This window comes from Leptidea sinapis, chromosome Z (assembly GCF_905404315.1).
Source record: "Leptidea sinapis chromosome Z, ilLepSina1.1, whole genome shotgun sequence".
Taxonomy (NCBI): domain Eukaryota; kingdom Metazoa; phylum Arthropoda; class Insecta; order Lepidoptera; family Pieridae; genus Leptidea; species Leptidea sinapis.
This window is the reverse complement of record NC_066312.1, coordinates 19,281,069-19,556,613: the sequence shown is the minus strand read 5'-3', so window position 1 is coordinate 19,556,613 and position 275,545 is coordinate 19,281,069. Positions and strand designations below refer to the sequence as shown.

At 33.9% G+C, this 275,545-nt stretch overlaps 1 protein-coding gene and 1 pseudogene across 3 annotated transcripts; one reads left to right on the top strand and one right to left on the bottom strand.

Annotated features, from left to right (window-relative positions):
* The first annotated feature begins 54,810 nt into the window (after positions 1-54,810).
* LOC126978961 (protein Lilipod-like) lies at positions 54,811-72,212 on the top strand (annotated as a pseudogene).
* A 55,369-nt stretch (positions 72,213-127,581) lies between these two features.
* Positions 127,582-265,443, bottom strand: LOC126978434 (homeobox protein araucan). Of its 3 annotated transcripts, none has more exons than XM_050827219.1 (6): positions 265,042-265,443; positions 163,811-164,179; positions 144,862-144,974; positions 136,119-136,426; positions 131,524-132,112; positions 127,582-129,886 (listed from the first exon to the last, which is right to left on the bottom strand). In XM_050827219.1, exons 1-6 carry the CDS (start codon positions 265,132-265,134, stop codon positions 129,883-129,885), a joined length of 1,476 nt encoding a protein of 491 aa, XP_050683176.1. In that variant the 5' UTR covers positions 265,135-265,443; the 3' UTR covers positions 127,582-129,882. The 3 variants fall into 3 exon arrangements, with proteins under 3 accessions (XP_050683176.1, XP_050683177.1, XP_050683178.1); XM_050827220.1 differs by lacking the exon at positions 265,042-265,443 and adding an exon at positions 199,447-199,735; XM_050827221.1 differs by lacking the exons at positions 127,582-129,886; positions 265,042-265,443 and adding an exon at positions 199,447-199,735 and having other exon boundaries at positions 131,520-132,112.
* Positions 265,444-275,545: the final 10,102 nt, after the last annotated feature.

Sequence of the window (275,545 nt, the reverse complement as noted above, 5' to 3'; positions counted from 1 at the left end):
AGGACTAATGCTAATAAGTGGCAAGGAACCTCATCTCAAATTACACTAACTGTTACGAAATTAAAAAGAGAAGAAACCAAGATACAATTAAATAAATTCTATACAACAACAAAGTTTTGATGACATTGCTAAGATCTCGTCAAAACTAAGAAATGTTTCAAAAAGCCGCACCATAACCAAAATATTTACTACATTGATACTTTGTATAACTAAGCTGAAAACCTCTGTAGGTAAACTCTTGAATTTAGAGGCCCGAGGCACAAATGTATTGTGCCGCGAGCTTGCTTTAGACTTTTAAACCTACATTCTTATTCATACAAATTTAATAAGTTTAATTCAAAATTTTTATAACATCAACAACAAACGTAAAATAAATAATGTAATTTACCTAATTATTCATCTATGAACACATAGATAAGAGTTTGGTTTTCAGTAGAGCTACTCTAAAAAAGAAATGGAAAATTTTACCATATTTCTTAATGAAAAAGAAATAGTTACCAATATTACATAAACATGATTTCATCCTAACGCGAGCAACATATTATTACTGTAGGATTATATATAGTATCTTTGTATATATAGGGTAAATAAATGATAAAAATATTTAAAATTTAATTTTGATTTTAAAATCACCTAGATAACGAAACTCTGAATACTTGCTGAAGCATCTCATATATCCTATAACACAATTCAAATTTTAATATAAATTAATATAAAATATGAAATAGCCTGAGGGCTATCACTAGTATTTGTTGTTCTATTAAAAAGAAAAATTTGTAGGTACAAAATAATAATTGTAAATTTTTCAATTATTATTTTTTAAACAAAATGTGAAAGTCTGTTATATGCATGGGTCACTTCTTTGCGGCCGGATTCTTGAATGGCTTAAGAAATTATTACTATCTACTTATATTATACCTAAGTAAGTAACTACAGTCGTGTGATGAGAAGTGAAGAGTGTAATCTACGTGTCGCCCTACGTCATATTCTGTCAGTCCAACCCTATTTTAACTTCTGCTCATTTTATGAAATCGCTTTTAGCTCCGGTGTGGGCCTATACTTGTACAATTACAAGTACTGGAACCGGACCGTTTTCCGCTACGTAATTTTTCTCGTTTTTAGCTCGCCGTTGACTCCCAAAAAATAATCTCCAGGTGAGTTCTTTAGCACTGGAAGCTATTACAAAACATACATGTTATTTGTAATTAATGAAATAGTTTATTAAGGACAAACCAGTTGTATTTAATCATACGTAAAAGTTTACGCCAACATAATTACCGAAAGGTATTTCATATTCGAAAATTAATAAGTGGAAAGTGACAGCCCTAGAAAACATAAATCCTTCGAATCAATGCGTTCTGCAGTTTACCTCGATATTGAACAAGGCAGCTTCTCTCATACAAGAATATCTACAGCAACAAATAATTTTAACTACATTAAGTCTTACCAATTATGATTTCTGCCTACCTTGGTAAAATTATGCATCGAACTTTCATGTAGATTGTCGATTGATTTACAAAAAATTTAATAAAATACATGAATTAATGAATGCAATAATTGTCGTGCTTTTGTTAAGTTTTACATTTTATCACATTAAATTTAATTAAGGTATTAAAATTGATTGTTAACAATTAGGTACTTGGCTTGCTTAAGATTTATTTGGAGAAGAAGTGTAATAAGCTAAATTTATTTATTACGTAACGAGTTTATGCCTGCGACTTCGTCAGTGGTTTTTATAATAACATGCCTGCTAGGCGTTATTCCAGGTTATATACAGGCTGTGTTGAATCTTACAAGAGAGTGTCGTTATACACCCATTTGCACACGATACCTTTTTTTGAGAGGAGGAAAATACATTTACGTATCGAAGGTTCCGAAACGTGGCCCATATGTCGGGATCAGGTTTAAACACACCCTACTAAAAACCTCCTCTGTGCTGATAGCCCTACAGACTTTTACAGCGAAGCCGAGCGGGTGTCTCGGAAGGAGACTCGAACCTCAGACTGCCTGCTCACTAGGCTGGATGGGCGATACCTTTATCAAAAACTAGCCGCAACGGACAATCATTGTTCAGCCCTAGCTGGTCCTAACTTGATACGTTCAACTACATACTAAAGTTCACCTTACATTAGTCCGTAATACTATAAAATTTAAAAAGGGGTTGTAATCGCATTCAAACTTGTAATATAATCTTAAATATTTATAAAGATAAAGTATATTTAATTATTTTTTATTATTAAATTTCCATATTTTAATTGCCACGCGCCATCTTTGATTTGACAGGCTGTATTGATATCATATTCCTATAGCCTATCATTTGCGTTATCAATGCATGTTCTTACTGTTTGATAAGTAATCTAATCAAAACTCGTATAACACTTATCATGGAGAATCCCGCTATGGGCACTCTGACCGGGGAACACTAGTAGGTACCTACTACAAGAAGATTTTGATCTTATTATTTACTTATATTTAATATTACTTTATTCTTATAAATCCTCTTGATACGGGGAGAGTTTAAAATTTTAGTAGGTACTTATTAAATGGGGAAAGGAAGGTTTTTAAAATAACTTAAATAAATATTAGTTATTCCGTTGTGTACATTTCATCGCTTTAATTAAATTGGTATTTATATCAAATATTTCAGTCCCGACTGCAAACTAATTTTAATATTGACTGCTGCCACAGACTGTAAAAGTTAAATAAGTTGAGAAAGACCGCTTGAGTACTTTGAGTTGACCGTTACTTAATAAATCAGAAATCTATACATATTTAAGTGAAGAGTAAACTTTACTCTTCTTAAAGCATATTGCGGGTACGAGTAGCAAAAGTTGTGGAATAGAAAGTTAAAGGACTGGAGACACTTAATATAAAATGATCACTCCACAGTTATATTATTAAATAAATGAAAACTCCTCGACGGTTTTTCTTTATTAATATTTTTTATGAGAATAAAAGAGGAGACGAGCAGGACGTTCAGGATTCCTGAAAAACCCAAAAGTTAAAGCTGAGTAGTACTACTGTAATTGCGCTCGTCACCTTGATACATAAGATTTTAAGTCTCATTTGTCGAACAATTTCACTTGCTACAGCGCCTTTCAGACCGAAACACAATAATGCTTACTGCTTCACGATCATTGTGGAACCCATCTAGCATTCTGGAGTCTCCCACTGGTAAATCTCCTCAGTCGCCTCTTATGACACTCTTGGGCGTGGGACTTCCCTATTCTTTTTATGCCCCGGGGAAGCCCAGGACTAGAAACCCCAATGAGCGTGTCATACGTCCCATTAGTTATAGTAGTAGTAATAAGTTCGTTTTCTTCATTACGGATTAATACGAAAGAAATATTATAAGAATACCAAAAATTACAATGAAATGGTAAAGTAATAATTATTCATCGGAAATGAGACACCTAGCGCGTCCGCACGTTGCATTGGCACCAGAGGTGTCAAACGCAACTGTAATATGGACACACGTCTGTTTTTGGCCGTATAAATAAAATTGGAGTGTCTGTTTGTAATAGTGAAATAACCGTACATATACCAAAATAATATTTTTTACAATTTTGCTCTGTCTGTCTGTCTGTTTGTTCCGGCTAATCTCTGAAATGGCTGGACCGATTTTGACGAGACATTTGACGAGATTTTATTGGCAGGTAGCTGATGAAATAAGGAGTAACTCAGGCTACTTTTATTTTAGACAAATATTTTATTTTAGAAAAATAAAGTAATGTTGCAATGTCCAAGAAACGGTATAACTCTAAAAATAGTTTTTGTGGCAAAACAACGTTTGCCGGGTCAGCTAGTTTTATATATGTATGTTATCGCTTTTAAGTAACCCAGGGAAAAAAGACTAGAAATATTTCTTTCCTATTCAACTTATAGTATATTATATTTTACACTTCACCTCAGTCTCAAAATTCTGATTTATAATTGAATTTAACCCTGTATAGACTCTTACACAAAAGTTTTATTGCACTATTATCTTTTATTCACTATTTTAAACCAGCCCAGTATCACTAAAAACCTAATTATTCCCGCTACAACATCATAGCCTACTCATATATTCTTACTACCTACACAAATTTTCAATATAGTCGCTCAATTTTAGTAATATGGAAAACTACATTCATACAATAAAAAAAGTAATACTAACTTTAAAAATCGAATCCTGATTTAAATAACATACAACGTACATTATTAATATTTAGATATAGATCGTGTAGTGTGTTATCTAAAATGAATCCAATCAACTGTTTTTAAACACAAATCTTTGTAAGTCGTATAATTTCATATTTGTCCATACTGACTGATCTATATAGGCCAACCTATATAATATAATTCCACAAAACCTCAAGCATTAAGTAATAAGTTTATAATAATAATAATAATCTTCCCCAAACTAGCCATAGCCTGTACTATGGGTACAAGACAACGATATATTTAATACAATATACTTACTTAAACATACATGAATACATATAAACATCCATGACTCGGAAACAAAAATCCATATTCATCATATAAATGATTGCACCTACCGGGATTCGAACCGGGGATCTCTAGCTTAGTAGTCAGGGTCACTAACCATTCGGCTATATGGGTCGTCAGTTTATTTCTGATTATTGAATATAATTTAAACCACTTTGATGGCATATTTTAGGTCACACATGTGCGATATTGCTCATCTATTCACAGGCACCGATCGCAAACGCAATCACCTCAATGACAGACATCTAATAAAAACTCAATTCAGCGGCATCTCCAAAGACTTAAAAATACCACTATTTGCTTTAAGCAAATGAGTTCAGCGATCTCATATGCAGAGTTTATTAACGTTTGAGATTCAAAGACATTCTAATATCAGGCTAAAAGCGTCAATCTACATACGTCCTGTCTCAAACCTAGAGTGATTTATACAGAAACTCTATTCGAATGGAGCTGATTACAAATAATGAATAAAATTGCATACGAAATGAGTCCACTGAGAGAGTCCGGAGTTGTTTGAGGGGGTTGGTAGGTGACGGTATATTGTCAGCAAATACTTGGGGATGTGGGCTTGTGCAAGCATAAAGCTTTGATCTACTATATTGGCACCTCGCACCCGACTGTTAATCGTTCATTGAATTTTAGTCGCAGATAGTAGACTGCATTTCTATGTTATTCCTGCTCAGTATGTGGAAATAAATTCAAATGAGATGTATTGAGTTTTGTCAAAAAGGCAACTCCTAATCACAATGAAAAATCCAATAAAATGTATACGCATTCGAACCCGTTGCCTAGTTGCGTTGTAAAAACTTAACTTAACTTAAGGTACTTATGTATGTATCTGTGCTGAAATAAACATTAATTGTTTCATTTATTTTTTCTATTTCCCACAAGTGTATTGAAAAACGTCGTGTGATGTATATCTGCTGTATGGGCGTATAGGTAATTGCAAACTCGAGATATTAAAAGGTATTTATTTTCTCAAAATTGATTCCTTTAGAATTCTTTTTGATGTCATTTCTAATATACTAACGCTTCGGAAACAAATGGCGCTCTGAGAGAGAAGAAGCGGCGCAAGAAACTCTCCCAGCATCCTTTTTTTGCGCTCTTTTCAATAAAATTATACAATATTGTACAGTCATTTCTATCGCTATAAAATAATCGCAATCTAGTCCCAGGCTGTCCGATCATTTGGATATTCAGCTGTGGAGTAATAGGATTTACGACAGAGCCATATTTTTTATAAAACATTTAATTTTATTTATAGATAATGCCTGAACAGTGGCTGGGACTTTATTATAGAAGTGTATACATTTACCCTTAAAGCTATTATGTATCCTATGAAGCCTACTAGAATTAGTTACAAGCAATCCCTTATTTCTAGTGTTATAATAATGAAAATCACTATTAAGAGCAAAAAGGTGACGATTTTTGTGAACGAATATTAAATTTTCATAAATGTACTGACAATGAACAGTCATAATATTTATTTCTTTAAATTTTTCTTTGAGAGACTGTCTATAACCAAGCTGATATATAGCACGAACAGCTCTCTTATAAACCCTCGCCTTGGGTCTGGGATGTTAATAACAGCTAATTTGTAATAGTCTTCATTCCGCCCTAACATCATAATGTACTATTCTACGCTGACAAGAGTCAGCTCATCCGAAAATGTCCTGTAAAAAAGGTAAGGTTTACCAAATCACTCATGTTAACATTCAGTAGGCATTACAGTGCGATACTCATAATAAAGTTAATTGAAGCCATATTAAGCTGACGTCATATAGGTCAAACAAAGGCTATTTCCACAGGTATATCTGGTCATTGAAATCCATTGTAAATTATGATTATTGGAGTGTAATCCTGATGGTGAAAATTTCTAAATAAGATTAGAAAAACCTTTCAGAAACGACTCACATTGCGTTCACAAAGGTTTTAATCTCTTCCTGATCAAAGTAAATTCTCGCTACTTATATTACTGGAAAAAATCCAAATATGATACACGTGTTTGTGTCGAGAAATAATACAATTAAAAATATAAAGCGTTTAATTGCAACACCGACTAAATGCTATTTACTGTGAAATCGGTATTTTATAATATTGAGTCGAACAATTGTTTCGCGGTTTTAAAGGGTATTTTACTCTTCATTACAAAATGATTGTTTTCACTGAGAGAGTTTACATATTGCAATTATTTTTAAAGCAGTTATGCAACGTATTTAACTTATAACACCATGGAGATTCGTAAAAATTTGAGGGCAGCTGCTTATGATATTACATATATCAAACCTCCTGTCACGATGTTTGTCCGACGAAACTCCCGAGAAGGATCGGATTTTATAGAAAATTTTTGGACCGAGTACAGTTTGGTCCAACTTGAGGGATAGGGTAGTTTTTATTTAGATTCTTAGACCTTAATTACTTTCTTTTCAAATTTTGATTGTTGTTTGACAATTTCTATGAGATCAGACCATGATACAATTCTACTGTGACATTACAATTACAAGAACGGGATAAATGAAAAAAATGTAAATGTAAGTCGCTAAATGCCAATGCTTGTGGCGTGGGACGGGGTTCTCTTCTCTAAAATACGGTCGAGGCGATGACTGGTCCATGCATCATGCGCTACTTGTGGTGTCCGTGCCTGTTACCGGGAGGTCTGCGTAATGTTTTGTTTTTACTTTTTTATTTAATTATTTTAAAATTAAAGTTAATGTATATATATTTTTAATAATAGCTAATAAAACGCTTGCATATTGCCTTTATTTATTACTACGTATATGTATATTATATATACAGACTGGCCGAACTACAGTATTTTGTAAACACATGTTTATGTAATGCTTAGCAAGTACCATAAAAAGTAGTCTTTATATTATAGCTATTGATTATAATCATGGATTAGACTATTCGAAAATATAAATATAGTACGAAACAAGCACTTCCCAAAGCAAATCGTAGCTTAAAAACCACGATGAAAGAGTATAAAAACATTATGGAGCTGATCCCTATACTTAGCCTGGTCATAAATAGTGTGACATTTTAAAACAATAATATTACACCTGAATTTGCAACCTGTCATTCTTGTATGAATATTCATTGTGTGTTCGCATTTTCGTGCCAATCTGTGTTCAATATACTTGTGATATTAAATTGGAGTGGAGAGGTAAAGAGGACCGAATTGCATTGCACGGTAGATATAGAGTCAAGTGAAACTTTTAAAATTTCATTCCCTTTTTAATCGACTATTTTTGTACGGATCTATATTGATAGGTAGAATTTAATCTATTTTATGACAGAATAGGTGGGTCATTCACGTATTATTCATACTAAAAAGGCGATCAAGAAATGAAAGAAGAAATGCTGTTCAAGGAAAAATGATTTTATTTTTAGAATTGAACATAAGATCTAGAAGCCTGACGCGTATTTGAAAAGATGATTAAGGTGTTCGAACTTATAGGAATTTACTGTGTAAACAAAAGTTTAAAATCAATTCGGATGGTTAAATTAGATCAATTTCCTAAGCAAAGGGAGAAAATCTATCTGCTATTGGTCAACATAACTATTGATTAACAAGCACAATGACATCACAGTTGATTCTGAAAGGTTTCACAATTAAATGCACATTCTCAATAATTAGTCAGCTTGAGCTTCCAAATTCAGTGATGATATTTTGGCGGTGTATTTGAATGTCAAGGAGTGACAGAGCCATGTAATATCGGCATAGAAGCATAAAGATGTGATTATTGAGAAGGTGGTTAATAATCTAAGCAATAACATATTCCTTAACAAAGATAAGCTTTCAGCAGGGCTCAGCACCCTGGTACACAAGCGTGGTTGAAACGGTTCTTACTTTTTAAGAGATGTGGCTTAAGCCATCTTTTTTTATTATTTATTGTCGCGATCTTTATGAATGATGACCTATTTAGAGACTACGGCATGCGGCATGCCCTTAACGTAATGACAGTTTGGAGTCATTAGAACATTTCATAATTTTGAAAAAAAAATTCTTGGCGTGTTTTAATAAATGATAACTGGCCTCAACGTCTAAAGAATTGTTGAAATGCTTATATATTAGGATCATTTGAAATAAGCTGCATGGTTATTCAAACTAGCACAAACTACATGATTTTTTTCGATGTTTTTTTTAATTAAACGTAAGAAACCTTTGAAATTAAATGACCTTTTAATTTAAAACAGCTTTAAGATATTTTTGATCTAAAAGGGCAGTAGGATAGTAATAAGGCTTCTGTTTCTCAGAAGGCTCTTTTGCGTGCAAGGTGGGCCGGTTATTCCTACTAGCTTAGCTCTTTCCAGCAGTCCAGCGCCTTCCTGGGTTGCTTGCAACTTCTTGGAGCGACCTCTTATTTTTACGGTGTATGGATGATGCATCTACTGTACTCAATAACTTTTGTTTTTTATTAATTTACATTTACTTACTCGTGTAAGGCATTGACTATTTGATGTTTGAGTATTTTTCTTGCACCACTTTACATATATTGTAATTGAAATGATTTTTAAAACGATTAAGGTGTAAATGTTGATTTAAAAGAGTGGCAATGACTTTCTTGCCTGAGAAGGAGTTCTCATTAAAGCTCAACCTTTTACGAAGTGGCCGTAAATGTAATAAGAAAATTAAAACTTTTGACATGAATTTGAAATGAGCGTGTACTATTCTTGCCACGGTGCTTAGCCCAATAGGGGGCTGTGATATTGTGCCCTTTATGCCAGTCCATACTCTGCAAAATTACTTAATGACTGTGTTCCTTAATTAACTATAGACTCAAAACCGTTGTCAGAGGCAACTTGTTCCAAAGATTAGCGATACTAGGTAGGTTTATTAGCGCTTTTAGCAATACTATCGGATATATTTCAGACATTGTAAGTACCCATGTACGTTTCTTCTTAGTATGGCAGTTGCGACTTTTTTCACTCATCTTGGAAGATGGAGCAGTATTGCCCAAGGTATTGGTGTCATATGATTAGTTCCAAGCCCTAATGTCGAAATGTTTCTGTAAATTCTCAAGTGATAACACCCGACCGGTTTTTAACCTCTTTTACTAAACTATTTAACAATTTTAATTTAATTTAACTATTTATGTGTATCACAAATGAGGAGTACGTTATTTTATTTATCGAACCATTACTGATTATCCTTTGGATAGTATTTCGATAAATAATAAGTTTAATTGTACAATATTACTTTGTAAACATATTTTTTCGATGAAAAAAAGAAAGCCCGCTGAGTTTGTTGCGCCCATTCTTCTCAGGTCTGAGGCATTGGTTTTGGAATGGGTGGTAGTTTTTGAGCTTAATAAGTGATGTCATATCCTATTTTGAATAAAAATATTTGAATTTGATAGTAAAGAGGCTAGAAAAAAAAAATTATGTGGTCAAATTCATATATTTTATTCAAATAGGATTTTTTAATGACTTATTGACTGTCAAAATCAATCACACATTTAAAAATATATGTTTCAGACCTGAGAAGAACAAGCGAGAACTATAACTAAAGAACTAGATGAATGTAATAATTTATTGTAAATAAAATTTAGTTACAATAAATTATTACATTAAGTAATAAATTATATCGTTATAATAAAACTTACTTACCAAATAAATAATTTAAACAGTTCTGTTTAAATTTCGTAAAACATATTTTGTATTGCTAACAAAAGACTTACTCCACTAAACCGAGTAGTAGGTATAGTATTAGGTAACACTACTAGGTTCTCTAAGCTTACATTTTTTATCTATTTTGTATAAAAATTTAAAGGACTATTTAGGTGTATTAGTTTTAATTATTTGTATGTGAAAAAAATTGTATAAAATACCTAAAAATGCATTACATCCCTATACAGCTTGAAGTCATAGTAATAAAATTATCGATTTCCGTATAACATCTCCAAGCAAACCAACGAACGATCGAACTATACTCAAAAGCTCTAACTGCCATATTTTTATAACATTATCAATGAATTGTTAATTGGACAGAAGCTCTGGAAAGGGCAGGAAGTGCCGTACCGGGCACAATATCCGCTGACAAAATACAATATTGATGTGACAAATAATTTATATTGCTTTATACATATTTTATAATACGCAGTAAAGTTTTTGTTGGATATTAGATACATAACAAAATGATTCTTGATAATCTATCATCCGGTTCACAAGAGATCCTATTATATGTTAAAATAGCTGAGATGAATTCTATGATTTCTTTCAATTTTTTAAATTAATTACATCCAATAATTCAACTTCGTATTCAGCATCCCCAATAAATTCAGATTCCTTAATATTATATTGTTTAATTTTAAGCTGCTGAGTTAACATATAGTTCTTCATAGATGCACCTTTATCAAATCAAATCAAATCAAATCAAAGTGGATTCATTCATTAGGTTCACAATTTACACTTATTTTTTATTTTAGAAGTGGCATGTTAACTCTTTTCATTGTTTAAAATCAATATTTACAGCTTTATTTAATAAATTATTTTTACCAAAGTTTACGCAAAGTGTTGGTACAAAAATGTTAAAGCGTTTCAACTTAATTAAGTAAAAAAAATGTAAGTAAATCATAAAAAAATCAAGTGTATTATTGTGTACAGTGGAAACATCAATTCACACACTGAAAAAAAAGGTTTTATGCGATATATTGTACATCAACAAGACAGACAACAAGACAGCCCCCACCACCAATGACTGATACGGGATGATGACCGCGTTACACCGTTCTGATTTCTTTTAGTCTACTTTAGTACTTAGACTTTGTGATTTTGCCTGTTGTGGAGATCTTTAATTCACCAAAATTTATCATTACTAAGAAATATAAGTATTTCTACTCCATTAACCCGTGATTTGGGAACAGCAAGCGTTTTGCAATTATTTTTTCTGTGGGTATTCATGTTCTGTATAATATCAACAATAAACAGTCTTGTTTTAGCAACATATTTTCTTTGATTCGTTATAGTATTTTGGTGAAAACTGGCTTTAACAGAACGTTGTTGCCCCTAACTTTTATTGTCCTCGACAATGAAAATATTGGTACTTCTTACGATAGTATGTTTTACTTGATAAAATTATGTACGTTATTTAAGACTCTTTAAAAGGTAATCAATCTTATCTTTGAATCTATATATCACACCATTAAAATATTTTCTTTCTATATTATAATATAATAAAAGAAAGTATATGATATAACAGGAAATCATCGCAGTTTTTATTATTATAAATGTGTTCCTAATTGGATACAGATAAAATTTGGCAAATAATTATGATACAGACTAGCTGACCCGGCAGATATGTTCTGTTCATAAAAAAGAAAACTCGTGCGGGTTCGTTAAATCCGTTTTAAGCCGACCTCTACTCAGTAAATGGAATATTCCAACAAAATTTCAAGTCTCTACACCTTATGGTTCCGGAGATATCGTGATGAGTCAATACATAGGTGGCAATATCTTTTATTTTATAAAGATAGATTTTATATTATGTAAGCGAAATCTATTAAGCCTAAAGTTAAGATTTGATAATTATAATTAAATTAAATAGTTATGGGTATAACTAAAATAAATAATCAATAAAATAAAAACTTTTTATATAATTGTTTCTTGGAGGTAGGTAGGAGTAGTAACCTAAAAACTAAACATATGTCACAAACAATTATTTAAATTTTAATGTTCTATCTTATTACAAGATTTTTAAGTTTTCATTCTCTGGACAGACCTAACTGAAGACTTATTGTTAATTTTAAGTGTTTATGTTGAAAAAGTGTTATAACGTTGCCAGCCCTGATGTTATTCCTTCAAATATTACGTGACTTAAAAGATGCTATAACATTTTCAACGCAACACAATACTGCATAAAAATGGGTAATGAGCAATGAAATATCTAATTATGTACTTGCACAATTATTATTAATGTTCGACCCTAATTAGTCATATTTAACACTGGTACAAGGTTATTTCATAAATTTGTTAAATAATAATATGCATGGTCATATAAAGAGTATAGATATGACTATATTATATTTGGCCTTATCATGGGACATGTAAAGTATTATATAATAAAATGTTATGATCATATAACTCCACGTTATCGAATTTTTTAAGTTATTGCATAGCTTCTATTGCGGGCCTTGAGTGTGGAGACCGAATCCAGTAATTCCGTAACGAAAAAACCTAACACTTACTTACTAGATGTATATAGATATTTCGGCACTGTGAATACAGTTGCCGTGGAAAAGCGGTTATCACGTATGCTTTTTGTGCAGAAGGTTCGAGCCTGGGGTACATCTTGTTTTTTCTTAATTTTTTTCTTTATTTTTTTATCACGTTTTTTTAATTTTTTTATTATGACAAGCATTTTTATTTAGTTTCACCTGTCCCGTTGTCTGTCTGTAATCAAATCTTGCAAGTTAAATTTTACTCACTTACTGTTTGCTTTTTTTAAAATTAAATTTATCAAAAAAAAATACTGCATAAATAAAATAAATAAATAATTATAATTGCATACGTTGATAAAAAATGCTATGCAATAGCTTTGCCGCGGCAGTCCCCGAGTGCCACACGTCTTTTTTTTTGCTGAGTATATCTTAAAAACCACCCCTGTAGTAGATCATGTAAAACAAAAGAATATTTAAATCGGTGAAAAGCAAAACCAATTCACAATTAATGCATTGAATTGCTCTATGAACTAACTCTAGCCATGTCCAATCTCACAGTCCGTCATGCGCGACATATGATTGAAAACGTATAGTATGAACCTTTTTGCCTTTGTACAGAATAACGTGCAAAAATTGTTGTTTGATGTAAAATATTTAATGTAAAGAGGCATGCTTATGTTTTTTATTAAACGTATATATTCAGATTACAGGTCTTATCACCTCGTAAGTTGCCTAATCAGTGATCACTGCCACGTTTAAACAGAGACATTTATGTAATAAAGCCAGTAATCGATACTTAGTTATCCAAAAATATAAATAACAATAATATGAAAAAATATTGTCTTGTAAACACCATTACAGACCCTTGTAACATAATGTTCGTAATTTTAGATGAAAGTTTAATTTATATTATATACTCTCTCATACTAAGTAGCTATTTCAGACTGTACTAAAGAAAGTAGGAATATGGTAAGTATCATCATAAGTGACTGGTGTACGGGTCATATAAAATTTTGGTTTTATTTATATCTGAGATATTTTAATTGAGAAAATACGCTCTTCTTCCATAAATAAAAACTACACCTTCAAATAACTAACTTTGATAAGCATATAAATGTGGGATGCACACCCAACTTAAATGTAAGTGATACAATAAGTTCGTATACATAACAAAAAATGTCTGGATTACATCAGATATGCCTATTAGAAAAGTCTTAATATATATAGATATATAAAGTCTTAAAACAATTACTCAGGTGAAAAAATGTCACACAATACTCTCGTTACGTTAGTCAACTGTTTAGTATTCATATATTATTTATTTATTTAATATTGTAATAAAACGTTTCAATTACAATATTAAAGTAAGTAATTAATAACAAACAAACAAACCAAACATATTACACAACAAATAGTAAATAAATACAAAATTTACTGTTTATCAACTAACAATTAAGAAACATGCACATACCGTTCATAAATTCCTATCACCAAAACGCAAATACTATGTTCAAATCGTCTGCCATCCATCCGCAAATATATCACAAGCAGTGTTGGCTCCGAGAAGAGTGTTCAAAGTAGAGAGAGACCTCGGTATAGGTGAGTTGGTGCGAGCCACAGTACGATGTGTCGGACTCCCGAACAAACTATGTTTGTGCCTGAAACAGTAATAGCCCGGTGCAAAGATTCTACATAGCTCATCATGCAAACTCGGCGCATCTATATCAGCTCTGAAAACATTGCACATAACTGTGAGCCTAATGTACCCAAATAAAAATTATATTATTAATATTATATTATTACCCAAATTATATTATTAATATAAGTAATTTACCACTATTACCATCTATCACACCTGTACCCTATATAATATTTAAGTAATGCGGCTTAAGACCACTTAGGACCACGAAAAAAATATGGGTTGGACGTTTATATTGAATAAAAGGACATGTTTATTAAAACAAAAATCTTTATTAAGGCGCATCCTGAAATTTATGTTTAAAGAAGCAATCGTCGTCCCTGAGTCGAATCAACAAAACGTAATCTAAAAAGACCTTTCTAAGACAATAAGAAAGTTCTATTTCATTAGCAATGAAGTCAGCTTACAAAAGCGGGAGGAATCAGTAAAATAAGTAGGTAAACATTTTCTTCGTGGAGGGAGGACAAGTTACAAAAACAGTTTAAGACAAAAAAGAGTAGCGAAAACCAGAAATGAATCTGGGAGGACGGGAGGCTCTGGGTGGGGTGTAACAACGTCAAAGGCGTGCGCTACAGGAACAGTAAATGATAGACAGAGTAAACTATTTTTGAAATCAATTTGTGTTACCCTGAAGTATTTTGAATTAGTTTCATATTCTGTTGTTGATCACTTCATAAACACATCAGGATTCGGGTCAGTATTCGTTTTGCTAAGGTCCATAATTATGCAAGATAAAGCTAAGCAGTTGGCATAATTTGACGAGGATTTTTGTCGAACTGAAAGCAAAGCAAAAAATAGCTCTTCCCATAACTTGGTTGTATGTGGGAGAAACTTGCTCGCTCGCTTCTTTGATATCAAAACTGTGTATGGACGCCTCGCAACCAATTACCATGGTACTTCAACGTATGTGGTTTACTTATTATTCTTAAATACCCATATTATCCAAATTTTACAAATAAATTGCGCTTAATTGCATCGGACCGTGAAGAATTTCTTCCGTCATCGCTATTATAACTTTCGCCATATTTCAATAATGGCCATCACGTCAATATGTAAGAACCACGCGTTTCACATAAAGTTTTTGCTGAATATAGCCACATAATGGACTCATAAGCATTAAACCTGAACCGTTATGATAAGGGACCTTCTAGTTAAGAGTTAACTCCCATCCTTAAGGATGGCAACGCGTCTCTTAGTTTCTGGTATTGCGTGTGTCTATGGATAACTGACTTGTAATTCATATTATTTCACCTCAGAATGTGCCTTCGAATTGATGAAACAACTGAGCCAAAAGTACGTCATTTATTACGTACAAATACGTGGAGCGTGAAGTTATATGAAAATCGAATATTAAAGCGTTTTCACTTATTTTCTTATAAATGTTTTGAATTTTTGAATGAACTGCGATATTCTGAGATATTGGAAAGTGAAAGTCTTTGTCTTTTTCTTAAAGTATGAATCAATATTTTTAGTAGCGATCATCATTATCATCATCAACTGGAAGACGTCCACTGCTGGGCAAAGGCCTCCCCCAAAGATTTCCACGACGATCGATCCTGCGCTGCCCTCATCCAACGTATTCCGGCGATCTTGACCAGATCGTCGATCCATCTTGTGGAGGGCCAACCAACACTGCGTCTTCCGGTACGTGGTTGCCATTCGAGGACTTAACTGCCCCAACGGCCATCTGTCCGAAGAAGTGTGTGCTCTGCCCACTGTCACTTCAGTTTCGCAATCATTTGGGCTTTAGGTCATAGAACTTTCGTTATTTGCTATATTATATGCATCCAATTCATATTGTCATATTATCAGTCATGTTTGCAATATGTTTGTCAAAATTATACTTGGCAAAGTGGTAGTAGTCATGAGGTTGACCTTTTTGCTTGCTGCTCTTATGGCTGCCTCAAATGTGTTGTTTATCTTACTATCATTTTGGTGAACTGCGATTCCACCACTCGGGAATATGCTAAGTGACGAATCAATAGCTTCCCCCTTTGCCAAAATAATAATACATAAGTTTCATTTTATAAGACATTATTATACAGTTGTTTATGTTTTTTATGAGTTATTTATATAATACGACAAAGCTATTTGATTAAGAAGCTATATAAAAATATAACGATGGTCAAAAAATAAAGATTAATTGAATTTTTACTTGAACTTTCATGAAATGTTTAGTTAATTATATCATTTCAAAGCAAATATAGCTTGGCGTGTGGCTGCAAGATTTAACAGTAATAAGGGCATGTTTTTTTCATGTTTACAATCGATTGCAAACAAAACAAAATAAGGTACATATATTGCCATATTTTTTTGTTTTTAAAAACATGTTTCTAAATTATATTATTTACAGTACCAGAACGACCAAGCATTGCTCGGATTTTTAAGAAGGTAGAAAACTTGAACAAATAAATACCAATAGGACATCTGGATTCGAACAGGGGTCTTCTGCTTTCCGGATCACCCAATGTCTCATCTGAGCTATTATAGTCTTGTACATAGTGGCGAAATATACCTTGGTATTCTGATATTGTAGCAGTTTCTCATTAATACATGGATAAAACTACATTTTTTTAAATTGAAACCTAGCTAGATTGGTTTCTCGCCCCCGAAACTACCTGTATACTAAATTTCGTTAAAATCGTTAATAAACAAGAATTGCTCGTTTAAAGATTTAAGATAAAAGATAGCAATGACAGTATGAACTGTGTTTGAGCTATCAGTTACTTCTCCCCGATAATAACCATAACCAAGACAACGGGGCACTGCAGATTAAACAAACACCTCTCAATCTTAGGTCTCAGAGATTGCAGAGCGTGTAGATTCTGTAATAGTGCAGATGAAACCCCGCTACACATTCTCTCTGAATGTGGTCCGTAATACGTAAACGTTGCATCTCTTTGGGAAGTCCAATTCTTCAACCATTTGAGATACGTCAGCTCACTGCAAAAGACAAAGATAAGATTCATGAAAATAATCAATGTTTGCAGTGAGCTATAGTTAACAGTGGCTATCACAATAGATCACATTGGTCGCAGTGAAACAGGGCTGAACTGAACTGGATCAAAGCCACTTTACGAACCATAACCACCATACTTCTCCCCGATACTAAACATAATTACCAAGTCAAGTCAAATAATATAAAATAAAATACCGTCTAAATACTAAAATAAAAGAAATTAAAATAAAAGCATAACTTCTATGTAAGTGTCTGTGGGTGTTTGCAATAAAATACATTTATTTGATCATAGCCGTTTATAATATATTTAATTTACTCAAGAATGATTTCTGCGTATTTATATACTGTAAGATATATTTCCAAGTAAATTGCCGGTAACTATGCCAAGTAGTTACAGATAGGTCCTGTCTATATATTCGTTGGTGTTAATCATTTGCCGCACTTACCGAGTATGCTGTTTGCGGATACGGTACGGGTTAACAGAGGGATGGTCATTTAGTGGAAGGTACACCTCCCTCCTCCGACTCCAGGCCCCCTTTGTGCGGGATAGACTGATTAAACGTTACGTTGTGTGTCTCCACTTGTTTTGCTCTGTCGATACGCCAGTATTAAACTGTTCGCTCTATATTATAACTATAAGTTATCTTTTAGGTAAACTCTTCGTTTATTTAACATCTTCAGTTGTTTCGTGTGTTGTTCTAATTATGTTTTACATTATTATAATAATATTGGTTATGTAGAAACATTTTGTTTCTTATAATGAAGTAATAAATAATAAACATAATAGCTTACTTATTATATTAATCAATTTCTTTTGTGTTTAAAAAATCTAAAATAACAGCACATTAAATACGTATGAAATATGTTATCAACAAAATATTATATTGAGAGATAGACATTAGAAAGAAAACTGTATTATTAGTAATGATAATACAATATAAAATATTTAAATAAAAACTCTTTTAGGCGCGTTTTACGCTTTATTTTGTCGATATTGATTGAGATTGAGCCGTCATGCTTAGTTATGTAATACTGATTCAGCTCGAATCGACTAAAGAAGCGCATTGAGTTAGAGCAAAATTTAAAAAAGTAATTTAAAAACAATAGTAAAAAACTTTAGAGTTTTAGAGTCTCTTGCTATTATACATCTTCGATGAAAACAGGCCAGCTTTACTTTATTACACTATTTTTTTTTATTACTTTAGCGTGCGTGACAAGCTACGTTTTACACTGGCTATTTATATGTTATTTTGTCTTAGTATGCGTGCCTTACTCAAAATAGAGGTTAACTGTTGACCTCAATTTTTTCGGCGTTTTGACATATTATGTCACCGTCTATCTAGTTGTATAAACGAACTAAGATAAATATGTTCTTCTTTTGAGTGCCTCTCTAAATAGTGGATTCTGGCAATCAGCTCTGAAAATTTCACCCGGTCTTCAGTGAGATTGAAAAACTCTGTGACACTTGTGATTTCATTCCATTTCCAGATATTGCGCAGAGCAGGATATTGGACTAAATCCACGACTTTTTCCAGGTCAAGGACTTTGTCTAACTGCTCTTTTTCCAGTCACCTTGCCCATCGTTATCAACTGAAGGAGTCCGTATGGTGACTGATTATTCACTCTGTGTGCAGAGACAAAATATATTTTTTGATTGTCTGCAATATTTAGTTCTCGTTACTTTAGTCTCTTGATGCGTTCATAGTTATAGTCAACATGGGTCTGTATGCCAACATGAGTTTTTTAGCCAACATGAGTATGAGTGGGAGGCTCCTTCACTAGATTATGGGTAGCATAAAGGTGCCTATTTATGCCGTGAAGCTGTAATGTGTAAGTGAAGGTGTAAGCATTACTGTGTTTTGGTGCCGTAGCTAGTGAAATTACTGGGGAAATGAGACTTAAAATCTTATGTCTCATGGTCTTTTCTTATGTCTCAAGGAATTTTCGGGTTTGTCAAGAATCCTGAGCGGCACTGCATTGTAATGGGCAGGGCGTAATCTATCAATTTGAGATGCAAAACAATGTGTAGTGGAATTGTTTCATTTTATATGATCAGTATAAATAACTTTAGCTGTTCATTAAATAAAATGTGTTTAAAAACATATTACATACACATTTATCAGAATTCAGATACTTTAGAGTTTCCACTATTTTATTACGCAATAAAACCAATGGTATTTTAAAATGTGACATTAACCATAATCCAATTTACATTAAGGTGAAATTATTCAGTGTTAAATGGATATTGTTTGAGTAATAACGACGCAAATATTCATTATTTTCATAGTTGGCAATTCAAATGAGCACTCTGTTAGTTTTGGGTCGTGTAGCTGATCCCTGTTTTAATTTAGTACATTGGACGAGGATAGGTGCATTGTTGTTAATTGAGTTTTGTTTGGAACCATAAGTCAACAGCTGTATTTTCAATTTGTAAGATTTGAAATACAGGCACACTAATTCATAATTTACTCATATTATTTTGTTTCAACAATAAATCGGTATGTCCTGATTATGTAGAGATTAATTAATTTACTAAATAATGACCGAGCAAAACTGGTTTATTACTACTGAGCCGACTCTACTCGAACAAATGTGGAGTGTCAAGTCTTGATTTTAATGTTTTAACCGCCGCTGAATTCATATATTATCCCCACCTTCTGACTGTCTGGCATTCCTCCACAGTGCGGTGTTCAAGGAACTTTCTTCCATGTAGGTACACCCAAGCTGAAGAATGTTCTTCCTTGTAAGGTTTTTCCAGGACGATACGACATAGGTACCATCAAAAAAGCACATACACTTTTCTTCTTTCCTAAATGGCTAGCGACGGTCCTGCGACTCCTCTGGTGTTGCAAGAGAATGTGGGCGTCGGTGATCACTTAACATCAGGTGACCCGTACGCTCGTTTTTCCTCCTCTTCCATAATAAAAGCTAAAGTGAACTGAACAACATAGCTAAAATAAAATTCTATATATTTAATACACGTGGTCTTTGGTTTGCCATAGAACAGTGGAAAAGGTTACAGTAAACCAAAAATTATGTGTTATTTCAAGTACAGATTTTATTTTATATAAGCTATATATATCCATAGGCCCATACAATTACATCTCTGTTTATTGAGTTAAAAAAAATGAAAAAGAAGTTTCATGACCAGAGACATTGTTCTCGCTTATTTTGGAGGTACTACCGACAAAATTGAATCGAGACCCATCTAAATGTCATTTTCCAACATTCATAATGAACAAGAAGGTCAAAATTCGCTTGAAATTACATTTCCAAAGTAATTACTGTTATCATTTAAAAGATACTGGTAGTCCACCAATTATCGTACAACATCTTCGTGTAAATATAAACCTGTTTTTATGAATTTAAAAGAATTATCAGTAAAGTGGATCCTGAATCAATTTTGTTAATGGTACAAGGAGGAAAGTATCTACTAAAACTGAAAACCTTGCATTTTCCATTGCACTTAACTTATTTATAGCTGCATTTCATCATCAGCCAGAAGCTGTCCACAGTTGGACAAAGTCCTCGCCCTAAGATTTCTACGACGATCTGGTCTTGCGCTGCCCTAACGTATTCCGGCGATCTTGACCAGATCGTCGCTCCATCTTGTGGGGTCCTACCAACAATGCGTGTTCCGCCATTTGAGTACTTTACAGCCCCAACGGCCCTCTGCCCGTCGAACTATGTACCCTGCCCTCTGACACTTTAGTTTCACAATCATTTGGGCTATGTCGATGACTTTGGTTCTCACAGGGATACTTCGAGCATAGCCCTCTCCATTGCCCTCTGAGCGGCCATAAGCTTTTAACACTTAGCACACACTGTTTAAAACCTAAGTCTTCAGACAGTGTTCCAAATATGGAACGAGAAGATTTTACGGAGCTTATAGCCTGTAGCCGCATAACTGGTAAGTATTCTTCTTCTTCGCGTGCCTCTCCGACTAGCGAAGGTTGGCAGTCAGCTTTGTAGTTTTAATTGTTTGTCCTTCGCGAGGTGAAATAGTTCAGCCGCACTCGCAATGCCAGTCCACTCTCGGATGTTGCACAGCCAAGACTTTTTTCTGCGACCTACGCCTCTTCTTCCGGCAACTTTTCCCATCAAGATGAGTTGTAGGAGTTTGTACCTCTCGTGCCTAAGCACGTGCCCTAAATATGCGACTTTCCTCATCTTGATAGTTTGCATGAGTTCGCGTTTTTGATTGACGCGGCGCAGAACTTCCACATTTGTGACCTTGTGGGTCCAACTTATGGCCAACATACGTCTATATGCCCACATTTCAAAAGCTTCTATACGTTTTCCGAGGTCTTCTTTTATTGTCCATGCTTCACATCCGTATAGAAGTATGGGCCAGATGTAACAGTGCAGTAAACGAATGCGCAAGGAAATCTTAAGACCACGGTTGCACAGTACTTTTTTCATTTTACTAAAGGTGCTATGCTACGTCGCTATTCCAGTTGTAATTTAACCACGTACCTAGATATTTGTATTTGCGCACTCTTTCTAGTTTTTGGCCTGCTACTGTAATGTCAAAGTCAAAAAATTTATTTTGACTCCACAATCTTAGTCCTCTACTGCTTCTGCTATTATGGTTTCCGACTACAAATTAAATAGCGTAGGTGATAAGATACAGCCCTGTCTGACACCCCTTTTAATATCAACTTCTGCGGTCTCATCATTATCAACCCGAATAGTAGCTCGTTGATTCCAGTACAGATTCCGGATGATTCGTATGTCTTTGCCATCCAACCCGATAATTTGTATTATTGCAATTAGGCGGTCATGAAAAACTCTATCGAAAGCTTTTTCGTAATCGATGAAGCAAAGAAAAACTTCCTGCTGCATATCTAAGCATTTTTGCACCAAAACCTGTACTGCAAATAGAGCCTCTCTTGTGCCGACTCCTGATCTAAAGCCGAACTGGTTATCTGCGAGTTGTTCGTCACATTTAGTTCGTGAATGATATTTAGAAATAGTTTTAATACTTCACTCATCAGGCTAATTGTTCGAAATTGTTCGCACTTTTTCGCATTGGCTTTCTTAGGGAGCGTAATGAAAGATGACGTTAACCAGTCTTTGGGTAAGTGGCCAGAGTCATAAACGGCGTTCAAAAAATTTACGAGGACATCAATATTTTTTAGTAAGTATTGTATCCCTTTAAATGAACTTTTAAATTTAAATTTTAGAACTCTTTGGTAACCTAATTTAGTATATTGCATTTATTTGTCATTTGTTTTTGTGAATTGGCGGAAAATCTCTTGAAAATGCACCTAACGCGAGAAAATTTTCGGTCAGTGGTTTATCATGACTTTTGTTGTGGGCTTACTTACTCAACAACAAAGCTACGATAGGCTGCGAATAGCATTTCTTAATGAAGCCCCATCTCGTGCCACTATTTACAATTGGCTTATCTTACACTATTTATAATCGTCACAGGTGATGAAAGCAGGATATATTGCTACGAACCCGAAACCAAAAGACAATCAGCTCAGTGGGTGCTTCCTTTCGAGGATCGGCCAACTAAGGTAAAGAAAGAAAGAGGTCAAGGAAAAAAGATGATTGCCTCATTCTTTGGTCTTAAAGGTCATTTCGCGACAGTTGTGCTAGAAGATGGAAGGACAGTTACTGCAGACTGGTATGTCAATCGCTGTTTGCCTGTTGTCTTGGAAAAAAATCGACAGCAGCGCCCTCGAAGCAGAATCCTCCTTCACCACGACAATGCTTCAGCGCACTCGCAAAACGGACTGTTGAATATTTGACTATGGCAGGTGTCGAGATAATGAGTCATCCGCCATACAGTCCTGACCTGGCGCCCTGCGACTTTTATTTATTCCCAAGAATTAAAGATAATATGCGAGGTATTCGCTTTACGAGCACTAAAGATGCGGTGAAAGCATACGAAAATGCCATAGAATGGCCCACTGCTGAATAGGATCACTGCTTTTCTCAGTGGTTCCATCGAATGCGACGATGTGTAGAGAGGACCGGAGATTACTTCGAAAAACAATAAAAGTATTGCCAACTTTCTACATTAAGCCGTTTTTCAATTTCTAAACATTTTCAGTGTTACCTAGGTATTAGGTTGTAATTCCAAGAGATAATTATTTCTTTTCACCTCTATTTAATAATTTGCTTGGCATATTTAGTGTCTTCTAATTCATCAGTTTCATTGAAGGGTAGAAACTGGACATAGACTATTTAGAGACTGAAGATAGAAGTGCAACACTGATAGACTATATGAAAGAGCGAAGTTATGTAATCCAGGATTGATTGATTGGTCAGTACTCTTCCGACTTTCCGTTTTTGCTCTGGTAAAATTCTAACACTTTAATTTCAAGCGTTTTTGTATTAAACTATTTTACTTTTGAAAACTGTTAGCATTCCTAATCCCTATTTACCATAGTTCAAGCATTATTTGAGTTGACTGATTAACAAATAGCTATGTTTTAAATAATTAATAAATAATAATAATTTTGTCCTCCCAAGATTGCTTAGCGGCCGTGTAAAAGGTGTGTGCGTGAGTTGATTCGGATGCTCGAGTATGAAGTTTAATTTATAATTTATTTAAGTTTATTGTGCTTGCTTGGCATCAACCAGTAGCAATAGCACCTTACATAATATTATATTCTTTTTTATTTTAAGGTTTTAACACACTTACAACCTGATCCATCAATTCAACAATTCCATCCACTTAAACTTGACTAAAAATTTGTTCAGTGAATCTACTTTCACCCATCCCCTGTATAATATAAAAATATCACCCCAATATTTTCTTACGAATATTTATTTGTATTCTTTTACTCCATATCGCTCTCATATGTCAATTTTATTCTCTTTTTCAAACTCACTCTACATATAATATGACAATAAGGGTCAATACGAGCAGGGCGTTCAGCCGATGGCATTTGATACGCTTTGCCCATTACAATGCAGTGCCACTCAGTATTCTTGAAAAACCCAAGAACTCTGAGGCACTACTCTTGCGATCGTCACCTTGTTAATTAATTAATATTCGTAAATATTAAAATATTCAACAAAAAATAAAATTATTAATAATTTGACTATGTATAAGTGTTTGTGTCGTTTGTGTATCAGTATTTATTAAAATTGTATCTTTTCAAAGTTTTCTGCTTCAGTATAACATGCAAATGCATATTGCTTTTTGCCTTCAAAGTGGAAGTTATCTTTGAATTTACGTTTCCAGACTAATCTTTTGTTAATACTGCCGTACAACGAAGCTGAAAAGCGTCGTGACAATTGCTTGTCGGTAGGGAGGGGTACTTTAAGAATTCCATTTCAAATAACAAAATTGTGCTCTTGGGGACTCTGGAGTGTAAAATATTATTTTCTGAGCATAGACTTGTCATTCTTAGCGACGAAAACTGTAGAACCTGAGCACCTGAGTATCGCAACAAGTTATTCCTTCAATACCTAATTGGTTTTCTCCAAGCGACTTTAAGACCAACTCTTTGCGCCCTTTCCAATTTAAAAAAGACAGAGGAGTCTATATCTTGCCGAGCAAGACTGCACTAATTTAATATAAATTGTCTGAAGTCTAAATAAAAAGCTTTTCTAAGAAAACATTAGCTGTCTGTGTATCTGGGGTTTGGTATCTTTTGTTGTTTTAACAAAGTATTTTAAATAATTAAAGGCTTTGCGCTTAAGGGTAACAGGTTTAATTAATTTGAAGCTTTTTGTGTTTTAAAATGACATTACGTAACCATTTCCATGTTCTTAATATAAAATAACAGCACTTGTTGAACAAATGTGTCTTGAAAGTTTCATTTAATTTATTAGATATTAATTAAGGTACAAAAGCTAAAAATATTACAAATAAATATTATATAAAAATAACCATAGCCACCATTTTGCTTACAAAAATTAGGAATCGTGGTCAACGATATTTATCAAAAGAAGAACTATCGAGACTTGTTAGGTGTGTGTTAAATAGATTTGACGTTTCATAATAAGTTCAGTTGGCTGTCTGACGAAAATATGTAATTGAGTATTATTCTTACAACTACTTACAAAGTCCACACGTAGCTGGCATAACAGGAAGTGTGATACGAGGAAAAACAATGGCACGTAAAAAATATGCTTACAGCAAGGATCAAACTTTACGCTAATTATAATTGTTTTTGTTTCTGCTAATTACTGTAATTGCTTAGTATTTAAAGTGGACCGTGATAAACTAATATAATGAAACCCAACTAACAATTGTATTATTTTGTTAAATAGCGCTTCATGTTATATGTCATTACGAGGGGTTTATCAGAGAGTTTCGAAGGAGCTTGAATGGTGGCGAGCACTTCGTCAAGCACAAGCCTTGTCTGCCTTGCAAGCTTGTCTGTCTTCCTATTTAAATAAAATATGTAAAGTATAATTTTTTTAACTCTTATTTTTCCTGCAATCTGTCACAATAACATTTAGCTGGATTTTAAGTATTTGTATTAGGAGTCATGTTTGGAGTAGAATCCAGTGATTTACCTAAAGATTATTCATAATCTATTAGTCCATCAGATCTTGTGGCGCTCGTCTTTTCAATCTTATAAACGTTGCGCCAGGTTTCTTTTCATTATGTTCCTTGCAAATTAGTATGGGCGGTTTTTCATACGCTTCTGATACGTTCGTAGTGAGTCTACTACTGCCTTCTTTATAGTTTTTATATTTAATTCTCATTGTAGTACCATGGAGCATTAGTGATCATTTGAAGCATTTTGAATTAGAACCATTAAAGTATTTCAATGTTCGAGTTTGAGGCTGTAGTTGTATTCCGTATGTATATATCGGTTTAATTATGACTTTCTATAGAAGATGCTTGTGGTGATAGTTTAGATTTTCAAGCCAAAACAACATTCTTACCTGATGTCTTAGGTGAATGCCTAAGTATTTGAATAGAATAGAGTAGAATAAAAATTTATTGATAACAAGCCACCACCACACAATTATCAAATGACAAACCAGAAAGCATAATAAATTCTTAGAACTAGAACAAAATAAACCAATTAAATAATACAATTTATAGCTAATATAAACGAAAAAGGTACTGTGCGGCAGTGAATTTCACCAAATGGAGGTAACTCAGTAATAAGCTGCAATGGGGTGGCGCCAATGTAGCACTGGTTTTCAGTAGCCCCAGCATTATTGAGTCCTGGCGTAGAAGCGACTAGTAATTTTTAACCTATAATTATGAATATAATTCAATAGAAGTTAAAATCAGTAAATAAAGGTAGTATAGAGCAAAATTTCGGATTTTTAGCTCTTAAAAAAATAAATTAAAGAAATTGAACGTAAAAAGAATATCATTTAGACCTTAACGATTGAAATTTGAATTTGATTATTTGGCGCTATCGGACTGAGGAATCCCTACTTGATTAAGTTCAACCTCGGGGACAAGTATAATTATGTTCACTTAATGTGATTTAGTCTAAGATTCACTATTTAAACCAATGTTTGTTGACCATCTGTAACATAGGTCGCATACAAATAAATTTATGTACAACTATTGCACACAAAAACCTAAACAACATAAAAATTTAGATTAAAAAAAATGAGCATAAATATAGATTTAAATAAGAGATGTCATAAAGAAGCAAACAACGCAATAGATTGTTTAATTCATGATATTTACTGTCAGATTTTTATACATATTGTAAGGGCAGATATAGATAAAACTCAACTTGTCATGGTCCTGATAGATTTGTGTCTACCACTCATATGAAACCTTTTAAACAGAATTCTAGGACTTTTAGGTACTCTTTAACGCACAGTTATAAGAGCAGTGGTTAAGTATACTTATTAATGGATAAAATTATAGAATCCTACCTAACACCTGATAATTGGCAATCTTGAACTGGCTCTTTTTTTATCAACAGTTGCCACATCTATTACGTCACAGCGCTGGCTCTTCTTTTCTCGCTGTCGCTTCTGTCTCATTATAAAACTCACCACATATTCTCAACTCTATCGGATGGATACTGTTTAAATTTTCATTAGCAACAACATTGCTTATTCATCCAACGTTCACTACCATAGGTAGATGTAGGATAGATGTAGGAACCAATACGCATCTGCCAGCCAGGCGCAACTTCTTTAAATAATTATATCGGTTGATTCTGGGTGAGCAATCTACTTGACTAGGCAGCAATGGTGGGACTCATCAATGCCGGAGGAAATACTCCGGCATATCGTTATCCTTAAGGTGCTTCTCATCTTGGACATTCATAAATTTAAATTCAAATATTCATATCATCAATATATGCGCAAAAATTAGCGGCAATTCTAGACATAGCGACAGTCTCGGGTGTGACACAAAGCGCTTCTTACGTAGTTGCTATTCGACGGGCTTCCCGAGAAATTAAGCAAATGCACTCATTTGTGACCGCAAGCTGTTTGGAGATAGGAGAATAAAGTTTGCTATCGATGGACATGCACATGCTCCTACTTTTCTACTAAGAGGCTGGCAAAGCATCTCTTGAACTCTGTCTTTTTGGGATGTCCATTGACAGCGTGTTTTTTTTTAATCAGGTGAAACGTCTTGCCTGTATGCTGCTTCAAACATCAATTTGTTTCTCTGAGAACACGTACTCTTTCTTTATATTATTATGATATCCGTAACCACCGACCAACCTTCTTCGAATTGTTCATGCCGGCCCATATATAATCTCTCTTCAAGTCGCAGGTTCATCTACAATTTGGCTTCAGTGTGTGTTTTCTACGGCATTTAGCCCGAGGAGTATTCCGAAGAGCTGTTTAACTTGATTCCTGAAATTCCCCTTCTTGAATCTTCAAACTTGGATCTCAGTCGCAATCCGCTTCATCAGGTACAACTGAGCTGTGGAATTAGCTACCGTGATGTCTCCAGGCGTTATGACATATTACTTGCAAAAATAGCGCGTAAATCGTAGAGGCTGCCAACACACTTTTGATTCCTTCAGTATAGCAAGGCGGTGTGGAGTTTGTAATAAAAACGAAACAAAAATTAAATATTATTTTTTTAAATAATACTTTACGAATCATATTTTTGACTTTGGTAGACATTACAAATTTGAGGTATATTTAAATTTTATGATTGTTTTTGTAAGATTTTACATTAAACATATTTATATGCAGCAAAAAATACAACAATGATGTATAAAGCTGTTATTTGCATTATATATCTTAATTAAGTTGATATTCTAGGATTTATTAGTAGATAGGATTGCAAAAGTTAGTATTTTCGGATTTTAAGGATTACTAAGTTGTCTGACACTTGACCAAGTTCTCTGGATGCGTACGGCATAAACCAGGCGCATATTTTGAGTGAGTGTTGTATTCCACCGTGTGCTTGTTTTGCCTTTTGTTTATGAAAATAAGGGACGAGACGAGCATGACCTTCAGCTGATGGTAATTGGTACGCCTTGCCCATTATAATGCAGTGCCGTTCAGGATTCTTGAAAAACATAAAAGTTCTGAGCGGCACTACAATTGCGCTCGTCACCTTGAGACATAAGATGTAGAGTCTCATTTGCCCAGTAACTTCACTAGCTACTGCGCCCTTCAGACTAAAACACAATAATGCTTACACATTTTTACTTTACGGCAGAAATAGGTACCGTTGTGGTACCCATAATCTAGCCAACATCCCGTGCAAAGGAGCCTCCCACTGGTTGGCTGATATGATTTTGCGCTTTTAGTTTCCCATTTAGTAGCAGTGTAGCTAAATAGCAACAAGCCTTAAATAAAGTAGTAAGTACGTCAACTTACTAATACAGTATACAGTATTAGTGGGAGGTAAGGTAAGGTTAAGATTCGAAGAGATAATTCCACCTTCGTGGAGCCTGGTAAGCTTATCTATAGCAGATTAGTAAATAAACTACGATTCGGCTGCTGCAACATTGCCAAATAACAAATAGGTCATTAATTTATTCGATACTTTTATTGTCGCTTTATGGCTACATTGATCAAATATTAATGTAACCATGCGAGTTTATATGAGCGCTGTTTCAACTTGGAGAATGATTTAAATGACGTTTTTTTTTTGAGTTATAGAATAACTTGATAAGTACCATTAATCCAAATAAAATCTTCTAAATTTACGAATGTTTTATAAAATAATTAAAATTAAGATCGCATTGAAAATTTTATTGTAAGCTAAAATTAAATACTATAAAAATTCATTCACTCATACCAAGAAACCGATTCTTTCCATGTGAGTAAGAAGGTACCTACTCAAAATTAAACGTATTTCATAATTCGACTATATAAACAATAACTCATGAAAATCTTGTAGTTTGAGTAAACATTCGAAGTACTGCAGTTCAAAAGCAGGCGCTACTCGATTCAATGCAAAAAGTATAAAATTACATCAGCTCATTTAATTAAAACGCTGAATTAAAACCGACCTCTCATTGATAATCGAGCCTTGCTCTAATTATAAAAGAGCCGTGTAATTCCCTTGTCTTTTTGTTTCAGTAATACAGGTTAATTTAATGTTAATGTATGTTTTATTTTATAATCATGATTGCTGACAATGTATGACAATATACGAGTATCGATTGATATTGTTTAACCTATGTTGCAAATTATGGTTGCATGATATATTTCTTTATGATATCATTTTATGTTGTAGATTTCTAAAGTTAATATTTCATAATACACATTGAACACTTTTGAAAATAGTACCTACATAAAATACGGAGAAAAGTTAGCGATTCCTAATGACGGTGTAAGCAAGAGACGAAGTCGAGAGCCTAGCTGGTGAAATTACTGGGCAAATGAGACAACATCTTATGTCTCAAGGCGACGAGCGCAACTGTAGTGCCACTCATAATGTTTGGAGTTTTTCAAGAATCCTGAGCGGCACTGCATTGTTATGGGCAGGGCGTATCAATTACCATCAGCTGAACCTCCTGCTTGTCTCGTCTCTTGTTTTCATAAAAAAATCCCTTGTAGTGGAATTGAAAGAAAGAAAGAATTGCACTGTCCCTCGAGTCATACATAGTGCTTTTGGACATACAAGCAGCAGTTTTTTACTTTATATTAAAACATTGATCTTTTAATTAAACTTTTAAATCGACTTAAAGTGACGACATATGATGAACGCAGAGAGCGCTGCTTGCTGTTCGGCAATGATGACAACAGGCCAGGTATACAGGTTATAGGTTTTAGCAGGCTGTCTTCCGCAACTCCACGTCTTATGTGCGCTTATTTTGCTCATGGGCTTGACTATGTTATTCCAGTTAACCCAATCCTGCCAGGAAGCCCAGCAGACCCTTGATGATGCCCATGACTTCTGGTAGTGGCCTCGGCCTACCTTGGTATTGTGCCCTATATTTCGCTTCCACTTGATACTCAAGAATGAATGCGTGGCTGTTTCTTCCGTCCTTAAATAGGCTCAGCAAAGAGGGCTGTCAGTGACACCTAAAGTAAACTAGTGTTTGTTTAGTAGAGCATGATAGGTTATAGCCCCGGTTAATAACCTAAGTTTCTGTCTCCGAAGCCACCACTTCTCCCGTGACAATCCGGGTTTGATTGTCAGAGGAGCCTCTCTGGTTTGCCTGCCTTTTCTAAGGTTAGAAAGAGCCCCGTCTTGCTAATTCATTCGTCACATCATTGCCTAGCGATCCACTGTGTCCTTTTATCCATTGTAAGGTTTAATCATTGTCGTTGCATACATCAAACAGGGTCTGATGGCATTAATTACCTAGCCCCAACCTGATGTTGTAGCTCTGTAGAACTGATTGGCTATCGGAAAGTAGAAGAAAATGAGTTACCTTCCTTGAGCCGATTGCGTGAGCAGCCATTATGATGCCCATACATACTGTCTGTATTGTGGGTTCCTAATGGTGTATGAATAAAAAAACATGTAAATATTTAGGTCCTCTGAGAATACCCCACAGCCAGTAACTGTCTGATCTTGGATCCATTTGTGGAAATCCTTAACTCTTTCGGGTTAAGTGCTACCCAGGGCTCCTCGCAATTGTGTTTTGTATTTTGGTCAAAAACGAGATACATGGGTATCATGTCAGTGACCGCGGTCCTAAGTGGTTCTTTACCTATTGCCTTGTAGAGGATTTTGGAATACGGTACCCTAGCTAGCTTTCTGATCTCTTGATCAATCAAGAGATCAAGAAGGAGGCGACAGCCTGACTGATAAAGAGATACAGTGGCTGCAGGTCCAGTACTGCTTCCAGGGCTGCAATAGAAGTTGTCCTCATGCATCCCATGGCTGCCGTACAGGCCAATCTCTGAAGTCGTTGAAGTTTGGCTTCCTCGGTGGATAATTTAGTTCGTGGCCACCAATTCATTGATGCTGCAACAGCGTTCCATGATGACCAGTGCAGAGCGGGTCACGTTGCATACCGAGCAGTATTGCTATATCATTGGCATATCCTACTGTGTAGTAGTGGTTGTCGTTCAATGTGGTAATCAGGGCATTTACCACCAGTTTCCATAGACTTCCTTTGCCACCATCGCCAACGGCATCTTATCGGTTCTCCGTTTAGTAACTATCTTGCTCAGCATGTTATTTATCCATTCCCTCAATGATGAACGTACCCAAGCACGTTTACTTGTTTCTGATGGCCTCCTCAGCTTTACCGACCACTGTGTGAAATGTTGATTTGGTAGCCTTGGCTATAAGCATGTTGATGTGGATATAGGGGTACATTTACCAGTGCTTCTAACTCAGGTGCCTGTCGCATAATCTTTCCAGACATTTCAACAGGTATGAGGTCGAGCAGATGGGTTTGAAGGTTCTAGGATGTGAGTAGTCGCTCTTACCTGGTGAAAATCACTCTGAACTCTCTCCATTGTTTTGATCTTAGATTAGTTATACGTCTAGATAGACTATGACAGTTGTGAAAACGTCGAAAAATTTTTAATTTAGAACTAACCTCTATTAAGACATACGACAAAGTGTCATACAATTTGCGAGAATATTTTATTCATTTTATTAATAGATAAATCATTATATTTCATTTTATCAGTATGCTTTTTATCTACAATTAATTCCGATTTTGCGATTTAAAAAATTTTTTTCATTAGAATTAATTTGGAATGGTTTCTTCAAACATTTTGGCAGTAAAATCGACCAGTATTTTAATGGCTACCGATCGAAACACATTAATGCTTACACATAACTGCTTCACGGCAGAAATAGCCGCAGTTGTGGTACCCATAATCAAGCTGATATCCTGTGCAAAGGAGCCTCCCATTGGTATACCCTATCATTGCTTAATCGTAAAGTGATTAGTATAAAATTTGTAATATTTTACCCCATATTTATATTGACTATCTTTCAAATGCCGTATATTCCAAGATGACTAAACTTCGAATTAGAAATCTTTAAAGTTGTCATTGTCTCAACTCAAAGGCCGACAAAGCATTAGATTTCATGGGCTGGTTTTTATTGAAGAGAAAACTTCTTTATCCGCGTTAGGCACTGTTTGGTAGAGGAAAAATCTTGTCGGTTCGCATCACCGACATGCTCATGACTGGTGCACGTGAAAATAAATATAAATATAATTTATAGTTAGACACTTTTTGGGTGCATTAGTGCTGCGTATATCAATAAGTGAAATTGAATGGATTTAGTGAAAAGTTCAATGTGTTTAGACTGCGTATTTTTGTATTTTTTTTTTGTTTGATTAATATATTATTGAAAATAAGTTTGATAAACAAGTTTAAATTAATAACATATTGTTTTTAAACATAATATATATTCATACATAAGTTCTAAGATGTCACTCTATTGGCAGTTTTTACAACTGCCTGTTTTTTTTTATCGGGCAGGATACTTATCTGTTTACTGTCTCTAATATAAAATGGAAACAGTTGTTCTTGGCAAGCCTAGTTTCGTGAATATCACGTGATAGAAGAACATCATATATCAGTCTAGAGAGGTGCCTATTTATGTTTTGGATTATTAGATTGTTCGAATCCATTCTCTTTCATCATTCAACGCTCAGAAATTTTCAAGAGTATATAATGATTCCTTTTTTTATGGAATAGGAGGATAAACGAGCGTACGGGTCACCGCCGCCCACAATCTCTTGCAACACCAGAGGAATCACAGGAGCGTTGCCGGCCTTTAAGGAAGGTGTACGCTCTTTTTTTGAAGGTACCCATGTCGTTACCCATCCTGAACTTAATATGTATAATGCACCCTGATGATATAACTGCAAGTCTTAAAACGTAAAGTAATTTTAAACATATTAATTTGAAGTAATGTTTCTTTTGGCGCGTTAGGAAAAAATTATCAGAGTGAATTTCTACGATAGGCGCGCACACCGTCATGCACATTCGACACCCTGAAGTTAGCTGGTCAACCAGACCAATTTGTATCATACTTCAGCTACCAATAAATGAATATTGTATATAACCACATAAATGCTAATACTTTTATCTAGATATATAAATCAATTCGTTCGAAATTATTCGCTAAACATTCCGAAACATTCAAAAATGCACAACGTTAATGTTCAAGTTTTCACTTATCCCGGAGTGCAACCCGTTTTTTTATTACTAGTGATCAATCATTGGTATAATTCGACCAAACTTAAGATATAATGTTTACGATATTTTTGAAGTCAAATCGTGTGAAGACGTACTGAGAACGTGACTTTTTGTATTTTGAAGGAAATTGTCACGCTCTGTTAAGTAACAATCATTCAGATAAAGTCGGCTTCAGTCAACTCGTGATTAGTCGAAGCAAAATTACCAAACATTATGAAATTAAATTGAAAAAAATGATTTACGTATTACTAACCTCGTATTGATGAAGTATTCAATTCTATTGTGTGTAAGCATATAACATTTTTCATTATCAACACGTGATGATCGTAAATTTTCGACTATCATCTGACTTTCATACTCATTTTTAACAATATTAAAATACATTGACACTGAAGGTTTACATTAAAAGGCATAAAAATTGCCAAATGGCTTAAAATTGATTCCTTTAGATTTCTTTTTTATGTCATTTCTAATAACTACTTGATACTACTATCGCTTCGGAAACAAATGGCGCTCTGAGAGAGAAGAAGCGGCGCAAGAAACTCTCTCAGCATTCTTTTTTTGCGCTCTTTTCAATAAAAATATACAATATCGTACAGCCATTTCTATCGCTATAAAATAATCACAATCTAGTCCCAGGCTGTCCGATCATTTAGATATTCAGCAGTGGAGTAATAGGATTTACGACAGAGCCATTTTTTTATAAAACATTTAAATTTATTTATAGATAATGCCTGAATAGTGGCTGGGACTTTATTATAGAAGTGTATACATTTACCCTTAAAGCTATTATGTATCTTATGAAGCCTACTAGAATTAGTTACAAGCAATCCCTTAAAATCCCCAATCCATTATTAGTTATGCCAATACTTACACTACAGATTAATATATAGATAGCACTAAGCAATAACTACATAATATCTCTTTACAAAACATGCGATAATATAACAAAAAGCTTCATTGAGGTGATACCGACCTACGTAGTCACGAACTTTGTAGAGCAGGTAGAACGCGTTATCTCACAGCGTCAAGTATCAAATCAGTACTGTACCGCTACTATTAAGCGTCACCTTATCTAAGAAGTTAGAAGTCGGTCTCCGTATCATTTATTGGTAGTCGTTTATTATCAAGATAGCTTATCTCTGAGAGGCCAATTAAATTTGAAAACAAAAGGTAACAGTATAAGGCGCCAAGTTGTTCGAGATCTCCGAGCGTAGGAGCTTTGTAATTTTTATACTTAATGATGTGTGATGTTACATTTTTTTAATGAAATAAATTATATTTGACTTGATGTTCATCACGTTTTATGTTTGACTCTATGAAGACCGCCAGTAGCTCCCAGCAGCAGGTCTTCCACTAATCGAGGATTTGTAAATTTCCCGGTATTTCGATATACCTTCAAAAATTCCAATGTGTTAACAATAAGATCATTTGATTAAATACATTCAGACATTTATTGGATGATTTATCAAATTTTTATAATTTGAAATATATTTTTTAATCAATTAATTACTATATATATTTTAAGCGCAGAAATAAAATGTAGCTAAAAATATATATAATGCAAAATTAACGACTCAATGACAAAATGTCCTTTATTTTTGTATATGTTCATTTTTACGTCTTTCTATAACTCTAGAAAGACTGTGCGGATCTTAATAAAAATTTAGTTAGGACATCATTTCATAGAAAAATCAGTAAATATAATATGGCAAATTTAATAAATTACACTAAAACAAACTACAACTTCCATCAATATTATAACGTTTTGGCACGTATGGCACACTTTGCTCCCTGATAATAACATCATTATAATGATTATTTTCATCAGCGTCGATTAAGTTTCAAAGTCCACCAGTGGCGTGCATCCCATATAGGCAATTGGACAATGCCTACTTTAATAAGAACCTAAATTAATATATACCACTAGTATTAATACATACATACATAAAATCACTCCTCTTTCCCGTAGGGGTAGGCAGAGACCACTTCTTTCCACTTGCTACGATCCTTACATACTTGTTTTGCTTCGTCCACTTTCATTATTCCTTTCATACATGCTCTCCGGCTTAGGGTACTCTTGACCTGGCCTTTTTTCAAGACGTCCCTGACTTGATCTTGAAACGTTCGCCTAGGTCTACCCCTTCCAACACTTTCATTCACACTGGCCTTATACACTTTCTTCGTCAATCGTTCTTCATTCATTCTCTCGACACGTCCAAACCATCTCAGCTCACTAGTATTAAAGTTCACTTAAATTCGTATCTACAATCAAACTTCTATTGAACACCCACACAGTAAGGTCAACCTCTTCTCGTTTTGCGTGCAATATCTAAATTTCTATGTTAGGTACCTACCTGTACGTAGCATGACACAAACTAAAGTATAACGTTGACCCGGAAACTATATACGAAGCACAAAAAATTTCAATATTTTGACCTGAAAACCTAGCGCTGTGCCTACCTTGCTAGAAAACCAATGCACGCCATTGAAGTCCACATATTAGGTTATTATCGATGGTACTGTAACATCACTAGTACCAAGGAACCATCACTAGTGTAATAAACTTCCATGACATCAACCTTGTCGAGACCTCCGATCTGCCAGCTTTATTGCCCTTATTTCTTCCGATGAAGGACACAAAGAACTGTGTTTATAGCTAATGATACTTAGGTGTGTATTTTAACACAAAACCCGAACCTACAAAAGATACATGTAAAAAATACACTACATGGTAATATAAGCATTCGATGCTGTACAGCTTTCAATCTTAATAACAAACAAATACAATACTTGCATATGAATAGAGTTTTTATTCCATCGAAATAAGAGTCGCTATTGCATAAATGTTTGTCAATTTAAGGATTGATTTTGTTGTTGGATTGTTCATCGATTCGAGATTCTCTTCGGTGGCGCCTATTTTTTGTGTAAGTATTTTTTCGGCACATTAAACTGAGAGTTGGCAGAGTAATAAAATGGCAACAGTAAGAAATATAACAGACACTTTCGGCAGGAATCTTCGACGTTATAATAGCCATCTGATTTCGTGGGAGAACTTTGAATCGTATCAAAGACACACACTTTGATGAGCTGCTTATGATTAATGTTAATATATATATAAAAAAAACATTCTTATACTTTACCAATAGTATCTTATTCTATTAAACTTCTAATAAATATGAAATATGACAAACTTTATATTTAATTACAAGAAAAAAAAGATGCAAAACGTAGTAGCCAAATTTCACAAAAACGAAACCATTTAAAAAAGTTCTTTTTCTTACAATAAATATTTAATAAGCGCTCTCATTTGTTCTCCTATTCGATAAAAAATAAATTTATATTAATTTATTATTAATTAATAATAAGACCTCCCACAACTACATCCGCATGTAATTCAGTTTTATAGCACTTTCAGGAAACTTGTTAGAATTTTAGGTTAAATCATATTATATTCATCCTCGTAACTCATGATTTCTATTTAAAATTTCATGGATTTCGGCAATTAATTAAATCAATACTTTTTACGGACGCACTAGACTATTAGAGTTACTGCCGCATTTATAAGATTAATGTGTATGTATTTGTTTTGATAATCTATTATAGAATTATAAAACCTATAAATTATGTAAACCAAAATTTGAGTAACGTGTATAAGCCGGCTGATAATCTTTAAAGTTACCTTTAATGATTCTTTTGTCTGTGCATAACTATCCGTGAAGCATAAAAGCGATACTAATAAAATATTCAATTTATGACCCACGGTTCGACAAAGAATGTACATTTGGTAGACAAGAAAAAGTACAAAGTAGTTGTAGCGGCGTAAGGAATAAAAGAAATGAATAAATAAAACGAAACTAGGGTAAAAAACTCAAAGCGCAGTTAAGTTGTCGATCACGCAATGTTGCCATCTTGAAAATTGTTTCTCCACGAAATATTTCCTCCACTAAGCCTTAAACAGGACGTTATTAGAGATTACAATTGTTAATATAGGTAACTTATTACTAGAAACTTTGAAACACGAACTGCCACTGGGAACCAATTAGGCACTTATAGGTAAAGTATTCCAAAAATACATTTATACTTTGTTAATTAATAAATTATACTTGGAATGAACTCATTGAAAATATACTCTTCATTTTATATTTATTCATTGTTCTATATAATATGGTACTAATTTTTCTATTAAAGATAATCAAATAATAATAATAATATTGTTACACTCTTACACAAATTATCTTGCCTGAAAATAGGCATATGGGTGCACGACAACGATATATTTAATACGATATGCATACTTAAACATACATAAATATATATAAACATCCATGACTCGGAAACAAATATCTATATTCATCATATAAATGTTTGCACCTACCGGGATTCGAACCCGGGTCCTCTAGCTTAGTAGTCAGGGTCACTAAATAAATAAATTCTTTCCCGTTATATGCCATGTGTATTGATTTTGTAGTAATCATAAAATGGACATTATGGCATTAATTGGCGACTGTTCTAGAATGATAAAATTATGGTTTATTGATCGGTTTGTCAGATGTATTGAATTAATATTAATTAATTAATTTTAAAATTACATGAGGGCTTTTTTTTCATCAAAAAATATGTTTATAAAGTAACATTGTACACTTAAACTTATTATTTAATAGCATGAGGGCGGTTGCTCCATTCCCAATCTGTGGTATCATTAAGAAATTCATTTATGTTATATTTTCTGGGATCCTGTTGTAAAAGCATATAAGTAGTAGGCATTATAAGCTTATGTCTGTTCCTGGCGTTAACATAATGGTTATGACAGTTTCTAGCAAATTCACTTATGTGCCTATGAACATACATTACATTATCAAGAATATATTGACAAGCAACAGTCAAGATGTTAATTTCTTTGAATTTTGCTCTCAATGATTGCTTATGGCCTAGGCAATAGCCTAATAATAGCGCCAATAGCCCTCTTCTGCAGCACAAATATTGTATTAATTTTGGCATTACTGCCCCGCTGCTATTGTTATACATCCTATATAAAGGTGTACACGTTCCTTACTTCAAATAATTACGTAATGTTTGAAATTAAATTTCTCTTGGACCTTAATCAGTTTTACAACAAAGACATTATAGAAAATTCCACTTAATTCCAAAGTTCAATCGAGGTGCAATAGCTACATGACATTCTATTGACGATAAATGAGATGTCCCTCATGTGACCAATAAAAAGGTATGGAAACTAACGAACAATCTTGATAGTACTCTGCAAACGTTGCCCGGTAGCTCCATTAGTGAAAAGGTAGGTGTCACGACTTGCGCCTGGCCACATTTTATTATTTAAGTACTGTGCACAAAGTGTATATACAAGCAATTGTTTAAGAATGTTCCAGATCTTAATTAAGAATACATAATTATAAGTAAACTAGCTGACTCAGCAAACTTTGTATTGCCATATAAAGTAATAAAAATAAATTCAATAATTACAATTTTTGGGGTATTTTAAATAGATGATGATCTATTCTCAGACCTACCAAATATGTCGTACTACAATAATTATTATATTCGATTGGCATGTTGCAACCCTATTACAGATCAGTGAATGAAACAGAATAACATAAAAAACGCGATACAAAAAGGTTTTAATCGAAGACAGATGAAAATTTGTTGTTGAATGTATTTTCTTATGCTTTATTTTTTTTTCAAAAAAAAGAAAAAATTTAGGTATAAGAATTCACACTTGTCATTTAGGGGTATGAAGAATAGATGTTGGCCGATTCTCATACCTACCCGATATGCACAGAAAATTTCATACAAATCGGTTAAACCGTTTCGGAAAAGTTTGGTAATAAACACCGGGACACAAGAATTTTATCTATTAGATGTTTAGTATCATTGAATACTTTTATACTAACTTATTACTAACGAACGGGATTTACCAGTAGGAGGCTCCTTTGCATGGATGCCGGCTAGATTTTGGGTACCACAACGGCACCTATTTCTACCGTGAAGCAGTAATGTGTAAGCATTATAGTGTTTCACCGTAGCTAGTGAAATTACTGGGCAAATGAGACTTAACATCGTATGTCTCAAGGTGACGAGCGCAATTGTAGTGCTGCTCAGAATTTTTGGGTTTCACAGAATCCATAGCGCTACTGCATTGTAGGCAGGGCGTATCAATTACCATCAGCTGAACATCCTGCTCGTCTCGTCCCTTACTGTCATAAAAAAAATGAATAGCAAATGACAATTATATGCGATTCAGGAAATAAAAGACAAAAAAGGATAGTTGGAGTTTTATTTTGAATCATTGTCGATGTCGCTTAGTGCAAACAATGCCGCCTAAACTGTTTAATTTACATCCCTAACAGGTATACAAAAAGATTGGATTGGTGACATGTACAGGACACACCAAAAGCCTAGAGTAGACCTAAACGTTCGCCGCGGCGGTCGCACCGCAGCAAAAAGGCAATTCATTAGGAGGCGCCACACGAGATCCCATTTAAAAGTATGAGAATATTTTCACAAAAAGCTACACATTCAAGTCCCGGCACATTCATTTTATGAGAACAATGAGTGATTTTTGTATTTCATTTTATTTCTATGTCGATTTTATCCGCGGAACGTGGAGGCGACTCTCTGGTTGTCTCCTCGCTCCGTCTTCGACTTTTTGCTATTGAGAAAGCGCGGGCGTTAACAAAGAACGGTTTCGTTCACAGAGCTGCTCATTTCCTCCCTCACCTCTCACAAGAGGCGCCTCGTTTTACGCTCTCAATAATCTAGCAAACTTTTTATCATACCGCAATATATATAGGAACTGAAGTGTTACTTCAGTTCCTTTATACTGAATTACGTGACCAAGGAATTGAAACCTGTGTCAATTATTGGAACTATCTTGTTGTAATAAAGTTTATTAGTAGAATACATTAAGTCATATCATAAACAGGGGATAAGAGTTTGGTATCATTCATGTAAAGCCATGGATTATGGATTTTAGCTACTGTTGAAAGATTTAATAACAGAAAGCTAAACCTATGTACGTCTTTTATATTTCAATATACGAGTAGGTATGATGAACAATATATATGCTCCATAATTATCGACTAATCTTAATTACTTCACGATGTTATTATCGCGTTTTTGGCGTGTTTATTTAAGTAATGCGTTAGAGTAATGAGAAGAACTCATGTGGTTTCGCTTTTGTAGTATTTCTAATGGACTAAGACTGGTATGGCTGGCGGCATGATAGTTCGAGTACAATGGACTTCAAGACTTCTTTATTGAGTGGTTGGACTGCGGAGTTGTCTTGAAGTAGACGTGTGTAAGAATGGAGGCGGCGTCTGTGTAGATCGGGCCAATGGTAGCGGCTTAGCTCAGTGGGTGGAACAAGTAACCATGCATTAAGGAGAACCACTATAAATGTTGAAGATACTACTCAATGCCAATACAATTCATTACAATATAAAACGGCATCGTATCATTTGGATCAAATTAAATGTTACTTACTACTTGCGTGATTGACTTCTGGCGGTCCCGATGTTCTAATAGATAAAAACGGTTTATTAAACATTAACGAGATACTTATTCTACATTATTAAATGAATTCGTATAGTAACCTTATTGAAACTGCACAAATTTTGTAAAAAATCAAAACTATTTACCCGAACAGGTAAGCTGAATTTAACGAGCCTGTTTCTCATGCTGTGATTTCAAATCAAGTTGGGTTAAACAAATTTTGAAAAGTTATTTTATAATCTCATTATTTTAGAAGTAAGGTTCTTTTGGGATATTAGGGATGTCGGAGTGTATTATTTCTATGCGCGGGCACACCGAATTTAGCTGGTCAGCCACAATACCATTAGTACTTCAGTAACCATAAGCCAATTGTAACTCACATGTCTACTGAATCACAACCAATGTTGTTTTGCAATTAAAAAATAAATTTAATTTCTTTTTCACTCTATAAAAATCTATATTTAACGAAATTTTGCGGTATAATAATATTTTCATTAGTTGTATTTAATACATAATTTCTAACAATTTTGTTATTTCTACAAACGTAAAATAGCAAGAGGCACAACAAATGTTTGTTTTGTAACAAGGAGTATAGCGTTGCGTACGTAAATAAGTGCACACACACGCACACACACACACACATTTTTTAATTACACAGTTAAGTAGGTTTTGCAAAAAATAGAGCACCTGGGAACCTAAACGAAGTTCACTGATCGCCTATTAATTGTAGAGTATATTTTGTAAAATTTTAGTTTAACTGCTCTATGAATCATTATATCTCAAAAACAGTGGCTTTTGGGAAAAAAGGTATACAAACACTTTATATACATAATTATCTGATCCAATATTTTTGTTCAAACAAATTTTATGATAAAACGGGAAAATCGGGAAAAACCCGTTCTTGTGACTATTTGAAATCATTTGTTTCCAGGTACCGGATCAGTGAAGACTTTTTGATGTTAATTATAATGGTGTTTTGAACAATCTTACCACTTTTCAGCTGAATACGATTTTTTACTCTCGGATGTCTAAATTGACCGAACTATTCATAAAATAGGATGGGAATGGGCATGGCTAGATGGGAAACAGTACTATGCCGCTATTTTAATCTTTTGAAGGCTGCCATAGCCACTACTTACTAATCGGCTACTGGGACTTAACATCTATTATCTCAAGATTACAAGCACAATAACGGTACTGCTATTGGGTTTTTCACGAATCCTGAGAGAAACTGCCATGTTTTGGGCAGGGGATATAAATTACCATCAAGTAAACGTCTTGCTTATATGGACATCTCTTTACATAATAATACAAATTTGTTTGTAGGGTGCACAAAAAATCTAATAAATATTAATCACATACGTTTCCCATACTGATTAAACAAACCAAATTGTGCAATGAATTTACTTACACGGTAGCAGGTGCGGACGAGATGAGTATATTAAATATAATAATATATAATATTAAAAGCCGGCAACTTATCTGTGGCCAAAAATCATTTCACATATAGTATATAGTAGATAATGTTCCAAGATAGGAATAACTCGGAATTGACCATAAAGTAGTATTGATCCATTTGAAAATAGCTCGATATTTGGATGCCTCACAAGCTCCCTAAAAGAAATCTAATGAACCGTGTAAATATTCAATTAGCATTCCTTATTAAGACGTAAAGAAACCAAACCGTCTTTGAAGATACTGATGACTGGTGATGAAAAGTGGGTCACAAACGACAGGGATTTCCAAAGAAAGTTGTGGCGAAAATTCGTTCAAGCTTCACAGACTGGCATTACCTGGGTTCACTGGGTTGAAAGGGCATTGTACAGTATGGTTTTATTACCGCCAGGCAGAATCATCGATTCGGATTTATCATCATCATCATCAGCCGGAAGACGTCCACTGCTTGACAATAGCCTCCCCCAAAGATCTCCGCGACGACCGGTCCTACGCTGCCTTCATCCAACCTATTCCGGCGATCTTGACCAGTTCGTCGGTCCATTTTGTGGGGGTGCTTACCAACACTGCGTCTTGTCGTCTTTCGGTACGCGGTCACCATTCAAATTCATACTGCCAAAGAATAAGTAAAAAAAAAACTAGTTAAATCAGAAGCACTGTCTTAGAATTTCGAACATAAATTAATATTCATGTAATTCACATAATTGAACGATTGCTTCTAGATGAATCCATACATTAATTCTATAAATACGCGCTTAATATACAATTATTGGCAAAAACAATTCTATCGGAGACATAACAAGCACATTATCTTTGCAAGATTTATAATTTACGCGTGCTATATGAGTTATTGCGGGCAGAGTATAGCAATAAAAGCCCCCGTGTACCTTGCTATCTGTGAGGCATAAATAAAACTTGTCGACTTACAACATACCCGATCACTGATTAGCTGGCTTGCGTGACAAAACCCTATTTGTAGGATTATTGTCTTAGTCTACATCCTTGCTACATAAGAACACAGGACACACACATCCTAACAACACTGCTTGAACACTCGCTTCAAATTATACAATTACATATTACGAGTATTATAATATGGTTACTCTGTATAAGCGTCATTTAAGTGTCTTATTAAAATAAGATAGAATGCAGACATAATTTGTAATAATAAAAGAGAATATATATTATTTTATTCATTAAATACAATAAATAAAAATGATTAGTTTATTAAATAGAATAATAATGTATTGTTTAAATTAAATAAGACAAAATCTAAATAATTACAAATTAATCAACTCGTTGTCAATAACGTTCATAGTTTTGCCTATATTAAATTCTCTAATAAACTCATGTGGATTTTATAAGCACTGTAAGAGAAATGTTTCCAGCGAAGATTTTGATAGTGTTAGTTATTAAGTTACAGGACAAAACCAGGGACGGCTTGAAGTGTGAGTATTACTGAAAACAAAGCCCTCTTACCAAGTTCCACTAACCTCTAATTTAATGAGGGACAACGCTATAGCAACAATGCTAAGTTTATTTACTCATATATTTGCTCTTTATTTAATTTATTCAGTGTGAGAGTTTCCGATGCTTGTTACGATACGATAATCTCAACTTACAGGATGTTTGTCGAAGTTTAATTGGCACTTGGGATGGTCTCTTGTTTTTGCTGCGTTTTAATACTGAGCTTAGTACATAGGTGTGCATACATTGGAATCAAGGGTACCTGTAATCTGATTGAACACCCAACGATCATGATTGAATAATAAATATATTTCTTTTAATTGTTCAACAGTGACGTGTTTACTGTTGAAAAAAAGAACGAGTTTTTGGATTGATACTGAGACTACATTAGGTATTAATGCATGATTTTCGGATTGTGTTACACAAAGACAGGAGTGGTTGCACGCGATTTTGGATACCTTGCAATCTGCCGGTTGAATTGTACTTTGCTCACGGTTAAATTATGTTTTTTTTTTGCAAAAACTCTACTTTATTTTCAATGTTACGGCTTGCATCATAACTGTTAGTGAATTTCAACCATAGTTGTTTTGTTTAGGAACCGATTGGAATAATCAACTATTAAACGTTTTAAAGTATTTTCGAATTAAAATTTATAATTTGTTTGATTTGATTAAAAATTGTTGTACTTAATAAATCTTGAAATATACTGCCCTTCCAACTCGGAAAGCCAGCGTTCGGGAAGCTCCGTAAAATCTTCTCGTCCCAAATACCACAGTGTCTGAAGACAAAGGTTTTTCACCTGTGTTTTGTGATGACTTACAGACGTGGTTGTGATTAACTATCGGCCTGATGAAAAAGCTCATGGTCGCTCAGAGGGCAAAGGAGAGGGTTATGCTCGGAGTTTCCCTGCAAGATTGAATCAAAAATGAGGTGAGATCCAAACTGACCGACATAGCCCAAATGATTGAAAACTGGGCAGGGCTCATAGTTCCACGGAAAGATAGGCAGTAAAGTCCTCGAATGGTGGCCACATGCCGGAAGACGCAGTGTTGGTCACATCTTATGACGATCGGCCGACGAATGAATATTTAAAGCGACACTAAATGCCAGCGACTTTGAGCGATATGAGCTCACGGCTGCCAGCCCGCCATCTATGTAACAAAGCCAATTTTTTCAAAATTCTTGCGTGGAAAACGTAATATTTTAACAGGTTCTAACTGCTTTTATGCTTAAAATCCTCGTTATTCATTACTAATTTGAATGAATGCACCTACACAAAAAAAGTACAAGCTATTAGAATAACTTTTCTGAGAGTAGTACTAAAAAAATGCGTCATGTCATGCCAAAAAACTTGTTTAACTGCAAAGAAAAGTGGTAGTTCAAAAAGGCTGTGGAGTATTTTAACTATAACCAACAGCAAGCATTAGCAACCTACAAATAAGACTTAAGGATATGTGTAACAGGATTAAGTAGTGTTCATAGCTCCAAATGCTACTTTTTCACCACAAAACTTGTCTAAAAACACCTTGTTTGCGTGTTTTCTGCTAACCCTTCGTCTTAATTAAAAAATAATAATTAAAGTTTAGATTTTATAAAGTTTTTTTTTCCTCTCAATAGGCAGTCCTTACATTGATTATCTGTGTTTCCTTGTTGTTTAATATTCTTATTTTTTGCTGTGAGTTTTCTTATTAAAACACAATTATGAATAATATGGGTTTGTCTGTTATATTGTCACGTTTTCACGCCTCAACTACTCATATCCTTCGATATTGCTGTGTTTCAAACAAAGCACGTACACCTGAAACTTTAGCCTTACTCATATGTAATATGTTATAACTTTATGAGTGTTATGTGCCTTATTTTTCTTTCTAATTCTGTCAAGATGAAAATACGACAAGGCTTCCTTAAAATCTTGAAAATTATAACAATTTGTTGTGTTTTAAAGTAGAAATATACTGAATTCGAACCAACGACCTCTCGCGTTACGTGCGAGCGGTCTTACCAACTGAGCCAACAGTTTGAGTGACGTGTCGTTGGTAAATCTTATATATGTCTTGATCTACTCTCACGTAGTGGCTGCATCTACAGGATCTACTTCACAGTTAATAACCTGCTCAACCCCAATATTTGCATTTTAGGAAATTGAGTTGAGATGTCGATCGTGCAAATCTAACAATCATGAAAATTATAATTAAATTCACAGCATTAACACTTATCTATGCAGATGTTACTATCTGTCAAATATAGGAGATATAAACGAGAACTAACTCTACGGTAACATTGGACAAGACTTTTTATTTATAGCAAACATAAAATTTCTATAAAGATAAACTTTTTATGACCAACGGTAAGCAAAGTATGAGGTGATTCAAATTTAGATTTAGGACGCTTAAACTCAAAATTACATCAGCCTGCCGATAAAAAATGCTTAAATTAATAGTCGATTAATTAGGATATGTTTTTATGAGGCTTGGGAATTATTTTGAAAGTCCGCGCTCAAAGGGAACGATGCTTAGTGTAAACTTTAGGTTTTATTGTTCGATTTACAAGCTCGTTAGGCCTCTTACCACATTTTTACAACGCTTGATTTACTATTCACGGGTAATGAGTTCGATTACAACTATCAAAGGCAAAGTCAAAGAAACTTTATTCAATTGGGCTTAAACTAAGCGCTTTTAAAACGTCACTAGAAATAAATCGAGCTCGTGAGAAGAACATACAAGAAACTCAACGGGCACTCTTTTCAATCAAATAGAGTATTTTATAGTGGTGGTAATATACATAATATAATAGTTTGTAAGGTACTGCATCCAATATATGAATCGTGTTTAAATAATATAAATTATTGCATAAAAAGTAATAAAGAATTTACTGCACAACTATAAATTATCGTATATTGGATGCATCAACCTTTAGAGCCTAAATTCATTGTAAGGATGCTTCGTGAACATGATGGTCGTGATGACTGTCATAATTAGTAATTGCATTCAACAAATACAATGACTTATTAACTGACAAGTCGACCTGGAACCACAAGCAAAACCCGTTCACGAGTTGATGCATGGACCAGCTATCGTTCCCTTTGCACATATTTGAGGGAAGGAGACGCCGCCGGAATCAATGCCATTCAGCGAGCATATAGCATACCTACACATGATAACTACAAAGTTAATGCTCACAAAGCAAGCCCACAAAATATGATTGCAGCCCATAATTAATGTCTTACTTTAAATTATGGTTGGTTACAGCAAATTTACAGTGTTTCTTATATTATTTATGTCTAGAGGCTGAAGTTAGAATAAAATCATAACACAAATACATATTTATATTGTCTTGTAGCTATTATTTTACATTAACTTATTTTAGTAATAAGAGACAATAAGCAATTCAGAAAAGCAGCTCGAATTGTGGGGGACCCAGTCTCTGTGAACGGCTGGATCACTTGGCGTTGCGTAGAGAAGTCGCTTCATTGTGTGTCATCTGCCGCATTTATCACGGGGAGTGTTCCGAAGAGCTGTTTAACCTGATTCCTGCCGCCGAATTCCACCTTCGCACGACACGCCACAAGTTAGGATATCATCCTCACCATCTGGATGTGTGGCGGTCCTCCACAGTGCGGTTTTCAAGGAGCTTTCTTCCACGTACCACAAAGCTGTGGAATGAACTTCCTTGTGCGGTGTTTCCGGGACGATACGACATGGGTACCTTCAAAAAAAGCGCGTACACCTTCCTTAAAGGCCGGCAACACTCCTGTGATTCCTCGGGTGTTGCAAGAGATTGTGGGTGGCGGTGATCAGTTAACAACAGGTACGCTCGTTTATCCTCCTATTCCATAATAAAAAACAAACGCCTTAATTAATCATCTAGTGTTGAAGTGCAGGGTCCCCACATTTCGAAAGTGCCATTGGCATTGTTGAGAAAGCAAAGTCAAACAGGCTTCAAAGAAACTGGGCGTCATCTATAAATTGAGACAATCCTTCACTCTGACCAACGAACTAGTACTCTTACCTAGTCTGTTCTCTCCACACATGGCGATCTACTATTATTCCTTCTCTGTTTACGGTTCGATCCCTTGAGGATACGTTGAGACATCGCTTCATAATGTGTGTTTTGCGGAAAGTTATTTGGAGGAGCCATTTGACCCGATTACCACCTTCGCATTACATGTTACAATTTCAATTAGCGACTGTGTTGTGTTTATAGCGATTATTAACATTACGGATCTCAATGTTTATTCCTACGTTCCATCAAGCTGTAGAACGAACATCCGTCCACGATATTTCCAAGTCAAAATTATATTTATCTACCTTCTTTGGCTAAAATAATTGAATTGGTTGTTGAGAACTTTCACATGAAAGAAAACTTGTTGATGATATATAAATCTATAATAATATACTTGTTGGATGTGATCACCTGTGTTGATGTATCGACATTTTCTTTGATTATTTTTTTAATGTAGTCCTGATGGATAGTGAAATCCAGCCACCTATGTGATAATAAATCAAAAGATGTTGCTGGGCTAAGAAGTGGTAAAAGGCTCTTAGCTTTAAGATGCCTAAGTCATCGGTATAAAGTATTTTAAGATGCAGACAGAGCCCACGTTTCTACATAATGCCATTGAAGACTCAATCATTAATGATTCAAGCCGCTCACTCTTATCTTAGTCTATGTTGTATGCCGTCTCGAATTACTGATCACACCTTGTTTTATTCAGGCTGATTCAGCTTTCTGTAATAATACTACTGTGTCACTAGATGGTAAAGCTTGGTAGTACGTGGAACAAGTGAGTACAACATGGATACCATGCTTCACTACATATTAAAAAACAAAATCCTCCGCCGCGTCTGTTTGTCTGTCCGTGATAAATTCAAAAACATGTTTTCACTAATGGGTAGCGTGATTGTCGAGGAATATTATAAATTGTTTAGTTTTCGAATTTATTTTGTATACATATTTTGCCATTCATTCCGCCATAACAAAACCAAAATCAAAATTTAATGTTTGCTACTTGGATGAATGGCACTTTGGATGGTGAATTGAACTCTGTTTTAGATGATTTGAAAGTTGTAATAGAGAGTTTTGGCTCAATTGGCCTTGAGTTAAATTTTTCGAAATGCGAACTTTTTATCGGCGAATAATTTCAAATTTCAGACCGGGTTGATATTACGAATAAATCTAATGTTAAGGCCCCCAATATTAAAGCTTTGGCTAAGATTTCACCTCACCTTCTTGGAGCTCCATTATTTCCAGTTTCAATTCCAACGATCTTAGTTGATCACATTAAAAAATTTAATAAAGTTTCGGACGGATTATTTAAAATTAATTCTCATATGACCTTAACTATTATCCGGTCTTGTTTATTTGTTCCAAAATTTACGTACCTGTTTGGAACACACACACACACAACGGGCTCCAGCCCGTTATGTGAAGTTCCAAATTTGCTTGATGTAATTGACTTAAAAATATTTTTGAAACCGTTTTGAATTGCGCGTTTACACATGGCCTCTTTACCGATACGGCTTGGTGGTTTGGGTACTCGCTAAGTTTCGGGCGTTGCCTTACCAGCATTTCTATTTTATGTTCATAGTGCGTAGCTTTTGGTTACTAGAATTGTAAATCATGTACCAGGTAACTCAGAGATTGCGTATTTGAAGGAAGCTAACAATGCTTTGCTAAATATTGCAAGTATCCAAATTTTTCCAGTTGATTTAAAGTGTCAAAAAGCATGGGGCGCACTTCTGTGTAAGTCAGGCTTTGATGATCTTTTGATCTCATCTAATGACAGAACAGAGCGTGCTCGTCTTTTGGCCGTGACTCAAAATGAGTCGGGCTTTTGGTTACAAGCCTTGCCTTCTGCGCCGATTGGAACGCTACTTGACAATATGCGTATCACTCCGGCTAGGTATACAACTGAATGAACCTCATCAATGTAGATGTGGCGTTCAGGTAGATGCTCTTGGGCATCACGGGTTATCCTGCCTAAAATTGACATACCGTATCAGTCACGCCAGCATCAATGAAGTCATCCGCAGGGCATTTGCTGCTCTTAATATACCAGCTGTTTTAGAGGCAAATTCCCACCGCGATGGCGAGCGTCCTGATGGAATGACGCTGGTGGCTTGGGCACTGTGAAAGAAAGCTGATGTGGGACGTGATTTCAACGAAAACGCTGTCTAAGTCCATTGAGTTATATACCAGTGGGAGGCTCCTTTGCACCGGATGCCGCCTAGAGTATGGGTACCACAACGGCGCCTATTTTTGCTGTGAAGCAGTAATATGTGAGCATTACTGTCTTTCGGACTGAAGGGCTAGTGAAATTACTGGGCAAATGAGACTTGCCATCTTATATCTCAAGGTGACGAGCGCAGTTGAGTGCTGCTTAGAATTTTTGGTTTTTTCAATAATCTTGAGCAGCACTGCATTGTAATGGACCGTGCGTATCAATTACTCATTTATCAATGTTTGGTGGAATTGTGTTCTAGTTCCACAGAAAAATCCGCTATGGCATGTCTATCTCATAAGGATAATAATAATATTAATAATATTTTTATTCTCTTAAAAGCATCGGTTTACGGAAGTTCGTGGCCGGAATCACCTTTTAATCACATGATGCTTGTACCAGTTGTCAGGATAAGATACTTTAACCATGTTTATACTTTAAAAATTTGCAATAATATAAAAGCTGCTTACACAAATACGATATTAATATCTATCAGCTTATTATTACATAATATTATAGAATCATTGGTTTCCGATAGCTAGACTATATTATTATTTATATAGCTTAGACTTTATTATTCACGAATACTTAAGGAGGTACTTCATTTTTTTTTCAATTAACTGAACAGGATCTATAGGGTCAGCTAGATGATTATAAATTTAAATATTAGAGTATGTTGCCTATAAACCTACAAATTCATTGAAATCTACGGAGACAATCAACTTGTTAAACCTCAGGAATAAGTATAATATTATTATTAATCGTTCCATTAACGTTTCGGGCTTCTGTTTAGACCGCAAATAAATATTTTCTCATCCCAATGAGTCCATAACATTTGTTCTAATGTTTCAATGTGAGATGTTTAATGTGTTATCATTTATATTTGGTTGTTGACAGCATAATGATGGGGTGCCCTATATTCGTGGGAGTGTAGTTTAAACATACGTGTTTGCATTCCGACTTGCCCTTCATTTTTGTACCCAAAGGGTCAGTCTTCGTCAATATTGATGTACCCAATACTGAGTAAAGGTCTCTTCCATTTTTGACCATTTTGTGCGGTTCTGAGTTTTTCGCATCCAGTCCATCCCAGCCGCTCGCACCAAATCGTCCGTCAATCTTGCTGTCTGTCTCTTAACATTACTGAATCCCTTTCATGGTCTCCACTCCAACAACTTTTCTTCCCGCCCACTCCCAGTTCCCAGAGGCTATGGTTTTTGCTATGTTTTAGTCCCGTTCTCTTGCGGATTTTGGTGTTGCGAACGTGATCGCGTAGAGAAATCCCCCACCAAACATAGCTCTTTCCGTGGAGGAGACTTGTAGTCGGTGGACGAGCTGCCGAGTCAGCGTTCAAGTCTCGGCTCCATTTTTTTTTTATGGAATAGGAGGACAAACGAGCGTACGGGTCACCTGGTGTTAAGTGATCACCGCCGCCCACATTCTCTTGCAACACCAGAGGAATCACAAGAGCGTTGCCGGCCTTTAAGGAAGGTGTACGCGCTTTTTTTGAAGGTACCCATGTCGTATCGTCCCGGAAACACCGCACAAGGAAGCTCATTCTACAGCTTTGTAGTACGTGGAAGAAAGCTCCTTGAAACCCGCACTGTGGAGGACCGCCACACATCCAGATGGTGGGAATGATATCCTAATTCGTGGCGTATCGTGCGAAGGTGGTAGATGCGGTAGAAGACACACAATGAAGCGACGTCTCTACGCAACACCAAGTGATCCAGCCGTTCACAGAGCACTGGGTCCCCGACAATTCAAGCTGCAAACATCCATTAACAATTACGGGTAGGACGCACTGTTCGAAAGTGCGGCGCTTTTAAAAATCTCTAAGTTGAAATGCTTTATACTTCAGTTATAATAGTTATAATAATATAGTAATAATAATAGTTTAAAGAGTTTTGCAGATTCTTGGTAATTCCTTCACCTTAAAAACTATTTTCCAGTGGATCTATTTTAAAATATTCATAACTATTTTTGAGTGTACAAAGTGGTGACGTAAGTATTCTTAATTATGTCTTAAAATCATAGACAAAGTGAAGCATTGTATTACCCTTGGTGTTATAAAAATAAATTACATATATATAGCCAAGGATTTATATAGACAAAAATAAAACCATTGTGCCCATTATGCTTTAACGGCAACTTTTAATTACAATTATAATAATTATTATTCTCAACTCACCATATTTAGATAAAATTAGTATTGTATGCCCAGTTAAACACTTAATGTTTTGAATTAAATTGCTTAAGAGCGCTTTTAATTGTTGAGAATTGAAATAACTAGATAGAGTCTATGTAACCCTGTTATTGTGTATTACAAGAGTTTACTAGACAACTAACCGTAATGCTAAAGCAGTAAGATCTAATTTTAAATAAATTTTGATAAAAGGAATCGTTGAAAATGTGAATAATAAAAGATTTACTAATTGTGTTAAAATATTTTGACACCGAAAAATATGAATGGGATTCAAGCAAAAAATGTTGCAAAGAATTTCGACAATACGTTTCGGTATTAAGATATAAGGAAAACTTAGAGCGCTATCCCCTCGGTCATAAGTCAGGAAAGATCCTCCTTGTCTATAATCTGCGATGCTCGAACAATAGATTGGACAACAGAGTTGGGCGCCGCACATACCGGCGCGGTTATAAATCATTGGCATAGCGGAAGTGCCGGCGAACTACGGCCAGCTCAGCAATAACGTCTGTTCCTCTCCGACACCCAACGATAGATAAATTGAATGCCACCACAACTGGCGGGACAAACGCAAAACCGCTAGGAATGTCCAAATAAATTTTTTGATAAACGCACCGGAAGCCAACGCTATTACGTGACGCTACTGCCGTTCCGACTTACGCCTGCCCTACTGTTTTTCTTCACATTTTTGGGATTTCGGCCGACCATGCGATCTAACACACGGGTTGCGCGGCGCTTTGAATCGTATAGATCTCCTGATAACCGTCTTTTAATAGGTCAGTTTTGTGTCGGAATTAATCAGGCATCAAAGGCAAATGAGTGTAATCGAACGGCAAACAGTGTGGGTACGTCGTATATCTTATTAATTAATGGATTCGCTAGAAATGTTTCGGTCACAAAGGATACCGCATTAAAATTATCACCGGTTTCTTGATCACCGTATGTAGCGTGCTTCACTCCCGAATATTCGATATTAAACTAGGGTATAAAGTAGTATAAAGCAATATTAATATTATGTTTCCATAAACAGGGAGTCAACGACGATAATTTAAAGACATAAAACAATGCTTTATCTACCATCGGTACGCAGCCCCAAGAGAGTTCACTGTGAAATGTGTTTGGAGACACCGTTTAGTAGCATAATACGCGTGACTATCGTACAAATGATGCGTTTCGGAGACAAGTCGATTTTATTGCCGCGGAAGTGACGTCAATAAACCACAATACAGAAAGTTTAATGTTCGTTTCGTATAATTTCCGATCAGTTCCTTCGTGATATACATCATGCTTTGCACGAAACACAAAACATGAACGGAAATATAATATATAGTTACAGTAACATTGAATCCTTCTTTAACTGTATTTTGAATATCTCTATAACAAACATTCAGTTAAAGAAGTCGTTATATTGTTAATAGCTGGTCTAAACTTCTAAAAAGTGTTTACACGAGAGGACACCCTTAATATATTGAGTGTGACATTCGCTTACTAACAACACCCTAAGAGATTTCGAATCGACCCAAAAAATGATATACTCGGCACCTTATATTGAACGGAAAATAAATCGTATACTTCCTTTAAGTGCCAATAAAAGTTGAAGTAAATCATAAAAGTATCACTCCTCGAAAAACGTCTATAACAAGTGTGTTATTGCAAAATAATTCAGTAGCCAAGGAGGGAGTATTGAAGGATAGCTCCCTCAAGAACGAGTCGAGTATTCGACCAGGAATTCTCGACGCTCTATCACAGCCTTCAATTATTTATCGAAGCCGTGTCTACTTTTCATTTTACTCCTTTCCAGGGCTTTCAGTGGAAAATAAACTTGTTACCCCATTGGGAATAGTGTTACACGAATATTGCTCTTATGACTTACCCGTATTAGTCGCTCGTTCAATCAATAGCGGCATTGACAAATGGCCAGTGTTATTTTAATTATAGGCCATCGGAAATATATCAAGGGAACACCGTGCTATTTAACTGAGGATTTGAATTGTTTATAAAGTAGCAGTATTCATTGGATGAATCACTATATCTGATTTCACTTTGCCAGTTACAGAGTAATTAAGGATAGTTGGAAATTATAGTTGCGGCAGCTATTATACTTAGATTTATGTCTGAGTCATAAGTGAATATATGTATTAGAGTGGTACCAATATGGTAGAAATAGGAAAAGACAAAGAGGACGTCAAATTAAAAGATGGGAGGACGATTTGCGAACAGGATGGAGAAGGTTAGCTCGAGATAGAGATAAGTGGAAGAAACTGGGGGAGGCCTATGTGGAAAGACAACCTGACCAATAAAGTGGTTGCTGAACAATATTTTATAAAATTTTATTTAATTTTATTTATAGATTTAAGAAAACTTGATTTAAAAAAATTGTTTTATAAGTAGTATATAAATAAAAATGTATGGCCAGTGAATAAAGACTTTTATTATTATTCTCTTTATTACAATTTAATCTTTTTTCTACATTTATATATATAACATATTTATAAAAAACAATATTACAAATATAAATATAAAAATAGAGTCCCGCCGGCGTTAGTTCAGTTAGTTAGTTAGTTAGTTATTATTATTATTATAATCAGTCAATGTGTGGTATTTCAGCTGATCCTATTAATCTCTATTATAATAATACTTAATGTGTGGCAATTATTGACATGTGTGCGATTCTTATCCGTGGTATAACCAGCTCGATATAACTTAAATAAGTGTATACTTTAAAGGCCAATTAATATAATAATAATATAGTTGCTTTTATACACAAATTATCTTACCCCAAACTAACATAGCCTACTATGGGAACAAGTCACCGATATATATAATACAATATAGTTACTTTAACATACTTAGATATTTATAAACATCCATGACTCGGAAACATTCGGATGAATATTGATATTGGTGTTCAATATCATTATCATCATAGATCATCATAGTTCAAGATCATCATATAAATGTTTGCATCTACTGGGATTCGAATCCGAGACGTCTAACTCAGTTGGCAGCCTAACCACTGGGCTATAAGGGTCATATATCTCCCTTTATTTATATAACACTTCTTTGATTCCTCCTGTCAAATCGGCCGTACTGATTTTGATCGGACTTGGCCGAGTTTAGCCTATATAATTTCTATAGTGGCTTTAGCAGATTTGATCTAATTTGATTTAATTTCAATGATCAGATTGCCACATTATCTAAAACTACGCGGGAGAACTAGCGGCCATTACTCGTTATGAATAAAATACATTCAAAAATCACTACATATTATAAAAAAAAGTCCTTCGCCGCGTCTGTCTGTCTGTCTGTTCGCGATAAACTCAAAAACTGCCGCACCGATTTTCATGCTGTTTTCAACAACCGATAGCGTGGTTTTAGAGGACAGTCAGAGTATATAATTAGATAAGATTTTGTATAATATATGAACGGTATTTATTTTTTTTTTTGTATTTTTTTTTATTTTTTATTTTTTTGAAGGTGTCGGAAAAAAATAAGCCGTCTGGGAGCTTTCAACCCCTTTGAGATATATCAAAATAACGTATGGTGGAATTATGTATCTTATATAGGTCTTAAGCTTAGTCCTCGATTGCATATTATATCTATCTATTAAGGAAAACACACTATATCCTCTTTTTAGTTTCTAACTATTACCGGAAAAACAAGCTGAACTATGTTAGTTATACTACAGTCATAGCTTTATTACTCATTATTATTTAATTATATGATAATTTATTAACACAATATGTTAAAAGGATGTGCATTAAAGCATACCCTTGAGAATCATTTTATAACCTAATTAATATTTTGAAAAAGCCTGTTGTATTTCAATTTGTGATAGAGTGATGAGGGAATGATGAAGGCTTGTTGAACTTTAAGTACCTACTAGGTAGATTCATATCTCGAATATTGGTGAATAATGGTAATACCTCACTGAAGCAAATCAGCATCCGAGTCATACTGAATCGTAGTTCGGCCACGTTAGGCGTCCACTAGTTGTGGGCAGGTGATCAAAGCATTGGCGACGCGCTATCGCGTGTAATTTAAATAAATAAAAATATATAATAATAAAAATATTGGTAAAGTTTTAGGGGGTCATTACTTGATATACTGATCCATTTTTGAAAATTCTGTTACCAATAGAAAGACACATTTGTAAATGTCCGTACGCTATATATATATTAACCCAAAAATGAGAAGACTTTTTCATCTTATTACGAATTTGCATGTGGCACCAATGGCATGATGCTACACGCGAATGAAACCGCGGGTAGCAGCTAGTGCTTGATAAAAGAAAATATGAAAGACGCGACATAGAATACGATCATCACATTCGAAAGTAACGCTGAAACGGTTGGATGAGATGACAGCTGTGGTTAGTTACCGAGTTGATAGGTTGCGAATGAGGTGTTCCAGTGACGGGATTTTACCCTCAGTAGGCAGTCTTCAGACCGTATTCTATGCTCAGCGAGTTCAAACTGAGACCCGTTTCTCGTTAATTAACTATAAACATAAAAGGCATAAAAAGGCATTTATTTTCTCAAAATTGATTCCTTTAGAGTTCTATTTGATGTCATTTCTAATAACTACTAGATACTACTACCGATACTACTATAGTTTGTGAAAATATCTTCTCATATAGCTGAAGATATATATCAAAATGAGCTGGCTGCGATTTTGGCAGTGTATATTTTATTTGCTAATGGGAGGCTCTTTTGCACAGGAAACTGGCTAGATTATGGGTACCACAACGGCACCTATTTCTGCCGTGAAACAGTAATCTGTAAGCGTTATTGTCTTTGGGTTTGAGGTGCGCCGTAGCTATTGAAATTACTGGGCAAATGAGACTTAACATCTTATGTCTTAAGGTGATGAGCGCAATTGTAGTGCTGCTCAGAATTATTGGGTTTTTCAAGAATCCTGAGCGGCACTGCATTATAATGGAGAGGGCGTATCAATTAATATCAGCTGAACGTCTGGCTCGTATCGTCTCTTACTGTTATAAAAAAATACTTACCATTAAATCGGTACATTTTCATGCATTTAATATTTAACGAGGAATATTAAGTCGATCAAGTTACTCATTTAAACAAAAGTTAAATCCACATAGTAGAGATGGATACCTACGAATGTTAAACTAAGATGGTAAAATATGAGATTAGCGACCACACAAATAGAAAAAAAAAAACAAACTTTCAAAATGTGTTAATTGTTGTTATTTTTATATAACAGATAATTTAGTTTTATATAGAAATGTATGCCCTACTAATATAAAGCAGTTATGATTGAAGTACATAAAAAAAACACATTTTGTGTGCAATCTCTTCTAGTCTTGTGTTCTAATCTACTAAGATTTGTTGAATTGTTGTACAATTTGGTAACTAAATATTCGATACAGTAACACGTTTTCGTTAACAGTTTCAAATCATAAAACGCACATGTTCTTATATATGATACCAATTTAACGGCATCAGTTACGACTTGGTAAACTATGCATGCAATCATAATACTTTTGTTATAGTAAATAAATCAACACCAAATTTATATTTACTAGACTCTATAAATTATACCTTCGCGGAAGCATTTGGGGAAGCATAAAAATTTATATTGTTATCTTTTAACGTGTAAGGATCAGCTTTAATAGGCAGTAAATATTGTCAATTTTAGATCGATTTTAATACTATCGCATGCATACGAGGCCTATTTTGTCGAACATTTCGCTGAATATCTCAATAACTCAATAATAATTGCGAGCACAACGTAAATACTTGCATAAATAATTTTAATACAGATATTTCTTATTTTTACTTATGTTAATTTAAGTTTCTGCAAATCAACATAACCTTGACTAAATGTTAACCCATCATCACTTTTATATCTCAAATTTCAGCTGATTTAATAATATTAAGAAAGGCTTTTGGAACGTAAATTAGACATTAAACGTTGTCTTGCATAAATATACTAGTCTTAAATTTCCATACATACTATTAAGATTAACAGCATCGGTTCTTTTAATCTTATTATTAAGAATATAATGAAAACTGTTCCTTACTCTAAATTACCTTTGTGGCAAACATATTAGTAGGATGGTGAGTAGATACGTGGCAAAAACTGATGATAATGAGGCACGCATTGGCGTAAGGGCCCGGACAGAGAAGCTCGAAGAAGACGCGTCTTGAATAAAGATTGTATAAACTCGGCAAGATTGGATGAACTAAGAAAACTTTAGACGGAGCATGAAGCTATTAAGGCGCGGTCATACCTCAATATTCACAAAAATTGGTTCCTTAGAGAGTCGATTACAACATAACGCAATAAAAATATTCCGGCGGATAAAATACATTACAAAAAGAAGGACTTAAAGAAAAATTTGAACCGAATAGAATATTTATATATAATTTAAAATATCCAATAAAAATTTGGAAGTTGCTTCCCAAAAATAAACTTTGAAGTTAAAAATCTCTGAATTTTTAGCGATAACAACATACGTTTTTTAAAGAATTTAAAAGAATTTGTATTTTTCTAAAACTTAAACCGAACAAATATTCAATTTAATATGTATATTTTGAATAAACAAAAGAAAATCATTAAAATAAATGCCCATTTGCAGCTTAGCCACATGATCAACACAAATATTGTAGTATTGGCTGTAGCGTTTACAATCCTAGTCAGTCCGCGCCTTAAGCTTTAGGGAATCAACCAAACAAAAAACCAAAACCTACGAGCTGCCTTTTTGTAATAATTTAACAGCGGGAAGCTTTTTTGCAGACAATTAGGCCATTAGTACCATCAAGAAAAAGATTGCAACGTTACTGTGATTCCTCTGGCATCGAAGAAGAGTTCTATTTCATTCAGTTTCAGTTCCAATTGCATAAAAAATCCCTCAGTCACCATTCCATCACTCTTTTAAAGTGTATAAATTACTTTAAGAAAGTAGTCAATTCATTCTTCATTTTTGATCATAATAATAACTAGGACTTTCCCCTTATTAGCATAAAACCCGTATTTTACAGTCCTAATCAATGCTTTGCAATGTCATTACTTTCTAGCGTACAGAATGTAAAAAGGGAACTGATATTCCCTACGTAAATCTGTTTAGACATTATTGTCAGTTCTAACATATTCCTAGGTCATCATTATCTATAGTCATTCTGTTACTTACACGAACTTGGTGAAAAAGACCCTAGAAATAGAAACGCACGTAGGAAGTAAATACGTCGGTCACGTAATGTAATGATGCCGAATTACTCCTTTGCGTAAACTAGCCCTTTATTTGTCCAAAAGTATCGAATTGCTAAGTATCTTATATTGTAACATGAATATTTAGATATAACTTGGATACTTCAATATGATTAGGTTTTTTTTTTATTATCTCTGTTAATAACCAAAATATGAAACAAAATGTCTAGTCATTTTTTCTACAAATTAATCCACAGAAATAATTTCCTACTAATGTATGTGTAAGACAATAAAATATTACATGTTACAGTAAGTATATCAAAAGATTTATTTTAAATGAATTTAATATCATTCTTTATATGAAAATCAAGAAGACAGTCTACTTACTCCTACCACAATATATATATCATTTAAAAAAACGGATAAGTATGAGTCTGCAAGCTCACCAACGGTACAGAAATGATGAAATAAGATCAACAATCGAAATATTTAAAGGAAAATCATGTATAATATTATATTGTAGGCGATAAAGCCTGCTTGTCAACTCTTTTATAATTTTTGAAATTAATACAACTCTAGAATATTTATGATTAATAATGTCTATCGACGAACATTTCTATTTGGAATTACCAAATACACCTTGGGGGTATGGCTTAAGGGTGTGGTAATCTTTTTCCAGATAGTAGGGTCGATACCGTAATTTTAGCATGTTGTGGGAAGGTGAAACCAGTGGCAGGAATCACGTCCAACAGCTCTTCGATACACTACCCGTTATAAATGCGGTAGAAAACACACAATCAAGCAATTTTTTTACGCAACGTCGAGTCATGGATCCCTGAAAATTCAAGCGGCTCTATGTTGCAATCGGTCAAATGGTTCGCCCTGATGCTGGGTTGCGACTGACCAGAGGTAACATCAATACTGCATATGTGGCCGAATCTGCCTTTTGTAGAGTGCTAGAACGATGAACTTGAAGCCATAAGTGTAAACGATACTCTATTTATGACGCCCACCCTCTTCAAAGCCACTTCTTTGGTTTAGTGTTATCGAAGAGTGATGATATGAAAAGTGGGGCTTTTTGTGGTTAACGCGAAAACTCGAGACTTCTGGGGGTTACATTGGACAAGGATGATTTTACCCCATTCCGTGACCTTATCAAGAGAAGACTCGATAGAAGACAAGTTTTCTCCAGCATTGACGGGTATGTCCAGAACGCAATCTGCATAGCAATTCATGTTGAAGGACTCCAAATTATCATTGAAATGCAGAAATAGCGCAAAGTCTTGGGGATGTCCAAATCGATTTGAGCAGCAACCGTATACTACGACCTACGTATGCTGAACTCTCAGTTGCTGAATCAGTTGGCTCAATTTTGACTTTCACCAAGAGATACCTAATTTTATATAACCGGAGTATCCATGGTTCTATGTAAAAAAATATGATCTATTCAATAGCCAACAAAATTTATTCAATTGATAGGAATCCATAAAATGAAATCTATGCCTCCGAAGTAGGAAATAGTCACTTGAATGATATAAAATACAAACCTTTTAAAATCTTTTTCTAACTTGATAAAATTACTTACCCACCCTTCGATAGGGGTCTGGCGATATTGTGTACCCATCTGTGACGACAGAGGGTATCGAAAAGACATATTTTTAGATTTAACTCGTAAATTACTATGATTCAATTGGTTTACGCTTGTGAGGTAATAACTATTTTATTTATTATGTGGTTGTAAATAGAGTTAGGGAGTTGGGGATATTAATAATAAATTCATGGATAATATTCGTGTAGAAAATGTCGTTATTATAATAGTGTTTATAATGATACAAATGAAGATCTTTACTGAAAATTCTATAAAAAATTTATAAATTCACTTGAACAAGGAGTTTAACTCTGACTGCATCGTTTAACGAGTCAACATTACACCAAACATTATAAGAGCTGAAGCTCTTGAAATTCTCGTAGATACTCCAGCCAACTTACCCAAACAGGCGTTACATACCGGAGCGTGAAAGCTCATTAAATATGCTCAAAATAAAATACATACTGCGCCTAATGAACTATTTCCCTTCAATAAGCAATGTGAATTATTAGACTTATGACAAAAAGGGAAGGGCCTTTAATATTTTTTTATAGAAAAGGAGGACAAACGAGCGTATGGGTCACCTGGTGTTAACAAATGCAACATCAGAGGAATCACAGGAGCATTGCCGGCCTTTAAAAAATTATACGGATTTTTCGAAGATACCCATGTCGTAGTGTACCGGAATCACCGCACAAGGAAGCTCATTCCACAGCTTTATAGTACGTGAAAGAAAGTTCCTTGAAAGCCGCACTGTGGAGGAACGCCACATACCCAGATGATGGGCGATGATATCGTAATTTATGGCGTGTCGTGGGAAGGTGGAATTCCCCATTATGGTGGAAGATAGTTCACATTACGAGCCGTAGTTCCTTTAACAAAAAGTTTCTGACTTCATCATAGATGAAGACTTGCTGTCATCTACGCCCAAACTGTATCCGCTGGATCATGATATTTGGTGAGTCTTAAAGAGTATGTAATGTGCTAAGCGTCATGATAATTTGGAGTCCCTGAAACAAATTATAAGATTGCAAGTGAAGAATTTAGCCAAGGAGAAACAGTGTGATTTTACTTATTATCTGGCCTCAAAATTGAAAGATTTCAGTAAACTTATGACTATAAAAAGATAGAGATAAACTTGAATGAGCTTTTTTTAACGAATTTTTTATTAATGCTATTATGAAATGAATGTTTTATGCGATAGAAAAATCTTTTCCTTATAATAATATTTATGACACGAAAAGATATATTTGGTAAAAAGGTGATATTTACTGCACAATCAATGAAACTTTATACATTTGCCTTTAAAAATCAATAAATTATTTATATACATTGAATTAACTCAAACTAAACTCATTAGTTTGATAAAACTCCATAACAATAATACAATATAATCAACGCTTAAATAAATTTTAAACCTTTTAAATTTTAAAATTTTCTATACTATATTTGAAATTGCCTCGCTTAAATAGGATGTTAATATGTCATAATTAGGGGCTACGTCTTGCATGAAACCAAGTTAGCAACCCTCTTCATACCGTTTCAATTCAGATTATTACTCTAATAAGTTAAATATAAATAGTTGTAAATAACAGTCAGTATAATTTTGAACACAGATTGTAAAATGAAATCGCTCTAAAGAAAGGGGTAGAGAAATCCCGCTCCATTTAAATTAGTCACACACACGCAGCATGTCGAAAATTAAATTTTTTTAAATTGGTTTTTTATTGTGAAACAGGATGGAAATTGTGTTTCGACGTACGTAACATTTGTTTCGCAAACTAGTTTTCAGAAGCAATTTTATATCTGACATAAAAATAAAATTGAAAGGTATGTTTGTGATACGAAAATTGCAACTAAGTGCATACCAATACTTTCCAAGTCCTGTCTATTCTGCGTGAAATCCAAAGACAGGCACTTCATAATTACCAATTTTTTGACTACTAAGATGGATATACTTTGTTATTCTTAAGAAATAGGCATGTTATGTATTGCAGCCTTTTCTGCCTTTCCACAGTACATTATTTTCTTATATCTTTTCCACAGCGTTTTCGTTAACGGATGACAGACGGCTTTCTTTTTCGACGCCTCCAACAATTAATATCGTTGATGTATCAAATTATATACTCAAATGTTCCTCGAGAACCACGTAATCCATTGATGGAAATAGCATGAAAATCTTTGCAATAGTTTTCAATTTTATCGCAGACAGACACGACGGAGATTCTTGTTTTTGACCGACTTTAAAAAGGAGGAGGTTCTCAATTCGATTGAATTTTTTTATGTATGTACATTGGACAACAATTAGGCTGAGATTTATGAACCGATCCACGTGATTTTTCTTTAGTTTGATGCGGAATAGTTGCCATTTGGTCCCATAAAAATTTCACATAATTTGACTCCGAAGTTTTCATTTTGTGAAAATTTTTCATGAACATTCATGCTTACGTGGATGATGTTATTGTTTACGTGGGCGATGTTATTTGATCCTGTGTACGAATTTTTCTTTTCTTTAATAGGCCTACTCATGGATACTTAATAAAATGACTATTTAATATATTATGACAATATAATGCAACGAAATATTATAGTTTACTTGATGTAATCGAGAATAAACGAGTAAAAAATAAAAATACTATTACATATTTGTATATGCCACCTATTAATAGGTTTGAAGTCGGTGCCAAGCCAAATGTAATGCAGGTACCTACACTCGCCACGCGTGACTTTGAGCGGGATTGTTTTTATCTAGAACAAAACAACAAGTGGGCAGATGTGGTTGATAATTAATATGTAGAGATTAAAAATTCAACCATTATTTGATGATGTCACCATAATATAAATAGGTCATCGTTAAGCTGTTAATTAATTATTCTAGAAAAAAGTTATCAGAACCTTCTTACATAAAGGTTCCTTAATACATTAGTATTTGTCATGATGTAATAAAACAGAGAAGTAATTGAAGTGACTTCCTTATTGAATGTGTTATGAATTTTAAGTTGTTTAAATGTAGCTGAGCTGTTGAGTAATGCTTCCTTACGAATGTATGAATGAACTGATGTCTGATTATGGTAACGTATTATGTTAATGCAAGATAATTTGATGTAACTAAAGTATGACGTCATGATTTCATGTTCTAATATAACTGAGGCTCCTAATTTTACCCACGTTTAATTCCTATATGATTACTGGTGAACTCTTAAAAATGTAAGCGGTGAAACTACTGTACCTATATACTTTTTAAACCATTGCCAACGTATGCGTAAAATTTAATTATGTTTAGCTTAATAGCTTTTATAATTTAAATCCTATCAACAGTCACATATTCAATTTGATAATATTGGTAAGTATGTATTGGTTATTTTAAAGTGATAATCCACACTTATGGGATACTCACCAAGATATTAGCTTTACTTGTTTGTGGTCGACAGCTTAAGATCGCCATGGAGATCTACGTTATGAACGAACCACGGTCTATTCTGAACCATTAACAATCTGTATAACTAGCTAGGGGGTGCGTGGACCTACACGACGCTTTCGTAAGAAATAAAGGGACGTACGATGGTCTTGTACAATGTCACCTTGTGGCTGCGGTATATTGCTTCGCTTGCACACAAGTGGATACAGACGGCTTAGGACAAACAGGGCGCTATTGCATACCCTGCCGATATGTTTGGCGAAGTTCATGTTACTGTTGAACGTAACACCTAAATATTTATTATATTGGGCCCACGGAGTAGTGTTCCCATATATCTTAACAATAGGTATAGATGCCGAAGATTTTATTTTAATACCAATTAAAGAGTACCGCTGCACTCTTTGCGGGATTGACTTCAAACTGCCATTTCCTGAACCAGTCAAACCGAAGCCAGTTCATCAATGGCGGCTTGAAGCACTCTTATATTAGTCGCGAGGTGCCTCTGAGTGGCGGCATAATAAAGAGCAATTTCATCCGTGTATTGTGCAATGAGACTTCGTGGGGTCACTCGTGAAGAGTGAGAAGAGGGTGGGCAGCTTAAAGATAAGCTAAGAATCAATCGTTTGTACAGTTTACCTAAAGAGTTTATTAAAGGTAGTGAGAGGCAGGCTTTTAAGAACCCTGTTATGTATTATTGAATGCCAAAATCTCTCAAACTCATAAGAAATACTATACCTCAGACCTGAAAAGAAGGGGCTCAAGAAACTCAAAATTCATAAAACTGGGCAAGCAGAATATAACTACAATAATATAATATCTGCCCAAGATCAGTGTTTCAAGTAAATTATACCTTCCGTTATATTATTAAAAAAAATACAAAAGGAAAAAACAGCTCAAGACACTGAAACTTCACTCGATAGAGATTTTCAATAAAGTCTTGAATTGTAATTAGTAGTTTCTGGAACGTTTCCTACTGATGCAAGAAGCAATGAGAGTCTGGTTTTGAAGTTTCGTTGAACAATCACACAGTTTCTCCCCGTCTATAAATAAACCCGAAGTTAATCGCTGGCCGAACAACTTGTCTACGAGAAACACTGGCTTATTAATATTTTGATACATATCTTTATGATAGTGCAATATATATATTAATACGAGAACCTTGTACCCTCTTAGGAGTTCTTTGTACCATGAACCTTTACTATTATTAAATTAAGTAATTCAAAAATAGTTTACGTTTTTATAACAATATCCAACAAGAGACAGAAAACGATAACGGTGGCCCTAACTGTTCGCTTTACACATAATAAACATCTATTTAATATAGGCAAAACTAACAACTTCCAGCGCTTCCTTCCTCCCTTCATGATGACAGAAGAAATGGCTGCGCATGTACTTTTGCACGGTCCAGGTCTACTAGCTTACCGGGCTCAACATTAACATCACACTCCCCGAAGGAGAGCAGGTTACTGAGGTTTCTGGAGTTTGGGGCAAGAATAACAAATACACGCACACGCACGATAGGCGCACAGTCATCGAGCTGCGTAGATTTGACCGTTTATATCATACAGGAGACAGAATCAGATAATCAGATAAAATTGTAGATGCAAGAAATAAGATAAGACAAGAAAATTCAATTATTATTATCAATTATTCAATTATCTTTATTTGTTTTATGGTGTTTGGCTAATTATGTTAAGAGATCAAAGAATTAAATTTACAAAATGATTTTATTTACTATTCCATAAGAACTCTACAAAGTAAGAAAGCAATTATGGACATCTATTGAAGCATGACCAGGCATCATAGTTTTCAATAATCACTTCTGATTGTGTTCCTTCGAACATAAGTGCGAGAGATATTGACTGTTTGTGTGTATCATACCAACAAAGTAAGCTTTCGTTGAAGAAAATAGAACCAGACTTCTTTCCTTTTATAAAATTTGATGAAAGGTATGGTAATGTTATTCAAAGATGTTTCAAATTTGCTAAATGTTTAATTTGACATAAAATTTTGGATAATTTTGATACAAATTGTTTGAATAATATAAGAAATCTAGCTGATAACCCAAGCCTTGTATGATAAACCTGCCCTTAGCATATTAATTTCTTTCAGATTATTGTTTACCTGCTTCTGACTTTATTTTGTTTCCATAATCGAAAGACTAAAAAACTAACTGCATACGAAAGTGTCAATGCTTTTTTGTGAGTCTGGTGCAACAGTTAGAAAGAAAAATAAATGAATTCATTAATTTTTCAGCATACTATAATATTATAAATTATTTCACGCAAAATGAATAAATAGAACGTACAAATAACGAGGTTATACTAGAGGACGAGAAACAAATTTTATATTTCAGATACTTGCAATAAACATAAAACAGTGTACGGTCTTGACGCTCAATGCGCTCGCCAACTACGGTAGTTTAATACGGCAATTATATGTATGTGAGTTAACATCTGCACGTTGCGCTATGTAAATTTTGTTGCAAGAATAAGCCGCCTTCTAAAGGTCGTTCACACAAAATCCGAAAAGCAAGCGCGGCAACTTGAGACGACGAAGAAAACCCGAGTGTGACATTGTATAATAACATATTTTTTTCAACTAAAAAGCAATCAAATCATTCATTATAAATAATTATTAAAGAATTAAATTTTTTCCTATACAAAATAATTTCATTAAATATATTATAATCTTATAAAATTAGTTAAATATCCTTTAAGATATGAAAATTAAATTATTTGCATTCAATTCCATAATTGACTTTTGTTAAATAAATATCCAAAAATATTATGGTTTAGTTACTGTCTGAACAAATTTTACAATAATGATGCTTTAAATGCTTTTATTTAGATAGAAAAATAAGAATTACTCTTAATAAATGATAACCGCTTGGCACCCAATATGACATATTAAAATGAAAATAAATTATAATTTAAACATCCTCTAAGATCTGGGGGCTACTCAAGAACGAGTATAAAATTACTTCAGTTAATTATTTACATTACAAACATAATAGTTAAATTTATTTGGCATATTTTCAAAAGCAAAAGACATAACTAATTAACAAATGCGGTCCGCATGATTCTGTGTGAATAGCCTTTTTATGCGGTTCAGACGCGACTAGTCAACTTTGATACAGAATACGTAACTATCTTGCTACCTCACGGTAAAGTAAACTTAATACAAGCTGCGAACTTTCCCTTGATTGCGAATTTGAAAAGTTTCTGTATTATACCGCCGCGCACGTAACTGAAGCAAATAGCGACTTTAATAACTCAGCTTAAGATATAATATTGTCTGAATTTAATACTGGCTATTGATTTTGCAAGCTTGTATGGCTAATATTATGTTTTATCTTTAAAGTACTCCAGGTTTTCATATCTGCTTGTTTTATATGAATGAGGGCGACAAAAGATGATACGCTACCTGATGGTAATTTGATCACCACCTCACACTTGTAACATCGGAGTGCTTTTATTGGAGGTACCTATGTTATATCACCGTGAGTATAATTTGTTCCTTGCTTGCAAGTAATACTCCTTGAAAACCACACTGTGTAAGAACGCCACACATCCAGGAATTGGTTAAACTAGAATTAGGTGGCAAGGGTCGTGTCAAACGGCTCTTTCTACCTTTGATAAATGCGGTGGAAGACACACAACAAAGCGAGTTCACCTCGCAGCTGCAAGACAATCGTTAGTATCGAGCCATTCATAGAGTATTTGATCTTCATTGATTTCTTATCACTTTGCCTCCTGTTGCTTTCTGTCAGGACTACGATGAAAATTCACAAACTTAGAAACGATGCATATGATGCTGTGAAGCGCCATATGAGATTGATTTCTCCGGATTTTATGTCGCTTTATGTAAAGAATTCAGCCTATTATTAAGATCGATATATTATAACAACACTAGATAAACAATTATTTGATGCAATATTACAAAACACGCTCAAATTTTGATCAACATTCCAGTTTGTATCGTAATTGTTTTCTCTATAATAAAGTCAGTCAGGAGAAAAACATATTCAATTCGTCAGTACATAATTTCAGCAAAGTTCTGCTAGAAATGGCGGATTGTTGCGAGGTTGAACTATGTTGTTCTATAAGCTAATTTAAAACTCTAGGGCATATTTAAAAGCATGCTTTGTTGACTTCGAGAAGGAGGTACTCACCAATTCGTTATATATGGTACACACAGTAATACTGTATTATGTATATTTAATAGAATATTTATGAGTGAATTCTGTTTATCGACTCGTATAAATATAAATTATAATATAAATAGTAATAATATAAATTTAATTAAATTAAAACTGCATCAACAAATAAAACATCTGTTACCCAATGCAAATTATACCTTTGTTAATTCAAAAATATTCGCTCTTAAAATATAATGAAGATAAAATTTTTATTATTGACTTTTTTATATTGTAGAAGTAGTATTTATAGCATATTTAAAGGAACATGAACGTTCGCACGTTGTAATTTGGCTATACTAAACACAACCACATTCCCTCGTGTACACAAACACTTATAAAGCACTTCACAGCCTTCGACATGTGCTATCAATGTTTTGAATCAGTTTGAATAATGTAATAATTAAATATTCTTAGTATCCGCAATATAACTATATAAAAAAAAAATTAATAATCCCCAATTAAAAAATAAATAAGGAACAACAGCATTCATACTTAGTACCCTGAAAACGTTGAACTGAACGAACAACGGAACATTATGATACTTGAAAAAAAAATTATTAATACAAATACCACTATCATATGACAATGGCTAGTGACTCAGATTTTTTTATGAAAATAAGTGACGAGACGAACAGTATGTTCAGCTGATGGTAATTAATACGCCCTGCCCATTACAATGCAGTGCCGCTCAGGATTCTAACTCCCCCAAAGTTTCTGAGCGGCACTACAAATGTGCTCGTCACCTTGAGACATATGATGTTAAGTCTCATTTGCCCAGTAATTTCACTAGCTACGGCACCCTTCAGATCGAAAATCAGTAATGCTTACACATAACTGCTTCACGGCAGAAATAGGCACCGTTGTGGTACCCATAATCTAGCCGGCATCCTGTGCAAAGGAGCCTCGCACTGGTGAGGTCACTAATAATCTATATATTATACCGTTGTCGGGCACATATACACTTATTAGAAGCTAAATAATTTTTGCAAAAGTTGTTATTCCTAAATATTAAAGAATATATAAACACCTACAAAAATACAAAATACGATAAATGATTTCAAAACAATTTTAAAGGCACAAATAAATCGCTTATTAGAATCAATTAAAGATTACAAGCATTTCACATTAACAGTACATTGAAACTATCGGGGCGGTTGTAAGAATTTTTGCACATTTTACAATGAACCTCGAGGGCTGCCAGAGCGAGGGCCCCAGGCACTCTTAAAAATAGACCATCTTTGAATAATAATTGCATTTATTTTAAGCTTGATCGAGTTCCGCTTTTAACTACCAAGAAACAATTGTAGTATCCATCTCCGGTTTAATAGTTGTTATTCGAACGTTGGGAAGGTTTAATTATAAATTATTAATTCTCACGAAGCAACAAAGAACGACTCACATGTATTTGATCCATAAACTTAAAATGACAACGGTGTGTGGTCTTAAATATACAAACACACACACACAATCAAGAAGTGAAAACTTCCTCATTCATCATTTTAAGAGTGGTAGTGGCGTGGTGGGTCCTAACGGACACAACCGAATCAAATCGGCACGCCCGGGAAATACCACTCTCCCTCTTGGAACCGGCCTGAAATAGCGGTGTATCGTTCGGTGTGTGGGCTATCCTAAGGCCTAACACCCTCCCCCAGATACAAATAGGAGCAATATGGACTAAAAATAGACTACTCCAGGACGTTACCAGGCTATGTAGCCCTGGAGAATTCGTCCCTTGGCCTCCACAATTAGGACCTATACCAGTACCTTTTCCCAGGCTGCCCTGCATATTCTGGAATACGCAAAACTGTGGTGTCTCGGGGCAAATAGAGCAAGAGGCTCAAATCACCCTACTCTACATTATCTGTGGACTTTTGCAACATCGGGGGGCTTCGCTCACATTTAAATGCCGTCCACTTTTGGAGACCACCTTTTTGACCGAGACACAGATTCCTCCATGGCTGATACATCTTACCTCTCATACCCGGGGTATAATATGGAACTCTCCTTTATACCGCGGGCTGATGTGTGCGTTTACGTCAGGGAGGATGTTTGTTCTCGACGAATGAGTTTTCTTGAAGGACAGGACCTATCCACTGCGTCTTCCAGTACGTGGTTGCCATTCGAGGACATTACTGCCCAACGGCCTTCTGTCCGTCGAACTATGTGCCCCACCCTCTGCCACTTCGGTTTCTTCCGTTCCTGTACTCATGTGTATCATTTGTGGGTGTGCTGATGTTACTAGTGTCCACGCTGCTTGGTTATTTCCGTCTGTGCGGCTTCGTTGGCTGAGTGTTAGTGAAGCCCCGGTTCCTGCGGGATCTCAGCGAGGGGTACTACGTGTACTCGTTGGAAGAAGACACGCTGCGAAGACGAATCAACAACTCGATCACCACTGGTGGTGGCTACATATCGCCCGAGCCCATGTACCCCGAGCGTGGGGAGGTGTCAGCACCCGTTGAACTCAGCTACAGTACCACCAAGGAGACCCCAGTATTCCAGGGCAAGGATGTTCCTCTCTTGAGGCTCAGGAACGGCGCGCTGCAAGCATTCCTCAATGAGAGCTCCATCGAGTGGTAACTAAGAGGAAGGAAGTGGAGGTGAAGCAAAATACGTCGTCACTGTAGCGCAACGTTGAGTGGAGTATCCACTGGCGATGCTGTTGCTCCTGGCCATCACGATTCTCATGGTACTGCAGATCATACTGGAGCTGCTGATAGGGATCAACGCTGTGCCACTCAGTACACGGTCATTCACCCTGGTTATAGCGTCGCTGTCGAAGCTGTGCTGGCAGGCGCCACTCTGAAAGCGTTCCTCATCCTGTACCTGCACGCAGCCTCGCTAACCAGCCTCAGCACGCCTATGAGCACCCTGCATGTGCTGCTTCGCACGCGCCGTACGCCTCTCACCAGGATCATTGCGCTATTTGCCTTGCTTCTCGCGCATTCCACGGTGCAGCCATTGCTTGTCAAGATATTAGGTATTACAAGTTTCGATCTCGCATCGAGTGGCTCGGCAACTTCAAACTAGTGTTACTATACAATGCGATATTCATGGCCACCGTGAGTCTGTGTCTCATCAACAAGTTCATAGCCAGCGTGCGCCGGGAGCTCTACAACAGGTTGGTAGAGAACGTAAACAAGGTCGCGCATTGTGTTTCTTTCCTCAAGAACTAAAAAAAACGTTATAATCGGTTCTTTAGTATATACAGATAAGAACACAAACATTCTTCTTTTTACGTTGAGGGGTTAAAATAAATTTTTATTATTATAAGGTTTAGTATCTGCAACCAGCCCTAACAGCATTGTCATCATATTTGTCGATCAATACTTCATGGAAAAATATAATTTGTTTTCAAATTTTATTTGTGTATTAAATCCTAGAAGTGAATCACTTTAAAAATATAACAACTTGCTTAAAATATAAATAGACAAAAATAGGTGCATGGAACCTTGTTGATGAGAAACACAATAATTATTTCCAATAGAGGCTGGCAGAGCTCCTAGCTTGTCCCAGAAATACTTTCATACTAACTATTTTCTTGGTACCCTCAATGGTTTCTTTCTAGTATAGCTATCCATCATTGATTGTGCTATGTATCCCTAGGCCATTCGTTAAGTGGGATTGAATGAATATACTCATGTTTCTCCACCAGCGACCCGCCACAAGTCAACAGCTTGGGATAGGATGCGTTCCTTTATTGCATCCTACAATTGGGGCAAGGTTTGTTATCCCTCGGATGATCCTAGTGTCTGCGCCGTTGCAGTAGCCGATGTGATACTACAGGCCATGGATATTTTTATACCAAGCTCTGTAGTACCGATCGGTGGCAGATCACAGCCCTGGATCGATGCGTCAGTTAAAGCAGCAACTGACTGCAAAAAACAGGCGTATTGAACAAGTGGTTGCGGCGCTGGGCTCAAAGGATCTGAACTGCAAAGTTCTGAAGAGGAAATATAACCGTGCCTCCAGATTTTTTAAGCGTGCGAAATCGAAGCACGTCGTCAAAATTGGCGAGCAGCTTTCCAGTTACCCGACTGGAACACGCAAGTTCTGGTTGTTGTCGAAAGCTGCTCTTGGTAACTTCAACCATGCCGCCATTGCACATGAGGAATGACACCCTGGCCCACACGGAAAAAGAGAAAGCCGATCTCCTGTGCTCTCTTTTTGCCTCCAACTCGACTCTTGACGACAGCGAAAAAACAGCGCCGACCATCCCGCGGTGTCAGAGCTCTATGCCTGAAGTACAGTTTAGACAGAAAACTGTTAGGAGAGCTCTGTTTTCGTTAGACGTCAGGAAGTCAAGCGGGCAGGATGGTCTAATTTAACTCTTAGAAGACTCTAGTTTGCGTGTTTACCATTAAAAAACCCCATTTACCGTATCACCACTCTACGAAAACACTTCCCTTAAAGCCACGCCTAGTGTCGGAATACTGGGTCTCGCAATCTCGAGCGATTGCCATTTCCGTGGCCATCTGGAGGGCAAAGCCAAATTGGCTTAGAAGAAGCTGGGGGTCATTAATAGAGCACGGTAATATTTCAAGCCGGCCCACATTCTAGCGCTCTACAAAGCGCAGATCCGGCCACACATGGAGTATTCGCACCCCAGTATCAGCTCGATCCATGACCGCGTGCAACGCAGAGCAGCTCGAATATTTCGGGGACCCAGTGATCTGTGAATAGCTAGATCACTTGGCGTAGAGACGTCGCTTCATTGTGTGTCTTCTACCGCATTTATCACGGGGAGTGTTCCGAGGAGCTGTTTAACCTGATTCCTGCCGCCGAATTCCACCTTCGCACGACACGCCACAAGTTAGGATATCATCCGAACCATCTGGATGTGTGGCGGTCCACCACAGCGCGGTTTTCAAGGAGCTTTCTTCCTCGTACTACAAAGCTGTGGAATGATTCCTTGTACGGTGTGTCCGGGACTATACGACATGGGTACCTTCAAAAAAAGCAAGTACACCTTCCTAAAGGCCGGCAACGCTCTTGTTATTCCTATGGTGTTGCAAGAAAATGTGGGCGCTCGTTTGTCCTCCTATTCCATAAAAAAAGGTTTAGCAATCATTTGGACTTTATCGGTATGACTATGCTATATTTTATTAGCCCAGTAATTTAACTAGCTACAGTGCCCATCGTACCCGAAACACAAATTGTGCTTCCCCACTGCTGTTTGGCGGCAGAAAAGGCACTGTTGTTTAATCCATATTGCGGGATCCTGTGCCAAAAAGCCTCCCTTTGCTACGTACACTCCCACGAATAGGCTATAGGATTTACCTACAAAATAATAACGTGACTTTACATTTTGTTTGTTAAAAGACGGAGGATTTTAAAAACAGTTTCACCAGATCACTTAGTTGCATGTAAAATAAAACTTAAATGAATCGGGAAGATCGAGGAGATTTTTTTTTATTTGTTATAAATATAAAGCTGCGCAGTGCGTAAGCATGTTCAATTCTTCAATAGTCGATCCACCAACCGCAGTCGACACGATCCAGCCTAGTATACCCTAAATATTGAATATATGGATATTGAGTTAACATGCCGCTGTGTCTAATTCAAAAGATTTTTTAATAGCTAAACATAATAATATATAACATTTTTTTTTAAATAACAACAATTTTATGTTTATAATCAAAAAAAAATTTTTTTATTTATTTATTCAACGAACAAAATTATCTTAATATATATAATAATAAAGACATACTCGCAAAACCTCTAAGGTTTATGTGCGAGCGGTATGTTCTTGTAAATGTAAAGTAAATGCTTGTAATATCATGCTAATCATCTGGTAATCGCCACACGATTAGAATTATATTACAAGCACTTATACAATGCAGTACTAAAAAGCTTCTCCTATATAAATCAATTTATGCAATGAAGTTATCTCTTTAATAATAGACAACAGTTCCTGTGATTCTTCTGGTGTTATCACCACATCGTTTATTTGTACTCTCATTACCATAGAAATAAAAAAATATATTCATAATAATCTACTTTCCAATTACTCTCAATACATTATATTATAAACATGTACAGTATTTTTCATTGTAATAAATATTAACGAACTCTATTGTATGCACTTGAAAATGTCCAATTAGTGAAAGGAGTATTGAAGAGCTAGCCAGAGGGTTCTGCCCACAAACAAAGTAAAAACCTAGCAGCAATGGGAGAACTGTTTTAGTCCCCCTGGCAAGCCATTCTGTTATTCATTAAAATCGATCGATTATTGTGTATTCAAATCATGTTTGATAATGTTACAAAAACGAAACTTTAGTTTTTAATTTCTGTTCACTTTTAAAAATTTGCTTTATGGCTTTCATAATTATATCTTCACCAAAGAGAATTTAATCACTACGTTCAATCTTCACTGACAACGCTAGACATGGAATATTACTTAATATTATTTTATGTACGATGGTTCATCTTAGATGATAGTTTAATATTTTGAACTGGTACTTTAAACTTTGTTGGTTTCAGTTAAAAGTTGAGCCAAAGCAATATTGTGCATACACATTTTGGTTTGAGTGGATAACTTCATACATTTAGATTAATGATACCTTTATATAAAAATGCATCAGTGGTGCAATAACCCGAACTGTGGACTATGAGGTAACTGTTTCCCAATAATATTATCATAGTATTAAAATCATCCATCCCGTCGCACCAATGCATATGTGTTTTCGAATTCATTGTCGCGTCGCAAGGCTTCGACATACATGACGAGAGTTCAAGGCATTGATAATTTCGATAGCTCTCTAACAATACTCACAGCTCAGCGGAAAAATGTTTAATTCAGACGCTGGAGACTAGGGTTCGATACCTACCAGTGTAAGGTACTTTCTGGTTTTGTAAGATTATAGGAAATTTCTAGTGAGTTCATCAAATCAAACAGAAAAAAAAGGATGAAAAATGTGTAAACAGGATAGAAATAGTTAAAAGAAATTTCTAGTACAATATAAATTTAAAGATAGTAGAGAATCATTTTGAAAATAGAACAGACCTGGGGGTATATAAGCCGTACTAAGCATGGCCTACGGCAGTTCTAGATTCGAAAGTAAAAAGAAAAGAAGGAAGAGAAGAAGAAGTAGTGAAAAGTATTGGAAAGTAATTCGGTGAGGAGAAGATAGAAGAGAACGAGTGTTCGGTGCGGTGTGATCTGCTGAAGGCACAGCAAGAGGAACAGCGGCAGTCTGGCGAAGGATTTTTGCTGCATCTTCTACCGAACATATCATTGGGAGTCTTCAGAGGAGCTCTTAGGGTTGACACCAGCAGCCAAATTCCACCTCTGAACATAATGTGAACTTTTCTATGTAATATATATTCAACCGATTTTATTTTACAATGACGGATAATAATATATTTACGGGTACTACGGTACAAATAATTTTACGAGCTGTGACTTTGCATGCGAATTTTTTTTTCAAACTTTGAGACTTGAATTTTCTTTACATGTTTATAGTGATTTAATATTAATAATATTTTAATATATTAGGGGTTAAAATATGAAATAGCCGATTTGTACTGAGAATTTTAAATTCGTTTCTTTTAATTTAACATATTTATTTAATAAAAATAATTACCATTATTATCTAAACATTGCTGCCAACTAATAGGAAGGTTATTTATGCCTTTGTGATAGAACTGTGGTGATCTAGATTTGACGTTTTGTAGGTACTGCCTTCTGAGAAGAAATATCTTTATCACCTAGAAAACTGTCCAAATCAAAAAAAATGGTAGTCCGTTGGAGCAAAGTCTGGTGAATACAGAGGATGAGAATGGTTTCTAATTGCGGTTCCTGTAGAGTTAAGAGGGTTTCTCGTGCTGTATGAGGTCTCGCGTTATCGTGGAGCAATAATGATGAAGATCGATTCATGAGTCGGGGCTGTTTCATTGCTAGTTTTGCTATCATCTGTTTCTATCGGAGTTCGGAACAGTAGACATTATTATTGTTATTATTTGACCATTACTGCTTGACTAGATCGGAGAAAGCTATAGTGAATAACACCATGCTGAGACCACCAAACACCTTTACTTTACCTTTACTTTTTTATTTGTAAGCTTTGCATTAGGACAGTGTTGCGTTCCTCCGGTCAGCCATTGCATTTTTCCTATAGGGTTATCGTAATCCACTTTCATCGCATGTCACAATTCGATCCAATATTCCTTAATTTCTGTATTGATTCAACAAGACAACACAAGTTTCAACACTCGTTTCTTTCTGAAGATCAGTCAAATCACGAGGCCACCATTTTTCATACCTTTTGGAATGATGGTAGTTTTTGAGGTACAATATGTGATTATATTCCCAATTTTTAATAAAACATTTGAATTGTTGATAATGTAACGTTAAACCATGCCACTAATTCCTGTGTTGTTTTCTCGGATCGGTTTCCACCAACTTTTTCAACTCATTGTTATTCACCTGTGTAGGCGATTTTCCACGTGGTTCGTTCTTCAAATCAAAGTATCCATCACGAAAGCGACGACCAAGATCGCACGGTGCGTTCATTAGCAGTCTCCTCTCCAAACGCCACATTGATATTGCGAGCTGTTTCTGCCGCGTTAGTTCCGCGTAGGAAGTCGTATTCAAAAATAACTCGAATTTTCGAAGTATCCGTCTTTTTTGTATAAGCTGAACAAAAAAAAAAAAATCCATAATCGAATGTTGCACATTTTTTTGTCAATTCGAAGTACTTATTACAATAAAACAGCAATAGCAGCATACTTTATTACTTATCATTTAAAGTTTTTTTTAGGAAAAGCACTTAGTGTAAGTATTTGGATGAAATTTTTGACTGAGAGAAAAAAGCCAGGGAGAAGTGCCTGGACCGTAGCAAATGGAAGTCGATACATTATGCCTCCCACCACAAATGTAGGCAAACTTGGTCCAGACACGTGTGTTATATGTATTTTGAAATATTCATCAAACTGTTCCTGTGCATTAGTTCCTTAAACATATTGATCTTGTAAATAAATGAATACCTACCAGATAACAAATTTAATGTATAATTATCGCGATGCCAGTGCTGTGTGAACGACTAGTGGCCGTTTTTGATAACCTATCTGTCCTTAGTTTAACTTACTACAGGAAGACAAATCTATCCTTTTACGCTTACCTATATTTCAATAACGTATCGACAGATACTATACTAACGGACTATAACTAATAATATATAATTATATTGGACATAACTATGGATAGATAAGATCTTGTCATTAAACGGTGATAGCAATAGATCCGTAACTAGAGATACTTTATTAAAAACGACTGTAAATCACTTGGCGTTGCGTAGAGACGATAGATTCTGTGTCCACCGCATATTTCACGGGGAGTGTTTCAAGGACCTGTTTGATCTGATTTCTTCCGCCGAAAACCACCGTCCCACAATACGCTGTAAAAGTAGGATATCATCACCACCATCTAGATGTTTGTCGTTCCTCTACAGTGCGGTTTTCAAAGAACTATCTTCCACGTTTAACCAAGCTGAGAAATTAGCTTACATGCTGTTTCCATGACATGGGTACTCATACCTTCAAAAAAATGCGTTCACTTTTTTAGCAGGCTGGCAACGCTCATGTGATTCCTCTGGTGTTTGCAAGATAATGTGGGTGGTGGTGATTACTTAACGTTAGGTGACCCGAACGCTCGTTTGTTCTCCTCTTTCATAAAAAAAGTAGTTTTCACTTTGATATTTTTTATCGAAGTCACTCCGTCAGTCAACTACTAAAAAGAACAAAATTTCCTATTTTGATCAGAAATAACTGAACATAGTTTTATATTAATGTCTTTGTACATCATACTCTTAAGAGGATGTATTTGATGTTAAACGTTTATTGTTAGTTCGTTAATTTTTAAGGGAAGGCCAATGTGAAGCGTTATAGGACTTAGCTAGTCTATTATAAAGTTCAATTTTGAAAAGACACGTTTTATAATCTCTGCTACTCTATCAACGTGTTCGTATTCTTCGTTAGTACGCGATCAGATCACAGTTTTGTTGTAAATATTATGTCCCAAAGAAACCTCTATCCGGTCTTCGGCCGTGATTGGTACACACGGTATTGAGAAACATTGGACAGTCTTAAGATATTTGTTAAAGATTCGCTTTTTATTTTAATATTCTTATTAACATGACCTTGATTTTTCACTAGCCCAAGGATCAGAAACAACATAATGGTGTAAAGTAATTTTTAATCATTCTTTGTGTATAACATATTTTTTCAAATAGGGTATCCATATTATATTTTAACATTAAAAAGCCGTTATAAGATGCCCGGCAGTCTTAAATGTAATTAACATTGATCTGTTGTTAACTTAATTAATATTATCAAAATTAAAACGCAATAAACAAAAAGCCTTCCCTGTCCCATAGATAAGTGCCATAAAAGCTAACATCTGCTGTTATTTTATCTTTTGTCGTGTCTAGAGCACATATTGCGATGTATACACGGATGACGGGTCCGAACGGACACAGATACTCCAATGTCGGACTTGTCGCTCCTATCTGTTCCGATGCATTTGTCGTTTAAACACCAACCTATAATAAATCAGACCACCTCATGCTCATTAATAAAGAACACACGTCTCATTCAGTATCAATCAACATTCATATTAAACACAATCGCATAAGCTTCATTTTAGATCGACGCACTGGCTGCTTTTATCACCTGAACCACAAGGCTAATTTAAGCCTATCTCAAATCCACGACGAACACTCTTCATTCAATACTTAAATGAGATCCTTATCGCGTCCTTAAATAGATTAGTAGATTAATGATGTCTGTAATAATTAATAATGGATTGTGAATTTTACAACGACAATAAAAGCAGTTTGGTTGCCGTCGTAAACTTTACCTTGCATTTTGCGTTGATCCTTAATGTTTACAGCACGTCAATATATTCCATATATACTTGATCTTAATTACTTTCAAGCCATCATCACCGCTTTATGGCAGGTATGTGATTGTAGTTTACTTCATTGGTGGTATGTTTTTATTTGAGATCATATTACACTAGTATCAATAATGTAAGAAGCTATAAATTCATATGCATTTTTATTCGATGATTTATAAGATGGACTTTTGCCATTCTGCTAGTAATTCAAAATACTTTTTAATGACAATAAAGGATGTTCAGTTGGTGGTATTTGATACGCCTGGCCCATTAAGATGCAGTGTCGCTCAGGATTCTTGAATAACACAAAAATTCTGAGCGGCAATACAATAGCGGTTGCCACCTCGACATATTAAGATGTTAAGTCTCATTTGCCCAGTAATTTCACTAGTTACGGCGCCCTTCAGAGCGAAACAGAATAATGCTTACTTATCACTGCTTGACGGCAGAAATAGGTGCCGTTGTGGTACCCATAATGTAGCCGGCAACCTGTGCAAAGGACCCTCCTACCGGTAAAAAATCAGGTATCAAATATCCCTTATGTATGCTCGATTGTCCTCATCTTCCATTAAAAAAATAGTCAAAGTCAAATAAACTTAATTTAATTAGGCTTTAATTAAGCGCTTTTGACTCATCACTGTAAATAGTTCTTTTAAATTACTGAATCTTCCGTATAATATATTGTATATGTTCGAAAAATGTTGATCTAGTGAGAAGAACATGTAAGAAACTCAACGGCCACTCTTTTCAATCAAATAGAGTATTTTACAATGTACCTAATATACAAAACAAATTAGTTTGTAATCGTTTTAAATAATATAAATTATTTAATAAAAAATAACTAAGAATAAAATGTATAAAATATATATATTATCGTATAATGGATGCCTCAACCTTTACAGCTTGATTTCATTGTTTGTATATAGGACGCTTCGTGAACATGTTGATCGTTATTACTGTCATAATCAGTAATTATATCCAACAAATCCAATGATTTATTAACTATAACTGGTGGCCCTAGCCCCCTTTCACGAGTTGACGCATAGACCAGCCATTGTTCCCTTCGCACATATTTGAGGGAAGAAGACGACCCGGCACACGACGGCGCCGCAAGCAATACTATTTCAGTGAGCATGGCAAACCATGTTATAGCATACCTACGCATGATAACTTCAAAATTAATGTCACAAAGCAAGCCTATCTATAGGGTATCGATCAGATCTATATACTTCTCAACTCCGACCTTGGTAGTGCACCAATCCATCCAAAACCATCGAACCATCAAAAGGCGATACAAAAATGATACAATTGCCTTAATTTAATTGCACATGGGTGTCCCATAGACCACCAGTGAGTTTGTACTTTGTAATATATATAGCATGCATATGAATTATTAGTTTGCATGGAATGGCGGAAATTAATTCATAATTTGCAATTATATTATTTAAAAATATGTAATTTTATCAGTAAGTTTTTTTTACTAAACTGCTGTATTTTAAACAAATTTCTTAAAAGTGTAATGTATGTTCATAGGCACATAAGTGAATTTGCTAGGAACTGTCATAACCATCATGTTAACACCAGGAACAGACATAAACCTATAATACCTACTACTCGTCTTCCGGCTGTTTTCAATAACCTATCTACCCTTAGTTTAACTTACGGATACATTGCTCTCACCGTTTAATGACAAGATATTATCTTATTTCCAACATAGTTACAGTCCAATGCTATCTGTCAATAGGTTATTGAAATGTAAGTAAGCGTTAAAAGATTGATTTTTCTACCTCTAGTAAGTAAGCTAAAGATAGATAGGTTATTGAAAACGGCCGTTAGTCGAGTAAGTAAGTCTTTTGTGGGGCGATGTCTATGCGTTTACATCAAGATCCCAGAAAATGTTCAAAACAAAAGTATTACGTTATTCAAAAGAATTGTTAAAAAACGTTTGTGTGGGAGAGATTACTATAACATAAATTACTTTCTTAATGATACCACAGATTGGGAATGGAGCGATCGCCCTCAGGCTATTAAATAATAAATTTAATAATTGTACAATATTACTTTGTAAACATATTTTTTCGATGAAAATATATAATCCCGCTGAGTTTGTTGCGCCCATTCTTCTCAGGTCTGAGGCATTCGTCTTGGAATGGGTGATAGTTTTTGACTCACAATAAGTGATGCCACATCCTGTTTTTAATAAAAACATTTCAATTTGAATTTGAAAAATGGCCATGGTTTTTAATTATGATATTCTGAATTATTTGTCTGGATCTTGTGATTGTGATCTTGCATACTAATGCTACATACTCGTAAGTCCCTCAATATCAGGAGCGTTGCAATCGTACGTAGTAATATAATATGAATCAGCAATTATATTATTTTACCTTTCTAATTAGATTTCAATGGCAATAGAACATAACATACACGATTCCATACAATAATTACACTGAATACTACCCGCAGCAACATAATATTTCTCTCTATTTACATAGCTATCTAAAGCAGCAGCACAAGTTAATAAAAAATCAGAACACGCGTCATTGATTCGCGCTATTTCACTAAGATTAATTCTTTTCTTATTTATTACTAGCTGACCTGGCAAACGTTGGTTTGCCATATAAATTATATATGTAAATCTTCCTTGTGCTTCAACGAATCTATTACAAAAGATTTCATTGAGATCGCTCAAATAGTTTAGGAGTTATTAGGGAACATACAAACATACATTTTTTTTATGTATATACATTTCTATTAAGTATTAATACAGCAGAATATAGCTTAATTTATGACAATTATTTTCAACTACGATAATTCGCTTAAAAATATTATATACAAATATTAAAAATAATCATAACATTCAAAAGTTGGTAAGAGGAAAGACATAATTAAATCGATACAACAATAACAATCCACAAATTTGTTTTCAATGACAAAATAATATTTTAGCATTTTTCCCTCTGCGTACAAAATATTAAAACTAGTGTATTTGTAATCTGCCCATTAAATAAACTTACTCATTGCTATCCCTAGCAAACAAAGTCTACAGTAATAATAATCATAACCCGCGGAGAACAAACGAATCCAAGGATCCAAAATGCTGTTTGCACCCACTTATCTTTTTATCGACTTAATTGAAATCCATACAAGAACCATTGAGATTGATCTAATCAGACAGTAAAAAATAACGAATGATCCCGAGAGCATCTCGGTCAACGTACAAGCTTTAAAAACTTAAGCCCTTTTTTGAAAATAAGGTAAAAAGAGTGGTCCTAATTGATGCGTCGTCTTTGTTTAGTTTAATTCTAACATGCTTTTCCCATTAAACTGGTCAGAAATCGAGCTCGTGTTGGAGATAAGGCCGCTTCTTTTACTCCTTACATGTTATAATATTATAAGGCAGGGCAATATGTTTTATATTTTTAACTGAGGTTTAACCAACGTTTTACAATAGTCGATTTGATCACGCTTGCGTTCTGCTCCATCGCGTTTGTACACAGTCACAGCGTCCCTGGGGTGCAAGGAGCATTGAGAATCGATATGTTTGCGTTAAGTGCTTAAGTGCTTGCAAGGGATTGCGTTTCACTCATGAATACGCAATGCAAATCCATCGAAACCTACATTACTTTAATTTGAAACTCATAAGCCACTGTGTTCTGGTGCTTAAAAACGCATAAATTTGTTTGATCTATAAATTAATAAAGAATTGAAATTGATTGTTTATTTAAAACTAATAAGTTTTGTACCTTAGTAAGTACTCAAAAATCACTCATTATAAAACCTGTATAATTCATTTATAATTTATAGTAATCAACTTAACCAGTATTTATCATTTTAAAACTCGAAGAATTCATAATATTTTTCAATTTTATTTTCACCTTTAATATATTCTCGTTGTTATTATTAAGAAATTTATAGACCAAAGTTGTTTTTGTTTTATAATTTGTAACCGATAATTAACCGGTATAATTAAGTTAATTTATGGTTAAAGATGTAGGTGCAAGTCGGCCTTCGATACGCGCGAAGACAGTTCGGCACCTTTGTAGTTAGCTAAGTTTTATGGATAATCTTCGCTTAACGTGTATTAACATGGGGATCTATGTCCGGTCGCACATTCAATTCCCGATCCACACTCAGTCCTACATTATCGCAAGCACAGTCAATGTTTGATAATTTTATTACAGAAGTTTTGTCAAATTGCTAAGTCTTCAAATTAAATTATGCCTGTTCTTTGTTGATATGAGGAATTAATTTATACTGTTTTTATATTTACGTTTTTATTATGTGTAGTTTTAATTTGACTGACGATAACGTGTTTAAATAATATTGTGCATGTTATAGTTTATGGAATATAACATTTTTCAAACATCAAACGTACTTTGAGTTTGGTTAGCTATAAATTAAGGCTTGACTTTTGAAAGTTGCTATTTATTGTGTCTGTTTAGTCATTGCCGCATTGATTATCTTTATTTCGACGTTTGAAAATGCTAAGCTATGTTTGCCATCTTTAGCAGTTTTCAGAAATTATCTGCTAATCATTGTTTTATAATAGCTGTAACTTGTATTATATTAAACGATTGATGTTTTTGTTGTCATTTATTTGATTGCGAAAGATTACAAATCACATATATAATATATCACTGATGTATTTCTTATAAAACTAGTAGCTGACCCAGCAAACGTTGTATTGCCATATAATAATAATAAAAAAAAAAAATAGTTAAAATTTTTGGGGTATAATAACGACCGATTCTCAGACCTACCAAATATATCGTACATAAAATTTATCGTTCTACAATAATCATTTTATTCGATTGCCATCTTACAACTCTATTGCGTATGTTTGGATGGGATAGAATAATATTAAAATCGCGATAGAAAAATAGGTGTTGATCGTAGACAATGAATGAAAATATGAAGTTGTATGTATTTTTAAGGTTGAATCATAATAACATAACATTATTTTTCAAAAAAAAATAAAAAATTATATTTAGGGGTGGGTGACCCTTATCATTTAGGGGTATGAGAAATAGATGTTGACCAAATTTTCTAACAAATTGGTTTAGCCGTTTCGGAGGAGTTTGGTAACAAACACCGGGACACATGATTTTTATACATAAGATTTGCTATTACCGCCTTGTACGAACTGTTTATGAATTGCTGACAGATTTGAATTTTAAAGAGGGTATTGGGAAACCGCTGAATCAGATGTCTAGGCAACTTTGTGGCTCTAACATTGATGAACAGTAAAATGATACCAATACAAAGTAAAATACACTCATACAAAACGCTTACGTCTTTGAAACACTTCATAAAACTCTCTTGGTTTTAAATAAACAACAACTACCAATTATTTAAAAGATTTTCTTGTGGATAAAAATAGGAAATAAAAAATAATCTTATGTAAGACTGACATCAATATAAAATTATCTAACTCCTAGATCATTAATTATATGTCTAGATAGATTGTGACAGCTGTGAAAACGACGAAAAAATTGAGGTTCACTGTTAACGTCTATTTTGACCAAAGCACGCACAATAACAAAAAGTGAAATACAAATCGCGAGTGTAAGAGGTACGTTTTCACGCACACTAAAGTAATAAACGATAAGTTGTTTAACATCAAGAGGCACTTTCTACATAGTATAAATTATCTAAAATATAACTCTTATATTATGACATTATATAATTTTTTGAAATATCTGGAATCTTCATTGTTACGTTGTAACTTTTGTTGTTAATAGTTCAGTAATTTCTGTTATTCTGTGTCGCTTTAATAATTCTAACAGAAAGATATATTTTTCGCCTAACCCAGATTCTTTTATTGATTTTTCATCATTATAATAATAATAATCAATCTTTGTTTATTTATTAATAATAATGTGTAAAATGATAATGTTGCTATCACTATCACTATCCTAGTGATGCTTGTTTTGTACACCGTAACAAAGCTACGATGTGAAGTCATCGACGTGAGGTCCAGAGACAACGTTACACACTACTGTTACAATGTTAGCATAAATTAAATTATGATTTAAATTGTTGAAACTTTTGAGAATAGAATTTCTTAAGAACCTAGAGAATCGTAGATGGTTCTACTAGATGATATAACGAAATACTTTGATGCTATACTTCCAATCACTTGTCTAAGTAGTTAGACTTGAATTTGTTCATGCAGCTAAAACAGCTCCTTAACGAGCACTTTTTCAATAAGTTTAATTGTAATTCTTCAGTCTTGTGCCAATTTTTCTTTACGATTTTATATAGGTATTTTTCTTTTTGTCCACTCAAATCTTATGTCATATATTTATTCCAATCTGTGCAAACTTTTAAATTGTCCGTCTGTAACTACGTATGCTAATTATTTTGTAACTGTAAGTTTTCCTAATACAGTAAAAAATAAAATAAAGTGTAATATGGTGACAGAGTCCTATCGGGTTTTTATTCTTAATTTGGACTAGGGTTTCAGAATCTGTATTTAACAAATTTTTATTTATACTTATACCGCACTGATTTGTGTATACTTTTTTATTACTGTTTTAACGTGACTTATAAATATCATCAAATGCATTTTCGATATAACTGTTATCAATTTTCATCCATAATTCCAACAATTCTCACATTATTATCATTATCATAATTATTTAAAAGCTACTGGTTTGTGGAAATTAAAACGAAGCAAATAATTTTAATTAAATTTTCAAATCCTTTTCAATTTTTATATACAACCAGCTGACTCGACAGATGTTGTTCTGTAGATAATAAAAAAATACTGTTTTATAGGAATTTGCCAATAATATTTCAAAACATCAAGAATTATTTCGTAAAATATGCTCCCTGTTGTTATAATGAAATTCACAGCAGAACTGTCAAACCGTGCGTCAATTAATTCTCTCATGGAAAATATGTCCATACAAAACAAATATTGGAATTAAAAATAATTATGGGTCTCAAATCGAAATAAAAACTATCCTATCTCTCAAGTTGGACTAAACTGCAATCGATGAAGTAGTCCCCATTAAAATCCGTTCATTAGTTTAGGAGTCCATCGCGGACAAACAATGTGTCACAAAAATTTTATATATTAAGAAGATATAAGAATGGGCAAACGGGTAAGAGGCTTACGTGGTAACCGCAACACTAGATCTCAAGAGATGTGTTGCCGGCCTTTAAGTTAAGAATATTCTCTTTTCCTCGTCGAATAAATTAAAATTTAATTTGACTTTTATTTTGATGAAATCACACAAATTTAATGTACAATTATTGTTCACGATGACTGCTCTATGCCTTCTTTAATCTCTTTTTCTTTTTACATCTAACAAAAGTGCTAAATACCCCTGATGATGATATCACTTCAAAAAGTTCTCAACAATATATTAAAGATTCTCTGAATTTACACATAACCATTTTACTATACATAATTATTTTTTTGTTATACAATTTTATACATACCTACAAAATATGTTACACCATCTTGTTTCCCTTTCAACCTCGAAAGACCCTCGTGTCAACAATGACACTTTAAACAAAAGTATCATATAAGTTTATTAATTATACGGCCCCTTCAACTTGAGCCTCCATGAATATTAATTACTGGATACCGAAAAGCCTTAGAAAGCTCAAGGAGGGAAACTTTTACAAAGAACCTTTATTATTTAAGATGTTACTTCAATACACTGAAATGAAATATGCCCGCGTGTGATTTTGTAACGAAATCAACTTAACTGCATTGATTTAAAGTTATATTTTCATTGTGTGTTTCATCGTTTATCATAACTCAATAAGAAAGTGGTAGAAAGTCAATAGAAGCAGGGGTAGGCCGATGTCGTTTCGTCACGCTACCGTGAGCAAGTTATTCTTGTTTTGAAAATATAATTTTAAATTTCATAAAAATTAAGCGTTCTGCATGGGAACACCTAAGTGTGTTGGCAGGAATTTTTGTTATTAAATCTAGATTCACAAGAATAATAATTATAAGTGAAACAATCATCTAATATTGTAAGTAGAAGTAGAATTATAAATAAGTTATTATAGTTGCAGTTAAAGAAGTTAATCCTTTAATATTATGAGGCCATGAAAAAGTTAACATTGCAGAAATTCTAATGTCATGAGAATAATAATATACCTAGTCTAAGTTTAACAAGAACATCAATACTAGGGGAAAATCTTTAAGGTTAGCGTGAACGAGATGCTCATGACTGGCGCACCCGATAAATAAATATATAAAAAAAAATATAAAGCAAAACACTTCTTTTAAGGGTGATATATCGTGAGTTTACGTCACCGAAATGCTTGTCACCGAAACATAAGTGATATGTATTGTGTATATATTTAAAGTGAAATTCAATGGATTTAGAGAAAAGTTCTATGAGTTTGTACTTGTTCACTATTTCATGATTATATATCATATTTTTGTTTAATTAATATATTATTGAAAATAAATTTTAAAAATAAATTGAAATTAATAGTTTAATTGTATTGAAACATTACGAAATTACAAATTTAATACTAAAAGTTCTAAGTTTTCATTTCTATCGACAACTGCAAATTTTTTTTTTATATAATTTTAACTTGCTGAGTATTTACTAGTTAAGAACAGGCAATTACAGTAGTATGGATTAATAAATGAAGTATTTATGGTGAACATTTAGCTGAAGATGTTAGAAATTAATACACGAGATTTGTCGTGTGAAAAATTTTTTAGCAGTACATCACCAGTAATATAATTACAACTATATAGAAATAATACAATTTCTCGTCCCTATAATCATTGATCACTATCATCAATGCTGAAGACACTTCAAAACCACTCACGAACACATAATCCGAATTTTATCAAATAAACACTAATTTAGAAACAAAATTGCTATAATATATGGATTAGATATATTTTTTGGAAATATAAGTCTTATATCAAAATACAATTTTGATTGTCATTTAATTCGCTAATATCCGGACGACCGAGCCTTGCTGGGATTTTTATGAGTGTAGACAACGTGAAAAAAAAAATAGGACATCTGGATTCGAACCAGGGTTTTCTGCTTTCCAGATCACCCAATGTCCCATCTGAGCAATTATAGTCTTGAATATAGTGCCGAAAGTTACCTTTGTATTCTAATGTTATTGTTTCTCATTAAATCACGGATAAAACTGCTTTTTTTTAAATTGAAACTTAGCTACATCGATTTATCGCCCCCGAAATGCCCTGTATACTTAATTTTATGAAAATCGTTGGAGCCGTTTCCGAGATTCAGATTATATATATATAAACCTACACAAGAATTCTTCTTTTAAAGATACAAGATATAAAGACAGGTCTGTTAGCTGACATCAAATTAAAGTAGTCATGCCTTTAACAACCTAATCTATACTTAACAAGAGTTTTGTCTGTTAACTGGATAATTTCTTATTTCAATCTTTTAGGAACTGGCGGTTAAACAATGTTAATGTTAATTCAAGCGCAGTAAAATAGGAGTATAACAGTGAAGACTCATAAAAATAAAAATACATTTCATTTCGTCGTTTGCTATTTTACCCTCGCGAAAAGGACAATGAGGAGAATATATAAAGGAAAATATTTATGTAATAAGTGAAACCTCTGGAGGGCAAAATTGCTTGCGGCATTTAATGTTTCAAATGTGCCTCTCGAGAAAGATCTGTTTAACAAGTGACAGTGTAAACGCAGAATTTGACCTTTCAACTCCATGCTTGAATAAGATCTCGGAGAATAAATATCAGAAGGTTTATTATTTTTGTGGCATTGTGTAGTTCCGGATTCGTAAACGTCAAACGTTTCATAAATTTAAAAAGGTTTATGTTTAAGGTTGCGTACATCAAAGGCAAAAGGCGCCCTTGTAAGATCATTTCGTTGTTTGTTTTTTTTTTTTTAATATTGACACACTCTTACACAATTATCTTGCCCCAAAGCCTTTACTATGGGTGCAAGACAACGATATATTTAATACATAAACACACATAAATACAAATTTCACAATGCACACCATGTCAGGATCCTTTCGTATTATATATTCGTTTATACAATCACTTGAAACTGTCACATAAATAAGCATGAAAGCAATTAAAAAATGCCGATATTATGACAACACTCACAATTAGAAAATTAACAATCGTTAATTTGTAGTTATATTATTTTTTATTAGTGATAGCTCTGCTTATTACAATGCAGTACGGCTAAGTATTATTGAAAACCCAAAAGTGTAAACGGCATGCATTGATGTACAATAAACAGCTAAAGCAAAAATTGTCTAAAGCAAAACTCCGCGCTTTAAATACAACGCCACGCAATAAAGGCATAAAAAGGCATTTATATAGGTCTGTTGCATCATTTTACATATTATATTGTAATTTAAATGATTTGTAAATCGATGGAAATGTAAATCTTGATACAAAAGAGAGGCAATGAGTTTCTTGCTACTTCTTCTCATTAGCTCAACCCTTTACGAAGTAGCGGTAGATTCAATAAGAAAAAAATTTTTTTGACATTCATAAGTGTCATTTCCGTGACCCACATGAATAAAGTAATTTTGATTTGATTTATTTTCTCAAAATTGATTCCCTTAGAATTCTTTTTGATGTCATTTCTAATATACTAGATACTACTTCCGCTTCGGAAACAAATGGTGCTCTGAGAGAGAAGAAGTGGCGCAAGAAACTCTCCCAGTATTCTTTTTTTTGTGCTCTTTTTAATGAAATATACAATATTGTACTGTCATTGCTATTGCTATAAAATAATCATAATCTAGTGCCAGGCTGTCGGAGCAGTTATAGATTCAATGACAAAGTATTCAGTGAAAAATTGTACAAATAACAGCAAATTAGACGAATGATTTGATTTTTTTATAGATCTTTACTAAAAATTACAAAAAATATTATCATTTCATGCTCATTCAAGTGTAAAAACTGTCCTCAATCAAATTTAAGTTTCATAATGAAAAGCTGCTAAGTAATAATTTTCCTGTTTTTTATGTGTGTGATAATCTATTATTAAAACTATCAAAATGTCCAGAATCATAATAGAAACCAACGGTTACCACCATACTCAGTTTTTTCTCTCTCCTGTAAACTAGGTAGAAATGGTCGTATTTCACGTAAGTGCCTTTTAATTAACAAAATTGTGTTAATAACTTCACGTTTTTAATCATTAATTTGTTAAATAATTGCGTTTCAATTGCAAAATAAAATGTTAGTTAGTAATTACACAGTAAGTAATGTTTGGACACTAATGCTCCACGTAACAAAAAGGATACGCTGTGGTTCAAGTCAACATTCTGTGCAAAAAAAATCCACTGCTAAAATTACATATTATACTATATATATTTTATGTAATAAACATTTTTTTGACAAAAAACAACCGACTTCAATATGCACTAATAAGTATAAAAATATTGCGTATTTTTATACAATCTAATTAAATAATCTAATTCTAGTTACGATTATTGTAATTTTTGGAATCGGTGTCCTTCCGCCGCGACCCGATCTCGCCTCTCTCCTCCTCACAACTCAAGCACATCTCACCTATAACTATGTATGTAGTTACAAACCTATCTTGGATGACACCGACTCCAAAAATTACAATAATCGTAAAAAAAGAATCATCGAAATCCGTTGGCGTGATATTGAGTTATTCGTAAATTTATTATCCACTTTGCTATAACTAGCAAAATTAAGACTTTTATGGTTTTCTCATTAATGCCATTGTCAGATCTGGATGAAAATACAATGGGACCACACGGGAAAGCACCAGCTTTCAAATAAAAAAAGAATTATCAAAATCGGTTCACCCAGTCGAAAGTTTTGAGGTAACAAACATAAAAATAAAAATAAAATACCGACGAATTGAGAACCTCCTCCTGTTTTGAAGTCGGTTAAAAATACAACACTAATTGGACGAAAAATTGATAAAGGATATTAATCAGTTGTAAAGTCGTCTGTTTTCCATATTAATATGTGTGGGTGCTTATAATGTCTTGAATCTTCTTAACAAGACTATCCCAAGAGTTATTAAATAAAGTAATTATTTAATTAACACGGAGAGTAGCAGTGTTACCCTCTTAAGCGAGTTAGGACAACAAGGAATTAAGTGTGGGGCTAATGTTAACAAGAGCGTACGTAGCCGTTATTGTGCCGAGGCGTAGGACCCCCGTGGCGGTATTTATGGCTCCTATACCAAACTTTTGGCAAACACACTTCAGCCACCAACACGAAATATACGATCCAGAATTAACAGTGAACGAAAATAAATCAGATCGTTACATTGCTGAGTTTGAACTGTTCGTTTTCTAAAGTCGTGTATGTAAGGAGCAACGAATTGAATGCGTTACAAATTCTAGGTGGTTCCATTGCGTTTTGCTATTGTGTAACAGTCGAACTATGACTGCTAACAATGTTACTGTTACCCTCGCTTTAAATGTCATTAGTTGCGCGAGATTTCGTACGAACTCATAATGTATTTGTTTTCATAAGTATATATTGCACCATTTTCAGCCGCCCTTTTATCCTCTATGCGTTTAATCATTGTGGGAAAGTAATTCTCCGATCTGACAGAGTTTTTATTTATTATTATGATTTAATATTATACGAATGATATAACATTAATAAAATATTTCTATCTAGATCCTATTCCTTTAAAAAAAATATTACGTTGTAGCAATATTACATTATTTGTTGTTATTTATTAAATTTACTTAGAAACCTGTTCGCTTTAAATTTTTTCTGGAATTGTATACCTGACGGTAATTAAGTTTACTGTCAGTGACTCTTACCCCTGTTTACAGATATGCATTATGACAAACTTATAATATTGTATTTGGATTCATAGCAGGTTGGTTCATAATTTCTATATATTTTTTTTTCAACCTTGACTTGAGTTATGAACTGAATAACTACAGGGTCCATCTGATGGTAAGTCTTGAAACATTAAAATCACAGTTAATCACAGTTAAGTTACCCTCCTTAAAAGTGGGTATAGCTTTAAGATTTTTGCGTTGTCCCATCAAAATACCGTATAAAGAATCATTCTTAAAAATTTCAAACAATATCAAGCAGAAAAAAAACCCTTGGATTGATAAGACTCCCTTTTGCCTTGAGCCTAATGCAACCTGTCAAGTACTTTTATTTACTTACAGAGAGCACTTTCATCGAAGGCTTCGCATTTAGCAGCTCCCACACATCTTCCAGGTGGCCCGATAAATACTTAAAAATTATTCAAAAATATGCAGAAGCTCTTAAGACTTCACCATCATGTGAACGCTGAGGCTATCCAGCTCTTCGACAACATGAACCTGGAATACAATAACACCTTAATATAGACAATAAGAATAGTGTTAATGGACACTTTCTTAGTTTTACTCTACTAAAAATATTATGTAAATTAATTTTCTTGTATGCTAAATTGTAATTAAAATAATAAAACTTTGGTTTTCATCATAGAGGTAAAAAAATGAATAGTAATATCTAAGTTTAAAAATACCGTATATAGCACTCAAGTATTAAAATATATTATATCAATAAATATATAACATGCGACTTTAGATAATTTCATACGCCAAGAGGTAAATATATATATAAGTATATTCCTAATTAACTACCTCAACAAATAAAATTAAAATTTCTTTGTTCTTGAGTAACATAATCTTTAATTAAGCGCAATTAAATATAAAATGTGTTCACATAATTACTTTAATACCGTGGCGATAAACCTAGTTTGTATATTAAGCATTCTATTGCATATCAACTACCAACACAAGCTATTGTAAGCTTTATGTGTATTTTTCTGGCAATCAACATTAAATAAAGCTACAATACAACCTTACAAATAATAAAAAAAAATCATTTGACTCAAAACGACTATAACTCAGGAAACACATTTGAAAGCTTTTCTTCCTTAGAATTCATAACTTTTAATTAACTGAAACGCTAACTCAATTACTGGCTTTATGGTCATATCAAAATTTCCAGAAACGGACTCTTAGATGTCGTAAATTGTTGAAATGATTACAAATTTTATAAAGTAATGCATTGTAACGCCGAATTTAGTGCTCGTAGAGTAACAACAGCTGGTGCTTCACAAGGGAAGCTTTTGGGCTCATTCCGAGACGAAAATTGTTGCTTGCAATGATTCAATTTGCTTGAGTTTGTGTTAATTATGTCGCGACGTTAGAAACAGATGTTTAAGTTACCTAGCTTCATGTAGCAGAATCAAAGAGGCTATATCTTAGGATTTAGAGCCAAACCTTATTATTGAATCTTTAGATAGTTTTTTTATATAGAAAGAAAAGCTACAAAAGAGAGTTGTTCATGCTATATATCAGCTTGCTTATATATTGCACCATTTTCAGCCGCCCTTTTATATGATATGATATATTATAGCCTATAGGCAGTCACTCAAAGAAAAATTTCAAGAAATTAATATTATGACTGTTCATTATCAGTACATTTATGAAAATTTAAACGTCCACAAAAATGATCACCTTTTTTCTCTTAAAAGTGATTTTAATTTTTATAACACTAGAAATAAGGGATTGTTTGTAACTAATTCTAGTAGGCTTCATAAGATACATAATAGCTTTAAGGGTAAATGGCACTTTTATAATAAAGTCCCAGCCACTGTTCATTATCTATATACAGGCATTATCTATACATAAATTTTAATGTTTTATTAAATAATATCTCTGTCGTAAATCCTACTACTCCACAGCCACACAATATCTAAGTTTGTAGAATCGCTTATAGTGATGATCTCTGAATAGTTATTTTGAAATAGACGACTATTCATTGTATATTTAATTAGTCCTCTCTATAGTAATAACTGGTAAACAGATATCTGCCAGGCCGCTAATACGGGTAAAATGCGAGGCGACAAATAATATTTTGCATACGAAATTAATAATGGAACCAAATATGTGCTTCATGTATTAACTCTTGTTTAAATATACCGAATATAAGAAATACGCAAGATTTATTCTCTTACTAAGACAGAGCCAATTAACAATATAAAGGCAATGCATCACAGAGTCAAATATTACTAGTTCATAATTACTGTGTACTTATCCTTGTTAAGTTAGTCCGCATAGTGTGTAAGTGGTAGATTGACCATGAAAGGGGTTTCATCTTCTATAAATTTTAATATTTTATAGTCAACCTGACTATATTCTTGCTTTGAACTCTAGATATAAATGTAGGTGTTAATAAGGCTTTTTGCAGGTATAATGTGAATGAAGATGTGAATACGAGAAACCATCGCTAAAAACGATTCATAATTGAGAATTAATTGAGGGCGTGAGAGAAAGTTTATTTAAATCCAAATAAACAGATGAACATCACATATTCTGAAATATTCACAGATAAATATTAAACAACCAAACAACTGCTAACCCGACAGACATTGTTCTCTACATAATAAATAAAATACTGTTTTTTATGAGTTTGTCAATAACATTTCATAACATCAAGAATTATTTCGGACATAATGCTCCATGTTATTATAGTAAAATTGTTTTATAATAGAACTAAAAACCGTGCGTCAAAAAATTCTCTCATAGAATTAATTTCCATACAAAACAAATATTGGAAATAAAAATAATCATGGGTCCCAAAACGAAATAAAAACTATCCCATCTCTCAAGTTGGGCTAAGCTGCACTCCATGAAGTTATAATAATCCATTCATTAGTTTGGAGGTTCACTGGAAACAAACACCAGGACTCTGGATTCATATATATTAAGGTACCAAAACATTGTCAGGAACTTCTTTGAATTTTACTTCAACTCTACCTGCAACTACTACAATATGGATAAATAATAAATCTTCGGTGGAACTCAGTTTTATCTTTATTTTATCTTATATATAGGATATTCCAAAAGAATTGTTAACATATTATTCTGAAATTGAAACATCCTATCCAAATCCTATTTAGTCATCTCTATCCACGACATAGCATCAAGAAACGCTAATATTGAACACAAAAATCTGCCCGAGTTCAAAGCTTTATTGAATCAAATAAGTTCGGGCTTTATAATTTAATTCCCATTTACATCCGAACTAGATCGCGTCACTGTCGCCAAAAATTTTAATAACAAAATAACTTCCCAACTTCGACTCGTCAAATTTAATAGCAAAGTTTGAAGTAATAAGACAAAATTTTATGCATAATAAGGGTAGCCATTGAGGGAGGTGTTGGGTGGGGAGCACTTGTCGGCCTGCCTAGACAGAAATGAAACGTCAGGCTTCATGAAGACGAACAACTTCTTAACAAATATAAATCTCTATTTTCATCCCGCAGAAATTTTTTCAACGTAGTCAAGGGCGATGCCAATTTACTGCTCATTTTGTTGAACATTTTTTACAAGCTTTTGCGATTGTGATACCTAACAAATTGTTCATAACATTTATAAGTTTATACATGTTTTTTCCGTGATATACATCGCTAACGTAATTACTTACATTACTTAAAAAAACTAAAAAGTATAAATAAGCATGCGTTAATTCTATGTTTTTGTTAGCTAATTATACAATAATAAATCCTCACACCTAAATTTATAAGGCTTATTTTAGTTTGATAAAAATATGGATGGTACACTTTGAATCTCATACTGTCTACGAACGTCTGTGGAAGATATCGTAACAAATTGACGCGGTGCGTCACTCGCAGCTCAATATAGCAGCTGCATAAAGATTTACATACGACAAGGAAATATATTAAAATGCTGTCATCGCGATCCAAAAGGCAAGCGTCGAGGCGTCATCGACACCGGTTGCTATCAGTGATTAGCACAGGGGGTGGCGACAAGGAAAAAGGGCTGCCAAGTAATAATTACGTTACCTTCCCTCTGCATAATTACCCTGAAGATCAATTAAGTAAACGTTTTATGATTGCTAATATTGAAGCGAATTTTCATAAAATAAACTTAATTTGAAATGAAGCACAATAAATTTTATGAAACGTCTCACGTCTCACATGTCACTTCAAATAAAGAATAATGTATTATACTCGATGATTATGCATTCCTGGTATAATTGAAGTAACACTAGCGTCTCATTCATTCACAACCTCCATTTATCTATACGCGTAAACATGAAAAAATACGTCAACAGAGTTCAAGATGCCATAGTGATAGAACCAGTTTGTCATAGCTACGCACACAAGTCGTTTAGCATTTTTTTCGCTTCCTACTCAAAACGATATTTCGACTTACCATATGGTGAACTAAATTATGTTACCTATGTCTAAACGGCAACAAAATAAAAATGTCCAAACATTTGTATACATTAAATAAATTTATCATCTTCGTTTCGTTTACAGTCATCAAAAGGAAGCTGGCACACATGGGGGCCGTTAAAATCCCAAACGTATTATTTTTTCAATATCACCTTGCCAGCTAATGTGAGATAACAGAATTCGCGACAATCGGATGAATGTTCGCGCCGCGTGAAATCAGTTCCTTTGTAACGTTGACGAGTAGTCAGATCGTATGAGAACGTCCCTACACGTGTATGTGGGCAGAGGAGGGTGCAGAAATGCGACGATACCTGTCAAAATATGACGACTCGCGTTCAACTACAGATGTCACTATTGTCATCGGTTTTAATCTAATTTTGTGATGTTGAGCGTAAAAGTGTACGTGGAATTAACACATTTCGTAACGAATTATTGGGAGGCTGTCAGTTTTGCGTAAGCCGTGACAGGAGATTGGCAGGGAAGGGCGACACCGAAGGGCTAAATAGTGGCTACTGGAGCGTTAAAAGCACAGATTGTTGCACAAGCCTGCCGGCTGTCGGCTGACGTGGATGGTATGTGGAGGAGTGGATAAACTGACCGCACTTTCAATTAAAACAATCTCTATCAGAACTTTATGTATCAAAGTTATAATTGCTAAGCCAAACTGTGACGCTTTGTAGTGTTGGTAAAATCTTGATGGAATCGCATTGTTAAATTTTAGCAATGTTCTTGTTCTATTGTGTTTATATTAATTAAAAATTTATTATGTCTCTAAACTGGTATTAAGTAAATGAATATATATTTTGAATATGTTATGTAATTTTTTGGTTGCCGCTTTAGTTTCTGCTACCAAATGAGTATTGTGATGAGGAAAACTAATGAGCGAACAAAATGTGATTCATTAAAATTAAAGCTACATAAAATTATCAAAACATCTAATCAGACAATATCAACAATTATACTATGGTAGCCACTTCATTGTAATTTAAAATTTTAACTTAATTAAATATAAAATGCATCTGTAAGCAATTCGCGATAGTAAATCTCGGCGGGGTAACTATATTTATAACGCAAAGTGCAAATTAACCTCGAAATTGCAAATCTGATTAAAAGATTGTAATGATAGCTCCGGCAGTGAAATGAACGCAGTCCCTCACAGATACGGCTACTTAGTAAAATTAGAGGGTTCGGGCGAGTGTCACACAAAAGTTATTTAGATGTTTACGTGTGCATCCTTGCATTAAATAAGCAACGAATTGGTTGGGGGTGAATAGGACGAGGCGCATTGACAGAGCCACCCGGCTGCCGGCGCGAAATTATATGATTAACTTTTATATTCGGCGAATGTTTCTATTGATGTAGATGATTCTTGAAATATTGTTACTTTTTGTTGATCTGAATGGATAATATGATTGAGTTGTTGACTTTTAAAGGACACAGGCTCGAAATTGTCTTGAAGCAAATATTTGAATGTTTTGTGTAGTAACGTAATTCCTAAATAAGTGATGATACCATAAAACGGAGTTTTTTTCAGAGTACTGATTAAAAATAACTGTGTCGAGTAGAGTTATGGATTCAATTCCCGCTGGAGTTGTTATGACATAATACAAAATTGTCATAGTAATAAGTAGTAGTAATTTGAGCGCTACTTATAATTTTTTATGAGGTTTACTTGAAATGTATTTAAAGTAGAATCTAAAACGAAGAAACATTACAAATATATTAATAGAAACAGTTAATCTTAATCAATCTCATATAAATATATAGAACTAGTGTCTGCGTATTCAGTTACGGAAACCTACCTAATAGCAAGATAATGCTTAGACAGAGGAGTTAATTGCAAGCACTGCACCGCATTGAGGCGTCAGAGCCCTCCTTATTCCCCAGAGAGGTCTTCGACCCCCTCACAAGCCCTCTTATAGAACTGTCTGCAGTATATCTCTTAATCATTCACTCCTAATGGAACCCATCGGATGTCTATCGCTAAAATACGCATGAAATTTAAATGACCCACTCAAGAGAAATCAAACCAAAAAAATGTCGCCCAAGAATTGTTTGTCGAAACGTGTCTACGATAACAATAGCAAAGCCACCAACGCTGTTGCTGATTTCCCGCAGAGAGCCTTATGAATAGAATAATGTAAAGCACAAAACCCGTGCGAGTGTAGTGTCATCAATCAATGTATTTCGAAATGTTTCATTAGTAAACATTAAGATGTTTGCTTACATGTCCGAGCGTTGTCCAAAGCAATACGGCCGGATTCCGTGAAATGGACGTCGGTGCATAATATATTGTACGTGAATATGTTGTACCACAATGGCAGAAGGTAAATAATCGCACGGAATAAAGTGTCATCGCGGTAGGTGTCTTGACCACTGGCGAGGTGAGAATCATACAAATGCAGAAGAAACATTTCATTTGGAACGCTCTAAATATGCCATCCCATTGTACAGAATGAGTCATGAGAGTAAGTAAGAAAAAGTTAGATATCAATATTAAGTTTAACAACAGTAGGTACTGAATGTATTATACTACTTTATACAACATTTACGTTGCTATTAAGCCATTTTTTTCGAAGGTATTTTTGGTGCATTGTAGTAAATATGATAAATGTATAAACTTATCTTTTCGATAGCTACTTTTACTTTCCCAAACAGTGAATCGAAAATAGTGTTGGATTTTTTGGTACATGTCTTGGTTTTAGCTAGTTTAGATTCCATCCTGTTAGTTTCGCCGGTAGTATGCGATCTCATCAAATCAATTCAAAGTATCTCGGTTGGTTTTGTTTGCTTTGCATATTGTGTATCTGATAAAAAGGTGTCAAGGTGTTATTTTCGCCGTTGTTTTTTGATGAAAGACAGGAAGGTGTTGGAATTTTAGTTTGACTTTTTTCATCGTGAGACTGTGGGAGGTTTTAGGTCACAGTTTCATTTTATTTCGAATTAGTTTTGCAACTCAAGATCATATATATGTGAAGTTTTATATGGGGTTTAATCGATAAAGGAACGTTTGCGTCTCCTGGATCTAAGTGATAATAAACGCATATGCTCTCTGGGAATAGAGCGCAAGCAAGCTAGTACATAGTTTGATTGTTGGTAGCAGAAATGACTCTTTAAAGAACACTATATAGGAACGCCCCACATCCAGAAGGGAAGGTTTTTCATGTTTCTGGTGTTTTATATGTTAGTGGAATCTTTCGGAAGGAAACAGATCATCCAGCTCTTTGGAACGCTCTCTGTGATAATTATAGAAAAAGACCCTAAACATAGCGACGGCATAAGGTAACGTCAAACATTATTAAAAATATAATTACAACAGATATTAGTAGTCGAACGTTTATCAAAATAAACTATCATCAGAGAAAATCAAAATTTGTTTAACAACAGATAAGTTTAAGGCACTAATGGAACGATGCCAGCGTTTACGAACCCAAAACCTGTAAGCCCAATTGATTGAAAGGAACAAACAAACAACTTATAAAATAACAAAAATATAATAAAAAATGTTAAGACTATACTTTCATTCAACTTGATAATCTGTACAGCAAATCTCATGAAATTCACTACAATAATTTTTGGCGGCAAAAAGAACAAACTAGTCACGTCTCATCTCAAGGAAAACGCTTTTTACCGAGTTTTCAATTGTATCCAGCTATCTCTCTCGCTCTCTCTTTCTTCCCATGAAGCCTTTTCTGATTCAATGTTTTGGGTCAACCTTTTTTATGTAGCAGCAAGCCTTTTAACCCTTTACATAACAACGAGTAGACTTCGGCCACCACATACACATATTATAATCTAGGCTATCTTAAGGGTTAGATAAGTGTAAGCTCCTGTTTCATTTAAATATATTAACGTTAATATTGCCAAATTATTGTTACCTGAGTATTAAATTCCATTTATCCTTATTATTTCTGTACTCATACAAAAGGGTCTTGTATAATTATTGTATAGTTAGCATATTGTTTAACTAATCTAACAACTTGCAAACAATAAATTATTATAAAATAATACTTATTAAGAAATCTCTGGAATACGGACGTTAAGGGCGATCATTGCTGGATGTATTGCAATTTTTCCACGTCTGGGTATTTGTTGTCGACAAGTAAGAATGTCTTATAAATGAATTCCGATATATCAGCTAAATGTCAGAGATATGAAGTGTGAATGGAATTTTGCAATATCCGTTTGTCTAGATCTTGTTTATTATCACATATATAAAAAACAATTGTATGGGAGGCTTCTTTGTACTGAGTGCCGCCGACTAGGTGACTAAATCAAATCAAATTAAAAAAGTCACTTTATTCATCTAGGTCCATAAATGATACTTTCGAATGTCAAAAGTTTTCTTATCTTTTTAAATTTACCACCACTTAGGAAAAAGTTGACTTTTAATGAGAATCAGTGGCAAGAAACTCATTGTCACTCTTTTTAATCAAAATTTTCAGCTTCATCGTTTTACAAATCATTTCAATTACAATATAATATGTAAAGTGATGCAACAAAAATACTCAAACGTCATATTATACTCAATTTACACGAGTAAGTATATATAAATTACTACGTAAAAACACAAAAAATATTGAGTACAGTAGATATGAAGTCACACACGCTGTAAATAAATGAAGGAATTATGCGAGCATTTTACTAGCGTACCACAGCGATACCACAGTAGACAGTACATATGTCTACTGTGGCGATACCTAATTCTGCCGTCTAGAAGTAATAATATATGGAAAATTTGCTGTTTCCGATTGAAATTATTGGGCTAATGAGACTTGACATTATGTCTCAAAGTGACGAGTACAAATGTGATGTCACACATAACTTTGGGTTAATACAGGAATCAGGTAAACATCTTCCTAGTGTCGTATTTTTTTTAATAAAAAAAATTAAATGAAATGTGGACAAGTTATTAAACAAGACTTCATGATCTGGTGGTTTCTTACCATCAAGTCTAACGTAAGAATCCCGGGTTCGTTTCTCAGTAGGTGTATTTGTGTGATTATGACAGTTCGTTACCAAATCATGTATCTGTAATTTTATAAATAGTTATAAATGTGTATATTTTTGTAAGCAAAATTAAATAAGTCCTAATTGGAGCCTGGCCTAATTTGGAGCCACATAATTGTGTGAAAGTACTTCAATTATAATTATTAACTATATAATAAGTTATAAAAATGTGCAATTCGGTATATTTATTGTGAAATAGAGTTGAAGATACTTTACTTTACTTTAATAGAATAGAAAACATTTTCGAACAAGACGGTGAACTTATAAAACGCCTGATCGATTGTGCATAGCAACGACTAACAATGCGACTTCAGGTGAACCGATGCATGTAGGCGATTCATTTAAGTAGTTTGTTTAAGCAAATATAATAGTAGTAAATCAATAATAACATTATAAGGTGCTTAACTCAGGAAACACTTGAGAATATATTTTACATTGGTTGATGTTAGTCCCATACTTACAAAAATAAACTTAAAATTTCTTCGATTTGAATGCTTCTCAGCGACAATTATTATAGTAGCATTTTGGAGAACTGTTTTTGTAGAGATGCTATGTTAATATGTTTGGTTATTAATAATATAAAAGTATTTACCAAACAAAATAAGGTAAATTAGATAAAAAGTAATATATTTAATTATTGATTTTAAGAGATATTTGTGTACCGTTCAATTATAATTATTACCACGTTATAACAACTTAAGTGTATATGTATATACGTTTTGGCTTCGGTTTTTCAGTGGAACATGGATATACTAGCTACGAGAAACTTATGAATAACTGGACGATATTATTATCTATTGTCCATAATAATAAAATATAGCTAACACTTGTTTTTGGTAGGTTAACAAGGTTATTATGACTATAATATTAATTCTGTTTCAAAGCTTCATCGATTCGGATTAAATAGTTTATAATATCTAATGGTAATACCGTCTATGTATGTCTGCATTCGTCCGGAAAACTTCAAATTTTTTTGATTCTTTTGTAGTTATTATTAAAAATTCATATTAACACAGTTAAAGTAAGGAACCCTAATTATTTATTTTAATTATTCAATTCTTCAGATCCTGTGTATGTAGCACTCTATCACTAGAAAAAGAATAAACAGATTTTTATGAAATATGCGTGTGATTTGTGCGGGTTTCTGGATGGTTTAGATATATGTATATCAGACCAGGTAAGTGATTTATTTTAAATTTTAAAGCATTAATATTAAGATTTTCTGCATGTTTCTTATCAAGGTCGTCTGCTGGATATTTCATTCTCTTTCCTCGCGTGAAGATTCCTCTTTCTTTCATTATTTAGTTTCACCAGTGGGTTGCTTCTAAACAACGGATGTGGTGTGCGCTTATAGCCACACTACAAAAGTGAAAACATTTGCGAAGTAATAATAAAAAATAATTATATAATAAACATGTATAATATTCTTTTATTAACAAAAAAAAATTCGATAAACTCTTAAAATTATAATTGTAAATAAATTACTTGTAAATTATTACTATATACTCGTATTACAGTGTAAGCTAAAATCTGCCCATAGCATTCATTACGTTACTTAATACGTGGTTCTTAATATTTAATCAACTCTCAAATTGAACACGAAACTAATAGAACTCATGTATTAACACTTCTAAATAAGCCCGTATAATGATTCACGTTACATCTGATCTAAACACATAACTGCATTTGTTCATCAATATATCATATCGGCCGCTTATCCCAACATGCATTCCACGAATTCAAATCATACATACAATATTTCTCTTAACAATTATAATAACTCGTGTTCATTAATCTCTTAATATATTATAATTTATGACTTCGAAAGATTAATAAATTCTGTATTGAAAAATCCGACTTTAATAAATATGTGAGATATAGAAAGTCAAACAAGCGTTCGGATCTCCCGGTGATCAACGCGTGCCTTGGATTAGCCACATTTTCATATCAAAGGCCCAAATCTGTTTTTATGAATTACTTGGGTCGTGCTTTCGATCAATATATTTCTTTATATTACACCCAGTCAAACATTTCGTGGGACATATTAATTTACAATTGCATTAGAGAGTTCTTAACGTTTGTTTTGAATCGCTCTGCATTACAAATTTAAGTATTTATATGCAAATGTGCACATTTTTTTAAAGAAAACCTTTTAAAATGTTGTAAAATGCATTTGGATATGTTTCAGCAATAAATCGTCATGATTTTATTAAAAGAGAACGGTATTTATTTTAAAATTTTATTACCATCAGATTATGCTTTGAACTTATACAAAACCGGTTTTATCAATCATTTTATCTCTGGAGCGATTATTTATTGTTATTTTTATCACATTTAGGTCCCTTTTAAATTTTTTATGTATTTTTTCACTAATAATAAAAGTACGTAATGAAGAAATACTAATTAAGTAAATTGAAATGTATAATATGACTCAATAGATTGTTTTTAAGCCCATATCACGTGAAATATTCTTGTGAAAAAATCTGGAACACCTAAGTAACGTAAGGGTTCGTTCTTATTAGATCAATTATTGAAACATAACAAGAAACTTTAAAATTTAACTTTAAAAATGAAAATTAAAACATGAAAAATAAAATGAATTTTGTATTTGTTTTTATCGATACAATTCTATAACCTATTAAATACATTAGGAAGAAATTAGATTACTTATTAGATATAATTAAGTTAATTGTATAAAAAACGGGAACGGAAAGTCCTTGAATTAGTAATAATGTTTGCAGTATAATAGTTAATGTTTTATACACTGGAACCTTTGCCAGTTTTAACCAGGTAGCATTCCCGATTGTTCAATGTTTGCAAGACCGTAAATCATATAAATTGACTTTAAGCTCATCCATTGTTATCAGTATAAAATATTAAAGTCATTACGTCTAATGTCAACTTTTTTCCTTCAATATTATTAGGATTAAAAAAAATCTTTCACTCGCAGCAATTGTAAATGATAATTCCTCGTGAATTATGAATGTGCTGGGGTACTTTTAGCCACAATTGGGTAAGGGCTTCCATTATTGTTGCCGGGATACAATTGTTTGTTTGTAAAGAGACAATTTTGTGAAATGTAAAGCAAATTTGTTAAAAAATGTTTAACGTCAACGTCATTGTCATTTGGTTGACGCAATTATTTTTGTAATAGTTAATTGTTGTTGTAAAGTGTTGTGATTCAAACATAAAACATGCAAACATAATGATAATATTATTTTCGTGTGTATAAGAGATTAAGGCGACTTTCTGCTTTTCTTTTATTTTTTGAATGAATATAATCTTCTCCTTATTGTATTAAATATAACTTTTTCTGACACCTGTATTACTGCACCAAATCATAGCTTGTACTATGATGTACCTACTGAAGTACAGAGTATAATTTGGTGACTCAGGAACAAACATCCATAATCATCATATGAAATTTGACGGCCCCTGTAGCCCAGTGGTTAGTGACCCTGCCTACTGAGCTAGAGGTCCCGGGTTGTAATCCCGGTAGGTGCAAACATTTATATGATGAACATGGATATTTATTTCCGAGTCATGGATGTTTATGCATTTATATATGTTTACGTAAGTATGTATATTGTATTAAATATATCGTCGTCTTGTACAGGTTATGCCTAGTTTGGGGCAAGATAATTTGTGTAAAAGTATGTCAATATTATTATTATTATATTATTATTTTTATAAATATTTGCACCGGGTAGGATTCGCACCCGGGACCTATAGTTAAGATGGCAGGGTCACTATTTTTCAAATCATATCTTTGAAGCAATGGAGGTTGTATTAAGAATAACTTATTGCCTGTATGAAATTGTTAGACCTAGATAGACTAAGACTAAGTAAATTATGAGATTTCTAATGAATTAAAAGGTTACAAAATAATATTGGTAATATTGGAGACATTCCTTAAAAGTGTTACGTTATAAATTAATATTAATATCTGTTGCGTGGGCGAGAATAACAATAATTAGTAAAAGAACATAACTTAAAACGTAAATGCCTGTGCGGTTGGAAAACGGTAGAAAGGCGTGCGAATTTGTCGACAAAATGTCATCGTAGTAGCCTCCCAGAATGTGGAAACGTGAATGTCCTGTGTAAGGTTTGGCTTGCGATGGGACCACCAGCACAGAGCATTGTACGATTTGCTCCCATTTCCATGAATTTTGTTTATTCAATGTGCCCTTTTGTTTTTTCCATTTGGAGTTCCGTCGCAGAACTCTGTTGCGATGACTTAATCTTACCTCAGTTTTTGAAGTTCTCTTCAAATGATTATAGTTTTAGTAGGATATTTTATATTGGTTTTTTATTGGATATTACAGGATGAATGAATAGATAAATTCTATGGCTTTCCACATAATAAATGAAGAGATTAACATTGATTGAGTTATTAATAAGTTCAACAATCATTCTTTATCATATCTTTCTGATGATGTGTTTTTCTATATCTTTCAAATTATATACAATATAATTGATATAAGTATGCGATTTTATCCGACTAAACGTTGGAATTTTGAATTTTGGGCCCTACTAGAACTACAGATTTAGACATAACTGAAATTTTTGTAATAAAATTTCTCAAATTTTGTCAGTCAGGTTACCATAATGAAAAATTAAATTAGACCAAAATTTGACAATGCTTATCAAAACGTTTAATTTGATCAAAAAATCTTTATTCTTGCATTTCCTGTTAACATGAATATTTCTATCTGTGTCATAGCTGTCTTAAAAACATCATATTTCATACTAATAAATATTCCCAAACAATATATAGGCACCTTCAAATTCACCTATGAATGATACATTTAAAGCTACAGAACCAGCATTTTCAATACAATAAACCCTCAATCATTTCTTTTAGCATTTTTTATGTTTACTATAATTGATTTATTCCTGCCCATAACGTCACAGTTGGTAATGCACCACGTCGCAGCAGGTTGCCCGATGCGATCACTTAGATAACACTTACATATGTTGTCAACTTGTATATTTTCATCCATTATGGTAAAAAACGTGATATTGTGTATTTTGTTTGATTCATCACTTTCTGTTGAGGAATTTTGATCACAGAATTAAGGTGACGAGTTGTTTGTCGAATTGATTAAATATTGTAAAAACGGGTCCGATACTGATTATTTACGATTCTTTATTACATTATGATCTACTCTATATATCTATGAATTCAAAAATGACTTTATAATGAATAAATAAAATAAATTCAAAGTCTTTTAATTAATATCGATTTAAATTTAAATAAACTATATTAACTTAATTGTTATTTTTATTGTTGAATTTAGTTTTGTTCAATGAACTACAACAGTTTGTATATTAAATACTATATTGTAAGTGTAAATTCCTGTTTTTTAACCGACTTCAAAAAAGGAGGAGGTTCTCAATTCGTCGGTATGTTTTTTTTATGTTTAAATATAAAATATAAAAAAAATAAATTTAGTTTGCAGTTCTGAACGTGAATGTGCATAAGTGGTATATATTATTGACAAAGACCAACTGTACTAGATAATTACAGAAAAATCATTTAAACAACTTCATTTCTTTAATAATCAACCTTTTCCGAAGTGCTGGTAAAAGTAAAAAAAAGGAAACTTTTGACATTCAAGTGTCATTTCCTTAACCTAGATGAATAAAGTAAATATAGTTATATATTTTTATTTTATTTATTGTACTTATTATTAATTTTATCTTATATTATTTTATTTATTTATTTTATCTTTGGTTATATTCTATTTTGTTGTTATAAAAGTATTAAAGAGGACTTTTGCGCTACTAACTAAAAATTCAATCAAACGACGGCAACAGTGACCGATCAAAAACAGAGCACGACTTTCGAGATTCTTCCTCGCAGATAATATATTACAAATTTGACAGTTAGTTAACTTTAACTTGAATTTTAAATTAAATTGAATGCCTATTTAGGTATAAATGTATATTTAGTGTAAAGCGCAGCACTAGTGCTCTTAAACATTTTACACTGATTAATTTTATTTAATATATAATTTCTAATACTAAACAATTACAATTGAAGTTTACGAAAACCGTTTGTCATATTATCAATTTATGGAGTTAAGTCGTGAAGAGACAACCACTAGGTCCCAAGACTAGTGGTTTTTAATTTTTCTTTTGTCTCTCTGAATCACGAAATGTTTTGTATGCGCTGCCCCAGGGGACAAAGACCGCCCGCGGTGTATCCTTCCTACATAGTCTGAAATAAAAACAGTTATAAAAATACAAGAAACAAAAACAGTTAACGCTGGGTGACATGCTTTGTTTAATATGTTGATTTGTTTATCTTCCTAACACCTGATGACTTGCGGATTATAGGTATTTGCTTTCAAGTCAAAGTTCAATTTCAAATTTAAATTCAAACTAGATATTATTTCGTAGAAATCTCTTAAGAATTGTTAGAAACTAGTCAGTTGACTATTGACTTTTCTACAGTGCAGATCGGTAGACTAACGCGGCTAATAGAAGAGATTTTACAAGACGTGATAGTATATAATAAGATGTCTACTTTTTTGTTTTCGCTTAGCGGCCGTTTTCAATCTTATCTTAATCTATAATTTATCCTTTTACGCTTACTTACATTTCAATAACCTATTGACATATAGCATTGGACTATAACTATATTAGACATAACTATAGATTGATAAGATCTTAAACAGTGACAGCAATCTATCCGTAAGTTAAACTAAGGGTAGATAGGTTATTGAAAACGGCCGTTAGTCAACATTTACAGCTTCATCGTTTTACAAGTGATTTAAATTACAATATACGAAAAGTGATACAATAAAAATTCTCGTCGTAATAATCACTGACCAATGCTAGAAGAAACATATTTTTTTAAGGATAAGAGGAAAAACAAGCGTACGAGACACATGGTGTTAAGTGATCTCCGCTGCCCACATTCTATTGCAACACCAAAGGAATCACAGGAGCGTTGCCTTTATGAAAGGTGTACGCGCTTTTTTTGAAGGTACCCATGTCGTATCGTCCCGGAAACATCGAACAGGGAAGCTCATTCCACAGTTTTGTAGAACGTGGAAGAAAGTACCTTGAAAACTGTGGTGGACCACCACTTATTTGTGACGTGTCGTGCGAAGGTGGAATTCGTTGGCAGGAATCAGGTGAGATAGAATTTTTTTTATTCTTCTATATAATCCTCTCTTGAGAAGGTCCTGCATTGAGGTAAACTATTCATATTAAATTTAACCTACAGAAGAATCCAGTTTCAAAGATAAATTAAAACTTAAACTAATAACTCAATTTTTCGTAGCTTTTTGAGAACATTCCTATTAGCCTATCCGCGCTTAATTGTCAGTTTTGAGGTCAATTGGACAGCAAAACAAAAATAGAGCAAGACACTACTATTTCAAATACCTATATACCAGTTGCGAACCCATATACTAGCACTAACTTGTAACCACACTAACTGGATTTGCGGCGGACCCTACTTTGAGGTTTTCATGAATTTTTTTTATGGAAGAAGATGACGAACGGTCGTACTACGAAAACTTTGGTTGAACTTCCAGAAGGGTGTTCCCAGAAAGATACAATATATCCTATACTCTCCTTTGTCTTCTTCTTCCAGAAACAAGCGATTTGTTTTAATGGACGGAATGGCTTATTATCTATATGGCTTTAATACACTAATTAGCGCTTTGTTGATGTAAATAATAAGTTTGATTGTGTACCAACTTCCATAATAAGTCCGAGCTTCAGAAACAAGCGCAATATATTCTTGTGTACGAAAGTATCTTGTTTAAGAAGCATCGACACACGACTGTTATTTATGACTATTGATGGAAAACGGAGCAATTATTTCTTGGACAATTGAAGTAATAAATAGTTTGTTGAATGCAAATATTATTGTGTCTTCAAGGAATCTTCCAACATACTTGTTTGTACTGCTGAGTTGATAAGAACTATAATAATATTTTAAAATTTAACATATTAAAAAATGTATGTCAATAAATATTGGGCTATAAATGTGATAGTATAACATCAAGTACTCTTTCAACACATTATATGATCAAAATTTTCAATTTTTTATCATTAAAGGCAAACATTTGGAGCTTAACGTAACTTAGTTCACATCCCCGTGCCTCATATCTTTACATCGCGTAATATCCAAAGAGTCTACGAGCGCCTTACGCCACACCCTGAGGAACCAATTTAAATCATTTCAAAGGCATTCAACAAATAGAAACGCGAATGAAGCCTATCAGGAGCAGGAAAAACCTATGCATACTCATCAGGGTACTAACTGGGCACTGTCGTCTAAACAGGCACCTCATTGTGGTCGGAACCAAAAATAAAAAAAACTTGTAGATTTTGCCTTGAGGCTGATGAAACGCCTCTTCATTTCTTTTCTCCTCTGCGATTGTGGCCCACGAATGCATAAGCAAGACCTTGGCGACAGCACCCTGCTTCAAAGTGTTTTTGTAATACTTCCGTTAATAAGATACTGCGGTTCATAAATGCGGCAGGGCTTGACGACGAGCTATAAGTATGAGTGGCGAACACAATAGTTCAATTCTGATCGTGGTATTACTAGGACTCATTATGACTAGCAAATAGTCACCCTCTCCAAATAAATAAATATCCAATAGGTATGTATAGGATACACACTTTAAGTATATATCTCACACCAACAATGGCCTCAGTTGACGCCGGTGCTAACGCGTTTATTCCGGCACTCTTATTCCAAAGGCGTAGTCCCTGACTCATGGAAGTCAGCCCTTGTCCATCCGATCCAAAAAAAAGGAGACAGTTTGGATCCGGCAAACTACAGGCCTATTGCTATTACCTCCCTGCTCTCCAAAATCATGGAGAGCATAATTAGCCGTCAGCTCTTGGTATACCTAGAGGGTCACCAGTTGATCAACGATCGACAATACGGGTTTCGCCATGGTCGGTCGGCAGGTGATCTTATGGTATACCTAACACATAGATGGGCTGCGGCTATTGAAAGCAAGGGGGAAGGCCTGGCAGTTAGCCTGGATATAGCGAAGGCCTTTGATCGTGTATGGCATAAGGCACTCCTCTCTAAACTTCCATCATTTGGGCTTCCCGAGAGCTTGTGCAAGTGGACCTCCAGCTTCCTCACTGGGTGCAGCATACAGGTCGTTGTCGACGGACATTGCTCGAACCCGAAGCCCGTGAATGCTGGAGTGCCCCAAGGCTGTGTGCTATCTCCTACGCTGTTTCTTCTGCATATCAATGATATGTTGGAGACCTCCAACATTCATTGCTATGCAGATGACAGCACTGGTGATGCCGTATACACGGGCCATTCACGTCTCTCTCGGGAAATCGTCGACCAGTGCCGGGAGAAACTTGTGTCTTCTATCGAGTCCTCTCTTGAGAAGGTCGCGGAATGGGGTAAATTGAACCTTGTCCAATTTAACCCCCCGAAGACTCAAGTTTGCGCGTTTACCACTAAAAAAACCCCATTTGTCGCATCACCGCTCTTCGACAACACTTCCCTAAAAGCCTCGCCTAGTATCGGAATACTGGGTCTCGAAATCTCGAGCGATTGCCAATTCCGTGGCCATCTGGAGGGCAAAGCCAAATTGGCTTCAAAGAAACTGGGCGTCATTAATAGAGCACGGCAATACTTCAAGTCGGCCCACATTCTAGCGCTGTACAAAGCGCAGGTCCGGCCACACATGGAGTATTGCTGTCATCTCTGGTCTGGCGCACTCCAGTATCAGCTCGATCCATTTGACCGCGTGCAACGCAGAGCAGCGCGAATTGTCGGGGACCCAGTACTCTGTGAACGGCTGGATCACTTGGCGTTGCGTAGAGACGTCGCTTCATTGTGTGTCTTCTACCGCATTTATCACGGGGAGTGTTCCGAAGAGCTGTTTTACCTAATTCCTGCCGCCGAATTCCACCTTCGCACGACACGCCACAAGTTAGGATATCATCCTCACCATCTGGATGTGTGGCGGTCCTCCACAGTGTGGTTTACAAGGAGCTTTCTTCCACGTACTACAAAGCTGTGGAATGAACTTCCTTGTGCGGTGTATCCGGGACGATACGACATGGGTACCTTCAAAAAAAGCGCGTACACCTTCCTTAAAGGCCGGCAACGCTCCTGTGATTCCTCTGGTGTTGCAAGAGAGTATGGGCGGCGGTGATCTCTTAACAACAGGTGACCCGTACGCTCGTTTGTCCTCCTATTCCATAAAAAAAAAAAGATTCTGTCAAATTGGATATTTGGTGTCCTCAGTCTACACAGTCTGAGTTCACTGTGGCCACTATTGGCTAGTTATCCATTCAGATAGTTCGAATAGGATACATGTAAGAGTTTGTAGTTGTATCTTATCCTTCTTTTTGTACAGTATATACTAACTATAAATAGTTACAGCTTAAAAATTGGCGACGTAAGTCTTGAACTCTCGTATTACGATGTCTTCGAATGGTGACTTTTTCAATTCCCATGACATGAGCTTTTTTCCCGTTTGGCCCCTCAAATACAGAAAATCCGGCAAAATAAGTCCCAACCATTTCAATTAGCCGTAAACATTCATTATTTCCAAATGTGTTATATTGATATTAAGACAAGTACAAAATTTATTTTATTTACTTATAGTAGATAATATGAAATAACGTATTAATTAAATAGTCAAACAAGTTATCGCTAGATTAGGTATATTAAGAATTTACTGTTTAAAATATGATACATTTTATTTATATTTGATATAAATAGAGTATTCCACCTTCGCACGACACGCCACAAGTTAGGATTTCATCCCCACCATCTGGATGTGTGGCGGTCCTCCACAGTGCGGTTTTCAAGGAGCTTTCTTCCTCGTACCACGAAGCTGTCGAATGAGCTTCCGTGTGCGGTGTTTCCGGGACGTTACGACATGGGTGCCTTCAAGAAAAGCGCGTACACCTTCCTTAAAGGCCGGCAACGCTCTTGTGATCCCTCTGGTGTTGCAGGAGAGTGTGGGCGGCGGTGATCACTTAACACCAGGTGACCCGTACGCTCGTTTGTCCTCCTATTCCATAAAAAAAAAAAAAAAATTGTATGGTTAATGTTTTAGAGATAGACTGTAGAAGTTTTAAATCAAATTAAATATATTGTTCTGCAAATAACTACGTTCACCTAGAATTAAGTAGAAGGGAAAGGACCCCATCTTTTTCTGGACCCTCCACAATGTTTGTCTAAAACATCATAATTGTTGCTTTAGTAAATTTAAAATTACTATTAATTTACCAATCAACTTAAGGCACGTTAACCATGACACGCCTTCATTCAGATAGATTTATATTATTTTTCATAGACTTTTTGAGTATTATGTCACATCGGCAACTTAGCTGGCTTTTCTAGATTACTTATTGCCGGCTACTGCTTTTATTTCATCATCCCATATTTGGTGTTGTCTTCCTCGTTTTGTTCGTCAAGACAATAAAATTTGAAGTTATATTAATATCAATAAGGGTAAAAAAATCATTATGAATCATTATAATCTGCACACAGTAATTGCCAATTAATTTCAAAATATCTACACTAATGTGTTATATTATCGTATCTTTCGCTTTGACAATAAAGCGACCATAATGTACCAGTTAACTTATTTCATGAACTGTTATTATGAAAAAGAAAATTATGTACTGCTAAGTACTTAAGTTAACTTGAAATAATTTCAACCGTTAACACAAACAGACAGTTGCAATGGCGCCGACGCTCTCAAAACACGTCATGATTTAATTTCAGCTTCAACAAAACAAACACAATCATATAAAACATAAATTGGAAACCCGCCGAGTGAACCATGGGTCCTACACTGCGCGCATGTTTCTCGTATGAAAGCATATTTTATTATCAACACGGTTGTACAGACTTACGGTGTAACATTGCTGTCAATTTTGCGCTATAAAATTCTTTTTTGGACATGATAAAAGCCGCTGTCATCGCTATGTGAAGGGTCTCTCGGTCCCTCGGGGCTAAGCTCCCGACCTTAGACAAAGACACGCACGACTACGCGTCCTAATCTCACCTACTCTACACATAAACCCATCTAATTGATAATAAAAGGAATTCGGAAGCGTGCGGTTACATAACACGAGTCTCGCTAATCGATTTATACGACTCGAATACGATTCTCTAATCGCCTCTAAATATTACTTAGTGATAATTGTCAGGAGGTGGTCCCAACATGTGAGAATTGAATTTGTTTTTTTATTGCAACCAAAAGTGGTATTTCATAAGCCCGAGAGCGCTGAATCATATTATATAGATATATGGGTTGCATGTAAATGTAAACAACTTAATATTAAATCAATTACATGATTCTTTATCATATTATTTTATATTGGCTTAATGAATTTGTATGAAAACAGAGTTTAGCATTCAAATGTGATGGTACTTATATCGTAGAAATATCAATATTTGCCTTTTACTATTTAAAAATATTTCATTCCTAAGCTCGTATTCATACAGCATTTGTCAAGTAAACAATCTCAAAGGGAGACCAAACAGCGCCCACTGTCCACTGGGATAAGGACCGCGTTTGTACTTCGAGTATTAATAATAATAACGGTCAATATTTTTTGTGAAATGTCTTATTTTCGAGTGAATGAGAATTTGTTGGGAGTTCCTGAGCGTGTACAACATAATGTTATTATAATTTATGTCATACTAAGCAGGTGAAGATATACGGAGAGTCATTTATTTTATTAAACATGCTAAGACTTCTATTTTTTGTCGTCGTGTCTCGGTATTGATCACACAGCGAGAGGTCGACCGTGTAACGATTTCCGGACACACTTAACATCTCTGTACTTCGTTTTATAAAGTGACCAGCAACTATATTACGGGCCAACCTAAATTTTTTTATGCCTCTTATGTAATTTATAAATCAGTATCTCAATTACAGTATATTAATAAGAACCTTGATAAATATAAATTAACTCATTAAGCAGTAATGTGTAAGCATTTCGGTCTGATGGGCGATGTAGCTAGTGAAATAACTGGGCATATGATACTTAACATAGGTATTATGTCTCAAGGTGACGAGCGCAATTGTATTGCCGCTCAAAATATTTGGGTTCTTCAAAAATCCTGAGCGGCACTGTATTGTAATGGGCAGGGCGTATCAATTACCATCATCTGAAGTGCTCGTCTCATCCCTTATTTTCATTAAAAAAAACGTTTCTTAATAAAACTTATAATATATAGATAATATTAGCATAACCCTATCTATTCCTAAATGGAACGATCCAACAAAGAATACAAATTACATTAACACGTCGTTATAGCTGACAAATTAAAAGCACGACGTTGAAATTAAAAGCTAAAACAGAATTCATATTTTTATAAAGACAATAAAAAGGATTCGATAATAATAAATTTCACGAATCTCAAATAAGAGGAACATTTGTGCAAAACGTACCTTCGGCCATCCATTATCAAATGTCGCCAACAGCGGCCACCTTCGTAAAAGCACTTTGTATTAAGTCAACAAATCTAAAAACCATTCAAACGACATTTGTTTTCATGAATAAATAATATGTAAATGCTTTATTATATACACGAGTGGCATGCATTCGGCTACCCTGTATCTTATTGTGTTTTGTAAACAGATAAAAATATGAGTTAAAATATTATTATGCAGACGTCTCATACTTCTTATTGCTTAAATTGTTTTAATGTACAGTCGCAGTCCTGTTTCCATTTCAACTCTTTGTTTTATTACATTAAGTATTTCACTTTGTGCAGCTTAGGAATAATAGTGACCATTTGATAGAATTCATTGTTAGCTTTTAATATTATGAACTTTAAACGAGATGCCTTCAAAATTCTTTTTAATTTAAATCCTTTTTTAATATAATACTTCATCAAATTGTTTGTTTTTACGAACATTCATTCATGTTCGTTATAATATAACAAGCTTAAGGCGGGAGGGTGAGTTTGACCTTCAAACTACTCTTAGTTTGAAGGTCAAACTCAAATGCAATTAATTTCATTCGAAATAGGATATTATAAAATTACTCATTGAACACTACTAGCCATTCAAAAAAGCTTGCCTCAGATCTGACAAGCAAGGGCGCTTGAAAAACACCCGCTGTATTGAAAATTTTCACAAATCTAATAGTTTTTCGAAAATCTAGTATTTATAGTTCGACGTTTTAAGGTCCTAGGTGCCTGACTATTCCCGCGATGGTGTCCGTACGTCTGTTTGTGTGTGTATGGATTTATGTAAGCCTCTGGTAACTTTAACAAACTTGTGGCATGTGCGGCAGAACTAAGTACTTTAGCCAATCCTTTTACATCCCCATATAATAGGGTATCAGGGACCTACTATATCCCCATATATGGGGATATAGTAGGTCCCTGACTTTTCCCGCGATGGTGTCCGTACTTCTGTTTGTGTGTGTATGGATTTATGTAAACCTCTTGTAACTTTAACAAACTTGTCGTATGTGCGGCAGAACTTAGTACTTTAGCCAATCCCCATACAATAGGGAAGAAAGAGTAATGCCAAGAAATATAGCAGATTCTAGTAGGTTATACCACCCCCCCTTTTAATAATGCATTCGCTTTTGCATTTTTGACATTTGGTGCGGCAGTTTTATATTTATTTTATGGATAGTTTACAATTATTAAATTAATGAATAAAAATTAATGGTAGTGGACTAGTACGCAATGCTAGATAAAAATATTGTTTACTTCATGATATAAAACTCGGCTCTTTTTCACTTTGAATATGAGTGAAACGCAAAAAATACTACCTTGTGTGTTTTCGGTTGATCCTTTATGTGGAAAAGGAAGAGCAACGGTTCAAGAATAGACACTTGCGGTATCCCCATACTGAGAGGAGTCCCAGATAAGCTCTTGCCATTCACATCAACCTTCTTAATTCAATTGTATAATATAAAATCAGAAGATTGGGCGCAGTTCCATTTATATCATAGTGACAGATCTTCGTTGAATGTTGACACAATCGAAAGCCATAAACAAATCACAGAAGATAACAAGTGCATCCAGTGATTTCTTCCAGGCCTCAAAGATATTCTTGATAAGCTCAACACCTGCAAGACTGAGGAAGTAACTGAGCCTTAAAATATAATGGTTTTCAATGAATTGTTTCAAATTGGTTAGTAATATTTTTTGAAAATATCCAAGTGTATTTGTTTTTTTGAATAACAAAAGTAGTATTGATTAAAACAAATAAATTGATTCTAAAGTTTTCAGAAAATTTTAGACTTTTGTGACATCCTTTAGTAATCAATAAGAACGTTATATTGACCTTTTAATACTTTCATATCATTGATGTGCTAATAATCTAGCCTTCAATTTCTCAGCAATCAAAAGTTCTCAATTATTTTCTTTAATGATTGAATATTCTTAAAGTGGCATTTTTGTTTGGCAAAGTGCTTAAAGTTTCTAGCAAAACGCACGCTTCATATGCAGACATATCAACTTGATGCAGCTAGTATGTCCCATTTGTAGCAATGTCTATGAATTAACACCCCACGGTGTAGGGTGCACTCAAACAAGGCAGTCCTAGTTAATTATTTGGATTGTATTTATATCCCTCGATAAATAATAACCTCATGAGATAGCAATGAAATTATCAAGTTGTTACCAATACTCTTGCGGGCAAATTCGTGGGCAACCACCAGTCTCTATAATACGACAACAAATCATAAATCAATAAATTAATCTCCCAACTTTAGACATTAAACATTCAAGCCAACTCTGATAGCACAATCTGTTAATCGAGCACGATGAAGAATCTTCACTCTCAATTCATTTACTTGTTGTACTGCCGAGGCATCCCATTCATTCACTTTGAAGCGTGGAAGTATTTCCTCACTTATTTGATCCTGCAAAATAGCAATGGGACAAAATCTTTGTACGCGTTTCGGTAGGCCGCGATCGTTTGTTGAATTTCATATAAGTTGGACAGATAATATATTATTTGTATTCTAGTCGGAATTCAGCACTGTAACACTGCCTCTTTTGATTGGTTTATCTTTTGAGTGTTCTTTACCTACACGGGAAATTTCGAATTTAGTTTGTTAAACGATAGATCCATCTATGAATAAAATTTGATAAAACGAGTCAGTGAGATCAATTCATCAACGACCGCTAAATGGTTGCTGGACGTTAGAATTTATATACTCCGTTCAAAAATGAATACATATAAACTGCAATGTAGTCTAAATTACAATATACACGCACCTATGTTTCCACTAAAGATTTTTATCTAAACCCAGCTACGCCTCACTATCTAGCTACAAATGATACATAGAAATGGTGAGAGACTAAAAAAATTACTCTTTCACTACCAAACTTACTCTCCAGACTAGACTGAAGATCGCTTGAACATTTAATTTAAATTGGTCCAGCCCTGTAGAAGTCCATTAAAGATTCACTTAATGATGCGTCCGTCCAGGTAAATTTTTTGAAGGATGTTGTCATAAACATCAAATACTAAGTACGTGATTTTTTAATGATGTAAAAAGATAAATAGTAACATCACCTAAATACAAGATTGTGATCGTAAATAATGAAATGATTGGGAATGCAGTGAGACTGAAATGACCGATTCAAATGGATCGCCCTATTGACATCCAGTAGGCTGGTTTTTTCTATAGAATAATTCATACTCTGAACTATATCACTGCTAAAATACTTTTAAATTTCTGGTACCCAAGTTTGAAGTTCGGTTTAAAGAGTAGATCCTGTAACAGAATTGAAAGCGATCTTAAATAAACCAAGCACACCACCTCCTCATTTAAAAAAATATATACGCAGTATTGCAGCAGACAAGATTTTTTTGCACGATTTATCATAATAAATTTTCAATCCACTTTAGAAGCTATACTTACAGAAGTGCAACCTAAGCTACGGCAATAGCTCTAATGCTGCCATATTTATTCTGAACTGCGCATTAGTTGGCACCACACCGAAGAGTAGCTGTATTTTTGGGTACCACTCTGTTAGCATAACACTAATTATAAGAATAGTAATAACCGTCAGGAGCGATCTTCTACACGGCGAGCGTCGCCAGTGGATTAGAATTGTATAGGAGGCCCATAACTGAACCTTTCCTGAAGGACATTATGTCTGTATTTGTAACCTTCAGATGTACGACTGGCAACTGGATGGCGGAGACTGTGAAATAGGAGGTACCTATAATTAGTGAACTTGAAAATTTCTGATTTACGGCGCATAGCATATATTGTAGGGAATCAGGCGCAATGATGTTTATAGGAATAATAATGGTTCTATTCCTTTCAGATGGAAGTGTCGTTTATTTGAATTCTAAGTTCTCAGTTAGAATTTTTCAATATTTACTAATATGTTTTTACTTCTTGAGACATGACGCGAGGCGAGCCGAATTATACTTCCGATTATCTACAAGTACTGCATTAATGGGCAGCTGAATGATATTAATTTAAGAACATACTCAGCAAGGATTCATAAATTGCATTAATTGATTTGTTTTGTGTAAGAAAGTCTTTTGATAATTTCACTTGAAGGGACGCCACACGTGAGGCTAACATTTTAGTTGGTGGCTTGTGGTGTTTTGTAGATACTCCCATAAATGTGGTACTTTCACAGAATGTCTGACAATTAATCAACTCATAGTAATTCCAATTATATTGCATTTTTATTTTAATCAAACCAATATAGAGCATTTTAAGTTGGTCAAAAATAAATTTATTTTCTTCTTATTGTTGTATAAATTTCCATATGCATATCTGCATATGGAAATTTATAGGTTATAAAGAAAAATTCACCAATTTTCTGCAGAGCCAAAATACGCACTGTTGTTGTCCCATGACATTTTCTAGTTCAAAGCACATTGGAAGCTTTAATAGACTATCCGAACGAACAATGTACACCAATCTCAACAAAAAAAATACCGCTAGGCTGTTTCGTCGGTATAGCCGTGTTTTTAGCGTGACTATTCACGCTACCTATATATAGGTACCTATGTACCTATACATATACTATTGTGAATATGTGTGTGTCTCTGTGTGAATTTGAACACTAAAGTCCTTTTCATATTTATGCAGCTCATCGCAATTTTTTCATTAAGGATCAGGTATTTAACTAAGTAAACCAATATATACTTGTGTATGTTAGTACTTAAACAATAATAGTCAGTGATACTAGAAGTACAATTAATAAAGAAGAAGTACAAAAATGTAAAAAACATAAACCTTATAAACAGATACCTACATAATATGAATAAATCATAATTATATCATCAGCTACTTACACAGTTTTAATTAACGTATTATGAAGCACAGGTTACATACTATCTCCTCAGGCGACAATGTACCTACTGACGCTGTGGCTTATGAATTCGAGTTCTTTATTTCATTTATATTCCCGCATTACTTTATTCTATTATATTTTGTATTATTATACCTCTCGATTGCTTATGATAAGCCCTCAATTTTTTTGTTAGTAGACTAGTAGACCAACACATTTTTTATGTATGTAAACAATTTGTTATTAGTGATATCCCTTACTTCTGGGATTAGTTAATATAAATTTGTAATCAAAATTTATGAATGATGTGGGACTCAAACCCGCGACCACTCAGTTAACGTCCGATCGTTCTTCCAACTAAGCCAACAATTCGAGTGATAAATGGTTTGTAAGTTTTAGTATATCGTCTTGACCAAAAGTATTGGAAAGATTATCTGATGTTAAAACATTCGTTTAAACATTGTGTATTATGCAGAGGTAAGAGATGCATTGCCGGTTAATGAAGAACTATGTTGAAAATATGTAGTCATGAACTACCCCACCCTTTACATTTAAGGCTAACCCTTGTATTACAAAACCAACTGACATTTCAAAAATCTATTGAATGCAGTTCGACTCTATTTAATTTTAAATAAAAACACATAATTCCTTCTACAAGATATTATTCCAAATTTAACCAGAACAGGGGCACGATTGCAGTCAATTTATAATTCCCGGAAGGTAATATTATGCGGTCGAACAGGAAAACCTTTGAAATCTGTTTAGAGTAATAAATAAGTTAGGTTATATCGATGCATATAAAGGGAATATTACGCAGTCGCTGATTTATCTATTCGCAAGGTGTTGGGTCAGCCCTCCCTAACCTGATAATATTCACCTCGCCTCGACCGATTCCCTCAACCCTGAATTTCGAATATTTGATATATTATGAGATCGTTTTGTTTTACGTCCCTCGAATAACTTTCGAATTCGCGCAGAATATTAAATTTGCCAATGTGGGAGTTTGATAATATAATAATATGACAAAAGTAGATTCCATTCATCATTTGCTCAAAAGGTAGGAACAATAGATCATTCGATATTTTACGCTATTGGGCGAGCCATACTTGTAAATATATTTAATGTGTCTTTGAAGTCTAAGCTCTAAGAATTTTGAAGAAATATAAAAATATAATCTTACCATGCCTCATATACGCATGCCAATGATGGGTGCTCACAAAGAAAATTAGATATCAATTACTTACAACATAATATTCCAAGGAGAGATGTATCTTGAGGCTAAGAAATATACATAAAATTTGTAACAAAACCACTAGAAACAAAACCAACCTTACAGATGTTACCTTAAAAATGAAATGGCAATGGGCAGGACAAGTGGCTAGAATCCCAGATCAAAGATGGACTTTAAAAGCTACAAGATGGAGTGGTCCCTGGGGTAACAGATACCGAGGAAGGTCCAAAATGAGATGGAGTGACGAGTTTCTCACACTGGCAAGGAAAAACTGCTAAAGAAAGCAAGAAATAGGGAAATTTGTAGGAAGACAGAGGAGGCATAAACCAGGATGGGATTAAAATTATAATATAAAAATAACTTTACTTAATTAAAATTAGTTATTTACAGTCTTGAATAAACATGCTTAATATTATTATTATATTTATTATGGTAATTTTTATTAGCGACAAATTGATACAGCCAAGTCTCATGTTTGAGAGGGTCTCTCTCTTTAACAAGTTTAACATTTAGCGTTAGTGTTAGCTGGCGTTTCCAGGTATCATTCTCTCATTCTTTAAATCAAGTTTTATCTCTATCTGTGTTTAGGGTCATATTTTTAATAGCAGCAAGCTCATTAATTTTATCTTTTCATACAGCGAGTAGAGATAATATATCTTTATGGAAGTCCTAATTCGAAGCAATATCATGATATCAGTATAGTAAAAATTGCAGAGTATATAGGTACGACGGATGACGTCACACTTCTCCATCACCATGAGTCTTAAGTATAGAATGCCTTGTGTTCAAATTTTACTTCGATGCCAATTGTATTGGTTTCCATGTAACTGATAAGGGCAAAAATGTTCAATTGATAATAATCACTGTATCAATCATATTACATATTTATAACCTAAAATTAAAATTTCTATATTAAATTTAATATTAAAAACCGTGTGTGCTCCATGTTAACCAAGCGAGACACGTGAACGAGCGTGAGATAGCCGTGACGAATCAGTCTTATTCAATTCCGACAAAATAAAGTCTTTTAAGCGCCTAAAGAAGCATTCACTTCAATATGGATTGATTATTTTGCTTTTCTAATATTATTATCAATTCCTTGAAGATAACAGTTTATTAATTTATATATCAAAATTACTAATGATTCAATAGCTCTATGAGTACCACTACTATTAGATATCGATTGATTTATGTAGGTACTTGAATAATTCAAGAATTCACCAAACACAACATCTGTATTTATAAGAACAAAGAACCAAGTTTATTTTGTGATAATTAAAACTGTAACTAATTTAAATTATGTATTTATTAAACAATGCGAAGCTGCTTGAAGCAAAAATATATTAAGTAATATACATACATCTACATTGCCTTACGTATTGATGAATTCAATATTATAATACACTTGGGGTGTGTAAGAATCTAAGGGTTCCCAATGATGAATGTACTGACATGAATAAAATTGGCTTTGGGTAAAATTTGAAGTGTTTAGATTTACCTAAGGCGAAGCAGCTGGTATAAGTATTATGCATCGTATTTGATGGTCATTACACAAAATTTGACGCATCCGTCATAATTTATTAGACATATGAACAATCTAAATTGTTTTGCAAATATGTTTTTACGAACATACGATAAATTGACGGAATAAATAAAAACATATTTTATTGCATTTTATTTGTAATTCATATTCTCTGTTATCGCTGTGTTTTTATTGTAATTAAATATTCTGGTCAATGAGCGGTAATAAAACTTTATGGAATGAAAGTAATCAACTGAAAACTTGCATCGCCATCTTGCGATATGCATATAAATCAAGTGCCTGGCTACGTACGAACTCTTATCTAGGTCCTATTTTCCAACCCTTTATTCAAAACAGTAATTCTACTCCTACTGATCATATTATGGCAGTGATAATAATCTATCTTAGTTGACCTGCGTCCTCTCTTGGCTTCAACAAAAAAGTGACAGTGGATTTCCTAACCAGAATGATATACAGTGCTGCTATAAACAAATCTCTCTAATTAAGATCTGTAAATTCAGCAAACAATATTTTATTGCGGCAATCACAGGCTTTGCTCATCTATAAAGGTTCACTATAAAATATAGTCGAATCGAACTCAGTTTGATTAGTTCTGGATTATTAGCGTCTATTTGTGTTGTCAATGTTTATGGCCATTTTATGAGTACTAGAGACTTTTATTACATATTCAATTGATATAAGGATTTGATTAAGTAGATCTGTGGTTATGTTTTATTAGATACTGAGCTTATTACTGCCAATACTTTTTCTACGTGATTGTCAATGAAATAAAAAAATATAAGTACGTTGCTAGTTATAGTACAGTTTACTTTGTAGTTAGCCCCATACATATCAATTTTATGAGATACCATTGCATAGGTATTTGCTAGATCTTTTGTATATTTAAAGAACTAAAAAACATTCAAATTTTTTTTCATAGTTCCATTGACTGACTTAACCTTTATTGTTAACAATTAAAGTTAATTGTCATTCCAACAGTAGATGTATCAGGAAATTGTAATGGTGGGTAGGTAGTCACTATCAGGCATAAATTACAAATTTAGCAATAATAATCACAGAATTAGTAATCCATAAAGACTGTAATAATTGCAAAAAAAAAAAAACAATATAATATAGAAAAAATGGTTAAAAAACTTTGCACAAAGATCCATTTGATATATTTCCATTGATAAAGTTTTGATTTACTTTTTTATTTAGTATAATTCTACTATTATTTCGTGTTTTTTTTTGCCAAGTGCCAACATACATAAAGTGTCCAGCATTTTATAATACGTTAAATATTCATGTTGACACTCTCTAAAGCTTCTGTCTTGTAAAGAATATATACACAGCATGCATAATTAAATAATAATTCCTTTAAATTTTCATATGTGTCTTAGTTTTTTTCCTCATTTCTGAAACGCCAAGCACATTTTTTTACATTCGCTGTCTCTCTGGGTTTTGTTTACAGATTATAAAGGCAAACATTTTAAAAACGTTAAGCATACTTCTTCTAATATTAATGTGTCATTTCGTCTTTCCCTTCCTCTAAGGCTCTTTCTTTATAGAGGTTATGACATCATATATACCGTTTATACATCGAGAGATTTTTTAGTGAGATAGCATTAGTCATTACCTACACAATTCATCTCTAGGAACACTTTATGATAGCTGTTTTTATAAATGAGATAATAACATGACCTATGTCAATAAATTATCGAACTGCATAAAAACATTTTTTTTTATGATAATAAGGGATGAGACGAGCAGGACGTTCAGCTGATGGTAATTGATACGCCCTGCCCATTACAATGCAGTGCCGCCCAGGATTCTTGAAAAACCCAAAAATTCTGAGCGGCACCACAATTGCGCTCGTCACCTTGAGACATAAGATGTTAAGTCTCATTTGCCCAGTAATTTCACTAGCTACGGCGCCCTTCAGACCGAAACACAGTAATGCTTACACATTACTGCTTCACGGCAGAAATAGGCGCCGTTGTGGTACCCATAATCTAGCCGGCATCCGGTGCAAAGGAGCCACTGGATCCCACTGGTAAATGATGTAATTTTAATCATAGGCTTCACATTATGTTTGTACGTTTTTATAAAGGTATCTTTATAGGTACACACACACGGACCATGTCCGGGACGTGGCTGCAGCATATTCCATCCGGTATATAAAAAACATCCAAGCATACTTTATATAATATAAACTATATCACGGTACTCACATGTTCATGTCTGTGCCGGGGCTTCAGTGTCCGATGCCGTGACGTGCTCGATTTATAATTTAATTTTCGATGCAATTTGTTGACATTTTTGCGGGTACACATAAATATCCTACTTTCTTGGCGTGCGTCCGTGCATAATGAGATGTCGTTATGCCAACTTAATGGCTGACAGACTTGCCTTGCATGTTTCAGTATGACAACTCTCTCTGTTATCCCTGCTTAAACATTTTATTGAGATAAAACCTTTAGTTGCGAATGCAACAGGCAACTACTAGTTATGTTGTAAAATTAGGGTGTGTGTGAACCCAGAAACTTCGTGTTTTTATTCACTTTTATTCTGTGTTGCTCCACTTCCTTTTCATCTAAAGCAATTGCGCTATAAATTACTTAAATTATCTGTGTTAGATGATGCCAACTCATGTATCTCTTCTATTATTACATGAATAGTATAATTCAGATAAAGAATGAGACGAAGATTGACAGAAGGACAAAATATGTAGTGCTTGGATCGGTCCGTGGCCCGGTCACGTCACTGAAGTATGTGAACAGAAAAACTGTCACGGGACACAGATGAACGGCTTTGTCACGTTCAAGGTAATGCCAAGTTAAGGGCACGTATAGACCATTAGTTTAGTAGAATTATGTTTGTCATAATATACTTAGTGATAGGTCCTACACCGGTTTGAAAAAAATATTTATTCTGTTGATAGTGAAATAGATTAAGCCGTCACGCTCATCTATGTAACGCTCAATGAGGTAAGTTTGGCTTGAGTCGAATAAGGGTTAGTCGGGAGATGACCACTTGCACCTTTTAATTCGTATAGTGATGGGCATTTTTTTGTAAGCCGTTAGCGTTACCGAGTTTCGTGATTGCGTATATTTAATGAGCATTAAGATTCCCCATGGCTAGCAATGAATAAATTTACTACACATATCCTAAAATTAAAGAAACTATTGCTATTTGAAATTTTTAAGTTTAAGCAGTCCTCCTTAGTCAGTCCCATGTAGTAGTCATAGAGTCCTTTTTTAATAAGACGTACCATCACAATCGACACACAGTGACTGACTTCAAATCATCATAATTATAACAATACTACAAATTAATATCAATTTCATTTAATGTAACAAAATATCATCAAAGAGTATATTAATTACCGTTCACTTAATTAATCCAAATAACTTAACTTAAGCCAGTAGGGTACGTATCTAATACCTCTCTAAAAGTTGAAAAAAGTGGTTCTTTTATTAGCCTCTAAGTATTGTTTAAGAGTTCAGTGCTAAAGGGAGGCACCCTCTTATAACTGACGACTTTTACCGAACCATTATCGACCCTTTCTAACATTTTATTTTCCCATTTTGCTGATGACTAAATTTTGAAAACTTTTATAACAAATTATTTTATCTTTTTTTGTATAATAGCTGACACGACAGACGTTGTTTTTTTCAAAATAAATAAAAACTCTTGCGGGTTTAAATCGTGAAAAGCTCACCTCTACTGGGTGAAAGGAATATTCCTACCAAATTTCAAGTCTCTACGCCTTATGGTTCTAATGGCCTTAAGTAAGAACTTTGCATTGAATTTACTTAAAAGAAACTTTTACTCGCTATGTGTGCAAAAAACACTGATCCATAAAAGTATTTTACAGAATTGTCTGTGTGTTTGTTTTTATTTATGGACAATAAGCAAAAACTACTGAATAGATTTAATCAAAATTTTCCATGAAGTCTGGTCATCGTAATATAGGCTACATAATAATATCACGCTAAATGCAGACATCGTATTGTTGCTCCTTAGAGCATCTACACAGACGACACCGCGGGCGGCAGTTAGTAAGTTTTAAATGTGTGGTACCTTCGCAATGAATGAAGGTTATTAGTTTGAAATCTAAAAATAACTAAACATTTTATTTTGATCAAGTATATAGATTACAACATATTATTCTGAAAAAATGCAGCTAAATGTAGATTGAATTAGAAATATTTTGATATGATTATTATTGTGAATAATGTAAATTAAAACCCAATATCCCAACAAGCCCTAAAAATCCTTACTTAAGCCATAACTATTAAGACAAACCACCGCACAGCAATTGCACATTGCTGTTCGTAGAAAATTCAATTTGATTTCAGGTTAAATAAAATAAACTCCATTCAAATAAAGATTTAATTACATTCGTTACATAATTATAATCGTAATGATAATACGTATTATATATAAATATCTATATAGGACATATTATTTTAGTATTAAGCAAACGTATCCAATTTGGTCACTTCTTATTGACTGCACTCAAGCCTCCGTAGAAAATTTGTATACGTACATAAGGTGACCTAAGATTTTTAATGTACATTATATTGCCTGGAACGTATCCTAAACTGCTCGTGTCTATAAATTGCTTGTATTCAATTAATTTGCTTTTCTGGGTGTTGAATTTGTAATGCTCTATAATTATTCAAACATATTGCAACTTTATTACAATATATTCATAAAGAACACAAGGTTTCATTAATTCGATGTAGTTTGATATATCTTAGTTTGACAACTTAACAGGGAGCTATTTAAGTGTTACTGTTAAGAAGTTTTTGAAGTATGATTAACTAATAACAATTACTTTCGATTCCATGACGACCCAGTCACTTAGATTATTTGACAATTTTTTTAATTCAAATAATCACCTGTGTGATTTAGTGGCAAGTTCAAAATATTTTTTCCTGAGTTCTAAAAACTAACAAAAAGTCGAAAAATAATTTAAAGATATATTTAATTCATCTTAACTATAATAAACTCGTTAGACATAAATTGCACTAAATATTTTAACTAAACAAAGCGTGTAACAATATAATAATTTATAAAATAAATCTAGGATGTGTTCATGTATGTTATTTATTTAATGGACCCAAATGGTATAGATTCACAATTATATGATTCGACTTGAATCTTTAAATATAATTCTGAAACTTTAATCTTAGAATCGGGTACGACTGATAAGTATTAGAACTCTCGACCGCTATCTAGTTGTCATATGAGTAAATCGCCAATTTGAAACTTTATTGCTGTCACATCTCATAGTTATAATTGGTGGCCGAGTCCGCTTTATTTCAACAAGTATTCAAATCTCAAAAGGATCAGTAATCTTTATCTCATTTTTCCATAGCTTAAAAATGATATTTTAATATAGAGATTCGTATAAGCAAATAAAAGGGCGAGGTACATATTTAGAAATATTTTAAAGTAATCAGCTTGTTACTGCATTTATTATGACTTGATGTTGTCTGTGAGTTTCAACTAGATATATATATATATCCGTATTCTGTGCATTATTATTCCAAGAGTTATACATATTTAACTGACTTGTTTTATCCATGTCTTGTTAAATCATTAATATAATATATTCAGCAAAGATGTTTTTATAAGGTGAATACTAATGATGAAGAATTGGGAAACAAAATCTTATGACTTCAAATAATTTCTGACATAGTAGATTACATTTATTTTATTTTAAAAATCAATCCAATTCGTATAGATCTGATTTCAACTGACACACAATTAAAAATACTGATAAACAGAAACGGAAGTAATGAACCGATTGTTTTAAAAATAAAGAATATTTTTAAAAGTAATTTTATATGTATGTACAAGTACTCTAATAATACTTTTAAAACAATATTTATAAAAATTCTTTCCGATTCTACCGAGAACATTGTATCAACGTGTTAGAACAGTTCTAAATACTTTGTACATTTAATGTGAAATTAAAAAAGTAAAACCTACAAAAACTAGATATATACAAATCTAACAACAATGAATAAACAAATGGTTGTTAAGTAAAACAAAATCGATATTTCCATATTTTGCATTTGTCATTATTGCATTGACTGTCAACAATAATACGCTTTAAATTATTTTCTATTTACTTACATAATAGTTGAATTACATATATAACTAAATAAGAGACGCAACTCAAATGGAAGAACTAAAAAATAATAGAACACATTATTACAAGTATTAATTCCTTGTCCTCTAATTAACATTAATGTTTATATTAGAACTTCCGAACAACAACAAGCTGTCGTTTCTCTCGATACAAGTGATATAGATAAATTAAATAATAATATTACCTCCAGAATATCCTTAAATCTATAAAAATACTGAGCAATGCTTTCGTACAGATTTAATTCACTAGGACAACCGTCAACACTAGGTGAAATTATAATAAATTTAACAAATTACTTTATACATTATTTTAAAGTGTGCTATATAATTCACGATAATTACTCTACAAAATAAACAAAGGTAGGAAATTTTTATTTCTACGTTAATTCGTGTTTAACTTAATTCCAGCAAGAAGTGTAGTTTCTACATTGTTTGTATAAAGTACACTGTACCACTGCATAAATCAAAAGTCCCTGACGAGCCGAAGTCGATGCAGCGACCCAGCAATTAACGTACTTTACCTGTAACCAATTGAGTCATTGTTAATTATTTTAAATCAATTCATACAGTATCTTAATCTACACACGGATCTAATAAAATCAACCCGCATCCATCAATTAAAACGAATAGGACACCTAAATTATTAAAAGGAAAAAAAATGTGTCATGATAGCAGTTCCGATTCTATCATTGCCCTCCGCTGCGCTCACACATAACGGCCGAAATAAGAAAAAAGATCAAACCAATCGAGATGAGGTGACGAAACGTTCAGTCTCATTATCTGAGAATTTATTAACGAATCGGCTGGACCGGAAAACGAAAATGTAAAGAAATAAAACTTCGACCTCGCCCGCGGTCATCTAAACTGTGCGGCGTCAATGAAAAAAGAAGTCAAACAGGTTGAGTGGAGTCGCAACTGAATGAAACAGAGAAGGACCCGGGGATCAAAAGATAAGAGAAAAGATTAGGGACTCGAAAAAAGCGGTTTTAATGCGGAGGTAGTGTTGTGAATGAAGAGTCCCATTGAGGTCTCGCCCACGCATGTTCAACGCGAGATGTCTGAGGGAGCAAGGTCCAAATAGCTGCCGTTCATTCGACGACGCCGTGACGCCACCACGAACAATGCTCATTTTAAATGCATAAACTGTTTTTTGTCTTTGGAATAATTCTGCTTTGTATTATTTAAATGAGTATAGGATCAGTGCTAGGTGTGTCCGGATCATAAACAAATATAAAGGGCTTACATTCTTTATTAAATCATAAGATTATTTGGATTGAATGCAATCGGTTAAATCATTAATTGATAAAAATAAAACAATAGCTGCGTTTGAAACCTTTTAAAGATATTTTAAGTGGAGGATGAATTAGGTAGCCACATTATTTAGCTAAATAAAAACGACACAGGTATGTTACTTTAGCTGAATACAAGAACTGTCGATTTCGGTGCGTTCTTTTTGGGACTCCTTTATAGGAATGCCGCGATAAGGAGTTATTTTCACGTCATGGAATTCGTTGGCTAAAAAGGCGTGAAAAAGAAAATAGTACAAAACGTTCTATATGTGAATTTGTGAGCGTTTGGCTAAAACAGAATTCTTTACGATGCCGTCGTGTGCGGCAGTGTCGTCTTAAAAATTTATTGTAATGAACGGACAGACCGCGGATGCTTCTAAGAAATACTTTGTCGTCTCTGAGAAAAATGTAGCTAGAAACAAGGTTGGGTTCATATTATACTCTTCCGCTTATAATGAAATCATCGCATCGATTTGGGTTGTTTCGATTAGAATTAAAGTTTTTTTGGGGAAAGTGTACTTTGGGTCGGATCGATGCTGTATACGTAGGAGTTCCTGGGTACGTCGTTTGACACTGACAAATGACACAAGATTGCAATCTCTCGCCCTCACATCTCCCTTCCGCTTCGACGCGCCTCCATTGTTTTCAATTACCGTCGTGACACACCGGCGGGACTCAACACTGCCAAACCGCAACTCTGTTTATGGCCGTCTTTATATCACAACTAAGATCGCCTTTTTGCAATAATTGGTATATTTAATAGTCCGCGAATTCAATGGAAATGAATGAATAAACTAATGCTTACTGGTTTCATCAAGAACGGAAATCGTAGTATCGGATATTTTAGTAAATTATTCTTAAAAAATCACCTTTTATAGAAAGGCTTGAATCCAGCTGATCCCTCGCTGTGGTGTTGGTTGGGTTGATGATTATTGGCGTGATGTGGGTTGTGGTAAGGGTCACGTTGAGGTGATTGCTGGTGTCTCGGAAAGCAGTAACCTGACCCTCCGCCGCTTCCCAATGGATTAGCAACGCTCGGCACCTTCATATTTGGTGGTGTTTGTGGGGGTGTGTCAGTCTGAACATCTGGGAAGGCCGCTGGGTGAAAACACGGATGCTGCCCACCATATTGCCCACCAGGAAACCCTCCATAACGCCCATATGATGCGCTGGCTGGACTAGCAGCTGCTGTGGCTGGTAGAACAAAGCCATTTGAACTTCCATCACTGGCTGACGATCTTTCTGGTCCGGAACTATAGCCATGTTGTGGCCACGGTTGAGCTGCTGGAGGTGGAGTTTTACACGCAGCAGTATCAGCTAATGACCATATTTTCGGTTTCGATGCCGGAATTGGCACTCCGCAGTCTGAACCACCTCGTTTTGATTCTTCTTTTATTCCATAGCCAAGAAGTTGGTTGTGCATTCCCTGAAGCAGCTCATCTCCCTTTCTCTCCTCATCTGTAAAGATAACCGAATTCACGTTCATATTCCACGTTGCATCCAATGCTCGATATTGTATTACAAGCAGATTATTGCCATAGCCACTACCGAAACTAACGTCCGAGCAATAAAAAAGAGCTTAAAGTGTTTATGTACCGAATCGATACATTTCACATTGTATCCAACGTGTCCATTACCCCGGGGACGTAAGTTTTAGCTCATAAGATGTATCGTATCTTTCGGTCCCTTTGGAAAAAGTCGTGTGAAAATACGTTTGGCGTGCAGTGACCCATTCGTTAAGTGGTTATCCGATTAGCGAAGTGAAAATACCACTTTAGGGCGCGACTCCCCTGCCGCGGGCGCTGCTCGATCCCTTTCACATTAAAGCTGAGCATTTATTTCGCATTTCCCGATGCTCCCCGCGGTACCGCACTACTCTCCGCGGAATGTGCGCTACGACCCACACAATTAACGGTCAACCTCGCTCTCGTCCTTTTATTGCCCCATTGTATTTTTCAGTTTGGAACATTGTTCGTTATTTGATTAATCATTTCGGTACCTATTCAACTAATTATTTTTACATTTTTATGCTATAAGCACATAAAGATGACAAAAAATGATATCGAATTAAACGGCTGGTCAGAAATTATTGTTATTGTACAATTAAGTCGGAATGTTTATTCAGCAAAATTTTATAAGGCTCTAAGAATTATCATAATATCATTTTCCGTTGTAAAGTGGCTTTCGGGGTGCAAAGGGCTCGGGGTGCCTAATGAAATTCAGATCCGCGGTGTAAGAGGTGCGGGAGGATGCGGCCGCTCGACTTCATTCGCTTTATTCCATTTAATGCTGACTGCTTCTAGCTTTTAAGAGGGGTTATCCGGGTTGCCCTCACTAGGGATAATAGGGACGCCACTGATACTTCGCGCGAAGATATTTATCCGGCAAATTGTTTTAATTTTCATTGTATTAATCTAATATGGACCCACAGCGCCGAGAGATAAGCGGGAGTTTGATTATTTTGTAATGTTTATCTTTAACAATACGCTTTATGTGTTCATTAAGCTGGTTTATTTACAAATTTTATGAGCTCTCGGTTATTTTACGCAGCTATTGTTCGGAGGAGTTTTCAGCGTTGGAAGTTCAGGATCAGGTGATAGATTGATCTTGTGAATGCCAGAGGCAAGACGTGAAATCGATGTATGCACTTTGATACAGAATGATTTTCCCCTTTAGCCACTAAAAGCAGGGGCAAAGTGAGACATTATAAAAACACGTCTCGTGCGCGTGGGGAGCCGCTGGGCTACAGAGTGACAGAGCCACCCCTGCCTCCCGCCAGCAATCCGCACTGCACTTTAGCTGAGGACATTGCAATTTATTACTCCTCCAGCGACGTCCATGGCACTTGTTTGTACTTCGGTACTCGTTTTCCATTAACGCACGCCGGATTAATATTTTGTTTGCGATGCGTGTACTTACGACAAAAATTAACATTTATTGGTAGGGTCCGAATGCTTTTATTCATGAGTGGCTTAGCTCTGGATAGTTCTAATGTTTGTTTACCGACGAGACATACTGGGGTACGCGTGTGAAAGCTTTTACATTGGCTTTGTTTGCAAGGACTTAAAATGATATATGACATGTCGTGAACGTTGGCGTTTTTGTGAAATGGTTATTCGTGTCGGTTACGCGTTATGGCGTGTTTGGTTAGGCTCTGGGAATCGCATTGAGATGGCCAGATTAGGATTATAGGATTAAGCATACGTAAACTACAATATTTGGTCAATAAGATTATTGATTTCAGAAAGTCATTGCTGTTTATCCTATTCGAGGTTCGTGCGGTACATAACAAGAGTAGATCAGGTAAAAAGAATTCACACCTTGCGGTCAATGCGTATTTTTGACAGGAATAATATACGTGTTAAATCTTTGACAGAATATTTCTCTAAAAGCTTCTAAACTATTAGTTTTTTTAATATGTACCTATAATAGGATAAACATAATATGTTGTTTCCAAGGATTGCCAAACGTGGAGCTTAACAATTTCACCACAATTTAAAACTTAATATTTACCATGAATTCTTCTGAGTCTGTGGTTGTTGAAAGAAGCCATAATTACGGGGCAACTATCTCAATAACTATTTCAATGTTCTTGTAGTATTATTTTATTTGTAGCAACACATATTTTTTTTAAATAAATTTATTATTCGAAGGGACATACCGGCAAAATTCGTCAAATAATTTTTACAGAAGACACGTGCTGTGATGATGTTATGAATAATATATTTACTAGAAGTGACTTCGTATATTAAGGTGACGATAGAGGATACTGAAACATTTATATATTATTAGTCTTATTTTACGTTGGTTTTTTTCATTATTAGAATCACGTGTGTATCCAAGACGAGCAAGTATATCTAAGCTTCTGCATATAACTGAGCACGTTGCACATAAGATTTATGCATCAATTGTACGTATTTGTCACAAAGATGCTTAGGATTTTCTTTTTTTATTCAAAAGTATTTTAAACACTTAACTTTATTGCAATAAAATAAGTTGTTGGAAACATACAGCACAGCTTAATACTGTATCTGAAGATGGCCTTAATCCGCTTTAAAATACATCTTACGTTCACAGATTTTGGTATTTAGAAACGTAAATTAAATTAACAATAACAGTTTATAATTAAGATAATCCCTTAGTTATACAATTTAAAAACCACTATGAACCATTTCCATACTCTTATGGTAAGTGAAGATAACAATCTCTAAGTTTATATTTAACCGGTGTATACGTGCATCTAATTAAGATTGATATAAAATAAAATTAACATAACACTCACAGATATCTAACTTTTTAATAGTTTATCTTTTCACTTCCTTTTAAATTATCGTGGTATTTTTCGGTTTTTATAAACTGAACATTTCCATTAAATCTATATCTGCGATGATATTACCCCATTCACATCAACACTTCATTTATTATTGGCATTTTATGGCCCCGAGCGGTGTTGGCGCACGACGCTTGCGACCGCACTTGAAGTGTTCTCTATAACAATAGGCACCTTCATTAGCCAGCGTATGGCACGCGTTAGCCGTGACGCCCTATGTTCCATTAAATCAGCGAAGTTTTCAATGAAAACACTCATCTCCCAAGCCATCTCTGTTGCAACAATGCCTACTTATAATTTATGTTTGTGACAACCGCGGCTAAAAGCACTCGCACCCCGCATCTGAATTTTATGTCCAACATTATAATCCGTAACAACTTTAGCTACACGCAGCGCGTGAAGCGTGCACGAATTACAGAACGTAAGTAACAACACAACGACACGGACCCTGGCGTAAAATCGTCCAATTGAATTGGCACACATTATAAATCCCCTAAACCGTACTTACTTACGTTCTACGGAATATCCTCATAAAAGAAACGATCCACGAATCGACAAATCCTTTGGCAAGAACATGAAGTAGGGCAGATCGTCAGACAAGCTGAACGCGACCTCGAAATTTCAGCCCGTACCTACGTAAAGGAAGGAGCTTTATGTGAAATTTGGGTTCGGGCGCCGCCCACTTTACTGCAAATAGGAAATCCGGGAGCGAGGAGCGGTTACGCACAGTTACACGCCTGAGACCAGGCTCTCCCGCCGGCCCCTTCCCCTGGCCCGTCATACGCCTCCATCCTCCCTGCGACCTCTACAGAGCTTATACACCCTCATGCCTTCAACTGGGTTACGCTCAATTCACTTTACGATTTATACGACGACAAAATTAAAGCAATTTTAAACGATCAACCGACTTCTGTTGAACACGCACTCTGTAAATGTACATTACTAACAATAATCGATTTTATTCGCATTTGCATCATTTACTACACAAATTAAGGATCTACAATCGCGTTGCACAAATCAGTTAAAAGGCGTAGCTATAGTTCTATAATACATTGCATCCTAAAGTCAAATGTCTCTACAAATTGGATCAATTTGACTATAGGAGGTCAAAAAAAATTTGTGATATCAACGAACCTTTGCTATTTTTTATTTTGTCTTCTTGTTCCTTTTCTTCATCAGATAGCATAGCGTCATCGTCATCATCTGTTTTATTTTTCGGTTCCCAAGTCATTTTGTTTTCTTTCTTGAGCCGTCTGCGAGCATTTGCAAACCAAGTTGATACTTGTGTGAGAGTCATTTTTGTTATAATAGCTAACATGATTTTCTCTCCTTTTGTCGGATATGGATTTTTTTTATGTTCGTTAAGCCACGCTTTCAATGTTGCTGTTGATTCTCGCGTTGCGTTTTTCCTTCTCGCAGCTAGATCATACCCAGCACCGTATCTGTTGACAAACATACAATTATCCATATACCTAAAAGGTATAACGCGCTTCCGGCCTTCATGAATAGTATCAGTAATTTGCAAAATCAGGAGCCACCGAGTTAATATATTATATTTAAAAAACAATCTAAGGGTGTCATAATAATCTTTCATTTTTACACATAAAATATATAATTATATTGATTTTTAAATCTTTTTTTTAGTTACTTTATATTCTAACATTGTAGCAAGACTAGGAAATATCAATACTTTTTTTTTACAAATCTACGTGAAGCTTTACAAGTATTGCGGTATCGATGTATTGATTATGTATTCAGTCACGTCGAATACCGCACAGTTGGTATTTAAATTTGTTGCGGATAAGCATTTTATTGCGCATATAGAGTAATAGATATCACGGTAGTAAAACGTGAAATTCACAGATACGGCGCACCATCCTATTTGCATGCGGATTTTGGGAATAATACTGGGGAGGCGCTCGTCATTCCCTTGATACCACGTATTGTACCTGACTTCGATTTCTTCGCCGACATGACAAAGACGAGTTTGGAAAACGCAATAAATATGTACCCCGGCTGAAAATATTTAAAATATAGTCCCATGTGATGCGATTTATACAAATTAATACTCTATGTTTAGACTTCAGAGTTGGTTGTTGGAAAATCGATAGCAATAGTCGCACGTGACACGAATGCCATTCTATTGAGAAGTTTTGATTTAGGTTGAAATGACTTCTACTTCGGATTTATAACTCTAGTAAAGTTTGATTTACGAATGCCAAGAATACTTAAGTATAATAACAATTGTAGGTGCAATTTATATTGTAAAAACATGTGGTAATTTTAAGATAAAAAGTTTGAATAATTGCTTTTGGATTGCTCTGTTTGACAAATGTTTTCATTGTTTTTGTCATTCTTTGGTTGTGTGGGCTTGTCTTTCAATCCGTTGTCATTTTTATATAATAAAGCTATGAAATTATGCATGTACCCGTTTTTCTAACAATTAAATGCTTAACTGGGTTTTGGATTAGTTTTCGTCGAAAGTTCAAAATTTTGTTAAAATTATGTATTAATTATTTTACTACTATATTATGATGTGTTGATTATGATATTCTGGGCACACGGTATCTATTATATTATGGAATTACACTGAAAGACAAAAGGAATAGATTTTTTTGTGATTTTATAACTCGGAGTATCTATTTTCTTATATTTCCCATTTAATTAGAATATATATAATTTTCGTGTAAATTATGTTGTAACCACGCATCAGAACAAACTCTTTCCATTGCAGGTGTAGATTTTAGTGTGAGTTACTTTTCGTTTGCAATTATAGTTACCCTAATTATTGCGCTAATAACTTCATTGCCCATATTTTTGTGATTCGAATTTTAATTTGTTGTACAGGTCAATTTTATTGCAGATTATAATATGGGTACAACAGCATTGGTTGCGATTCAGTGCACGCAGGTCAATACCGATCCAATCTACAACGAGCTTAATTATATGTCATCTAACCGACAATCAAAGAGAATAAAAACTATATGTCCAAATTTACGAAGTAGCGGGCATTTCTATTAAAAGTATTAATTAAGGCTTTCGGCCACGTTAACGTTGAGCGGTGACGTCATTTATATTTTATAAATGACGTCACCGCTCAATAACTGTAACCACGTCGCTTGATGCACTATTGCTTTAGTATTTATTATTCATTGTGTTTGAAGTTTTAGTTGTTCTATTTTGCGTTTTTATTGATTTTCGATGCGTGACATATTTAACGGCCATAACTTACGGGCATTTTTTTAAATTTGTAAAAATAAACAATGCGTGCTTATTCTATTGATGATTTTATAAAGTTTTTTTAAAGTATTAATTTACAAACTGGATTTGTACTAAATGGATCAAACTATTTAGTTCAACATTAGGAGATATGAGATGAAGAACTAAGTTTTCATAGTCAAAAATTTTTGTGTAACACTAAGCTATATTTAAAAAATTATGTGAAAGACCTTTAATTCACATTTCTATTGAACACTATCATATTTGATATATTTCAGCCATATTAATGAGTTAATTTTTTTTTTATTTTAAAGCGTAATTTAATTATTATCATTTAGAATACATTTAAGATACGGTTTTTTTTTAGTATAAATAAATATTTCCACCAAGCATTCCAAAATATTTATTGTAAGTAGTTAACAATTTGAAACTGAAGACACATAAATAATCTAATGCCATCCCAATCTATTTTTAAATTAAGTATACTATTCTTGAAGCCATATTCTTCAATGCCTAGCTCTCAAACAAAAATAGTTGCACCATTTTATAAATAAATACAGCACTTCGTAAGTACAAAATTTTTCCGATTATTTCGATTGACAATCTACCGTTTAATTATAATATCTACGGCTTTGACATAATTTATACTGTTAGAAAATGTGTGTGAAAGTCCGTCATTAAAATAAAAATACTGCCAAACGCAAGAGATGTATTTAAAAAATAATTACTTCTGAAGTTTCATGACAGGATAATTAAATATTTAATTTATTTAAGCAATTCTACTTAAAGAGCACAGTCGCTTATTTGGAAAACTGACTGCCAGTATGTAATTGTAGTTTTATTCATGTCGGCCTTAAATGGATAAGTAAACGGATAAATTTATGGCAGCTCTGATGGAATTACTTTTAGATAAACTAGCTTTTTGGTCTTCATAATGGACGAAACGAGGAGATTGTCCACCTCATGGTAAGCACCGTAGCGTAATATTAGTAGCGTTATGTTCCGTGTCAATACACAACTCAAAACGAAGATGGAATATCTGATATAGTAATATTTAAGCTGAATAACATAAATTGTTTGCATCGCTAAATGTTACAATTTAGACTCATGTATTATTTATAAATAATAGTTCCGAAGACCAATAGTTTTAACTTTAATTCATTGAACCAGTCGAAGGCTCCTTTGCACAGGATGCCGGCTAGATTATAGGTACCACAACGGTGCCTATTTCTGCCGTGAAGCATTATTGTGTTTCGGCTTAAAGAGCGCCGAAGCTAGTGAAATTACTGGGCAAATGAGACTTTACATCTTATATCTCAAGGTGACGAGCGCAATTATTGTAGTGCCACTCAGAGATTTTGGGTTTACCAAGAATCCTGAGCGGCACTGCATTGTAATGGGCAGGGCGTATTAATTACCACCAGTTGAACATCCTGCTCGTCTCGTCCCTTATTTTCATAAAAGAAACGCTAGCGGCTAGTCTATTTAATCTTTAATGTTGATAATTTGATTGTCAAAATAAAGCCATACGAAAGGATACATTTCTTGTCTCCTACATATTTTATTTATAAATCGAAAACCGAATAGCCTAGTCATAATGCACCTTTAAATGTTATTTTATATGCATTTTGGTATTTGATATTTTATTTTTACTAAATAACTAGAAAATAAACATAATAAAATCGCACAAAAGAAGTGAAATCTTCATCAAGGTGAAGTCAGTAATTCGAAATTAAACTATTTCTTGCCCTATTATCATGAAGTTTTTCTAAATTACTCGTATAAATTGCAATATATTGGATTATAATTGTAATTACACTCGTAAATATTACTATGATTGAATACGCCCTTAGTCTTTTCAAACCCTTTCATAGCCAAGTGTAACAGTTCAGTCTATTTAGCTCATTAGCACGCTGAAAGAAGTCTTCACTTCACAAAGTCCCTTTGAAATTATTGCACTCGCTGTACTTAGATATGATGCATTTCTTGTTCAAAAGCTTATAAAATATAAGTGAGTTTTCATTTCTATTTTTAACAGAATATCAGCAGAACTTTGACGTCGATACAATTTCATTTTTACTATTGAGCGTATTGTCATTGGTTTGATGTATAAAGCAGTTTTCAAGGTGATTATAATTAGAGGGCGGGTTAATGCTGCACTTCAGTGCATTAGGGCGGCGCGGTGCGACTAACGTGGGCTGCGGTGTAGGCGTCATACACTTGAAATCGATCGCGCGTCAGCCATCTTGTGAAACTCACAGGTCACAATTTTACATTTCAACGAGCACGTGACGTCGAACGCAAAATCGTTAATGTTTTAAATTATGCATCTTCTGATTACGCCTTGAAGGCGGTGAAATACGATTTAAATTTCAGACGTTTTTTATCGTCTTAATTTTTTTAAGGTAAGTAGTGTATATATTTATATGCATTTATAATATTTATAATTGAATAGGACATTCATGAGATAATATTATTTAATTTAATGAATGATACATTTTGTACAGGAGAGATTTTTTAGATTGTTAACGTCTTTTTATGCGATTATCAAATAAAATTCCTACCGGGTTAAAAGTGGATTAAATATGTCAATGACATTACTATTAATATATGTCTAGCCAAAAGAATAAGTGAATAATATAAATTCCATTCGATACTGGCATTTTATTCCGTTTCCATAACTATTGAAACAAACCTAAGCGTTTGTCTGCGAGCGAGAGACAAAGCCTTTAAAACCAAACCACATTAGCTTAACACGAGTAAGCTCTTCAGAAATCTGGGCGGATAGCGAAGACAGCACAATGAAAAGCAAAAACATCGCGTGAGAAGTATTGAGACAAATTCGTACAGCGGCTGAAAGCGCTGAGTTTGTTGAAAGCCCTGTAATTAATTTAGACAGTCCACTTATACCATGTGCCCTCCCATTTACAAAACGTAATAAACCTCTTTAAAATATACCTTCACGTTGCGTGCTTTATTAGAATTTATTACAGTAAAACAAACGTGTGAATTTATATTTGGAACTCAATTATTTTTTTAATACATGTTACATTTGCAACTAGTGTATATTTTTTTTACATTCCTATTGTTATAATAATTACGTATAAACTTTTAATGTATTAAGGAGTTGTTTCGGGGAATATTTCCCGTGAAATTTTTCTCTTAATTACAATTAAGTAACAAAAATAAATCTTAGTTGGCGGGTAAGCTGATATAATGTCAGTTTGAAAATATCCAATAACCTAAAATTACATTTATTTTCAAACCAGACTATAGTATATATCATTTTCCGATAACATTGAACATTCATAGAGACAAAATTCTAAACTTTTTTAATTTACTAAGACAATATTATGTTGTTATTGAATTCAATATTGTCCTAATTATTAGATATTTTATATGACTTATAATAATGCGGTTGTATTTTTAAGAATTGCTATTGTGCTATACGAAGAAGTTACTTTATCATTTAACGTGATGTATCAAAAGTGTTTGCGGTCGTTCGGCGCAGCCTCCGTTTCTAAGGATGAGGTGCGCATTCAATACAAGGTATCGTAACTTAACTACCGCTTGGGGGAATTGCGGGCCTCCCCTCCCAAAACCCGTATTATGTACGAATACGCTTACATAAGTAATGTTCCACCTCTGTCCTCTTAGGGGAAAACTCGCAACGTTCGGATTTGTTACATGAGAACCTCATTGTATGCCAGTTTGTCTCATTAAAGTACCGGTCAGACGTATTAGCTAAATACTGAGCATTAGCAAGAGATTAATTACACACAAGGTATTTATAACAATAGTCAAGTGGCCCTCAATGAATGTAAATCACCTAACAACATTTCATACGTATCGTAAATACGCGTAGTTGCCTAGCTCGTAACGGGCTACGAACAAAACATGTCATTTAAACGCAACTTGCCGCTAACGAGCGCGCCTTATTCGGTTTATTTAAAATGTAACAGCCCAAATCGTTGGCATACAAATAATTCCCGTTGAGCCCGGAGCAACGTAATTTCCTGCGTATTTTGATCTCAATGGCGCGGGCACAAGTGCTCCCTCGACTCTTTTCTCTAATTTTTATACGTTTCTCTGCTCGAGACTCGTGTTAAAAATAGCTGAGTAATTTTTCATTTCGATGTGCGGCGGGCGTGGTAGATTACAGACTGTTCAAAATAATACAGTAACGGTGCTTAGCTGAAGCAGCTAACCACGACTAACTTATGTCATACTTTGTACACTTTCACATGTTGCTGGCTTTGTGACCGCCTATTACCTGCGGGTGGTGACTTTACATGCCTTATTTCAACTTAAATGGCATCGTTGAGTGGATATTTGTTATAGAATTTGTTTAGTAGAATAATACATTTTTCACAGCAACACACATGTCTATTAGTTACTTATGTTTTATCGCACCAATCTATACAGTACTCACTTATATTCTAATGAACAATTGCGTTCGAAGGGACGCAATATATTAAGATTTATTTCCGTACTACGCCATCCTGACGCGACCGTTTCTTTTTACGAAAAAACTAATGTCTCTCCTAATTATTTTTAGATTATAACGTACCGGCTGCTATATATTAAGTCGAGCACAGCCGAATTGTCAGCATAACTTCGCTTTGATGTATCATGATTTGTTTTTATTTTTGGCCGCTTCGAGCGTGATTCATGGATAAATAAATTTTCATGTGCACGTAAAGCGTGTATTTAATTAATGCATCAGCTACAATGCATTGTTATGACAGTATAGCGATGAATGTTTCGATGTTGCATAAACAAGCTATTGTCACTATTGTGTTAGGCGCGCCGTTTCAATTTGACTCTTATGACACGGATATAAAACATACGCTCTCAGCAACCGTGAGATGCAATAGCTGTTGAAGGAATTCCTTTCAGTGGAGCTTTGCGAAAACGTCAACCCAAGGCGTTTCGAAGAAAAACTGTGAATTAATCAAACCATAGCGCGAATGGAAGTGGCGTCATTCATCTCTGTCACACTCGACGGTGGTGATGTATAAAAATGAGACAGCTAAAAACCGGGAGTAGATGCTTGGTCATTTTCCCTTGTGGTTTTGCCTGGTCCAGTTTGTTGAAGTTCTGGGCGGAAGATTAAAAAATGTAATTTGGTTTTCTAATGGGAACTACTAATGCGAAGTTATTGTTAATCATTCAGAGGTTAAAATCTCGATGGTGAAATGATAAAACTTAACTAAGCAACTTTTTTTTAACCGTTTATTAATTATCCATTAAACATTTCCAAATAACCTAAAGTTAACAATGATTATTAAAGATATTAATGCTTTTTAAATAGCATCAAATGTTAATACTTTGGGAATATTTTTAAATTTTTAAATTATGCGGGAATGCCTATCTACTATTATAGCACACGAAATATAAACTGTGTTTTAAACTCGTTTTTAAATCTTATATTTCATACAAACAAATTGCTATCTATATCCCTACTATAATATTATAAATGTGAATGTTAGTTTGTTTGTTACGCTTTCATGCCTAAGCCACCGAACCGATTTTAATAAAATTTAGTACAGAGATAGACTAGATCGTGAAAAAGGACATAGGCTACCTTTTATTGTAAAACTATAAACGGAGGCGTCGAAATAAGGGATGGTATTTTGTATGGAAATTCGTCAATATCGTAGATAAAACCATGAAACTTTTTATTTAGGCATAACAAATAATTTATAAACATGTGTTCGAGAATTTTTGAAACTTTGACCTACATGGGTATGAAATAGGAAATTAAAGTTCATAGGGAAATACTATTTAAGAGACTGTCTACAATGACAAGGGATATGCGCTGTATAATATGAATGTATGAATGAAAGTGAGTTATTTGAAAAGTATCCTAAAAATAAATTGCCCAAAGTAACTATTCAACGCGGACGAAGTTGCGGGTAAGAGCTAGTACGTACATAAATATTAAATAGGGACTCCGTAAATTAATTAACCCTTACATGGCTCTGTGTCATTACAATACAATCTTTATTCCACTCGTTGATAGCAAGTGATATTGCTTTCATATTAATGACAGCTCTTGACTACATAAGGTAAGAATTGCACTGCTTACAACACTTAAGAAGAGTGAGCAATTCCGGTTAAACGTTTTTCATTATAGATTATTGGTTCTCAAACGCTTATAAACTTCGATTGTGGTTGCAGTAATGGTATGGAGTTTTAATTAAACTACCTTTTTACTGTAATTAGTAAAGGACCTAGAAAGGACTTCTTTATTTTACACTTACTTGTTATAATATTCAAAATATGGGTACATTTATTTATATATTGATATTTATAACCAAATCCAGATATATGACTGATACTTGATCTAATAATGTATTAAAAAGATAAAATTATATTAATTTTATGTGTAACGTAGACAATGATCTATACTGTAGGTACTGTATTATGAAAACATTGGCTCAATGTTAACCCGATTTTGCAAATGGGGATACATGTGCACAAAATAAGAGAATTCATTAAATTGAATTCGATTTGTAAATACAAACATGAGCCGTTCGCAATGCTATCTATTAGAGAGATAAGTTTAGAAAGGGCGGTGTTATGTTAATCTGCGCTGCGCTAGCATTATCTAAAGTGGCAATGGACCTGGGTCTGATAGGCCCAAGGGACTTACCCGTAAGCTGCCAGTGTGGGGTCATATGGATAGTAGCCGCTGGAGGGTTGAAGTCCCGCTGAAGTCCACGCTGACATTTCGCCGCCGCCTTCTTTGAGAGCGTATGGATTACTCTGAAATATGGTCATTTCCAAGCCATAAGTTAAAATAAGAAAAAAAATATAATCAATAATTTACAAAAACGATACAGCTTTTCATATAAATTATCTTTATAATATTATTACTGCTTTCAACTACTTATAAAAAAATGAAATTAAAATGTGACAAGTTCCTAATAAAAATAATTTGTTTTTTTAAGTAATGACAACTGTTTGTATGTTAAGTTCGATGGACATGAAATTAATATTACATCTTTAGATACAGTCTGTAGGTAGGTACTATTTTAGTACAAAAATTATTATTAATAAGAAAAATACGTTCTGCAATATAACCGGACATAGCATCAGTAAATTACACATAGTTGTAACAGATTCGCAGACATTAAATCAAGCTCTCAAACTATGCAACTAACCCTATAATATATTTTAAATCACCAATGTAACATATACGAAAACAAATTACCATCAGCGAGTGTAAGACGAGATAAATCACAACATAATACCGTTCAGTCAATCGGCCTGACAAATACTCGAATTTAATTAAAGTTAACTTAATAAAAGGGAATAAACTTAACAACAATAAGAGTCCCAAGTGTATGGGCTGACATATCACTAACGTATCTGCATAATGTATGGGTAGAGAGGGTAAAACTATTAAGGCCCACACACACTCCCTCTGTCTGATAGTTGTTTAAATGTAAGCTTGTGAGGGTTACCCTCGCCAACTTATTCGCATACATTAGGAGCAACTAAATTAAAAGTGTGAATGATTCGCCTCGGGAATTCGTCCCTTGTCTCAAGCCCCCGACTTTGATAATAAAATGAGAAGCATTACTTTACGTATGGAGTGCTGTTTGCGTCGCAAACTGAAAGGGCGGCCTACATTGTTCCCTCGGTTTTTAAGGAGAGCGACGGGATTGCTTTCTCGCTTTCCCTTCGCGACGGTTTTTCCATTTTGTTTGTTGGTGTCTGGGTAAACGTAATGGTTACTGCTTCACAATAACAGTATTCTTTCAATACACTTTAGTGTATTTGAGTTGTGTTTGAGATACATTGATTTAAACTGTTTAATATATTTCATGGTACTTTACAATAGGGTAAATATTTCAAACTATTTACTTATTGCACTTAATCTTTTAATATATTTATTACAAGAGAGGAAAACAATATTTAAAATATTTAATAGTTTAATCAAAATCTTTTGAACCAGTTTAAGTATGTATGCCAAAATTAGTTATTTAAGCTTGTTTAACCTTAACTCCGTAATCTACCCTCAATGCTGTGATATATATATTAAATCTAGCAGTCAGTTAAAGTAATTAAAAGTAAGATAATTAGTTCCATCGTTTAATGTCCATTGACACATTTCTTAATGTCTCTATTAAGGGGGATGTCACTTTGTTCATGTGTCTTTTATAATATCACTATTCTTATTTTTGTATACATTACCCCCTTATTCATAATGGTCCGCTAACTTTATACAGTCGCTAAGGAGTGTTTTTTCTCATTTTGACTTAGGTCAATAGAAGAAGACAAAGTGAGAGTTAGCAATGCTTTAAGTTAGCAGACTGTTATGAATAAGGGGGTAATTCACTAGCAGTACACTAACTCAAAAGGTTTTGTTCATTTTAGTCTTCTTACTATATCAGTGTAGTCTAGGAGCTGGACTGTCTCGACATTCACATGATGATGAAGTCTATGTTGATGAGCTTCAACGCATTTTTGAATTATTTTATCAACGAACTCGATGTTAGGGTCCCGATGGAGATCGCTGTTTTGAATGTACCAAGGTGCGAATATAACTTACCTACGTAAATAATAAAATAAATGAATATATAACTCGGCCAAACAAATGAATCAAAAGCCACCAAATTATTATGTAATACTAGGCGAACCCGCGACTACGTTCACGAAAATTAATGTGCATTTATATGAATGCTTTTTATTAAAACCATAACCTTTTGGACAACAAATACCTTTAATGTTGTTCCAGACTACGATGAAGATATTCTTGAAAGTTTTATGAAAGTCTGTCAAGTAGTTCCAGAGATTAGCGTGAAAATTTTTATTTAATTATTGTACTTATGTGTTCATCTACACTCCTTTTATCATCTTCAATCAGTCTTAAGAAAATCTACCCAGTGTACAGACACGTCGATTCTATAGTTTAATTATAATGATATATAGCATAGTCTTAGAATATACTCGCATATAGACAACTAGACAGCTAAATAACGCGAGTACAATTTAGTTTTGTCATTATGTGCGTTAGCTATTTTAATATTCAAAATACTAAGGCCCTAATTCCAACCGCGGCTTTTTTTGATTGATTGATTGATTTACAGCATTCCAATCAAACTCGATAACAGTAACAATAGATTGGCTTTCGTTTTCTATCTTGATATATCTCCGTTAGAGATGTTTTTTTCTCTTGCACACATTGGTTGGTCTATACGCTTCCATATTTTAAGTCTAGTAGTCTAGTCTTATGGTATCTAGAGATTTGTACATCTACTAAAGATATGTAAATAGTGCATATATATAGTCATTCTGTGCTAAATTCCTAGAGCTTTGAAAGCACCCATTAAGTTGAAGGAAAGGCTATAAACTTGCAATCAGCAACAGGCGAAGACTGAATACAAAACAACACGACCCTTGTACGCATAAATAAACAATTCTATTCGAAACCAGCATTTATATGAAGTATTGAGCAATTTCTTAAGCAGGCGATAAACATAGAAAGTTTCTTGTTCATCGAACCGAAAATCGAGTCACAAATATACTTAAAAATGATAATAAGACAGAAATTCACATACGTAGTTACGGATGGGTAGTGGACATATAGAGGTATAATGATCGTGGTGTGAATATTCCACGTATTTTTTTTTATGGAAAAGGAGGACAATCGAACGTACGGGTCACCTGGTGTTAAGTGATCACCGCCGCCCACATTCTCTTGCAACACCAAAGGAATCACAAGAGCGTTTCCGGCCTTTAAGGAAGGTGTACGCGCTTTTTTTGAAGGTGCCCATGTCGTATCGTCCCGGAAACACCACACAAGGAAGCTCATTCCACAGCTTTGTAGTACGTGGAAGAAAGATCCTTGAAAACCGCACTGTGGAGGACCGCCACACAACCAGATGGTGGGGATGATATCCTAACTTGTGGCGTGTCGTGCGGAGGTGGAATTCAGGTTAAACAGCTCTTCTGAACACTCCCGTGCTAAATGCGGTAGAAGACACACAATGAAGCGCCGTCTCTACGCAACGCCAAGTGATCCAGCCGTTCACAGAGCACTGTATATTTTCAATTTTCTTTATTTATAACTCCATTAAAGAAAGTAAGAACTTTAATCAGTTTCTATTTATTAATCAATACCATAGAACTAAATAATCTCTTTTATTTAGACTTCCGTTCAGACGTTTGTTTGATTTTATTATGATAATTAAAATTATTAATTTATAATACAAGTTACATCTCTATGCATACTTCCAATATACGGGTTAGTGTTATCATGCCCGACAACATTTATAAAAAGTTTTCCTGTAACGTAAGTTTAGGTAACTAATATTTCTTTGTTATATGTTTAACTAGCTGTAAGTTATTTTGACGTAGTTGAAATAAGTTGTAAAACGATAAAGGCGTAAATGTTTATTTAAAAAAGTGCAATGAGTTTCTTGCCACTTCTTCTCATTAAACACCCCTTCGAAAATAAATATAAAAAGTAGGGAATACTTTTGACATTTATAAGTGTCATTTCCTTGACCTACACGAATAAAGTGATTAGGATTTTATTTGTTTTGATTTAAATACTTGTCTACGAAATTCATACAAATTAAAAATACACGCACCAATACGTCATCCCATAAGTAGATTGAAATAAATAATAGTTAAAAAAAACTAAAAAGCGCGCTTTATATAAGATTCAACTAAAAAATAGAAAATAAATTTAAATTGAAAATAGTGTAAAAAAAATATATTTTATTGTAAAAAAAAGTGTGGGGTGTAGAATAATTATTATTTTAATAATATCTTAAAAAGCACCCCACGGCTTTTTTACAATAAAATATATTTTTTTTTACACTATTTTCAATTTAAATTTATTTTCTATTTATAGTTGAATTTTATATAATGCGTGCTTTTTAGTTTTTTTAACTATTATTTATTTTTCATTTTTTAGTCAGTATAATGTCATCGGTCCTCGATAAATCTACAAAGTTTGAACGAAATCTAGCCGTTTAAAGTGGGTCAAAATCGCGCCCAAAGAAGTTGGTTACAACATACAGGTGAAGCTGATATAAAGCGTATAAAAAGAGATAAATACACGTTCTCTAAATCAGTTATTGGTATTCTAAAAGCTGGAAATGGATTAAAATATCAAACTCATTTCGGCTCAATTTAGAATTGCGATTCAACATTTAAATTGTCCGAATGACGTTTCAGGAAGTTTGAAATAAACGAACTAACGTCGAACAGTTAGTTAATGGGCGTTTATACAAATATTAGTTATTCTGCAAATATTAATTATTTAATGGACCGTATTTTAAGTTATATTTTTAGAGCTATCCTTCGTTGCAGTAATAGTTTCTGATATAATGTAGATTCTGCTATCAATTGAATCTGATATTCGTCAGTTGATGACTTGAAGAATAGTTAAGCAACAAACAAAAACATTGCAGCGCAAATTGTGAAAAACGACACTCATTTCAATTCTCCATTCCGTCATTAATATCTATCAGTGTACTAAACATAACACTTTTCCCCAAATAAGCCAGTGACAAATTCGCGATGGCAACTCTTTTGTGAGGGCGAGATAAAAATTGTGCCTTTTCCTGGACGTGACAGGGCGACCCCGAAGGTCGGTAACTATGAGTGATGATAGCGTCGCCCCGGACATTAGTGGCGAACGTGCCACGTGTCCTTTCCACCCAATAATGATACAGCTTAATTGCTATGCGGATGTTATGAATTGCGCCAATTTCGTCTGTTATCTATTGCCTATATTTTACCTGTGGTAATAGTCCAGTCATCGGTGGGGTAATATTACCTCAGTGTAACCGATGTTCTCGCAAAATGTACCTACACTGTTGGGTTCATGATTGAGCTTGTTGTAAAAGTTTTCAATTAAGAAAATTTATTGAATTAGCAGTTATTTTGGGGAAATCAATAACTGTGAGTTATTTTAAGTGTTATTTCTGCTAAGATTTGTCTTCAACCAATTTGACACGTGTTTTACCCCTACACAAGGCATCCTCAGGAGAGGTGGAATTTCTGAACTCGAAACGAGAATTCACTCTCCTGGATGAATTATCTGTTATTTTGTTAAATGTAAAGAAAATTGCCAATCGAGGCTCAGATGATGATCAGAGGATGGATCAGATTTTTGATGTCAAAATTTCTTCAGCCGTGTTGGTCACTTTTGGGTACGGGAAAATATTATGGGTTTGAGTCACTGACATGCTCATGATTGGCAAACGCAGTAAATAAATAATTAAAAAAACAAATGAAGATACCTATACCATATACCATACCATACCATACCATAGTTACACACTTTTTTGATGGGTGAAATCTCGTGAGATCGCTGTAGCTTACTTTGAACAACAATAGTGGTGTTATTATTATAAGTGATATTGAATGGATTTAGTGAAAAGTTCTTTTTGTTTGATTAATATATTATTGAGAATAAATTTCAAATGTAATTTAAAGTAAAAATTTAATTGTTTTTAATTTTGGTGACCTGTTGCTTGATCTGCATAATGATTCAATAAAATTTTCAATTTAAGTACATACAATCAATAATAAATTTATTTTAATCATAATAATACAAAAAATACACTGTGTTTTCTGTAATATTACTAGGGAATGTGGGTGGCGGTGATCACTTAACATCAGGTAACCCTTACGCTCGTTTGACCTCCTCTTCATTAAAATAACTCCTATTAAAACCCAACTTCCAAAATCCCATGCGTACCAAATACCCTTATTTCTGTTGACGTGACTATTTCATTTCATTGTTAAAAGCAATAATTTAATAACGATATAATAACTTCGTTTTGTTTTAGCTTACGAACTATACATACCAAAAATTAACTACTAATTAACAGTACTATAACAAACACGAATTCAGCATAAAACCACGCTCAAAGCGACTGTTTATACGTATTTTAGGACCTAATAACAACCTTAATGCCTTCTCGTATTTATATTAACCGTAATTTTGAGTTAACTATGCGATAAAACTCATTTATTAACCCTTAAAAATCTTAGCCGAACCTATTCACCCCACTCTTCCGTAAGACTGAATTTAACAATGTTTTAATCAATTCTCCACAGAGTTCGCGAGTCAGCGCTTTAGACAGCCTCATTACGAAGACCCCCAAATAAATATAAACAGTAGTGAAGGGTCCTGCCCTACTATTATCATTATTTACACGCGTCGCTAGATCCACAAATAAGAAAAACGACTTTAGACGTAAAAAAACAAAGTTCACGATACAACGAATACTGCGGTTCATATATTAAGTTACTTTATTTCATTGTATTAAAATGGTGATAAGTTATTTGACGGTTCATAAAGTCTTACCCTCGTGGTTGGCGAGGCAGGCAACACTGGAGGCGCCGCGTCGTCCCGTAGTGTTGCCAAATCGATGTCTTTCCATCACTTGAACTTAAACTTAAGTCTCTGATTTTACTTGGGGCTGTGTTGTATGATACCATTTTCTGCCTCATAAAGTGCCTGTTGCAAACGTTGAATGTGCAAAATTGAGCCAATATATTATATTTTCAGTTTATTCACAGTGTGCTCAACCAATAAACGCTACTTACGTAATGTATAAAATGTGAATTTACGAGTTTTCATTGGCGATGCAAATTCTTTTAATTGCAATTATATTAACTACGAAGAGTTTCTTACTTTTTATGATTGGTGTTATTACAATTTTATCATTTTAGTTAACGGTAACAATTATATAAGTAAAGGTGATAAATGTCTCAAATCATAAATAATGCGTTACTTTCATTGTACTTATTAGAGCAAATCGAATATTTAATTTTTGAAATAATAAACTATTCCTAAAATATAAAAAAAATAATGAAAGTGCATTGCTGTGCATTTGTTTGCTATTATAAGGAGCCTAAAGGTCGAGGTGATACAAAACTTCCACGCACGATGGTAATAGGTGAACATCTATCTTCATAAAAAATTTGTATGTTGCAAAATTTCTCCGATGCAGCAGGATAGTGATAAAATCAATTACCATTGACCCATTGGTTAATTATTCCTTAAATTGGAGGGTAGTATCTGGATCAATGCAAGCATTTGAAAACAAAAAGTTCTGCCAACAGCAGTAAATTAGTAATATAAATGCACTTGTAAAATATAACAATACAGCAATAAAAGTAATAAAACTTTATAGATGTTCATTCATTATTACAAATTGATAAGATACTAAGCCTCAGGTAGGCAATCTATAGCAAATTGGATATTAATGCAAAAGGTGTTTTTGTATGGAAACAATAAATTTGTTCAGTATCTGGACATGTGGAACGCAGTAGGGGTTCCTCTGACCTCGGCTTAAAACTTTAATAATTATACTTTGAATTAGTTTTTATTCGCATCACGATTATTCGCCAATGAAAAGAAAAAGGATTGTTAATAGCTCAATAACGAAAGACATCGGTTTTATGTATTTAAGACTCAAGGAGAAATATTATATCGTTCAAAATAAGCGAACTTCTGAGAAAGTAACTTATAAATAATTCCATGGTTCCCTGATGATGAATCTCTTTATTATTTGAAATTAAATTTAATATTATAATAGATATTGATACATTATGTACTACTATTATATGTTCTCTTACTGAATGATAGTCAAATTACGTCTGAATTAATGATTCGTAAATATTTGTTGAGAGAGAAAGCGAACAAAAAAAATTGTCGCAGAAAAGTACGAATGTACAAAAAAAAATATTGTTACGAACTATATAACCAATGTCTTCAGAATTATTCAAAAATATAATACAAAGCTCGCAATAAATGTTATACGAAATATTTAAACTTGAATTGCTGTAGAGGTCTCAAACATGATAAGTAATTCTCTCTTATTATATATTCCACTGCAAACTGTACAAAACCATTATCTATTATAAATATACACACTTCCACATTTTGCATAATTTATACATAAATACGACGTGTATACAAACAATTTTCTACTTTAACTTCATAATTAACGCCAATTAAACCGTAATTATATATGTATGTTAATAAAAGAATTGAATACGATAATAATACAATGTCATAGCAAAATGTTTTGAACATTCGACGAGGTGTACACTGAGTACTGACCAATCAGAAACAAGCGTTCTGAAAACTACAAAAAGGCAACATTGTTAATGCCGTAAAATAATAACGATAGTACTAGCGAAATCTGAAAGTGAATTGTAGCGAGTGGAAAAAAGAATGACTTAAGTGGATAAAGAGCGAATACAAACGAAACAGTCATTTTATGCTGCGCGAGTGACGCAACCAAACAACGGTACACGATTTTGTAGCCTACTACCCCAAACTTAAAGTTGATATTAGTATTACATGAATACAACGTGGCTAAGTTCAATAAAGTTTCCCCCAAATAAGCTATAAAACGGCACTGGGCGCCGCGCGCCAAACAAGAGGCAAGTTCGGGCTTTCGCTGCTTTGGTACGTTGAGGTTCCCACTGCCAATTATTTGTTTGTGGAGGTGGAGGCACAACCATTTTATTTCACGTTTTATTTAACATTTATTTCGTTACGGCAATTTCACGGGTATCAAAGTATTGCTAGATTGTGATTTAAACGAAATTGCTCATTTTCCACTTCGGTCGCAATATAACGATGCGATTTGGCATCGAGTTAATATTATTTTATTATGCGTGATATTGTATTTTATTCCTGGCCCAAAACAATCAGTTCACGTCTCGTTTCAATCGGAAATTTTGTGTACATTGTGTACATGATTTAAATTAAGTTGTTTCCCATTTGTTCGCTACACGTATAATATGTGAAGTGTATTAATGATTTTAATAGTTCTATGCTTATATTTTCATAGGCTGTATTAGATTTAAATGAATCATAAAACGATCGATAAAAGATTGATAAGAATAATAGGCATAACGTTCCGACAAGCGGGCGGGCACACTCGTAAATGAATAAACAATAAATGAGATTACACAGTTCAATTGGAGATCACAGAGGATCTGTGGTTTGGGTTAACAACCGAAGCCGACGGCATCCAATTGCCGTAATTCAATGATCGTAAACGCTCGCAATGATATCAATTAGAGCAGGCACGGGGACGATAAAGTTCTGCTTTAATTAGGAGAACAAACAACAGACGTTATTTAATGAGGCGTGCGCGTGTGGCGGAGCGGTAATTAGGTCGGGGGAGCGCAGTGGAGAGCGATCAATTATCGAGCTTCGCTGATTGATTTGGTACCGTCGCGGTTGAGTCGTTCAACCCGCGTACCCACAGCTAGCCTCCCTAATCCACATACCCACGAAACTCCACAAACTCTAAGCATACCGACCATACCCTCTTACCTGTCCCGGCTCTTCGCGTCACGCTACGCTGAACATTATAAATTATACGCCGCGTAATCGCTCACCAAACGCATCAGCGGTCGAAACCCGAAAGTTATAATCAATCGAAAACTTACCCATCTGAATTAATAACTCAACAATCGACTCGAGTTTCCGGAATAATATCTGATGTCTTGCTAATAGCTGTCAGTGGGGTGAACACTGAGCAGCTGTAAGCGATGTCCGCATAAATTATCTATAAAATAAGGACATTAAAAACTATTTAGAGCAAAAGCTATACTGCTGTGAATATAGCAATAAATAAATTAAATGAATTTGATAGCGGAGTGAGTGTTAGAGTTAATGGTCGAAGCGGGGTGGGTCTGGGTGACAAAGCTCCCCCGGGGTGCCTTTGTTACCACAGATCCTGCCCGAGACATCTGTCCGAGTTGCTACAATAACTCGCAAAAAACTTACTCTAAATTTAGCAAATGTTAAGCCACTCTGTTTTCACTGTTATAGAATACTGTAGTGTTGGCGAACAGACATCTTCATTGGAGCCATTGTTGTGAGTGACGTATCATTTATTCAGTTGGAATTAGGGTTCACGGCACTGTGGTGGTCCGTATCAATAATGACTAAGTAGGCTTTGGAAGCTGAAGTGTCACAATATTAAAAGAAACGATTAATATTGTCATTTAGAGGTGTAGCAGCATTTTAATTTCTATAACGACACTAAATTAAGTAATATAGTTTTTCTATTTGAGATATTATATTTATGTCAGTCGTCAATGATTCACAAAATGCACCAAATAGGTAAAACTGTTGTCGACCCATATAGCCCAGTGGCTAGTGATATTGCCTACTGAGCTAGAGCTGAGCGGACTACCGGGTTCAAATCCCGGTAAGTCCAAAAATTTTGTGATCAATATGGGTGTTTGTTTCCGAGTCATGGATGTTTATATGTATTTTATATAAGTATATTGTATTAAATATATCGTTGTCTTGAACCCATAGTACAGGCTATGCCTAGTTTGGGGCAAGATAATTGTGTAAAAGTGTGTCAATATTTATTTATTTATTGACTCTTAACTCGATTGTCCCGGTTAGAACCTGGCGCACCACATAAAAATATCTTTTCAATTGTATATTTAATTAAGTTTGTACAAACCTTTATAAGTTCGGAAATGCTGTTGTGATTCCTTTGGTATATGACTATGGGTCGCGATGATCACATACCATCATCTCTTCTATAAACTAAAAGTATAATAATATGACATACATACATATGGGTACAGGACAAGGATATATTTAATACAATATACTTACTTAAATATACATAAATACATATCCATGACTCCGCAACACACATCCATATTCATCATTTAAATGTTTGCACCTACCGTGATTCGAACTCGGGATCTCTAGCTCATTAGGCAGGGTTACTAACTGCTGAGCTATATGGGTCATATATATAAAATTTATGGCCTATTATAAAGACTAAGAAAGGCCCTTTTTATTATGATACACATAATACAATACGCGAAATAAAGGCTTAAAATTACATTAAGAACCTTTGACTATGAAATACGTAGTGAAATGTTACTCACCTTGTAAAAGGACCTCCGGTCGGTCTCTCAGTCTGGACAGGTGAATTATAAAAAAATAATTTAAGTAATATATATTTCGTTATTTGAATCATACACTTAAATTCAATTTTTGATTCAAATTTTATTCAACTATAATAAACAAAATGGAAACACCTCTGCAAACGACACTGGTAATTATTTTACAAAACCAGCCAATATATTACTCATTTTAACCTATTTTATAACTTAAGAGTAGACCTATCTAAAGTTTCAATCAACACATCGTTTTTTATTGAACACAATTCCCGTCGAATGGAGGCGGACAAGAATTAAGGCTGGATCACCTTTTTTCAACTTCCGGTCAAGATAAGCGTTGAAATAAGCACCTTTATATTGTTAACTTAGATGACCACTTATCAACTATTAATTATTATTTGACAAGCTATGTGAAAACTTACATTTAACACAGTCATAATCATTTTCAAATAAATAAATATCATTTGAGTTCAATTGAACAAATAAGTACTCACGTGTAACAAAACTGGATAAGTGTGTGTCGGACGCGGTAACGGAGGGTTTTTGATATTTTCATTGAAAAATAGCCTATAAATTTTGTGTCAAAATATATGTAATTTGCAGTATAAACGGCTGTATCTTTTTTTTTGTATTCGGTTAGTTTAGAAGTTTTTTTTCACAGCTCTAGACATGAATATATCGTTTTAATTTCCATTCGATACCTCCAACCTCGAGATAAAGGGTATTCCTCTAAGGGTTCAATTTTTTCCCTTGGGGGTATGGATCCCTAAAAATTCGTATTAAAATAAAAGTTTTAATGATAATTTTTTTCAATTATTTTTTGTTTTTTTATTAGACTTACCAATTGCTTTTAATATCTTTAATTATCAATCTTTTATCCTCATTTTACCAAATTATGCGAATATTAAATACATATTTTGTTGTTTCGCCGAGTAAATGACATACATAATTAACCCTCGTGAGAATTACTACTATAAGTAAATCCGTATTCCGTACTAAAGTTGAGTTTATCAGACAGACAGACGCACCGAGGGATTTTGTATTGCATTATAGTTTGATGCTACGTTTGCATCAAGCAGCCATATATGACGCAACAGGATCAAATCGTGGGTGGGCTTATCATTATGTACATCGGCGATGTGACATAAATGATTTAGATTATGTGACAACTGATAAAATGTTGTAAGGCACCGCCTCGCCGTGATTGACGTATTGCATGTTTAAATAAAGATATCCGTACGCACACTTCTACATTGTTATCTATCGGCTGTCATGCCACGTTTCATCCGTAATACATGGATCCTCAAATAATATCTGTCAGTTAGCCAGCGTCAGTTTAAACGCTGTAATCATTTGCAAACAATGACCAGGCTCGCTACCCTCGTCGCACCTAAAGCGTTAATTGTTCCGCAAATATACTCATCTTCGCACTAAACGTTTACTTGCCGACTTTAATGACTAGGCAAACAGAACGGGCGGTCAGCCACGTCCTGTGGTTCGGCCGTTCATAAATCTTCGGATTTTCCCCGATTTCCCGACGTCCCGTGGCGGCGTTGGCCCTCTCTCGCACAACTCTTATAAATTACCAACATGGTTTCGCCATAAATCAAACAATGGTCGAGCTAAATGCATTTACTATTGTTTGGACACACTTCTCGCACCACATCGGTGACCGCAACGCATAGACTCTTGGTTCTGTACACGATCAAGATTTACTTGCAGGAAATTAACTGCGACCCTTTTATTTGATCCGGAATTAAGGATATTGCGTGTTTTCCGAACTGAGACATCCGCGATTAATGCTGTAGTTTCTACTTAGGTATACTACTGAACGATACGTTTCTTAGAACATTTTTCGAATTATCTTCTCACTTATTTTTGATAATATTTGATAATTAACGTTTTTATGGTAGACAAACCCGTACGTGGTAATAATTTAAATAAAAGATAATTGTTTAATTATATAATTTTTTTGATGTCATCATTAAGTATTGGATATATTTAAATATACTTATTCGAGCGGCCGCGCGCGTTTACATCTGCGTAGATTTAGTTAATGTGACCAAGGAATTTATTAGTTTGTTAATCTAATTCATTTGAAATAACATGAGCTGACTTCTTATGAAAGTTTCCTACAATTTGATCCAACTGTTTCAAGGAATATCCGTAACAGTTAGACAAACAAAAGATTATGAAATTAATTAGAGAGTCTCGTGTAAAAGATTTGAGTCGAATACTCATAGTTTTTCAAGAAACCATAAAAATAATAAATCTTTTGGACAGAATAAAATAAGAAGACTCCACTGGTATTTCATAAATGTAACAACAGCATTTGTACGACGTAGATCATCTATTTCGTCGTAAGTTTCATTGAGAGTGTCTTGTGGCTATTTGCGGGCTCGCTCCTAAATGAAGAAATATTAACACAGGCGGGATTCCAGCTGCAAATTTGCCGATTTGTAACTGAGTGGCCAGAAATATTAAGTCAAATAGGTTGTAAAGCATAGCATTTGGCGATGATTTAAAGAGGAATTCTGAAGTAGTCAATTAATAAAACATCTTAAAGCACTCCATCGATTTTTTACTGTTTGTTCGTTTCCAAAACGTCACCTTCGCAAGATTTTCAAGGAAACTGCGGTTGAAAGAGGTTGGATTTCTAATTATTATTGTCAGAAATTGTTATTGTGAAGTTTAGCGCTGTTTATTGCCTTTGAGGCGGTACTTGCTGTACAAGGGTGATTTTTAACGAATTTAAATATACGTGTCCATTTCATTTTTATATTTGAGATTATTGGAAACCAGGTGTTAAATATTTTTTGTCTGTCAACGAGCTCAGAAACATGTCAAATTAATACAAAGCCCTTTAAAATGTAATACCAAAGTTGTTACGATGCTGTAAAGTTTAATTTTCTCTTGTAGATAGAATAAAAATGCTTTTAACTGTTGCTAATCACAAAAAATACTGATTCAAACAAGTGTATGAAACATTAGAAACGATGAAACTACAAAGTAAAAAGATATATCTACAACGCTTAGGTGTTGGAGCCAAATTTTGCAAACATAACTAATATTACGTTCACCACAAATTTTTAAAATTGGGCTTCAAACAAAGGCTGTGGTAACAAAAAAATATGCTCAAATTGATAATCTTACCATTTGTTGAAGACTGAAGAACAGTACTGAATTGAATTATTAAAATTTGAACTATAATGCTGGAATAAAGGTAGCATTCTGAGTTAAAGATAATTATCTGAATATGAATAAATGATTGTGGATTAAATTAATTAAAATTTTATAAGTAATAGTATAAAAACCACATTCAAACTAATCCTGACTGACAGGCTGAAGGTTCCCAAAAACGTTAAAGTTAAATATTATAACGATTTATTTAATTTTATTATGGCTAAAATCTTCGTAGATTCATTTTGAGTTAGTCTAAATTTTTAACCTACTTTAGAAAAGAGGATATTCTCAATTCGATAAGTATTTTTTTTTATACACCGATTACGTTTAAAACCGACCTAAAAAAGTATAAAATAATTTAATAAAAATTTAATTTTATACACATCTTACGCAAATCTTTACCTTTAACATTAGAAAATACTTTCATGTGTATGTGCTACATATTGATAGGTTTCATAGTTTCAGTCGGTAGTCAAGCCAAATGTAATAGCAGGTACCTACACTCGCCACGCGTGACTATGAGCGGGATAGCTTCGTCTAGAACAAAACGGGTTGTTTTGGGCAGGGGCAGACACGCGCGGGCAGACGTCCTTAATAATTATAGCAAGTAAGCTGTTTATAATATATCAAATTTTGTTATGTTTAGGGCTCGGCACCGACTTAAAACCTACCAATAATAAATAAAATAGTATTTTATTAATATTATCGTAAAGGTATGCATCAGAGGCGTATTAAATTAAATTTTCTTAAGTTATTTTATAACTTCTTTTTCAGTCGTTTTATTAAACGTAGTTGTTTTTTTTTATATAAATTAAATTGAAGTGTTTATTTGTAACATTTAAAACAGCTGTTTATGAAATACTGATTGTTTCTACTGAATAATCTCTGCAACGGCTGAATCGATTTTCATAGAACTTTAATTGGCAGGAAGCTTATATCGCTGTAGGCTTGCGGCTGACGTAAAAATCGTGGTAAACACCAAATATAAATCTAGAAAAAATACCGCAACCTATTTTCATGCTTATAATAACTCAAATTTAAAAAGTATTTATTTAATAAACAGTACAAATTCAGCTTCAGTTATGAATATTAATGTATATAATATAATACACAGTGGATACTTTAGTAGAGCTTTTCTTAATATAACTATTATGTTGAATCTTGATATTTGGATAATTAACTAACTTAATTTGCCTTGATTAATGTACAAAGCGAACAGTAAAGACGGACCACCCACCCGGAGACGGCTTAATAAGACCCTCATTAACACCTTAATGGCTATTTTCAATTCACTTGATTTCGCTTAGTTTTATTTCCTTTTTTCCATCTCTTTTCAACCGCCTGGTTGCGTGCGCTATCTCAGTCGTACGCCCTTTAATACTCGGTGTCTTTTTCTAAACTTATTTTCTCTTTGACATAAGATTAGTGATGTATTTAAATTGGCGTTTTGTTACTTTCTAAATAGTCTCGGATTTTTTCGCTTCCACTTTCTTATCGGATTCTTAATGTAGTTGAGATAATGAAGTTTTAGAGTTCTATCTAATACGACTTTGAATCGGATTTGTAAGCTAAGGTGCACCTGGTCCTTTATTGTTTAAGTATACTGTTAATAAGTTGTGTATACAAACACAACTTTTACGCATTTTTTTTAATAATTATGTGTGCTAAGTTGAATCGAATCAGTAGTCGGATCAAACAGGGCTACTCTGAAAAATTTACTATGTCTGGTTCCCATCTAGGCTGTACAATATCCCTCTGAGTCGAACCACTTCAATTTTTTTAATGAAGATAAGGGACAAGACGAGCAGGACGTTCAGCTGATGGTAATTGATACGCCCTGCCCATTACAATTGAGTACATCTCAGGATTCTTGAAAAACCCCAAAAATTCTGAATGGCACTACAACTGCGCTCATCACCTTGAGACATAAGATGTTAAGTCTAATTTGCCCAGTAATTTCACAAGCCTTTCAGACGGAAACACAGTAATGCTTACACATTACTGCTTCACGGCAGAAATAGGCGCCGTTGTGGTACCCATAATCTAGCCGGCATCCTGTGCAAAGAAGCCTCCCACTTCAATGAAGCTAATATAATATCTGGATTGGGTAGTGGGTTTAATTAGCTCTCTTAGGGTTTCTAGTCATCACTAAGGCTGACGAAATCCTTTCAGTGGAAAGCGCACTGAAGTGACGTCATCCATTGCGCAAAACATACACATCCGGAAGTCTCATTGAGCCCTTATGTAGTAGTTTATCTTGCATTAGTCAGAAATGGTTCTACTTCATGCTCTCAATTAGGTCTCCTTTTACAAAGAGCAACCTTTCAGAAGGGTCTCTGATTACCTATGTGCATTGGGTGTTTTACTAGGAAATCTTGGGAAAAGTATTATTAATCTGAATATTAGATAATTTTTGAATAATTTATTATTGAGATTATGCCTAGAGGTCATCTGGAATGTCATGAGATCAAATAAAGTTCAAATATTCTTGAGACAACATAAGAAAAAAACGAATATTGTTATATTAGTTTTTTATTTTGTTGTTATATATGTAAATATTTCTCTGGAGTTTATAATAACACTTTAAATTTTTCTATCTTTTGGAATGTTTATTGTTAAACATTAAAGTAAAGTCTATCGAAATTATAAACAAGTATTAATGAGATGAAATAAAATTAGGTGACCTTATCAAAGTTTCAGTAAAATTAATAAAAAGACAGGTTATACGAATTTCACAAATGTTCTTAAATTTTCGAACCACAAAATAAAATAGTCACTCAAAAAAGGAAGGTATTCCGTTGTTCGTTTATGTGTCTTTCTGACATCAAAAATATTTGACTAAATTATTTGAAAAAACATCGGGTGCAATAACGTCATAAATGCTAAAATTAGTAAAATTAGTTTTTGATCACAAAATATAAGCTATTATAAACTTTGAAAATAATGTAGCGTTCATTTAAGAGAAAATATCGGGCACAATACCTTTATGAAAATTGTTATAATGCCTAACTTTGTCTGAAACACATAACTATAATAACGTCAAATGAGTGTGAATGATATTTCGCCACATACTTACTAAAAAACAAAACAGTTTTATCGGTTGTCAAATACGCACAATAGATTAAAAATGGCGTTATTCAATGTTGCTCAGACCGCTCCGACAGACGGCGCCACCGGAGTCGCTCGTGTACTAAAATGGCTGTTGAATATTTTCACTCACAATGCCCAGCGTGACATTTTGTTGGAAATTGAATTCTATGCACTCAGCGATGAGTTGATATTTGGTCTTAATCGATTGAAGGTTTATGAAGCCAGACGTAGTATATTTGTGGCGAAGCGTCGTCATTGTTCGCTAAATTGTCTCTTGCATGGAACCGGCCTGGCTTGTCGTGAGTTAAGTATGAGTACACAACACACTACGACATTATACATACATTTGAACACCTGTTATTAAACATACACAGGGTCACACAGCGTAGGCACTCAGTACTCACAAACCTCGTTAAATACAATGACAGATAGAGATCTCACCGCCAGCAGTTTAGGATGCATCCACAATTACCCATCGCGAGTTACTACATAATATTATAATTACGTTGAAGGTAAATGAACTCATTTTTAATGCGTAAATTCTCAAATTATTTCGGTTTTCGTTATCCAACCTGCAATCTTCAAGTAAGAAGTAAAAGTCGAGCTGTGAAACAACAATGAGGGGGAAATAAATTATAAAGACCGTTCACCCTAAGAGTTTCGAGGATTTTAACACTTCGAGATTAAGTCGAAAAACTTCCTTTTAACACTTGACTGAGAACGGATCATCGCTCGCACGATAGGATTTTCAGGGATTACTAGAATTCACATGCTTTACACATTGTCATGGGCTCGTTTTGTTTGAATTGGAACCAATTGGTGAAATATCCTACTTTCTTGACTACTTAAGTAACTAGAATGTGCTCCGAAAGTAATAAAGGATTAATAAGACTCATAATATAATATAATCATCAACTTATTTTTTTTCAATCAACGTAGTCTTTAAACACATTACTTCCATACAATCTAAGGTACATTTCACATTATTATATTGTATTGATTTGGGAATACGCACCTACCGAAATGTGTAAAAATTTTTTGGAAGTAGAAGCGCTTAAGGCGAGAGTGTAATTGCCATAATAATGGCGGGTTGCTTTTCGAATTTATTTTAAAATTTAAATATTAATGTTTCGTGACAGGGAGCGGCGTTGCTCTGTTAGGTGTCCGAGGTTTTCTGGCCCAGCGCTCAAGAACCGGTTAGACACGCCAACCAAACATATACAACCCACTACATTATTCAAGCTGACATCGATAAACTTAAGTCGCACGTCGTATATGGGTAAACATCTATTGGTAACAATTTGCAGCTTTGTTCTACATTTGGTGGTCTAATAGTAAACTGTATCGTCTTTGAAAATAAACTTTAAGTTTCCATATCAGCAATGGGTACATACCAGAGGTGAATAAAATGCTGAGCTGTCAACGCCAATGCTTGGATAGGGGTTCTGGTCTGTTGATGGATACGGCGTACCGTAGACACCCACAGCAGCGCTGGACAGTCGAGGGTACGAGGACAAGGCGAGCCTTGCACCATCGTATTGGCAGGAGCAGACTGTTTGGCCGGACACTGGATCTGTTATTATAGGTCTTGGTGTATCACAGCAAGGGGCAGCTGGAGTGCTGGCGTGACTTCCAGCTCCAGGAGATAGGGCTCCACCAACGACCCCAGAGCCGCCTGGTGACAGTGGTGGGGCAGAACTTGAACCACCATCTGGCGAAGTGGCTGCTCCGCCATTGCCCGCCCCGCTGCTGCCAACCAGCAACTGAAAAAAACAAAAGTCATTGCTTTAGTTATTGAAAGTGATAGTTCAAGCCCAGAGGGCCTACCATCAACTTTTAATAAGCGATGCAATTCCGATGCAGTTCAGTTTAGGCACCTAAACTGAATCGCTAAAATTCGTACCATGAAGTACCTTTTACTGAATGGCGTTTGGATCGCTTATGAAGAATGAACGAAATAAATTTGTCTGTGGTCCGCAGTGTGAGAAAGAGATAGTGGCCCTGCATACCGAGCTAGAGCTCCCGGGTTCTAATCCCGAAGGGCGCAAACATTTAAACATTTGCACGATGCCTATGGATGTTTATATGTATTTATGTATGTTTAAATAAGCTTATTGTATTAAATATATCGTTGTCTTGTACCCATATTACGAGCTACGCCTGGTATGATGATGCAAGACAATTATATATTATGTATATAAACGTGTATGTTTATTTGAATATGAACATATAATATATCACTGCATAGCGACCTGAATAAAAACAATATGAAAAAGCATATAAATTACATTAACAGTATTATTTGTTTCCTACGGCTCTCTCTACATTTGACGTTTAATTAGGTGTAAAAAAGATGAAGACATTCGTTTGATTCCGTTATTTATTGTTAAATTTGAGTGAGCGTTAAACACGTTATAAAACGTAAATAATTGTCAGTTTAAAGACCAATTTTCACTTCACTAGCGCCGTCGAGATTCAATAAAATAATTTATACTGGAATAGTGATGATCGATTTACATTTAGGCGTTGGCACATTTTAGACTGAGATATTTCGTGACCGAGTTAGTTTAATATGAATGTTTTTGTATAGAGACGTAGGTATAGAGAATTTTATGATAATATTAATATATTTTTTTTATTATATTACTATATGAAGTGTTCTTATAATGTTGGAAAGTAAGTTTTTATATTGAGACGCATAGATAATTTTTAATGAAAGTATTTTATTTTAGTCTTTATATTACTTGGCAGCAATTCCGCATTCAGTTACAGTTAGTATGATCTGTTGGCTGAAATAATTGCTAACGTTTGGGTTTAAATTATAATTATATTGAAGCATAGTCGTATATAAAGCTTAATTATAAATTGACTCAACATTACAAAGTCAGAGTATCGAACGGATATAGAGGTATGAACTAATAGACAGACTCATCCGGTAAGATTTAGCAGAAAATTAACTCAATTAAAGAAAATTGTTAATATTGTATGACACTCAGTTCAAGTGCCAAATGAATACAGTATTCCTAGAACAAATTCCACAATTATTTCTTTTACTTCGTTTATACCATTCCAATTAATTGTGGAAAATTTATAAAACCTTTTTTACTGCCTTCAATAGCACAGAATATCGCAGTTACTTTCTGTAAAGAACTAATTAATTCATAACATAAATTTTATGCACAACAACCTTTAAGGCTTTCATAAAATTCTACTACTATTTATAATTTTGAGATCTGAAAACTAGTAAACTCTTTGACAATCTCAATAGTAACATGTATATCAATCTTAATATCTGAGTCAAAGCTACAAAAGAAGAGATTCAAAGTATGGACAAAGACGAAAACTTGAAGAAAACAGCATCGCTAAGTGCATATAGAGTTAAAATTGTTTAGTTAAACTGCTTGAAACTTTGCGTATGATTTCGTATTAACTTATATAATTGGGTATAACATCTTATCGAGTGCAATATAATAATGCTTTCAGGATGTTGTTGGTCCCGCGGTACTGTAGCGCATCAGGTATGTTTGCGGATGCACACGTGGATGACTTTTCATCAATCATCCGCAAACGGACAGCCTCACTGATGCGTAGGATTCGTGCGAGTACCTACTAACAATATCCTGATAGTTATAGGTAATAATCCCGAATATGATGTTCTGAGACACTGGGTTCATATACACATCCATATACCTGTAGCCTCAAAACAACGCAGATTTATGAATTAACTAGCTGACCCGGCAAACGTTGTTTTGCCATATAAAGTATAATTCACGCGATAGTTTTATAATCTGTTCTATTGTCAATAGTTTTTGCAGCGCACGCAAAAATAGGTTTTCGATTTTACACCTTGTGTTACAAAATAGCAATTTTATTACGGATCCCTAATTTTGAAAAAAAAACATAGCCTATAGCCTTCCTCGATAAATGGACTACCCAACACTGAAAGAATCATTCGAATCGGACCAGTAGTACCAGAGATTAGCGCGTTCAAACAAACAAACAAACACTGCAGCTTTATAATATTAGTATAGATTTAAATCATATATAATTTTGAAATGTTTTAATAATTTTGCTAATTTTTTAATTTTTTCTAACATAGTTTTAAGTACTACTCTACTAACAATTTATAATGGTCTGAATTAAATGAATTTCATTTTATTTTTATTTATTTTATAAACAATTGGGTACATTCTAAATGCTTTCATTTCTAATATGCTTTCACACGGGTACGATACGATAGATTCAATAAATTAAATTAAAATCAAGATCTAAATAAAATTTCGTTACTTTCTCTTTAGACTTATGATTAGTAAATTGTTAATACTTACAGGTAATAAAATAAAAATTGTTTGTTAGGTTCGCCGGACATACAACCACCTGCCTATAGAATTATGTTAACGGTTAGTAATAGACCGGTAATATGATAATTGTTCACTTAATAATTATTTACTATTATATATTAAAAGCCTTTCAATATCACACCTATCACAATTTCCATTGGTATACTTTATTGGTACTATTTATGTTAGCAACTTAGCTAAGTAATTAGTTGTTTAGTAATTCGTTACTATCGATATGGTTATGAACTCTATCTAGCGATTGCCTTCTCCTTTCATTCATTTAATCTGGGTAGTTACACCCTGATACATCCAGTATATCTTTGACATAATATTAAAAAAAAAATTCGTTACTAATATAATAAAATAATGACGACCCATATAGCACAGTGATTAGTGGACCTGCATACCGAGCTACAGCTCCCGGGTTCGAATCCAGGTAGGCGCCAACATTTAAACATTTGTTTTCGAGTCATGGATGTTTATATGTATTTATGTATGTTTAAAGATGTTTATTGTATATTACGAGATACGCCTAGTTTGGGGCAAGACAATTTATGTAAAAAAAAATATCAATTTAAATATTTACTGATACTACATAATATATAATATATCTGAGCACACTAGCTGACTCAGCAAACGTTCTAATGTTAATCAATAATTCAAATTTTTGGGGTATATAAAGATGCAACCGATTCTCAGACCTACCATATATATCGTATTACAATTATTATTGTATTCGATTGCCATCTTACACCATAGCGGTTTTGAGAACAATACGCGATACAAAAATAGTTGTAGATCGTAGAAGGGCTAAAATTTGGAGTTGTATGTATTTTTCAATGCTTAGTCATAATAAAAAATAATGTCAAATAAATAAAAAACAATATATTTAGGGGTTGGTCACCCTTATCATTTAAGGGTATGAAAAATAGATATTGGCCCATTCTCAGACCTACCTGATATGCACACAATATTTCATACAAATAGTTTCAGCCGTTTCGGGGTGTTTGGTATCAAACACCGGGACACGAGAATTGTATATATTAGATATCATGCACTTAGTTTCACATGACGTCACATGTATAGAAACTGTGAATGTTTTATTAAAACTTACGTTTAAAATTATTTATTTGTAAGGTATCTATTTCACGCAATGCGTTGGCGTAATCCTGTTTATCAGATGTCTTTATCCGTATTACAGTGTGCTTTAACCCAGCTAATATCGTTTTATATAACATTTGTGTCACTGCACTTCGAAGTAATAACATTAAAGTAAAACATTAATATATAAACAGGTAAAAAAAAATTACACCAAGAAAATAGGACCCAAGTATCCTACAATTTGAATTAGATAAAGAAATAGTGTCAATTCATACATGTTCTACATCATTTAAAAAAATCAGGCTTAATACTACCTAACTTGGATAATTTATACGTCTAGTTGTCTTACAGCAAGATACTCTACTCTTGCTGTAAGACAACCGACGAAAACAGGCCACTTTTATTATTTTAGTGTGCGTGACAAGGTACGTTTACACTCGCTATTTGTATGTCACTTTGTGTTAGTGTACGTGCATTACTCGAAATAGAGATTGACTGTCAAGCTCAATCTTTTTCGACGTTTTCACAGCTTTCAAAGTCTATCTAGACGTATAGGTATATGATCTAAACTACCCAATATATATTATGTTTATAGTAAATAAATTGTTAGTTATATCAGAATATTTATGGATATGCTCTGATATCCGTATTTCTGTCTGACAAATCTGCGTGTTGGTATCAATATCATAATTCATATCAAACACGCGCGGCTTAACTAAAAGCTTCCAGAATAACAAATATTTGAATGAACCCGTACATAAGATATGATTATTTCTAATATTACAACTAGAAGGTACAAGAAATTATATAGTGTATATCCTCCTTACAGATCACTATATTTCGTATTCCCATTATATCCTTCGATTTATACATTTTGTACTACACACTATTATTATGTATTTGTTGTGTAAGCATAACATAACTAACAAAATACCCACAGCACAACTGAAATAAAACAAATTTAACTAAAAACAATAATTTTCGACATATTTGACTATCAAGGTGCGCTGTATAATATTATGTCTGTAATATAACTGTGTTGTGATGCCGATTTTGAGATCAAGCAAGAATTGTGAATGGCACTGCATTATATTTTACCATCTGTTGATCGAATCACTTGTCTCATCACCAATGTATCATAGAAAAATCTAGAAGGTAAATTATTGTTTGCTTACAATAAAATGTATTAAGATATTACAATAATAAAATCTAACAATCCAGCTTACAGTATCAATCTGACCTTCAACAAGGTTTGCAGGGACTCTATATATTTTATTTACATATAGACACAAATACCACATATATATTACCAACTAAACAACTCTTGAAATCATCGTAATAATCAGCTAATAGCACATTATTTGTACAAAAAGACTCGAATCGCATTTGGAAGAGCTCTCAATCGTAAGCAAACCGGACATGACAAATAAAAACATATTTATTTACCATATATACTTAAAGTTTGGGCGGTAAAAGATTAAAGGGAGTGAAGAGGTCGAAAGGACAGCCATGGATTTGATCAAACATTAGGGTAAAGTTGGCTTAGAAATAAGCAAAAGTACACATAACCTTACTTCAACCACTAATGTGGTGCTTGAAAATCAACTTGTTTTCTTTAAACAAAGCGAAACCTCCAACTATGTCGTTATTTATGAGTGAACTATTTTCAACGTTCCGTTCCTCTCGAAAGGACTTTTGGATTTTATGTTTTTACGTTTCTTTTTACGTAAGCTGTTTAAACAAGTGTCAAGTGACCTACACTCAAGTTTGTTTTTATCGTTTCCCATTAATGATAATACCGCAGTTGCAAAGATTTGAAGATTTTTACGAGCTAATTCGTTGACGGTGGGGTTGGTATCTTTTGATGTTTGGTGAGCATCTCATTTTTTATATAGATGATATAGATATAGATACAAAATGAAATAAGTGAAAAGACAATTTTTCATTAGAAATTAACCTATTAAAAATAACTAATAATAAACTTTATGCTAGACCACAGAAGTTTCAACTTCATCAATACGTGTTTTATTATACGAAATACATCTATTTGATTATACAATTGTGATTGTGTATAAATAATTCTTGTAAATTTTGCTTTGACTGATTATACTGCCACAGTCGACTCGAGCCAACTTTTACCGAAACAGCGTTACATACCCACTCGTGACAGCTCATAGTCTTCTACACCCACAAACCTAAGATTTCAGCTGCAAATTGCTGCAAAAACCCAAAAAAATTTCATGTCGTAATCTACTGTCTGTCCCAATTATTTTAATGGCGATAGAATATTTAAGATTGACTCAAGAAAACTGATCTAACACATAACTAGTTCAATGACTGATCTTAAAATAGATAAGACAGATAAATATATAATTCAAAGTACATAAGCGATCTCAACCTCCCATCCAGTATTTACCATTTAATGCCAACGAGACTTCATTCCACTGCCTTATTTTACATGTATTCCCTATGTTAATATACCGTCTACAAATAAGCACTGCCTGTTACCTATCCCTTCCCTATAGTTATCTATGCGTGCATTCACGTTATTAGTAATATCGAGCGATACACCACTATGTTATTATGGGCCGTACGGATATTTAGCTATCACTGATTTCGTTGTCAATCGAATACTGATAAGTTGTGCACATTACAAAAGAGCCTATGCAGTTCACGGCAATATATAACTTATAGCGTATGACAGAAATACCGGTATTCGTTCAACGTGATTCATTCACCAATAGAAATATGATTTTAGATTTTGCTGCTATGAACTGTTATATATGTGAATAAATAATAACATGTTTGATAGGTACACTGATGTGTAATTTACGATGTCATTAATGTACACTGTATTATTTGTGTTATGTATTTGAAGGTATCATTAGATTCATTCGATACTGGAAAATACATGCATAATCTATTTAAAGTACACCTGAATATTTCTCTGGTTAAATTAAAAACGATTATCAGTAAAGTAATGTCTGACAGATAGTGGTGGTAGTGGTGAGTGGTTAGCGATCCTACTCGTACCTACTAAGCTAGAGGTCCCGGGTTCGAATCCCGCTAGGTGCAAGTATTAATATGATGAATATGGATGTTTTTTCCGAGTCATGGATGATTATATGTATTTATGTATGTTTAAATAAGTATTATTGCATAAAATATATCGTTGTCTTGCAACCCATTACACAGGCTATATGTATAACATGGGGCAAGATAATTTGTGTAAAAGTGTATCAATATTATATTATTATGACAATCTATCGCAAAAATTACCAGAGTAATTTATACACAAGTATAATTATAAATATATTGTGCCTAAGTATCTTAGTAATAAAGTCAAATAAAACAAAATAAAATAATTTCGTATTATAACAGCGTCTTGAAGTCTTCATTTGTGTGATGTTAAGTAGACATTTGTGTATTTAAGGAGGGTAGGAAAGTCTAATTAATAAAGTTCTGTGATACAATGATATTCCATTTTATAATATAAATTTATCCATAATTATTTGTAAATAATATTATCAATAATAATTAATGATTATTATTGAAAAAGGGTTCCCTTAATAACGTGTCCGATGCACTTTTGCTCAATGAAATAAATGCAAAAAGTAAGGTACAAAGAAAATATTTTCAACTATGTTCCAAATGAATTATTCACGCATTAATTAAGAACTGTGATTTGACTTTATAGCATCACTATATTAATTAATAAACTACTTCGTTTGAGATAACATTAGAAGCATTAATTAATTGCTTTTACTTATAAATATTATCGTATCACTTGAAAGGCAACCGATAAAATGAAAGAGATCATTGCAATCAAAGCAATATCATACAGTTGGGGCGACTCTGCAAACAGTTCAACAAAAACTACTCAAAGAGAAGATGTGCCGGTGCAAACACTACTGAGGGCTCCAACGGTCTTTATTGCCCTTAAATTAAATAAAAAAGCTTCAGTTATTTAGTCCAATCTGTCAAATGAAAAGTGCTACGCAAAGAGAGGGGAGATTTAATGTTCTTTGGGTGTATATGAGATATTATGGGGTGAAAAACAATGTAGGGGACGTGTGATAATCGAAAAGGATTTATTTGATATTAAGTCGCAGTGGAGCTTTGTGGCTGATAGGTTTGTAGGGCTACTTTTAATTAATAAACATTACTTGAGTGTGGATATATTTTACCTTTTGCATAATACGAAAATATTGTGTTTAACTCGTTAAGGCATTGACTTTTGGACGTTTGAGTATTTTTGTTGCATCACATTACATATTATTATGTAAAGGCAATAAGTTTTTTGCCAATTAATAAACTTTAAAAGGAAAGATAACTTTTGACATTCATAAGTATCATTCCCTTGACCTACATGACTAGAGTGATTTGATTTGAACTTACAGTTACTTAAAGCTAAATTATTTTTGTAGTAAAATTAAAAAAAGCAACAAGCCGTTTATGATAAAACATGTTTCAACCTCAGTTTATGAATAGTTCTATTCTTAAAATGATATCATCCCCTAAAATAGACAATTAAGTAAAAAAAACCCTAATAAAGTAACGGGTTGCAGTCCGGGAGTGCTGGCAGAAGTAAAAATTTGAACATTAACGTTGTAGCATTTTTGAATATTTTGGAATGGTTAGGGAATATTTTCGCACGAATTGCTTTATTTATCGATATAAAAGTATTAGCATTTATATGGTTAAATACAATATTCATTTATTGCGTATATCGTACACACCAATGACAATTAATATTACATAAAAAAAAATAACAGTTATTAAAATAATTATCTCTCGGAAAAATCATCTTTCATCCATAATTTCAACGACTGCCTTACGAATTTTCAATAATGTCCCGTGACCTGACGTGAGTTTAACATCTTATACCCATCCCAAGAAAAGTGCTCAATACCGCTAAAGAAGTTTTCACTTCAAAAATTTAACACTTCTGAACTATTACAATTACTTTATTTACATTTAAAAGTTTATCTCTCAGAAAAATCAATTAACATCTATATTTTCAAGGACTTTCTTACGAATTTTCGATCAATTCATGTGTCTTGACGCGAGATAACATTTTATACCCAAAAAGAATAGTGCTAAAGCCGCTAAAGTAGTTTTCACTTCAAAAGTCATTTTTTGATGGAGGTATAGTATTTTTCTAGCGAATAAATATCTAATGTATGGACACGAAGCTGATAATACTTATTGAAAAGCTAAAAAAATATGAACGAGATACAGCAAGCATATGTCGCAGTATTCTACCCGTATAGTTATGGAGCCTGTAACTTAAGGACTTACGTTAAAAAAATATGTTTATTGTCTCAGTTTCTAGGTATGTATATGGTCTGCTGACATATCTTTTTTTACAAATAATTTATCATTTTATTCTTATTATATTAAGCGACTGAAAAAAAAAACAAAATGGACATAATAATTTTAAACAGGGCAATATTCATAACAATTGAATTTAAATGTTATATTGCGCTTACGTACCTACATTGCTTTTAGACTTGGTGCATTTGTTGTACTCAGTTAAGCCTCACAGCACGCCCAAGGCTTTCCAATATGTTTTCAATATATGCCCTTAAATGAGAATATATGAAATCCAAATAGCTAACTAATAATTAATTTTAAAAATGTAATAAATCTGCTTCTTTATCGACCGTTGCAATTGTATTTCTAAATTGTTAAATTTTAGTATAATAACACAGATATTGAACTATTTTAACAATGATCAATGGAATTCAAATGAAACCAGTCCAGGATAATAATTAGGCGATTACAAAATGTCAAAGATGTTGTATGATAATATTTAAGCATAGAAAATAGATATTTTCTTGGCTCGAACTAGTTTCGAACAAGGCCACGCCGTTCTCAAGATCTAATCAACAAGATGCTATCTTTAATATACTTCCCATGTTTTATACGTTTTTTTTATAAATTTTGTCTCTCCAGACACTTTAAGTGTCAACGAATTTGAATGAAAATCAAATAAGCTTCGATGCTCATAAATTAAATCCAGCTATTTAACAACATAGTAACAACAACAGAATAGAATAGGGCGTCAGAAATATAAAATATCCTAAGTTTCGTTTACTTATCAGTTTTTTATTGAAGAGGAGGCCACAGGGTACGCGTTACCTGATGTAAAGTGATCATAGCCCCCCACATTGCAATAGCAGAGGAATCACAGGAGTGTTGCCAGCCTTTTAGGCTTAGGTGTACGCGATTTTTTTTAAGGTATCCATGTCGTATCGTCCTGGAAATACCGCACAAGGTAGCTCATATCACAGCTTGTACGTGGAAGAATGAAAGCCACACATTCAGATGGTGGGGACGATATCGTAATTTGTTGCTTGTCGTGCGAAGGTGGAATTTGGCGGCAGAAATCAGGTCAAACATGAATCAGTCAAGTGGTTTACTTAACCACTTTTTGTCATCATATAGCAAATCGTCAACACCACTTACTACTGCATTGCAAGACCTACTAATTAATAAACAAGAAACATTCCGTCCCTTTAAAAAGAAGACCTTCGACGAAATGAAATAAAAATTTATTCCTCGGTATATTTTCAAACAGTCAGGAGGGCAAACGAACTGATGGTTCATATGGTGTTAAGTCCATATTCGCTTGGATTACGAAAGCTCGACTTAACTTTAAATGAAAACTGAGGTAACCAAATTGCTTTCTACGTGAACTGTAGTATAAACATTCGACTTCGCGGGATGGTCGCCAGTGTCTATCCACTGAGTTCAATTCTTGGCAAATATTGGCCCCATTAGATCGAACTTCTGTTTCCGTATGGACCATGGTGTCATTCTCCATGCGCAGTGGCGTCTGGCTAAATTCCTGAGGGCATGTTTTAACAATGCTCAAAAGAGGGCGATCCAGTGTCGAAGTGTACGGTTATCGTTGATGTGATTTGCCTCAGTATAGACCATGAGCAGTGAAAATATTAATAGTAAATAACACTGGGTGTGATCTAGATGTTATTCCCTCCACCAGTGTAACACATTTTCAAAATTCATGCTAGGTTAGGATACCAATGAGTTTGTGTGTAATACCTACAGGTGTATCTTATGGTGTTAAGCCACTACAAAAACAAAGTTTGATTCCACCGAGAGTACCACAGTTTGCCAGACGTCAAACTTTCCTTACCTTTACTTTACCCTCCCTCAAAAGACTTAGCGTTTCGCTATAGAAAAATTATTTTACATAAAATTAAAAGGTTTGTCACTTTATTGATTCATACTAACACTAATAAAAATTTTAAACGGCGCTAACTTAAATTAGTAGAAATCCCAAAGTGTTTCTAGTTGTAGCATTCAACAGTTTGTCACCCATACCTTAAAGCATCTGAGGAATACGTTGTCGGTATTTACAAAGTAATTAAAATCTGTTAAAAATCTATTGAAAACTTAATTTGATAACGTTCCGTTTATCATAACACGTTTTTCTTACAACAGTTTCGATACAGCTTATCGTCAAATCTCACATCGATATATCACGGCATGTTTAATAATATTCTAAATACACATATAATAAATCCCCACCAACAGGTGTAATTGCTAATTTGATATTTTGAATAGACACTTAATGTATCGGGTAGGTGACAAAGTCATCAGTCAACCGTGTTGCAATCAGATATGAGATAACCGTTGTTTTTTTATAACCTAAATAGGTGTTTCTTTTATTTAAAATGTTCATTAGTATTAATGAAATGTTGAGTGTAGTCATATAATACAATTGGAATTATAAACAATTTGCCAATCCATTTTTTATCAGTATACACGTGTAAATGTTTTAATTATAGCTCGACTGAAACAAAAATACGTAACGCAAATGTAATTACAACTATTGGTACTTAGTAAAAAAAATACTAATGAATAATCTATCAATGTCTATTTTTAGAGTGTAATTAAGTCAATGATAATAGATCTCCTTGAAATTTAATTGACACGTCGTATCTTCTTGACGTAAAACTTTTTTTAGATCCGTTGAACACTATCGGCCTTACAAATAAACTTGGTATAAAGTTATAACTGATGATAAACAAAGAAAATGCTAAATGTTCACAATATCGTTGACAACACTGTCAATACAATGATAATTCTGAAGTCTTCCGAATGACAAGCTGCCTTGGTATAAGGTGTTTGTAATAGTTTCAGCAGTGTGCCAAAAAAATCTGTTCGGTTTCTTGACCTTTAAATTGACCTCACCCTAAGTCTACGATTTCGTGATATGGGACCAGTGTGTCTGGCGTGCGGAGTGGCACACAATAGTTTTGTCTTCCCATGGTTGCTTAGAGACCGTGTAAATCGTGAGTATGTGTGCGTGCATCGATTCCGGTGTTCCAGTATGAATTAAAGCACCTACTGTTCTCTATTACTTAGTTCTGCTATTGACAGCTCACAAACTAAATAAATATATTTAAGGTCACATGACCGACTATATAATCTTTACTATTTATCTAATTAATAACTCACGTATTCATTAACATGTCTTGTAATCTAAAGGATCGCGTCGACTGGATGTGACGCTTCGCTTTATATTATGAAAAATTAAATAAAGTAACAAAACGGATTATTTTCTGTATTTAAATAAATAACATGCAAATATTATTCCGCGCTCTGTTTAACACGCCGAATTGAATTAAAAAGTTTGTACTGAGAACATTAGCGAGCACAGTGGAAGCGAGGCTTAACTTTTTATTATCGATGCTATCAATATCACGATGACGAATATTTTTACTATGTTTGAAATACCAAGTCTTATATGATGTTTTAGAGTCGTACCTGTATATCTTCCTAGGAATAGGCAGAGGTGTATAAAAAACAAAATTTCGCCCTAATACCCTTTTGATTAACCCGAGAAAGGAACCCGACGCCTCAAACTCAAGTGATTTTTTTATACAAGAGAAGGATAAACGAGAAAACTATAGTCCTATAGTTACTTCTTACATCAGAGGAATCACTAAAGTTGCAGACATTAAGCGTCGAATAAACCTACACATAAAATCTGAATTCAAAAATCACATTGACACGTGGTGGGAGAGGATCGAGGAGGGGCCTGGGGACTATGGTAGGAGTCAATGGTGCTATCTTCGGAACCACTGTCGCTTTTGATTATATACGTAAAACATTTATATTGTGATATTTTGTGGTATAAAGTAGTTTATCATCATCATAATTTAAGCCGGAATACGTCCACTGCTGGTCAAAGCAAAGATTTCCACGACGATTGGTCTTGCTCTACCCTCATTCAACGTATACCAGTGATCTTGACAAATTAATCGTTCCATCTTCTGGGGGGCTTACTAACACTGCGTCTTCCGGTACATGGTCGCCATTCGAGGACTTTACTGCCCCAACGGCCATGTGCCCTGCTCACTGCCACGTCAGTTTCACAACCAACTGCGCTATCTCGGTGACTTTTGTTTTTCTACAGATCTCCTCATTTCTGATTCGAACTCGCAGGGGAACTTTAAAAAAAATTTCAAGTAACTAAATAATTAAAATTGAAACATGACATTAAATTACGCACACATTGACAAATCAAAATTGTTCTCGTATCATCGGTCTGACAATTTGTCTATACATTAGTATATTCTAAGTCTATGGTATGTAGTATCTGTAAAATTATGTAGGTATATGTGCCCTTTCTGCAAGCTACTTTCTCTAAGCCAGTAATTGTACTAGGGCGTGGTCACATTAAGTATGCGCCTAGTTTACCCCCGTCCAATGGTCGCCACTTTGCAGTCGACGAAGGCTTTCAGCGACCCGTCAATATTTGATGAGGTTCGGACACTCGTCTACTATGTCGACCGACCTGCTAGCTGACCATCATTCACAGGTTAATAATATATCATCGGCCTGCCCAATCAGTACGTACACCTTAATATTTAAGCACATCGACTTGCAAGTTATTGTTTTTTTTTTATAATTAATGATATTCAATTATATTTTTTAACTATAAGTTAGTGTAACATTATTAAAAAAAATAATCACATATTTTTCATCGTTGAGGCAGCGTTCGAAAGAAACGTTTCCATTTGACACACTTGTGACACAAATAAAGTGGTTTTCGTATAGTATATCTAGAGTATACCCCCTACAACCTCACCAACTAACAAACTTTACCTCTTTATAATATGAGGTGCGTGAGAAGAATGGTCATAAGCTGGCCCGTGTGGAATGGTGCCGTGACATAATCAATAATTTTGAAGCCGGCTTATCTCGGCAAGTTTACGACATTGTGACAGGTGACGAATCCTGGATTTATCAATTCGATGCCAAAACAATACGTCAGTCGACAGTGTTGCTGTTTCAAAACGCTCCAACGCCTATCACAGTGAAGCAATCAAGAAGTGCAGGTTAAATTGTAGGTTCTTGACTGTGATGAGGTATTTAGTGTTGAATCCATTACGAAATCAAAGCTAGATTAATGCGGAATGTATACTACAGAATGCCTGCCAGTATTTTTACTGGCATGACCGATAGGCGAACGAATACCAGGCTGCTCATGCTATGCTTAACCATGACACTGGGCTCGTGCACTCAGTGCTCAAAACAAGTGATCACCGTGTACTTTTTTGTATTTCCTAAAATAAAAAATCAACTGAAAGGGATCCAGTTTTCGTCGCCGGAAGATGCGCGTTCATATAACAGCGTTCGAGATGTCCGTAGAAGATGGCAAACTGGAAAAAGTGTTTCGAAAACTGATTGAGACGCATGATACTTTGTATAGAGGCTGGTGGAACTTGAAAAGATTTAATAAAATTATTTCATTCGTATAAGGTGATTTTTTGCCCCATGGATTTTATGTTTAAGGATACAATATGTTTATTTGACACGTGATTCGAGTGCTAGTATGTAACTCTGTCACAGAATAAGTTTGGTAATATATGAAAATTAAATAGTAAGCAATACCTCATTCAATCTCGTTCAGCTGTTCGTGTATGAATAAGTAACAAATGAAGTGTAAACTAACACATTTTTCGCCATATAAATGTAAATAAATAATAATAGAAATATTATAAATTGTCATTCATTTTTACATTCATTACATTGCTACTTAAGCTTGCATGGCTAAAATCGCCACACTATGTTTTTGAAATTATACATCTTTTGGCGCTTTAGGGAAAAATTATTAGATTGAATTTTTTAGACGCGCGCGCAAAAAGTCACGCAACATCGACACCCTGACATTAGCTGGTCAACTAGATCCCTCTGCTACCAAGCTTCTGGTAACTCATATATATACTGAGCCACAACCAAGGAGAATTAAATAAATTTTAATATATATTTTCAATTTATATACAAGTTTTAAAATTAAATAAATATTTCTCTCTTATTATATAAAAATAATTTAATGATATGTTAATACACGTTATTTAACTAAATTATGCGGTATAATAATATTTTCATTGATTGTATTTAAGACCTTGTTTATTACAATATTGTTTTTTCTACAAACGTAAAATTTTTATTTAATTAATTCCCGCAGTTGTTTTACGTTCACCGTTCCAATTAATAATATTATACTAAATCACTACTTACTAGATGGTCGTATATACGTATGTGGGGTGACATGTTTATCACGGCTATTTCACTTCTAGTATCTTATTATTTAGATTTCTGTGTTTTTAACAATAGTAGGTAAATCTATACCCGGGGTCAACCGAGATGTTGTGGTATGTACTTTCTTGTGCAGAATCCAACAAGGTTCAAATTTCACAAGGTTTAATGTTATAAGAATTGTATGATATCGCAAATGTATAACCATTTGTTGTGATTGTTGCTGTTTAACCAATGATAACACGACTGATATTACTACTTTATGTAATGAACTAGCGTTCGCCCACAGCGTCTATTAGCCTTGTAATATTAGTAGGATTCCTTGCTCGTCCCACAATAGCACTGAGCTATTTCGAATAAAACTTAGCTTTTGTGTTAATCCAGAGTGTCATTTATAATGTAAGAAGGATAAGGTTAATCTAAATTGATATATTTTTTTTACGGTGAAAGACGACAAACGAGCCTACGTACGTACCTGGTGTTAAGTGATCACCGCCACCCATATTCTCTTGCAACACCAGCGGAATCACAGGAGCGTTGCCGGATTAAAGGAAGGTGTACGCACTTTTTTTGAAGGTATCCATGTCGTATCGTTTCGGTAACACTGCACAAGGAAACTCATTCCACAGCTTTGTAGTACGTGGAAGAAAGCCCTTTGAAAACCATACTGTGGAGGATCGCCACACATAATTTCAATAAATTCAATGAACAGTTTAACAATACAGTTATTATATATATTATCTCATGAATATAGAGCTTGAGCACATTAAATAAAATTTATAATTTGCCTCTGTACTTGACAAAATTTGATTAAGTTTAATTATGTCAAAAATAATACTAAAAACTTTGAAATGTTAAGTTAAAAGTTTAAAGAAAAGTGAAGAACTTAATACGATTTCTTTTTCTCTTGTGTGTGATAGGCAAACCGATGTGGTATAAGCTAGCTTCGATTTATGACACAAAAAGTAAAAAGATCATATCCGTTATTTAGGAACGCATTTTAAACTGGAACAGCAATTTACTCTCAACGCGATATGTTAAATAGGACATTAAAATAATTAGATCGTTATCAGATAAATTTTCTAAAATTACAACAGATAGTTCGATATCGTGACCAAAGTTGGTATAGATTAGAAATGGCCGCAGGGGCAATACATAATCACCAAAACGTAGGTCCTTTGAAAAGCACGCCATTCAAATCGATAACCAATCATTATAATGATTGCTCTGTAAGCGCCAATTTTTTCCTTTTTGTACGTTCAACGAACGGGAGTTGTGTTTTTGAACCAGACGATCCAACAATTAGTGAGCTGGCCGTACTACCCACTAAATAACTACTTGTTAATGATTACTATTGTTGGTGGAAAATTATACACCGCTAAAGGTGATACTAAATGTGGGAAGATATATGAATGGACCGAGGAACACTAATGTTTATTTAAACATTTTGGCTTTAAAATAGTGACTTGTTTCCTATTTAGGTGCCTTATAATTATTGTTTGACATTGTGACGATCCAAAATTGAAAGTTCATTACAAATAGGATATTCATACTGTGTATAGAGTTTATGCACTTTATATATATGACTCGTTGTCCCGGCAGACTTCGTACTGCCTCAATCGATAAATTTAAGACCTAAACTTTTGCATAAAATATATTTAAAACAAACAAAAAGTATCCTTTTTTTATTAAAACAAAAAAAAACGCGGTATGAATGAATTAATATTATTATTTTCGATTTTTTCTGAAATACTGGCTATTGACAAGGCATCAATTTGATATTGACAGACACACTGTTATGATCTAATTAGCTATTCAATATAAACTCTTATTTTAATTTGATTTCTGAACAACGGGGGACACATGAATGAAAAATCAAAATTGTTGTTTTTTTTTAATTCCGAACATTTTCATATTTATTCACCTTTTAAACCTTCTCTGGACTTCCACAAATTATTCAAGACCAAAATTAGCCAAATCGGTCCAAGCGTTCTCGAGTTTTAGCGAGACTAACGAACAGCAATTCATTTTTATATATATAGATGATCCATTGCTATGGGTAGTGGACAGTGGGTATTAAGTTGCAATGTATTTTTTAATCATACCAATAAATAATAACACTTATTAACAGTACCAGATACTTTCTGTAAATAGGCAATTACATAATATATTAGAATTCAATTTTAACATACCTAATGAAGGTAGATTATTTTTTACAGTTAGTATATTCTTAATGATAAACAATAAAAATAAAAAAGATAATGGAATGAACTTCATTTTCAAATTTAAACTCAAATATTTTTATACGAAATAGGACTTATTGACCGTCAAAAGCCTTGAAAAAGCGTGCCTCAGACCTGAGAAGAAGAGTTCACCAGTAACAATGGTACATTATGCAACTACTACTACATTCAAATAATTATTAGTCGCTATCTCTTCCCCTCTACATTAGTGAGATGAAAGTAATACTTATTCTTGCAAAACGCGTTTTAATTATTAGTACCAGGCAAACATATTCGTTTATTCGTTTATCGATACATATTATTTTTTATTTTGTGACGTCATTCAAAAAACCTATGCAACCAATATTGGATGTAGATCTTATCCATGATTCAGTTCTGGTGACAAAATATAATTAATTATTTCTTTTCAAGATTTATCTTTTGCAAACACATTTCGATGATTTTTTTTAGCAGATACATTTTAATTTTAAGAATAAACGTTTTAATCAAAAATGTGGAACCTCAAGATTTTCACTATTGTAATTATTTTTCAAATATTAATTACACTAAGAAAAGTAAAGAAGACCAATTTGATACACGTAAAATTAATGTTGATTATTATGTTGTCGCTACCTCATGGAATTAGTATGTCAGATATACTCCCAGTAGAGATCAATATCGGTGCCCTCGAGTCATAAAGCGTTGAAGCAATTCTGGTAAGATACATACAAACGGTAGCCGCAGACAATTTATCACGAACTCACTTTGATATTTTTATCAGAATATGTATACGTTAGGTTTTTATACGATATTCATCTGGTATGGTTTTGTATTCAAAAAATTATATTTGAAGTTAAAACTACTTGAAGCGCGATGATCACTTTATTTTGTGGTCATTGAATGAGACTGAACTGTCATGACAGTTCACTCATACAGATAAAGTCAGTTTGAGTCCAAAAAAAATTTCTTAGTGAAATAAACTTGCCTTAATAAAGTATTTACTTTTATGCTGATATTTTTCAACAATTTTATTTATACCAGTAGGAGGCTCCTTTGCACAAGATGCCGGCTAGTATATGGGTATCACCACGGTGCATATTTCTGCCATGAAGCAGTAATGTGGGTAAGCATTACTGTGTGTCGGTCTGGAGGGCGCCGTCGCTAGTGAAATTACTGGGCAATTGAGACGTAACATCTTATGTCTCAAGGTGACGATCGCAATTGTAATGCCATTCAGAATTTTTGTTCTTTTCAAAAATCCTGAGTGGAACTGCATTGTAATGGGCAAGGCATCAATTATCATCAGCTGAACGTCCTGCTCGTCTCGTCCCTTATTTTCATTAAAAATACGCTTTCTTTTAAGTACCGATCAGTGGCAGATTACAGCCCCGGTACGTTGCTTCTATTAAAGCATCCAATAACGATAATAAACCGATGTATCAAAGCTGGGTTGCGCAGCTTGGTGCAAAGGATCTGAAGGGTAAAGTTCTAAGGGGTATATAAAACTGTGCCACTCGCAAGTTCTGTGCATTATAATTTTCGAGAGCTGCTCTTGAAACGAAAGAGGTTTCCAATCTTTTGAGCACTCTTCTTACATACAACTCGACTCTTAATGCCAATAGTAGACTTCAGAAAGAATACACATACAATGATACTGCACACCATTGCGCGGTGTCAGTTTGTACACTAACTCGAACAGGCTTGATGTAATTTCTCCCATTGTTCTCGGGACGTTTTCCTTTTACATGACTGCGGTGCTTACACGTTTATTTCGGTACTTATACACATAAGACTTAGTCCCAAACTCAAGTAGGTCAGCCCTAGTTCATTCCATCCCCAAGAAATTTGACAGCTTGGATACCTACGGCTAATATATGACATGACGTGATATGACAAAGTCACGACAACCACGAGTAAATGCGTGAAAGACTAGCGTGTTATACCACAAGCGCCATCACACCGACACGCGACATTAATAATCAAGCTATGAATCAGGGTTGCCAACCTTTGACATAAACTACACCAGGGTTGGCAAGCGATAAAAATGTCCAGAGATGCTCTTGGTATAGGTCAACTAATACAAAAAGCTCTGAACACTGTTTAAACATTAACGCCTATTAAATTAAATTAATAACTACAGTCAACATTGCACTTGTTATACACGAAATATCTGGAGCTCATAGAAAGCGAAGATCACGGAATATACCTACACGCTTAAATGTAATGGAGTCTTTGATTAAAACAATATTTTTTATCAACATCTGAAGTGCCTACATAACCTATTTATTGTAGATACTTTGTTTATGATTTACACGTAGCAGTGCTTCTGTTTATTCACAAGTCACAAAAATATTATATTTGTCAGTGCTTCGTACCGAATAAATTGATTGGGGTTATGGTCCAAATGTTTTAACATCTGTGATATATTACTATTTAAATTACTTCATTTGTATATTATCACACTATAAGCTAAAACCAAAAGGGTTATACGCTTAGGTAAAAAGCAATCACACTTGCATATGTTAAAGTAATACATTTAACTATAAACCAGCTCGGCGGAAAAGTTAAGCTTTAATAATTTTACTACATATATTTGATCACAGATGTGGATCACTCAACAACTTACATTACGAGAAATAGACAGAGGATACTAGTAAAAATTTCGTATTGATTAGTTAAACTGATGCGCCAGTAACATCTTGCGTTTGGTGTGTGACTAGCCTAATAATAGAGATACGTAAATAGTCGTTTGAAAAATTTTCGCGGGTCTGGACAATACAAAGATGTCAATACTGAAATAACCTGGAAATGATATGAGTATCAACGCAACTCAAGTCCCATACAGGCGTTCTTCGCCGTAATTTTTTAATTTTTTTCTGAAGCATTTGCAAAAAATTAAATATAAAATAATATTTCGCTCTCTTTTTTTTTTTTATTGAATAGGAGGACAAACGAGCGTACGGGTCACCTGGTGTTAAGTGATCACCGCCGCCCACATCTCTTCTCATTCTCATTGAAAACCGCACTGTGGAGGACCGCCACACATCCAGATGGTGGGGATGAAATCCTAACTTGTGGCGTGTCGTGCGAAGGTGGAATTCGGCGGCAGGAATCAGGTTAAACAGCTCTTCGGAACACTCCCCGTGATAAATGCGGTAGAAGACACACAATGATGCGACGTCTCTACGCAACGCCAAGAGATCCAGCCGTTCACAGAGCACTGAGTCCCCGACAATTCGAGCTGCTCTACGTTGCACGCGTTCAAATGGATCGAGCAGATACTGGGGTGCGCCAGACCAGAGATGACAGCAATACTCCATGTGTGGCCGGACCTGCGCTTTGTAGAGCGCTTCTCTTCTCTCTCTTCTCTCGCAACTTCATCATAATATCTTACATTAAATAAATAACGACTAAAGAATGTCCCCAGAATAAGTTCATGTCTTTGTCATTACTTTCTCAAGTAAGGTTTTTCGAAGAGAGTTTAAAAGCATCTTCGCTGAAAACTCAAATGGATATTGTACTAGAATTTAATATATATCTTCAGTTTTATTCAGCAAATTCGACAGAATTGCAATAACTGTAACATAGATATTTGCATACCTAAATTAATATTCTGCTCGGTTATTTTTGAAGCGAAAACTTCTTTAGCGGCGTTTTAGTTTACTTGGGACGGGTATAAAATGTTAAACTCGCGTCAGGACACGTGACCTGGTCGAAAATTCGTAAGACAGTGGATGAAAATTTATTTTTCTGAGAGATAAACTTTTAAATGTAAAAAAATTGTAGTAGTTCTGAACTGTTAAATTTTTAAAATTAATATAAATTGTTTTTTTTTTTGTGTACGATAGCGCAATAAATTAATATTGTATTTTATTAAGCTCATAAATGCTAGTACTTTTATACTGATAAAAAAAAGCAATTTGTGCCTAATTATTCCCTAACCATTCCAAAATATAAAAAAATGCACAACGTTAATGTTCAAGTTATTAACTAAAATCAATTTTCTTTTGTTTAAAAGCAACCAGGTGTTATTTCAATGTGTATCAAATTTTTTAACCAATAAATAAATAGGGGTGATAAATATTTTTTCTACTACTCAACTTGTATCTGTCATACAGCCACGATCACTAATATAATTAATTAATTAAGTCTTTGAAAAAATCTATACTCTATGGCCTAAAAAAGCATTGCATTGCTAGCAACACTTGATTCAAAATGTATTCGATTTAAAGAAACAAAAGACGCCCTCCGATATTTCCTTTCCATTCATTGATGTAAATAATCGACTTGCATTATTAAGTTTCTCGCGACTATAGATTATTATTATATAAAATTATTTTATACAAATGATTTAAGTCTTCTTTAGTGTTAATTCCGCCAATATTTGTTTTTAAAAACAATTCGACATCATCATCAAATCATTTGTATAATTATGGATTTCCGCAAAGTAACGCCTTACTCAATAAATTTTCCTAAAATTATTTTGTTAATATGAAAAAAATATCTATTATAAGTTGAATAAGTGAGTTTTTAAATTTATTTTGATAATATTATAATATATTATTTACTTACGCTTATCTGAATCCGAGGATATTCGTGTATATTATTCATTGTGAAACAACTAAATAAGAACGTGGCAAGAAATTGTTCTCAACTCACACTAATCTTTCGCTGAATGCAATCGAGCGAATCGCGTCAATTTGAGAAACATTGAGTCATAATTTATTATTGACAACTTTAGCGACTAGCACATTGTAAATTAATTAGTTATTCGTTGCAATGAACTGATGCTGTGTCGAACCAATCAATGCGGCCAATGGGCGTGTAATGCTGAACGTAGAGCATTACGCGACACAAGTGAATATTCATTGCTCATTTGGTATGGTTCGCTTTCTGCTTTTGCTGGATGGATGGCGCAATCGTTATCGTTCAACTCAAATGTTCGGCTTTTTATGACATAGTATATACAACATAAATAATATAATTAGCAATTAAATTTAAAAAAGTTAAATTGTAATCAAAACTTATGAACGATGCGGGACTTGAACCCGCGAGCTCTCAGGTAGAGTTAAACAAGATATTATACCAAAATTTACGACCCATGTGTACTTGAACGGTTAGCTCAGTTGGAAAGAGAGTTCGGATGGAGCCCGAGAGTTCATGGGTTTGAGTCCCGCATCGTTCATAAATTTTGGTTACAAATGAACTTTTTTAAATTTAAAATAGATTGCTATTTATATTTTATTATATTATGTCATAAAAAGCCGAATATTAAGTTGAACGAAAACGATTGCGCCATCCATCCAGCAAAATCAGAAAGCAAACCATACCAAATGAGCATGTGTATGTATACAAAAATTTATTATTAATCCAAGCAGTAATATCACTTTGTAAATAACAAATGGTTCAAAAAAATGGTTGCGACGAAAATGGCAAATCATTGACAAATTATAATACATATTACAATTAATATACTCATAAATAGGAAAAATTGAACTCGCATCACCTGCCCCTCGATCTGCCCCTCTCCCTGCCCCTTGCTACCCCACTACCTCTTTTTATATACTTTCAGTAATAAAACAGCACGTAGTATTTTTAAAATTGTTAGTAAATATGATGTCCATTAATTTTGGCAAGAGTTTTGAAATTATTAAAATAAAAAATTCTGTTACTTACTATCAGTAAAAAAACTGACTACATATTCACCATCTGTTTATTATTCTAAATTGCAAGACCGTTTTTTAGTCATTTAAAAGAATCAGTGTATACTGTATTCAATCATAGAAGCTATTTTTAATAGGATCTATTTAATTAATTTTGCTTATAACTTTATAAAGGAGTACCTATTGTATGTATAACTATTTTATCAATTTATACTTTATAAACTAATTATTTTTCTAATCGTTGAGTTGAATTTTTTTCCTCCTCTTTTGTGAATATATCGAACAGAATAAAATATGCAAGTTATTTATTGCATTTTGTCAAGTTATAAATAAAATCTTCTACAAGTTTAGGTTACCTGGAAGAGATCGCTGAATAGCGATAAGGTCGGCTAATTGTGATACCATAACTTTTATGTGCAAATTTTATAATTTTTTTAGTGCAAATAGTTTTTTCATTCATTCATTACAATCATATCGATATAGGGCCAAATGATTACCATAGAAATTAAATAGCTTAAAATGATACGTGTACGGTAAGGTAAGGCCGGCGGATGTTTCGAGTTGGGTTTATAAATAACATTTATCGGGAAGGGCGAGAGTGCGGGATTATGAGGTTGGAGGACTCAATTAAACTGTGCTACCGGACTCGGATTTTATTGTGGACTTTTGTTGTGACCTCCCGTTGGATTTTAGAATGGGTTTCACTTTACGCAGTTAGAATCAATTCTAATAATTTTATTTTTGACTTGATATACGACTGCCAAAGCATTCTCAATAATTAAGAGGAATGATATCTTCCGATAGTTTCAGATTATGTTTGATTTGAATCTGAATAAATTTTATGGTAATAATTACTGTTCTATTTTATTTGAAACCAGCTGTTGCATCCGTGTCGATGCTATAAAACTAGTATGCCTACATTTAGAGTGATAAGCTGTAGCTTTTAGTTGTCCTAACTCCTGTTAATATTTTTGCTCAAATTTAATTAAATTTAATCCGTAGTTTTTGCATTTTACCGGACATACAAAGAAACAAAAACACACATAAAGTAAATAGACTACTTTCTCGGCTTCGGTATTGTGCTGCTTGCTGGGTATACAGGTCGGTGCGATTAGGGATTAGTCTAGTGACTATCTTAGATCTATCGATTAATATCATAGATCATACTCTCCCTCCTCTTCACATTTTGATCCTTGGTTTGTTGGATCCCTGCGATATCGAATCATTAATATGGAGATCCGTAGTAGAACCAAAGTCACTGAAATAGTCCAGTTGATTGCGAAACTCAAGTGGCAGTAGGCAGGGCTCATAATTCAACAAACAGATGCCTGTTGGGGCAGTAAAGTGTTGATAGGCCTCCCATAAGATGGACCGTTGATCTGGTCAAGATCGCCGGAATACCGCATCCAACGATGAGGGCAGCTCAGCTGGCCATTGTGGAGATCTTTGGCGGAGGCCGTTGTCCAGCTGTGGATGTGTCTTCCGGCTAATGATGATGGCAGATGACTGTATTTACTATCTATCAGATGTTTTACCCTGTATAATATAAAAAACTGGTTCTAGTAATTCATAAAGATGCGAAATCGGAATACAGTTTGATGTTGTCTAAATATAGATCAAAAATCGCGTTTGATCTATCCGTTGTAAGCGACGCCATCCATCACCGAGCCTCGGTTGATTTCAAATTTCGATACCGAACACTAACGCTAAGTACTTGCAGTTGACGTATTTCGAAGTCAACATCAATTGTGATTTATATTGCCATGGAACACAAAATACACTTAAAAACATTTATAATATACAACGTGACTATAGATAGAGCAGGTTGATAACTAAAATAATGACATCCACCGATAAGTGACCCACAAATAAAAATCAACATAATATTGTCGAGAAACCTAAAAATATCTCTATAGTTTTAAAATTTTATTGTCTCATTTAAATATCAACCTCGCTGTTTATGTATATATTTTACAGCTTCAAACTACTATAAACAGAATTTCTTAATTTTTTAGTAATTTTCATAGATAATTGAAAAGGTCGAAAGTCAGAATAATCGTCTTAAATAAGCCAGTGGGAGGCTCCTTAGGCACAGGATGCCGGCTAGATTATAGGTACCACAACGGTGCTTATTTCTGCCGTGAAGTAGCTAGTTAAATTACTGGGAAAATAAGACTAAACATCTTTTGTCTCAAGGTGACGAGCGCAATTGTAGTACCGCTCAGAATTTTTGGGTTTTTCGAGAATTCTGAGCGGTACTACATTATAATGGGCAAGGCGTATCAATTATTACCAGCTGAACTTCCGGCTCGTCTCTTATTGTCATAAAAAAATTAACTTTCATTACAATATCATGTCATATTACTATTTAAACTGAATAGATTGAATGATTTTATGACAAATAATATTATTAATAATATACACGAAGAGCGTACATATCTTTCTAAAAAGCCGGAAAACGCTCCTGTGATTCTCCTGGTGTTACAAGAGAACGTGGGCGGTGGAGGTGAAGGAACATTTGTTCTCCTCTTTCATAAAAAAACACACTACTTAATATTTTTTTATACCTATGCAATGTACCTGTGATAACACAGACAGGTACCACTGTAATTAGTTCACATTCCACAAAATCTATGGTATGGAATAAATTCCTTTAGAAATTAGCCGCATCATTGGTTTTAGGAATTTTACTCGCAATCTTGGGGTTTGCTTGCATTAGTTATGGGACCATATAACAGAGTCATTAACTGCGTCGAGTCAAATTGAATGGTTAATTTCATTCGTTCAATTAGACGGAAAATTGTAAGTGGTATTAACGTGTTTATTTTCAAATGAAACGTATTGCGAAGTTGTATTGTAATATGTGTTTAGGAAATTGCTCCTTGAAGACGTCAAGACTATGAATCATTATCGTATACACTTTAATTGTATACGATCAAATTATTGAGGTATTTACTGATAGCACGGAATTATTGTTAAATTAGCAAATTAAAATCAACTGAAGGTTTTTTACCTAAGTTTTGAAAGTGAAGCTACGTACTTTATTTAGGACTAGTGACAACCTACTCGTCGCTATCATGTCTCCTGCCCGTATATGCATGCCTGGTAGTTAAAACTAAAAAAAAAAGCTCCAATTTGTTCAAAAAGGATGTCCAGTTTCATGATCTCTTGTAGCCGATATTTAGAATCATAAGGGCAACTTTTCCGTACGGTCTAAACAAAGTATATGTAAACAAATCAATTTGTTCAAAATGGCCATTGTTGGCACATTCTAATAGACAAACCTCATTTTTCAACTTTATACCTTTCAACTCTATGGGAAATGTTTGAACCTGAATAAAATCGATTTTAAGCTTTTCTCATCATCATCAGCCGGAAGACGTCCACTGCTGGACAAATCCCTCCCCCAAAGATTTCCACGACGATTGGTCCTGTGCTGCCCTCATCCAACGTATTCCGGCGATTTTGACCAGATCGTCTGTCCATCTTGTTGGGGGTCTATTTTCTCATCAAGACCTTTGTAACGATATATCATGGATATATATATCATTTGCTATATATTATATATCGGTGTAACTTTTGTTCTGTCTTAGGATGCTACAAACGACAAGATGGACGAGATATTTAAAGGGTTATGAGATAAAATTTACTATTCAGTCTTTTCAAGGCCTGCTTGTAAACATGATATCAACTGCTTAATTATAATAGGTATATGTTAAACTTTGAGCTTAAGGGCTGACACGTATATAGGTTCAGGAATCAACCCAGCCACCCAACATGGAAATTATGACTGTGTTCTTGGTACATTAATACATATAGATCTTTTTTATTCTAAGTTGAGTATTGTTAATATCAATTAATTATAATAAATAAAGTTATTGAATACGCCACATCTTTCAAAGCTTCTTCTATAAATTGTCGTTCTATAGATGGTGTGGATATAACCTGAAAAGAAAAACAGATGTGTTTAAAACGACATGAAGGTGAAGTGGACAATATTATTTATTTACAAATAAATAAACATTTACAAGAGGAATATAATCATAATTGTATATAAGTAATTCTTTTATAAACTTGTTATGCGTATGGGCGTTACATAGGTGACCGTGACTGCTTAGTATCAGCGTGCCTAAAATAGTATTCTCATCTAAAATGTTATTAAATCTTGATCTTTTTAATATAATTATATATTTTTCTTAACCTTCTACAATAACGTTATTAAATATATGGTTGGCTGGTCTGAAGGTATTAAAAGTGTTGTTTTAATGAAAATAAAGGACTAGATGAGCAGGACGTACAGCTGATGGTAATTGATACGCCCTACCCATTACAATGCAGTGCTGCTCAGGATTCTTGAAAAACCCAAAAATTCTGAGCGGCGCTACATTTGCGCTCGTCACCTTGAGACATAAGATGCTAAATCTCATTTGCAACACAGTAATGTTTACACATTACTGCTTCAGGGCAGAAATAGGCGCCGTTGTGGCGTATAATCTACCCGGCTTTCTGTGCAAAGGAGCCTCCTACTGATAGAAGTATCAAGTTAAACAAAACAAAATAATTAGGTGGGAATAGCGTTGAATGTCGAAGTTTAAAAAACCTATTAAAAGATAAGATTCGTGTCGGTTAGTAATAATAAAATAATTGAATGTAAGAAGTAAATCAATTCAGTATCTACTTACCAATTAATTTAAACTGTATGTACCTTACACCTATATACAGATGATTTGTCACACTCAATAGCAACAGCTATTTATTATTTTATAAACATATAAAATAACACGACATCATTAACAAATCCTAATAAAAATGGAAGTGACACCACGATCATATTGTTGTCTAGACATGCAATGCAACAACCACAAAGCTGTATTATTATCTTGTTTAATTACTGTTGCGAATTTAAAAGGGTATACGTGGTCATGTTTTTACAATGCACTCGAGCGTTTAGTACCAGGACGTCATATTTGAACGACAGGTACTAGGGAATTAAGCCTTGTACTTCTTGTTACTTAGAGATGTTGCCGTAATGTAGTAATTTCAATTATTACTTTGTTATATTGTAGACAGCCAAAGTAAGCGATACAAACTTACACCATTGCCAAACTGATACGTGATTGAATCAGCTTTAACAGACACGATATCGGAATCATGGTGAGAACCCTGACGTGTCACACATCACTAAACAAGTACCTTTTCACAAACTTACAGTCCTAAGTGGAGAAGATATCTGCCTGAACACGAAATGGTTACTGATGTAATCCTGGAATGTACAGGAGTGCCCAACCAACGGGAAAAAACCTTAGTAAATACAATGTGGCTCTTAGAAGTCTGCGAACATTCTAGGAATGTTCTGAAATTCTGGAAGGAGGACTGGTTGGAGTAACTGGCAAACACTGCAGGCAAAATGGGTCAAGTTAGAATGTGGAGTGTTTTATAAACTCTTAATGAATCACTGTTTTACGCATTATGACATTGTTTAAACAATAAATTGTACTTATATAGTACCTATACTTGCATTAATATTAAATGAATGTAGTGTTGATTCAGTTTCGAATATCACGCGGGTGCATTTGACAGGGTATGCTATACTAATATACAATTCAAATGGAGTATAAAATATAACATTTAATAAATATAAGCTTGGACGCCTGAGAAAGCAACGACATGAAAAGGTCAACACTGCACTGCACCACTAAACATCTGTTGTTACTTAAAGTTTATAAAGTAGGTGTAACATAATTGTGTACTTTTTTGCATCTGGTCATTGCACCCACAAGCACAAGTTTTTATTTATTTAAGTACTTAATTGTTCACCCACAGATTTGCACCATAAATACAATAATTTAGGATATAAAAATGTTATATAATAACGATAGAATGTAGATCCAATGATATAAGCTAACACAAGTTGTCTAAATTTAAGGTCTAATTCGTATTCAATAGGGGGATAATAAAGATTTATGAAACAAAGAAAAACAAAGGAAAGGCTTTTTTGTACTAAGCATTAGATATAAATATGAGTTTTGTATAGTAGTGTAATTTTATTAAAAACAACAAAAAGTAAATAATATCGTTATCGAATTTTTTGTTTTGGATAATATAATATCATTAGATAATAAGAAGATTTAAAAAGTTTGCAAAACAGAAGATTCAGCTATGTACCTTCTCAATTTACAAGCAAGTAAAATTTGAACAGGATGACTATATGAATAATTGATACATGATAGACATAGTGAAGATAGAAAGCGGTATATTGTGATAGTATGAAATAGAAAAGTGTAAGTATAAGAAAGAAGACCAATTTGGTTCGGGAGATATTTTCCAAAATTGAAAATCCCCTTATGATTTTGTATAATCCAAATATTGAATAATGATTTAAAATTAATACATTTCACATCTATTAAAAAATTTAACACGCAGATACTACAAAGAACGTGGACCATTTATATAAAAATTTTAAGGGATTTGTAGTGAAGGTGAAACAGTATTTATTTATCAAAATTCGTGTAGTTTTTATTGTTTTCAAGCAAGAATCATGCGATCATCCTAAACAAAATTTAACAAAAGAAAATAATAAAGGAACATAATAAAAAGGACAATAACACTAAAAAGATACAATTTGATAGAGCACAATAATTCAAAAAACATATGAAAACCATTGTAAAACTTAAAATTTCGATTTAATCGTGTGATCGAAGTTAAAACTCAAAATTGTCACCTGATCCAAAAGTCTATAAGTAATTATATGAACTCTAGTTTAGCTGGTAACATCATCATTATTAATTCAAGACATACATTATCGTATATATAATTAAGCCTGACCTTTCAGCTGACGTTAAAGTCAGTTGGACAGATGATACAACAATAATAACATAAAACTATAGATACAAACACATTTGGTATTACGTTACAACTCCTTTATTTATTGATACGACAGCTACATTTAATCGTTGATAAAGATAAATTACTTCAAATTATCACTACTTAACAAATACTGGGTTTGTAAATTTTGATCCCTTTTATTATATTGACTTGCTATTATTTTAACTGAAAATAAATTCAGTTTCCAGTTACGATTGGTTAATAATTGAGTTTTTACTTAGGATTTTTACTCGGAGTTGCACTGGGTCCCTGGTCAATTTGCACTCATTTCTGTCACACACGCGTTAACAAGTGAAGAACGATAGAAATATTGTTTAAATTCTAAGAAAAGCTCATTTAATGTTTTGTAGCGAAATACTAAATAAATGGAAACACCACACAAGTAAGCTTTTTCCACAGTTTGGTTATACGTGGAAAATAGTTCCTTGATAACACTCCTTAATGCACACTAGAGGTACGCCCTACATTCAGATGGATAATAAGATTCAGATATTGTAACTAGGCATCAGAATTAGCAGCTCTTTTTAATGATATTTTTTTTTTTATAATATTCACACATTTTAGGATTATCCTGTCCCAAACTATGATTGTTTGTAACTATCTGGATTCGAACCCAGGACCTCTAGCTAGTAGGCAGGGCCACTAACCACTGGTCATCTATATTCAAGCTCTTTGGAAAATTTTCATGGATAAATGCGGTTGAGGATTTACAACGAGGTGATTTATCTATTCAATGCCGAGCAATAGAATCATAATAGGTACTGGAACGTCTATAGCTGCAGATGCTCTGGATTGTCATCGATAGGATAATTGATAAGTTGACTGAAAATGACTATAACAGTGTATGAAGATTCCCGAAATATCGACCTGAAAACACTTCAGAAGGATATTGATGATGGAGATGAAGACGCTATTTGAGTTTTTGACAACGATCAGTCTTTTAAACACTCCCGTACCTAGATAAGCGGTAAGATGACGCGCAATAATCTTTTGAAAATATTTAGGTAGTTACTAATATAGCATGGATTTACTAATATAGTTGGAGAATTACATGAAGCGGTATTGATTATTTCTGACTAATGTACCGATTTACAAATGGCCGACATATCCAACTATATGCTGGTCTATCTCTATCGTCATAACAAATTTTATCGATATAGTTTTCTGAGTGGTCGTCTAACACAGCCCCAACAAAAGGTGCCGACAAAAATGGCGTCAGTTTAACAGCTGATAAAATGTCAAAAGATAATAATTGTAGTCTGATAACTGATAAGTTTAACATGGTGAGACATAGAGACGTTTCTATAAATTAGTAGGTATTTGTAGAGTATAGCTATTGCAAGTTACAATTCATTTTTTCTAGAGTATTTCTGGAATTGATTTTTTTTTCCTTGAATAACAATTCAGAAAACGATAAAATTTTTACTTCAACGTATTTATTGTGTCTGTGATTAGCTTTATAATAACAATTTATAGAGTAATTTTATATAATATAGAAGCTTAGAGATGTTCTCTGCATCCTCTAACAAATGCATTACGATTTATTCATCGTATAGCACAGAAAAAGGAGGACAAACGAGCGTACGGGTCACCTGATGTTAAGTGATCACCGCCGCCCACTTTCTCTTGCAACACCAGAGGAATCACAGGAGCATTGCCGGCCTTTAAGGAAGGTGTGCGCGCTTTTTTTGAATGCACCCATGTCGTATCGTTCCGGAAACACCGCACAAGAAAGTTCATTCCACAGCTTTGTAGTCCGTGGAAGAAAGCACCTTGAAAACCACACTGTGGAGGACCGCCACACATCCAGATGGTGGGGATGAAATCCTAACTGTTGAGCGTGTCGTGCGAAGGTAAAATTCGGCGGTAGGAATCAGATGAAACAGCTCTTCGGAACACTCCCCGTGATAAATGCGGTAGAGGACACAATGAAGCGATGTCTCTACGCAGCGCCAAGTGATCTAGCTGTTCACAGAGCACTGGGTCCCCAACAATTCAAGCTGCTCTGCGTTGCATGCGGTCAAATGGATTGAGCTGATACTGTGGTTCGCCAGACCAGATATGACAGCAAAACTCCATGAATGTTTGCCGGCTTGAAGTATTGCCGTGCTCTATTTATGAATTATTTTCCCCATTATCATTACATTATTATATATCCTTAGTATAACCATTATAGTAATACCACTTAGTGGTCTGCCTAAATATGAATCTATTAATATGTCTAGCCTCTATTTGAAGACGATTACGTTGACGATAAACATTCATATTTAAATCAAATTAATATGCTGAATATTAGTCTAGCAAGTAAATTATTAGTGAAGAAATTTTGAATTTTTATTCATTAGCAATCTACGACTCTCACAAATAGATATTGCTCTTGGAGTTCTATGTAATACAGTGATTGGTCGTGCATATTATTTGTATTGTTATAATTAATTACAGGCCCATGAAACACTCTATCATTAAGGGTCACAGGGTTAGGATGGGTATCAAACCGTTATGCGGTTATTAATTGGATTTAGATATATATAAAAAACAATCGGGGGTGTATTATTGATATATTATATGATTAATTATTAATAAAAGTGAGATGAGACGTTTCATCCGTAAGTCTTTTGGTCACGGAATTGAGGTCCAAGATAAAACGTGATGCCTTTGGTTGTTTGCTGCGTTCAAACAAAAATCATACAGTCACTCTTATGAGTAGTAGGTTCATCACCTCGATTATTTAGTTTGTTTCATAGTAAAAGAACTTTTCTATCGATGTACTGGGTAAAATAGGGAATGGTAAGAAGAACGCACAAGAAAATTAAAATTTCTATTGAATTTTTGAGCTCACAAAATGCTTTGTCATTGGTTGGGTTCAATTCCTGTGTCTAGCTTTTAGGTTTCACATAAATGTTGCTTGTGGCGGCATCATGGGACGGGTCGATTCCCTAAAATATGGCGATGGATGCAATGGTGGTGAATAGGTGCTGGATCATCACAATTTGATTTTAATTATGTTCAGTGGGTCCTGGTTCACAAGACGTGTGAAGAAGTTAACTTTTATATGTTTTTTAATTAGGTTCTAGGAATTAATAATTTTATATTTTTACCGTACGTTGGAACGTATACCTACTTATTTCAATCAATTTGCATACATAGCATGTTTAATAGCTCCGTAAGACAATTCTAAATATACTAATTATTTCAAACTTTGCCTTTACTTTGTGAACTCCAATCACTTCTCAAAATACAAAGTTAAAATAGAAACTTGATTGGTGTTGACTAATTTTTTGACAGTTTACAAACAGTACTCTAGGTTTTTCTGTTGAGAGACACATTATAGAAACATAAAACTAATATTATCTTACTACTAGCTGACCCGGCAAACGTTGTTTTGCCATATAAAGTATAATTCACGCGATAGTTTTATAAGTAATAAAATATTGCCTATATTATAGCCTGTACATCATTTTGTTCTATTGTCAATAGTTTTTGCAGCGCACGCAAAAATAGGTTTTCGATTTTACACCTTGTGTTACAAAATAGCAATTTTATTACGGATCCCTAATTTTGAAAAAAAAACATAGCCTTATATCCTTCCTCGATAAATGGACTACACAACACTGAAAGAATTATTCAAATCGGACCAGTAGTACCAGAGATTAGCGCGTTCAAACAAACAAACAAACAAACAAACACTGCAGCTTTATAATATTAGTATAGATTAAATGAATTATTCACTAACTCAACTTAACGAAGTATGTTGCTACCTATATGCTGAAAATACTATATCACGGTATATTGTGGTGCTAAAAAGCACACCCTGCACTCTCGACAAACCGCTATGCGTCAATTTCGTAAAAATATTATTTAAAATAAAATAATCGCTCTTACACTCCAAACTAACAGTGCAAAACATTGAAGTTTACAATACTTTTACAACTGGGATATGAAATTATGTACTAGTAGACTTTCAATTATAATTACTTAGTTAACAATATAAAATTCCATTTAAATAATTACAATATTGTTGATCGAAGTCTATTTCTGACAATTATGCTAACTACTTATAACCGTTAAAAAGATATCAATAAAATTGTATAGATTTTTAGATACCCCGTTAGAATTGTCTTGAACCTATTAATTTTAGGTTTTTTATCAAACAAAAAGATTATTGTTTTGAGTCGAAAAGAAAGAACATTTAACATTGGAAAAGAAAACTATAAAACCATTTTTCCATGACAGTGGAGTGTCCTTTTTTTCATAACTCAATCTCTAATCAGATTAGTAATATATATATAAATATATATTAGTTTCTTTTATAACCAAATTCTATTAAGACGTATTGACATTAATAAAAACCACAATCAGTAGGTACCTTTTAAAATATATGGCTTCTACTCTACATTTTTCGGTGTAACAGTTTATTGAGAAAATAAAAACATTGAATAAAAGGTACTATTAGTATGCTAAAACTTACCTATGTATTATGCGTATAACTATCCCTTAAAAAAAATTAATAGCTGATAAAATTTAAACTCAGTGGGTTTAGTGATACTTATTCCCAATTTCCAGTGACAACTACGTGTGTTTTATTGCTGACACCTAATTGATAAACATAAGCAAATTAAAAAGTAAAAATATATAATTATAGACTTTATTTATTTATCGCTTAGGCCTATCGCTTGCAGTGATTTGCCGTCGGTAGATAAGCGTTTTAATTTACCTTGCTATTTTAAGTACCTATTTTTATAATTTAAATTTTATTATTATAAAATTATTGTAATATATATAACTTATAAACAAGAGAAATTCTAACTCAACCTTAACCATAATGGTACAGATTTTCACTCTATAGGCTACAAAATAAAGGGGGCTTAAAATATATCTATCTACTTAGATACAAGGTTTTTTAATTAAACCTTAGCTTTGTGATTAAAGTATGCTACATTTAAATTAAATCTATGCTCAAGGTGTTCATTAGTATTAGGAAGTTTCGATTCGAGAGATCGTTATAATGTAGTGTTTATAATTCACGAGAATTATGCCTCAACTGTTTAAATTTATTTAAAGTTTAAAATGTTTTGGAATATTGACGAAAGAAATTAAAGCTATTATATTAATATATAATTACATTATGACACTATAAGGGACTTATATTGGTCAAGACATGCACAGGTGTATTGTGTATCTGTTGCCTATATAGAGTAGATGTTAATAGTTGACATTATACGTAAAATATGTTACATACCTGCGAGCCGGGCGGATATGAGTAGCCAAATTGTGCATATGCTGCCATTGGGACGATCATATGGGCGGCTTCACAAAACACTGTCTCTCAAAGTCTACCACGGATGGGTTAACTACAGCTACGATGAATATTAATTAACTTTATCACAGTACGAAAGCGCGGTGGATTGCGCGCGGATGCCATCCCCCGCGTCAAGGCGATTCCCGATTTCGCATGCCGAACCACTTCCGTTCGACAATCCTACACCTATACACGACTAACTCTTGACACAAACTGGCGCGCGTCAGACCGTTCACGCCCCTCCACCGTAGGAATAAACAATTTACAACCCACCCAGTAGGAGGTGCCAACTCTAACTAACCAACCACGCGACTAGTTTTCTATCCTTCTCAAAGCGACGTCAGAAAACGGCGCCTCTCATTGGCTCAAACATCCCCACTTAGACTGCGCCCTCCCAATCCAAGTTGCCGCCTATATAAGAGTGGGGTGAGAAGAAAAAAGCGGTAGAACCAGCCTGATGTTTATGGGTTTTCGGCGTGGCGGTCGTGGAGCGCTTGACGGTCAAACAAATCTCTAGTGGCAAAAAATGGCACGACTAACGACAAGTTGTTTTAGCTTTACAGATTTACGAGCTAGGTACAACTCGTGTATATACAAATAGGTATACATACAGCGCGACAATTGTTAATTATTTGTAAATAAAGTCTTTGTAGCGATGGCAATTTAATTGGTTTACCTATTTACTTGTTGTTATGTGGCAGATTTACCTTCGTCTAAAAGTACTAAAGTCTTCATTATTTTTTGTACTTACATACATATTCAACATTTCTGGTATACTTGCCTTTTATTGCCTAAGTTTTTTGGTGACCCGATTAATTATGGGGACTGACCCAGCCTTGAGGAATCGAGTGGAGCTAGGTAACCTCTCCTTGAATTTGCAATTAGAAGCTTTTTTAATTTATTACAAACATAATACTATTTTCTTTACAAAACTAACAAATCTATGTCATGTTAAATATTATTAGTCTACAATTAATACATTTTTTATCTAGATTGATTAGCAACTGTAAAAGTTAGGGGTATTTTGGTGATTTTGTTAGTACTGTCTATAAAAAATAGAAATGTAACGAAAAAAATTTCTTCTCATATTCTGTAGATACGTACCTAATTATTTTTTGTAAAAATATATTGTGCTTCATTTAAACCATCAAGAAATGGTTTTAATTATGCGCTATTTTTGCGTATGTTAATTACAAGATCAGGGACTAATAAGAAAATAACATTTTATAGTAGGTAAGAATAAAGTAGGTATTGAATTTTGAATTCTGAATTTTGAAAATTTATTACAAACATAATACAATTTTCTAACATTTTTGTAATTCAATAAAATACACTTAGTATACTTTTCAAATGAAATAAAATTGTTATTTATAATGGATTGATAGGTATTTAGATATCATGGAAAAGTTAATTACTTAACTGAGTAATTATTTATTTATGACGCACATTTTGGCATTAGGTATAGAGTTTTATTAGTTATTTTTGTACTAAAGTAGGAATCTAATTACTGGATAGGAAAATAATTTTTAGCAACACTTAAACCTAAATAGGGTTTTTTTATGGTGTTAATTCTTTTATGGGTTACCTACCTTACCTAGCTACCATAATCTATATATATAAAAATGAATTGCTGTTCGTAAGTCTCGCTAAAACTCGAGAACAGCTGGACCGATTTGGCTTATTTTGGTCTTGAATTATTTGTGGAAATCCAGAGAAGGTTTAAAAGGTGAATAAATAAGAAAATGCTGCTAAATTAAATAAAAACAACAAATTTGTTTTTCCTTTGATGTGTCCATACCTACATAATTTATATGAGAGAATTTATTGACGCATGGTTTGACAGTTCTGCTGTGAAACAATTTCATTACGACAGCAGGGTGCATATTTTACGAATTTTTGATGTTATGATATATTATTGACAAATTCATACAAAAACCTTATTTTATTTTAAGTTTTTTGTTTAGTTTCTGATATAAATATTTACAATAACAATTCAGTAAGTACCTACACTGGGTTAAAGATATATATATATATATATATATATTCTTTAGAATTGGTTCACACCTACTAACTTAGACAATATTATATCTTGTAAATACAAAGGTATAGAAACTAAGTAACACACACTAAGTTACACAGAAGACGCCTAAGTATTCGATATTTTTTTAATAATATTTAAAAGTTAGAGTTAGTTGATATTAAATAATGACACAAGGTTACTAAGTAGGAACAAACCTAACCTTAATGGTTACTAAATAATAAAGTTTAATGGTATCTGTAGTTTATTAAGTGTTATTCAGCATATAAAAGGGTCACCATCACACGCATTATTACCAACCTGCCAGTATCATATGTAGTAGGATTACAGTAGGTACTTACCTAATACCTACCACATTAATACCGACCTATAACATATAACTAGAAATATTCAAATACTGTTAATAATTTATACTTAACAAGTATGGTCCGGTTAACTTAAAAAATAAACTAGATTATTATATACAAATAGTATTAAAAAACATTTTTTGTAGGTACCTATTTAACTTGATTACAGAGAAGTTGATAATGTTATTCCCAAATAATGTACCTATATTTCTCTATTGTATATTAATATATTTTTAAATAATAATTTATTATAAAAATTGAAATAATATATTTTTCCTTTTGGTACCTATACGAAGGTATAGAAATATAGACAAGCTTTTTATACCTTCCTAACAAAGGTAAGATAACTAATTGGGAGTATGCATTACTCAACTATATTAGATGATTTAGGTATATGAGATGCACATCAGTTATATGAAAATAACATGCATTGAGCTTTTGGTATTTTCAAAAGCTCTGAAAAATTATCTAGTGCTATCTTAACTGAACAATATTGCTTGCGATTTTAAGTCTATCTGTTACATTTACACATTCATCGATAACGATACCCAATGAAACGATATCGTGAAACTCATTCACATTGCATTGTTTGTCGTCACGAATATCGTCACCGACTGCGATATCGTGTCGTTCTCGGTGGTTGACGCAGTACCTACTGGAGTCGTTTTGCACACCTAAGAGCCAATATATAAAGCCTCGATGCGAATGTTTAACTAATATTTTTTTTCATTAAAATATCGATGAAAGAAAGTTTTATACAATAATAGTCCTTAAAACTTGAAAAAATGTGAACATAATCTTAATTAGTTGTAAAACACGTCTTGATGAAGCTTTTAACCACACACCTTTTTTCATGAAACACCTAGTAGGTGAAAACATGATGAATAGTACTTAACAACTCGTATATATATAGATATAACCAGCACTTATAATTTAAAATAGTTTTACATTATCTCTAGCAGATTTTTCCAGAAGAAATCACTCTATAATAATTAATTTCAACGAAGTATTATAAATAAATATAGTTATAATACCAACATTATGAGTGTAACAATCCTAAGGAATTAGAAACTTCGCAACTACCAAACTGTACCTACCTAGAGGTCCTATGAAGAGATTTTTGTGCAGTAATAGAGATGGCGCTCTGTAGCAATTCTTTTACCGACTCGAATCACTTACAAACAGGATTAATACAACGTTAATGTAATAAAAAACGTGTATGTTGGTTTCAATTTGTAGTTTTTAAAATAATTTTAAATTAGTTGTAGCAAACAGGCGAGGGAGTGGAGACATTCCCTGGAGGGAAGTTAAAAATCACCGGCTTAGGCAAATACCAGAAATAAAGACATCTAGAGAAAGACGTTGTCAGTAGATCTAATGTTTCAATAATATATGCAAATAAATTTTATCATTCATTTATTATAATTGTGCAAATTGGTGACAAAATTGTTCACTTATTAACTAATTTCGTTAGATACGACTCAAACTAAAGAACTAAATTATGAAATGTACTGATGATAAATGAAACCGTGACCTTTTTCATTGAATTCCGACGAAAAAGGAGACATGCTGACCCCAGAGTCTTAGTCAAGAGTTCGGGATAAAGACTTATTTATGTATGTATTGATTAATATTCGCCCGTTATTATCATTCATTTATTTTTACAATTAGTGAAATTTTTTTAATAGGTTTAGTGGTTTACGTTATCCTACCCCTACACGCAATAATTTCATAATATTAGACTCAATAATAGTATTTATACAGCACAACACTTAAAGAATTTCGGCATTTAGTATTTATTTTACTAACTTGGAGAGTTGAGCTCATAAGAGCATACATTCACAAGAATGTAATACAGTTACATTTTGTGGTACGTTCACGAACTACCTTAGTTAAGCAGGGCCTTTAACTTAAAGTTTATGAGTAAGTAACGACGAGAAGTCGTGTTGGATGTCTATAAAGTATAACAGAAAAACGCTCCGATTTAAAATACCAATTATACTACTTATGTTTAAGTTATAATATTATAATATGAAAAACATTTACACCACCTGATAATTCGAGCATTCTCTTGTTTTGCGTGCAAGCCCCAGGCAAAATATTCTTACTTATAACTCGCAACAAGTTGTTATTTACAAAGTGGTATTTCGAATACGCATTTAATTACACTACTTGAAAATAGGTGATAAACCGCAAGTATAGCGTTTACAAATGTATGCAACAATACATCATAATTATGCACACTATAATGAACTGTGTTGCACTGTAATTAGTAGGATATTACATTGCCTTTATAAAATAATACTTATGCCAAGAAACACGCGTTTTGCATACATAAAGATCTAGCGATTGTAAACTAGTTCCATTTAATATGTTTCCTTCGTCTTAATTTTTTGATTCAGTCAAATATAGTAACGTTTTACACGTGATGGAGAATCGCTTTTGTAAAAGCCTCTATTTATTCGCATCGCAAAAGTGTTGGCAGCCATAAAGATACTATCAGTTTCTTGAAGGTTTCATGCCGAGATAAAATTGCGAATTTTAGATGATTCTAGTAGTTGCTTGGTAAAAAAAAGATTCTTGAGAACACTAGGTAGTGCAGATAACATGGCACATAAGGGAATTTGCCAGGAACTTTCATAATCGTAATGTTAACACCAGGAACAGACATAAACTTATGATGCCTACTACTCGGCTAAGTCGAGTTATTAAGTCTTTTGTTGGGCGATGTATATGCTTTTACAACAAGATCCCAGAAAATGTTCAAAACAAAAGTATTACGTTATTCAAAAGAATTGTTAAAAAACGTTTGTGTGGTAAAGGTTACTATAACATAAATGACTTTCTTAATGATACCACAGATTGGGAATGAAGTGACCGCCCTCAGGCTATTAAATAATAAGTTTAATTGTACAATATTACTTTGTAAACATATTTATTCGATGAAAAATAAAAGCCTGCTGAGTTTGTTGCGCCCATTCTTCTCAGGTCTGAGGCATTCATTTTGGAATGGGTGGTAGTTTTTTGACTTTCAATAAGTGATGTCACATCCTATTTTGAATAAAAATATTTGAATTTGAATGAGGTATTCGGGTAAGTGACGTCTTGTAACAATCAGTTGATTATGATTGACTTAAGCAATAATTTATGCGATATTAAATATTTGTTTAAATACCGCCAAGAATTTCACTCGTTTCTAAGACGGTACATTAAAATAAAAAATCAGGAATCATTGTATTTTCTTTGATAAATGAGTGTAACATAATTAAATAAAACACTTTTAAAAAGATTCGCGTAATTGTTTCCAAGTCAGTCTGCCTGAAAAAGTGATCTGGAGAGGTCTCGAAAAGTCGGGTTAACTAAAATAATAATAATCTAACGTTTATACAAAATTTAATGTGAAAACGCAATTACATGCGTTTTAATCCTTTTAAAACAAATTTTATTTCAATCAGAAATCAATTTTTAATAATTATCAATTGTTAGGCTTAAATTTTTCATAGAGTACAGGATTTTTACTACCACGAGTGTTGGTTCTTGGCTAGTCATTTGTGAGACCAAAAGTATCACAAGGGCGTTGCCGACCTTATAAAACATGGAATAACGTACATATGAATTAGAGAACATATGGTATGGTTGCCAGATAGAAACTTATCAAATCCGGGACAATTCTAGGACAACGGTGTCGGGTCGTGGTCATAGTAAATAGTATCTTGACTTTTATTTAAAAAAAAAAACGAAAATGCCATTTATTTTCAAATACACACTTTTATTAGATATCTATCTGCGTACTTAGTAATTAAGTTAGTTTATTTTGTTAAGCTTGTTACTAGGTTTTCGGAATCCGAGACAATAAGGTCTAATTAATGGACATGGGACATGATGCAAAATTCCAGGATAATCCCGGATTTCCCCGCCATCTGGTAAGCCTAGGTAAGAGTCAATACCGCGCCACTTACGTTTTATCTTCTGAATTCGCATTTAAAATTTGTAACCTCCATGTAGTTGTTCGTTGATCTTATGGTACTTCAGGAACTACTACTGAAATAAAGATAATTACAAGTATTCAGGACGTGGAACAAAGAATCTTACGCATGAAAAATTTCACATAAAATACGCATGAAGATACTGGAAAGAATCAAATAGGTAGATTGTTTATCTTGATAAATTTGTTGTTCGAGTGAATTGATGAAAATATAGTGTAAAACACAGATTTTGTGATAATAACGTACATTGCTATTACACCGTCTTATAAGCCGGCGCGGTCTCTGTGTAATGTTCAATTATAAATTATCTTTACAAATTATTATTAAAATGTAGATTGTGCGCGATTGCGATTTAAACGGACATATTAATCGGGCTTACATATAATATCTGATAAACCGTCGTCTTTATTTACTTATGTAATGTTTATCACACACATCAAAAACATAAAATAGTATGGCAATTTTTTTGTGATTTACTTTTGTTTATAAAGTGATGTGTCATCAATCGAATTTAATAGTATGAATCGAATGTACTAGAGAAACTTATATTTGACCAAATGAGTAATTCGCTCTATACACGTTTAATACTCTAGTTATATTCGTAAAAGGGGGTTATTAACCTATATGCATGTAATGGATAGGGGAAATGATATCATTCCGACCGATTTTAAGTTTTCAAGCTTTAATCTGAAGATAGCTTTAAAATATCATCGAAAAGGGTCCACGCTTTCTCGTTCATAGGGAACATAGGCAAATATCCACAACATAATGCAGTATAATTTATTTATGTATAGAGATATAAATGATACGTGACATCGACCTGACGGACTATTATTACCAAGCGTGGTTGACTGTGGAAGACTTGTCAATCAAAATTGGTTACATATTAAATAGATTTGTTTTTTATATGTAGCTGGAGGTGTTAGAGGTGTTCTTTTTTCTCATACATTTTGTTCGTCTATAGGTGTGCTAGAATATTGTAAGTCAATGTATATATAGGTATATGTTAATTCACAAAAAATAGTAATTAAAAAATCTACTCAGTGTTAAATGATAATATAGTTCAAAATATTTATTTCTAATTAATTCTCCGGAAATGGCATGGGAGTTATAAAAAAAAAGTAATGTTAACACGAGGAACAAACATAAACTTGTTATTCCTACTACTCGGTTGGGTCGAGTTAGTAAGTCTTTTGTTGGGCGATGTATATGCTTCTACAATATGATCCCAGAAAATGTACAAAACAAATGTGTTACGAAATTTAAAAGAATTGTTAAAAAACGTTTGTGTGGGAATGGTTATTATAGTATAAACGATTTTCTTAATGACACTGGGAATAAAGCGAACACCCTCAGGCTCTTTAATTATAAATATTTATTGTGCGATATCACATTGTAATCCATATTTTATATTTAAAAAAAGCCCGCTGAGTTTCTTGCGCCCATTCTTCTCAGGTCTGTGGCAGTCTCTTTTGAATGGGTGGTAGTTTTTGACGTTCAATAAGTGATTTTAAATCCTATTTTGAATAAAAATATTTGAATTTGAATTTGAATGAGAAAAGAAAATGATGTTGCCTTTGATTACAGAATTTATTTATAACAATGTTTGCAGCTGTCTGTATTTTATACAATAATAGCTAATTTGGAATGAGATAAAATTATTTGAGAGATTTATTTATTTTATTTTATTACGAAAATTTACAGTAAGATGGAAGACTTGAAGTTAGCCATTGTTTTTTATGGATTGGTAATATATTTTTTTTTTATTACAGGTTTTATTTGAAAGATATGTGTAGTGTGACTCCTCCGTAGGTAGAAATACGTATTTTGTAGTTTTTGAAATAAGTGTTTTTCTCGCCTTATATATTACGTGTCTCAGATGATTAAGTCTACGTAAGGCATTTAATTTGTTCTTCGGCAATTTAGATGCAAAACTTTGTGATTCCTACTGACGTAAAAAGATATTACGTATTTTTATAAACCTATCGTGAAAAATTATCCAACGACTTTATGGAATAGGAGGACAAACGAGCGTACGGGTCACCTGTTGTTAAGTGATCACCGCCGCCCACAATCTCTTGCAACACCAGAGGAATCAATAATTAATTGATTATTAATAATTCCTTCAGTACAGTTTGTATTTTATACAATAGAATCTTTACCCGTTCAATAATGAATTCTGAAAAAAGACTTTCTTTTCTTTCTATTCAGCTTCACTATTGCATTTTTTTTTAATGAAAATAAGGGACAAGACGAGCAGGACGTTCAACTGATGGTAAATGATACGCCCTGCCCATTACAATGCACTGCCGCTCAGGATTCTTGAAACCCCAAAAATTCTGAGCGGCACTACAACTGCGCTCGTCACCTTGAGACAAGATGTTAAGTCTCATTTGCCCAGTAATTTCACTAGCTACGGCGCCCTTCAGACCGAAACACAGTAATGCTTACACATTACTGCTTCACGGCAGAAATAGGCGCCGTTGTGGTAGCCATAATCTAGCCGGCATCCTGTGCAAAGGAGCCTCCCACTGGTGTATACATGTAGAAACATTTAAACCGTATTTGTTAGCATTTCGCTAATAATATTTCAATAAGGAAAATGTTTACGTGTCTCATATCAGAGAAGTAACGGTGCAATAAGCAAATTTAAATATTTATAAGGTTTGTAAGAAGCGTATGTATTTGCCACTGGTTTCAACTAAAAAGTAAATTAATAATAAAATAAGTAAAGAACAGGTAATGAATCACGCATATGATCGCCACGCGATGTATTTGGAATAAAAAAAAAATATTTTATAATATAATAAATATGTTTAATCAATGAATTGTGACTAAGAATCGCTGTTCATATCTTCAAGGATTGTGAACATCTTCTATAACGGCTATAATATAGTTTTGAATTTTTTTTTATATAAAAATTCACTTCCTGCAATTCAATTTAGTATAATAATTTGATACTATCGAGTTTTTGCAGATCTATTGTTATACTTTAAGGCGAGTAAGCAGAAAACATGCAAACAAGGTGTTTTAGACAAGTTTTTTGGTGAAAATATAGCATTTCGAGCTATGAACACTACTTAATCCTGTTACACATTTACTTAAGTCTTATTTGTAGGTTTCTAATGCTGGTTATAGTTTTCACTCCAGAGCCTTTTTGATCTACCACTTTTCCTTGCAGTTAAACAAGTTTCTTGGCATGGCATGACGCATTTTTTTAGTACAACTCTCAGAAAAGTTATTTTTATAGCTTTACTTTTTTGTGTAGGTATATCTATTCAGATAAGTAATGAATAACGAGGATTGTAAGCATATAAACTGTTTTCCACGCTAGAATTTTGAAAATATTGGCTTTGTTACATAGATGGCGGGCCGGAAGCCGTGAACTCATATCGCTCAAGGTCGCTGGCATTTAGTGTCGCCTTAATTAATTAGTTCATTTCTACGATATATTAACACTAATGAAAGCCAACATTTGACTAGATCTAAAAGTTTTGTGCAATCCGAATATTAAAAACTAAGACATAGTTCTTCCATTCTAAATTAATCCCGTTGTATTTATATTGTAACAAGATTTCTATTCATTTATTTATTATTAATTATAATTTCAAACTTTACTTTCTGATGCCTCATGCCATTTGTAAAGTGTTATTCTTTTAAGTAAATTAAAGAAGCACCTTAAATGTACTTAATTCCTCTTGATGGCTCACAATTAATTTTTTTTTGTATTTATTTATATTATCTGAAATCAGAATGGACTTATAAAATTGTACTAATATATTATATTTTCAGATATAGCTCGTATATATTGGATTTGACCATTGAATAATACAACATTAATAAAAAAGGAGTTGTACTGGTTTATTTAAGTCATGTTTTATTTTTTTACTGAACCTTTCAAGGATAGGAATAGATAATTTTGAAGTCACAGAAGTAGCATTTCAACCCTTTAAGTCAATTCAGATTTATTAAATGGTGTAGTTTTAATAAGCGATTTTAGTTAGATTACGTTTTATTTAATATATATAGAAGAATATGAAATGTTCACATTTGTATTAGATCACTATACGAGTACTACTTCAAATTGATCTCATTAATTCTTCATATACGCATTAATTCTTCGTGTACCCACCAAACCTATCTGCGGAAACAATTTCAGGATTACTAATTTAGCAGAATTAATCAGGTTACGTAGAATTATATACCCACTGTGTATATGTTGTCGTGAATTTGTTTGATGTATCTATAACTATTAGAAAATAAAAAATCAACCAATAATTGTTGGTCCTCTTTTAAGGGTTACAAACAGTAATATTGTGTCCTTTGTTTGAGAACGGGATTAACTTAATACTCTGAAGGTACTTATGGGTAGGTAGTGCATAATCACCTGGATAAATAATAAATTAATGTTTATGGCAGTTCAATGGCGACCACGTACCGGAAGACGCAGTGCTAAGATCACCGGAATAGGTACGTTGGATGAGGGCAGCGTAGGACCGATCGTCGTCGATCAGCTGATGATGATAATGATGATGAAAGTGACGGACATTCACACCGTCTTCTGATGGTATGTGAACACCACGATACTCTCTCACCTCCAGAGGAATAACAAGAGCGCTGGCAATCTTATAAACCGGGGGCTCTGTGGTGAGAGTCAATGTTACCTATTGTTTCACCGATGCTTTTAAATGTAAAAATTCACTTTAATTACACCTTTAATTTCATTAAAAGTATTCCTCTTCTTACCAACCTTAATTTACAATTAAGGCGAGTCCGTTCCATAGACGTATATGGAGTTACAAATAAACTTGGTATACGTTTACAAATAGACATCGCTTATCATTGGTATATTCGAACGTATATTGTTTCCCATGTTTATTTATTTGCAAGACTATTTCACATTCGGAGAACCTCAGAATTATCACTTTTTTTTAATTTTATATCATGACCATGGATGCTAGTCTTTCAGGTGGAATAAAAAAAGTTAGAATTACCATTATGGACCGTTTTCAATAACCTATCTATCCTTAGTTTAACTTAGTCTAGGTAGACAAATGTATCCTTTTACGCTTACTTACATTTCAATAACCTATCGACAGATAGCGTTGGACTATAACTAATAATATAACTATATTGGACGTAACTATAGATAGATAAAATCTTGTCATTAAACGGTTATAACAATTTATCCGTTACTAGAGATACATTATTGAAAACGGCCGTATATTGACAGTGTTGTTAGCGACATACTCAATATTTTGCATATTCTTGGTTTATTCTCAAATATGACTTATTATATCAAGTTTATTTATAAGGCCGTTAATATAAAAGTGTAAAAATACTCAAAGCATGCTAGAGAGAGAAGAAAATCAATTAATTTTCAATACTAACCACTAGATTTTATATAATTATCGGGCTGTCAGGTCTATACGTTAGTATATTCTATGTCTATGGTATGTACAGTATACAGACACAGCAAACCTTTAGACGGCACATCAGCTTTTGTAAGGGTACATTAAGACCGCCCGTAGGTCACCCCTGTGGATTGTTAGCTCCATTGTAGGGACAATATTTTATATGTCATAACATGCATAAGAATATTTTGAAACAAATACGCAGACGACAGAATTATTTTGTTTGTTTTGTTATGTTATTTAACATTTTTTATAAGTCTTGATGACATCTGTTATTTGTTTGGAACTTCGTTGGAATTTATTATTGCAGGTAATATAGCACAAATAAGGAGGTTTTTTTTGTTAAGTGATTTTACTGGGTTGTAAAATACTTCCTTAAGGCTGGGGACCGAACTAACGGCCTTGAGGAGTCGAGGGGTTACCTCTCTCGCTCAAGATCGCCATTGTTTTAATTCAGAATTAGAAGCATTTTGAATTTATAACAAACTTTATACAATTTAAAAAAAAAAAAACTGCCATCTTAAATAGTATTGGTAAACGGTAAAAATTTCATACATTTTCTCCAACTATAAAAGTTAGGGGTACTGTGGTGTTTTTTTTCGCAATGTCTATTAAAGATAGAAATGTAGACAAAATGAATTTTCTTCTTGTACTCTGCAGACATATCGTTATTTTTTGTAAAAATAAAAGCTTTATATAAACCGTTAAGAAATGGTTTCAATTATGCGATATTTTAGCGATTTCTTGGGATAGCGGCTTTAATATACTCGTGCGGTCTATAACAAATATACATTTCGGCTTCATTTATGTAATGGGAGTGACGGTTTTTGATTCTGTGAGCCTTATAATCACTATGTTTACGTAACACATTTTCACTGAGGCATACAATAATTATATAATGTCATTACATACAATATTACAATTTTTGAGAAACTGCCAAAGTATTTCCTGTTAATCTATATATAAATATATAAAAGACAATGTATGTTTGTATGTTCCCTAATAACTCCAAAACTATTCCACCGATCTCAATGAAATCTTTTGTAATAGATTCGTTGAAGATCAAGGAAGGTTTACATATGTAATTTATATGGCAAAACAACGTTTGCCAGGTCAGCTTGTAAAAAATATTTGGATCTGTTACTTTGGAGACATTTGATGCATGACAGTTGATAAATAAGAATTTAAATGACATACTTTTACACAAACTATGTTGCCCTAAACTAGGCATGTGATGTGGGGTTGCAAGACAACGATATATCGAATATAATAATAAACTTAGTCAAACACACATAAATACATAAAAACATCTATAACTCGGAAACAAATATCAATTTTCATCATAATATAAATGCTTGCACCTGCCGGGATTCAAACCCGGGCCTTTATTAAATTTTAACGTTAACCTCCACGCTATCTTTCTAGTTAACTCGGACCAATAGGGTACAATAGAGGTAGGTACGGTCGTATACTCATTACAGTTAATAGCGACGAGGAGAGACAAGTATATTATCCCTAGATAAATTATGCTTGATACTTAAAACTATATATATGTGAAGACGTTGTTTGAATTTCTCGTAATTTTTTTATTGATCACTTTGGAATTTCACATCATAAGAAATCAATTTTTTCTCTCCTTAGTGGTAGTGGAAAGTCTATTAAGTTGGACTATAAATTTATTTTTAGTAGTATAAAAGTTTTATTTCACTAAGTTACTATATTTTATTATTGCATTATTTTCCTAAGATTAACATTCTTAAATTCACTGTTTGAACCAAATGTCCTATTTTAGAAATAAAATAAAATAAATATTTAATGGGATAAGGATTAATACAGAGGTGATGATGAGATGATTAATAAGGTTTGATTATTGTCTGCAATTTTATCGACTTTTAAATTGTATATAAGTAGTTATAGTGACAAAACTACGGTAGTTAGACATATGGTATCGCGGACTTTTTTGTATATATTGATACGTTCTATAATACTGTAGAACATTTTTTTGTTCTATCGTCAATAGTTTCCGTAGCACACGTGACGATAGACTTTTTATGCCTAATTTTTTCACACCTTGGGTTATATTATTGCATTTTTGTTAGGGATACTATTTTTTTTTTTTTTGAAAATGTAATATGGTCTATGTCACTCAGTAAAGATGCAGCTTTCTAATAAGCAAAGAATGTTTGAAATCGGTCCAGTAGTTTTTGTGGGAAAACATCACAAACATTCATACAAAAACACAAATATTTCCTCTTTATAGTATTAAGTTAAGATAGTTAAATGTATATTTCAATTGATAATGTGATATTCAGAAAGATAGTTAATCGCAAACAAATCTGTCAGACAAAGTATAGTTAATGATTAAAACAAGCGCCACAAAGCAATCGCAACATCGGCTGAAACATCTATCTCCACATCTCACTTACAAAGAAAAATAAAAAAAAAAACTTTGTCACTAATTGCATATCCATAGCCCTAGTATCAACACATCCGATCTCGCGCCTTGCGACTTCCCAACAAACCGTATTCAAATATAAGCTTTAACTTAACCAATTAAGGTATATTTTGACGTTTCGACGTGATAGACCTGGCGCCAGGACATCTGTCATCGTTAATAAGAAGCAATTTGAGCCAATTTTGAATTTTTGGAATATAACAGAGAGGCCAAGCGTCCCGATCTCACGACAGGAAGTAACAAAAACAGGCACTAAATAATGTCTCGTTTGACAAGTTAGTTTTTGTACCACTTAAGAACTTTTACCACTAAATTATATTTTTGGGCCACAATAGTTGGCTTTAATGTTTATCTGACTATGACATATTGGTAAACAAGTGTAATCAATACTTAAAAGAAACAATTAAGCAGATGTAAACTTACAGTACAGTCACAGACATAAATAGTTTAAAATTGTGGTCAGACAGACAGAAAAGAAGAAGACAGAAGTCGAAAGTCACCTACAATGAGTGTGTGTGTTATTTCTATTTTAATTAATTTAATGTAATTTACAAGGTATTTTATATAAAAAGAATGCTTTATGCACTTCTTCTCCATATAAACCTTAACTGTGTTCAATTTTAAAAGAGGGCAACAAAGTTTTCGCTTTACGTATTAATATCTTAATATATATAAATTACGTGACACGTTGTTTGTCCGCGATGGACTCCTAAACTAATGAACGGATTTTAATGGGGATTACTTCATGGAGTGCAGTTTGGTCTAATTTGAGAGATAGGATAGTTTTTATTTCGATTTGGATCCCATAATTATTTTTATTTTCAATATTTGTTTTGTATGGACATATTTTCTATGAGAGAATTAAGTGACGCACGGTTTGACAGTTCCGTTGTGAAACAATTTCATTATAACAACAGGTAGCATTTTTTACGAAATAATTATTGATGTTTGAAATATTATTGGCAAATTCCTATGAAACAGATGTTTTTTTTTTTTATTATCTACAGAACAACGTCTGTCGGGTCAGCTAGTAGAAATATAAAATTTTCTTGTATTTTTTTATGAAAGCCATTTGGTAACTATTATTTCCTAATAATCATATGAAATATATAATTAAAATACAAAAACCGATATATTTTGGTAATATAGACAGCCCACTTAAAAGAAGTAATTGAATCTTCTATATATAATATACATATTTCGAATTACCTCCATCCATTATATATATTCCAGTGTATACAAGTGTATTTTAATATGTTTGATTAACTATAATTTATTTCAAATAAAGCCACAATTGAGTACGTCACAAAAATCAACGTACTCTATTAAAATATTGTTGAGTACAAGTACCTAGGTGGTTATTTACGACATAACATCAAGCGGAACGAAAGACATTAGTTGGAAAGCAGCTCAGATATTACGAACATGTGTACATAATTAATTTTTATGATGCATCTGATAAGTGGAGCAGTTGTCGCTACAAGTATTGCTAAAGGTTAATTATTTTAGGTTTTTCGTGAGGTCACTCCAAACAATGGCTGCTTCAACAAGAGCGTTGACACAGAAACGTGTTGAGGATGTTGTTTCTTGTCTCATTATACATTTGCCTTAAACTACAGGTCAGACTTAAAGCGATGGACGTTTCTGTTGAAACCTATATCCTGTGAGAGGTACAACAATTTTAACTAAAGAAAAGTGCTTTGCTGAATCATCTATACATCTATACATATAAATAAAATTGGAGTGTCTGTTTGTAATATTGAAATAACCGTTTTTTACTACGTGTATATGAATATACATAAAAACGGTAGGTACATACACCAAAATATTTTTTTTTACAATTTTTGTCTGTCCGTTCGTTCCGGCTAATCTCTGAAATGGCTGATCCGATTTTGACGGAACTTCTATTGGCGGGTAGCTGATGTAATAAGGAGTAACTTCGGCTACGTTTATTTTAGAAAAATAAAGTAATGTTGCAATGTCCAAGAAACGGTCTAACTCTAAAAATATTTATTGTTCCAAAACAACGTTTGACGGGTCAGCTAGTTACTAGTAAGTGTATCACAATAGTTTGCGTAAACGACACAAACACATAATATATATGTATTGTCAGGGGCATGCACATCATAAAGGCAATTAGGCAGTGCCTACTTAGTTATGAACCTAAATAAATATAACACTAGTGTTCAATTTAATTTACTTCCTACGGTAGGCAGTCTACAGATTGCATATACGGAGCACGCAGCGTTTTATACAACTTATGTCGTACTGTCGGAATAAAACGTAGCTACAACTAGTTAGATTTACAGTTCCTACCTTACTAGAAAACCAATGCACGTCCCTGTGTATTATCTTCATATACGTAGGTGAAGTTAGTAGAGGTAGATTGTACATTTCTATTACGATTAAGGCCTATTTGAAACTCTCCCGGTGCTTGAGATTAAAGAAAAAAGATGCTCGAGAAACTACTTCGAGAAATATTTCCGCTTTTATTAGCGTTTTAACATTGGCAAAATTTATCAATTATATTTATCGTTTTTCGTTCGTACTGACAAAGTCTATTGCAACCACCTAAAGATTCTACATTAAAATATTACTTACAACTTCTGTCATGAACTCTTGTTCATTCATCTATAAATGTTTCCACTAAACTATTATATATTTTATACATTAAACAATTTAAATACCCATTTTTACTTACACCAGCAGACTCTTTTACTTATAAATACTTAGGTATGCAGAAAAAGGAACAGCTAATTAAACTTAAAAAGAAGCTTAAATAATAACTTAAAGCCAATTACAGGTTTTCACTAACAGAGGTGATGTAAAAGAAGAAATAAAAGTATTTTCTTTCTAACAACACGTCAAAATGAAAATCGGCCTTTGCGCTTACAGCGGTTACAAGATACATCCTGGCCATGGCAAAACCATGGTTAAGGTTGATGGAAAGACCTTTACATTCTTGAACTCGAAATGTGAGGCTGCTCATATAATGAGGAGAAATCCTCGTAAAGTAACATGGACTGTGCTATACAGGCGAAAGTTTAAGAAAGGTCAGGAAGAAGAATAAACTAAAAGCGTACTAGAAGAACTCAGAAGTACCAATGGGCTATTGTTGGTGCTTCATTGAGTGACATCATGGCCAAACGTAACATGAAACCTGAAGTAAGGAAAGCCCAGAGAGAGCCGACAATCAAAGCTGCAAAGAAGGCGAAAAAAGTCACTCAAGCTGCAAAGAAGACCACTGCACCTCCTACCAAAGTGAAGGCTCCTCCTAAAACCACCCGTATAGGTGGAAAACGATGTAGGTACAAGAACCCAATTTTTCGACTTTATGCTCACAAATGATACGAACAAGACTAAGAAAAGTAACTAACGAGGGACAATACTTCAAAAGTTAAGGTTTGCTTGCCTTACCGCCTTTACTTGGTAATGTTTTTGGAAAATGTGTTTATCAATATAATTTAATAATTCACTAACGTCATTTACTGTTATACACACCCGCACTATATATTATTCGTTTTGCTTGTAATTACTCCAGAAACACCAAGTGGAGGTTATATCTAAGAGATTTTTGTGGAACAAAATATAATATATTTAACAAAAATATAAAAAAAAAAAACATATTTTTCGTAATATTTCGTGATAAAATCTATTTAAATTCATTCCATTTATTGGTATATTGATTTTACTTGTCCTACAAAGGTCAGGATACGTCGGTAGAAATAAATAACTTTTTTGCAAAAACATAATGTAAGCACACAGTGACAATTACAAGAACTTTAAACCTTTAAAAAGTATTTTAAACTTAAATGATGAGATCTCTAAGTCGGGGTTCAGAGATTTTAAAACGGTTTCTTTCTCCATATTTGTATAGACAATAAAAGCAAATCTTTTAAGTGTTGAGTCTCCTTTTTTTTGATTGGTCGATATTGTGTTGTATGTTTTACCAAAACGATCATCCATATCAACATACATAATATAATTATATTTTAACTTTCTCTTATATTTACACCGCAAAGTGTAATAAAAAATATTGGGCTAGCGGAACCGGTATGGACAGAGTAACAAACTTTTTCCACTACTGAAATACGCCGAATGCCCAAAGGGATGTTGGCAGTTGGCATACGTGTTTATTCGTTGATTAAACAACCCGCGGTCGCAATGCGTATGCAAGCGGACGGACATATTACCAGAGCTCGAATTCTGATTGTTTAGAGAATTTATTACCCCAGTGCCTTGTACAGTTAATTGAATTCGCCTGTAGAATAGGCACTCTGAATTGCGCTGCGACCGTTTATCGTGTCTTCTCAGTGCGTACTGGGGCCGCCATTTTTGTTTCTGTTCATTATTAGATTTTGGATTGTACATCTAGGTATCTTGCTTGTATTCTAGTTTCAATCTGTTTTATTGATCAAAATGGATTTATTATTTAAATTTAGCTTGTTACAAAATGTTAAAGAATTGTAATTAAAAGTTTGTGTTAAAGGTTCATTATAACATAAATGATTTTTTAATGATATCACAGACTGGGAATAGAGCGACCGCCCTCAGGTTATTGAAATAATAAATTTTAATGTAACGAAATATTATTAAAAAAAAAATGGAGAAGTTGAGCTTCGTGCTGGCGTTCTTCTAAGGTTTGAGGAATAAATTTTTAAAATGCTGGCTGACGTTGATAATATATTCATAAATAATAATTCATAAACCAAAATAAGATATTCATTAATATAAAACACATAAACGTCTTTTAACAATTGTTTTGAATTTCGTTACACATTTGTGTTATAAAAATCATGTTGTAAAAGCATATACGTCGCCCAAAAAAGACCTATTCGCTTGAGTTAACCGAGTAGTAGGTATTGCACAGTATATTAAGAATGATATGTGTCACAGTATATTAAAAATGCTTCCAAATTGTATGGTATATTATAATATTATCATTAGAAAGTACAACAGTTCTTGTCATTCCTCTAGTATTGCAAGGGAACAAGTGCTGCGGTAATCGCTATCATCATTTAACCGTATGGTTGTCCTCTTCGTCAATACATTAATTATTTTTTAATATATTGTCTGTCTGTTTGTTGTGATAGTGAAGACAATCCTCTTTAATTGCCAGATGGCCACGCAAACGAAAATTACGTGGTCATAACCTCTCGTATACAATATCAATCACAACGATGTATAGAAACAAAATCATTGTCATGTAGGTACGTAAAACATAAGAGCCTATCGATTATGCCAGCATTATCTTGATGGTTATCATTAATTCTATATCAGACCTCATTATCTTTGAAAGGAACATATTTTTTTATGATCCGAAAGTCATTAATCAATGTTATACTCGATATAATAGATTTTATGAAATTTCCTAAAATGCCTTCTTCTATCTATATTCTATATCTATCTACTAGTTTCAGGTCTGGACTACGTTCGTATTAATCCTCGTTGGCATTTACGATGGAAAATAAAAAACAAACGTATTGTGTTTATTAGCACTGTTAGGTTTAGTGAGAGTTATTTCGGGCAGGCATATCTAGTTCATATCAGGTATCTGGTTTTAGCCTCAATTTAATTGAAATGTTATTTACGATCGTTTGATCAGTTATAGAGTTATACAAATTCAAATATTTTTATTCGAAATAAAATATAATATCACTTACTGATAGTATGGCTCAGACCTGAGAAGAACGGACGCAAGAAACTCAGTGGTTTTCTTTTTTATATAAAAATGCAATATTATATGGTACAATAAAATTTTATTTTTAATAGCCTGAGGGCGGCCGATACATTCCCGATCAGTGGATTAAGAAAATAATTAATTATTTAGATTTTAATTCAATTAATTAAGGTAACCTGTACCATACAAACGTTTTTAACAATTCTTTTGAATTTCGTGATATGTTTGTTTTGAAATTTTTCTGGGATCTTTTTGTAAAAGCATATACATGTAGGTATGTCGTTTATATCAACGACTTATTAACTCGACTTAGCCGAGTAGTAGGCATGATCGCCTACCATCAGACCAAAATCTTGTCCTTATCCGAATGCCTTGAGTGTCCGTTGACGTTCTTATAAAAAAAGATTCACAGATAGTCAAGCCAAATTTCTTATCGTATCGGCAAAAAAACGATTACAGTCCGGAAGTAGGCACTTTATACCACGAACTGTCTTACACGTGTAAGAGCTGATATGTTTACAGCAGTTAAAAGTTTATCGTGTTTCAAAATTAACATTAGCTAAGGCTTCGTACTGACGGTGGATTTTATGTGATCCTGAAACTTCAAATGGATTCTTACATTATTAATCTAAACAATTATACAATGTTATATTTTTAAAGTGATAACCCTCTTAATACACAAATTAAATTTTAAAACAAAATTTTATGAACGATGTGGGACTCGAACCCTCGACCTCTGCCGTTCCGTGCCAGTGCTCTCCCAACTGAACTAACCGTTCGAGTGACGTATCGTCATAAAATCTTGTATGCTTTTTCAATTCTCAGGCTGTGGCTTCATCTACTAAGGATCTACTACAGTTAATAACCTGCTCAACCCCAATATTTGTATATTAGGAAATTGAATTGCCTTTTATGCCTTTTATTTGTGTAATAGTATTAATATCTTAAGTATTATCTGGTCTACTGGTCTTCCAAGTTTAATTAATTAGTGCCATGCAATAACCAGAAGAATTATAAAAGCATTACCAGCCTTGAAGACCGTGATTTGTGTGTGTCATACGGTTTTAACAGGGATTCTGTTAGTTAGTTATAGGTACGAGGATTTTTTAGGGTTCCGTAGCGAAATGGGAAAAAACGGAACCCTCATAGATTCGTCATGTCTGTCTGTCTGCCGCGAGCGACACTTCCAAAGTGGTAAAATGTGTGTCCTCGCCCCTGTAACTTCTAAAATAAGGGAATGATTAAACTAAAAAAAGTATAATGTACATTACCATGCAAACTTCAACCGAAAATTGGATTGAACGAGATCTAGTAAGGAGTTATTTTAATACGTAATAATGATGAGAGCTCATTTGCACTGTATGAATTTGAGCAAAGATTGTTTGCCTTTTCCATTTAAATAATTAAAAATCAGTTTCCTTTCTATATAACTTTTATATTATGTTACTTGTTGCTACGGAACCCTTCATGGGCGAGTGTGACTCGCACTTGGCCGCTTTTTTTTAAATTGATCAGTATACAATTGGCAACTTTAATACTGTCTTACTTTAGTATAGTTGTTTGTAGAAAAACATAGCAACTTGCGACATAAAAATTGGGTGAAGAAAGCGGAAGACATTCTAATTGTAACTAACTTTTTTAATAATTAAACGAAAGAATAGTTAAGTAAAAAATAATCGAACTATGATCTCATGTGCAGTATGCCAATGTCCACCATATGTGCAGTGCCTAATGCCATGTCATTTATCAACATAATGGCTTTTAAGCACCTTTTAAGCTATATGCGCATGTAATAAGACGATTCCGATAATTACACATTAATGTAAGAAAAACATGGGCAGTTGCTTCAGCCTTATCAAGGTAAAAATGAATAAAATAATGTGATAAAATTATAGAAGACGCAGTGTTGGTAGCCCCGGAGCCCTAGTTCTATCCTCGTATCGTTCGTACCTTGCCGGTTTTCGATTCATTGTACGATTATTCGACGCGACAACGCTCTTTCTTGTGCGCAGCACCAGAAGAATCACCAGAAGAATCAACCAGGAGAATTGAGCGGTGATCATATTGTCCTCCTCATTAAATAAAAACTTATTGCCACTCTTTTAAATCAACATTTATAGATTTCTCGTTACACAAATCATTTTAATTATTTTCGACAACGGATCAGCCAAGCTATTCAACGCGAAAAAGCTGCCAGTATTCTTGTACCTCGTAGCAATAGTTTTAATTACATGTAATCATATTCAATTCTAGCTGACCCGACAGAAGTTGTACTGTACATAATAAATTCTTAACATCAAGAATTGTTTCGTGCTCGTGATTATGCTCCCTGTTGTTATAATGAATATGTTTTACAGCAGAATTTTCAAACTGTGTGTCAATAAATTCTCTCATAGAAAATATGTTAATACAAAACAAATATTGGACATAAAAATTATTATGGGTCCCAAATTGAAATAAAAACTATCCTATCTCTCAAGTTGGACTAAACTGCACTCCATGAAGTAATCCCCACTAAAATCAATTCATTAGCTTAGGAGTTCACTGGAAGCAAACATCAGACACTGGATTTATATTTAATAAGATTGTAGATATATTTATAACATTGTTTTGTTTTGAATAAATATCTGATTAAAGGATATAACAGCTTCGTACCTTATTGCTCATCCATAGACATCAAATATATTTAAGTGCTCACATGTAGACATACTCATAATAGTTCAAATTGTCTGACAAATTGGCAAAGATTTGCTTTCGGTACGCCCATCTCCAAGCATCCTTGTTCAAACCACTTCAATCGAGAGGACAAACTTGGTTCATTTACATTCACTCACACTCGCTTTTAGAACCCTTAAGAAATCTCACATTATATTATATATTTACTGTTATTTTAATTTAAGGTGCTTCGATACTTAATACTTTTTGTGAATTTGAAGGACTAACAAACATCTGGGTTACATGATAAAAATAATCACTTTGCGTGATTTAGCTGCTGACGGCAAGCTTAAAATGCAATTTTATGCACAGTGTCGGCGTATTTTTGATGAAAAGAAAACAAGAATATCCAGAGCTGGCAAGGCAAGTTCTAAAATTATTGATATAGTACCCATTCGCCACTTCATACCTATTGTCTCTTCAATGGTAGACATTAAAACTTAAAGGAGAAATAGGATTAGAAAATGATTTGATTATACTCGATTTGACTCGAACCCGCGACCTCTCGGGTATGGAACCTAAGCGCTCTTTCCGTACGAGTACGCATAGGTCTTAAGTTTTGGTATATATCTTGTTCAACTCTCAGGTTGTGGCTCCATCTACAGGATCTAATTTACAGTTGATAACCTGCTCAACCCCATAATTGCGTTTTAGGAAATTGATTTGCGATTTACTCTTTCCAATCTAAACAATTTGTTATTTTAAAGTGACCCTCAATTCTGGGATTAAGAATACAAATTTATTAATTAAATTTAATGATGATTTGATAGTTAGCATTTTGAAAAATAACACCGTGAATTAAGAAATTTTTTGAAAATTCAACATGCCCAATATTCTCACTAAAACTGTGTTTTATTGTAGTCTACTCTGCCTTTTCTCATCTGCGACTCACCGGTTGACAAATACTGCACTCTAGTGCTAGATCTAACTCAAATACTTAAAAAAAGTATGTAATATAAGATTATATTATTTGTCATGACGTCATGTGACAAATTGTCCCAAATGTGTAACTACGCGTTTATGCTACAATATGGCTGCAACATAAGACTATTTTGATTGCAGAACTCTGTATTATTCTGAGGTCTTGGTTACGAGTACCTTCATGTAAAGTACCATTACGTAAAGTCTGTACTGCACAGCTAAATAACATAACTATCACATTGATTTTTCTGTTAATCACATTTTCCTATTTAAAGCAAATGATTCAGTTACAAGCGGATGTGAACAAAACAAGCAATAAATTAACACAGTCTTTTCCACATATCACTTAAATAATCATCCTTAAATGTTTATAATTAAACACGTAACACGTTCAAACCTCACGTTACAAGTTTTTACCTATATTGTGATACTATTTATAGATGACTTTACAGGCTTAATTGAAAAACAATCCGAATGACATCAAACAGAAGCTATCTATTATATGCTAATAAATTAATGGAAAAAACCTATTTGTCTGGTTTGACGAGGTTGCGTTTTCATCCACCTGTATTAATTCACATTGATCATTCAAATGTTTGCCTCCATTTTAGCCGGTCCACGTCCACCCTCATCCAACCTATTCCGGCAATCTTAACCAGATCGTCGGTCCATTTTGTGGGGAGCCTACCAACACTACGTCTTCCGGTATGTGGTCGCTATTCGAGGACTTTACTGCCCCAACGGCAATCTATCCTTCGAGCGATGTGCCCTGCCCATTGCCACTTTAGTTTCGCAACCAATTGAGCAAGGTTGTTTTGCCTACCTAAACTTATTGCGATCCGAACCTATCGAACCTGCCATAACTAGGAACTGAACACAAAGCTAATGGGTCGTCACAAAAAGACATATAAATTAGTTGGAGGATATTCAAACTGTACAACAAATATTAAATTGCAACCTTCCAGCAATTTAATTTATCAATGACACTTAATTATGATCGGGAATAAAATAGACTCTTTAATGATTATTTATAAGAAACTGTTCGATTAATTATTCGATACGATTATTATGTAGGAATAAAAGTGTACATCTACCTACATTGCCTATTGCCTATAATTCTCCCATGTTTCCACTTGTACCTATTGCATGAGACCTTTAGCGACGATTTTCACTTAAAATCAGATGACTACTATTACATAAAAAAATAATAGATTATTGTAAATAATAAATGAATTTCGTTTATTTCAAAGATTACATAATAAACATTTTTTAGTTGTTGAGACTTCCGAGTAAGTTGTCTTAGGACACTTGTATTGGGAATATCTCGCAACTTCCTTAGCAGATACATTTAGTAAACAATATAGAAATAAACAGAAATGATTAAAAACCAAATTTTACAATTTACAATTAATTGTGTGTGTGTGTGTGTGTGAGTGAGTGTGTGGATGTGGGTTTGTATTGGACCTTTGATTGGGTCCATCTATACAATATTGTATAATATAATATAATATTGACACACATTTAACACAAATTATCTTGCCCCAAGTTAAGCATATATTATAGCCTGTGCTATGGGTTACAAGACAACGATATATTTAATACAATATACTTAAATTCATATAAACATACATATTAACATACATAAATACATTTAAACATCCATGACTCGGAAATAAACATCCATATTCATCATATAAATGCTTGCACCTACCGGGATTCGAAGATTGTATAAATATAAGGTTTATAAAAAATTTAAATATATTTAGAATTTTGCTCTGTAGTTTATTTAGTCAAATGATTTTAACTCGGACAAAAATTTTTTCGCCCGAGGGCGATAATATATTTTTAGATTTAGATTATATATAGTAAGTAGGAAAACAGAAAGGTGGCAGAAGCTTAAGTAATTTATATGTCTGGATAAGCTGTGACATAAACAACAATAACGGCGTAGTGCAACAATGGCTGTGCAAGCCAGCCGCTGGAATCGCTGCAGCTTGGTCTGTACTGTCGCAAGCTCTGTCTTGGGTCACCAAGCTATTGCTCCGTGGTAGGTCTTATGACTGCTGTATAGAGCCATCTACTTATTTTTGGTATATCGGTGTATAGGTTTTCTCTGCGAGTCTTCTGCACTGCCAAAAGATGTACACGCTTTTTTCAGCTTGTATTCAAAGCGTTTATTCCAAAGCAGCTTACTGTTCACTGTCCAGTATAACTCCCAGGTTTAGTTATAGTCCCATTTAGCTTCATTAGAAAGGCTTAGTTCGGAGTTGAACAGCTTTGATATGTAAGATTACCAAGGCTGCGTTTGTTGGTGAATAGAATTAGCTCCGTCTTTGACGGATTAGCTGTTAGTCGATGTTGCGCGCACCCCTCTTGAAGAATCTTAAAAGCGAATCTCATGAGGCTGCATAAAACGCTCTCAAATGTTTTGTTATAAGCTCATCCACGACAGGGTTCCAAAGAAGTGGTGAAAGTACCCCTCCTTATGGGCAACCAGTTGTCACTACACATCTTGTGCTGGTGTTCAAAATTGTTGTGAATCGTATCGCCCTAGGCCTCATCGTGCTATCTATCCACCTGGCAATTTTTTTTATATTATTTATTTTAACAATACTGTGACTTATAGTCCATACGAGTATTATATATACATACATAGTAAACATTCACATTCAATGGGTGATTTGATATTCTATTTTGCCTAATAATGTATGAAAATGGATACATGAAATGAACATCTCAAAATTCATGCTCTAGAAAGGTGTAAAGTGGTCGGTGTATGATAGCTCCTGGATTTCTTATTCCTTTTTAAGTTACTCAAGTTTTTAAAAATATTCATTATATAGTTTATTTGCATCATCTTGCTGTATAACAAAAGTGCACCTACATTTTATATTACAAATTCTCAAAATGTGCATTCATAATATTATTATTATAATCGCTCTGAGGTCGAAGCGTATTTTATTTCATATTAATATGCTGTAGAAATATTATATGAAAATACATTTCAAAGTAATACGAAGTTTTTAGTTAGTTATGAACTTTAGCTAAGTCAGTTACATGGATCGTAAATGTATTCTCCTCCTCTCGAAAAAAATAATAAACCAAGCGGTACAGGGAATTTCTATGCACTGTTTTTTGTGGTTAGGTTTTGGGTGGCTAAAATTAATAAGCGTTAATTATTTAGAACGGCTTATCACTTTATCTTACATAAGAAAGGATATAAGTGGAAAGATATGAATAGCATCTAATCCGCATCTCGTAGCTTGGTAAACATAGACAAATATCAATTGATTACGTCATTAAAACTTAATTCCTTAAATCAATAGACTTTACACAAACGACTAAGAATAAAGACTAAAAAGACAAACTCTATGTTACACAAACAACGATGCGGGACTCGAACCCGCGACCTCTCGCGTTCCGTGCGAGCACTTTTTCCAACTGAACCAACCGTACGAGTGACATATCGTTGATAAAATCTTGTATGCTTTGTTTATCTCTCAGGTTGTGGCTTCATTTAGAGGTTCTACTTTACAGTTGATAGCCTGCTTAACCCCAATATTTGCATATTAGGAAATTGAGTTGAGATGTTGCTCTTACAAATCTAAACAATTTTTTGTTTTTAAAGTGATAGCCCTCACTACTGGGATTAATTACACAAATAAAACTGAAAACAAAAACTCTACATTGACAAATATAGGAAAATTACCTACACTGAATCTGTAAAATAACTGTTATATTGTGGACTTTTTAAATACCTACCAACAATCTAAGAAACTTTCTTTTAAACAAAAATTTACTGTCGTGATCGCAAGGTAGGTATACAAATATCTCGCTAAGAGCTTTCGAAGATGAATATATGGGGACTGCATTTACATGTCACAAGACCCTATGGGAAAATGTACACTTGGCGTTGATTGTGTCTTGTTCAACCCCCTCCCACCCTTTACTGTCTGTTACAGCTAATATGATGGTCTTATCTCATTCAAAGTTTATATCTATCCACCTGTTTAATATCGCTTAAAAGTGCTATAGTTGGATATGTAACGAATAAATAATTTAAATATCTATGTCACCATCAGATAACTCTGTAAGATTCTATGCCAAATTAATAGGAAAATACATTATGCCCGTTAATATTTTATTTAAGTGTACTACAAAACTCATCATCAATCAGTTATTCTAGGATATATCCTTTGGACATAGACCAAAATTTACTATAAAAGTTGAATTCGCGAATGAAAAAACTAGATATTGGTAGAAATGACGGATTTGTATTATTCATAATTCATTCATTTGTTTCGTACAAAACAATCAAAAAGCTGTGGAGAAAACGCTTGTTAAATATTATTTATAATATTATATAAACTAAATAATCAATGAAAATGAACATTTTTGTGAAATATTGTTTTGCATGTTATACTTATTATTATTCTTATATGCCAGTAATACATAGAAAATCTCTAAATATTCATGGTTAAAAAAATAATAGCATTAGTAATAATAGGAACAAGTTTCAATACATTTGGTAAAAATATTTATGTTTGGACTTGTAAAATATTTTATGCAACAATAGTAAATCTATGCAGTACTGCATAATTACGTAGAAGTTTATATCGGAACTAGTAGAATTAATTGTATGTAAACAGTTGTCTTTCTTTTTCTTTCTTCTTCTTCTCTATATCTTAGAACCATCTATTACTCTGAAAAATAACAATACTATGAGCGTTCCGAACATAACATAATTATTCTTGATAAGGCCCGCAGCAAATCCGTCTTTAGACCACTAAACCAATGGATTAAACGAGGTGGTTAGATTATCTGATTAATAAATTCGGATTCCTAACAAATGTTTGAGAAAATGAAACCAAAACATGAAATCTACACTCTTCTTGATAATATATTCTATATGTGTAATTGTAAGTATATTGAATAAATAATATTTTTGTCAGGTAACAAATATGATATTAATCCGGCGCGAAGGTACAATGTACCATGGACTGGGGTTGGGGTAAATTATAAAGATATACAAGGGATACTTATTTATTAATATTAAATATTGCAATGGACTAAACTGGACTAAAATGAGGTGAGATGAGATTGGACAGTCGCGCCCGGTACAACGTCGGAAAGCTAACTAACGTAATATATTGAAATATATAATTATATAAATTATATAGAATAAAGCTTTCCATATCGAATGATGTCACTTACATTGAAAATTCTGTATGATAACCGTACAAAGGTTTATGTAAACTCTTACTCTACAAGGGCATCGTGGATTGAATTTATTTCAACAATGATTATCCATCCCACCATGCTAAATATTACTATTATTTGTCACTAGCTTTAGTAGGGTTCAATTTGAAGGATATAAGTTTATCGTTGGATAATAAAATAATAGGTTTATAATAAAATTGCTTTTTTATTAATTTCCTTAAATAGGTATCATTTAATATTTTATCTGGCTCTAAAATCATTAGAAATATCTTTTAATATTTTAATATAATGTGATCATAATATTGAAAATATAGTTTAGTATATATAAACAATGTTTTGTTTGAATAGAAATATATGAATAGGCTTTATTAATGGACACACTAACTAAAATGAATGGAAATTAAACTAAAAAAACTTTTAACTTATTGTAACTCAAGAAGCTGAATGGGCTATTTACCTTATCTCGTCACCTGTCAATTTATAGCAATTAAAAAAAAAATATTGAATTATACAGGAGTTAAAATGAAAAAAGTATACCTACACCTTCTGTTTCATACAAAACTCACCCCAGAACGAAGGGTTTTAATCTTCAAGTTTGACGTCACAGTTGAGTCAACGTTGTGTTTAATATATTCCATGTTTAGAATAAGATTATAATATTAAGGAGCCAGAACTGTTGTTGTACGTTGAATTATAATTGGAGATCTGACGCTATGATATTACGATACGAGCAGGTGATACTCTATCTTATACATCACTTACTTCACAATTTCGATGAGCACTGTACATTTCATTAGATATGCAAATTTTTATATTGAACTTTTAGTATCGCCTAAAGCATCATAATATTATATGTTTCCGTACTTTTCTTCAACGTGATAATATAATATTTACATTGTAGAAATATACTGATAATTTATTCCCTACGGCGAAGCCATTTAATCATCGATACCAATATGAAATAACAAGCTTAACATTATCCGATATAAGAATCCAGATTTTTATTCGATCGATGATCTTCATTTCAAAATGTCTTTTTTTATAATTTCAAATCCATATAGCATATAAAACAAATTCATACATACATATATCATGCTGCAAATACTGGTACGGGAACCCTTTAATTTATTACTAACAATCAAATCTTATAACTATATTTACAATAAATTCATATCAAATATTTTTTTTTTTTACTACTGGCCTATTGCTATCACCTCCCTGCTCTCCAAAATCATGGAGAGCATAATTAGCCACCAGCTTTTAGTATACCTAGAGGGTCACCAGTTGATCAACGACTGACAGTACGGCTTTCGCCATGGACGGCTGGCAGGTGATCTTCTGGTATACCTAACACATAGATGGGCGGCGGCTATTGAAAGCAACGGGGAAGGCCTGGCAGTTAGCCTGGATATAGCGAAGGCCTTTGATCGTGTATGGCACAAGGCGCTCCTCTCAAAACTTCCATCATTTGGGCTTCCCGAGAGCTTGTGCAAGTGGACCTCCAGCTTCCTCACTGGGCATACAGGTCGTTGTCGACGGATATTGCTCGAACCCGAAGCCCGTGAATGCTGGAGTGCCCCACGGCTGTGTGCTATCTCCTACGCTGTTTCTTCTGCATATCAATGATATGTTGGACACCTCCAACATGCATTGCTATGCAGATGACAGCACTGGTGATGCCGTATACACGGGCCATGCAGGTCTCTCTCGGGAAATCGTCGACCAGTGCCGGAAGAAACTTGTGTCTTCTATCGAGTCCTCTCTCGAGAAGGTCGCGGATTGGGGTAAATTGAACCTTGTCCAATTTAACCCCCAGAAGACTCAAGTTTGCGCGTTTACCACTATAAAAACCCCATTTGTCGTATCACCGCTCTTCGAGAACACTTCTCTTAAAGCCGCGCCTAGTATCGGAATACAGGGTCTCGAAATCTCGAGCGATTGCCAATTCCGTGGCCATCTAGAGGGCAAAGCCAAATTGGCTTCGAAGAAGCTGGGCGTCATCAATAGGGCACGGCAATACATCAAGCCGGCATACATTCTAGCGCTCTACAAAGCGCAGGTCCGGCCACACATGGAGTATTGCTGTCATCTCTGGTCTGGTGCACCCCAGTATCTGCTCGATCCATTTGACCGCGTGCAACGTAGAGCAGCTCGAGTTGTCGGGGACTCTGTGCTCTGTGAATGGCTGGATCACTTGGCGTTGCGTAGAGACGTCGCTTCATTGTGTGTCTTCTACCGCATTTATCACGGGGAGTGTTCCGAAGAGCTGTTTAACCTGATTCCTGCCGCCAAATTTCACCATCGCACGACACGCCACAAGTTAGGATATCATCCCCACCATCTGGATGTGTGGCGATCCTCCACAGTGCGGTTTTCATGAAGCTTTCTCCCTCGTACTACAAAGCTGTGGAATGAGCTTCCTTGTGCGGTGTTTCCGGGACGATACGACATGGGTACCTTCAAAAAAAGCGCGTACACCTTCCTTAAAGGCTGGCAACGCTCTTGTGATTCCTCTGGTGTTGCAAGAGAATGTGGGCGGCGGTGATCACTTAACACCAGGTGACCCGTACGCTCGTTTGTCCTCCTATTCCATAAAAAAAAAATATCAAATATATTTAATTAAATTAGAATATAAAATCAAAAACTACCATCCATTCCAAAAGGTATGCCTCAGACCTGAGAAGAACGGGTGCATACTATGATTATTGGCAGCATTCCCACGTTGGATAGCTAGGCTGATCCGTTGACTGAAATAGCTGCCAGCACTTGGGTTTCAAGTATTGAGGCGCGAAGATAGTACTTTGTATATTCTCCGCGCCTCTGGGCCCCACGGGCCAAGTGTTTCGACATGGATGGTTTGAAAAAAGAACTCAACAAAACGTAATCGTATTGATCGAAAAGCAGAAATCCTTGGATCGCCATTATCGTCTGCAAGTTGGAAATAAAAATCGGCTGTAAGACGTCACATAAAAAATTATGGAAATTTCGAAATCACCGGGTATGAAAACCTTATTATAGGATTACTGTAGGCTATCCGTAAAAAGAAATTACGGTAATCAACATTATAAGAGGTTATAGACTATACATGTATTTCACGAAATTCTTGGAAATTGATGCTGAAAAAGATAAATTGACTCATTTTGTGTTTGCTATATAACAACCACTGTGTAAGAGGTTTTTAATGGAAGATAAAGAAAGCAGAGAAGAGCTTGTATGCCAGGGGAATCACGTGAGTGTTGCCGCCATTGTTTACAGTTCACTTATCATCGTAAAAAATTACACCAATATTACCAGTGAGTTTTTTAAGCCGAAGTAGACCAGTTTTATCAACTCCATAAAAAGAAAACTGAATCCATCAATTAGAAATTTAAAAATGTGAACCTGTGTCTGTTCATATAACTTCAATTCGAAGTTATGCGTGCGAGTAAAAAATACGTGTCGATGTAACCGCACTCAGTGAAGAATTTTATTATTCATTCACAAAGCCCAACTTGTTTCGTCCTCAACCATCCCTTCGTCTGTCCTTATCTCAATTCATTCATTACCATCTATTTTTATAAGAGTCGACGATCCGAAAACACATAACGCCTACATTTTTTGTCACACTACTTAATTATACAGATTTATATCACGATAAACTCCATCGTCTCTGGAGATAAAAGGCGTATTTTTGTAAAAACAAAAGGAAATTATCCACTAAAGTGGACCTTTTACAAAAGCTACGTTGATCGATTATGTGGGATGTACAATACGTGAAAACTTATTTAAAAAAATAAAGTTTGACGCAAATTGTTGAAAACCTACAGCAATAATCTAAAATATTATATGTATCCATCTAATGGTAACTGATACTATAATATTTTAAGCAAGTTCCTTGTTAGTAATGGATATTAAGGTAAAATAAATGTTTTATTATTAAAATCCAATGAGAAATCTCACCAGCTTCAAGATTTACAAATGTCTTTAGTTTCGTTGCGTGATTCTCCTCAATGCTCGAAATGCAAATAATATTTTGACAAACCATGATCCTGGATGTATAGGTATGCTATAATTAATAAATGTTAACTTAATTTAAGTTTTTTCAGTTTTCACTTACATTACTTATAATAAGAAACGACGCATGAATGCATTACCTTAACCCATGAATACTTTATTTCTATAACAAAAGGAAAAGAGTTTGATTAGAGATTAGTTAAAAGTCGATATCGATCTGCGAAATTTAAGTTCGGATAACACGATCCCTAATTTATGAGCGGTCGCCGTGAACGCATAGTCGCCGTGCATATTCGACTTGCATTCTTTGTTATGCGTCGGCTAAAGGTTTTAGTTAATTATTGAGAACGGCTAAGGCCTGCTCCCGACTGCCCTGGTGGCCACGACACAGAGCCGGTCGATGCCTTCGATAACCAATCCTGTCTTTATCTTCTTATTTCAACGCTTTTAATTAGTTAGAAAAATATTCTTAAGTAAAAACAGCCTTGAGCGCGCTGCCAACATAAGATTGTCTTTGAACGTTTTTGCCTCAGGCGCGCATATAATTGAACAGCCCGTTACACAGATTGGCTTCTGTATTGAGATTCTTTTATTATTATAATTATACTACCTAAGTATAGCCTCAAAAGGATACAATACTCATTATATTCATAATGTAATTAGCTACGTTGCTTTTACATTGTTAAATTGTGTGGCGTATTAAAAAACGAACATATTAAATTGTCAATTACATCACAGATTTGGTATTAACAAGTTTTCTTTTCAATACAGTAAATACAAATTCTCGTTTATTGGTTATGTTATACATGTTTAAAATTTGCAAATACAATTATTATCGAAACGTTCAATAAGCGGTCAATGTAATAAAATACAGTTAACCCTGTAATGCAAATAAAATTGAAAGTTATTATAATTTTTGATTGAGGATAAACCGTTTCAATACACCAAACATTTACTTCACGCGGCAGGTATTAATGGGAAGGAATTATAACTTCATAAAAATATAATTAAGCAATACTCAGCGTAATCAATAAAACACCCAACTGCAGGGAATATTATTTTTTATTCGTATCGTAATAAGTAGCATAATTATATTAACAACGCCAGTTGGATATACAATTAAAATTCATGAATAGTAAACACATATGTAAGTCAAACAATTGTTCGGATAAAAACTCTAAATACAACATAGAGCCTCTCGTGTGATAACAAAATGTTTCTCGTTAAAATTAATTCCGATATTCCTTTGTTTTCAACAATATCATTATGCGTATGAAACGTGGCGTTCCTCAGTTAATGCAATTGTGTAAAATAATAACATATAATTAATACCTACTTGTAACAAAGATAAGGGAGGGACTTGAGTTTTTTAAATGCTGCTTATACGTAAGTGGGGGTACAGTCGCCGTCGAAACCGTTAACAACTAATCCACACGTTTTGAAGCTAATAAGAATATAATTAGTGGTCTGGTGTTTTTGAGCGTTTGTGTTATAATTAGGGTCGACTTAACGTCGTAATGAAATTTCTTTTTAATAATTACGTTATCAGCTTTATTAATTGGATGTACTTGTGTATATATAATACATAAATTATAATTATGATCTTACCTTGCAACTTGAATAAAAAATGTTTGAATCTCAATCCACCTTGAGAAATTTTACATTTAGAGAACAATACCTTATTAGTCAATTTCTTTCGTATTATTTCAACTTTACTAGAGAAATTTTCATGGAAAGTAACTTTATGAATTACGAGTTTATTATAATTTGTACACATTTTTAAGAAATTAATATAATATGGGTTATAAGCAAATATGGATAAGAGTCTCTCATTGTATTCTTAGCTGCCACAGCTTAGGAGCCAATGGCTACCCCCAATGTGCGTAACAGTAGTGTCTACTATACTTGTCCGCATTCAAACAAAAGTTAAGTGAACAACCTTCAGTGTTCTTTAACTATCCATGAAGTGAATCATGTATGAACACTATTTATCTTTCGTTCTTTCCATTATTTTGACGATATTCTTGTGGAGCCAATTGCACAGGAAACACTACCTTGCATTTTAATTTGAAACGCCCTTTTAATTTAACAATATCAAGTGAACTGATTGAAATGGAATAAGCACTTAATGTTACAAGGAGCTGGTCACAATACATAAAATGGTAAGTTTAAATCTGTTAAGCCGTTTCTAAGATAAGCGGGCCCAATAATTGACAAGCTGACAAACAGATAAAAACTCCTAAATCAGAAGAAAATATATTTTAATGAACAGACTTGGCATGCCTATAATTTTATTGTATGTATAAATTTAAATCAAATAGTAACTTAATAATATTGACTTAAGAATCAATAAAATTTAATACACCAAAATAATTTTAAATAAAACATAATAATTTGTCAGTTTTACTTTGGAATAACATATTCTGTACCGACCTTCAGTGAACTTTTTGAAAAGTTATATTCTTCATCGTTTTTACAATTATAATTCACTACACATCAACGGCTTAGTATGTCAGTGGTCAACTGCCGATGATGCGGAGTATTGATACACATATTGTGTCTATTGCGATTCATCCAAGGCTTTTGATTATGCCGAACATGAAACATTGGTCAGAAAACTTATACAAGCTTACAGTATAAGAAATATAGTACTAAAAAGGAACAATTCCTACTTAAACTGTAGAATAACATAAGGTAGAAAGATCAAATCGATCATCTGTAAAACAGGAATACCTTTTGTATTCCTGTTTTATACATAATATATTAATTGATATTTTATAAATTCAATAAATTGTATATACATCCATCAACTTAGTATAACCCTTCCAAACAAGAGAGTGATGATAAGAACATATTTAATTATCATGTTGTCAGCACATTTGATCGTAAGTGTACCACAGAGGTTTCGCTCGTTACCACGTTATCACAGATGGTTATCTTGACGGGCGGGTGACCACTTGTTCACCTCACCTTCGTCTCACTTCGACCGTACGCCGACCTTTTCAACCCTGTTGCTTTAATAATAACTATTGTTCTTTGTTTGACTTATTGTATACTTACGAACTTTGTTTACATATAATGTTATTTTAGAATAACTTATATAAAGATTGGTTTCAAATTATTTGTTAGTGTCTTAATAGCAACGGAACGGAATTAAAATAAGTATTTTTTGAAGTAAAAACTAATTTAGGCGGGTTTGGACACAATATTTTGTATAAATAAAAAAATTACCGATATCTGACTAATGTACCTATTATACTACTTACTAACAACGATGAAGATTAGAAATTTATTTTTCACATTTATGTATTTGAAATCGAAACCAGTATAACATTTCAACCATATTTTCATTAGCCGTATAAAACAAACGATGGTCACGCTAGATGTGGATTTTCATACTGCCTTTCGGCCCTATAGTAGCACAAAATATAAAACGCAGTTTTCAGAAAGGTAAAGTAAAGATATAATAATATTATATTACTACGATAGTGGCTTTATTTCTATTAATCTGGCTCAACGTAAAACAAATAGCCTTTCATAAAAAATATACTAGGACAGTGACAGACTGGCAAATTTGTGTTTGAAGCGCCTTTTACTCAGTTCTACAATCCTTAAGGCAATTTGGACGTCATTTTACGACCTATAATAATTTACCAATAATATGGCCCAGTTCATCAGCTAGAACCGTCAAGTAATCACCTGCCGCCTCTTATAAAATTAACATGAATTACCTAAATAAAAACAATTAGTCTTTAGTTGGAAATGATGAAAACTCTGATAAAGAACCAGTTATGCCTTAACAAAGTTTTACGAACACTGACTGGACAATTTTTAGATAGCATGTATTATATCAGTTGTTATGGCTTTTCATATGGATTGCGTCTAAATCGATTTTTTTATAGAAGAAAACGCAAATTTGACCTGTACTTCCCAGGGGCATAAAAATAATAGGGAAGTCCCAGACCCAAGGGTGTCGTAAGAGGTGACTAAGGATATTTACTAATAGGAGGCTCCTTTGCAAAAGACGCTGGCTAAATTATGGGCACCGAACGGGCACCGAAACAGCGTCTATTTCTGCCGTGAAGCAGTTTACCAGTGGGAGGCTCCTTTGCACAGGAAGCCGGCTAGATTATGGGTACCACAACGGCGCCTATTTGTGCCGTGAAGCAGTGATGTGTAAACATTACTGTATTTCGGTCTGAAGGGCGCCGAAGCTAGTGAAAATACTGGGCAGATGAGAGTTAACATCTTATATCTCAAGGTGAAGAGCGTAATTGTAGTGCCGCTCAGAATTTTTGGGTTTTTTAAGAATCCTGAGTGGCACTGCATTGTACTGGGTGGGGCGTATCAATTACCACCAGCTGAGCGTACTGCTCATCTCGTCCCAGATTTTCATAAAGGAAATGTAATCTTTAAGCATTATTGTGTTTCACTCTGAAGGGCGCCGTAGCTACTGAAATTACTAGGCAAATGAGACTCAACATCTTATGTCTTCTGGTGACGACAGCAATAGGTGCCACTCAGAATTTTTCAGGTTTTTCAAGAATCCTAAGCGGCACTGCATTTTATTTGCAGCGCGTATCATTTACCTGCAGCTGTACGTACTCGTCCATTATTGTCATAAAGAAAATCGCTTTATGGGAAGTGATGAATTGAAAACCAGACTGTAGAGGAACGCCACATATCCAGAAGGTCATGATGATAACTTTTTATGAATGTGGCGTTTTGTAAGAACGAAGAAGTCAGGTATCATCTCAAATAGCTCTTACTACTCCCCGTGATAAGTTTGATAAAATAATGATGAACACACAATGAAGCGAAGCGATTTCTCGGCGCGAAATGATAGAACTGTTCACAATGTGAATGAACGATCAAAATACTTGAATCCAATGAAATCATTAGCACTTACTTGTTGTTTGAGGTTTAAAAATACTGTTGAATAAAGATATCGACTTACTTCACGGTGTCAGAAAATAGTGTAGCATCGTTAATAATTCGAAGTACAACTTCAAAAAGTTGTATTAATAATACGCTTGTGTGGAACAGCCTTAAGCACCTTGGTTCAGGCGCGGCATAATGCCGCAGCATGGTTTTCTTATGAATAAATTATTTAGCTTCGGCAGGTGGAATGACCTGACACAAAATGTTTTGATAGAATTGTTTAATTGGCCGTTATCTCGCCCGGCTATCAGTCCTACACTTCAATTTTTTTAGTACGAATATACAGACGATTCACACCTTCATTCTCGTTTAGTAATTACTTCATCGATCCAGATATTGATTAGACAACAAATAACCGAAGTCAGCGATTATTTTTTTATTACTTTAGCATCTTCAGTTTAATAGTTAAAACTCGTTTTTAATAACGTGTAAATTAGTTTCACTCACTTTTATAAAAAAAACCGATTAGATACTATATACATAGATAATTTATAGGTCTAGATAGACTTGTGACAGCTGTAAACATGTCAAAAAAATAGCGGCGAACAGGTAGCCTCTACTTTCAGTAACGCACGCACACTAAGTTAATGTGACTAACGTATCCCGAGTGTTAGATGTAGTTGTCATGCACACTAAATTAATAAACCCGGTCTGTTGTTATGCGTTGCCTCATACCGAAAGGCTCTATCTACACGTGTAAATTATCTAAGGCTTTATTATATGTAGGAGACATTGAACGCAAAAAAACAGTTTAGTTCTTTTGAACACAAAAGAACTAAACGGTTTGTTTGCGGTGAATACACGAACCGATTTTATTCATTTAAGTTGAGAAGACTGAATGAGTCTAATTTTCTTGGAGCGAGAGCTTTCTCGTGTTCGTATGAGGGAGTATAACAAAGTTCGTGTATTTTTTTATTAAAATAAAACACACCAGAAGTATTGAGGATCCAAAAGGCATACGTGGAAGATCCGATTCTCGATACTAAAAAATATGAGTTCCATAGACGCAATAATTGTTGTAGAGGTGATTGATACTGTAAACATGATAAAGAATCATGGTGTCCATGGGGACACGTATTATCATCTTAGACAGCAACAAAAGACTTTCCTTCATCAACTTTTGAGCTTTTGTGCGAGTCAACATTTTGATTAAATTTAATTGCAGGTTTTTTATGAGAGATGACTTTGGATAAAATGGTTGTGTATTCCATTAAAAGTTCATTGATAATCCTAATTCTTACGTCCCCTAGTTTGACATTATCAATAATAATGTATGCAACAAAAATTTGTTCAGTGAGACTTTTTACCCAAATGTTGTATCGAACCTATCGTCAATATACTTAAATAAAAACTTTGTTAGTACAAATAAATTTGTAAGATATGCGTTTAAATTTCTCAAAGAGCTTAGTAAATTTTTTTATGTACGTAACCTACCTGTGAAACCGGTCATCACAAAGTGTATCGAAATAAATAGAAAGTAACATGACATATCTGTATTATATTAAAGCTTAGCTTTCCATATCTATTCTCGATACTTATAGCAATGCCCCACGGTTTCACTCGTGTAGATTCCGATCTCGTGGTAGTGGAAAGTCTAGTAAGTCGGACTATAGATTTATTTTTGTTAACATAAAAGTTTTATTTTACTGAAATATGATTTTATTATTGCTTAAGTTTCTTTGGATTGACATTTTTAGATTCGTTATATATCTTTTGAATTGAACATTGATTTACGGTCTTTAATACAATGTCCATTTAATGAGATAAGTATAAATGCAGAGGTATGAATAATATGGTTTGATTATTGTCAGTACTTTTATCAACTTCTAAAATCTAAAAAAATAGTTATAGTGGCATAACTACAGTAGTTGGACACAGACGTCCGTGCAGATATTATAGAATGTTCTATAATATTGTAGGACATATTTTTGTTCGATCATGAATAGTTTCCACAACACACGCGACGGCAGATTTTCATGAAATGGTGAAAGAATCGGTCCAGTAGAATTTGTGTGAAAACATACATACAAAAACACAAATTTTTCCTCTTTATAAAATTAGTTTAGATTTATATAAAGTTCTATTTGCAATATGGAAATAGCAGATGACAAGAAGACACAAAATAACAACAGAATAATGACCAACTAAATACTTTTAAATTTTTATTGGATAAAGAGTTAATTTCCAAAACGGCTTGATTTATAGTGACAGATCGTCCACTATCCGATAGCTCACTTTACATGCCTGGCTTCGGTTTCGTTTGTTACAGAAAATGACATAGGGTCAAAACGCCACGAAGCCTAAGCAATATACGTGGTTTTTTTTATAAAAATAAGGGATGAGACGAGCAGGACGTTCAGCTAATGGTAATTGATACGCCCTACCCATTATAATGCAATGCCGCTCAGGATTCTTGAAAAAACAAAAAATTCTGAGCGGCAGCAATAGGTGCCATTGTGGTACCCATAATCTAGCCGGCTTCCTGTGCAAAGCAGCCTCCCACTGGTGAATAAATAATTAAAAAATAGCTGATAAAGTCGCGGGCGGCCGTTAATAGAAAATTAAAGCTGGATGGCAATAGTAATAAAACGCAGTGTCTAACCTGATTGAGCTAGCTCAGGTGGCGCGATAGCTTGAACCATTTAATCCCCACCACAGAGGCCCCAGTTGGACCTTCATTCCTCACCCACCACGTACTAATGTGTTTTCGGTATTTGAAATGATATTATGTATTTTTTTTTTCTCAAAATTGATTCCTTTAGAATTCTTTTTGATGTCGTTTCTAAAAGACATCTAGTATATTACTACTAATGCTTCGGAAACAAATGGCGCTCTGAGAGAGAAGATTTGGCGCAAGAAACTCTCCCAGCATTCTTTTTTTGCGCACTTTTTAATGAAATAATCATACAATATTGTACTGTCAATGCTATTCCTATAAAATACTCATAATCTATTTGCTTTGCATGTTTGTTTTTCCTCCTCTTCTTTATAAAAGTCCAAGACACCATTAGCAATTAGAATACAATTTTTTTAAAGTGGAAACTAAATAAAATTTGAAGAGCAAACCACGATATATTTGTAAGCACCTGATTTAGCAACATTATTATTTTGCTCTAGTTTGTATTTATCCGATTCACAATATCACAATAAGACTTCGGTTTGCGAAGGAATCATTTGATAAAAGTAAATTTGAATATCCCCAAGGTAGAAGACAACGAGACGATTGAAACTTTCTTAGAAATAAATCTTGCAATGACGCGAGTAACGGAGTTGGAGTGGAAACATATGTATATGCATATCTGTATCTATTTTATACATTTCTACGAGCTGTTTTTTGTCATTATGTTATATCTTTCTCGATCATTTTCGCAGATTTGTGTAATCTGATTTAATTGATCCGTCGACATGTCTATATCAAGATAATGTTGCAAAATACGACAAATTCACGTCTTACAAACCAGATTCATTGTAATAGATTGATATAAAGATACTTTGTCCTTGACTTGACTTTACTGAGTAAATTATTGAAACTACTGCATTCAAAATCCAAAAATTTTGCAAAAATTTCCTTAAAAAACGAAAGTTAGCCGAACACATTCTTAAATAAATCACCCCTAGGGACAAAAATAATGGTTAGACAATTGAATGGAAATCCGTCATTATTAAAGTAAGATGTACAACGAAATCTAATATAAAATTTGTCCCATAAGAGTTAAAATTTGGCCAAAAATGTATAGAGAAACTTCTTAAATTTTTAATGAATAGTCCAAAGGAAAGCTTATTGAGATTTATAGGCCTACTAAAATTTTAAGTATATGTGATATAATTTAGTGTGTGGATGTATCTATAATATACATAATTATGGTAGCATGGTTTATAAGTGCAAGCATCTAGAAAAGTTTTCTTTGTCAATCGCACGATAGTGTATTTCAATTCGCTAGTGATAACTCCTAACTTGTATAACTTTGTCTACCTCCTACTTAATATCTTGTATCTTATAAAAATTTTAATAGTTGTGAATATACTCAAAATATGCTGTAATACATTATAATATTATTACCAGTAGCCAACTTTGAATACCTACTAATTTTTTATACACATATGGCAAAAAAGACTAAGATAAATTTGAATGATTATTAAAAAAAAAGTTATTATAGAGTTTATATGAAAATTATCTTAAGAAAATCGAATTCGAGCGCTTAAATGTCATAAATTGCTAGGCGGGTGATTTTAATAGCTTGGTTACAGTCTCGTATTACTGAATGGAGAATTCAGTAATTCAAGATTGAATGATACTATTATTTGAATTTCATTAAATGTTCCTTCGGTGAAACAAATAAGTCACGAACAGAATTAATCGTAAAGGTAATGTATATAGTTAAAATTTGTCTCCATAAGTATCATTGTGAAAATTTGTGTAGTGTAGTGTGGTTTTCATTTAGGTTGATAATATAATGTTATTACTAGCCCGGTAATAGGTGTCTTAGGCCACAAGCACATGAAATAGAGTTACGAACATTTTTTCGGAGTCGAATAATTTTTCCGTTCCCGTTTATTTGGATCTATATTGTTTAAAGTGCGCGGCACCCTTCGTAGGTCTACCATAGCTACTTAAAAATGACTATTTAATATATGACAAAATATAGCAACGAAATATTATACTTTACCTAATGTTATCGAGAATAAACCTAGAAACAGATACAAAAAGGTAAAAAATAAGAAAAACTACGTTTAAAAATACCGACACCAAAAACTAAAAAGTATAAAATATCTAAAAAAAGATTTAATTTAATACACCTATTATGCAATCCTGATACCTTAATAATAAAATACAACCTATTGATAGGTTTGACGTCGGTGCCGAGTCAATTGTTATAGCAGATAGGTACCTTCACTTGCCACGCGTGACTTTGTGCGGCATAGCTTCGTCTCGAACAAAACAACCCAAGCGGGTAGGCACCGACTTAAACCCTAACAATAGGTAGTATTTTATTAATATTAAAGGTATTTAGGTTTGCATTAGAGGTGTATTAAATTAAATCTTTATTAAGGTATTTTAAACTTTTTAGGTTTTTAAGTTGGTTTTTTTAACGTAGTTTTTTTTTATTTAGTGGAGACCTTGCTATTAGCGAATCATTTTAATAACATATTTTACCTTGTTATCGTCTTTTCCTTTTACAATCCCTTCCTAACCATTTGTTGTTTTAAGGTTCCATTTTTATTCAGAACTTCATCTATCGTGGCCTCATAATAATAGCGTTGAGATGTTGATATTGCTATATATATGACCTTTTTGCGTTATGAATATATTATAATAATAATTTGGACTCAAACACAAGTTCTGGTATAGACAAAATTGCAACTAAAACCATAAAATGCGTTAACTATTTAATAGTAGAAAGTCTCACTCATTGTATAAATAAGTGCTTTACTGACGGCCATTTCCCCGATTCTTTAAAAATAGCCAAAGTGAGTCCATTACATAAGGCAGGAAGTAAAACCAATCCGAACAACTACAGACCAATATCAGTACTACCTATATTATCAAAAATATTTGAAAGAATTTTACATAATCGTTTAAACGAGTACCTTTCATCTAAAAATTTCTTATTTAAAAAACAATATGGTTTCCGGCCTAAATCAAATACTCTTACTGCGGCAATGGATTTAATTACATCATTAAAACTCAGCATAGATCAGAAACATATAATTCTTGGTATATTCATCGATTTAAAAAAGGCGTTTGACACTGTTAGCCATGAAAAACTTTTAACTAAATTAAAATCCATAGGAATAACTGGATCGGCCTATGAAATCTTTCAGTCATACCTCTCAAATCGATACCAAATAACGAAATTAGGAGATACCCAGAGCAGTCCACAATTAGTAACTTATGGCGTTCCACAAGGTTCAATTATTGTACCGTTATTATTTTTAATTTACATAAATGATATTCATGAAATCGGTTTACAAGGAGATATAACATTATACGCTGATGACACAAGTTTATTCTACACGGGTCAATCAATAAATACCATAGTAAAAAAAGCACAACATGACCTTGATCTTCTACATGAATGGTTGCAAACAAATTTACTAACCATAAATACAAGCAAAACAAATTATATTATATTCGCTGCAAAAAATAAAGAAATTGGTCATTACAACCCATTGACTATAAACAGTCAAGTTATTAACAATGTTAACAAAGAGAAATACTTGGGATTAATTCTTGATCCTCAATTAAAGTGGAAACCGCATATAGAAAGTGTGCGGAGCAAACTTACATCCCTAACAGGAGCATTTCGTGGAATGGCCCGATGCCTCCCAAAAAAGGTGCGGTATTTAATATATAATTCCATGATAAAGCCACATATAGAATATTTAGTGGAAATTTGGGGAACGGCGGAAAAAACTAACTTAAAAAGCTTACAAATAAGTCAAAATAAAATTATTAAAACTTTGTTTCGATACAACTACCTAACTCCTACTGTTCAAATATATCGGGAAACAAAATTAATGAATTTAAATCAAATATATAAATATAACACATGTATTCTCATAAGAAAAATTTTAACTAAGGATTTACATACACAAATTACATTCACAAAAAGAATAAACATTCAAAAAATTCTAACAAGACAAGCCCTCAATATTTGCTTAATAAAACCTAGAACAAAATATGGAACAAGAAATATAATGTACGAAGGGGCAAAATTGTATAACAACCTCCCAAAAGATATTAAAGAATTACAGTCATTAAATGTTTTTAAAAAAACGTTAAAACACCACATTTTGAAGGATTTCTCATAACTTATTTTATTAGACCGCTTCCGGCTATGACCATGAACGAGACCTTAATAAACAAATACCCTCATAGCTGTCATTATAATAAATAATAAAATAGTGTAGGTATTTTATTCATTACTGTAAACATTTATTTTATACTTTACCCACCTATTTCGTTATTAATGTATCTACCTAATTAGTATTTATTGTAACTCTGTGTAATTATTGTAACTTTAAATATAACGTCTTAAATTGTGTATAGTATATAACGATTTGCCGCTCAATATATGTATCATGTTAGTTTAAGTATCTCAGTAAGTGAATTTGTATTCTTTTTGAGATAATAAATATTCTGAAATCAATTATAATATTTAATAACACAAGAACATTTTCACTTTATGATTTATTAATAACATTTTGACGCCACGAGTCAGGAAGTTTTGTGTTAGATAGAAACCAAAAAAGTCATCGCATAGGTAAAAGTAAAACGTAGGTGCTTCAAATTTTGTATATCACATTTTCATAGTTACTGAGTTTGATATATTATAATGAACCCCTTACTGAAACATATTTTGCCTTGTGAGTATTTAATTTGACGATTTACTAACTAAATTAAGTGAAGGAGAATACATGATTCCTTCCTGCAAACTCTAGATTATAATCGTACCAGTGATGATATCTTATCAATAATAATAACTTAAACTCACAAATATAACAGCACCTATGTACACATATCACACACACAAATACACTACGCTTTTAATTTTATTTTTAAATCAATAATTAGCTCTTAAATAATTTATAACCTTAACTATTTTTAAGTCTCCTAGTGACATACCTAGGGAATTTTTTTGTAATTTTTCATTATGTGAATAAGGAATTTTGTAAATTTATATTTTTTAATTGTTTGCCCGAGTAGTTTCGTGACAGTTGCAGAAGACAAAAGGAAAGTTTCTGCACATTTTTAAAACAAAAAGAAAACAGATGTCCAAGTTAAGGTCTAAGGCAGCGCCCTCGTAGCAGATTCTACTGCGAATCAGTGCTTGCCGCAAGATAGACATGCGAATGTTTGACCATGAGTCATCGACCATACAGTCCTGATCTACAGCAGAACTTTTGACTTTTATTTATTCCCAAACTCCATAGAAAATCTTCAAGGTATTCATTTTATGAGCAATGACTGCAAAATGGCACGCAAAGTGCATAACTCAGTGATGTCATTAAATTGAGAATGAAGAGTATTACAAAAAATACTGAAGGCCCCAAGTTTGACCCTACGCGGGAAACCTGTTCAAACCCGTATGATTAATAAGGATGTTCTTATATCTTGTTATGTAAGCATTAATGATATTGAAAGGTGTGAATCACGTAATCATGGCTGTAAAGGATTCGTAATAGCTTACTGGATTGTGTGAGGTTAGATGTAACATCGTCTCTTGTTACATGCAGTGTAGGCATTGTAGGGTTTTACTTGACACGACTAGAAGCAACATGCGGTTGGCAAAACATTGTGATTCAATCACATTGATGTTGACTACATTACTATTTAAAGACGCTCCGATAATCTACACTTATTAATATAGTAATTTAATTTAATATTAATTTAGTAAATATATATTGTTTATTGTAACGAAGTTCTTTTACACGGCTTACAGTTGAGTGAACTGGCAAATGTCACGTAAAAAAGCGTTATGCTATGATGCTAGTGCAAACTAATGTCGCGTAGGAACGCTTCGACGTACTTGACGAGAGTTATCAAACTTAAAATGATATCATGGGTGATTGGGGGCAGGTTCATAGTACGATAAATTAGGCAAATACCTTATTTCATTCTTTATAATAATATGAAATAAATAAGATAAAAACAAAATAACTTATTTTAGACTAATTTATAGAAATAATATCAATGAACGGACACCTATGGGTACGTAAGGTCATGGAGAACAACTGACGACAAGTAACCTTGCAAATAAAATGTCTCCATTAACAATGTATCGGTGGTTGTAGATAGACGATAAATGTCGATGATTAAATAATTTTAGCTGAGTCCGTCAAACGAGTTAGGCGCACGATGCACGCATTCATTAGGACACACCGGAAGTTTGTCGCGTGCATCTACTGATAGCCCTCTGAATTATTTATACCTTTAATATTGTAATTACCATACACCAGGCTTATTATAGTTTATGTTATTATATTAAGTAACACTCACGGAAAGGTTAAGTCTTGATAAGGAGATAATGAATTTAATGTTGCAGCGATGCCGCACAGAATGCTAACGATCTCGGCTTGTCCTGTACATTTTGCACGCGATGCATAATAATTCTTTTTGCCTCAATTTGTAGCCGCTTGTCTATGGCTCTGATGATAATTTACTTTCTCGTACTAATTGTAATGGGGGACAAGTGTGATAGTACACACAATGTTTGCAAGTGCATTCGTAATATGAGTTCTGTTGATAATTATCGTGGTGTGTGAATTAATTAGATTACTATCGATGTTTTGTTTAAATGTAAGCTATTTTGTTATTTTGTACGATAAGATTTAAAATGTCCGTTTATCTATGGTTATATTCGACAGTAATGATACTTTAATCTGTTTTTCTTAACTAATCTGTATCCAGTGGGAGGTTCTATTATGGGTACCACAACGGCGCCTATTTCTGCCGTGAATCAGTAATGTGTAAACATTATTGTGTTTCGATACGACGGGCGCTGTAGCTAGTGAAATTACTGGGAAAATAAGACTTAACATCTTATGTCCCAAGATAAGGAGCGCAATTGTAGGGCCGCTCAGAATTATTGGGGTTTTTCAAGAATCCTGAGCGGTAATTCATTGTAATGGGCAGGACGTATCAATTACCATCAGTTGAACATCCTGCATGTTTCGTCGTTTATTTTCCATAAAAAAAAATTACAAGTGTTTTCTGGTATTACACCAGCTTAGGCCCACGAATTCTACTGCATGGAATGCCGCATTGTGTCCTGAGAGCAATGTGAAATTTATGATAGTGAAGTACAGAATTAATAAATTACTTTGTCTACTTGTGAGAAACCGTTCATTAGGAGATATACGATCATAAGCAAACAGTTTATCGTATTTCGTATTGAGAGCCTTAATTAAAGTTTCACTTTTGTCGAGTTGTCATATGAATACAAAATTTTTGATAATATTTTGTTGTAATAAAAAATTACTAATTCTTATAATAATATTTTCTACGTTATACTTACTTAATTTAATATCTGGAGGCTATCAGATCTTCAAAGGTTTACCTGTTACCACAGATTGGGAATGGAGCGACCGACCTTAGGCTATTAAATAATTATTATTTTTGTACGATATTAAATTGTAACGACATTTTATGAAAAAAAAAATAAGCTCGCTGAGTTTGCGCCCGTCGTTGTTAGGTCTGAGGCATTTGATGGTTTTGACGTTCAATAAGAAATTTTTAAAATTATATTTGAATAAAAAAAAATGCCCATTGCAATGCAGTGCCGCTAAGGATTCTTGATTGAACCCAAAAATTGAAAAGGCTTCGCAATAACTCTCGTTCCTTAGCGACCTTAGTCGTTAAGTCTCATCAGCCCAACTACTTAAAATTATAATTCAAGCACATTCTCGCTTCACGGCAGAATAAGGCGCCGCTCAGTACTATCGACATAATTGAACCGTGGCCTACCTTTATGTCAGTTTCCTACAGCCATAATAAAAAAAGTAGGTTGAAATTCGCTTGAACACACATTTCCATTTTTTGTGCAAATATAAACCCAGCTGTTTTAATGAATTTATTAGATTGAATAAAATTGTAAAGAATTATCAGCACAATGTTCACGAATCAAGTTTATCAGTGGTACAAAGATTGGTCGGCAACTTGTATTTAATACAATCCCCACTTTCAAGAATTTTTAATATACCTATAACTTTATAATATTAAAAATATTTATTTCTAAATTGTAATATAAATGAATAAAAAAATTTCATTAAAAAAATTAAGGGTAAGAAAAGTAGATATTGGCCGATTATCAGACCTACCCAATGTGCATACAAATCGTTTCAACTGTTTCGGAGGAGAGAGAACAAACACGAGAATTTTATAATATATTATATTCAATGGTATCTAATTACAGGTCATTTAACTAAATAATGCTGTAAAATAATATTTTCATTGGTTGTTTTTAATACCTTCGTATTACAATGGAAAAAGCAATTTTCCACAAACGAAAAAGAGCAAGATAATTTTTTTTTTTCAGGATTTTTGATTTATTGCGCCAACGAAGTATAACGTAACTGCGTACCTACATACACACTTTTTTCGTTATTCATTTACTTAGTTTATGCTGATATTATAACGCGATTTCCGTAATTATATGTACGCATATCTTTGTGCGGTTTGAACACGCAATGACACCATAGTCGACATAACATTGTATAATAAACCAACGGTCTTGAAATGTTGTTAACATTTTATTTATATTTCAACGGCCGTTTCAACTATTTTGTTAGTGAAAATTAATAAAATTACAAAACATATTGTGTTAACTGTACATTGCAACAGTTCCTTTTGGTGTTGAAGTTATGAAGTAATTGAACGCATTACATTGGATTGTGTTTGTCTGTGTGACGTATTTATAACCCACAGGACGTACAATTGGCTAGAAATTTTTCATTTTTATTGTAATACTAGATTTTACTCGCGACTTCGTGCGCATGCAATAATTACTTTGGGCAGCATTTTTTATTTTTTGAATATACCCACTTTGCGAATAATTTACTACAAGCTGCTGTGGTTAACACATTTTTATAAGCTACAAACTATAGAACTTTCATCCTCCTTTTTCACCCCACACAGGTCTGAATTTTAAAGACGCTCAAACAAATATTTATTTATTCCTTATCAAGTGCCTAAGTACAAATTTTCATCGTGCTATCTTCAATAATGCCGAAAATTCATAAAAATTTCCACACCTATTTCAACCCCACCAAGCCTTTTATTCGCGATAAAAGATAGCCTATGTCCTTTCCCAAGCTATCTCTTTACTAAAATTCATGAAAATTGGTTTAGTGGTTTAGGCGTGAAATCGTAACAAACAAACTTACATTCACATTTATAGTTAAATCAGGGATATACTATGCACCTTATATCCTTACTAGAACAACAAATAAAAAAAAATAAAAAAAAGCTTAAAAGTATAATAATTGTCATTTTAAGTAATTCTGATGTTGAATCCTTTAAAACTAAAAGAAAAAAAATTTACTTACATACGTTTCAATACTTTACATACGTTAATCTTTATATATTATAAAATTTTAATAATGCCGAAATGTCTTACGAATACGAATGATACGGAGAGTAGGTACAACAATAATAATAAGCCTGGTGTATGGTAATTGAGCAAACAAAAAATTTCGCCATTTACAATTTTGTTATAATACGTATTTTTCTAGATAAGAAATTATTATTATTAAAGCTAACAAACCAATGTTGATAAAACTTAGTATGAGTTTAGGATGTATACCATAGAAATCTAAATAAGAAGGTGATCGAAATGTTATGTTCTAATTGCAAGGATCACAATTAGTGGCACCACTATCACCTATATGTTGCCACGTACGCTTGCAATGCTCCAGGTATTGAGAAAGTTCACGAGTCGAAAAATTGTGAAATGGAATTACATAAATTGACTGCCCACCAAAAGATATAAAGTTGAATTAACATACATCGCTACTTTATATAACGTAATAATATATTGAACAAATACACAGTTTCCACCCAGTTGTCATCAAAATAATGGCGCTTTCCGAGAGGGTGCATTTGAAAAACGTCTGACAAGTCTATAATTGCTTTCTTTTGTAGGTAACTTATTAAATGTACTAGACAGGATAATAAACAGGATACGATATACTAGCTGACCCAACAAACGTTGTTCTGCTCATAATAAGTTTTGTGAGTGGGATTTAATAAAAACTGTTCTTAGCTGACAGCTAGCTCTACTCGGAGAATGGAAAATTCCTATTATTTCAAGCCTTCTGGTTTATGCCTTGTGGATCCAGAGATATAGTGGTGAGTCAATACATAGGTGGAAATCTCTTATAGATAGATAGATGTATAATATATAATGCGGTAAAATAAAAAAACCGTTAATCGCCCTCACAACTACAAAGGACTAGTTACTAAACACTAAAAATTCAACGTGCGTTTTGACGTCCAAGAAATTAATTCGCCAATATATTCAACGAAGTGTGTCACAGGTGCTCTTTAGTGTTGAATTACATTACAATTACCGGTTCTTGAGTAAAAGTAATGCGGGTGGTGGAACGGTTGAACACAAGTGTCCGAGGAAATACTTGTCGCACCTGACGGTGGACTTTCTCACGGCGTAGTGAGCTCGCGGTGACCTCTTCAAAATATTCTGTTTACTAATGCGTTAGACGTAATGGAAAAATCGAGTTAGTCTGACAGGGCACGCCATTAAAGGTCGACACACACCAAGTGATCTATTTAAATAAAATACTTAATTACAATTTTATTTAAAGCGGCCACCCGTGACTTGGCACTTTCGTGGCGATCACTATTACAACCGATTTCTATATTTTGTCGCAATCCTATGTTCGGAATCTGAGATTAATATTTTAATCCATTTCTTGCTTTTGACATTTCAATAACCGATATATGAAACTTTTTTCAATTCATCAATGGCATAACATATTTGTATTATTTTTATTTCTATTCATGGATCTATATGGATTAAGAAATCAAGGTGACATATTGATATACAGATTCATGATTGATAAACGCTAAACTAGAGATTAGAAATAGAAAGCAGCCGTAAATTGGGTTTCGTTCACAATTACATAGTTAATAATATTTTAACGTATTTCTAATAATCATTTTCCTAATTTAATTGTGTTATAAATTGCAAAAAAACCCCAGTCATATCGCTTAGTACATCCTAAAACATAAATACAGAATGTCTCAGGTACTTGTAATTACTCGTAAAAAATAACCAAAGTTACTCTAGATATAAAAGAGAAACTAAGTAATTAAATCAAAATCGTTTCGTAGTCTCGTATATTGATAATTTAAAAAAAAAGGAACAGCTTACTGTAATTGCACCCATCTACGCCTATAATTTATATTTTTTTAAGAATATTTCTTAGTTTCTTTGTGAACACAGATCTCTGACTCAGCTTAACTGATTTAAAAACACTCTCCATCACATTTAGTGTTTTGAAAATTTCAGTTAGTAGACCAACAAAAAAAAGTCAACGCCAGAAATCTACGTTTTTAAAAACACGTGTGCCTGCTCGTGTAAAATAATTTCCCTCCGTGATGGTAAGACCGCCAGTAACGAGTCGAATGGTTGATTCCATGTACATTATATTCAATAGCAATTTCCCGGTGTAGACCCAACCTAAGCTACTGATGTATTACACCTTTAATTATTACTACGACCGCAACTGTATGCTCATAAAGTATTTGTATCTACTACTTTACTTTAGATCATTGGTGTCGGCTGAGCAAAAACACTCATGGATTTCCTTATACGACTTTGAACGTTAGACAACGTTACGTTAAACAAAGGTAATATTTTAGACTTGAACTTTTAGAATATTATCACTTTTTGTATGAACTTTGATGAATTATTAGGATTCTTGCATTTAACTGTTCAGTTTACACACAACTTACATATTAAAATATGTAGAGTCGACATCAAAAATAACTGTCTGTCTAAGTACTTTGTCACAATGTACTTTAATATTAGAAATTGATATTAGACCCAAGTTTACCACTGACTATATTATAATAAGCCTCTGGTATTACAAAGTCAGTATTTGTGAGGCCCTCCGAAAATGAATCCATCCATCTATGCCTCACATTATGTACTTAAGTAAGAAGAAGTATTAAGTTTAATACGCCAAAATAATTTAGTAAAAAATAATAACATTTGTATCCTAACGATATGTTAAAAAAATATATCACAACATTTCTTAAACCGCAAAGCAGTTAAACCATTGAGTTAAGCACATATTCATGTTACTAATTAAAACAAACCTTAATTTTATAATGTTGATTAATCACTTCTTGATTACATCACCGGACGTTGTAGCACGACGATATAGACTAAGCAATGGTTATGCAGTTACAAGTAATAGTCGTAAAACAGAAGTGACAGTTTTAATACTAGTAAAAACTACTAGTAATGTAATGCAATATTATATGAAGAGTTCATCAACCTCTCTACCATGTTTTCTAGCGAAATTTCTTATGATATTGCAGTAAAAACAATGACGTGAAGTGATTAGTGAATTTTCTGAAACACGACGCTGTACAGACGTTTAGCATTAAGCGATCGTATAAATTCTCTGTCGCATTGAATCTGCTTTGTCTCCACACGATTCGAGAGCTTGATTCAACACTTTTTTACAGGGCCGAATACTAAACTAGAGTTTATCGATTTCATACAATTTTAAACTGTATATAATAGGTGAACTTTTTGTTTCGTTTTGTAGAGGTGTCGTCTGCGTCGTTCTCACAATCGATATGTAGTCAATTACATGGTTTTTTATTGTCATACCATATAAGAACTATTCAAGAAATTCTTGTTTGTATGTGATAATGTTCTTATCAATTAACATATCATCGTAAATGTTCTAAAAGTACTTCGTGTACGTGAGTGTTTGTACAGTTTTTTTTTTATATTATATTCTCACTGTAATTATAGACGACCTTGATATAAAGCCTCATGAAAAGGTGAATCTCAGTGAAAAAGTCTAAGTTTTTAGTAATTTCTTCTATCTAGTTAACATGTTGGAGGTTACCAAATACTTACAATACTACGTGGTGCATTAGAATTTCACTAAATATTCTATTATTTCCTGCTCTTTTAACTAATAGCTGGAGTATGATAGCTTTGATAATTTTTGGATATAGTTGTGTACGATTGAAAACTTCACTAAAAAGCATTACAATATAAAATAACTTCAGTGTTGCGCTTGTGGAAATATCTAAGCGAAGCGTGGACTACAAAGAAATAGCGTAATTCTATATATAAATAATAAAATGGCTTATAATTTATATATTTTTAATCACTTATTGAACGTCAAAAACTACCTAGCTATTGACGCACGCCTCATAAGCAAAGCGTTTGAGGTATAGCTCTACAAAAAAAGCAGTTTTATTTACTTATTTCACACTTACTAGTTCATTTGAGTGTACTTATATCAAGTTATATAATCTGTGAAGTAAGTATAATATGTTTCAAAAACAATTATTCTGTTTTACATAATAAAAAATAATCTTTTAAGACGACCGATGGATAGGTGTATGTGGCAGGGAAATTGGCCGTTAAAGATATTGTACCGGATTTTTTTTAAATTATTATCTAAAGTAACACATTGCAGACTTTCTGAATGAATATGAGCCTTCAATTAAATGTTGTTTAATAATTATTATTAAAAAAAACTAAGATAGCACTGGACATCAGTTACAGCCATTACAGTATTTTTGACAAACTTCACAATAATTATACTGATAGTTACTTAATGATGATGACTTTTGACAATTTAGATATTGTTATGTTTTTTGTCAAGACACTGTACTTGTTAATTGGATCTATTCAATTTAAGATATTTCCATTTTGACGAATACAAGAGCTATGCCACATGACAACGAGTCCTCTCCATCTAGCCTATCGATCAGTTGGTCCGAGGTTCGAGACTCCTTTCTAGACGCCCCGTGTGAGCTACATTTTCAGCCTCCAAGGCCCCCACCCGGATTCGCTGTAAAAGCCTTTAGGGCTATCAGCACAGAGGAGGTTTATAGTGAGTAGGGGTTGTTTACACCCTAGCCTAACATATGGGCCCCGTTTTGGGGGACTCTCATACGTAAATGAATTTTCCTCCTCTGCAAAAAAAAAGACGAGTGCATCTACGTCCGTGTTTATACTCTTACAAATAATCAATTTTATTGTGGATTTGCTATTATGCGGCGTGCATTTTTGGGTTTTCCGAACTATACGAAAATATAGACCTTGGACCTCAAGAACGAACTCAAGAAACTCAGCGTGCTTGATAAAATAAATAACAATGATTTTGACTATGGGGTACTTAATTTATTCTTTGTGCCGTCATTTTGCAAACCATTGCTGCGGAGCGTCGCAAGCAAACGTAGCAATGTGTGAATTTTGACACATAAAGCATATCTATTTCTTTTTTGATTATATTTCTAGGGTTGAAATCGTGGGATTGCTGCTGAATTACTAAAATGCATTTTGGTTATATCTTAGTAACTCTTGGTGGTATTCAAATTCACTCTACTCGTTCAGAGGTTGGGGCTTTGACAGCCACTGTTCATGCAGCAGTTCTCGCTCAAAAATTTTTGGTAAATCCATTATTTATAATAATTGTTTAAGTGTCCATATAAAATACATATGCATAATATAAAATGACTATATCAGCTATCAGGGTTGCCGGTACAAGTGCTAACTTAAAACTACGAAATAACAAGTGTAAGGCACGTTCCACAACTGACACAACTCTGAGCGCCTATTTCCCTATGAAAAAACGATTGGATCGAGTTTAAATTATGGGTTGCCAAAAGTTACAATTTCACAATTTGTGGATTATATATGCTTTCATTATTTACGCTTGGCACATTATTGACGCTTACATAATATACTATATTTCCTAAAAATTACTTAATACTAAAAAAGTTTTCACTTCGATTAATTATATCATAGTAATCATTATAATATTATGAAATAATGGGCGGTATTGGTCTCTTCTCAAGTATTCTTTAGTCGAATCGAGCAGACGTTAATTGATATATATTTTAATAAATTATTCAGCGTGCCTTAAGAAGTCTTCACATAAACTATTTCCGTAATATTTATCTGATCACTTTTTAGATTAACATAAATTACTTTTACCTAAATTACGTCATCTATGTGATATTTTCAATAAAGTTTTTCATCTAACTTGATATTTTTAAAAAACTGGATCACTTGGCGTTCCGTAGAGACGTCGCTTCATTGTGTGTCTTCTACCGCATTTATCACGGGGAGTGTTCCGAAGAGCTGTTCAACCTGATTGCTGCCGCCGAATTTCACCTTCGCACGACACGCCACAAGTTACGATATCATCCCCACCATCAGGATATGTGGCGGTCCTCCACAGTGCGGTTTTCAAGGAGGTTTCTTCCTCGTACCACGAAGCTGTGGAATGAGCTTCCTTGTGCGGTGTTTCCGGGACGATACGACATGGGTACCTTCAAGAAAAGCGCGTACACCTTCCTTAAAGGCCGGCAACGCTCTTGTGATTCCTCTGGTGTTGCAGGAGAGTGTGGGCGGCGGTGATCACTTAACACCAGGTGACCCGTACGCTCGTTTGTCCTCCTATTCCATAAAAAACAAAAAAAAAATCAACGGGTGTAACTTTTTTCTTATGTACGAGCCTACATATTGTTTTTTATTGTACATAGCTATAACCCGCAGTTTTACCTGCTTATAATAAATTAAGGACACTTAGATTTTTCCTTGCATATCTCGAGTCTCTGTGACCCCGTAGCATCCACTACCAACGCATTTTTAATATCTTACGTAATTTACAATTTGACGCTTTAGCGCACTTGCTTTTTTTAAATTATATGACTATTTAGAATTAATGCTTTTATAAATTTACGTAAATAGATAAAAAAATCATTTCTGTTTTCATTTTCATTTCATTTCATGTCTGTTAGCCAAGTTTTTTTCATATTTTATGTCATTTTCATTTCTATTGTCTGTTAGCCAAGACTTTTCAAAAAGATTCGATCTAAAATGTGTTTGTCTTTGGTACTTATTAAGGTAAGTAAAAGGTATAATGAATTAAGATTAAAGTTTATAGAAGTTTAAATTTTCGTAGTATATAATAGTATGAATATTATTAGATAAAAAAACTGCCTGGTGTTACAAGACAGTGTAGTTTATTAAAATATTTAGAGCCCCTAGTTAATACATTTTAAGTTAACTTGTACTAATATGAAGTTGTTTTTTGCGCGATATTATTATTATAGTTCGTTCGTAAAATTACAAGTAAAATATTATTAATTTTAATCTTTGTCGGTTAAACAAGGTTTTGCGATGTCTGCCTTATAAGTCTATGCGTGTATTGAACTCATAAATTCAAGGCAGATGCGGCTTCAACAACAGTGTAATCATTTACGAATATATAGCAAGGTTTGATGTGAATAACATTGTTTACTATACGTTTAATTGATTATATTATTTAAAAATATATTTTAATTTCTTATTGTGGCACCTCTGGCGGTTTATAAATTTAAATTTTTGTATTTCTGTCTTACTAGCCATTACTTTAATATTTTTTATAATTATCGATATCTTGTGACGAGTTAATCACCTACCATTAACCCTCTTCAAGTCCGTTGTTAAATAGTACGAAATTATTTTTAAACTACTTCAAAAAAGGAGGAGATAGTCAATTCAACTGCTATTTTTAATGTTTAATACCTCAGAAGATTTGACTGGGTGAACCGATTTTGATGATTATTTTTTCGATTATTGACTCCAAAAATAACAATAATTATAATTATTATCAGTATAATACTGTCGTAATAATTTGATTTGCATTTAGGTAGTCTAATATTTTTCATTTCGTGATACTTAGGAGTACTCTAAAAATAGGTTGATTTTTAATTTGTTTAATAATACGCAATTTTGTTGTTGTTGTTTTCTAAATGATTTTATCAATTAATCTTTGTCTTATTAAAAGGTAATTTTTTTAAACACAGAAATATAGTAGTGATTAGAGGAGATCAAATACATTTACTTCCGCGCCTTAATAAAATAAATCTACTTTTAATGCAGTCCTACTTCTCAAATAAAAATTAAAACTCCTATGTACTATATATCTGTATCGTATGCTTAAAATTCAATATTATAATAATGAAATTAGTTAGAATATAATAATGTGAAAACCGTTTTATGAGGATATGAATGTTAAATTTGTTAAGTTGATAGTTTAACTATCAATGTTCACTGAACATATCTGAGGTAGGCTTGTAGGTTTTAGACCAAGGAATGTCGTAGTTTATTCAGTCAATTAAGCAGCGTTGGAAACATCTGGGCAAAATGCCACATGGCAACTGAACCCCATAGTATTTTAAACTAGAAGGATAGTGTAGACACGCATTTTGGTACTGAATTATAGGTCGACTAGGCGGCCAAAGTTACGCCGTATGATCTGAGATTTATCTGTAAAGTAATATAACCTTTTTACACCTTTTATTTGCACTTTATGCATTTTTTTTTTTCACTTTGTGATAATGTGCGTGAATTGTTCAACTGTAAGCCTCAATCTTTTTCAACGTTTTTTGTTCAGTCTATCTAGATTTATAAATGATCTAAGGTGTTAAAATTGACATAGCGATCATCAAAACCCTGATTTTGTGCTAAACATATACCTTAGTCTTGCTATAGTAGCTCTATTCAAATTTGTCCTCACTCCATAATTCTCAAAATGATTTCCCTAATAGGTACTTAATAAAAATAAATATTTCATCAAAATTATTAATGTTAGTAAACTAAAAAGCTAAGCGTAAATAAGCATATAATTTTCTAAAATTTCCTCTCAAAGGACATAAAATGGATATAAAGTTCAAGAATCAGTGGCATGCATAAACGAGACAGTCACACAAGGAAAATAATACCTTTTTTGAATTAAATATTTGATCGAAAATTGGTAAGTGCGTTACCATTATTATTTATATCTAATATCAGGTTCAAAAAGATAATTTATATTTTTTAAAGATATTTCATTCTCTTATTTTTCAACCCATAGTAATAAAAACAAGAAAGAAATACTCGTATGCTTGCAACGCTCCGGGTATGCTCCGCAGCAATGTACATATATGTCTACTGTAGCAATGGTTTGCTAAATAACAGCGCAACGAATAAATTAAGTACCCCATAGTCAGAATTATTGTTATTTATTTTATCTAGCACGCTGTGTTTAGTGCGCCTGTTCTTCTGAGGTCCGAGGCATATACTTTTGTATAGTTTGGAAAACACACGATCGTGTTTGCAACATCTATTTCACTACTTATTGAACGCCCCTCGTACTTAACATACATATAAAAAAATCAGTATTGTTGGTAAGTAAATGCAATATTATAAGTTTACAATATTTTGTTATTGATCGATTGGAAAAAGCAATATTTTGATTTTCATATAATTAATTAAGCTGGGCCATTTGCTTAGTAAACTAATTTCTCTCTCTAGTCGTTCCCTCATGACTAAGGATCGTGGTCATCAACAAGCGGTCCACACTTGGAGGCAACTATTTGTTTCCATCGGCTTCTCTCCATCGCGGCCCTGACGACAGAGCTAAACCTCGGGACCTGAAGTCTTTTATTTGGTCGGTTCATCTGGCAGGAGATCGGCCTCGGGCTTACTTGCCATGTGTTGTCCCAACAACGATCAATTTCTCCAGGCTCTCACTATCCCTCGCATTATGTGGCCAAAATACGAAAGAATTCATTGGTGGCATATCGTGGACAGACGGGTTTTTATCTTGAGCTGTGAGAGGATCGACACATTTGTTCTCTTGGTCGTCCAAGGTATCCTCAACATACGCCTCCAGCACCACATCTCCAAGGCATCAATCCTCTGCCTCTCTTGAGCCCGTACCGTATAGCGGATCATAGCATCATTGGTCATACTAATACGTCTATTAATCTCCGGCACACAACTGCCGTCATTGTTAACCTGTGCGCCCAAGTAAATGTAATGATCTTCTGTGTCCACTCCTGGAACGATGTCTTCCGTATCAGCCAAGTGACCAACACGATCCACCACCATAATCTTAGTCTTGCTCCTGTTCACTGCAAGACCCATACAATAACTTTCAGTTTCGAGTCTCTGGAACAGTACCTTCATGTCATCAATAGAGAGTGGCTAAGAGCACAATATAATCGGCATATCTCAGGTTCAAAACCCTTTTACCGCCCACTGGGATACCTCTATTCCAATCCTCAAGGGTCTTTCACATAATTTATTCTCCGAATATGTGGAAGAGTGCCGGAGAGAGAATGCAACCCTGCCGCACTACCTTTTTAACTTCGAACACACCTGAACAGTCGGCACCAACTCTGACGAAAGAGCGGTTATCATCGTATAGATACCGAATCAAATTGAGCAGATGTTGTGGGACCCTCATATCGTGCAGCGCAATCCACAGTTTCTCCCATTTAACGCAGTCAAAAGCTTTAGTGTAATCAATGAAGCACAAGATAATTATTTTAGAGATTAAACTAATTTCTATAAATATAATATATAACATTGTACTATAGGTTATATTATATGCACTGCTATGCAATTATTCAGCCAAGTATTGTATATCTACTTATTCAAGCAAAAACTTGGCCGAGTAATGAAACAAACGTGTAAGCTTATAATTACATCGTACACTTTTTATTACAATTATTCATGTCTATATTCGTATATCTAATGAAGTACATTCCTGTTAGTTATATGATTGACCAGACACTTACTTTATGAAGTAATTCCAATACCTTTTTAATAGTATTAGCTACATTAATCGTCAGCGAAGCGTTAAATATGAGAAAGTTAGAAATAACGGAAAAATACAGACTTAAGAGACACGTCTTACCGGGGTGGAATATTTTGATGTCAGCTAATTTTCCTACGTAATGCTACTATCATCATCGAATAGTATTTAACGAAATAGACGAAATTCTATAAATATGTTACACGCTAAACTGTGGATTAAAGCACCGATGCAGGACGGAAGGTCAGAAACGAAAGAAAATATGATAATGGAGGCTTTATTATTATTAAGAAGAAAATATATTCCATCAATGAATTTAATGAATTATATAAGAAGAAATTTTAGTAAACACTTTCGAAACAAAGAAGTGATAATAACTGAGAGGGAAGGAGTTTTTGACAATAATGATAAAGTTCGTAAGAGCAAGAAGGTTGCGCAAGCACATTTGATTGGTTGTCACAGATAATTATCAGGCATTGTAATGTAATTCACAGCGAAACTCGGTGTGCATTAGATATGGGTTATTATTTTTTAATTAGAAATACACAAACTGAAATTCGCTAAATCTAATATATAAAATTCTCGTGTCATGGTGTTAAACTTTGAACTCCTCCGAAACGGCTTGAACGATTCTCATGAAATTTGGAGTCCATATTGGGTAGGTCTGAGAATCGGACAAAATCTATTTTTCATCCCCCTAAATGTTACGATTTTTTTTTTGACATTTTTAATTTTGTTTGATTATAAGTCAGCATTAAAAAATACATACAACTTCAAATTTTCACCCATGTACCATCAAAAGTTACTTTTGTATCGCGATTTTAATATCGGCAATACAACGTTTGCTGGGTCAGCTAGTATTTTTATATATTTCTATATATCTCTTCTCTAATGGCCCTCATAAAATTTCAAGTGACTCTCAAATTGAATACTGTTTCGCAAATCAAATTAAGCGAATCATAGTAAAATGTGTATATAAATATATATGGGAAAAAATCCAATTCGCCTTTTTGAAAAGATATTATAACATTTATCAACAATACTGAATTTTTATGTGTTTGTTAATCTAAAGTAATGAGAATCATTTGCAAACTCCTTGACGAACCAAAACTATAAATATTGACTGGTAATTTTGGATTTTTGATGAGATTAAAAAAAAGAAATAACTAAACTATCTCTTGTATTTAAAAAAAAAGAAATCTATTGTTTCCAATTTGTCGGAACGTGTTATCGAAAATGGACATAAGTAGCATGCGGTTATTAATATTATTTGTGCTTAATTTTTTTTTCTAATGCGTGTAAATGTTACATCGTATTCTACAGTTGCACCATGGTGTACCAGATTTAAACCAGAGATGACCCTCGCTTGGGTCGCCCGAAGTTTAGGTACCAAACAAATGGTCAAATAAAAATAGACTTTATTACTGAAAACTACATAAGTAACAAATAAAATTCGAATAAACTTATACTAGTTACTTACTACGTCAAAAGCCTTCTCAAACTCCTTTCAAGGAGTCCTGTCTCCTGTTACTCGAAATGCGAAGGGAGGAAATATCTTACCGCTAGCTGGGTTCCAAGAATGCTTGCAACTAATGCACTAAAACAAATGAGCGCGAAAATATCTCGAGCTTATTTGGCACAGGCACATCAAGATCCTGAACTATCATAGCTTGATCAATAACCATAGAAGAAACGTGACTTCACTATTATGACCTGAAGAGATCCTCATCTTTAAGCCCTAACAAATTTAGGGCGAGTCGTTCGGACAGAAAAGTCATAGGCTCTCTATACTGAGATAGTAAAGGTGTGGTTATTGATTTATTAAGGGGCTAATGATGTAAAACAAATAAATGAATAATGAAACAGCGAGGCAAATAACCCAAAATTGTTTTGTTCTATCAAGATAAGGCCCGGTTCATAGGATCAACGTTGTTGAAGTAAAACTTCTTAAGACGCGACTTGAGGGTAACTCGGTAGTTTTATAGTATTATTTAAGGGTTTTAAAAAAAAATAAAACTGCTTAGTAATAGTTTTTGAAAATCTTCAGTTTATATGTGCATTTTAATTTATTTATTATTACTTTTGTATTATATAAATTATCCATAATGATTTCAGAAATTTACTCACGTTTGCGATGTTCTAGAATATTCTATAACAACATTATATTGCCATATTGTGCTAATCTATCCTTCATTTTCTTATTCTGAATTATTTAATGATTGACCATTTTTAAAATTTGAAAGAGGATTATTTCCTCTTACATCAATAACTAGGAATAAAAGAAAAAATCAAGAACCTGATAATAACTTGACCTCTAAAAACGTAAGTGTTTAATTTTTAATAAATAATATCTATGTAACATTATAATATCATTATTTCTTCAATTGGCGTAGAGTAGAGATGTCATTATATGTCTTCTACAAAATTTATTACGGAAAGTGGTTCGAAGTGTTGTTAGAACTGAATCCTGCCACCGAATATTACCATCACAGTACACGCCCCAAACTTCATTTTCATCCATACCATCTGGATGTGTGGTCATTTACTGTGCGGTTTTCAAAAGACTTTCTTCCACGTACGACTTAAATGTGATACAAGCCTCCATGCGAGTTGTTTTTTTTTAATGAAACTAAGGGACGAGACGAGCAGGACGTTCGCCTGATGGTAATTGATACGCCCTGCCCATTACAATGCAGTGCCGATCAGGATTCTTGAAAGACCCAAATATTCTGAGCGGCACTAGAACTGCGACATCATCTTGAGACATAAGATGTTAAGTATCATTTGCTCAGTAATTTCACTAGCTACGGTGTACTTCAGACCGAAACACAATAATACTTACACATTACTGCTTCACGGCAGAAAACGGCGCCGTTGTATCTCCTCTATTGAGCCTCCCACTCGTTTCGTGTGTGATACGACATTGATACCTTGCAAAAACGAGTAATAGCTGCCAAATTCCTATGATTCTTCTGGTATTGTAGGAAAGAGCAGCAGTGGCCCTCAGCAGTTGCTTACCTTCTCGTCTTCCTTAAAAAAGAAATGCTTTTTCCACCACTTATTCTTATAAAAATTTAGGAAACTTTCTCTTAGGAGTTGATCAACAATGGACAAGGAAGCATAGTCGAAAAAGCTGAAAATAAACTATATTTGATCGGGTTGTGTTGAGAACTTATAATTTAATTTGATGTTTTTTTTATTTCTGCTTCTTTACTTGGATACTGGGAACATAGTTAGTCTTGTTTTACACTATAAACAGGTTGTATATGTTAATTGTGTTAATAATGTGGTAAAAGTTCATTAAACATTAGAATAGGACAAACATATTTACACGTGCCACATTTAAAATATGTTGTTCGTTATCTACCCTACACTATAGTTAAGGAAAACTTTAGTTGATGTTAATATTGAAGGAGTTTAGAGGGCGTAAATCCTTATTCTATAAATTAATCCCCCACATCAAGGAGCAAAGGCTGTGGCAAATTTAGAATTTGAGAATGAATTTCAAACAAAGACAATATTATGATAAGACTCGAAAAGAATAATAATGGACGATTATAATTATTAGAGAGCATATGAATATGGTATAACGAAAATGCAATTTAATTTCATTTTGTGGAGCGCGCGGCACTGCGATTTGTCGCAGTTATATGATGAATGAATTTTGTTTACTAAACTTTTTTCAAATAATTCTACTTAGTGTCTTAAAAAAATATATTACCTATACGAGAACATAAATTTTAGCTCGACATTAGAACTAAAAAGATACAAAATGGAAGTGACATTCAGAAAAAAGTTACCCTGAAAAAGTCCTGCTTCAGTTTTGCTTATTACATAATATGTAATAAGCAAAACGAGATTATAATATTATTATTATCTCGTTTTGAAAAAAATCATATTATTTTATGTACCTCGAGCTAAATTCTTTGAAGTTGTAAAAGACATAATAAAATAAAAATAAAATAGAGTCTTCTTAAGGAAAGTAGGTGAAAAATGTTTTTTGTGTCCATTTTGTATCTGCAATTACTAGTTACAATGGCCAGTGAAGGGTGTCCTTGTCAGTGAAGACATTAAGGCTAAGATATATAAATTGTACTTAAACTTTGCTCAGACTTTACTTATATAAAACTTAAGTGAGTGTGATAAAATGTGAACTTATCTTTTGCATTAGGCTGGCTTAGCTAAAGCTCAGTATAATTTTACCTGACAAATAACTACAAAAACGAAATCAAAGATTACGCTAAGCTTACGCTCAGCTAAGTTTTACGTGAGTAAAGTCTGAGCAAAGTCTAAGTATGATTTATAGATCTCAGCCTAAGTGAAAATGTTTAGATGCAGTCTGATGTATTTTTGATTCAACCTTGTGACATGATTGATAGATCAGATCTGCAAGTGAATTTGATTGATTTTCGGCCGCTTTTCTTAATCTAAAGGTTTTTTACGGATGTTCTTTGGTAATCAGCCAAGAATACTGTCCTGTAAATATTCTGCAGTAGGAATCTTGATGTTTAAACTAGAAGTGCTTTTTCGGGCTTTTTTAAACTAAGTAACCTTGGAAATGCTTTACTACGATACAAGCTGAAAATTTCACAAAATTAGAAGAGGCGTAACTTTTTGATAGTAGGTGTTATAATACTAAAAGTATAACTTCCATGTTTTCCAGTTTTACACTATAAATTTTTCGAACGTCGTAGCTTGCTTTATCTGACAGATTGTGTTATTATTGATGTAACGAAAAACTGCAGTAAACTATCCCCTAGATCATTTCCAAATAAAAGTTATTCGAGTACTGTACCTGGATGATAGAAGTGATAAACTAGCAATTAATATTTACAGAAAACATTCTAAACTTCGGTTTCATGTTGTGCCTGTAACTGTTATTGTTGTATTATCACTAAGGTTCAATGCTACTTTAAAATTCTCAACAAGATAGTATTTAAATATTTTTTTTTATAGTTTATCAAAAACATTATGAATCGCTGAAGTTCATGCCATCTTAATCCTAATTAACATTAAAACACGAAAGAATCTGTCCAGGCAAATTCATCTTACCTCATAAGACACTGATAACAAAAAACTAAGAAGTTAACTCTACTTTTTTTCTAGAAGACTTAAAATTTTCTATCAATGCTAATGTTACCTTGATCATTGTCAAGTATAAATATAATATAGTTATTAAATTAAATATTAAATACGCAGGAAAAATTCAGACTCCTATCATAAAACTTGAATCCCCTTTAAAGTTTTTCAGGTAATAAAACACAATTTAAGATAGTAAAAAATTGATTAATTATTAAATTGATGCAACGCTCATTTGATATAGGTATATTTCATAATTAACAACTCAAGATATTAGTGTTGTTGCTACAACAAGATATAAATCCTGTCGAAATATAAATACTAGTTTATCTATCTATGCATGTTGTTGTACTAAGGTAAGCATGTTTTATCTGTTGCTAAATTTTGACTTACGTCTTGTTGATTGAAGAAGTCATCTTGGGCATCCTCGTTCGAACAGCCCATATCTTGGAGTAGTGGGGTAACATGCCGTTCCCAATCATCCATTGTGGGTAACAACAGGTAAGCCCAAACGTCAAAAATCACAGCAATCTTCACTAACAACAAGAGTCATACATCATCTAACACTTGTGTGTCGCCGTTTCGCGCCAAACTTTTGAAGTCGAAATTGGCGGGAATACACACGATTGTTGCCGGCTCGAGGGAGTGAGAAAAGAAACCGGCCGCTGGCGTCTCACGTGCCCCTATTTGCGCGCATGCAAAAATCGTACTAGGAAAAGTCTTCGTGAACAGAGAGTGAATCAGTGTATTGAGGAGCGGGATTCCGGCCGCCCGTCGACGCGACCGGAACTGGAGTGCGTGCCGTCCGCGGTGCCAAACGCCCTCTGCGTCGCGCCGCCTCGAGGCCCTCTCTCTCACGCTCCAACCGCCGCCAATAGCCCGTCCCTCTCGCACAGTTCAGCGCCTCACGCCTCCCATGGGCGGCAGCGCTTTTCCACCGTCCGCTCGTGGTCGCAACATGGCCGTACCTCCGCTGATCACCATCACTTGACCATCCACCGAGGCCTGCGGGATTTACTCACTTTTATAACAGCCGGAAAAAATTATCAAACAAACATTTCCGATTCAAAGTTTCGCGGAAAATCTCAAAGTTTTTCCGCTTCTGAGTCTTCATTTCACGATGAAACTATTGTTGCGCATTTTATTCAACAATCTGGAGATCAACATATTTCAAAATTATGTTTTTACTTAGCGTCTTAAATTATCCATTCTATTTAAAAAAATATCTTTCAAACCCTAATTAAGAAGATTTTAATTTGATTAGTACAACAATTAATCCAGTTATCCAATTAATTGTAAAACAATCATCTTAATAATTTAAAAATGCAATATCTTAATGTCACGTGATAATCACAATATTTATGTGATAATACGAGTATGTCGGAGTTTATTCTGTTAGATAAAACTTTTTGATGGTAAAATATTTTCTTATTTGTCACAAAAAAAATTGTTAAATACATCATAATAATTTAATTTAATTTAGCTTCACAGTTCAGCAAGTGGAGAATGATACCAATGATGTAGGTACTTTGTTGGCATAAGACGAAGCTTAGGGCCTCCATACAACCGAGTAGTGTATTCAATCCTACTTTTTTCCAAGTGATATAAGTACATTGTTTTAGAGCTATTTAATAGATTAAAAGCCATAATGCTACTTGAAGTTTTTTAACAGCCTTCTTAAAAAATAATAAGGATTACCACAGACTTACAAAATACTAACGTAGAGACGAATAAAGTGTGAGAGAAGATTATCTCTAACGAAGATGCTGCAAGATATAAAAGGAAAGCGTATCTATTGTTACTGTAAACGATTTTGACTGAAAGTCCTAAGTAGTCAGCCACGATTAGCATGGGCTCCTTTTTATTTTGAATATTAAACAAATAGCTAACGCACACATTAACAAATATAATTGGCTGTCAGGTATTCTATACGCTAGTATATTCTAAGTCTTATGAGTTACACATTGTTAGTATGTAATATGTAACCGGCTGGTATGGTAATACATCAGAATTATGAATATTCAAACAATAAAAAAAATTATAACTGTTTAACGCTGTTATTTAATTTGATAGTCATGACACTAACATGACATATCCAAATGCATAATATTACAAATGACGAACATTCTTCCCAGTTGTCACATCAGTTATACGATGGTTCTTTCCAAGACGGAAAGTACTAAAATATACAGAAGGATGTCACATAATTTATATAAAAAAGGCATAAAAAGGCATTTATTTTCACAAAATTGATTTATTTTGGATTTTTTTTGATGTTAGTTCAAACACTACCATGCTTCGGAAACAAATGGCGCTCTGAGAGAGAAGAAACGGCGCAAGAAACTCTCGCAGCATTCCTTTTTTTTGCGCTCTTTTTAATAAAATGTACAATTATAACATAAGTTATTGATATAAAACAATCATGATCTAGTCCCAAGTTATCAGATCGCTTAGATATTCAGCAGTTAATTATAATATTCAGCTGTTAGTATACAAATTGTAATAGGTCAGTACGTTTTTTTATGGACAAGGAAAGGAGGACAAACCAGCGTACTGGTGTTACGTGATCACCGCCGCCCACCTTCTCTTGCAACACCAGAGGAATCACAGGAGCGTTGCCGGCCTTTAAGGAAGGTGTACGCGCTTTTTTTAAGGTTCCCATGCTATATCACACACACCGCACAAGGAAGCTCATTCCACAGCTTTGTAGTACGTGGAAGGAATGTCCTTGAAACCCGCTCTGTAGAGGACCGCCACACATCCAGATGGTGGGAATGGTATTCTAACTTATGGCGTGTCGTGCGAAGGTGGAATTCGGCGGCAGGAATCAGGTGGAACAGCTATTCCGAATACGGTAGTAGACACACAAGGAAGTGTCATCTCTACGCATCGAAACGCTCTACAAATCCAGAACATATTGTTAAAAATGGATTTTCATTTATGCCCGCATTTATGTACTAAATAAACAACACAGTCTACTGGTGAAACTTATACGATCAAGACTAAGTATGCAAAATAACTCATGTGATAACAAGTCACGGCCCTTTGAACAATCATCAACTTAATTGAGGTGTCACCGACATTCCTCAGTGCAGGACTTATATGGAGGCAGCAGAGACGGCTACACACATCATCCTGGAGTGCCTGAATGTGGCAGGGTCCAACACCTGGGGTCACTGAGGACTTTCCCCTGGGTCATATGTGACATCAAAAGTTTGAGTAACTTTCTTAAGGATTTAGATAGGCGCTCCATCAAAGACGCACAAGATCTCGAATTTCATATATATTAATGTCCCAATTTCGATCCGGTTTTAAGCTATAGTAAAATAAATCGAATAATCTTTTACTACGATTTAGTCACATTTTTTATAGAAGAAGAGGAAATACGAGCGTACGGGACAATTATTCATGTTAAGAGATCACCGCCGCTAACAATCTCTTGCAAAACCAGAGGAATAATGGAAATCTATTGTGAATAAATGGTTTTTCTTTCTGTCTTACTTACTGCTTGAAATAAAATATTGTTTGATGGCAGCGTATTATTTTAATAGTGGGTAATCACCAACTGAAACCTGACCTATCAGAATAAGTTAACTTCATTTAAGTGTAAACTGAGTTACTCGTATTTATAGTAATTGACTTAAACTTTGGCATAGCATCGTGACCAGTGATCCGTAGATAAATCACAGAATATACTAATTACCAAAACGAATAAAAGCTTAATTCTAGGCTTTAACTATAAGATAGGTATTACTGATTAGCTCAAATATATAACTCGGAATAATACGGAATCAACGTTAAACGTTATAAAAACTTTACTAAGCTGTTGAAAAGTTTAACATGATTGTAGTTTTCACACAAATGGATCATGGTAAGATAGAATCCTGTACGTGAGTCTTGTAATTAATCTTATTGGGGTGACGTAACATACGTCAGTACCTATATGTATGGCCGCGTCAATAAAAAACGCGAACTCATGCAAACCATCAAGATGAGGTAAGTCACATATTTGGGGCACATGCACGAGACGTACGAACTCCTACAACTCATCATGATGGGTAAAGCTGTCGGAAGAAGTGGCGTGGGTCGAAGAAAACAGTCTTGGCTGCGCAACATCCGAGAGTGGAAAATAATTGCGAGTGCGGCTGAACTAATCGCTTCGCGAAGGACGAAAAGTTAAAATTACAAAGGTGACTGCCGACTTTCGCTAGTCGGAGAGGCACGCGAAGTAGATGTATATATCTAAGATTTATAGGTATATTTCACTGGGGCACCACGGTGACGCAACCAGTCATCAACAAAATATACTACAGCTCTATAGGGAGTTACTCACCTGGTCCGTTTGGTTGCGCAAACAATTTGGTGGCGCAACCAGCTTGGACGCGTCACGACTCTGGTGTCTATTTTGGTAGCTTATGGACACCACGATGGTACGGCTGGTTGCGCTACCCTGGTGTTCCAGTGAAATAAAGCCCTTAGGGCAAATATAGCCCTAAGCTCAGAGACTATTTTCACTTCAAAGCCTCTTGAAACCTGGTATTACATAATATATCGTTTCACGTCCACATATTTAAATCCTATCAAAAAGTGTGAAACCACTAGGCCCTACGTGCAGTTCTATAAAATATTCCTATCAGAAGTAGAATTTTATTGACAAAAATACATCATTTTTATTTGTTAATATCACGTTATTGGCAGAATCTTCAAGCATTAATACTGCGTTTTAATAAACTTTAGTAAATGTAATAATCTCAACAAAAATATCTCTAAAAATGATAGAAAATTTAATCATCAAAATATCTACGGTTGTATATTTCAATAGAATTGGCATCAAAAGAGGTGCTAAGTCCTGTGGATAATCCTGAAGTTTATTTATAATGACATTCAACATAAAGAACTTTCCAATGTCAATAATAAAAATAAGATAAAAAAACACATTTTTTTATTGTCACAGCATTGTTTTGCTGTTTTAAAAATATGGGTACTTTAATTCATATCTATAATTAAAACAAAGCAGATAATTTAGTATAATTTATGTACAAGGCGTGAATACATTGACAAGTTGAAAGTGTATTACTTGTTAATTAAATTTTTTGGTATTTTTATAATTGCTATATGTATCTAAGTAATTTAATTGGAATTTCCAATTGGTGTAAGTATAATAGTAAATTAACATTTTAATCACCGAAAAAAATTACATGTTAGGTTGTTCACCGAAGATTTGTCAGTTTATTCACCGTAGTTATTTATCAAAAATCGAGAAAAATATAGTGTTTTTTACTTTAATAATAGACAGTATGTACTCTCTATAATTAATTGAAAAATGTAAGATTAATCTTAAATCTTAAACAGAAAAAATTAACATCAAAGCACTTAATTACACGCTTTATATTAGCTTCACCTGTAGGTATGTATGTTTCTATGTAACCGACTCATTCGGGCGCCATTTTGACCCACTGTAAACGGCCAGATTTCGTTCAGACTTCGTAAATTTATCGAGGACCGTTTATTATTACCGGACACAGTAATTTGATAAAATTATTCCATTTTTGAATATTCAAAATAAGATTTTATTCATTTATACAATTTTCAACCATTTAACAGACCTTTACCTAATATAAGAAAATTTTCGAATAACAAAGAGAATTTTTAATTCAATAACGAAAATAGAAAATATTTTCTACGTTTTAGTTTGGTTTATTTATAAAATCGTGTTTTTTTAGTTTTTTTTTTAACCAATTTATAATAATACAAACATAAATGATGACACTTAAATGATTGTTGAAATTTTATAAGAAAATAGTGATGAAATTTTTTGTAGCATTGGACGGACATGAACATCATAGCAACAGAATTATTTTTATTTTGGCCACCACATGTATAGGAATAAAACATGACCTGTATAACTTCTGAAGCCAAATTCTAAAGAAAATGCCATAGACATAACTCGATTTGATTAGCTCCATGAGCACTGATGGTCACGTCCCACATTAACATATAGCCTTATCAGTTGCTAAATCATGAATCGTAATATTAAAAGACCATAGCTGACTCATATAAAAATAAACAGAAGTTATGAGATAGAGAATAGGTAAGCAGTGCTGAAGATGAAACGTATATTATGCTCGAATAGGGATGGGTGTCTTTTTCAACTAATGATTGGTGTTCAGCAAGCGCGACTTTCAGATTGAATTTTTCTTCTCCCTGTGTTAACGAGATTTTTGTGTTTATAAGGTCACAGCTGGTTTTTTGAAATACTTATGGAGACATTTTATACAAATTTGAACGATCATTCACATGTCCAAATCATACATTTTTTCGGTACTTTTATCTCCAAACTGTATTCTTGAACAATCAACCGTTCTTTGTTTAATAACAATATTTAAATAAAATAAAACTACAATTGTGCAACATGTTAAAACAAAACATACTTATTTGTGCGGAAGCTTGCAGAAAAAAATATTTGATTACTTAGGAGATAGTGACAATCACAGAACAGAAATTTTCTATTCCGTGGTGACAATATTAAAGCTATCCTTATCGTATGTATCACTTAGTCTCACTAGACACTGACGCCAAATTCGTAAATGATTGATATATTGACTTATCACATATTGCACCGCACTTTCGTGCCGTTAATAGCTTGACATCTCGATATGTATATTGGGGAGCGCAGTTATAGGTAATCTGAATAAGTAATCATCTCAAGTTTATTCGAGTATGTGGCGTAAATAACTTAGCATGTTGAGTTGTTTGATTAAATAATATTATTATATTTAGACATCTCCGATGTTATATTTATCTCGAAAGCAACAGAGTGACACATCAAAAATAAGCGAGTTAAATCCAGAACTCATATTTGCTATTAGAACTCCTAATTGGATACACCTAAGTCTATTTGTCGATGTATTCACGCCGTGTATGAATATTATTACTTTTGAATACAAAATGAGAGACCAGAGATCAGAGTACCCATGTCGTATTGTCCTGCAAACATCACGTCAACCAGATCATTACACCAAGATTACACAGTTACAATGCGTAGCCGATTTCAAAATGAATGTAGGTATGTATATTTGAAGGTAAAAATGTTATATCGTCGAAACAACAAGGATGTTAATTCCATAGTTTGTGGAAGAAAGTTCTTTAAAACAATACTGTGGAAGAACGCCATTCATAAATGCAGTATTTTAGAAAGAAGCGACGTTATAACAATATCAGGTATATTGCCTGTTTGCCGAATCCAAGCACTCACCTTTAAAGGAATCAAATGGACAAGGACTAACTTCAATTAGTCCTGGACTAAGTCACGTTTTTGTGATTGGCGTACACAAAAAAAAAGCAAATTAACCGCCTAACAGACAAAATCGCTAAGACTCTAAGCTGTTTGACATCATGGCACAATGCGCTACTCTCAAAACTTCCATCATTTGGGCTTCCCGAGGGCTTAAGCAAGTGGACCTCCAGCTTTCTCACTGGGAGCAGCATACAGGCCACGGTTATTGATCGAACCCGAAGCCCGTGAACGCTGGAGTGCTCCAAGGCCGTGTGCTGTCTCCCATGCTGTTTTATCTGCTTATCAATGATATGTTGGACACCTCCAACATACATTGCTATGCAAACGACAGCACTGGTTATGCCGTATACACGGGCCATGCAGGTCTCTCTCGGGAGATCGTCGACCAGTGCCGGGAGAAACTTGTGTCTTCTATCGAATCCTCTCTTGAGAAGGTTGCGGAATGGGGTAAATTGAAACTTGTCCAATTTAACCCCCAGAAGACTCAAGCGTTTACTATTAAAAAAAACCCATTTGTCGTATCACCGCTCTTCAACAACACTTCCCTTAAAGCCTAGTCGTCTAGTATCGGAATACTGGGTCTCGAAATCTCGAGGAAATGCCAATTCCGTGGCAATCTGGAGGGCAAAGCCAAATTGGCTTCGAGTAAGCTGGGCCTCATTAATAGAGCACGGCAATACTTCAAGCCAGCCCACATTGTAGCGCTCTACAAAGCGCAGGTTCGGCCACACATGGAGTATTGCTGTCATCTCTGGTCTGGCGCACCCCAGTATGAGCTTGATCCATTTGACCGCATGCAACGCAGAGCAAGTCGAATTGTCGGGGACCCAGTGCTCTGTGAACGGCTGAATCACTTGGCGTTGCGTTGAGACGTCGCTTCATTGTGTGTCTTCTACTGCATTTATCACGGGGAGTGTTCCGAAGAGCTGTTTCACGTCATTCCTGCCACCGAATTCCACCTTAGCACGAAACGCTAAGTTAGGATATCATCCCCACCATATGAATGTGTGGCGGGCCTCCAGAGTGCGATTTTCAAGGAGCTTACTTCCACTCACTACAAAACTGTGGAATGAGCTTCCTTGTGCGGTGTTTTCGGGACGATACGACATGGGTACCTTCAAAAAAAGCGCGTGCACCTTCCTTAAAGGCCCGCAACGCTCCTGTGATTCAGCAGAGGGTGTTGCAAGAGTATGTGGGCGGCGGTGATCACTTAACACCAGGTGATCCGTACGGTCGTTTATCCTCCTATTCCATAAAAAAAAGAAATTAATATAACATCCCCACCAACTGGATGTATGGCATTCGTCCACCGTGCGGTTTACAAGGAACTTTCTTCCATGTATTGAACTTATGACGATGTTGAGCTCTTCGAATTCGACACAACAGCGAAGAACAGTATCTCTCTCGCTCGGGTACACTCGGCGTTCCGAGTTCACCCGATCGAGCCTTTCACCTCAGAGCGTGACGGACCAAGTTCACCCGATCGTGCTTTTCACCTTACGAGCGTGACGGATCAGCCTACGTAAAAATTTGTTTACAGTGCGCCAAAAGTATATTTTCACTTCAAAATATTTAGTTGGACTTTTAATATATTAAGCACCAAATAAAAAAAACTCCCTTTTTCGTGTCATTAATCAGAGAAACTATAAGATTACGTTGCTTTTTATTGCCATATATTAAATAGTATTTATTTTAAGTATGGATATCGTGAAAAACGTTTCTTAGCTAAGAATGAGAGGTAGCCAAAGACAAACTTTTCGGCAAACGGGTTAATAATAATAATATTTTATCAAAGCCAATTGAAAACTCCCAAAGAACAGTACACAAACTATAGTAACATCAACCACGTAAACAAAAATATTCATAAAAATGTTCATAAAATGAGAACTATTGGACATGACTTTGTCAAATTTATAGGGGACCAAATGGCAAACATTCTGCATCAAACTAAAGAAGAATCAAGGAAATCGGATCATAAATCTCAGGGTAATCGGTGTACATACGAGGGCGGCACTGAAAATTTCGGGAATCAAGGAAGTGACACAACATTACTACTTAAAAATTTATTGCTTTTCGAAGTATTCTCCGCGAAATTTGACACATTTTTCCATATACGATGGAACCAATCATTGAAGCAACCATTCCAGTCGGAAGTTGGGGTCTCCAAAAAGGCCGTTTTGTAGACGTCCACAGCTTCTTCAGGTGACGAAAATCTCTGACCACGCAATTTATTCTTTATTTTAGCGAAAGTATAGAAATCATTAGGGCTTAGATCGGGGCTGTACGGTGGATGGTCTAATAATTCTATGCTTTCTTCCTCTAAAAACTCTTTTGTTCTGTGCGCGGTGTGAGAACTCGCATTGTCGTGATGGAGGATGATGCGGCGCTTGCGCTTTACGGAGTTCAGAAACGACCTGTGGCAAACAAATTCTAGCATACCATTCTGCATTAACCGTTCTTTGTCCCTCAAGAGGTATAGTCGCAACATGGCCGGTTTTGGAGACAAACGTGGCCACCATTTTTTTTGCAACCCTCCGTGAACAAACAATTTTTGTTGGCTTTAACTCATTTTCGAACACCCAAACTCGTGACTGGATTTTTGTTTTGGGTTCGTACGCGTATATCCAGGATTCGTCACCTGATACGATGTTGTATACAGCATTTGAGGATCCTGCGTGGAATCTTTCGAGAGTTCTGATGTACCAAGTAACGCGAGCCGCTTTTTGCTCTTCACAGAGCAAATGCGGTATCCATCGGGAAAACAACTTTTTTACACTTAATTGTTTATGCAAGATTATTTCTATTTGACTCATGCCAATGTCTAAAGTTGCCTGAATTTCGCGGTATGTCACATGTCGATCCTCCTCAATCAGCTTACGCACAGCATCAACGTTTCTTTGGTGACTGCAGTTTTTGGACGACCTTGACGGAGATCATCACTGAGCTTGACACGTCCACGTTGAAATTCAGCAAACCAGCGATAAATTATAGTTTTGCATGGGGCTTCATCACCAAATGCAGAAATCATCCGGTCAACACACTGTTTTTATGTTAAACTACTTCGAAAGTCATAATAAATCAACGCTCTAGAATTTTCTCAAGTCAACTCCATTTTCTCAACGACTAAACAAGTTTGACAAGACCTTGTGACAAGACCGAGAATCTTTTTTTAAATAAACAAATGGAATTCGATTTTTAAAACCAAGGAGTTTTCAATTTAAACAGTGGAAATATTCAATTCCCGATACTTTTAGTGCAGCCTATGTACATAAGAAAATAACATGAATGGAGAACCTCCTCCTTTTCGAAGTCGGTTAAAAATTTCAGAAACTCGATACGAAAATATACTAGAAATGTAACTATCTACGTATTATTTAGGTACGTTGTATTCTTGCAACTTTAAGTAAAATTTATATTGTATTTTAAACTTAAATTAGTTAAGTTCATTATTAAAACCGAAGTATACATAGTAAAACACTTACGAGAAATGAAGTTGTGAAGACCTTACAAGCTTCCAATTATAAGTTAAATGTCTAATTCTTGTTAGCGCTGGTCCACTATAGCTAGCGGCTTCGTGAATTGAAACTTTCATAGGTAAGA

Excerpts from the sequence above, each read along its gene's own strand:
- LOC126978434 (XM_050827219.1), bottom strand. The coding sequence starts at position 265,134 with ATGGATGATTGGGAACGGCATGTTACCCCACTACTCCAAGATATGGGC. Across the intron at positions 164,180-265,041 it reads ACTTCTTCAATCAACAAGAC|TTGCTGGTTGGCAGCAGCGG; the intron begins GTAAGTCAAAAT and ends TGTTTTTTTCAG. Across the intron at positions 132,113-136,118 it reads CAAAATAAAAAATAGCAAAG|ATGAGGAGAGAAAGGGAGAT; the intron begins GTTCGTTGATAT and ends TTATCTTTACAG.